The sequence below is a fragment of the Halichoerus grypus genome, chromosome 10 (assembly GCF_964656455.1).
Source record: "Halichoerus grypus chromosome 10, mHalGry1.hap1.1, whole genome shotgun sequence".
NCBI classification, from domain to species: Eukaryota; Metazoa; Chordata; class Mammalia; order Carnivora; family Phocidae; genus Halichoerus; species Halichoerus grypus.
In genome coordinates this window covers 76,510,583-76,754,375 of record NC_135721.1, presented here as the reverse complement: position 1 = coordinate 76,754,375, position 243,793 = coordinate 76,510,583, and the positions used below count along the sequence as shown (strand labels likewise).

At 44.8% G+C, this 243,793-nt stretch overlaps 2 protein-coding genes and 1 pseudogene across 11 annotated transcripts in view; all 3 read left to right on the top strand.

The window, feature by feature from the left end:
* Window positions 1–443: 443 nt before the first annotated feature.
* CRACDL (CRACD like) lies at window positions 444–137,757 on the top strand. 4 transcript variants are annotated; one of them, XM_036110742.2, is made up of 10 exons: window positions 444–703; window positions 82,246–82,325; window positions 93,198–93,366; window positions 100,087–100,222; window positions 100,565–100,729; window positions 106,310–106,537; window positions 111,869–113,489; window positions 134,521–134,693; window positions 135,942–136,086; window positions 136,930–137,757. In XM_036110742.2, exons 2-10 carry the CDS (start codon window positions 82,256–82,258, stop codon window positions 137,070–137,072), a joined length of 2,850 nt encoding a protein of 949 aa, XP_035966635.1. In that variant the 5' UTR covers window positions 444–703; window positions 82,246–82,255; the 3' UTR covers window positions 137,073–137,757. The 4 variants fall into 4 exon arrangements, with proteins under 4 accessions (XP_035966635.1, XP_077912782.1, XP_077912779.1 ...); XM_078056656.1 differs by lacking the exon at window positions 444–703 and adding an exon at window positions 760–1,284 and having other exon boundaries at window positions 136,933–137,757; XM_078056653.1 differs by lacking the exon at window positions 444–703 and adding an exon at window positions 943–1,284.
* Window positions 65,463–66,240, top strand: LOC144379364 (large ribosomal subunit protein eL19 pseudogene; annotated as a pseudogene).
* Window positions 137,758–199,303: 61,546 nt separating the features above from the next.
* The window catches only part of MGAT4A (alpha-1,3-mannosyl-glycoprotein 4-beta-N-acetylglucosaminyltransferase A), a 126,321-nt gene continuing 81,831 nt past the window's right edge, over window positions 199,304–243,793 (top strand). For 4 of the 7 annotated variants that reach the window (XM_036110749.2, XM_036110748.2, XM_078056647.1 and 1 more), the window contains exons 1-2: window positions 199,305–199,449; window positions 203,809–204,138. In XM_036110749.2, coding sequence (XP_035966642.1) covers window positions 204,045–204,138 — 94 coding nt within the window. In that variant the 5' untranslated portion in view covers window positions 199,305–199,449; window positions 203,809–204,044. Of the gene's footprint in view, window positions 199,450–203,808; window positions 204,139–243,793 lie in introns of all 7 variants that reach the window. The other 3 variants (XM_078056646.1, XM_078056644.1, XM_078056645.1) reach the window with 2 other exon arrangements.

The window sequence follows — 243,793 nt, the reverse complement described above, 5'->3', positions numbered from 1 at the left end:
CTGACATTAGCTTTACCTCTTCTAGCTGGAGCGTGAAATTTTCTCGCGTGTAAGCTCTGGTGGCCTCTGTCTCTGCGGGGACACAGTTCACGTTCATCTTCCCTCCCTGCCGGAAAAGCTCCCTGCTCTTGGGGCACATAGTCCTGGGCTGTGCAATCAGCCCACCAAGGCTTCCCTGCGGGCTCTCCAGTTGATGAGCTGAGCGACCACCCGAGGCCAGTAAGTTTCTGAAGACAGTCTTCTTAAATAGACCAGCCTGTCTTTAAAAGGAAAAAAAAAGGGGTGGGGGGAACCAGCGAGCCTGAGAAGTCATCAGCAGCCTTTCTTCCCACACTTGTGGTATCACAACAATGATTCACCTCAACACAGGGCGGCAGCTTCCCTAATTAGCCTGGAGACGCTCGGACCCACACGGTTATAAAAAAAAATACACACACACACAACTTTTACTTTTATTCAAATGCACACTTCCCACCCACTGCGCCTACTTCCTTCGGCCCCCCGCCGGCGGGCCGCCTGCTTTGCTAGGCGGATCCGGAGCGCCCCAGGCCCCGCACCGTCGGGCCGCGAAGCCCCCTGGTGACCTGGAAGGTTGAGGCTCGAGTCGGGCTGAATCTCCTCCAAGGCACGCAGGGGCGCCGGGGCGTGGACGCCTCGTCCTCCAGGCCCGTCGGGGTCGCTGGTGGACCCCGGCCTCGCCAAGGTAGGGGTGGGCTGCCCGGGAGCCCCGACAGCGCGTCTGAGCCGGCCGGCCGAAGCGGGGCGTTGGGAGTAGCTTCGGGGTGGGGAGTGGCCCTGGCCGGGCGCACGGGGACAGCGAAGGCCCGCCGGTGTCTTACCCCACCAGCTGTCGGCCGCGACTCGGCCCGCGGGCCGACAGGGCGGCGGCGGCGGCGGCGGCAGGAGCGGCGCGCCGCGGGGGAGGTGCGCGCGGCGGCCGCGGGCGAGCGGAGCGGAGCGGCGCGGCGTCCGCCCCCGCCGAGCCGAGAGGAGCCGAGCGGAGCCGGCGCGCCCGGAGCTGGGAGCGCGCGCCGAAGCAGGCTGAGGGCCGTCCGCGCGAGGGTCGCGCCCGCGCCCCGCTCTCCGGCCCCGGTCCGGGGCTGTGGCGAGGCCAGCGGCCACCTGCTGCGTCGCGCCGCGGGCCTCAGCGTTCCGGCGCGGGCGGCGGAGAGGTTTCGGGCGGGGGCCGCCGGGCGCGCGCGCCCACGGCGGAAGCCTTCCCCGCACCCTGCGGACGGTGTTCCTCCTGAGCTTCGACGAGCCGGGGCCACGCTCCTGCGCCAGGTACCGGGGTGGTTCGAAGCGGGTTGGCCGCGCGGGGAGACCCGAGCGGGGGTGGCGCGGACCGAGTCGCGCCTCGACGTCGGGCCAGGTGTGGGACGGCCAGGGCAGCGCCCGCCCGGCCAGGTGCCCCTCGGACCAGGGGTTGGGGGCGCGATCCCCGCGGCCGCCTCTTGGGGCAGCGCGGGCATGGGCGGAGGTGAGGCAGACGCGCTCACCCAAGTGCCCAAAGTTTCCCCTAGCTCACTTTGCTGGACTTAACTTTGAATTGTGAGGTGAAGCCTAGCAATTTCAAGCTTTAAGAAAACACGAGCACAGGGAAGACGGTCTTGCCGGGTTTGGATTGTTAGTGTACGAAGTATTTGTGCCTGCTGTCTCTAAAGGCCATTGCAGGAGAAATCAGTGGACAAATTCACTGTCTTTTTTATGCTTTAGTTAATGGTTTATTTGTAAATAGGTTTTAGGCTTCGATTACAAGCCACCAGTAAGCGATTTGGGGTTTGATCTAAGAAATATTCAAATTGGGGGGTGTGATTTTTTAGTTGACATGCCGTGTTGTATTAGTTTCCAATGTACAACGTAGTGATTCGACAGTTCTGTACGTTATGCAACGCTCACCACAGTGTTCTAATTGTTAATCAACAAGGTAGATCTTGAACAGATGCTTTATAATCAGGTAGGGCTTTAATGTGAGGTTAACAAGTGATCAGAGCATAGGTGGTTACTCAAATGAGCTAACATTTGGCTTATGAAATGCCAGGAAAGAGGAATGCCGCCGTTTGAATTGGACTTTGTAGGTACAGGCTGACGTTGGCATCGTGTCACTGCTGAACACTTAATTTTGAGCCAGGAAATTTATCAAGTGGGAGACAAGCAGCTGTGTGATCCTTTCAGAGCCCACCCCATACCTTCTCAAGCTGGTATCTTAAAATATCCTACTCCGTTATTCAAGCCGGCAAGCTTCCTTCATTTACATGACGCTCGCTCGGGACCATGGACTAAATCTGTTTAGACCTCTGGTATTCAACCTGGAACTCAGCCACCCCCCACCCCCCCACCCCTGGAATTATGGTGCATGGTGGTCACTCCTAAGAGCCCTTTGAGGTTATAAAATGGTGAGGGCAAACATCTGGAGAGGGCCCCGCAGTGGTATCTGGGATCCCTGTCTTTGGGGGCTGGTGGAGAAGGGTTGAGGTGGCTGGTTTCCTGGCTCTGCCCCAGTACCTTGCTGGGCCATGTTGGAGCCTGAGGCAAAAGGGAAAATCACGAATATGAATTCTGTCTTTATTTAAAATTGTGATATTTAGTACAACGTGGATTTTGTGTTCATTTTGATGTTTTAAAACATTGCATTAAATGTTCGTCTTACGGGGTTTTTCGGTATCTCCTGGAATATTGTGCCTGAGGTGCATGCCTCACTTGCCTCACTCTAGTTCTAGACTTGCCTGTGAGGCCAGTTTCTTAACTTCTGTAAGCATCAGTTTCCTCATTTACAAAATAAAAAAAGTGGATCCTCCATGGATGTTGCCCAGCTAATGCACAGCATCCGGCTGTTGCGTAGGGCTAGGCATGTGGGGACTGTAAGACGATGGCTGTCCTATTCGTATTGCCCCTCAGTCTGGTCATCTTGAACTAGTCACCGAATCCTGCTGAGCCTCGGTTTGCCATTCTGCAAAATGGGAGTAATAATAGCCGGCTCACAGGGATGCTGGCGGGGTTAAAGGAGAGAATGTGTGTGAAGGCACTGGCCCTCCTGGAGGGTAAGTTTTCTGTGATGGTTTGGGGGGCCTGGATTTGCCTTGCAAGCTTGCAACCACTTGCTTTACCTCTGGAGGTTAGCCTTAGGCTTTGTCATACACAGACACTCTTAAATTCTGCTTGTTTTGCATGAAGACCCTTCAGAAACAGTTGAACCAAAGTAGAGATGTTTCCTGTTGAGGGTTTATTTTGGAGTGGCGAAGTTTACCAGCCACAAGTCATAGTATGCAAAACGTTTTATAAGTGAACTTAATTTTGCTACTCCAAACAAAATGACTTTGGTTCCCTTTTTGTATATTTAGTCCTCATTCATGATTGTGATTTTCCTGAGCCCAAGTCAAGTAGTATTATCTCAGTCACTATCCAACTTAAAGGAGCTTGGTCCCTTGAGAGTCAGTGTCTCAGTCTCTCTGGGTTACCCTTGGGGGCCCCTTCTCCCCACAGGTAGTCTCTGGGCACCAGGAGAAGGTTGTAGTCACATCAAGGTGTGCGGGAGAGTGGCCTCTTGCTGGCCGTCTGGTCCTCTTGCTGTCCTCTGGCGAGTTTCCCCTCATCAGGACTGAGCCTCCTTTCCCTGTTTCCACTGAGTATGGTCCAGCTGGGTTTCAGTGGCGTAAGCCACAGCTGGGACCTGGCTCCTGCATCTGGCCTTGAGCTCTGCACACTCTGGGTCTCTTTTCGGTCTCTCCTGGGCACCTGAGAACCTGCCCAGGTTGGGTGGCACTATGCTAGGCTTCCATTTCCGCTGTACCAAGTGGTCCCCAGTGTTCCCAGGAGGAAGCAGGATGAAAACTTCCCATGCTTTCTGTGTCCCCCTCAACCTACAAGGGATTTTTCTTCCCTTACCACCCCTTCTCCAGGCAAGGTACACAGGGACAAGGGACTCAGTCTCTCCAGGTTCCTCTTTTCTCAGTACCAGCAGAGTTTTTGGTTTTTTTTTAAGATTTTATTTTTAAGTGATCTCTGCATGCAATGTGGGGCTCAAACTACCACCCCGAGATCAAGAATTACATGCTCCACCACTGACGGAGCCAGCCAGGTGCCCCAAGAGCTTTTTTTTTTTTTTTTTTAAACTTGTGGGGCAGGTCTTCCTTAGGTCATACCTTCTGTCCTCTGTACATTATGACTTAGAATAAAGCTTTGGGGTCAACCCTTCTAGGCTCTCCTCTTGATATGCAGAGGGAATTCAAACATCTTTTTCTATGATTTCCCCCCACTCCGCCCCCCGCCTCCCACCCTGGGAAAAATCAGATGCATCCTGGTAGTGTGGGAAGGAATTAGGGAGGAACAAACTGGGAAAATAGGGAAGAAGTTCCCTTCCTCTCCCCACCTCCATCTTTCTGGCAGGCTGACCTGGGTTATGTGCACTGGACTTCTTAATATGTGAAAGCTATAGGACCCGCTGGAGATGCCAATCACAGGCTGGGAGGAAATGGGGAAAGAGCAACTTTGAAGCTTTGGTGGTGGGTGGGAGAAGAGACTAGCTTTCTGCTTGAACATTACTGAGTCCAGCCCAGTAAACCAACTTCATGTGGATTAATGTCTTTCAGACTATTACCCCTATTTATGCTGCTGTTTGTTCATCATCAGAATGGTCACTGTGTACTCGGCATTTACTAAAAGCATAGGAGAAATACAGAAAAATCCCAGTCACAATTAGTTGCTTCTTCAGGGTTCCTAGGAGTTATTTGGAGAATAATATTAGCCTTTAGGAAGGCTAAAGCTGTAAAGCTAAGCTCTGGGTTTTGTTCACATTCAGTGGAAGATGAAGTGGTCAGGGAAGGCTTCTTGGAGGAGGTGACTTTAAGTAACATTAAGACTTAGCCACACATGGGGTGCCTGGGTGGCTCAGTCAGTTAAGCATCTGCTTTCAGCTCAGGTCATGATCTTGGAGTCCCCAGATCGAGCTCCACATCAGGCTCCCTGCTCAGTGGGAAGTCCACTTCTCCCTCTGCCCCTCACCCCACTCGTGCTCTCTCTCAAATAAATAAAATCTTAAAAAAAAAAAAAAAGACTTAGCCAAATGGATGTGAGATGAAAGAGAACTTTCCATGAGAAGGAGTTCTCGAGTGCCTAGAGACAGAAAGCCTTCCCAGGGGTGGCCTTTCAGGACCCACTTGTGGCTTGACCCTTCCTGGTGTCATGCTTATCCCTCTCGTTGTCCAGGTACCTGTAAACACTGGCACAGTTACTGTCATCTGTAGGTAGGACAACAAGAAAGGGCAGCATTCTAAGTTCCTTGTGCTTTCCCTACACAATGGAAATCAGGAGTTTCCATCTAACCCTGTTTTCTTAGATAGATACTTGTATCTGGAAAGTAATTTTAAACTTTTAGATCAGGTCAGTGGTCCTTGAGACCCATTTGTAATTCTGAGGAGTTACCTGAGAATTCTTTGTATTGCTTTAATGTGCTATCACCTGGAATTCTGAGCTCAGCGGTCATGAACCAGAAGATGCCATGGGAATTTAGTGGCTAACTGACAAGACACAGAGACAGGTGCAACCAGGTAGCCAGGGGTCCCTCCTCAGACCCTGACTTCATGTAGACCCTTGCACTGTTCCTGTGCACATTCCTGGGAGGAAGCACTCTCAAATATTTTTCTTATCGTTAAGGTATATGTGAAAAGAAATTACAAAAGATCCTTTTGAAAGGTGAGGAGTGGAAAGTTATTTATTTGCTCAGGCCTCTTCCTGGCCCTCGTGGGTGTGGCTGATTTGTAAATGTATGAAGTTTGAGAACTTCCAGAATGCTTGGCCTCACCTCTGAGGCCCATACACCAGTTTCTCCATGGTTTCTGCCTCCCAGATTCTCATGTCTGTGGGAGGCAATAGAAGCATTAACTGTGGTGTGTGAGTTTCCCAAGAAATTGCTTGCAGAACAGCCGTTGTGAATGAGGGATATGAAAATGTCAGGGGGGTTTTGCTTTCTTAAAGCAGGTGGTCCAGACAAGGGGGGCAGTCAGGGCTCTGGTCTCAGCTGTGCCACATAGAGTCCCTGCAACCTTGGGCACCCCATAGTATGGGGTGGGGGGTGATCCACACACACACAAACACACACACACAAGCATCACTTGAGGTACTGTATCAGCAGAAGAAATGCTTCATAAATTATTTATGACTATTATTCTTCCATTGTCTTTTTTTAAGAAGGTGCAAGGGCACTTATTATAATTCCCAGTTAGGACCCCATAATAAGTACCCTGAAGCAATAAAGGGTCCTTCTGCATCTGAGATCTGATGGCATTTAAGGAAAATGAGCAGATCTGCTGCAGAGCGCTCCTGAGCAGAGCTAGTGGTAGATGGCATGTGGGAAGCACACAGTGAGGAATAAGGGGAAAGAGACAGGGAAAGTGGCACAGGTAGGAGAGGGTGCGAGTAGGTGGAAGACCCTCAGCACCCGAGTCCTGGGGTACACCATGTTCATGTGTTCCGTGTCTCTGTGCAGCCTTAGCTTTCCCTGCTAACGTGTGGTTACAAGGAGCAGAGTTCACGTACTAACAGTGGAGTCACAAATGGGAGGTGCCCTGGGCCAGTCTCTCTCCCTCTCTCTCTCTCTCTCTCTCTCTCTCTCACACACACACACACACACACACACTTGTTCTCATGGTGAGACGTAGGGACAGTTCTGCCCTGCCTCATCTGTGGCTCCCCAGTGAGCCTGATGAACAGCCATGAGTTAGAGGATCAGAATGAGTGTCACCAATGGGTAACCAAATTGCAACCAATATTAGGTTCCTCTTATAAATTTAGTCTCATGCATATGAATATATCATGAATATTTAGTACCTTTACAGCATTTAGTGTATCATGAATATTTACTGCCCAGCTGCCTTGGGTATATTTAGTGTCTCATGAATATTAGGTACCTCTTGTCCTTCCACACCTTTCTATCTATGTTTAACACACACGTGCTCTCCTTACTGAGTTTCATCTATACTAAACATATCTTACAAGTCATCCAACCCTTTGCTGTCTTTTCTTTAGAATTGAATATTCTCAAACAGTATATGTTACACTAACTTAGTCTCTGAAAATCAGGGTCCAGGTTGACGCTATCTTTGTGAAGCCATTGTCCCATCGAGACGGGTGAGTCTGAGGTGCGTGGGGACGTCTGGGACCAGGTGTAGGTCCGTATAGGCTCACACAGCTTGCTCATACCCACTTCAGGTGTGCAGACCGACACTGAACTGCATGCTCAGGGCTGGTTTCTGCTCTTGGCTCCTCAGGAGAGAAGTGCCCACGGGAGGATGCCCATCAGTGATGGCACCGTACATGCTGCTCTGAGCCTTGGGCAGGTTAGCTCTTTTTGGTTGGTTGCAGCTGTGTGACCAGGCACAACATCTGCCCCCAACAGGTGCAGGGACAGGAGCACTGAGCACGGGGCCACTCTTGTCCCAGGGCCTAGGCTCAGAGCTGGGCATCTTGACTTCTCCTTACTGGTCTGCAGCTGATGTGGGCCATGCAGTGAGCTGCTCTGAAGCTCCGTCCCCTCTCTGCCTGCTGTCCCTACCTGGGTTTAATACCACACTCCTCGTCCCGAGGTTCGTTCCGTCATCTCGCTTTAATACCTTATTTACTCATCTTTTTCCTCCCCTCCCCCCAAGAAGTGGTAGCGAGAACTTTTTCGTGGGTCCTTTCTGCGTGGAGGATTTATGACTTGGAAGCCGCAAGTACTAACTCTGCTAATGGAAGCGAGGAGGAGGAGGACGGGGTTTGTTGGTGGGTCAGACCCGCGCACTTGACATCTGAATCACTCAGTCAGGCCACTTCACCTGGTGATTCACTCTGTGAACTGGGATTACTTCCACAGGATTTGAAATGGTCACGTATATTTGGAGGGTTGCTGGGTGTCAGCCGCATGCTCCGTTGGAAGTCAGATCTTTGAATCACCATGTAGTAGCATTTCCAGTATGCTGCCTGGGTCAAACAGGCTCCTACAGTACAAACACAAAACATTTTGCAGATTTGTGTCACTGTTTTCTGAGGCTTGGCCAGTGTCATCTTGTTTCCCTCATGGCCTTCGTGAGCAAAGATGGTTCTTTCAGTTGAGGTGTTCAGGTAAGCGAGGCTTCCTCGGTAGGATGTTTAGAACTGAAATCACTGGGTGTGTTTAGTGGGTCCTGGGGCATCCCAGCAGCATCTCTAGGTGGTGAAGGAACTACTGCAGACAGGACTCGGCCAGGCCGGCAAGCAGGGAAGGCCCAGAAGGCAGTGAACTGGGCGCGGAGCAGGTGGGCCAGCTGTCTGGAGTGCTGACCAGACTTGTGATTTGGCTCCTCACAGTCAGGCTGCTCTTTGGCTGCTCCCTCAGGTGGCACGAGGCCAGGTGCTGCCCAACGCGCTGTCTCCACCACCTAGTGAACCCGGGGGTGGAACGTGAGTGGGCGTCTTGATAGGTTTGGGCGTGTATCCCTCCAAACTTTTGTCTGCGCTATACTGAGTATACGTGTGTGTGTGTGTGTATGCACAAAAGTATATATTTAATACAGAGATGCAATGTCTATATTGTTTTGTGCTGCCTTTTCAGAATTAGTAGTATGTGTTGAGTCTCTTTCTCACATCATTAGATATTCTTCCTTCACATCATTTGTGTGGCTGTGAAGAACTCCCATCGTATGGGTAGGCCCAGCCTACTAGTCCAAGTCCTCTCTGTTGGATGGACGTTTACTTAGGTTATTTTCAACCTTTTGCCTCTTAGTAATAGCAGGACGGTGAACATCCTTGTCCATGCTCTTTTGCACATTTGTGTGGTTGGTTCCTTCCAAGTACTAGCTCATAAGTAGATTTCCTGTGTATGTACTTGTCTCCTCCTTTGATATATCCTGCCTGGAATAATCTTTTTTCACACTAAAGGTTTGTTTGTTTATCTATCTATGTATCTGTTTGTTTATTTATTTATTTATTTATGGATGAGATTTCTTGCCTCTTGGTCGACATTGTCTTCAGCATCTGTATTATTCAGGATTTGCTCTAGTTAGTTTAGGCAGAAGAAGATTTAATGCGGGAAATTCAGGGCTGACAGAATTGTTGGAAGCTTGGCCCTTGGCCGGACTGGCAAGAGTGACCCCCAGAGCCACACTGCAGAGTTGGCCGGCTGGGAGCTGCTCTCTCCCATCCCAGAGCGGTTCCACGGAGGGTCCCTCCTTCTGCTCAGCGGACATCCATGAAGCTGGGGAAGAGGTTCTGGGACTTCCACCCCCCCCTTGGGAAAGCCTGATGCCTCCATGTTAGCAGAGATGCACAGGAAGCTCCTCCACGTGGGGAGCCTGGCAGGGAGCGAGGCTAGGAAGTGTGGCCCTGGGTTTTCCAGCCTCCAGGAGGCGGTACCCAAGCCGGGCCGTGTGAATGGCATCTCAGCCTTTATTTATTTTTCTAATATTGCACTTTTAATGTTGTATTTGATGCAGGCAGAGGTAAGATTCACAGAATGCAGCCACGGGTACGGTGGACCTGGTCCCTGTCTCACAGAATCAGTCATTCTGCCCCCCGAGAAGGCCCAGAACCTTTCACGGACAAGGTTTTCGTTTCAGTCCCCGTGGACATGAGCCCCAGCCCCCTTCCTGCTCTCTCGCAGAAACCAGATTAGAAGCTTCCCCAGCCTGAGCTTTGTTCAAAATAGGTGGCAAAACAGCGTGAAGCCACATACAAATAGTTCCTGCACATTTGCCTCGTCTATAGACCACGTCGTTGAGAATCGGTTCCCCAGAGACCTGCCTCAGTAGAAGGGTGTGGGCTGTCTGGTCGTTTTCTCTCAGCACTGGAGACCCTTTGCTCTCTCTGCTCCTTTCTTGGCGGTGTCACGTTCATGCTGAACAGCCCTAGGTTATTAGGCATGGGGAGGAAGCATGAGTTAACATGCTGCTAAGTTAAGAGCCAGGTTTTTTTTTTTTTTTTTTTTTTTATGAGCCATAATTGATTAGCAGTCAGTTGTTGAACTATATTTCTCCTTGCCTCTTCAAACAGGTTTTTTTGCATAATTACTACAAATTCCTGTGTTTGTATAGTGCCAGGGTCCCCCTCTGAGTGGATTACTGTATTTTCGGTTATTCAAGAAAAGCATTGTTGAGGCACCATTCCAGGAAAGAATGCGTTTTTAGCAACTCCAAGCCCATTGGTGGGCCAGGGTGTTCTGGTGACTGATGATGCACACCTTTCTGGCTCTAAATGGGCCCTCTCCCACTTAGAGTAACTGTTACCCCTTCAGAGGGGGACTATTTAAAGCAACCTGGTGGCCCCTAACTCGAAGCTCCAAGGTGGATGCTGGGGGTGAGGAGAGAAGAGCCCACCCTCTAAGTCAAGGTGGGGTGTGACAGCCTTTGGGACTGGTCTGTGGAGGGCCCAGCAGATCATGTTTTAGAAACCCATCGAAGAAATCCTTATCTTTTAAGAAGGGGAAAGTAATAGTGATTCCATGTATCCCAAGTGATTCACCTCAGATTTCTACAGCACCTTCCTTCTAGGAATTAAAAATAGGACTTAACTTATATAAAATGCTGTTTCTCTTTCTTTAATTTCAGGGGGTGTACCCTGATTGTATATTATGAAGTAAACTGGAATAATAATTCTACCAGCAACAGATGTTTTTCTTTCAGTCCTTCCAGCTGTATAGAATGAGATTCGGAGGTGTGTGTGGGGGGCATATAAACACTGGATGATCCAGGCTGCCTGTCCCTCCACTCCGCCACCGATCTTGTGCTTTAAAGTAATAAAGTGTGAGTATGGGTGCGATTAGAAGAGTCTCTTTCCCTCCCAGAGAGTCGGTGATGTCAGAGCCAGTCACTAGATCTGTTGAAGGCCGGGCGCCATCTTGGGTGCTTTGCCTTCTCTGACAAAGCCTTACAGTTACCCTGTGCCTCTCTTTATAAATAAGGAAACTAGGGCCCCCAGAAGTGAAGTAACTTGGCCAAGGTCCCTCAGCTAGTGATTGAAAGAGCTGTGAACCCAGCTTCACCGCTTACCCCATTTCTCTCAGGAGATGATTTTCCCCTGAAGACAACCCAGGCACTTACCCCTCTGCTTGCACAACGCTGTGTGGTTGTTGGCTCTGTTGCTGTGAGCTAGATTAAACACCAGTTAGCGAACACACCCAGGTGCTGTCATGGTTGCTTCACCCCTCACTTCTCTTAGCCCCATTTTACAGAGGAGCAAACTGAGGCACAGAGAAGTGATAGGACTTACCTAAATCACCAGTACCCAGTGGAGCAGGGATTTGAATCCAGTGTCCTTTGTTGCCTTATTTTTAACCTGTCTTGAACTGTTAACTTGGCAACGGCTGGGAAGTGTCTTTATAACTCCCCCAGGGTTTTACTTATTGAGTGAACACTCTTGTCAAATTATTCCCCTGGGTGTGCACAAGGCCTGGGGCATGGGAGGGGCTCCGTATTCCCTGGTCAGCTTCCCCCTGAGCCCACCTCCCTGACTTCCCACCCACAACTGGAGTCTACCTGGAGACCCTTCTTCCCTCCTGCCTCTCCTGGCCAGCCTGCAGCAGCTTTTGCAGGAGAGGAGGGGAGGGGAAGGTCATGGCTGGGGACTGGGCTGACCACACCCTGGCAGGTCCCTGGCTGTTTGGGTCACCTTGAGGACAGCCTTGGGCTCATTTTCCTCCTGTGCACACTGGGAGATTGAGATACATGCCTCCCAGGGTTGTTGGGAGAAGCGAAGGCGATAGTTCATGTGGAAGTGGCAGATATGCTGTAACCAGTGGATAAGAGTGAGTTAGAAATGACATTTTATTATAATTAAGCCCTTTTTATTAATACATTTCTAGTTACAATAAGGCCTTGTGATGGGGGGCTCTGGGCCCAAAGCCTGACTCTCCTTTTCTCCAGCCATGTGGTCTCTCAGTGCCGCCATTCCCCATCTGGAACATGGGGATGGGACTAGTACCCACCTCAGAGGGTTGTTGTGTAGACTGGCTGGAGTGCTACTGTCGTGCCTGGCCCAGGGTGTGCACGTACTTAGCCCCTTGCTCACCTGAAGGAGTAGAAGCTAAATGGCTGCCATTGATGTGGAGAACAAAGGCCAAAGAAATACAGAAAAAAAATTAAACTTCCTTACAACTTACAGCCCATTGACAAGTCCTTGAAACAAGCAGAGTGACCTCCTCCAGGAACTCAACTGCCTCGATGTTAGTACTTTGCTAGAGGCAAAAGGCAACCTTAGCTTGACGTTAGCCTGACCTTCAGGATCCTGTAAGTCTACTTTAACATATGAAAATCCCTTTGGAAAATTTCTTTTACTCGACCCCCCACCCCCACCCCCACCCCCAAGACAATCATCCTCTAAGCATATGGCCCATGATACACACTGAAGGGTTTCATGACTAAGGGCGTACTGGACAGTAATAAATGACCCTTTCCTAACAACAGCTAGCTCCTCAAGGTCACTTCCAAATTCCTTAGAGACTTAACACTATCCCTAACCCCCTCCCAACTTGAAAGTATACACAACCCCAGTGCGGCTCTTTCTGTCCACAGGTCCTATTCCTGTGCTTTAATAAAACCACCGTTTTTGCACTGAAGATGTGTCAAGAATTCTTTCTCTGAACTCTCACATTTCACACCATTACCATCTGTGAGAATAAAAACTGAAGTGCTACAGTGAGGGGGAATGGATTGGAGCCACCATGGGCTGAGCACGTACTATATTGCAGGCACTGTTAGGCACTTAAGGAATATATTATCCCACTAATTCTGGGAATAACCTTTAAAAGTAGAAATGATTATTCCTGTTTTGAGGTGAGGAAACTAAAGCTCAGGGAGGTGAAAGTGATATGCTTGTCCCCATCTGAGGAGACCTAGGGGGCTGTGTCCTGAGTCTCTCTGGCTCCGTGGGGCCATCCTAAGTGAACTGTTCACCATGTACCAGCATGATTAGCTGCAGGAGCAAATACTTCCCAAATATCATCTGTTCTTGTTTCTCCCCCGTTCCCAAATAAACACTTCTGTTGTGACATCATGTTGATATTCTACCAGTTCTCTGCTCTTCCGGTGAACATAGAGTCTTTTGTACAAAGTTACAGTTTAAGCCTCTACTGCCAACCAAACTGGAATTCCCATCTGAACTCACATCAGTGAGCAAGGTCCAGAATGGCCTGCCATGGTATTTGGTTTCGTAAAGGCTGTAGATTCTCCCCTAAAGCCAGAGTGCCTGGTTTTTCTGAGAGTGAGGGTCCCTTTGTAACACTGAACAATTTGGGAAAACTTTCAAATGACAGTAACTATGTTTTCATGAGCCATCAATGAGGGAAATATATGTAAACAAAAATACACTATGAATTTTGAAGCTCATCTAGATAACTTTTGTATTTTATTAATCACGTCTACACATATTGAAAAAAATGACCTGTATATGTATGGGACATAACATTAATGCCCTTTCCAGGTAATGCTTGTAGATCAGGGATTCACATGTAAAGAACTAAGGATATATGGTGGAAATTGCATATCTGTAGCCTTAAAAAAAAAAAAAGTGGATGTGCCCTTTTGCAGTTTGCTTTTTCCTGGTGGCTACTTTGCTTGCAATTTCAGTATGTTCCACCAGGGGGTGCCTGGGATCAGGATGCTTCGGCAGTGGATGAGGCTTCACCCCAGCCATGAGACCATGTGTAGTTTTCTCTTCCCAAATGCCTTCCTTTTCGGATAAAAATACTTTAATTGAAAAAATAAATATAAATTAAGAGGATATGATCTAAACGAGGTAACCAAACATGAAGACAAATTTAAAAGATGTAGCAGGCTAAATAACACCAAATTTTCAATGATTAATTATTGCTTAGTTTTTTCTAATTCCGGATTTACTTTTTTCTTAGCTCACAGGCATTAAAAACAATCCCAAGTATTGGCCACTGCACTACTTCCAAAGGGTTTGAGGTGTCACAGCCCAGTATAGCTTTAGTATTAGAAATACACAGATTGTCTTAGCCACTAAGGGACCATGAGGCGGCCCAGACCCCTCTCTTTCACCTGGACTCCAGCAGAAGGCTCTGGGACTCTTGTGGCCATGTCTTTCCCTAGTAACCCAATCTTGAAGGGTGCCCTGGCCTCCTCTTCACCTGTGAGAGTTAGCTGGGTGTTGAGCTAGTTTGAATACGAAATACACAGCCACAAGAAACTCAGTCATCTGGTTAAAGTTCACGTGTTTATTCTATTCAGTGTTCCTTCAGTACACATTTATCAAGGCCCCTGTGGCACTCACAGCCCATACAGTAGCTCCAGATAGATCTGTGTAAGTGCAGTGAATGTGGCCGGTGAGGGCAGTGGATTCCACTGGGGCAGAGTATGTGGGGTCTGGGTTGTGGAGACACTGGGCAGGCTTGAGCTGGGTCTTCCACGGGGCATTTCCAGGGAACCCCACTGGGCTCATGGTAGGGTGGGGCTGACTGGCCCAGTAGATGTGGGAGGCATGATGCTGAGGGTCCATACTAGTTTTAGGGGCCCACAAAAAGGGTTTAATTTCCTTTAAAATCAGACAGGAAACATGAACTTTAGGTTCAGCAAGATGTTTTAATACATAATCATCTTTATGCTGATGCAATTATATACTTTTTAATTTTTCTTTAATAGAGGAGAGGATCTATATAGGCAAAGGTACGAAGAGCCCAGAAAAGTCTTAATGAGGCCCTGGGTGGCAGAGTAACTGGCCTGGGCAGCAAGTGTGACAGAGGGACCTCCTGACCTGGGGAATTGCCTAAGGTGGGGATGACCCAGGGTAGGAAGGGACCACTCAGTGGCCTGGCTCAGCAATGCACGGGTGCAGACTGGGGCTGGAGGAAAAGCAGGGACCCTGAAAAGACCATCTCCACCTTGGCCACAACCTGTTCATCAAAAGCAGACAGCCCTTGGTTTTGCATCCAAGTGCTTGGGTACCTCAGGCTTAGGTGTCACCGAGAGATAGATGCTAGGGAATTTTAGGACCTTCAGAGTATTAGCTAAACCCGACACAGTTGGATTTCTCAAATGTGGGCTTTGTTTTGTTTTGTTTTGTTTTGTTTTGTTTTGGTTCTAGTCCCAACCTGGTTACCTGGGGGTGAGACATACGCCTTTGAACGTGTTTCCTCATCTATAAGTTGGGGCAATAACTCATATAGTTTTTGCTGAGGGAATGAGCTAATTCATGTCAAGTGCCTTCCTAGCCCGGTGCCTCGCCTCTGGGCATTGTCAAATGTTGGTTTCCTTCTCCTTGGCTTGTCTACTTTGCCTCGTTCAGGGCAGGCTAAGGAGGTGGAGGTGTGCTCCCCTGGGCCGTGCCTTGGCCTGGGACCAGCACCACTTGTGGCTGCCCCAGCCCCACCTACCAGGCTGACTCAGGAGGTCTGCATGGGACCCTGGTTTGTGTTTAACAGGCTTTACGGGTGAATCTTCTGTGTGGCCGGGGTTGAGGCCTTTGGCCTTCACCGAAGCATGTCTGGGCCATGGTTTGGCAGATTTGATTTCCAAGACGGAGGCTCCCACCTTCCTGAGGGAGGGAGGAGCCCGAGACCTTGTCTGGGGAGAGTCCAAGAGTGTAAGGCTGGGCTGGCTTGCGTCCCATCCACTCTGAAAAGGCACAGGCGCTCCTTTGTCCTCAGCCCCATGGGCCTCCCTGTCTTCCTGGAGTACTCCTTCCTTTTGGCTTAAGGAATGAGCAGGGACCAGCAGCTTCTGCACACCCACGTTTCCAGTTTCCCTCATCTAGTTTGTCAACACGTTTGTTGCAGCCATGTGCATGGCACTGTGATTCGAGGCAGGAGAGCTTAGATGTGGGTCGGGCCTTGGTGGCATCACCTGATAGAACACAGACGTGTGAATAACCCTTATCATAAAGAGACTGAAATAGGGGTTCCTCCAGAAGATGCACACCCCGCAGGGATAATGGGTTCCGATTACGGAGGCAGCACCAATGGATCTGGAGGAGTGAATCCCACTGTACAGTCAGGGAAGCACAGGGGGAGGAGGGGTGTGGCATGTGTGGGACGAGCTGTGTCTGATGGGATCTGATGGGACAGGACGTGGATGGCGTGGAGGGATGAGGCAGGTAGAGGAGTTATGGAAGTAGGCTGCAGCTGAACTGGGAAAGCGGGCTCCCTGCAGGCAATGCTGGCCCCCTTCAGTGGTCACGGGCCCGGGGGTCAGGGGTGACCACTCAGTAAGGGCTTGGGGGAGTCGCAGAGACGGTGCCCCCATGCGGAAGTGTGCACAGTTCAGCCTCTATGCCTATAAGCAGGTCAGGAGACGTGATGCGGAAGCTGTCCCACTCATGACAGAATCAAAGATGGAATACTCAGGAAGGGCACTTAGTAGGAAACGTGTAGAACCTGTATGCAGAACACGATAAGGTGGTGCTGGAGACACAAAAGGGCAATGGTATAAATAAAAATGTTTGGTGTGCTTCTGGAAGGGAGGTGGGGAATAGTTTACATATTTCAGTTGTTCCCAAATGATGGCTTTTACGCAGCTCCCAGCCGGAATCTGGGTGGGTGACCCACCAGATGTTAAAACAGTATAAATTTGTCATAATTTAAACATTTTGATATTGAGATAGTAATAGAAAACATATCCATGGAACAGACTAGAAAGTCTGGAAAATAGAAGTTAACAGATTTAGTTGTTACTTAACCACATGGGAAACTATCAGGTCCCTCACTCATCAAACCTCAAAATATATTAAATTTATAAAAAATTATTAAATTCACTTTAAGTATTTGAGAAATTATCAGCTGAGAAACATCTTTCTATCCATGACGCCAGAGGCAGAAGCCACAATGCCACAATTGTTTTGTTTGTTCATCAGGGGGAATAAAAACTTTAGTATGCCAAGAGAAGAAACCCAAAAACAAAATCAAAAGTCAGTTGATAAACTAAGAAAAAAGTCCTGCAATGTGTATGACACATACTCTCTTATGGAAACAAATCTAATAATTGATAATGAAGAAGTATTATGAATGAACTTGCCAATAGGAAAGTGGGTGAAGGATATGAATTGGTTGGGTTTATTTATTTATTTATTTTTAAAGATTTTATTTATTTATTTGACAGAGAGAGACACAGCGAGAGAGAGAACACAAGCAGGGGGAGCGGGAGAGGGAGAAGCAGGCTTCCCAGGACCCTGGGATCATGACCTGAGCTGAAGGCAGACTTAATGACTGAGCCACCCAGGCACCTATTTGAGAGAGGTGCGCACGTGCACAAAGGATCGAGGGGGAGGGGCAGGCGAAGAGGGAGAGAAGCCGACTCCCCGCTGAGCAGGGCTCCATCTCAGGACCCTGAGAACATGACCTGAGCCTAAATCAAGAGTCGGACGCTCAACCAACTGCGCCACCCATGTGCCGCAGTGGCAGTAAATGTGAGAAAGGTCAGTCTTACAGTAATCAAATAGGTGCATAATTAAAATTAGATACTAATTTTTACTATCAAATTAGCAAGTTTTTGGTGTGAATTGTTTTGGTTTGTGTGAATGGTGGTGCTCAGCACAAGTGGACGTGTGTGGCAAGGACTCCCCTGTGCCTTTAGGAGGGGAAGGTACAAGCTCTCTGCCAAGCAGCTTTGGCAGAATGTCCCGAAACCCTTAAAAGAATTCATCCCTTTATCCTGGTGATTCTGCTTTTAGGAATTTTTCCCAAGGAAACAATGAAATCTGCAGTCAAAAAGTTGCTAAACAAGGATGTTCCTCACAATGTTATTTATAAAGATGAAAATCTGGAAGCAACTTAAACATCCAGTAACGGGGAATGAGTCATTCTCATGCTGGAGCGTGGTCGAGCCCTTGAGAGCGTTTCTCAGGATGCTTAGTGAAGGGAACGTCATGGTCTAAGGCTAAATGAAGAAGGCAGGAAGATGGCAGCCAGAGCTGGAAGGGAGATGAAGGGAGAGCAGGACCGGAGGGAAGGAGCCGGGAGCTAGAGTGAACATGGCAGAGGTGTTGGGTGAATAGGCTGGTCAACACATTTTTTTAGATTCCCTTGGACAGATTTTGATGGAACAGGTACTGGGTACATGGCACTGTCATTTCGGCTCAATCTAGAGCACAAGGGGGTTTGGGTGGACTGACCCCAAGTAAGGGGTGCAGACACTCCCAGAGGCTCAGGGAGGCTGTTGCTGAGGGTCAGCGACCCATGCTGTGCTGCGTGTCCCGTGTCTGCCCGGCCTCTCTGGACAGGCTCGCTGCGGGGGCTCCACCCCTCTCCTCACTGCTCTCCCCTCCCCAGAGCTGCTGGTCCCCACCTCCTCTTCTCAGAGTGCCTGAGAGATTGGCATCTAAAACCAAACAAAAAACATTCGGGAAGTACCATTTTAAAATTAAAAAAAAAAATAATTCAGAACATAAAACTTTCTAAAAAAGAGATTGCCTTCTACATAAAAACAAATTCGTATATTATTTATGTTTGTGTATAGAGAAAATACTGGAAGGAAAACATCACGATGTTGTTTCTGGTCAGCTCTGATAGAATTGTGGGAGATTTGATATTTTTCTGTATTTTTTCTTCTAATCAGTATGGATGACTTTTTTTTTACAACAGCTTTATTGAGATATAACTGACACGTAATCTGCACACGTTTAAGTACACATCTGGTAAGTGTTGACACATGTGCACATCCATGGAACCGACACCCACCTCAAGTTAATGAACATCCCCATCACGCCCTTCGTAATCCCCTCCCTCCATCCCTACAAGGCGACTCCGATCCACTGTCACTGTTATTCAATATGCTTTCCCTAGAATTTTATGTCAGTGGCATCTTGCAATATGTACTCTCTTTGTCTGACTTCTTTGAGCCTCTTATTATTTTGTAGTTCATCCATGTAGTTGTGGGTATTAGTGATTTTGTCCTTTTTATTGCTAAGTAGTGTTCCATTGTGTGGATACTGCAGGTTTTTTACAGCCCTGTGAATTACTTTCATAATTAGGAAACTCCCCATTTTTCTAAGTGTACACTGAGATTGGACAGTGTCATGGGAGTTGGGGTTCCTACTGTCCATCCCTCTCTAGAAGTTTGGGGCAGTTTTCCAAACCTGACACAGTGACTTTAAGGGCAGCAGTCTGGTAAGCCCGGAGGGACCACATGCTATCATTTGCCAAACAAAGGCTTGGCGAAGCCTTTGAACACTTGTGCTGTGTATGGTTGGAGTTTGGTTTTGGTTCTAAGGAGACGAAGTGCTGGTTAGCAGACATTTGGAAGACCTGCCTTTGTGCTTCACCTCAGTCCTTGAGTCAGAGAAAGCTTTGCTGAAGGAGCTTGACCTCTTGGCACAAATTGGCATCGAGTATGTAACTTTCACCTATCACATGGACCCTGGCTGTGCTGCCCAAGGATGACCGGCCTGCCTGCCCGGCCCCCTTCAGCTGACACTGCTCTCCCCCCGCCCCAGAAGCCCCCTCTTCATCTGCCCAGTGCAGCCCCCGCCCCAGCTCCCTGCAGCTCCTGCCCTTCCCTTGGACAAAGCTGAGGCCTTCCTCCCCCTGCTCTCAGGTGATTTTCACGAGGTCTCCCCATCTCCTGGTTTAGCACAGACCTACAGAGCTCCTGCAGGACTCCAGACTCCCGAGGTCTCAGGAGAGTCATATTCTCAGGCATTGCTGATCCCTGTGGGCATAGGGACAGGTGTTGACACGTTCTTGCCCCCATTTTTGTTGCCCTCATCACTGGGGGGTCCCAGAAGGTGCCTCCAGTGTGTGCTCAGAAGCCAGTCCACTGTGACATTCTGCTCTGGCCTTCTCTAGATACTCCTAGGCCGAAAGGAAGGACTTAGCTACCCCTGTTTCCTTGCAGAAAGGGGCAGCCCCTCTCCCACACTCGGTATACCTCCTTGCCCCGGGCCCCAAATCTCCTAAGGTCTGTCACGTGATGTCCTTTTCTTTCTTTATCATTCTGAGTGGGGGTTAGACCCAGTCGCTGGGCCAGGCCAGGAAATGGACACTCCCATCCTTCTACTCTTCCTCCCTCCATTATATCTCTACCATGAGGGCCCCATGCCAACTCCTTCACCAAAACCACCCATGCTGGAAGAGACCCATGACTGACCAGGGAGCTGATGCCCAGGTGCCTGGGTCTCCTGCTCTGGACTGTACCCCTTTGCCCACTGCGCACCTGCTGACTGCCAGACATAGTCTCAAGGGGCTGGGGCCCCGCTCTGGGAACAGTATGGGGGCTGGCTGAGAGTCACGTACCCTTCCCTTCCTTCTCTCTCAGGGGTCTTAGATTCCAGGGATGAGACTGTCAAAAACAGAAGCAGGAGAACAGGTGGCTGGCTCTCCCTGGAGGGGTGCTGGCTAATGGACCCCTGCACCCAAGGCTACCCCTGCCTCCTTGCATGGGGCCCACCTGTTTGGAGACAACAGGGGCCTGTTGGTGGTGAGGGCCCAGGTCCCCTGCCAGTGAACAGTCACCTTTGTAAGCTAGGCCCTGCTTCCCAGAAGGTGGAGGAGGGGGCGGGGGCAGGGCTCCTCTCTCCCCAGCCAGGACTCCTTTTTTTTTTAAGTCTCCTTCAAAGAGGATGAAAACAAACAGTAGGTTTGCCTGGACAGTGTCCAGCTCATGTAATCCTAGAGCCACTGTGGGCGGCGGTGACAGGAGCCGGCCTCTGTAACCCAAGCCTGGAACAGCGTAGAGGCAGTTTTTCAGGGAAGCTCCGGCGGGCTCCCGTGGATATGCACGTCACTGTAGCCTGCACCGAGTGGGGGTGCTGCCTGCCCACCTGCACACGCAGGGCTCTGTGGGGCAGGACCTTCAGGGAGCCTGTGCGTGAGCACGCAAGCCCGGCGGGGTGGGGGCTGCCTGGAGCATCAGGGTGGGCAGGAGCCTGCGAGGTTTCTCAGGGGGCCCTCCCTTCTGTTTGAAGCTGCCCGGGTGTGCCTTTTCTGCATGTTTATAGCAGTGGGGTCACGCCCTGCGTGGAGAGGGGGACCTTCCCCCTGGAAACCCGGCTCCGTGGTGCTTCCCGCCACGGAGGGTGGAGGTTCAGAGGCCACCTTGAATCAATTTCCATGCTGCTTTGAACTGGCTGGGTTGCCGTGTGGTGCCGGAGGAGGCAGGAGGAGGTGACCGACTTCTGAAGTGGAAGGTTTCATAGAGGAATTCCAGGAACACAGTTACCCCGGCTCTTTAGCTCATGCGTGCTCCCTCCGGCCTGGGCTTGACTTTGAGTCCTGGCTCCTGACCACGAGTGGGGCATGTGTGCCAGCCTGCCCGCCCCACACTGGCCGGTGGGTCATGGGGAACAACAGAATGATAATAAAAGCCTGCAATACAGAGATCATTTCTAAGCCTGGTAACAGGGCACATATTATTCCCATTCTTGTTGATGAGGCTGGGGCTCGGAGGTATGACGTAATCTTCCCCAGGTTGTACCAGTTCTTAATGGAGCTGGGGTTTGCCAGCCTATCTGGCTCAAACTGTGTACTCTCCCCATCATGTCTTATTGGGTCCCTGCAGGATCACTGGCCACAGGCCAGAAGCTTTGCCAGGGGCTTCTCCATAGCTTATTTAATCCTCAGAACAGCCCTGCAAGGTAGGTTTTGTTCTGATTGTTTATTCTGATAATTGTGAGGCTCAGAGCATGTGAATTACTTGCCCCGCTGCATGCATTGGGAGGGTCTTTCTGCTCCCAAAGTCTACATTTTCCCTGACACCTTGGATGCCTAGACCTGCCTTTTGCTGGGAGGGACAGTCTTTACAAAGGAGCTTGGCGTCTGGCCGTGTAACCACTTCTGATACCTGCCCCTCCCCTCACTGCCCGAAACTTGCAACCTTTATACTCCCCGTCCTCCAGACATCAGACCTGTGTCCTTGCTGCCCACCAGCTGCCCACTCAGTCCGCCCAGCGGCCTGGCTACAGGTCACTCTTTCTCCTCCCTCACTTCCTGGGCAGAAGTGACTGTCCCCTGTCGCTTCCCCTCTGTCACTCTATACGTACCTCCATTATAAGCAGTCTATAGAAACGACTGTCTGCTTCCCCCACAGACTGAGATTTCTTGAGGGTGGACACTGTGCCTTAGGTTCTGGAAACATACGGGAGAATAACACATAATAAGTGTTCAGTAAATGGTTTTTGAATTAGGTAGAATTAAGCTGCTAGATGTAAATACTCTCTTTTCTGATCTCATGCTTTTTATGTTTGAGCCCTTTAATAGGGTGAGAATTTTCCATATGCCAACACGGGTTCTGGTGGTAAGAGTAGCACAGGTTTAATTTTTAACTCCATGCTATGTGTACTATGAGCCTATGGCTATGAGTATATGAATCTCAAGACATTCATGGAGTTTAAAATTTGGCCTTGTCTCCTACCAGTGTGATGTGGTTGAGGTGGTCAGAGGTCCCAGATCCGCCTCTGGGTTCCACTGCCAGGCCTTGAAGACCCTGGCCCTGGACTGACGGGGTGCCCGGTGGGTACCTTGCAGCCTTTCTCCTGGCCCCTGCTTCTGGGAGCCTCAGAAATGAGTCAGAACATGTGCAGCGTGGGCTTGTGCGGGTGGCAGGGAGCCCAGAATTAGCTCAGCTGTGCTGCAGCAGGGAGGAGGTGGCTGTGCCGGGCGGGGGGCCCAGAGGCAGCACGGGGGTGGGCTCTCAGGAGCCAGCCCCGGCGCCAGGGCGTTGGGGGGAAGCCTGCTCTGTGCCCGGCACGCACGCCAGTATAGACGAGCGGGAGGATCCGAGCCGCGGGCCTGTGCAACCGCAGCTGGTGTGGCCCCAGCACCGCCGAGACAGATGTGGGTGCTGGGAGGGCGCTGGTGTGCTGCCCAGGACACCGTGTTGTCGCGGGCGGCTACCTGCTGCTCGGGCGGGGAGGGGCCTGGCACTTGCGTTGCCCCCAAATGAGTCAGCTAGGTGGGACGGTGAAATGTTTAATTGCGTGTGTGTCAGCGTTGTTCTAGAGAAAACAGTTTCAAAGATTACGGCATGCACTCTGGGTACCTGATGTTACTGCCGTGGTTTCCCCGTTGCCGTGTGAAACGCGTGCAAGCTGAGTGATTGGTGTGCTTGGGGTTGCTGTGGGTTTAGTCGTGTGAGTAGAACAACTTGGGGAAGAAAACAATGCATCGGAAGGTTTTCAGGGTGGCCCAGCTTTGAAGCTCAGCAGGTGATTTCTGCCTTAGAGCCCGGGCCTGCCCTCGATCACCTGCGTGTGTGGTCAGGAGGCCACAGCGGGCTGGCTCGGCGCATAGTGAGCCTGCCACCCGTGCCCTGTCCTGCAGAGGATCCGTGCTCCCATTTCTGCAGGTGCCTTCCCTTCTTGCCCTGGCAAGTGGTGATCCGGCCATCCTTGTCAGCACTGGATATAGGATCTCAGAAGGGGTGTGTTGGGCCACACCTAGACCTAGCACAGGAAGGGAGAAATCCCCCTCTGTGACAGTCTGAGAGCAGGGACCATGCTTCCGTCAGCTTTGTCCCTTCAGTGCCTGATCTAGTGCTCTCCACACACAGGTCCAGGACCCTCATGACATGCCTGTGGGCTCCCTCTGCTGGTACCTGGGGCCAGTCCCTGGGGACATTTGTGCAAAGGGTCCCACAAGTCTGAAGAAACTTTCCTGTTGTTAGAACCATCTGGTTTTTTCAAGGCACACCGTGTACCCAACAGTCTTGTTTGGGCCCCACGTCAACTGTGAGGTGGGCAGGGCCAGAAGTAATGTGCCCCTTTGAAGGACAAGGTACCTGAGGCCCAGACAGTAGAAAGGACGTGCCTGCGCTGGGGGCAGAATGACAGGCATAGGGGCCCTCTGGCCTCTCACTTCATCACCTTGCCCAGGGGCCTGCCGCTGGCCTGCTGCCTGGTGCTCTCCCACCACGCTGTCCCGCCAGGCCGCACCCAGAACCCTGGGTGTCATGACCCCATTGGTGAGCCTCAAACTGGGGAATCTTGGAGCAAGAGTAGATCCATAGATTGGACAACTTCTGTATTTTCCAAGTATGAACACTGAAACCAAGAAGAGTCAAGTAATTTGCAGTAGGCTGAATGTTGGAAAGAATTCTTTGGGGAAGAATTAAAAAAGAAAATCCCAGTCAGGGTTTATATTCTTGGCCAGCAACATCGGTATGATACTTGTGTAACAACTACTCTCAACATTGAAATGCTTCAGGCCTGGAAGCTTCGCTGGATACTCCACTTCTTGACAGCCACCTGGGTTTGAGGACAACTTCTCAACCTTTCTTGAAAAATAGAAGGTTTCTTAGATTGTTCTGATTCTCTGTGCCAAGCTCGTTGGAACCTGAGTCCTGAACTGCCCCTTTCACTAAGAGGTAGTTGTGTACAAACTTGAGCTAACCAGTTGATCTGTATCACCCTATTGAATCCCCCTGTTAACCCCCGTGAGTTAGGTGCAGTTACTAGCCCCACTTTGCAGAAAAGGAAACATGCCCTTGCTGGGCTCACCCATGTAAACAGACCCAGGCCTGGTGGGCTCTGAAGCCCACACCCTAGCACGGGGTGGATGTAGGACACACTCAACTTTGAGGCTCCTTGTTGGAGGGGAACGGTTTTCATCGTGAGCCAGAGCTGATTCCAGTTCTGAGGGGGTCCTCAGAGCAACAGTTTGGGAAATAAGGAACTTCTCAGAGTACATTTTCAGAGAAGATGTGCTGACCGCTTTTCTCGAAAGGCATGTGGGGTTTCCTGCCTGAGCTTGGGTCTGGCCCCCAGCCCCCTTGGTGAGAGGTCTCTGAAATCTGCCACCTGCAGGTAGGAGCAGTCGGAGGAGGGGATGGAGCCGAGGTGGGAGGCCATGCCAGGCAGGGGGGCAGGGAATAGAATTCCCCCAAGTGGGGTGTCGGGGAGAAAGGACACGATGAGGATGACTGTTCGATGTTTTGCGAAGCTGGAGGGTTGAGGTCTGTACAACACGCAGCAGTCTCCCCTTCAGGATGAAATCACCCTGGTATGAAAGCTGCCGGGGCCCTGCTACTCTATTCCTTTTGTTGTGGTCTCCCCTCAGCCCTTTTGCTGGCCCTTTGACAGGCCCGCTGGTGGGCTTCGGACCTGGGGACAGGCTCCTTGAGATCACAGGTGACACAGAAGCAGGATTCCTTCGGCCAAAAGGGAACGAGGGAAAAGGAGCAGCTGGTCAGGTGGCTTGGGGTGTGCGACCAGATGGAGGGTTCCGTGCCAGGGCCCTGCTCCCCTGGGAGGCCGGTGAGCCTCAGCCCGGGCATCAGATTTCACTGGGCCTGAGCAGGTCCGTAGCAGGAATGTGTGGGAGGGAGGAAATGCCATTTGCACGGCCACTGTTTGCTCCTGTCGCGCAGCCTGACAGCTCGTTTCGTTTGCATTTGCAGTTTTCATGAACTTGAGTTTGACGACAGTTGCTTGGGTCCAGATTACATGGAAACATTCTGAACGTCCTCCGGCTTCCTTTATCCAATAATCATGGCTGTTTTTCGCAGACATTTCATAGGGACTTTTCCAGACCTGTCTACCTCTTCTTATAAGTTGCAGCAATTACGTGGCACAGCTGTTACATGTGAATCAGAAGAAAATTGAACCAAATAAAGAAAATAATTTTATGAACAAATAAGTATCCCTTGAGAAGCACAGGGAATCTAATGCAAATATCATCAGGGAAATTTAAGAATTTGCTACTGCTGTCTAGGGCTCTGGAAAATATGAATTTTTTTAAAGATTTTATTTATTTGACAGACACAGCGAGAGAGGGAACACAATCAGGGAGAGTGGGAGAGGGAGAAGCAGGCTTCCCGCTGAGCAGGGAGCCCAATGCGGGGCTCGATCCCAGGACCCTGGGATCATGACCTGAGCTGAAGGCAGACGCTTAACGACTGAGCCACCCAGGTGCCCGAGGAAAATATGAATTTCATGGTATGCTCAGAAGCCTTCCACAGAAACTGCCTGACAGGTCTCTGCCAGTCTCTCCTTAATCTTCACTGGAGAGTCCTCCCAGGCCTCTGTGAGGGACGTTTTGCAAATGCTGATTTGCTGTTTGAGGCTGAAAATCAGGACACATTTATACAGCCTCTACATAAGCCTTTAAAGAAAGGGTCAGGGAAGACAAGTTTCGGGTCGTGGGCTTTTACTATGTTGACCTCTGAACCTTTAAGACTATTCTGGCTAGTTGTACAAAAGAGAATAGGGACTCAGACCCTGCTGAGAGAAAATAGGCAAGGTGTAAATGAATTTCTGTATAAAGGGGCATTTAGTGGAAATGGTGAGGCGTGGTCGACTTCTCAAGACAGACCTTGGCCTTTTGTAGATTGCGAATGCTTCAGAATTCTGTTCCTTCTCTGTTGGACGCAGTGCCTCAGCGGGGGGAGGTCACTGGATCCGTAAGCCACCTTGGAAACCCGAGCCTTGGTCTGTTGTCCAGGGCAAGTGGCAGCTTGTACCAGGGAAGGGAAGGGGCAGCTCTTTCAGCTATTTACCTGCCTGATAGACATCCACAGTGATAGGGCGAGTTTGAGTTTGAGTTTTTATTTGGGCTGATAAAATCTTTCTGTTCATGTTTAAACTGTTTGGTTGACAAGCCATCCACAGGCTTTGGACGGGAGAAGCAATGGAATCCTCTAGCCGGGTGGTCAGGAAGGACTGCTGGCCTCTGCCCTACCCGTGCCCCTATTTGCAGGGCCATGCCAGGCATTTACTAGGAAGATAACTTTTGTTGGAGGATTAACTTGGTCCTGCACCTGTAAGAGAGAGGGAGCATGTGACCCATTCCCGCTCCATAGCTGAGGATTTGGAATTATCTAGAAGATTCCAGATAGTTGAGGGTGACGTCAGAGCTCTCCAGGCCATACGTTTGGGTTCCTCCGCCCTTGTGGCTGGTCTTCCAGATGAGATGGCCAGTCTAGTGGACCTCGGCCAGTCAGCTCTGAACTGGGAAGGAGCTTAGGGGACCGCTAGCTCCTGCGACAGTTGTGGCAGGGCTTGCCCAGAGAAACTGTGAGGGGGGGTCCTGTTACTCCAGCCTTCAAAACTGCAGGTCCGTATCTGGTGTCAGAGGTGAGACCTGGCCTCCTGTTCCCATGGGTCTATCTGCAGGTACGCATTAGACTCCTGAGGCCTTACCGGATTTGCACAGGTGTTTAGTCAGGGTCAAAGCATTTGCATTTTTTGCTTCAAGAAAAACTTCGTCATCAGCCCGTTTTATGTGGTCTCTCATGGCAGGTAATGTGTTTTACAGCCTCTTCCATACAGCAGCCGGAGTTACCTTTTGGAATATAATCAGACTTTGATTCCAGCCATGACGGAGTAATCAATATTGGATTTATGCTCCTTTCCTAAACAGTTATGACACTGGACAAAAGGGAGGGTGGATGTCAGCACAGAGCTCATCAGAGGGAACAGGAACCAGAATTTTGGGGTGCTGAGGCAGCTGGAGTTTGGGGAGTAGGGTGTTGGAGAGGAGAGTTCTGAGCAGCGCAAGGACTTCAGAAATCTTCGGAGTGGTCCCCTAGACTCTTACCTAATACTAATCTGTGTTTACACAGGACAAGACTCTTTGAGGCTCAGCAGAGAACAGCTCCTGGGGGCTGGGTAGTGAGCTGAGCAGAGATTCTGGAGGTCACACGGTGCTGGGAGGAGTAGCGTTATAACCTGTCAGAGTGGGGAGACCTTATGAACACCTTGATCTTTTACCTGAGGCCACAAAAAGGCCACACCTTAGGAGTAGGGCTACTCTAGCCTGGACTTAAGCACCACACTAATTAAACCTGCTATAGCAAAACCTAGAAGGAAGCCCTGTTAGGATCAGATGATATGCTAGTCAACTGTCTGGCAGAATAAAATTCAACACTATTTAAACAAAGTATTATCTGCAATATCCAGTGTAATAAAAAAATCACTAGACATGCAGGGCAGTGTGAATGATAACAAAGAGGAAAAGGTCAATAGATATAAACCCATCCAAGCATAATGAGCAAACAGATAGGAATTTCAGTAGAGAAATGGAAATTCAAGAAACAACCAAATAGAAATTCCAGAACTGAAAAATGCAGTATCTGAAATGAAAAATTGGATTGGATGGATCTAACAGCAGTTTGGGCACTATAGAAGAAAATATCCATGAACTTGAAAACAGATCAATACAAACAATTCAAACTGAAGCACGGAGTGAAAAAAAACATTGAAAAAAATGAACAGAGCCTCAATGACATGTGAGAGATAATATCAAGTAGTCTAACATATGTATAGTTGGAATTCTATAAGAAGAGAGGTTGGGGCAGAGAAATATTTGAGGAAATTTCCTCAAATTTGATAGGAAAAAAAATTTCAATCTACAGGTTCCCAGATTTCAAGGAATCCCAAGCAGGGTAGACTCAGAGAAAACCACACCTAGGCACACCAGAATTAAATTGCTGAAAACAAAACAAAAAAATAAAAGTTTAAAGCAGCCAGAGGAAAGAAGATATATTACATATAAATGAACAAAAGTAAGGATATAGCTGATTTCTTATCAAGACAGTGCAAAGCAGAAGACAATAGGACATTGTCTTTAGCGTTCTGAAAAAAAATATCTTTCAAAAATAAATGTGAAACAAAAACATTTTCAGATTGACAGAAGTTGAGAGAAGCTGTTCTCTAATTCTCTCGCAGAATTAAGGACCATTAAAGGAAAGTCTTCAGCCTGAAGGGAAATGCCACTAGATAGAATATGGATCCATATGTAGGAATAAAAAGTGCTAGAAAAGGGAAATGTGTTGTAAATATAAAAGAACTCATTTTCGGGGCGCCTGGGTGGCTCAGTCGTTAAGCGTCTGCCTTCGGCTCAGGTCATGTTCCAGGGTCCTGGGATCAAGCCCCACATCGGGCTCTCTGCTCAGCGGGAAGCCTGCTTCTCCCTCTCCCACTCCCCCTGCTTATGTTTCCTCTCTCGCTGTGTCTCTCTCTGTCAAATAAATAAATAAAAATCTTAAAAAAAAAAAAAAACAACAACTCATTTTCTCATTTTAAAAGTTCTTTAAAAGACAATTGATGGTTTAAAGCAAAATAGTAGCAATTTATTTAGGAGTTTATAATATATGTAATAGTAAGATGTGTGACAAAGGATGAGAGGAGGGTAAATGCAAAAACACAGACATGTGATAGGGAATAATCAATAAAAACAGAAGTTGGCTCTTAAAAAGGTGAATAAAATTGATAACCCCCCAAGAAGACTAATGAAGGAAAAAGGAGAGGAAACCAAATTGCCAATATTAGTGAGGAAACATTTTCCAAATAATTAGAGAAAAACATTTTCCAAATAATTTCATGAGGCCAGCATAACCATGGATTAAAAAACAAAAAAGAAGTTACAACCAATATTTCTCCCAAATATAACAAAACACTAGCATATTGAATACAGCAATAATGATAACCTCATGACCAAGTGGGGTTCTCCAGGAATGCGAGGTTGGTTTAACATGTGAAAATTCGATGAATGTAATACACCACATTAATAGAATAAAAAAGGAAAATTATATGACCTGTGCAGTAGATGCAGAAAAAAGCACGTGACAAAACTCACAGCCTATTAATGATCAGAAATTCTCGGCAAACTCAGAATAAAAGGGAAATTCCACCATGTGTTAGAGGACAGCTTTCAAAAACCCACAGCTGAAATCATTCTAAACTGTGAAACATTGAACGCTCTTCCCCCGCGATTGGGAGGCTGCGCCGCTCTGTACAGCACAGGACTGGGAGTCCCAGTCCGTGTAATCAGGCAACAGAAAGAAATGAAAGCCATAAGGGTTGGAAAGGAAGGGGAAATTATCTTTGTTTGCAGAAGGCAGAGTTCTAGATAATCTTAACTTAGTAAATTTAGCTTGATTTATTTCACTTAGCATAATACCCTCCAGTTCCATCCATGTTGGCTAATTGAACTTAATAAAAAAAAAATAAGTGAATTTAGCAAAGTCATAGGATATATGGGCAACATGCAAAAATTGATTGTGTTCCTGTACACTAGCAAGAGTGATTGGAAAATGAAATTGCCCCGTGTCACAGTGCTGCCAGCACTCCACCTGCAACCTTCTGATGGCATCTTACTTCACTCAGCATGAAATCCAGCGTCTTGCCCGTGAGCTGCAGGGCCTGCTTGCCGGGTAGACTCCTCTCCCTGGGCACCCACCGTGTCTCTGCTCTGTCCCTGTTGTCCCTCTGGCTCCCTCTGCTGTGTCCAGAGGGACTTGGCTCTCCCCTGTGCCTGCACACCTGGCCCCCACATATGGCCCATGGCTCACTGCCTCACTCCAGTCAAGTCTCTGCTCAACTGTCCCCTTCTCAGAGAAGGCCTTCCTGATCACCTTACTTAAAATAGCACCTCCTGGGGCGCCTGGATGGCTCAGTCGGTTAAGCATCTGCCTTTTGCTCAGGTCATGATCTTAGGGTCCTGGGATCAAGCCCCAAGTTGGGCTCCCTGCGCAGTAGGGAGCCTGCATCTTTCTCCCTCTCCTTTTGCAGCTCCCCCTGCTTGTGCTCTTTCTCTCTCTGAAATAAATAAAATCTTAAAATAAAATAGCACCTCCCAACCTCGCTTTGTTTTTTAAAACACTTAAAGGTGAGTCTTTCCCTCGTCACCACCTGGCATATTGGATATGTTTGTTCCTTGTCTCATCCCCTTGGAACATGAGGATAAAGATTTTGTCTTTTGTGGGTGGTTTGTTGCCCAATCTGTAGTGCCCAGCATGGTGCCTGGACCTTAACAGTAGTCAATAAATATTTGTTTCATGGGTGATTGAGAACAAAATGTTGTGCTGGTAAGGATGGGGCTTGGGGGTAAACCCTGACAGGAAAGTCCTTGGTGTGGTAGGCCCTTGAATCTGCCTTTTTCTTTTTTGAAAAATCTGTGTATTTTAGTGTGAAAGCAAATTTTCAGTTAAAAATTGTGATGTCAAGTCCTGAAGCAGGACAGGGCGCATCTGCAGGGCACCTGTTGTTTGCATGGCACGCCGTCATTTGCAAAGTGTTTTCCTGGACGTTACCACACTGGGTCCACACAGTGCCCAGTGATGCACTGGGTTGGATGGTGAGTCAGAGAGATTCGGTTACCTGCTCAGGGCTGTACAGAGCTGCTAAAGCCAGGAGTTCTGGATTTCCATCCCATGTTCCTTTCCACGGCATCCTGTGCTGGGAAACAGTCCCTGGAACCAAGTTCTTGCATGGTCATCTGTGGGTAGGGCAGCCCCCAGGTCCAATCTTCATGAGGTTAAATGTTCTGGTATCTCTGTTTTGTGCACCTGTGCTGAAGGTGAGGCAGCAGGTGGGAGGAAGATTGCTGATTTTTGAGGTCTGTTTTGAAGATGGGATCTGTGGGAATGGAGGCTGGGGTCAGCTCAGCAGATGTTTTTATTGTGTAAAGAGGCACAGGAAGGGCCCTGCTAGCCCTGGGGTTGAGTGAGGGCCCCCTAGATCCAAGTCCTAAGAGCTCCGGAATGTGGGCTGTCTTCACCTACAAGGAGGAGAGCCCCGGGAGGCTCTGGGAGGGTCTGTTGGTGTGAGCAATTCCGTTAGGGCCTGGCTTTTGTAATATATACTCCCTTGAGCTCTGTGGGAACCCATGGGGAGAAATAAAAGTGGCCTTTTTCTTCTCTGATTGACATTCGTGTCAATAAACACTCATGGGTCCATTGCCAAATGAAAGGGGATTGGGCATTTGTGTGCATGGTATCTCATTGGATCCTCAGTATAGACAAGAAAAATGCCTTCTCTGTCTCAGATGAAGAATAGGCAGGGAGCAATCATATGGATTTCCCAAGAGTATTTCCATATTAGGTAGCACATTTGGGACAAGGACCAGGTCTTAGAACTCCAAGGCAAGTGCTCCCTAGGAGGGCTCCACCCGAGATGCCCCATGCATCGGACAGATCACCAAGAGTGGCGGGGACAAAGAGTATCGTATCATGACTATAAAACCATGATAACCACTGTGCACAGGGAGGCTTCACAAAGATTGTTCTGGAGGAAAGGATGAGAGAGTGTGCACCCAAAGTAAGGAAAGGGATTAAAATGAACTCTTGTGAGGTGTGTGTAAGGAGGTGGGTACCTTGATGCCTACTTATATATTCGGTGTCAGCTTTTCTCAGTAGCCTCTCACTTTTTATAACTCTGTTGGGATCATTTTACCTTGTCCTCACCGGTTTGAGGCTCTGGTCTGCACGGAGCTGACGGGAGCTCGGAGTATCGCTGACAGCCCTGATGAGCATGGCTGGGGCTCTCTTACGTGCGCTGTGCTTTGCAGATGTCACTCTGGGGGCGAGGCTGGGCTGGAGAGTGCCACCCCGACGGAGGGCCACAAAAGCAGCACTTCTAACTGCAGCAGCGTTTCTTTTCTTTTCTTTCTTTTTCTTTTTTTTTTTTTTTTTAAGATTTTATTTATTTGACAGAGACAGAGAGTGTGCGCACAAGCAGGGGGAGTGGGAGAGGGAGAAGCAGGCTTCCTGCTGAGCAGGGAGCCCGATGCGGGGCTCGATCCCAGGACCCTGGGACCATGACCTGAGCCGAAGGCAGATGCTTAACGACTGGGGCACCTGCACACCTGTGTGTGTGTGTGTGTGTGTGTGTGTGTGTGTAATGCTGGAAAGAATAGTTTCTCACTCATAATGTAGTGATACATCAGAAATACAAATTCTAGGATAAACTTGCTGAACAATTGTCAAGTGAGGCATGTTAAGAATGATTAGCTCACAGAGTTTGGGTATAATCAAAGCACAAATGTGCTTTTATCATTGCTATATCATTGCTAAATTGTTGCTTTAGGAAGAAAAAGAAATCTAATCCTTGACTTAAGTGTTTGTAGTAGTTTAAAACTCCTCCTGCCTCCTGGTGCCCACTGAGCCGTGGCTGCTTCCCATAGGTGGGATTATATGACACAGTGAAGCGTGATGTCCTCTCTTATCCTTCACTGAGAAATCCTAAGAGGACTCCGTGATTTTTTTCTTAGGTGAGATTTTTGGTCAGTAGGGGAAAATAAAGTGTGTTTTCAAATCAGGGAATTCTGGAAAGTAATGTGTCCCAGAGGCGGGTGCGTGGCGGGTTGAGGAAAGCCAGTCCCTCCGCCTGGTGGTTGCCAGGCTCTTGCCTGCATGCTTGTCCTTGTGTTGATGTGCACAGTTCAGGGACACGGGTGGGAGTGAGCTGCTCCTGCTTCAGGCTGTTTGGATTCAGGGTGCCGGCTCTGCTGGCTGGCAGGAAGCCTCAGGGAGCTCTTGCTGCCTCTGTGCTGTCCTGGAGAGTAGGTTTGCAAAGGGAGGGAGGCTTAGCCCACCGCGCAGCCGATGGGAGCGAGCGCCTGGTCTGTGAGTATGGTCCCCCTTCCCCAACGTGCATGAGGCAGGTGAGCGTGCCGGTGTGCCCCTGAAGGGAAGGGTTTTGTCATCTCAGGATGCGAGCTCCCCAGAGGAGACAGTGGTAAAGCTGGTTGTGGACACTGGGACAGTTAGTACATTTTCCTTAATAGGTCTGGTAAACTTGGGGCTTCTTGGCTTGTCCTAGAGAGATGACCTGTAGACCAGGATGTGTCCTCTGAATGAAGAGGTGACAGTGGACCCAGGAACACTGAATCCATAGGTCAGGCGGGGACTCAGGGTTGCAGAGTTTAGGGAGGCAGGCCATGCTGAGTCCTTTAGAGTTGGTGCTTCTGCCCAGCGGGGAGACCCCTATCTAGTGCAGGACCGTAGATCCTCCCGAACTTTCCCTCCAACTTGAGGGGTGATCAGGCCCTGTCAGTAACCAGGGATCTCTCCCCCCACCAAGTTCATTCAGAACTGCTTTGAAAGCCGACAGCCTGGTGTGTAGGTTTAGGATGGCGGAGACGTCTGCTCCGAAGACCAACACACCTAGGTGCTCCTGCTGTTCTTATTAGACACCTTCCTGGCCCCCACACACTCGCGGAGCGCACTTGCTACTCAGGAGATAAGCTGTGCACGGAGTTCTCCAGCGAGAGCTGTTCACGGTCTTAGGGAAGGAAGGTTTTTTTTTTTTTTCTGGCTGTGAGACAGGGGGCCTCCTTTGCCTCCTCCCTGGGCCTGACCCTGGGCCTTGCAGGCCAGAGAGTGTGTGAAGGCTTCCAGGGACGCCCTCACCATAGGTCTGGCGACACTCTGAGAGAGGCGAGCCTGCTCCCATGTCTGTGACTACATCTGTCCTGACTCCTTTCAGTGGTTCTGGGGGGGCTGACATCTAAATCTCATTTGCATGTGTTTCCAAGTCACGTTTTAGGATTGGTGAGCCTCCACATAGCCAACTCCATCATTCCGTTTGCAGACCTTCGTAACATTCTCTGTTGCTGTCCAGTCATGAAACGTTTTGCTGGGATTTGTTCCTTGGCCTCTCTACTGTTCGTGTCTTACTACTTCAACTCGTTCTTGGGTTCCTTGCGAGGAGAGGCTGTATTTGATTCTGCCTTGTGCTGCCAGGCACAGCGTGTTCTCAGCCAACTGTCGTTCCCACTTGCTGCGGCTGGATTACACTCGCTGATGATGCACACCCAGACGAGGTTCACCAGTTTTGCCCATCCTGGACTCTAGTGAAGATCTAGCCCCTAAGTCTAGATCAGAATCTCTAGACTCTGTCACTCTTGTGATTCAGGACTTTAGAAAAGACGGAAGGATTCCTTGTGCAGTGTGGGCTCTATGGTCTGATGTGATGGCTTTATGTGTGGTTGCATCATACATAGGGAAGCATCTGGGATCAGATGCTCAGTGGATGTGACATCAGGCTGTGGCCCCCTGACTGAGGCGCCGCTGCTGTGTCAGGACCCCCAGGCCACCTGGGATGTCCGCTCCGTCCTCCAGGGCCCTGAGCTCTGAAGAAAGGGAGCCCTGAGACGATGCTTTTGTAGATGCCCCGGTGTACCAGGGACGGGCAGACCCTTGGTGGGGAGACTGCTTTCTCTGCCACATGGGAACCAAAGCCAGAAAACCACTTGTGCGATGCTGGCAACTTTCCCACTGCTGCAGAGGCTCCAAGGCCTCCTGATGGTCGAAATGGTCACCATTTATTGAGCGCTTTCTATGACCAGGCCCTATGCCAATGCATCGTCATTGAATTCTCAGCAACCCTGCCAGGAGGCATGGTCCCATTTCACAGATGAGAAAGCAAAGAGAGGCCACCTTGCTCTAAGTGGCAGAGCCAAGATTGAAACTCAGGGCCTGCAAAACCCTGTGTTTTTAAAGCCCTAACCCCAGCGCCCCCCACCCTCCAACCCCTTTCTTTGTTGAACCACTTCCTTCCCTAAGTGAGGAGAGGGGCATGGGTCTTCTTCCTGTGGTTCTTCTTCTTCCTTCACCCAGCCACTGCTCCAGTCACAGAAGGTGGAGCTGGATGCCAGGCTCCTTCTGAGACAGGGCTCCATCCTGGCAGCCACCACCAGAGGGGAACTGAAACCATCTCTGATTGTTTTCTGGGGCTGATGAGTGATGCCCAGCAAGGCTTTGGGAGGAGTTGCGGATTCTCCTTGGTTGGGTTGGGGCCCTTGCGTCATTTTTGGGGGGCTCAGGATGGGCCAAGTGTGCGTGGTTCTCCTGGGAGGCCTGCCCTCCTCTGCCTCTCTGCCCCTCCCCACAGGGGCACAGTTGACAGGCCCTGAGTCCCACCTCTGCTCTTTTTTGGCCCTGGCTCCCTGCAACCCTTGGAAGAGTTGTTGCTGCGTGGGTTTTGCGGCCTGGCTCTGGCAGCAGGGGAGAGCAGGGCACGCTGCAGTCCACACACTGAGCCACCAGCCCAGCCCTTGCCTTCCTGCTGGGCCAAGATTTCCCAAACACACAGTGGGGGTCCCAGCCTCAGGCACTCCATCATTGGGCCTTCACCGGCTTTCCAGCCTTTTTTCTTTCATGTCCTCCCGAGCCACACTTTTTTCTCCCATCTGATGGGGCCAGTCTGTCTGGCCACCACATCTTGCCCTTGGATCTCAGGCGCTTCCCCTGGGGCTACACTGCCACCCCACGCTGTTTCTTCACCTGGGCCTACCCTCATCTGTCCTTCGGAGCGTGGCTGCAGTCCACGTCGGAGCGCCCTCCCCAGGGTTCCAGACCTAGAGCTCTCTCAGCCACTGGCCCGTCCATTTGGCACCTGCACACGTGCTGCCTTCAGGACGTTTTTTCTTTCTCCCGGAGACTCATTTCACTTTTTTTTTTTTTTTTTTTTTTTAAAGATTTTATTTATTTATTTGAGAGAGAGAATGAGATAGAGAGAGAGAGCATGAGGGGGGAGGGTCAGAGGGAGAAGCAGACTCCCTGCTGACAGCAGGGTCATTTCACTTTTTATGTCTGTCCTCTCCACAGAACTACAAGGTTGTATGTGGACTCGTGTTTTGTAATTTTTGTCATCCTTGGGCGCGAACTAAATAGTTTTCACTTTGAGAGAAAGGATTAACGTCTTGAGGTTAAGAGACCTTGTCTTACCCCTTGGCGTTGCCGAGCGGCCTGTGCCGTGCCAGGCCCAAGGCCGTTTCTTGTCAGTGGGCAGACGGGCTGTGTGAGGAAGAGCGGCTACGTGGAGTTTTGCTGGGATTGGAGCCTGGGCTGAAGGGCCAGGCTCCCGTGGCAGCAGGTGCGTTTAACATCCTCTGCCATCACTCTGCCCGGAGCGCCGGTGACCCCTTCTGTACTCCCGGCCCCTCTGAGGTTCCGTGAGGCAGAGGGTGTGTTTGTGGTGTCCTGGCTGTGCGGGGACTGGTGGCCACGAGCTGGCCCTGGGTTTGTCCAGTCACCACACAGGCCTGGATTGTGACTCCTCTCTGGATTTCAGCCTCTGTCTTCCTCCTTTTGGGAAAAAGCCCCCTTTCTGGCAGAAATTAGTGCATTCTTCTACTTAAGAAGAAAAAAAAAGGTGTGTGAAATAGACTTCTGCTGTCTTATGTAGGAAAACAGTCTGCCCTCATGCTGTTTGAGCACAGCGGGGGCATTTCTGTAGCCTTTGGCCATTACGGTTCGCCGTGATGGGATATAGGGCCTCCCTTCTGCACATCCGTGGAGGCTCCATGCTGTGCTGCTAGGGTGGAGGAGGCAGCAGGAGGGTGTTTGGGATCTGGAGGACCCTGCTGAGCTCTGGACAGTGTGGTAGCCACGGGCAGGTGCTGTGTCTGTCTGGGCAGACAAGGCCTGGCCCCAGGAAGTCAGGCTTTCAGCTGCCGCAAGCCCCTTTAAGCCGGGTGCATGTGCCCTGGGCCCAGAGCATGCTCAGGGTGGCTAGGTAAGAGGACTCCAGCTGTGCCCCACCTGACCGAGATCCTGGAACAGCTGATTCTGGCCCTCCCTTTTGTAAACTTCAGGCCATTTATCATCTGAGCCTCGCATTGGCACTCATCACGGGATGCCGTGCTTTGATGCTTTTCTTGTGGGCACATCTTCTTTCCCCCATAATCTTAGGGAAGTAAGGACTCAATTCTCAAATCTCTTCAAGACCCCCATATTGCCTACCAAGTTGACTTACACATGGCTCTTTTAATGAGTATTGATTGTTGACTGTTTTTTCTTCTTTTTTGTGTGAAAAAACACAGTAAACCTTCAACAGCTAGCAATAAAACTCTACGTTCCAGACAAGTGACAGTAGAGAATTTTCTTTCAGCTGATCCCATAATCTTTGTATCTTGCTCTTTAGAGTAGTTAAACCCTAATACAATCTATTTTTCATTGTTATGTGTGAATTCACCATTTGGGGATTATATATGACAAACTCTAAATCCCATATTAGCTTCCCCCGTTGCTCAGCAAGCTTTGGGGCTCTGTGACCCACGTCATCGGTAGTGAAAGCATTGATAGTGAAAGCTTGAGGAGCACTGTGATTTATTTATTTTTTTTAAAGATTTTATTTATTTGTCAGAGAGCGAGACAGCGCATGCACACAGGTAGGGAGAGCAGCAGACGGGCAGAGGGAGAAGCAGGATCCCCACTGTGCAAGGAGCTGGATGCAGGACTCAATCCCAGGACCCTGGAATCATGACCTGAGCCGAAGGCAGACGCTTAACCGACTGAGCCACCCAGGCGTCCCAGCACTGTGATTTAAATTGAACTAAGCAAGCTGCAGTGAGGAAAGTCCACTGGCTGCAGGAAACCTCACAGTGAGCTCTAGGGTTTGGGGACTATCTGGAACCCTGTCCCTTGAGGGCAGAAGGATGCACCACGTCTCTGTTCCCAGCACTGTGCTGTGCATACGCAGGCAGTCCATAATGTCTGCGGAAGAAACTGTCAAACGAGTGAGCATGCCATCCAGAGTTGCCTTGTAGCTCAGACTTCTGTCAGTCGCTGAATACATGAGTGCTCTGTGCTCCTTCTCCTATTTTGTAAGAATGGTAAGGAAAACCAGTAACTAAGGCTTAATCGTATCTCCCAAGTTAGGTTTGTAAAGAATTAAAATAAAGGTTAATTTTTCTTTCTTTCATTGGGTTACATGGAGCATCCCTAAATTTAGGAGTTAAAAATGATCAAAAAAGTTATACCAGATAGAGCCTTCAGGGCTTTAGTGTTTTACTAATCTGTTGCAGCTGAAGTTGCTGATTTTCCGTGTACTCGTTAGTAGGGATCTGGTTTGCAGCTATCGGGGCTCCTGTGGCAGAGAGACGATTTCTTTGGCAGCCATGAAGGAGACAATGTAGGTGATAAAAGGAGCAAAACAAATATACATTTGCAGTGCTTTTGCGTTTAATTCCAGAAGGGTAAAAGGAACAGCTATTGATTTCTGCATTGGCTTGGACGAATCTCAAAAGCATCATGCTTAGTGAAAGAAACCAGTCTCAACGTTACACACTGTACGATTCCATTTTTGTGACATTCTCGAAAAGGCAGGACTGCAGTGATGGAGAACAGATCAGTGCTTGCCAGGGATCGGGGGAGGGAGAGTGTGTGAGTGTAAAGGAGCAACCTGGGGGAGTTTTTTGGGGGGTGATGGAACTGTTTTGTGTCCCGGTGTGGTGGTGGCCACGTGAATCTCTCCATGTATCAGTACTCACGGAACTGTGCACCACAAACAGGTTGGGTGGACTCTGTGATCATTTACAAATAATACCCGAAGAGCAAGCAGTGCCTGAATTGTATGGTCACTGACAACAGGCTCGGGCCCCCACGACTCTCCCAGAAGTAACTACCTCTGTGCTGAGAGGTTTAGAAAGGTCTCCAACCCTGGGCTCAGGTCCAGGTCATGAGTGTCATTTGGCAGACGGTTATCGGGATGCACCTATGGTTGTGATCTGGTTTTCTCTGCTGTGTGAAAGATTGTGCATTGGCACCTCTGCTCCAGACTTGCCCCTCCCAGATGGTTGTGGGGTGTGGGTTTGAGTGAATTTTTTGGCCACTCCCAGGGTGTCCTTTTGTAAGTGTTCCTATGAATGTTTACAGGAATGTGTTCATATGAAATTGATAGATTTAGAACAATTACTCCTTTTCGGCCATTAATTTCTCTCTTCCCTGAAAACATGCATGTGTGCAGATCTCCAGGCATCTTCATTTCCCGCTGGCCAGCACTGCTGAGGCCCCTGTCTCAGGGAGGGATCCACCATCCACTCACGTGCCTGATTTTGAAACCCAGAGTTGATCCTTGTTATTCTTGACCAGCCCTACTTTACACACCATGTCTTGTATATTCCGTCTTCCAAATAGCCCTCAGATCGGCCCATTCCTCTCCATCCCATGCTACCACCCTTGTCCCCACATGCTCCTGACTCAACCCTTCAGCCAAGGGGATCTTTCTGACACTCAGATATCATTCTCCTGCTGAAAATTTTGTCAAAATAGAGCCCAAACCCCTTAACAAGGCTTAATATTCTAGAATCATCTAGCTTTCCCCTGCTTATTTCTCTAGCTCAGTGTCTTTACCCTCCCCCAGTCCAGTGCTCACACTTCTTCTAGTGGCTCGAACAGGTTTTGTTCACTTAGTATTTGTCCAACAAATTTTCTATTCATTTACCCATCCTCAGCCTAGGTCCCACTTTCTTCCATGCTGAGCAGCCCTCCTTCCTGGCCTCAGAGTTGCCTGTTCTTCTGTCCGGGCATCTGCCACGCTGTATCATAATTGCTCCCAGGTCTTTGGGTCCTCCCTGTGTTGTTACTTTTGTGTCCCGGGTGCCTAGCCCAGTGCCTAGAGCTAGAAGGTACTGAGGAAAAATTTTACAGTGATGGACAGAGTCCTCTGTAAAATCCCAGAACCAGTGGACCAGCAGGAATCTAATGACCTCGAGGAGCCGGTGCCTGCCTTCTGAATTGCTTATGGTGTGGTCAGGGAAAGAGTAACTGTTAATCCACGTGACATGGACTCCAGGTGTCCCTGCGGGAGAGCCTGGGGGCTGAAGTGGCCTTTGGAGTTGAGGCTGCTGGGAACCTTCCCAGAGCTCCTTTCCCCGCATTTCTCTGCCTGTTGTGTCTGCTCTCACCATGGACTGATCTCCCCTTCTCACACCAGCGCTGAGCCTAGCAGGCCTGTACCTCGCTCCCTGTGGGTGGCTTCAGGGGGCTTCCTGTCACATGGCAGGGGATCAGGTATGTGGCCCCTGTACCCAGCATCTCTCTCTCCTCCGCACTGTGCTGACATGGTGTGCTGGTGTGGTTGCTTCTCTGCTCTCGTCAGCCTGGAAACACTCCCCAGATTGGCCTCTGGTGTGCTCTCCCCCTCCTGCAGAGTGGTCCTCAGCCAAATGTCTGTAGATGTGTGGGGGTGGGGCTTTCTCTCCCTTCTTCCCTCTTCCTGCTTCTCTGGACTCCTCCTACACCTAAAAAGATGGCTTTCCGCTTTCAGTCAAAGTTTGAGCGCATGTATTGCTGCTTGGAACCCATGAGGGGTTCCAAAAGCAGTCTCTATCTTGTGGTCTACCCGGGAGCTGTTCCTGGGAGTGCCTGTGTCCAGCTCTGTTTGTCGGGGATTTCTAGACGCTCTGGGGTTGAGTCTCTGGCTCTTGTGCTTGGGCCCACAACCAAGGTGATTGCAGATGCTAGGCTGGGTGAGCAGCCTGCTCAAACAGTCCCCACTGCTGGACCCCTGGGCAAGGAGGGGGGTGTGCTTTGTGCAGAGGCCTGGCTCAGCCATCTCTGAAGCTGGGTCCAGTGCTAAGGTGAGCCAGCCTGCCTTCCTGGTCTTAGCATTCCTTTGGGAGAGTTTTGCTTCGCATCTCCCAGCCATCAAGATTGCCAGAGAGAGCTAAGAAGAGCTGTGGGCTTCACTGTTCTGCCAGGGCCAGGGGCATATAGCTGTCCTTGTTTGAGGCCTTATCTGATTTCCTGATTAGAAACACACCTGCAGGAACTGGGAGGTCTCATGGTCTTGGCTTCCAAGCACTGCCTGTGTGGCAGGACCCTTGATTTGTCCTGGCTTCCCACTGACCAGCTGATGGGGCACATGGGTAAGTCACTGGCCTTTCTGGGTCTCTGTTTCCTTGCCTCTCCAATGAGGGATTCAGATGAGGTGTGGTCAGTGTGATTCTCTTCAGAAGTTTGATTTAATAAAGCTATTGTTCTGGGAGTTATAAGTTTGGGATAGTAGACTAGGCACATCCACTTTCTTCCCTCCCTGGTCCCCATGAAAGGGTAAATGAGAGGCAAAAAGAAGTGAAGTCCTAATACCCTCAGCAAACTGGGAATGCAGAGGAATCTCTAGAAGGTAAAACCAGATTGGATTGACAAGGAAACCAGAGCAGAAGACACTACAGCCCAACACCCTAGACATGAGTCTTTCATGGGAGCCCTAGAGATGCTCCAAGCACCATGCACATAAACAGAATTAGAAGAGTCCTCCACCGGAGCACCCGGGTGGCTCAGTCAGTTAAGCGTCTGCCTTCGGCTTAGGTCATGATCCCGGGGTGCTGGGATCTAGCCCCGCATCTGGCTCCCTGCTCAGTGGGGAGCCTATTTTTCCCTCTCCCTCTGCCCCCCACTTGTGCTTGCTCTCTGTCTGTAGTGCGTTCTGTCTCTCAAATAAATAAAATCTTTAAAAAAAAAAAAAAAAAGAGTCCAGCTTGCCCCCAGGACAGAACCCTGAGAGCATTCTCTTCAGGATGGTGAAGAGACTAGGCATGTCCTGGTGGTGGTGTGGGGTCTGAGAAAAAATTATTGCGCAGTCTGAGGTGACTTCAGACCTTCAGGAGCATAAAAAAGGGAAAGATGATGCTGCCCAGGAGTAAAAGGCATCACGTACTTTCCACCCAGAATGAAGCTGTCTTCTTTTTGGCAGTTGTGAGAGAGTCCCACCAACCCAGCCAGAGCCCCGGCCAGCCTCCCATTCAAAGGAGAGCCCTGAGGGAAATACATTCCAGCAAAACTTCAAGATTGTAAGGATGAAGAAATACTGTTAAAACTTCTGGAGAGAAAAAGCAGGTTGCCAACAAGAACAGACTCAAACCAGCAGCACACTTCTCGTCAGCACCATTGGAAGCCACGGTGGTGTGACATCTGCCAAGGTCTGGGGGAGATGGTCTCCAGCCTAGCACGCTCGTCCCTACTAACCTGTTAATCAGGTGCAAGGACCGGAAAAGACATTTTTGTGCCTGGAGGAGCTCCAAAATTCACCTTTACATCCCATTTTGTGTGTGTGTGTGTGGGGGGCTGGGGAATCAGTCAAAAAGACCCTCCAGACAAGGAAAAAAGCAAAACAAAACAAAAACACCAAAAAAACAAATACAAAGATTGCATGATGTACATGAAACAGTGGCAGCTGATGACCCAGAGTAAGTAAAGAAAGCTGGAGAAAAATGGAAATGCTTTAACAGATCCTGACTCTTGAAGGTTCTGAGGTCCAGTTGAAAGGGTCTCTTTTCCAGTGGACTGGCCACACCATTTGGTGGAGAGTGAGTGACCCTGGGGCATAATGTCAGCCCTCCCGCGCCTGGCTGTGGGCTCCCATGGCTTGATCTCCTCACCAAATGCTGCTTCTACCTCTGGAGTGTCTCCAGCTCCACTGTGTTAGGAGGAGGTGGTGCTGACCCAGGAAGGGGAGCGGGAGGTGGGTACAGGGATGGCTGGGAGTGGTTTGGGCCCTGTTGAAAGGAGCAAGCCCATTGCTTCTTAACCCTGGCTGCACGTTAGAGACCCCTGGGGAGTTTCTAACCCATCCTAACACCCAAACCCCTTCCCCACCAATTACATCAGAATCTCTGGGGATGGTGCGCAAGTGACTCTCTGAGAGCTCAGGTTGATTTGGGTGGACATGAGGATTCAGAGCCTTGGCCCGGCTCCTGCTGATGGCGTGGGTGTCGTCAGCAAAAGACAGTCTGCCTAGGCTGAGAAGGTCAGAAAATAGACTCAGGAAACATTTTTTTGTTTTTTTTGGTCTTTAATTATCTTAATTACATGAGTAATTAAAAAGAAAAAAACACTACAGAAGCACATAGAGTAAAAAGCTTATAATCCCTTTTCCAGAGATCAGCCACTGTGTATCTTTTCAGATTTTTTCTGTACTTTGACACAACAGAATGTGAAGCAGCATTTCCTTCTGCATTCTTGACTGAGGACAGTCGTGTGGTACTGCACAGCCCTTATTATTTATACAGTGTGATGAAGTTAGGGGGCACATTGGCCCCAACTATCTCCAGCCTGCCAAAGACCTAGAATCTCAGGTGGAGAGAATTTCTTTGGAGGCATTATCAGTGAGCCCATTTCCTTCCCTGAACCTTCCCACTGGAAGGGGGAAGGGGCGATCCTGGCACTTTGTGCCCAGAGGTTGTAGAAAGTACTTGGGAAAGTCTCTGGACTGATGGCAGTCCTGCCAGAGGTGTGACCAGGGTGAGGGCTCCCCAAGAGGGACTTGGCCAAAGGGATTCCTGGAGAGTTTGGGAGCCAGCAGAGGAGAGGTAGGCCCAGGTCAGGGTCAATACTCCTGGAGGAAGGTGGAAGTAGGGGTGGAGAGGGGGGGTTTCAGTCCACCTGGAGGGCCCTGGCCCTGGACTGGGCCTGTCCTTGGGGACCCTTTGTCCAAGTCTAAGCCAGGTGGTGGGCCAGGCAGGGAGGTGCCCACACTTTCCCCCATGAGCCTCTGGGCCTCCATTAGCCAGGGAGTAAAGATACTTTCTTGTGGAAAGGACTCTACCTTCCAGTCGACTGGAACTGGAAGTGCTTGATGCCAAAAATAGATGGTCTATTCATCTATTTCAGAAAGCCTGGAAAAGCTCTGGATGAGATGTGTGGAGGTGGCAGGAAGAGGTCCACAGAGTGAGTTTAGTAAGAGTGTGAGGAAGGATGCCGTAGGTTTCTGCTTTTACTCTGAGGAGTCCAGCTTGGTTTATAACTGGTTATATTTACACAGACACACATACATGTTGGGGTGCACATTTTTTGCAAAAATGAAATACTATGTTTGCATACTTTCCTGCAGATCCTTAAACTTCATAACCTCTTTTATAAATACTTCCATGTCAGTAAATAGATCTACTTCATTTCTTTTAACCACTCCTTAGTATTCTAAATAATTCAGTTAACCATTCCCATACCAAGGAATATTTATGGTATGTCTAAATTTTAATACAAATCTGGCTGTGGGGAACATATTTGCTCATATATCTATGTGTGCTTCTGAATATTTCTATAGAATAAATTTCCAGAAGTGGAATTGTTATGCTACATTTAATATTTTGATAAAAACTGCCAAATGGCTGTCCAAAAAATGTATATCATTTTTTAACTCCTATCAGGAGCATATGGGAGTACCATTTCTCACAGTCTACCAATGGTGAATAGTATCTAAAATTTCTAATAGTCTTGTTACATTTGGTTAGTGGAGTTGGCCATTTTTTATACACTTACTGGCTATTCCCTATCATGTGAATACTTTTACATATTCTTTGCCCACTTTTCAATGGAATTGTTTGCATTTTCCGTATTGCTTTATAAGAGCTCTTTATAAATCAGGAATATATATTCCCTTTCTCATAGATATTGTATATATTTCCTCCTCACCTGACTCATGTCATTCAACTTTATCAAAAGCTTTCACAGTGTAGAAAAGGTTTGGAGGAGATGAAATAGAAAGTCACCTGCTTTTAAGATTAAAAAAAAAGATGGGGTTGTGTGATTCACATACACCCAAACAAATAATGTTCAACTTTATCAAATAAGAAAAAAAAAGATCCAGGAATTATATTGTTACAACTGTACTAGATTGCTTTTGTTTCCCCCCTTTCTAAATAATTGACATCTAATTCACATATCCCACCAGAGTCCAGGACATTTTCATCATCTCCCAGAAGAAAGTACATTAGTAGTCTTCTTTAAACATTTGGTGGAATTCACCAGTAAAGCCTGAGCCTGGGATTTTCCTTGTGGAAGGTTTCAAAATTCCCAGTTGTCTCTTTAGTTGTAATATGTAATAGGTCAAGTCTGAATTTCTTCTTGAGTCAGTTTTGGTAGTTTGTGTCTTTCTCGGATTGTGTCCATCTGGGTTATCTAGTTTGTTGGCATACAGTTGTTCATAGTACTTCCTTATAGTCATTTTTATTTCTGTAAGGTCAGTAGTGATGGTCCCTTTTTCATTCTTGATTTTAGTAAGTTGAGTCTTTTTTCCTTTTTTCTTGGTCAGTCTAGCTAAAGGTTTGTCCATTTTGTTGATCTTTTCAAAAGAACCAACTTTTGCTTTTGTTGATTTTCTGTATTGTTTTTCTCTTCTCAATTTCATTAATTTCTTCTCTCATCTTTATTATATTTTTTCCTCTTGCTTTCAGTTTAGTTTGCTCCTTTTAAATTTCTTAAGGTGGGTTATTAGGCTATTGATTGAGATCTTTCTTCTTTTTACATATAGGCATTTACAGCTGTAAATTTCCTTTTAAGCACTGCTTTAGCTGTATTCCATAAGTTTTTGTTTTTATTAATCTCAAAGTATTTTCTAATGTCTCATGATTTTTTTCTTTAACCTATTGTTGCTTAGGAGTATGTTATTTAATTTATTCTAGACATTGTGAATTTCCCAAATTTCCTTCAGTTATTAATTTTTAATTCTGTTGTGGTTGGAGAACATACTTTGTATGATTTTAATCTTTTAAAATATATTGAGACTTGTTTTATGGCCTAAAAAATCTCCTATCTTGGAGAGTGTTGCATGTGCCCGTGAGAAGAATGTGCTTGCTATTGTTACTGAGTGAGTGTTCTGATCTGTTAGATCTAGTTGGTTTATCATGTATTCAAGTCTTCTGTTTCCTTGTTGATACTATGTCTAGTTGTTCCATAATTATTGAAATGGGACATTGAAGACTCCAACTATCACTGCCTAATCGTCTATTTCTTCCTTCAATTCTGTCAGTTTTGTGTATTTTGGAGCTCTGTTATTAGGTGCATATATGTATATAATTGTTAAATCTTGATTAATTGACCCCATTATCGTAGGGTCAAATTTCCCACATTGTCTCTAGTAATTTTGTCTTGGAGTCTGTTTTGTCTGATACTAGTATAGCTACCCCATCTCTGTTTTAGTTATTGTTTGCATCGTATATCTTTTTCCATCCTTTCACTTTCAGCTTATTTGTGTCTTTGAATTTATTTATTTATTTTTAAATATTTTATTTATTTGACAGAGAGATAGTGTGAGCAGGAACACAAGCAAGGGGAGTGGGAGAGGGAGAAGCAGGCTTCCCACGGAGCAGGGAGCCCGACGCGGGGCTCAGTCCCAGGACCCTGGGATCATGACCTGAGCAGAAGGCAGATGCTTAACAACTGAGCCACCCAGGCGCCCCTGTGTCTTTGAATTTAAAGTGTGTCTCTTATAGACAGCATATATTTAGATCATTTAAAAATCCATCCTGTCAGTCTCTTTTATTTGAAGTATTTAACCCATTTTCATTTAATGTAAACATTTGCCTTTAATTGTTTTTAACAAATACCTCAGTGGAGGGAAAAGGGCTTTTCATACTGAGGGAGCTCTGACTCAGGTCAGATTAGGGTTTTCCAGGGAACCACCAGAGAGATAGAATGATAGTTCTCTGGGAATGGAGCTTTGAAGAAGTTCCAGCTTGGTTCTTCCCCCTCTAGTGGCTGCCAGACTGCTGATTTACAGAGTAATTGTGAAGCTGTTGGCTTTCAAGGCTACCATGGAGTTAAGAGAGCAGGGGGTTGGAAGCAAGTTAGTTTGTAGCAAGTTAAAATGCTACAAAGCTCACTTCCTACCAAGATTCAGCCATGTCTCTTGATTAATGCTCCATGAAGTGCTGCAAGCCTTTGGTTACTTTCCAGAATTGTGACAAAGTTGATTCTAATATTTTCCCCAGTTTTCTCCTTGCTTTTCTGGAGAGATTTTTTTGGAGGTCCTTATTCCACCATTTTTACTGATATCACCTGCTTACGGTTTTATTATTAAAAGTATTTTGAGGGGTGCCTGGATGGTTCAGTTGGTTAAGTGTTTGCCTTCGGTTCAGGTCATAATCCCCAGAGCCTTGGGATCAAGCGAGCCTTGCATCCCTCTGCCATTCCCCCTGCTTGTGCTCTCTCTTTCTCAAATAAATAAATAAATAAAATCTTTAAAAAAAATAAATAGGGGCTCCTGGGTGGCTTAGTCGGTTAAGCATCTGCCTTCAGCTCGGGTCATGATCCCAGGGTCCTGGGATCGAGCCCCACATCGGGCTCCCTGTTCCGCGGGAAGCCTGTGTCTCCCTCTCCCACTTCCCCTGCTTGTGTTCCCTCTCTCGCTGTGTCTCTCTCTGTCAAATAAATAAATAAATAAATAAATAAATAAATAAATCTTTTAAAAAAAGATAAAAAATTAAAAAATAAATAAAAGTATTTTGAATCACATTGAATCATCATATTTGATTAGCTAAGAGGACTGTTTTGTCACTAATTCACTGTGTCCCGGGGCAAGTTACAGTGTAGAACCTCTCAGCTTCAGTTCCATTGCTTGAAAAATGGTTAGTTGTCAAGTGAAGACTGCAGTGTTTACCACCTCTGAAATTCTAAGCTTCTAAAGGCCATATCTTCATCTGCATTTTCAGTTCTTCCTGATGCAGCTTTACTGAGTTAACTTTTTTTTTTACCTCTTATCACACTCTGTCAATCATATTTTTGTAATAATTATTTTATTCTGAACTGTAAATATTCTTCCAGTAGCATCACTATGGCTTTTGGCTTTTATTCTTGCTGAGAAATTAAAAATGCAGCTGCTGTGTGTTTTAGCATAATAAAAAAATGCAGTTTTTCTTCCCACCAACATTGTAGGTTAGCAGCTCCTTCCTGTGAAGGTGAAGGAGAGGCCTTTAACTCAGCCCTGGTGTGCAGGGGGTGATGTCCTAGTCTGGAGGTAAGACGCCATGTTCCCTGAGCCCTTTCTTGCAGTTGCTAGAGAACTCAGTCACTGAATTCATTGTCCAGCCGCGAATTTCAGTCACCGTCTTGACAGAATTGTCTCCATGAAGTGCAGCCCCTGTTCTTGGGCTTCAGCTTCCTTCCCATGGTCCTGCGGTACAGATGCCTAATGGACATGGACCCCCTCCCCACACTCTCTGCCTGTCTGTGCCAGGCGCCCTCTCACTCCCCTTCTTGTGAGGTGAAGCCAACCCTTTGTTCTCTTGTTTCTGGGATTTGAGGCCAGGGCACCACTCTCTGGAAAGCCCAGGTTCACCTTCCCATTTTTCAGGTGCCTACAGGTGAGGGGGCTCAGAGCATCATCCCTGCTTTTCTCTCTCCACTGAGTGGGGCTGGCTGGCAGGGATGAGGCCGAGGGATGTCCTGGTGGTGTGGCCGGGCGAGCTGGCTGTCAGTCATTGTGGGAGAGGGTGGCCTTCCAGTCAACCCTCCCCACCCCATCTTACACCCCTTTTCACCTGCTTCCAGCCCCTGCACATTTCTTTGCTTAGGGCCGGCACATGAGGTTGTGATGGGTCCGTGGCTCCACGTGGCCACCGCCATGTCCTGTCCAGTCTCCACTCCTAGCTCTGTGAGCTCTGCGGGCCCCTGAGTCGTCTGGCCTGTGCAGGGAATTTGCTGCTGATCCCCGCTCGCCCTCCTCAGTGCCGCTCAGTCCCTGGCAGGCAGCGGCAGGCGGGGCTTTGCTGCCGGGCACCAGCTTCTAACCCACGGGGCCCCTCACGCCCTCTGCTGGCCGGGGTCTCCAGGTGATTCCTGCCCCCATGTGGGTCCGCCACCCGTCCCTCCCTCCCCACGCAGGCCGCTCCCCAGCCACAGAGCATCTCCTGTGGGCGGCACGAGTTAGGGACAGGACAGCCAGAGCAGGCCTTGTGTGGAGGTGGTGTGGGTGGGCGCCCATGTGCTGCATTCTGAGAGGTGCCAAAAATAACAGTGAGCAATGATCCCTCCCATTAGCTCCATCCTTCCTTTATGCATTACATCACCTCATTCTGTCCTCCACAGCAGCCTGTGTGACAGGTTTGGTGAGAAGTGGGAAACTGAGGCCAGGCTGGAAAGTGACAGCCAGGACTCCAGTGCAGACCCAGCTTTTCCCCTCTATTTCTTTGTGGGTTTTTAAAGTTTTTATGTAAATTCCAGTTAGTTAGCACGCAGTGTAATATTAGTTTCAGGTGTACAATATAGTGATTTGCCACTTCCATTCATCACCCGGTGCTCATCATGACAAGTGCTCCCCTCTATCTCAACGGAGAATTTTATCACTTCTGGTTCTTTGTGCAAGTTGCACTTTGCGTTAGCCTTGTACAAACGCATTCTCCCCAAGGTCGTATGGGGCCACTGGGAGAAAGGTGTGATCACTTCTGCCCCAGGCGGGGCCCCCAAGGTGCAGGTCTCAGGCCACCAGCGTAGGCACCTGAGAAACAGCTTGGTTTTCCTACAATTCAGTTTTTTTTTTTTAAAGATTTTATTTATTTATTTGAGAAAGAGAGAATGAGAGACAGAGAGCATGAGAGGGGGGAGGGTCAGAGGGAGAAGCAGACTCCTTGCTGAGCAGGGAGCCCGATGTGGGACTCGATCCCGGGACTCCAGGATCATGACCTGAGCTGAAGGCAGTCACTTAACCAACTGAGCCACCCAGGCGCCCTACAACTCAGTTTCTTTTGTGCTTTGAGCTCCCAGAGGTGCGTGGCCACCAATCTTAATCTCAGCCAGTGTGGTGTTTCTTCTAGCCCTCAGCGCCCAGTGAGTAGCACCTGTGTTCTGGGAGGTGGCCTGTGGTGCTTGGTATCTGGATGGGAGAAATGCTGCTGGTGCTTGGTGCCCTGACCATCAAGACCTCTGTCCTCCCTCTTCTGTGCCAGTCACTGCGGGTTGGCATTGAGGCCTCCCTCGTCATAGTCCCTTTGAGTTCGGTGACCTGCCTTACCCTAGGCCACCCCTGAGGCATGGGAGTTCTTCTCCTGCCCTGCTCCTCCAGGGGCTCAAGACGCTCCTGGACACAGGAAGCCTCGCTTTCCTAAACACCCCTCGTGGCTCTTTCCACCCAAGAATCTTGTTGCCACTGCCTGTGTCCACCTGAGTTTGTGTCACTGTAAGGCCTTTGCCCTTCATCCTTTGCCAGGCTGTTTTCCACCAGAGGGAAGAGGTGAGGCCCTCACGACACCATGGGCACAGGTGGGGAATGGCACAGAGCTTAGAGTTCGCTTATTCTGCTGGCCACTGGGCTGTTTGGTGGTGACTCTTGACACAGAGGGATCACGCTTTTGCCCCTTTGCAAATCTACAACGAACCCGGTCTTCATTCACTGATACCTGCTTTATCCTGTGTCCCAGCCTGTCCTGGGTGCTGCTGTCCTGAAAGTATACCAAACCGCCTTGTCCTACAGATCTCAAAGTAGAGCCAAACAACGCATGTCTGTGCCTTCAGAGGGTTCAGATAGTTTGACACCACTCACCCAGCCCCTGTTTGCGCAGAAAACTAGTTGGGACTCTTTCTTTTGTACATAAGGCTTGCAAAAGGCTTGTCTGGCATTTAAAAAACCAGAGAGACAGACTTTGTGGCTCATGTAAGTGGAACATCATGGATAGCTGGCTTTAGGAATAGCTGGATCCAGGACTCTAAAGAGAGTGTCTGGGTGCATTTGCTTTTCTCTCTTCGTGTCTTGGTGCTGCTTTCCTCTCTAGACTCACATCCTCCCAGACCCAACAGAAAAGAAATATTTTCAACAGTTCCATAAACGCCCTGCCTCTCTTAGGCCTGAAATAAGTCGTGTGCCTGTCCCTGCAGCAGCCACTTTTGCCAGGGGCTCAGCTACATTGACCTGGGCCATCGCTGTAGCTCCTGGATGGGGCCACACCGTGGACTGAAAGGCAGACCTTGGCAGGTTCTTACTAAGTCCGTGAGCACACATGGTTTCCACCCCTGCTGCGCCCTCCCTGTTCAGTGGTGCCCAGGAATGAGGAGTTGCTGCCTCTGCCAACCATTTGAAGTAGCATGCAGCCTGAACGGTCTTCACCTTCCCCTGCTGCACGGGTTTCTGTTCCTAAGAGGCTGCAGTCCTCACTTTTCCTTTGTTCGAACTTCAGTGACTTAAAGGAAAACCCTTTGTTAGTGGAGTCTGTAGCATTGGATGCAGAGCCATGTGCTCCCCACTCCACCCTCAGTTTGTGCTTTAGATGCATCACCCCTACTGTTCCCTGGCCCTCCCCTGGGGGCTGGAAAGCATTCTGTCCCTTCCTCTGGAAGTCCAGTTTTCCAGCCCTTCTGAGTGAAGCCTAGCCACAAGTAGGGCATAGATCTTTCTGGGCTACCCTAAGCCTGTATTGTAAGAGGCATCTCAGAAGGGGGCTGGATCAGTGTGAAGAGCCCTCTTCCCCCAACCAGTGATGCTGTGTGCCCAGCTCCCACCGCGAGGTCACAGACCAGGATACACTGGAGGCCACAAACACTTCCTTGTCTGGATGGCCGCAGGCACCAGGCTTGCGACAGCTCCTTGTCCTTGTGGGCGAGCACCGTGTCCTCACACGTGGGTCGTGTGACTCACCTGCAGGTTCACCTAATGATATGAGGGCCACACTCACAGCTCTTGACGCACCTGCGGAATAGTGGTTCTCTACCCTGGCTACATTTGAAGTCACTAAGAAAATACTGACACCTGGGTCCCATGGCCAAAAATTGGGCTGGGGCATGACCTGAGTATCAGGAGTTTTAAAACCTTCCCAGGTGATTCTGACGTGCAACCAGGGTCGGGAACAACTGCTCTAAAGCAGTGGTTCTCAAACTTTGGCATGCAGAGGAATCACCTGGGGGGTCTTGTTGCGGTGGGGATTCTGAGCCCATAGGTCTGGGCAGAGCCCGAGAGTCTGCACCACTCACCAGCTCCCCGGCGATGCTGAGGCTGCTGGTCCCCAGGGGCAGTCGGTAGGGACAGGTGGGTCCTCCCTTGCATGGCAGTGGGGGTGTCAGATTTGGCCACAAGGTTAGCTGATACAGCTCCCAGAGAGAGCTCTGGGGGGGGGCTCCCCAGCACCTCTGTCCTCCCTTGGAGCCCAGTGTGACTATCAGGCATTCAGGGTCGCTTCCTGCTGCAACGCCCTAGTCCATGGGGAGAAACTAGAAATAGCAGTCCAGTGGTCTGTGGGCTCACGGGGGGGGGGGGCGGGGGGTGACCTGAGCCACCCAGGTGCCCCGAAAACACATTTTCTACATCGAGTTCTCAAAGTACTGCTTGTTTGTGATCCAGAAATGGAAGTTCAGTGGTAATGCCGCCCTCCCGTCTGGGAGACCTCAGGACTCTGCCCCGTGCTGTGGTCCTGCTTCTTTTGCCCACTGTCACCTGGTGACTCTTCCCTTGATTAACGACTCAGAGTTGCCTGGCACGGACCAGACACTCGTAGTACTCGATTCAGCCAACATTTAAAGAGTAAACGTATATGAGGTATTTACAGCAATTCTTGGCACATGGTGAGCTGCCATCATCATCAGGCTTTGGCTCACTAGAAGGTGGAATTTGAGAAATCCCCAAGGTTCTCACGTGTTCACGAGGTCTTGCCAGGTCAGCACACCTGCCTTTCTGTGGTCACTTTCCTGTGCATCAGCCAAGTAAAGAATGCACGCCATTCTCCCTTCATGACTCGAGTACTGTGCTTAGTCCTGTGTCTGCAAATGACCCTGGCCAATAGGAGGAGTACATGGTTTATATGTTGCACTGTGTTCATCACTGTGCATTTATTAAGCACCTGCTGCACACTTGGCACCTTGGGATATACAGAAATAACCAGATTTATTGGCATTGTCCTCAAAGAATTCACAGTCTAATTGAGGAAGCCAGCTATGACCCATGAGACTGCAAAAATCATTAGTTGCTAAATGTTGTGGGGCATTTATGTACTATACCCAGGTCCCATGGAAATATTTCAGAAAATGGGGATTTTGCTGCTTTTTAAAGGTCTTCAAAATACAGAGAGGCTGGAATAATTTGGAATATTAGATATCTTCACGTAACCAGCCAAATGTAAGTTCATATTGCTCCATGTCCTTACTCTCCAAGCTTGATGTCTCTAGATTACAGCATAGGAAGATATTTATGTCAAGCCCAGACAGCCCCCACATCTGAATCACACAGGAGTACTTTGTCAGAGAATCTTACAAAATGGCTGAAATAAAATCAACTATTTGAGAATATTTTTTTTTCTTAGACACTCCAAAGAAAGTTAACAAAGTGAAAGACCTTCTTAAAAGTGTTTATGGGTTTGTTACTTAACGCATGCTGCCCTTGGATTTTAGGTGCATCAGTGGTGAGCCTCACGCATTGAGAACACATTTACGAAACACCTACTGTGTGTAGGTATGAAGGCTACAGAGGTGAAAAGAGCTTGTCTCTGCCCTTAAGAAGCACAAGGTCCAGGAGCAAAGATGTGTAAGAAAGAATGTGGTAACCGGCCAGGGGCTCCCAGGAAGGATGCAGGGTGCCCGACAAGCACAAAGATTTCCCAGGGCCTGGGGTGGTGGTGGAAATTGCTGACAAGTGTGGGAGGTGAAGAGCAGGAATTCCTTGCAGGTGTGCCGAGTCTTGGGCATGGCTGCCTGTGGCTTCCTGGGGGAGCAGGGGGGAGGTAAGGGGGATGGGCCAGACGGGAGGGCGGCATTACCACTGAACTTCCATTTCTGGATCACAAACAAGCAGTACTTTGAGAACTCAGTGTAGAAAATGTATTTTCGGGGCACCTGGGTGGCTCAGTCGGTTAAGCGTCTGCCTTCACCTCAGGTCGTGATCTCAGGGTCCTGGGATGGAGTCCTGCATCGGGCTCCCTGCTCAACAGAGAGTCTGCTTCTCCCTCTGCCTCTCCCCCCTGCCACTCGTGCACTCTCTCTTTCTCTGACAAATAAATAAAATCTTTTTTCTAAAAAAAGAAAGAAAAGAAAATGTATTTTCACTATGCATTGTCCTCAGCTCAAACGGGTTTTATATGTTGGCCGACGCACACATCTTCACAGAAAAAGAAATTTGTGCCAATTTTACAGACCTTTATTTTTCAGAAGTAACTAAATGGTCCCTTCGAGATCACATATGAGTCCAAACCACTGCTATCATAATGAAGACTGAGGCCCAGAGCGGGAAATGATTCCCTCCAAGTCATTCAGCCGGTTAGTAGCTAGTTAGTGGTCGAGCCAAGACTAGAAGCGTCCTAGAGATGCATCACCATTTCTGCCGGTGGTGTGGCCGCCCCAAGCAACCGGCAGTAGCTCCCCGGAGTGCTGTGTGGGAGCCCTTCTGAGAGTGATGCTGTGTTTGATTATTGACGTGTGCCAAGAGCAAGCCATGGGAGAGCGGCCACGGGTGTAGCCTGGGTTGCCGTACCACCTTCTCTCTCCTTGTGATGATAAAAATGAAGTAGTTCGAAAAAGCAGAAGCTGTGGTTCGTGGTCACTTTAAGAATGAAGCTTCCAAGACATTCATGTAAGTTGGTAACCACGTACTGGGCTCTGGCGCAGCCCTCGGTGCTGGGGACACAAAGCCGCATCCCACGCAGCCTGGCCCTTACTAAACTCAGTCTCAGGGCCAGCGCCGTGTTCAGTAGGGAACGTCAGCAGCTTGTAACAGAATGGGAAAACTGTGAAAAGTAATTGAACAGGTTTCTGCTCTGCGGTGCATTTGTGCTGGTCGTCTAAATCAACTATTTTCTAAGTTAACTTAAAAACAAAGTGAATACCGTTTCAACAGCTAAGCTAGCAACGTGATTTTAGACCTATAAAGGCATTAAAATAAGATTACCTATATCCTTACACAATTCAAAAGAAATAAAGGCAAACAAGTGCAGACCCAGAATTTGTTTTCAGTAATTTTACACTCTCCTCAAATCTTCGCATCTAACCCCAAACCTCAATGTTCTCCAACTCAGAGAGCTCACTGGAGCATTCTGGCTTTTGCTTTCAAAAACAGGAAGCTAGTTTGGGGCTGAACCTGGGATCAAGCTGGCTGATGGAAGATCTGAGAGAGAACTGACCCAGAGGCAAGTGAACAGGCCAGCAGGCCACATTTGTGTGGTGACAAAAGGTGTCATGCATGCCCATGAGGGCAAATCCTTGACAGCTGCAGCCACTGCGTGACCAGATCTCCAAAGTGCAAGCCTACCACGGGCAAATGTGTCATTTCCTTGGCTGCCTGGTTCCTGTTATCTTTATTTTTTAATTTTTTTTTTTATAAATGGGGATACTTGCACCTCTTTACTTCCATCAGCACAGCCGAAGCCCATTCTCTTAATCTGTTACAGTGTGTCGTTTCCAGCAATTCCTGATGCCCCCCGTTGAATCATCTATGTCTGTGTGTTATTTCTTAGGCCGCAGGGACCTGCACAAATGGGATAACAGCGCACTCTTCTGGGCTCGCTCTTTTCTTTCCTGTGCTGTCCCTCTTGGCTGGGGCCCTCCCCTCTGCCCTCTGTCAGAGATAGCAGGGACCTTCCTCAGCAGAGCGGAGGGACTTTTCTTTGCATCCCTGGGAGTTGGGAGGATGGGCCGGGACATGCCGCGGGTGACCAGCTGCATGTGGCCCAAGGCGGAGTGACTTCTGCCTGCAGCCTGTGCAGGATGCCTCCTGATTCTCAGCTAGGGTCCTGTCCTTGGGTGTCATTTTGCGGTTTCCACAGAGTTGTGTTCAGGTGGAAGGAACGGTGAAAAAACGTTCAGTGTGGCAGCATGATCCACAGCTACTCTTTCTGGGGTGGTGGTGGTGGTTTTTAGTTTTTGGTTTTGGTTTTGGTTAAAATCCGTGTAATTCATGATGGCTGTTGGGTTCTTTATAATGTCACTTTGGGATAGGAAGCAAGTAGCAGACACAGACGTCACACTTACCACTTTGTACTGAACAACACCTAGCAAGGGGAGATTTTAGTTACCTGACTCATTTCTGACCCTTGTAAATAGCTACTCTAAGTAATTTAAATGCTCCATGGAGCTTTGGGGCCGTTAATTGTTTGGTTTGACCGCCTTTGTGGCTGAAAAGAATTTATTGATAGTGAACCCATCTTTTCTCTTCGTGTTTTAAACAGTCCGAATGTTCAAAATAGTACTTGAGGAAAACCACACTGTGATATCTTTAAAATCCCAAGGGGGACTTTGTGCGAGCTGCTCTAGAGGCACGGGGAGGCCGAGTGGCCTCTGTCCCAGGGGGTCTTCCCCAGTCGGCTTCCTGGCAGGCCCTCAGGGCCCCCCGTTCTGCATCGCTGTTCCAGGGCAGTTCAGGGGGGCCAGAGCACAGTGGGAGGGGCCTGCCAGAGGGACGGGAGATGCAGCGGAACCAGAAGGGAAGCTGCATCCTGTGACAGAAGCTCGCTGTGGGCCAGCCCGCGTGGACGTGCCTGGCAGCCTTGGCTGAGAGGCTTGCCTTCCTTGCTGTGCGGGGCTCTGTAGGCTCCACAGTGGTGCTTTTCCCTCCAGCTCGGACACAGAAACGATGTGGAGACACGGGGAACAAGTGTGAAAGTACCTTGGAAATGGCAGGAACAGCCTCTCACAAACGAGCTCCTGGTTCTAGCAGATGAGATCCCGCCGTGTGCCCGGCCCTGGGCAGGAACTTGCACTCTGGAGCTGCCCCAGCTCTAGCCCCTCCTCGGGCTGCCAGGTCAGGAGACCCAGACTCAGGGAGGGAAGGCTCTGAGTCCTGGTCTCCTTACAGCCCCTGCCTTGTCTTCCAAAGAAACTATTAGAGCTTCTCCTAATTATGAACAAAATACAGGTTCAATCAGAAAAATTGCAAAACCTAGAAGAGCACAAAAGGAAAGCTTAAAATATATACGATTACGTGACCCAGAAATAACTGCAGGTCACATCTCTTTGTGGTCCTGCCTATATTTCTCTTATGCATCCAGAGGCTTTAAAAAATAATGGGTTTTACCGCACGCACTATTTTATAACACGGTGCTCGTCCAAGGAGAGTCCGTGGACCGCATCACTGGTATCACCCAGGGACTTGGTAGAAATACAAGACTCTCAGGCCCCACCGCAGACTGACTCAAGCCACATCTGTGCTGGGAGGCCTGCAGAGGGCGGGCCTGCAGAGCCACCGGTGGAAGCACGGCTCTCGGCCACTCTTAGCATAGAGAATGTGCCCATTCTCCTGTGTCAATCAATATTTTCATGTAACGCGATTTTGGAGGACTACCTAGCATTCCCTCATATGGCAGTGTCCCAACACCATAACCAGTCTCCTGCTGATGAGCTTTTGGAACGTTCCTGGGGTGCTGCTGTGCCCTGTTCCAGGGTACTTGATGATCTCCTGAGGGCAGGTTCCCAGAAGTGCAGTTACTGGGTCAGAAAAGATGTTGAGGGCTGTTGATGCATGCTGCCAGATTGTCAGCCCAGAGAGGAGATAGCTTGACCATCACTCCAGCTCTTGGCCTGCACTTCTTAGGAGGCAGCTACTCTCATGGGAAAGAGCTCACACTTGGGTGAGGTACAGGCTTTGATTTGAGGGTCAGATTTTCTACTTCCTGGCTCAGTGATCTTGGATTGGTTGCTTAACTTCTCTGATCCTGTTTTCTCACCTGCAAAAAGGAGATGAGATGTGCTGTTTAATTCAGAGAAGTTTGTGAGCATTCAATGAGAGAAGGCACAAGCCATCTGGGATCTGGGACCTGCTTTATTTTCTTCCCTCTGAATAAAATGAGCGCAGGGCCCTGACACAAAGCCCTTTGATGTCCTTGCATAAAAGATTTTCTGTTGGGGGTTTATAGACTCCATTATAATAGCAAAGCACCAGGGGTGTTATTGGCCTTTTGGTTTGGTTCTCCCATGTCCCAAGGGATGTATGGCTTGGGCACTGCAATGAAGGGCAAAGAAAGCATCAAAGAAAGGAAATTCCTGAACATTTTTCTTGAAATTGAGCAGAGGTTTAAGATGTCCAAACTGTGCCATGGAGCGCACACTGGGAGGTGGTGCAGAGGTGTGCCTGTGTGAGTGGCCTGGCCCGGAGTGCATCTTCCTCTCCTGCTCCTCAGTGTGCCTCTCGGTCCCAGGGACATCCAGCACTGTGACCCCAAGATGGGGCAGGCCGTAGCAGATGGTGCTGGGGTGGGCTCGGAGCTCAGTGTGGCTGGCAGAAGCCGGCCTCGAGCAGGAGTGGGTTGCTGCTGTGGGTCTTACTGGGTTTGACCAGCTCATGCCTCTGGGGGAATGCTGCTAGCTGGGACCTCCAAGACATCAGCCCTGAGGCCATCCCTGGCCCTTCAGTAGTTCACTCTACCACATGGTCCCCTCAGCCACCTACAGGGTACAGGGGACCCTGTCAGCCTGTTGTCCCTCTTCCGCGAGAAGGCTAAACCCTTAGCAGCTGACTCCTGCCAGCATCGAGGCAGAAGGCCTTCATCCTCTAAAGCACACAAAGGTGAGTATATATAAAAACCTTCAAAGCTCTTGGTGATTGTTTCCCAAGTTCTCTAAACTCACTGCTTTCTTTTGTCACCATCACATAAATGGCTCATGCTTTATTGTTTAAATTGTGAACTGTCTGACTAGAACTTTGTATAGATGCATTTTGGAATTCTTAGAACCATCTTCAGAACCATCTCCCCCACCCCCTGCTGCCTGCTTGCTCCTTGGTTTCAGTGATTATACAGAATCAACTTGTCATCTAGAGCTTTCTGCCAACCCTCCAGACGTTGCCTGGAAACTGCTGACTGTCCTGGTTACGCAGCCTTTAGACATTGGACAGACTTGAGGCAGGTGGCGTTGCGAAGCTGGGAGTCTATCACTCCTAAGTGGCTCAGCTGCAGATATCAGAGAGGACATCGCCAGGGAGGGTGGCGTTGTGCTGGGGGGAGGCCAGGGAGCCTCGCCAAGCAGGCTGCAACTGGCGCTTTCTCCAGTGGTGTGGTCTCTGCACCTGCCAGTGTGGTCTCTAGCAGGGCGTGCTGGGAATCCTGTCACTGTCACGGGGAGTGGGGTGAGCAGGTGCCCCACTAACACAAGCATTTGGAAGGTCCCAGGAAAACAGACCACAAAACCTATCATGGACCTGGGAGAACATGATGGGTCTTTAAGAACAAAGAACAAGAAAGCCAAAGCTAAGGAGCACGTGTTCGGTGGCAGAGATGAATGTGTCCCCAGCAGTGGCCCCTCGCTCTGCAGGTACACTTCAAGGAGGGCAGGCCATGCTGAGTGTTCCTGGGGCCAGAACAAGAGGGAGGCATAGGACTTGGCTGTGTTAGGCTCAGAGTCCGCTTGGGATTTTTTTCAGCATTGGATCTTATTTCTTCCTGGGATCAGCCCCTACCCAGATGGAAAAGGCAGCCTTATCCTGTCATTGCCCTCTGCCCGCCTCTGTGCGGAACCCAGTGAAACAAAGTCCAGGTTTGTTATTTTTCATCCTCAGCAATTTGGCAGCGACTCCACTTAGAGGGAGGCAGGTGCCGGCTCCGGACCAACTTCCTGCAGTGTCAGGCCGCCCCCAGCCCTGGCCTTCTGACGGGGAGTGAAGGAAGCAAGTGCGTGGGTTTCACCCCTGCCCGGGGGCTCGCAGGGCCTCAGGGGTGCTGCGGTTGGCAGAGGCCCCACTTCCTCGTGGCCGGGAGGTGCTGGTGGGACCAGGCCCAGTGAGGCTGCTTGGGGAGACAGGGAAGAAGGCTCTGGATCCGCACTCAGTGGTGTCCCAAGGGCCCTCAGCTACCGTGGGACGTGGGGGATGGGACAGGGAAGGCCCCTCTCTTCTGCCTGCTGCTGGTTTCCAGCAGGACAAAAGTGCGGGAGGCTTACTGAGCATCCAGGCCAGAGCCCAGGTGGGCTTCAGAGGACGAGAGATGGGGGTGGGGGGGGTGCCAAAACTGCCACCCCCTGGGGCAAAAGACTAGACCTGCAGCATCTATTGTCATGTTTTCTAGTATGCTTATGACCTTCATTGCAGACATGAATGTATCTCCTTGGATTGGGTGAACTCTGGGGCAAAATAATGATTTTCTTTGTTTGCGTGCATATATTGAGGGGGGGAGCAGGGAGCAGAAGTGGGGGTGGGGGAATGAAAGGAAGGGAGAGGGGGAAGAGGACCGGGAAAACAAAGCGTTTTACTCTTCCTGTGCCACGCCTGAAACTGGGATCCACATGGCCCAGTCTGTACACTTGGGGGGGTGGGAAGATAGCAGAGGCCAGAGTGAAAGACCATTAGAATGATTCCCATCCTCCAGGGCCCAGCACCGGGGGGCTTGTCCGCAGCAGACAGCCTGGGCTGTGGGGGCTGCCGTCCGCAGCCGACCGCATCCTCTGACGCTGTGTGGCTCTCAGGGCATTGCGTCCTGTCACAGAGGTACCGGGGAAGCTTTGCTCAGGATAACCGAGTCGTATGTCTTGTTCACCGGATGGAGATTGCCCAGTATGGCAGCCTTGGTCAGCCCAGGTGATTGTCCTGTCTGCACCTCACTTGGGCTGGTTGGACGGTCCTGGGATGTAGATGGTGCCCCTTCAGCAGCACCCATCTTGGCAATGTGGAGGATGCTCGGGGACTTGGGGGCAGATGGTCCACCCCGCTGAGCCTCACTCTCTTCATTTGTTACAAAGGGTCAGTAACCAGCAATTTAGGATTCCTTGTGAACCCAGGCTTCTGTGCTGTGTAAAGCCCTGTGCGTGGACGTCCCCCTCATTATTGTTCTTGTTTCATAAAAACCTTTTTACTGATAATTATTCAACCTCAGTGTCTGAGTCTCCCTGTTTTTGAGTGGGCCAGAATGAGGGCTGGTGTTATGTCTCCTTATTAATAGCCCTTGGAGCATGACTTCCTACCAAAAACAAAAAAAAATCTCAGCTCTGCATCTGCCATGCTGCAGAAATGCCAATCACATATGTAACATCCTAGATAAATTAAGCTGTAAGAACTTTCTTCGTGTCGTTATTTTTGGTATACGTGCATTTAAAAAGGGAGTTTTATTGGGGCGCCTGGGTGGCTCAGTCGGTTAAGTGTCTGACGTTGGCTCCGGTCATGATCTCAGGGTCCTGGGATCGAGTCCCATGTTGTGCTCCATGCTCAGCAAGGAGTCTGCTTCTCCCTCTCTGCTGCCCCTTCCCCCGCTCATGAGCACATGTGCACACGCACATAACGCTCCCTCTCTCTCTTGTTCTGTCTCTCTCAAATAAATAAAATCTTTTTTAGACATGGGGACTTTATTATCTCAGTAAACTGATGATGTTGAACGTGACCCAGCCCTGAGAAAGCTTCCCTGTGCCCTGGGTTCCAGTGTCCCATTTGTCAGATGTGTGTGCCGCTGTTCTGCACAAGGTGCACCTCTCCCTCCAAGATGGAAAGCTTCTAAGTTACACAGCATCTCAGCATTAGAGTGAATTTATGTTCTGTTTTCCCAAGAACTGTGCAAATACAATATCTACATTAAGGTTGCAAAGCTTGAAGTTCTTATGCTTAACCTATTTTTGAAATAATAGTTTTGTAGATGTCTCTAATAGCATTTTTTTCACTTTAATAACCCAAGAATGTCTAAACTAGTGTTCTTCAAATCTCATATGCAAACGTTCACTTCTGGATGTGTCATGCACCACAGTCTGAGACCTAAGTTTTATTGAGGAATGTTCGTAGAGGCTTAGGCTTCGTGTGTGAACACAGGTTCACGTGTGCACATCTCCATATATACACTGCACCGTATGCATTCCCAGCTAAGTAGCTTATCGGTTTGCCAACTTACGAGGATTCAGAATACCATAAAATCAACTGTTACGTAAATTTCAGAAAAATGGTGTAGGTTATCTAACATAAGATACTTGTTTACGTGCTTAAAAACTGTGCTGTTTGTCTTGTGGATGACCAAGTTTGTTTGAATGAAACTCGTCATTTCTTTGCAAAGAAACAGCTCAGTGAAATGTGGCCAGTGCCTCATTCTTTCAGCAATTCCTCGCTGTTCCTGCCCAGGCCATAGCCAAAGGGAAGCCTGAGGATGGGGACAAGGCATCTGGAGCAGGGACGTCCTCTGCATCCATGTTCCTTCACTCCTGAAGGCCACTGAACTTCAGCTCTGCCTGGTTGTCCCTAAGTAATGTCTAAAGGAAGACCATGGACAAGCAGAGCTCAGGCTGAAGAAGTGTGACGTAGTTTAGCTAAGTGGAGTGCAAGGTGGCCTTGGGAATTGACTGGGTAGTTGATGCTGTCCGTTTTTATCAGAAGGTGATTCTTTTGTCTAGCAAGTGTTGTAAGTGCCTCTGGTTCATTTGTTCATTCATTCATTCATTCATTCTTTCATCCATTCATCCATTCAGTAAGGTTTATTGAGCACCTGTTGTATGGCAGTACCCTGCAGGTGCATGTTCCCTGTCCTCAAGGAGTTAGTCTTCAAGTTTTGATACGGGATGACTTGCTTCTGTAGGCCAAGACTAATTTTAGTGTTTCGTAAGATAAACAATTACAGGATCCTGGAAACTTCGAAACTGACCACCCGGTATGTTCCTTTACTCTCCCCTCTTGCTCCACTCAAAGCACCGTGACTCAGTATCTGCGTTCTCTGGTTTCAACCCTTTGCTCATAAGACTTCTTGGCTTTCTTTTCTCCCAAATGTCAAAGTGGATCTATCCCTTTCTCCCCCCTGTCCTTTCTGACAGGTAGACAGAGAAGGTTTTGTGCACACACATCTAGGTGTCAGAGAAATGGCTGTGGTGAGTCCAGCCTTGACACCCCTGTCACTTTGGGGTGGGTGCAGTGGTCAAGTCCTCTGCTCTGGAGGATAATAATATCTATCATGAATCACTGAACTGCCACAATTTTTGAAGAGAGATTTCTCACAGGAACTTTGCAAGCATTACACATTCCATTTGCCTCAGTAATGTGAAACTTATTTTTCTAAAAAAGGTACAGGCAGATCCTGGTGTGACTCACTAGAGAACAATAGTTAAGTCACAGTTTATTTTCATCTTTTTCCCCAAGAAAAGGAAAAATTGATTAAATGTATAGGGAATGTAAGCAGGCTTAAATCTATAAAGCAGAACTGGATCAAAGAATCATGCAGCAACAGATAATGATTAAAACTGGCAAGTGCTGTGAACAGGAGGTGTGTTGTGGGAGGTCCTAGGTCATCCTGAAGGGGCACATCAGTCTTCTTGAGGAAAGAGAACTGAAGATAAGTAGGAGTGAATAAGAAAAAAGTAGGTGTGAGCGCAGGGAAGAGCATGTTCAAGCAGAGGGAACAGCATCTGCAAAGGCCCTGGGCTGGAAGGAAATGGAACGTTGTGTGAAGAGAGAGCAGGGCCAGGGCACACATGTGTGCTATCTGTGCACAGGGCCTCTGGCTGAAATCCAGACTGCCTACCCCTCTTGTCCACACTCAGGTTTACCCACGTATATATTGCTCTCCATTCCTACCCACATCTCCAAGCTTCCATCTGAGATCATATCCTTCTTCCTTTAGTACTTGTTTTAGTGTGGGATTGCTGGAGACAAATTGTATCTTGTCTTCTGTTCCAAAAAGCTCTTTATCTCACCCTTTTTCTTTTTTCTGGTAACACTTTTTTTTTTTTTTTTTTATCCAGGAGCTTTGTTGACATATAATTTATGTACCATAAACTTCACCTGTTTAAAGTGCACTGTCAACAGGTTTTAGAGTATTTATAGAGTTTTGCAACTATGAACATAATCTAATTTTAGAACGTACTCATCTCACCCCAAAGAAACCTTGTGCCCAGTAGCAGTCACTTCCCACTTCACCTCTCTTCCCCCACACCCCACTCCCCAGCCCTAGGCAAACACCAATCTACTTTCCATCTCTAGGGATTTGCCTATTCTGGATATTTCATAGAGGTTGTGGTTTTTTGTGTCAGCTTCTTTCACCCAGCATAGTGTTCAAGGTTGATCCATATTGTAGTATGAATCAGTACTTATTCCTTTTTATGGCTGAATAATATTCCATTATAGGTATATACCACATTTTTTATTTGTTCAATTGATGAACATTTGGGTTATTTCTACTTTTTGGTTATTATAAATAGCACTGCTGTGAACATTGGTGGACAAGTTTTTGTGTGCACTCTTTTTCATTTCTTTTGTTATAAAATACACACGACAGAAAATTTATCATCTTAACCATTTTTAAGGGTGCAGTTCAGTGGGATTTAGTACATTCGTATTGTCATGCAGCCATCCCCACTGTCCGTCTCCAGAATGCTTTTCCTCTTGCAAAACAGAAAGTCTGTTCCCCTTAAACAGTTACTCCCCATTACAGCACTCTCTAGCCCCTAGAAACCACCATTCCTATTTTCTGTCTGTATGATTTTGACTCTTCTGAGTAGTGGAATCATACAGCATTTGTCTTTTCATGATTGGCTTATTTCACTTAGCAAAATGTCTTCAGGGTTCATCCACGTTGTAGCTTATTTCAGAATTGCCTTCCTTTTAAGGATGACAAGGGAAAGCTTTCTTCTGTCATTTTGCTATTTTTTTCTGTATCTTATAGATTTTTTTATCACTAATTTCATGCATTACTGTCTTCTTTTGTGTTTAGTTGATTTTAAATGTCTCAGTTCCTTTCTCCTTTCCCTTTGTACATATTCCGTAGCTATATTCTCTGTGGTTCCCATGGGAATAACACTTAACATCCTAAAGTTATAACACTTTAATTTGGATTTATACCATCTTAACTTCAGTAGCACACAAAACCCCAGTCCCCTTACATGTCTGTCTTCATTTGTTTCAGTTGTTGATGTCATAGAATAACGTCTTTATGCATTGTGTGTCCAAAAACATAAACTAATACTTTTTAAAAATACATCACTCTGTTATATAATGTAGAAAACAAAATGAAGAATTACAAACCAAAACTACAACACTACGAGCTCTTAGACTACTAATTGCTTTTTTAAAAACATATTAGTGTGGGGCACCTGGGTGGCTCAGTCGTTAAGTGTCTGCCTTCAGCTCAGGTCATGATCCCAGGGTCCTGGGATTGAGCCCAGCATTGGGCTCCCTGCTCCACGGAGAGTTTACTTCTCCCTTTCTCTCTCCCTCTGTCTCTCCCCCTGCTTGTGCACGCTCTCTCTCGCTCTCTCAAATAAAAAAATAAAATCTTAAAAACAAAACAAAACAGTGAGGCACCTGGCTGACTCAGTCAGTAGAGCATGCGACTTTTGATCTTGGGGTCGTGAGTTCGAGCCCCATATTGGGTGTGGAAGCCTACTTAAAAAGAATTAAAAAAAAAAAAACCAAAGAAGTAGATTAATTCTCTTCAAAAAATGAAAAAAATATATATTAGACTGGAGTTCATTCTTTCCGTCACTGTGGCTGCTGCCCTACGTATGCTCAGGCTTTGGAAGAGGCTTCCTCCGGTGTCCTCCATTGTGGCAAAAAGAAGGTCTGGTTGGATCTTAGTGAGACTGATGTAATTGCCAGTCCAACTCCCATCAGCAGATCCAGAAGCTGATCAAAGACGGGCTGATCATCTGGGAGCCTGTAACTATCCATTCCTGGGCTCCATGGCAGAAAAACACTTTGGCCTCGCCAGAAGGGCTGGCATATGGGCATAGGGGAATGAAAGGCTACTGCCAGCACTCAGATGACCAAGAAAGTTCCCTGGATGAGGAGGATGAGAATTCTGTGCTGGCTGCTTAGAAGATCCTGTGAATCTAGGAAGATTGACCGCCACAGGTATCACAGCCTGTACCGGAAAGTGAAGGTAACATGTTGGAAAACAAGCAGATTCTCATGGAACACATCCATAAGTTGAAGTCAGACAAGGCTCACAAGAAGCTTCTGGCTGACCAGGCTGAGGCCCGCGGGTGTAAGACCAAGAAAGCATGTAAGTGCCTTGAAGAGTGGCTCCAGGCCAAGAAGGAGGAAATTATCGTGACTCTGTCCAAGGAGGAAGAGACCAAGAACTCAGACTCCCCCTCTTTTGTCTGTGCATCGTGGCCTCAGCAATTACGTAGATCAGTCATTCAATAAAACAAACCTATATCTGCCAAAAAAAGGTATTAGTCTTCTAAATCATATAGAAAACAAAAAGTGGAGTTACAAACCCATGTGCCCATGTGTTTACCTTTACTAAGATATTTCTTCATATGGCTTCAAATTACTGTCTAGTGCCCTTTTGTTCAACCTGCAGGACACCCTTGAACAAATATTTCTTTCAGGACAGGTCTAGTGGTCATGAACTCAGGTTTTGTTTATCTGGAGATATCTTAATTTATCCTTCCCTTTTGAAGGGCAGTTTTGCCACATACAAGGTTCTTGGTTGACTTTTTTTCCTTTTACCACTTTGACTGTATCAGCCCATTGCCTTCTGCCCTCTCTAGACTTTCTGAGAGAAATGTGCTTTATTGAGGATCTCTTGTATGTGATGACTTGCTTCTCTCTTGCTGCTTCCATGATTCTTTTTGTCTTTGGGCTTCAATAGTTTGATTATAATGTATCTCAGTGGGGTATTTTTGAGTTCATCCTGTTTGGAGTTCATTAACTTCTTGGATGTTTATATTCATGTCTTTCATCAAATTTGGGAACTTTGGAGTTGCTATTTCTTCAGGTATTCTCTCTGCTTCTTTCTCTCTCTTCTCCTCTGGGATTCCCACAATGCATAGGTTTGTCTACTTGGTGGTGTCCTTATGCTCTGTTCATTTTACTTCAGTCTTTTCTCTTTCTCTTCCCCAGACTCAATAATTTCCATTGACCTGTCTTCAAGTTTTCTGATTCTTTCTTCTGCCTACTGAAATCTGCCTTTGAATCCCACTAGTAACTCTTTCATTTCGGTTATTGTACTCTCAGCTCCAGAATTTATTTTTGTTTCTTTTTAGGTTTTCTCCTTTATTGATATTTCCATTTTGTTCGTACATTGCTTTATTGACTTTCTCCACATCTTTCTTTAGTTCTTTGAACATCTTTAAGACACTTGTTTTAAAATCTTTGTCCACAGATCTGCCTTGGGTCTTTTTTTAGGGATAGATTCAAAACTGGACATTTGAATCTAATAATATGGTAACTCTGGAAATCAGATTCTCTCCCTTCCTTAGGATTTGCTGGGACTTTTTTTTTTATTTTTATTTTTTCAATTGCTGTAGGCTGTCTCTGTACCAAGGATCAGCCATTAAATTAATTGATTTTCATATATTAAACCAACCCATATTCCTTGCATAAATCCCACTTTTATATTTGCTGGATTTGATTAGCTAGTATTGTCTCAGGAATTTGTGTGTATATTCATAAGTGATACCAGTCTGTAGTTTTCTTCTATTGTGATGTCTTTGTCTGGTTTGGCTTTCAGGATAATGCTGGCCTCATAGAATGAGTTGGGAGTTGTTACCTTCTTTTGTTTTTTGGAGAACAGTTTAGAAAGGGAAAGTTTGCTATTAATTCTTCTGTAAATGTTTGATAGAATGCAACAGTAAAGATATCTGGGCCTGGGCTTTTCTTTGTGGGAAATTTTAAGTGACTAATTCAGTCCTTTTTCTTATTATAAGTGTAGTCAGATTTTCTGTTTCTTATTGATTCAAATTCAGTGGTTTTGGTCTTTCTAGGAATTTGTCCGTTTCATCTAAGTTACCTATTTTTTGGAATATAATTATTCATAATATCCCTTTATTACCGTTCTTATGTCTCTAAGATCTGTAGTGATGCTCTTTTATTTTTGGTTTTAGTAATTTGAATCTTCTCTCCTTTTATTAAGTTTAGCTGAAGGTCTATCAACCTCATTCATCTTTTTAAAGAATCAACTTTTGTTTCATTGATTTTCAAAATGTTTTCCTATTCTATATTTCATTAATTTTTGCTCCAATATTTATTATGTTCTTGCTTCTGTTTGCTTTCAGTTTAGTTTGCTCTTCTTTTTCTAGTTTCATATAGTGGAAAGTTATGATATTGGTTTAAGATCTTTTTATGTAGGTGTTTATAGGCATACATTCTTTTAGGCAGTGTTTAATTGCATCTCACATGTCTTGGTGTGTTGTGTTTTTGTTTTGATTCATCTCAAAGTATGTTATAGTATCTCTTGTTATTTCTTCTTTGATCTGATTGGTTATTTAGCAGTGCATTATGTAATTTCTGCATGTATGTAAATTTCCCCAAATACTTTATACTTTTGATTTCTAACTTACTTCCATTGTGGTTGAAGAATGTGCTTTATTTGAACTAATTCATTTCAAATTTATTGAGTCTTGTTTTATGGCCTACCATATGGTATCATGGGTAATGTTCTATATGCAGGTAAGGCAACTATGTATTTTGTTGTTGAATGGAGTGATATGTATGTATATATATATGCACACACACTCATACATACATACATACATACATACATACATACATACATATACATACCTGCCAATCCCACAGCACCCTCCAGGCCATGTTCAGATCCCTGTGGTATTCTTTCTATTGTATAAATACAATATATATATATATTGTAATTGATTTATACACTTGCTTAATTCCTATCCATCATTGTTGAGTTTCTGCCTATTTGTTCTATCCATTTTTTTTTAAGATTTTATTTATTTATTTGACAGAGAGAGACACAGCGAGAGAGGGAACACAAGCAGGGGGAGTGGGAGAGGGAGAAGCAGGCTTCCTGCTGAGCAGGGAACCCTATGTGGGTCTTGAACCCAGGACCCTGGGATCATGACCTGAGCTGAAGGCAGACGCTTAACGACTGAGCCACCCAGGCGCCCCTATCCATTTTTGAAAGTGAGGTCTCCAGTTATTGAAGTTGCCACTATTATTATTGAATTGTCTCTCTCCATTTTATCAATTTTTGCTTCATGTACATTGAGGCTTTGGTTTTAGGTACATACCTGTTTATAACTGTTCTATCTTCCTGATGGGTTTACCAATTTATCATTATAGAAAGACTCTATTTATCTCTGGTAACAGTTTTCTCTTAAAGATCTGTTTTATTTCTGACATTAATACAGCCATTTCATTAGTTATTTAGGAGTGTATTATTTAATTTCCACATATTTGTGACTTTCCCAAATCTCCTTCTCTTATTTCTTTCTTTTTTTTTTTTTTTAAAGATTTTATTTATTTATTTGACAGAGAGAGAGAGACAGCGAGAGAGGGAACACAAGCAGGGGGAGTGGGAGAGGGAGAAGCAGGCTTCCCGCTGAGCAGGGAGCCCGATGCGGGGCTCGATCCCAGGACCCTGGGATCGTGACCTGAGCCGAAGGCAGACGCTTAATGACTGAGCCACCCAGGCGCCCCTCTCCTTCTCTTATTTATTTCTAATTTCATTCCATGGCCATGGTTGTCAGAAAACATACTTTCTGGAGCACTGGGTGTTATACGCAAACAATGAATCATGGAACACTACATCAAAAACTAATGATGTAATGTATGGTGATTAACATAACATAATAAAATAAAATTTTTAAAAAATTAAAAAAAAGAAAACATTTTCTGTACTTTCAAGCCTTTTAAATCTGTCTGGGCTTGTTTTAGGGCCTAGTTGTGGTCTATTCTGTAGCATCTCTCATGTGCACTTGAGAAGGCTGTTCATTCTGTTGGGTGGAGTGTTCTATAGATTTCTATTAGATCTAGTTGGTTAAAATTGTTCTTCAAATCTTTTATATCCTTATTGATACTCTGCTTAGTTGTTCTATCAGTTATTGAGAGTAGGGTATTGAAATCTTCAACTATTGTTGAATTTTATATTTGTCAGTTTTTGCATCATGTAGGAAGAAGCACTAGATCTGAGTCTCTGAATTCTCTCTCAGTGTTCTCCCATTTGCAGGACATTGAAAAGCAAAAGACTCCAGTGATTAGATGATACTTTCAAGGCAGATATTTGGGAATGGTACTAGGATTTTTGGATGATTTGGCACAAGAACGTTGGTATTCAGATTCATTTTGATTTGCTTCTAAACAACATAAACTGCATTTGTGGATCTGTGATCATTGGCTTTTAATTTTCTTAAAAGTTTCTTAATTGTAATTGTCATCACTCACCCTGAGGGTGTCAGACAAAGGTAGAGTCAGCCTTCTCCAGGATTGGAGCCACAGGCACTGGAAAAGGCACAGGAGAAGCACACACAGATTTGGCCTTACTGAAATACCATCACTTGGGCCAAATTTACCTCTGTTTTTAATCTTTTCAAAGTCGTGTTGCTTTGTAAAGAAAAGAGAGTTTCCTTCAGTTCTCCTTCAATTTCCATTAAGGAAGGGTCATGACAAGGATTATTTATTTTTTACAAAGTCAGGTATCAGTTTCCTGGAGGATTTTCCCAGGCTTAAATCAGATTGTAAAAGTAAGATCTGTTTCTGGAACTGGATGATTTACTGCATTTCATTCTCTTGGTACCTCTGTCAGTCATCTGCAGAAGCCTCTCTCATTTTGTCAGCTGTCTCGTTCCTGTGTTGTGTTCAGTTCCTTGCCCCAGGCACTGTCCTAGGTACTGGTAGGAGAGCAATGGATGTAACTGGCACAGAGCTCGCCCTACCAAGCTCACGGTCTTGGAAGGGGGGGAATGTTAGGCATACATCTTATAAACAAGTCTTGTTGATGGCATTGGTGGGCATTATGAAAGAAGGTACAAGGGCTGAGAAAGAATACCACGGGGATCTGAACATGGCCTGGAGGGTGTTGTGGGATTGGCAGGTCTGTGGGGATGAACACTAAGGCTTTCATACATAATTATGTGCTCAGGTTATGCAGTCAGGGTATGGATATTTTTCTTTGCCCTGTGTAGGTAAATATAATGGATTAGAACCTTTAAAATACTGTATTAAAATCTATTCTCATTCTTCATGTGAATGAAGTTTTGTAGAATTTTCCAATAAAAGCTGCAACTAATGATGAAATTCTGCCATAAGCTGGGAAGAAGCCTGTGGTTACAGTTAGGGTTCAGAGAGAATGAGTGGGGCAGCCCCTCCCCCCCAGGTAGCCTTCATTAGAGGCAGGACTCCCCCTGCATTCTGTAGATGCCCAGATCACACTGATGAGTGCTGTGAACTACAGAGGGGGCTAGAGGCTCAGTCCCCTTTTAAGTCAGTGAGAACCCTTGAAGAGGCCCCCTCAGGTCTAGATTTGAAGAATAAGTTTTTTACCTTGGACTTGAGCTGTCAGAACAACAGAGGTTGGGTGTGGTGCTAGAGGGCAGAAAGCTGGTAGAGGGGCCATTGAGGTGGCCTGAGGTGAACTTTGAGTTCAAGCAAAAGGGGTGCTGAGTGTTATAGGGTGTTTGCCACATTGCCTTTCTCATTATGGTTTTCTTTCTTCTGGCTTGTCATTGAATTTTACTAGGAGTGGGAGAACATGTGTTTAGAAGGGCAAGTCCTTGGGCCGAGTAGAGAAGACATTCCATGGTAACAGCTGTGGAGTATTACCCTGTGGGGTGTCTGAGTGAAGAGGAAGGTCCTCCATGTGCACACTCCACAGTCTCAGAGGGCAGACATTCCTCTGTGCCTGGAGTGTGTTCTTACCAGTTACCTGGCAGTGGTTTGATTCACTTTGCTGGACAAGGTCCTTCAGGCTGCAGGGCATTGGGAAGCACAGGGATCCTCTGGGAATCCAGATGTCTTGATCTTTGACTGGTAACGTTGGCTCTAAAGTGAGCCTCTTGCACAAGGGACTGTCTTCATGAGATAGAATCAAACTCATCTGCCCCCAGGATGTGCTGGTTGGGTGTACTCTTGTTTATGTTTATGCAGAGACATACAGTAGCATGCAGTGAGGAACAAGCTGCGGAAACTGACAGCTGTTCTCAGCAAGGGCTTTGTGTGCTGTGTTCGCAGTCCATTTAAATAAAGCATTATTGGGGGCGCCTGGGTGGCTCAGTCGTTAAGCGTCTGCCTTCGGCTCAGGTCATGATCCTGGGGTCCTGGGATCGAGCCCCGCATCGGGCTCTCTGCTCAGCAGGAAGCCTGCTTCTCCCTCTCCCACTCCCCCTGCCTTGTGTTCCTTCTCTCACTGTGTCTCTCTATCAAATAAATAAAATCTTAAAAAAAAAAAATAAAAAATAAAGCATTATTGTCCCCATTTTGTATATGAGGAAACTGAGGCCCAGCACTGGTGTGTGGTGGGGTGACGCTTCAACCCCAGGACTGCCTGATGTCCCAGGCTTTGCCCTTTTCCTTTGCACCATATTGCACTCTTATTGGTATGAAGATGTTTGGAACAGAAAATATGAGCAGGTTTTAAAACCTCCCATGTAAGGTGAGCATGATTCCCATGTGATCCCTTCATCTGTCGGGTGACTTTTGCCTGTGTGTGTGAGTCCATTAGCAGCCTTGGTATCTGGTGGTGCTCTCTGCATCTGGCCCCACCAGGATGTGCCTTACAGCAAGGTGAAGACTGGGCCATTCTCTTGGGCCTCCCCCGCACCCACCTGCTCCTGAACCTGCTGCCCTGTATGACTGCATCACGTCCACATCATTCACGCCAGGCAGAAGCAAGTGTGAGCATCTAGATCTGCTCTGCACTCAGTGGTATGCAGTGCCCTTCCACACCCCATCCCATGGGGCTTGTGCACACACACTCTCACAGAGACCGGCACAATCATGACTTCTCAAGAGTGATAATAGATATATAATGACAGCCTCAAGCCCCTTCCCCCTAAACTAAGATACTCTGGCAAACCCAGTGGATGGTCTCCTGGGGCCTCTGGCCTCTGGGCACAGGCATGTTTCTGCACAAGGCTGCTTGACAAACAGTCATTTTAGTGGGAGATGCATGTCCTTTGATTTCCTAGCTTCCTTGAAGCCCCTCTGAGGACAGCTCAGGACTCTCCCCTTCACTGGGTCAGCACCTGCAAGAGGCAGGGAGCATGTCAGTCTCATCCATCACTGTGTCCCAGGCTGCAAAAGTGCCTGCCCTTGCTAGATATACAGTCAACATGAGAACACAGGTTGGTGTCTCTGCTTTGCTACTTTGAGCCAGTTAATACACTTATTTAATGTATGTTCTCAGTCCCAAAATGTGAATACTAAAGATTCCTGGGGTTAAATGAGGTAATTCAGATGATACATTACATCCTTGATAGTTCATTGCAATTGTTGTGGTTCAAGCAGTAGAAAGCTCTTGCACTTGGACTTTCTAGTTCAGTGGCAGCCTTAAGGATGGTACCCAGGGAAATAGTTGGTCATTCTTAACCAATCCTTACTATTTTGACTCTCCTTGCTTCTTGTTTTCCTGCTTTTCCTTCTTTGCTCCCTCTTTATTTCCATATAAATGCCCTGGTACTCCTTCTCCCTGCCCCCACCACAGTTTCAGAGAACGTCAGGACACTATGGGATCAGAGTGTTTGATAGGGATTACATTGAATCTGTACACTGCTTTGGGGATATCATAACAATAAGCCTTCCAGTCCATGAACAGGAGATCTCTTTCCATTTTTTGTATCTTCTTTAATTTTTTTCAGCAACATTTTATAGTTTTCAGTGTACAAGTCTTTCATCTCCTTGGTAAAATGTTACTGAGTATTTTATTCTTTTTGATGCTATTATAAATGGAAGCATTTTTCTTAATTTCCTTTTCAGATTGTTCATTGTCCCTGTATAAAACAACTGATTTTCATGTGTTCATTTTGTGTCCTGCAACTTTGCTGAATTCATTTATTTGTTCTAACAGTTTTTTGTGTTGGGGGGGATCTTTATGATTTTCTACATATAAGATCATGTCATCTGCAAACAGAGATAACTTGACTTCTTCCTTTTCAATTTGGGTGCCTTCTATTTCTTTTTCTTGCTTAATTTCTCTGACTAGGACTTCTAATACTCTGTTGAATAGAAGTGGTGAAATTAGGCACCCTTGTCTTGTTCCTGATCTTAGAGGAAAAGCTTTCAGTTTTTCACTGTTGAGGATGATGTTTGCTCTGGGTTTGTCATATGTGGGTGGCCTTTATTATGTTGAGTTTCCTTCTATTCCTAATCCTATTTTTTTAGTGTTTTTATCATGTAAGGGTATTGAATTTTGTCAGATATATTTTTCTGCATCAGTTGAGATGATCATGCGGGGTTTTTCCCCTTCGTTCTGTTGACCAGACATCTTTATGAAACCAAATTATATGCAAATTGAGAAGCAAAGCCAGTAAAGCTTTGTTCACCTTTTCAGGAATTGGCTAATTGGAAGGTGGACATTTTGACATTAATATTAAAGACCTAAATGTTAGACCCAACTCTGGCAAAGACCAACAAAAATATTTCCTCTGTGAAATATTTTCTTTGTATTTCTCCCATTATTTCCCATTATGTGCTGTGTACAACTGGTAAATGTTAGTTGGCTAATTGGATGTTTGAGCCCCTTGTAAAGTCTGAGGATACATAGTAACTGCCAGTCATAAATAGCTTTCCATATAAATGGTGAGTTAGTATGTATGGAGTAGAAGACACTGTGTTTTTTTTTTAATTAATTTATTTTTTTATTATGTTATGTTAATCACCATACATTACATCATTAGTTTTTGATGTAGTGTTCCATGATTCATTGTTTGCATATAACACCCGGTGCTCCATGCAGTACGTGCCCTCTTTAATACCCATCACCAGGCTAACCCATCCCCCCACCCCCTCCCCTCTAGGACCCTCAGTTTGTTTCTCAGAGTCCATAGTCTCTCATGGTTCATCTCCCCCTTCAATTTCCCCCCCCTTCGTTTTTCCCTTCCTGCTACCTTCTTTTTTTTTTTTTTTTTAACATATAATGTATTATTTGTTTCAGAGGTACAGGTCTGTGATTCAACAGTCTTACACAATTCACAGCACTTACCATAGCACATACCCTCCCCAATGTCTATCACTCAGCCACCCCATGCCTCCCACCCCCCACTACTCCAGCAACCCTCAGTTTGTTTCCTGAGATTAAGAATTCCTCATATCAGTGAGGTCATGTGATACATGTCTTTCTCTGATTGACTTATTTCGCTTAGCATAATACCCTCCAGTTCCATCCATGTTGTTGCAAATGGCAAGATCTTATTCCTTTTGATGGCTGCATAATATTCCATTGTATATATATACCACCTCTTCTTTATCCATTCATCTGTCGATGGACATCTTGGCTCTTTCCACAGTTTGGCTATTGTGGACATTGCTGCTATAAACATCGGGGTGCACGTACCCCTTCGGATCCCTACGTTTGTATCTTTGGGGTAAATAGCCAGTGGTGCAATTGCTGGATCATATGGTAGCTCTATTTTCAACTTTTTGAGGAACCTCCATACTGTTTTCCAGACTGGCTGCACTAGCTTGCATTCCCACCAACAGTGTAGGAGGGTTCTCCTTTCTTTGCATCCCCGCCAACATCTGTCATTCCCTGACTTGTTAATTTTAGCCATTCTGACTGGTGTGAGGTGGTATCTCATTGAGGTTTTGATTTGGATTTCCCTGATGCCGAGCAATGCTGAGCACTTTTTCATGTGTCTGTTGGCCATTTGGATGTCTTCTTTTCAGAAATGTCTGTTCATGTCTTCTGCCCATTTCTTGATTGGATTTTTTGTTCTTTGGGTTCGTTGAGTTTGATAAGTTCTTTATAGATTTTGGATACTAGCCCTTTATCTGATATGTCATTTGCAAATTTCTTCTCCCATTCTGTCGGTTGTCTTTTGGTTTTGTTGACTGTTTCTTTTGCTGTGCAAAAGCTTTTTATCTTGATGAGGTCCCAATAGTTCATTTTTGCCCTTGCTTCCCTTGCCTTTGGCGATGTTTCTAGGAAGAAGTTGCCATGGCTGAGGTCGAAGAGGTTGCTGCCTGTGTTCTCCTCTAGGATTTTGATGGGACTCCTGTCTCACATTTAGGTGTTTCAACCATTTTGAGTCTATTTTTGTGTGTGGTGTAAGGAAATGGTCCAGTTTCATTCTTCTGCACATGGCTGTCCAATTTTCCCAACACCATTTGTTGAAGAGACTGTCTTTTTTCCACTGGACATTCATCCCTGCTTTGTCAAAGATTAGTTGACCATAGAGTTGAAGGTCCATTTCTGGGCTCTCTATTCTGTTCCATTGATCTATGTGTCTGTTTTTGTGCCAGTACCATACTGTCTTGAGGATTACAGCTTTGTAATAGAGCTTGAAGTCCAGAATTGTGATGTCGCCAGCTTTGCTTTTCTTTTTCAACATTCCTCTGGCCATTCGGGGTCTTTTCTGGTTCCATACAAATTTTAGGATTATTTGTTCCATTTCTTTGAAAAAAGTGGATGGTATTTTGATAGGGATTGCATTGAATGTGTAGATTGCTCTAGGTAGCATTGACATCTTCACAATATTTGTTCTTCCAATCCATGAGCATGGAACGTTTTTCCATTTCTTTGTGTCTTCCTCAATTTCTTTCATGAGTATTTTATAGTTTTCTGAGTACAGATTCTTGGCCTCTTTGGTTAGGTTTATTCCTAGGTATCTTACGGTTTTGGGTGCAGTTGTAAATGGGATCGACTCCTTAATTTCTCTTTCTTCTGTCTTGTTGGTGTATAGGAATGCCACTTATTTGTGTGCATTGATTTTACATCCTGCCACTTTACTGAATTCCTGTATGAGTTCTAGCAGTTTTGGGGTGGAGTCTTTTGGGTTTTCCGCATAAAGTATCATATCATCTGCAAAGAGTGAGAGTTGGACTTCTTCTTTGCCGATTTGGATGCCTTTTATTTCTTTTTGTTGTCTGATTGCTGTGGCTAGGACTTCTAATACTATGTTGAATAGCAGTGGTGATAGTGGACATCCCAGCCGCGTTCCTGACCTTAGGGGGAAAGCTCTCAGTTTTTCCCCATTGAGAATGATATTTGCTGTGGGTTTTTCATAGATGGCTTTTATGATATTGAGGTATGTACCCTCTATCCCTATACTCTGAAGAGTTTTGATCAAGAAAGGATGCTGTACTTTGTCAGATGCTTTTTCTGCATCTTTTGAGAGGATCATATGGTTCTTGTTCTTTCTTTTATTAATGTATTGTATCACATTGATTGATTTGCGGATGTTGAACCCCTTGCAGCCCAGGAATAAATCCCACTTGGTCGTGGTGAATAATCCTTTTAATGTACTGTTGAATCCTATTGGCTAGTATTTTGGTGAGAATTTTTGCATCCATGTTCATCAAGGATATTGGTCTGTAATTATCCTTTTTGATGGGGTCTTTGTCTGGTTTTGGGATCAAGGTAATGGTGGCCTCATAAAACGAGTTTGGAAGTTTCCCTTCCATTTCTATTTTTTGGAACAGTTTCAGAAGAATAGGTATTAATTCTTCTTTAAATGTTTGGTAGAATTCCCCTGGGAAGCCATCTGGCCCTGGGCTCTTGTTTGTTGGGAGATTTTTGATGACTGCTTCAATTTCCTTAGTGGTTATAGGTCTGTTCAGGTTTTCTATTTCTTCCTGGCTCAGTTTTGGTAGTTGATACATCTCTAGGAATGCATCCATTTCTTCCAGATTATCTAATTTGCTGGCATATAGTTGCTCATAATATGTTCTTATAATTGTTTGTATTTCTTTGGTGTTGGTTGTGATCTCTCCTCTTTCATTCATGATTTTATTTATTTGGGTCATTTTTCTTTTTGATAAGTCTGGCCAGGGGTTTATCAATCTTGTTAGTTCTTTCAAAGAACCAGCTCCTGGTTTCGTTGATCTGTTCTACTGTTCTTTTGGTTTCTATTTCATTGATTTCTGCTCTGATCTTTATTATTTCTCTTTGCCTGCTGGGTTTAGGCTTTATTTGCTGTTCTTTCTCCAACTCCTTTAGGTGTAGGGTTAGATTGTGTATTTGAGACCATTCTTGTTTCTTGAGAAAGGCTTGTATTGCTATATACTTTCCTCTTAGGACCGCCTTTGCTGCAGCCCAACGATTTTGAACAGTTGTGTTTTCATTTTCATTTGTTTCCATGAATTTTTTAAATTCTCCTTTAATTTCCTGGTTGACCCATTCATTCTTTAGTAGGATGCTCTTTAGCCTCCATGTATTTGAGTTCTTTCTGACTTTCCTCTTGTGATTGACTTCTAGTTTCAAAGCATTGTGGCCTGAAAATATGCAGGGAATGATCCCAGTCTTTTGGTACTGGTTGAGACCCGATCTGTGACCTAGGATGTGACCTATTCTGGAGAATGTTCCATGGGCACTAGAGAAGAATATGTATTCTGTTGCTTTGGGATGGAATGTTCTGAATATATCTGTGAAGTCCATTTGGTCCAGTGTATCATTTAAAGTCTTTATTTCCTTGTTGATCTTTTGCTTAGATGATCTGTCCATTTCAGTGAGGGGGTGTTAAAGTCCCCCACTATTATTGTATTGTTGTCGATGTGTTTCTTTGCTTTTGTTATTAATTGGCTTATATAAGTGGCTGCTCCCATGTTAGGAGCATAGATATTTACAATTGTTAGATCTTCTTGTTGGATTGACCCTTTAAGTATGATATAGTGTCCTTCCTCATCTCTTATTATAGTCTTTGGTTTAAAATCTAATTTGTCTCTTATGCTGAATGAAATAAGCCAGTCACAAAAGGACACATACTATATGATTCCACTTACACGAAGCATTTAAAGCAGTCAAAATCATAGAAACAGTAAAAATGTGGTTTCCGACGGCTGGGGAGAGGAGGAAGGGGAAATTTGTGTTCAGTGTGTTCAGACCTTCTGTTTTACAAGATGAGAAACTTCTAGAGATGCGTTGCACAACAATATGAATATACTTAACACTACAGAACACCCAAAACCGGTTAAGATAGTAAATTTAATGTTATGTGTTTTTTTACCACAATAAAAAGAACTATTTTGTAAAAAATAAAATAAAATAAAATAAAATAAAATCTAATTTGTCTCATATAAGGATTGCCACCCCAGCTTTCTTTTGGTGTCCATTAGCATGGTAAATGGTTTTCCACCCCCTCACTTTCAATCTGGGGATGTCTTTGGGTCTAAAATGAGTCTCTTGCAGACAGCATATCGATGGGCCTTGTTTTTTTATCCAATCTGATACCCTGTGTCTTTTGATTGGGGCATTTATCCCATTTACATTCAGGGTAACTATGGAAAGGTATGAATTTAGTGCCATTGTATTGCCTGTAAGGTGACTGTTACTGTATATTGTCTCTGTTCCTTTCTGGTCTATGTTACTTTTAGGCTCTCTCTTTGCTGAGAGGACTCCTTTCAATATTTCTTGTAGGGCTGATTTCATGATCGCAAATTCCTTTAGTTTTTGTTTGTCCTGGAAGCTTTTTATCTCTCCTTCTATTTTCAATGACAGCCTAGCCGGATATAGTATCCAGCTGCATATTTGCTGCATATTTTTCTCATTCAGTGCTCTGAATATATCATGCCAGTCCTTTCTGGCCTGCCAGGTCTCTGTGGATAGGTCTGTTGCCAGTCTAATGTTTCTACCATTGTAGGTTACAGACCTCTTGTCCCGAGCTGCTTTCAGGATTTTCTCTTTGTCTCTGAGACTCGTAAGTTTTACTATTAGATGTCGGGGTGTTGACCTATTTTTATTGATTTTGAGGGGGGTTCTCTCTGCCTCCTGGATTTTGATGCCTGTTTCCTTACCCAAATTAGGCTATAATTTGCTCCAATATACCTTCTGCCCCTCTCTCTCTTTCTTCTTCTTCTGGGATCCCAATTATTCTAATATTGTTTCATCTTATGGTATCACTTATCTCTCGAATTCTGCCCTCATGATCCTGTAGTTGTTTATCTCTCTTTTTCTCAGCTTCTTTATTTTCCACCATTTGGTCTTCTATATCACTAATTCTCTGTTCTGCCTCATTTATCCTAGCAGTTAGAGCCTCTATTTTTGATTGCACCTCATTAATAGCCTTTTTGATTTCGACTTGGTTAGATTTTAGTCCTTTTATTTCTCCAGAAAGGATTTCTCTAATATCTTCCATGCTTTTTTCAAGCCCAGCTAGTATCTTTAAAATCATCATTCTGAACTCTAGTTCTGACATCTTACTAATGTCCATATTGATTAGGTCCCTGGCAGCCAGTACTGCCTCTTGTTCTTTTTTTTGAGGTGATTTTTTCCGTCTTGTCATTTTGTCCAGAGGAGAATAGATGAATGAGAGAACAAAATGCTATCTAGGTAACAACGACCCCAGAAAAATATACACTAAACAAATCAGAAGAGACCTGAAACCAGGGGAAAAGAAAGGGAAAGAAAGAAAAAAGAAAAGAAAGAAAAAGATAAAAACAAACAAAAAAAAAACAGAATATGATCAAATATGATCAGGCTGGTGTATAGATCAGTGCCACACACTAGATTTTGGGCATATTTGGGTCTGTTAGGAGAAATTGCCTCCCAAAATTTTAAAGAAAGAAAAACTTATATATGTACAAAAATAAGGGTAAATACAATCAAGGGATGGAATATGACTGTAAAGATGGAAATTATAAAAGATTTTATAAAAGGAATCGATAAGATAAGTTGGTTGAAAAAAGAAAGAAGAGGATTTAAAAAAAAGGGGGGGGGGTGAATGTGATCAGGCAGGAGACTAGAACAAAGCCATACTAGAGGTTTAGAGTATATTTTAGTCTGATAGAAGAAACTGTATCCCAAAATTTTAAAGAGAGAACAACTTATATATATATACCAAAAATAAGGTTAACTACTATGGAGGGATAGAATATGACTCTAAAAATGAAAAATAAAAAAAGATTTTTTAAAAAAGGGATTGATAAGATGTTGGTTGAAGAAGGGAAAAAGAAAAATTCAAAAAAAAGAAAAAAGTTAAAAAAAAAATTAACTTTGAAAGACTAAAGAATCATGGGAAAAAAGCCATGGATTCTATGTGCAGTATACCCCTAGCACTGGAGTTCTGCCATTTTCATTGATCGGTAAACTTGGTCTTGGCTGGCGGTTCTTGCTGACCTTCTGGGGGAGGGGCCTGTTGCCGTGGTTCCCAAACATCTTTGCCGGAGGCGGAATTGCCCCGCCCTTGCCGGGTCTGGGCTAAGTAATCTCTGCTCGGGTTTGCTCTCGGGAGCTTTTGTTCCCTGCAAGCTTTCCGTACAGCGTTGGAGGAGGAGAGTGAAAATGGTGGCCTCCCAGTCTCCCTCCCGGAGGAGCCGAGAACTCAGGGCCCCGCTCCTCAGTGAGCCCCCAGAGAAAAGCAGTCAATCACTTCCGTCTCCCTGGTCTCTGGCCTCACTCTGTGCTCACCTGGTCCCGAGCGTTTCTATCTCTGGCACACGACCCCGTGTGGAGTCTCCAAACCCAGCAGATCCCTGCGGTGTGCTCCCGCGCCGCTCCTCGCAGGGGAGGAAGGGGAGTCTCTCTGGATCTGCCGCTTGTTGGGTCCCTGCTGGAGGAGCAGTGGCCTGACTGTGCCGCGGATCACGGTTTATGGCAACCCCGAACTGAGAGCCCGCGCCTCGGCTCCGTCTCTGCAGCCGGCTTCCCCGCTCCGATACCTGGGAGCTCTGCCGCACTCAGGCACCCCCAGTCTCTCTGTGACCCTGAGGGCCCTGAGACCACACTGTCCCAGCGAGGGTTCCACCCCCCACTTAGCCACTGGAGCGATGTCCCTCAGCGAAGCCGACTTCTAAAAGTTCCGATTTAGTGCTCCCCGGCTCTATCACTTGCCAGAAGCGGCTGACGGAGGCCCCTCCCCCGCCGTCTATTCTCCCGAATATGGCCTCGGATTCACTTCTCCACACGTCCTACCTTCCAGAAAGTGGTCGCTTTTCTGTTCAGAGAGTTGCTGCTATTCTTTTCTTCGATCTCCTGTTGAGTTCATAGGTGTTCAGAATGGTTTGATCCCTATCCAGCTGAATTCCTGGGACCAGAAGACATTTAGGTCCCTACTCCTCTGCCATCTTGCTCCTCCCACCCATAAGTGTACTTTTAATCCCCTTTATTTCACCCATGAGAAAAACATAATTTCTGAAAACACTTTTTTGAAAGAAAGGAAACAAATCTGTGTTGTATAAATTAGTGTAGCATTTTTGTTCCAGTTAATTGATTTCCATGAAATTGCTGTGGTCAGTGATTACATAAACGCCTGTGTGGCTACTAATCTTGAGCAGTGGACGTGTGTTAGGTCTGTGCTGCCCTGTACTCTGCCCTGGCGTCTCTCTTTGGTGGGATGTGTGCAGGTGAAGTCGTGGGCAAAAAGCAGCCAGCAAAGCCATTTCACTCAATGTTACCTTCCGTTAACCATGTCCCTTTTAACATGAATTTCCATCTGATTTTAGTGAGCTGGACATGATTTCCACAAGGGTGATGGATATTAAGCTTCGGGAAGCTGCAGAAGGCCTTGGGGAGGACAGCACAGGTAAGGCCCTCACTTCCCCTGCTCTGGGAAGAGCCCGTGTCTGCTTGCGGGACAGGGAGAGGGGCTGATGGAACCAAGCCTTTGGGGTTGTGTGTGTGGAGGGTGGGGTTTCAGTTCACAGTATGTTGAAATACGCCCATGCCCTTCATACTGTGACGAGAGAGCACATCCAGATGATGTAAGGCCACTCAGGGCAGTACCCCTTTGCTTCGCTGTCAAAAACAGGGGGTTTTAAAGTCATTTTACTCATTCCTAGAGGTAAATCTGTCCCCATGTTTGGTTGACTTGAAAGCAATGGAGTCATTTATCACCTAGGAACATCCAGAGGATCAGTAGGAGGTTGGAAAAAGTATGAGATAGCCTGATCATGCAGAAGAAATAATATTATCAAGACAGAGCCTTTGATCTCTTTTATGGCTTTCGTTCTCCTTCAGAGACCTTTATTATACCCCTTACTGAGCTAAACTCCAGGCCCATGACTCATCATCTCATTACACGTTCTAAGAGTTACCCAATTATGTGATTGAGTTCACTGTTATCCATCGATTGCTATTTGTGTCTTGATAGAGTTGTAAAATTGGCATTAAAAAACACCAATCTCCAGACTACGTACCTTTTTCCTAGAGTAGCCATTTATACCCCCTTTATTTCAGTAACAAAGGTCTCCATCACTGTCTTGTTTAAAGTTAAAATGCCAGTAATTATTTTCTTTGATATAGTTCAGGAGGAACAACTTCCAATAGTATTAAATCCTAGATGCTAACCCTTAGCTTCAGATACTAATTTCATTAAAGATTCTATTTCATATATTACAGATTTTCCTTATTATCCCATATTAGAATTACTTTTTCTCTGTCACATTTTGATAGATACCAAATAAGCCCAAATACAAGGTGAGGTTTTAAAAATTAAACCTGAGAGAAAATGGAATTTCAAAATTTCTCATATTACAGGATATTGAATTATTACTGATTTTAAACAACAAAATACTCTTTGAGGAAGTATTTCATTAGTCTGAAACAGCTTCCAAAAACACTATTTTTGGATACTTACAGAGGTTACCATGAAGAATCAGTTTTTAAAATGAAAGAGAGAAACTAAGTATTCTTTTTTTCCAAATAGTGAACTAAGTTATTCACATCAACCACTTTCCTAAAATTTAAAATTCTAGATAAGCTTCAACAAATGGTGTTGGGAAAACTGGACAGCCACATGCAAAAGAATGAAACTGGACCACTTTCTTTTACTATATACAAAAATAAACTGAAAATGAATAAAATGTGAGACCTGAAACCATAAAAGTCCTATCAGAGAGCACAGACAGTAATCTCTCTGACATTGGCCATAGCAACATTTTTGTAGATATGTCTCCCTAGGCAAGGGAAATAAAAGCAAAAATAAACTATTGGGACTACATCAAAATAAAAAGCTTCTGCACAGTGAAGGAAACAATCAACAAAACTAAAAGACAACCTACTGAGTGGGAGAAGATATTTGTGAATGACATATCCAGTAAGGGGTTAGTATCCAAAATATATAAAGAACTCATTACCCCAAAAACAAATAATCCAGTTAAAAATGGGCAGAAGACATGAACAGATTTTCTGATATCTGATTTTGGACTTCTGTTTAAAGAAGACATCTAGATGGCCAACAGACACATGAAAAGATGCAAAACATCACTTATCATCAGCAATATGCAAATCAAAACTATAGTGAGATATCACCTTGTACCTGTCAGAACGGCTAAAATTAAAACCATAAGAAACAACAAGTATTGGTGAAGATGTGGAGAATAAGGAGCCCTTGTGAGCTATTCGTGGGAATGCAAACTGCTGCAGCCACTGTGGAAAACAGTATGGAGGGTCCTCAAAAAATTAAAAATAGAACTACCCTATGATCCAAGAATCACGCTACTGGTATTTATCCTCAAAATATAAAAACATTAACGTTATCCCTTAATTCAAAGGGATACATGCACCCCTATGTTTATTGCAGCATTATTTGCAATAGCCAAGCTGGGAGCAGCCCAAGTGTCCATCAATTGATGAATGGATAAAGAAGATGTGATACACACACACACACACACACACACACACACACACACACACACACGAATATTACTCAGCCATAAAAAAGAATGAAATCTTGCCATTTGCAACAACATGGATAGAGTTAGAAAGTATAATGGTAAGCAAAATAAATCAAACACAAATACCATATGATCTCACTCATTTGTGGAATTTAAGAAACAAAACAAATGAGCAAAGGGGGAAAAAAAGAGAGAGAGACAAACCAAGAAAGATTCTTAACTATAGAGAACAAATTGATGGGTACCAGAGGGGAGTTGGCTGGGGGGAATGGGGGAGATAGGGGATGGGGATGAAAGAGTACACTTACCATGATGAAAAGAATAAAGTGATAAAAAAAAATTCTAGAAAGGAAAAATCTTTTTAAAAGTAAGAAGTAAGAAGACCAGAATTGAAAGAGATATGGCACGGTGCCTGGGTGGCTCAGTCGTTAAGCGTCTGCCTTCAGCTCAGGTCATGGTCCCAGGGTCCTGGGATTAAGCCCTGCACCGGGCTCCCTGCTCAGCGGGGAGCCTGCTTCTCCCTTTCCCACTCCCCCTGCTTGTGTTCCCTCTCTCGCTGTGTCTCTCTGTCAAATAAATAAATAAAATCTTTTAAAAAAGAGAGAAATGGTAATCCAGAGAGATAAATTAGCATAGAAGCCACTTTTGCCCTCAGATTGTTTACCAATCTTGGAACTTTAGAAAATTCATTTTCATGTCTTCATGGAGTGGTAGATGAGGCAATGGGTAAGATATCAAAGTACAGGTCTGTTCAAGGTGGGATGTCTAATAGAAGATCCTCCTGACAGTAAGTTGGGAGCCCAAGGAGCAATAAAATCTGAGTAAGTGTGAACCAGGGGTAAGTCAACCCTTTATAGATTTGTAGCTTGAGTTTGTATCACTTGGGTAATTTAGAGAATCTCAGCCCTTGAACTTGGCTGAGATACTAGGAATAATAGTATTCCTAGACTGGATAGGACCGTAGGTACCTAATAGAATCAAACAATCTTCTCTAAAGAAAGCTGCCTTCTATCTAGACTTCAAATTATTAAAGAAAATATTTTTAGCTCCATGACAAATATATAGTCAGTGATGACCAAGCATATAAAGCAGTAGGGCACTATGAATGAGAACCAACATGTTAGGGGTTTAATTTTGTCTCCCCAAAAGTCATATTTTGAAGTCCTAACCCCCAGTGCCTCAGAATATGACCTTATTTGGAAATTGGGTCATTGCAGATATAATTAGTTAACAGAAGGTCATACTGGAGTTTGGCGAGCCCCTAATCTACTATGACTGATGCCCTTATAAAAAGGAGAAATATGGACATAGACACACACACAGGGAGAACACCTTATGAAGATGAAGTCAGATCAGGGTGATACCATCTACAAGCCAGGGAATGCCAACAATAGCCAGCAAACTACCAGAAGTTAGAGGAGATGAAAGAGATTTTCCTGTCACAGCCCTTTGAAGGAAGTAACCATGCCAACAACACCTTGATCTCAGACTTCTAGCCTCCAGAAATGAGAGACAATACAATTCTGTTGTTGAAGCTGCTCAGTTTTTGGTACTTGGTTACAGTAGCCCTAGCAAACTAATACAGAGCAGAAACAAGAGAAACAGACGCACAGGTATCAAATATCAAAACAATCAGGTATATGCTGTAACACAATTGTGCACAGTATGTTTGAAGATAATTAAAGAAAGTTTGAAAGTATCTGGAAGGAACCAGAAACTTTTATAAAAGGTGTCCTAGCACCCAGCCAGTGCTCGAAGGCAAGAGAGAGAAATAAAAGGGATACAGATGAAAGGAAGAAATAAAACTATATTTGCAGATGTCATGATTAAACAAAATATCAAAAAAGTACTTAGATCTATCTCTTAAGTTTAGCAAGACTGCTAGATGCAAGGTCAAAACACAAATATCGATTGTATTTCTGCATAACTAGCAGTGAACAATTGAAAAATTAAATTTTTAAAAGTACCATTTACAATAGCACAAATAAAATACGTTGGTATGTATCTAGCAAAATATATGCAGGATCTATATACTGAAAAATAAAAAAAAAAGTTGCTTAGATCAACAAAGACCTAAATACATGGAGTGATATATTATGCATTATGGACTGAATATCTGATTTCCCCCCAAAGCTCATATGTTAACGTCCTAACCCCACCATGTGATGATATTAGGAGGTGGGACCTTTGGCAGATGATTAGGTCATGAGCATGGAGCCCTCACGAATGGAATTAGTGCCCTTATCAGAAGAGACCAGAGAGCTGCTTGCTTGCTTTCTGCCATGTGAGGGAACAGCAAGAAGTGTCAGTCAACAACCTTTAAGAGGGCTCCCTGCCCTCAGATTGTTTACCAATCTGGTTCCCTGATCTCAAGCTTCTTGCCTCCAGAGCAGTGAGGAATGAATTCTGTTATTCATAAGCCACCCAGTCCGTGGTACTTTATTAGAGCAGCCTGAACAGACTAAAACCACATTTATAGATTGGCAGACTCAGTGTTGCTACAATGTCAGTTCTCCCCCAAACTGAGCTGCAGAATGGTGTGTTAATATATGTGGGGTAGAGTATACTGCGTATACGTCTGCTGGGGAAGGCTGGATACAGTTCAGTATTCTGTAGCAAGAATAGTGACCAGTGCTCATTTGTTTGATTTCCATGACGAGTCAAAGATTTTTTTTATTTAGGAAGAAGCCAGATCTGTACGGATGAAGTGATAATAGTATCTGGGAGGATTTGCTTTGAAATAATCTGGCAGGGATGGGAAGGAGGAGGGGAATAAAGATGAAACAATCAAAATCCCACCAAGATATTTTTCCAGCATTGACAAGCTGATCCCAAAATTTACATGAAAAAGCAAGAGAACTAGAATAGTGAAAACAATTTTGACAAAGAACAAAATTGGAGGACTCATATTACCTGATTTCAAGACTTACTGTAAAGCTACAATAATGAAGCCAAGTGCGGTACTGATGAAGGGATGGATGTGTACAGGTAGAACAGAGGCTAAAAGTAGACCCATACAGACAAATATGGTCAGTTGGTCTTTGACAAAGATGGAGCAGTGATTCAATGGAGAGAGGGTTGTCTTTTCAACAAATGGTGCTAGAACAAATCAAACATTCCTATGGAAAAAAAAAAGAACTTTGACCTATACATCACAGATGATACAAAAATTAACTTAAAATATATCATAGGCATAAATGTAACACTATGAAACCTTTCAAAGAAAACAGAAAATGTTTATGACCTAGAATTACATAGAGTTCTGAGATGGGACACCTCAGTCCCTAATTTGGACTTCATTAAAATTTAAAAATTTTTCTCTGTGAAAGACCCTGTTAAGAAAATGAAAAGACTGGGAGGCAATATTTGTAAATCACCCATGACAAGGGACTTGTATTTAGAACTTTCAAAATTCAACAGTAGGAAAACAAACAACCGAATAAAAAATAGGCAAAGGTTTTAAAAGATGCTTTACCTCAGAAGATATACAGATGGCAAATCAGCTCATGAAAAAGTGCTCAACATTAGTTAATGCAAGTTAAAACTACAGTGATATATTACTGTACACCTGTTAGAATGGCAGAACAGAAACAACACCGCACCCGACAATAGCAGGTGCTGGGAGGATGCAGGGCAATTGAGTCCTCATATTGCTGTTGGGAATGCATAATGGTACAGCCACTTTCGAAAATATTTCAGCAGTTTCTTGTAAAATTAAATATACCCTTAGTCCATGACCCAGCAGTCCTGCTCCTAGGTATTTACCTAAGAGAAATGAAAACTTATGTTTACACAGAAACCTTTTTTATTTTTTTTAAAGATTTTATTTATTTATTTGACAGAGAGATATAGCGAGAGGGAACACAAGTAGGGGGAGTGGGAGAGGGAGAAGCAGGCTTCCTGCTGAAGCAGGGAGCCCGATGTGGGGCTCGATCCCAGGACCCCGGAATCATGACCTGAGCTAAAGGCAGATGCTTAACAACTGAGCCACCCACCAGGCACCCCTCTACACAGAAACCTTTAACAAGGGGCACCTGGGTGGCTCAGTTGGTTAAGCCTCCTAGTCTTGATTTCGGCTCAGGTCATGATCTCAGGGTGGTGAGAACAAGCCCCAGTGTCTGGCTCGGCACTCAGTGTGGAGTCTGCTTGAGATTCTCTCTTTCCCTCTCCCTCTCCCTTTTCCGGACCTCTCCCCATCCCCCTACTCACTCTCTCTCTCTCTCTCAAAAAAAAAAGGAAACCTGTAACAACTTTATTCATAGTTGCCAAAAACTGAAATGAATCCAAATGTCCTTCGATTTGCTCCATGTTTAAATAAAGTGGTCTATCCCTACAATGGAATTGTACTCGGCAGTAATAAGGAACAAATTACTGATGGACGTAACACTATGGATGAGTCTCTAATGCATTGTGCTGAGTGAAAGAACCCAGAATCAAAAGAACATACTGTATGAATCCATCTATATGACATTCTGGAAAAGGTACAACTATAGGAACAGAGAAGCTATCAGTGATTTCTAGGGATTAAAGACAAGATGGGTTTGGCTACAAAAGGACAGCATGAAGGGTAGTGGTATAGTTCTGTATCTTGAGGTGATTGTGTAGGTCTATCTGTACCAAAAAAAGCAAATTTTACTATGTAATTTTTTTTTCTAGAGAGGGAAGAGGAAAGAGGGAGAGGGAGAGAAAGAATCCCCAGCAGGCTCCTCACCCAGCACATTGCCCAACATGGGACTCAAACTCATGACCCTGACATCATGACCCAAGCCAAAATCAAGAGTGGGACGCTTAACCAACTGAGCCACCCAGGCACTCCAGTTTACTATGTAATTTCTAAAATAACTTTTTAAAAAATGATATACCATATTTGAAAACCATCAAATGGGTTTTTTAGAAATAAGTGTAACTGTTACAATTAGAAATTCAGTGGATGAGTTTAACAGCAGATTCTATCGGCTCAAAATAGATCAGTTATGAGAAAGTATACAGAATGTAGCATCGAATGGTAAAATGATGGTAGGTACAGAAGAGAAGAGGCATAGAGATAAGTGGAAGGGTAGAACATACGCATGAGCACAGTCTCAAGAGAGGAGAGAGTAGCAGGGACTTTTTTGGAACAGATTTAAAGAAAGATGACCCGATCCACAGATATAAGAAATCAAGTGAACCCCAAGAAGGATAAATAAAAGGAAATCCATATACAGTGAAAATGTAGAAAATCAAAGACAAAATGAAAAATCAGTCTGAGAAAAAAAGATGATCTTCAAAGGAGCATAAGCTGATGACTGACTTCTCGACTGCACAGCAGAAACCACAAAACAGTGAAATAGCTTTTTCAGTATTATTGAAAGAATAACTTAGAAAAAATAGCTGCCAACCTAGAAAGTTATACCTAGGAAAAATATATTGTAGGAATGAAGGAGGTGTATAAAGGCATTTTCAGACAAACAGAAACTGAATTTGTCATCGGCAGACCCTCCCAAAGCAGATTCTAAAGGAAAATTGCCCTAGATGGAAGGTCTGGAACACAAGAAGGAATGACAAGCAGGGAAAGTGAGAAACAAGCAGATACATCTAAATGAACACGGAAAAATATCTTTTGGGTCTTTCAAAGAATGACAACAATAGGGCATTTAAAAAGGATTATAGTATTCTAAGTTCCTTGTTTTGTCCTACAATAGAATGCATAGTATAATTTCTGGGGTAATTACTGAAAAAACAGATTAAAGGCATAGTTTACAAACTCGAGGTGGGAAGAATGGAATAACTTTTAAAAGTCAGCTAATCCAGGGCGCCTGGGTGGCTCAGATGGTTAAGCGTCTGCCTTCGGCTCAGGTCATGATCCCAGGGTCCTGGGATCGAGTTCCGCATCGGGCTCCTTGCTCAGCAGGGAGCCTGCTTCTCCCTCTCCCTCTGCCTCTCCCTCTGCTTGTTCTCTCTCCGTCTCTCTCGCAAATGAAAAAAAAAAAAAAAAAAAAAGTCAGCTAATCCAAAAGACAACAAGAAAAAGAGATTAAAGAAAAGTATATAAGATGCAGACTTTTTTATTAACGTTGCAGTAATTACAGTAAGTTTAAGTAGACTAATTACATTAATTTTTCCAGTTAGAAGTTAAAGATCATCAGATTAGATTTCTAAAACTCTTAAGTCCTAGATAGAAGGATTCAGAAAAGTTGGAAGTGAAAGGACAGAAAAACACACATCTTGTAAACACTAGGAAAAAGGAATTTCAGTAGGTATATTAAAAGCAGTCAAAATAAAATTTAAGGCAAAAAGCATCACTAAAAATAAAGAGTGCCCTTTCACAAAAGGTTCAATTCTCCAGCAAGATAATAATTGTACCTTTCTCTGCACCATTGTAATGTTAAAATTTGTAGAGGAAAAATTGACAATTAAATAAAAATAAATAAAATCTGCAGTCAGAGTGGGTTATTTTTATTGTCAAGCACACTGGGGACATTTACAAATTTATGGTAAGCTGTAAAGCAAATCTCAGCACATTTGAATGGTTTCAAATCACCCAGATACTCTCTGACCACAGTGCACTTAAGCTGGAAATCAATAACAGAAAGATACTAAGAAAATCTCCAAGTGCTTGGAAATTAAGATCTACTTATCTAAATAACCTTTAGGTCTAAGAAGGTATTATAATGGAAATTAGAAAATATTTCAACCAAACAACAATAAAAGTATATCAAAACATGTGGATGCAGCTAAAAGAGATTTAGGGGGAAATGTATTGCCTTAAATGTGTGTACTATAAAAACAAACAAAAAGCCTAAAAATTAATTAGCCAAGTACTCATCTCGAGAAGTTTAAAAAGATAGCACAGTAAATCTGAAGTAGGAGGAAGGAAAGGATAACGATTAGAACAGAAATTAATACAATGAAAAGATAAATCACATTCAACAAAGAGAATTAACAAAGCCAACTTTTTTTAAAGGCAAATAAAATTAATTGATCTCTGGTACAGCTGATCAAGGGAAAATGAGGAGGCACAAATAATATCAGAGCTGAGGAAGGGGGCTTTATTACAGGGGGTGCAGATGCTAAAACAATACGAGGATATTCTTAATAACTGTATGCCAGTAAATTTGAAAATTTGGAAAAATAGGCAAATTCCTAGAAAAACATAACTTCATAAAACAGATTTGAGAAGGAAAAGATCCAAATAGTTCCTGTGACCATTAAATAAATTGAATTTAACAGCCTAGAGGGTGAACAGATCTAACAGGGACAGGCCCCAGTGGCTGGCTCGTTGGCTGGCTGGCTGACCAGTTGCAGTTCAGACAGGAGTATTCAGCGGTTACCCTCGGGGTCTTCGTAGCCACTCTTGTTCATTAACCCAGAAACAGCATCTCTGACCGCAGAGGGCAGTGAGGCTGCATGTGTGTTCAGAGCTTCAGGGATGCAAACTTGTGTGTCAGCTAGGCAAAGGCCAGATGGTATCCTGGCAAATGCAGAAAATTCTTAAGAGTCTTTCCAAATAATAAACTCTTATTGAGAACCATCAGTTAGCAACATAAACATTTTATGATTGTTAAGGTAAGGAAACTTCCACTAGAAGCTAAGAAAACTGAGTTATAGGACTGATTTCCCCTTATGCAGGGATCTGCCCCACCTAAGGTAATATAAGGACCCCCAGCTAGAGTAATCTAAAGTAGTTCTCCACATTAAGGCAAGATCATGTAAACTTCCCAAGGGGACATTCATATAAATATAAAGATACTGTGTTTTTTTAAAAAAGGAAGTCAGCTTGGGGCACCTGGGTGGCTCAGTCGGTTAAACGTCTGCCTTCAACTCAGGTCATGATCCCAGGATCCTGGGATCAAGCCCCGCATCAGGCTCCCTGCTCCGCAGAGAGTCTGCTTCTCCCTTTCCCTCTATCCTTCTCCCCTGATCATGCTCACTCGTTCGCTCGCTCTCTCTCGCTCTGCTGTCTCTCTCAGATAACATTTTTAAAAAAAAAAAAAAAGCCCACAAAATTGTTTACTTATAAAACTAATAAATTGTTTTAACAAATGTTCAGGATATGTTAGACAGTATCCTGGTGATCTCTGCTGTTATATCCTTCTGTTGTTAGTTCTCATAAATATTCAGAAGAAAAGGAACGAAGCTCTCTGAGCTGCTCATGTGACGTCACAGGATCCTGAGCGTGATAGAATTTGTGGGTGAGAATAAAGGAAGCATCAGAGAAGAGATCACAAAATGTTTCAAAGTGTCATAAATTCTAACAATCCAGGAAGCATGGCGGGGGGTGGGGGATCAGTGCTGCCACCACCATTTGACGTTTTCTTTTCCACCAAAAGTTGTTAGCTCCTCCTGGCGTCTAGCATGCCAGCGAGCACCACGAGCTTGGGTCTCCTCTGATTGTCCTTGGTGCACACGTTCATGAGAAATGAAGCAGTTGAGGATTATTCAGAAAAATAATTTGAGTTACACATGGCCTTTACCTCACCAGGACTTTTTGCTATCCGCTATGTATATTTTAGATATTAAAACTTGCTCTCGTTCGTACAATGGACTATTACTCAGCAATTAAAAAAAGAAGCATGCAGGGGCGCCTGGGGGGCTCAGTCGGTGAAGCGTCCGAGTCTTGATTTCCACTCAGGTCATGATCACGGGGTCGTGGGATCGATTTTTTCAGATGTGCCAAAACGGTCTTCTGTGTACTTCACATACTTCTGTGTGGAAAAGGGACTTGCAGGAGCAAATAATGGATGCATGGTGCACACCTCACACATGCTCGGCAAGTGCTCACATGCGTTCTTTCTGCATAGGAAAGAAAAAGTCCAAGTTCAAGACATTTAAGAAATTCTTCGGGAAAAAGAAGAGAAAGGAATCGCCGTCTGCCACAGGAAATAGCGCTTGGAAACAGTGTCAGGCGAAGAGTGAAGTGATTGCCGTCGAGTCGGGGCCAGTGGGCTATGACTCAGAGGATGAGCTCGAGTAAGTTGCCCTGCCCGTCCTTCAGGCTCCTGTGCCCCAGTAAGCAGGTGGGGGCGCAGGAGGACCCAAATACTCTGTCTCATTGTCCTGGTAACTGGCTGGATTTCTGAGCCTCTTTCCCTCCTAGGGAATTCCACTGGAGGTTCCTCCAAAGAAGTTGTATTTTCTGTCTTTTCATACATAGGGATGGAGAAAGTTGTGGGAAAACATTATCAGGTACCTGCTTTGTGCCAAGTGCTGTGTTTATTAAAAGTCTACAATCACTGTGGGGGAGGAGGTCAGAGTTACTGTCTTATAAATGAGCAAACCAAGCTTTAGAGAAACTTTGGAGAACTTGCCCATTGCCCTGCAACTGAAAGCTGCAAGGTTAGAATACAAGCCATGATTTTATTTGACTCAGCACTCTTTTGAGGACGTAGATATTATACCAGGAAAATGCATCTCTCTAAGCCTAAACTTTGAGTTATCTAATAAGAAGATTTTCCATTAGAAGGAGAGAGGGGTGGGGGAAGTCTTCTTGCTGTTAAATCTTGGAAAAATCATCCAAAAATCTTGTTGGCTACAACAGAACCAATAGGTATGAAAACTTGGGGAAATCTAGTGTGAAGTAATCCTTATTTCTATAACTTGTACTTCACCAAAATATAGTTACATTATGCATGCTTCAGTGATTCCAGAAGTTACATCTGTGAATAAAAGGGGAAAAAAAAACCCAGATTTGTTGCCATGCAACAAACATAGTTTGTTTTAGTTTGAGAATAAAATTCCACAGAAGATATAATGACCCTTGGGAATGGGGAATAGACCTCGCTGGGATGGGGTCACAAGCTTCAGCATCCCAGTGATGCTGTCCGGTCCCCTCCTTCTTCCCCAGGCTCCTCGCCTGTTTTTAGAGGAGTAGAAATTACATTGACCACTTGGTGGCACCAAATGACTGAAGCGGAAAGATTCAAGTTTTTTCTTTCAGGGTTTTTGTTTTTGTTTTTCTTTCCTGGTGCTGGCAGGGAGCAGGAAGGACCCACATTATACTTCATGAAGAGCTCGGAAGACAGGTGGTGCACGCGTTTTTTGAGGCAGTGTGCTCCAAATTCTGGGGGAACAAGACATTATCGTGATAATATTGCTAATTATTCAATGTCTTCACTGGACCAGCCCCAGGGAAATTATAACACTCACTCCCACCCACACCCTATCTCTGATCAGAACATACAATGGCCCTTCCAACCAGAGAACAGGATCACAGCAGAGGGGGGAGCGGGGTGTGTGTGTATGTGTGTGAGAGATGACCGGTCCACTTGTGTTTCCTCTTTGTCCCTGGAGCCCATCGACAGTGGGGACAGTTTCCTTTTTATCTTTATGTTCCCAGCACCTGGCAGGGGCCAGGTCCTCAATTACTGGTAAAAGTTTGCTGAAGGGGTGCCTGGGTGGCTCAGCCGGTTAAGTGGCTGCCTTCGGCTCAGGTCATGATCTCGAGGTCGGGCTCCCTGCTCAGCGGAGAATCTGCTTCTCTCTCTCCCTCTGCTCCTACCCCTGCTGTGCTCGCTCGCTCTCTCAAATAAATAGTAAATAAAATCTTAAAAAAAAAAAATCTTTGCTGGAGCGATGCTGGGCTAGGAAACTTAAGGGTGGGGTCTGATGAGGCCCAGGAAGTGCACTGCTTTTAGAGAGCAGCACAGAGGATGAGACAAGATCTTTTCCTCCCCCAACTTTATTGGAAGAAAATTGATATATAACATTGTGGAAGTTTAAGACATATAACATGTTGATTTAATACCCATATATATTAAAAATTGATTACTACCCTAGAGCTAACACCTGCATCATGTCACCTAATTACTATTTATTTTTTAAGGTGAGAATATTTAAGATCTAGTCTCTTAATTTCCAAGTATGTAATACAAGAGTATTAGCTATAAGACTGTGCCATACAAACTGTGCTGTCGATCTCCTTAACTTCTTCATCTTATGACTGGACTTTGTACCATTTCCCCCACCCTGCAGCCCCTAGTAACCACCGTCTACTCTGTGTTCTGGGAGTTTGACTTTCTTAGATTCTGCATATAAGTGAGATCATACAGTTTTTATCTTTCTCTTTCTTGTTTGTTTCACTTAGTGTGACACCCTTGGGGCTCATCCATGTTGTCACAAACCACAGGATATCCCCCTTTCTCATGACTTAGTAATATCCCACGTACACACACACACACACACACACACACACACACACACACATTCATACTACATCTTCTGTATCCATTCATCTGTTGATAGACATTTGGATTATTTCCATATTTTGGCTATTGTGAATAATGCTGCAGTGAATATAGGAAGGCAGATACCTCTTCAAGATCCTATTTTCATTTCCTTTGGATAAACACCCAGAAGTAGAATTGCTGGATCCTATGGTAGTTCTGTTTTTAATTTTTCGAGGAGCCTCCATGCTGTTCTCTTCAGTGACTGCACCGACTTACATTCCCACCAACGGTGCAGAAAAGTTTCTCTTCTCCACATTCTCCCCAACACTTATCTCTTATCACTTTGATGATAGCCATTCTAACAGGTGTGAGATTTGCATTTCCCTGATTAGGAGTGATGTTGAGCATCTTTTCATGTGTCTGTTAGCCATTTGTATGTCTTCTTTGGAAAAATGTCTATTTAATTCCTCTGCACATTTTTGAATCGGATTTTTTTTCTTGCTGTTGATTTATATGAGTCCTTTATATATTTTGGATATTAACCCCTTATCAGATATATGATTTGCAAATATTTTCTCCCATTCTTTAGGTTTTCTTTTCATTTTGTTGATGGTTTCCTTTGCTGTGCAGAAGCTTTTAAATTTGATATAGTCTCACTTTTTATTTTTGCTTTTGATGCCTTTGCTTTCAAGAAATTATTGCCAAGACCAGTGTCAAGGTTTCTTACTACATATGTTTTCTTCTAGGAGTTTTATGGTTTTGGGTCTTATGTGCAAGTCTTTAGTCCATTTTCATTTTTTTTTATGGCGTAAGATAGGGTTCAGTGTCATTCTTTTGCTCATGGCTATCCAGTTTTTCCAGCACCATTTATTGAAGAGACTGTCCTTTCCTCATTGTATATTTTTGGCTTCTTCGTTATAAATTAACTGACTATATAAGGGACAAAATCTTAGAGGCACTTTTTAGTGCCTTTGAGAGTCTGTGTGCCTTCTAGATTCTGCAGCAACTTCTCATCCATCACGATGGGCAAAAGAGTTCCATTTGCCAAGGGACATTAATGCTGGCAAACCACATGGGACCCTGGGGGTTTAAAAGGCTGACACCCATTTATTGTGTCTGTGTTGTTATGCTTTTTAAGTCTCTTAATCTATAATGATTTTCCTTCCCCCTCCCCACCCACCCTACTTTGTTTCATGTCATTGATCTGATGGAAAAAACAGGGTTATTGTCTCTGCCAAATATCCCACATTCTGGATTTGCTTTCTCTTGGTATGACTGAACTCATTTTTATAGTCTCTGAACCTCTTGTAAAGTGTTAGATGGATCTGGATATTTAATTAGATTTAGGTTCAGATGGTACTGGGTACTTACTCTCACATCACCTCATGAGGCACATGCCATGTGGTTGTCCCACTTCTCATGACACTAAGACTGAGCAGTGGGTTCAGGGGGTCTCTCTCAGTGTGATACCTCCACAGACCTTCACCTAATGATTTCAACACCTGCTGATGATCATTGCCTAGATCCATTATTTTATTGCAAAATGGTGGTTTTTCTAATTGTATCACTCATTCTGCATGTGTTAGCTGGAATTCTTACATGAAGACCTTTCCTTCCTCAATTCCTTACTTTCTCTAATATGCGAGATGTCCAGGAAAGGCAGAATAATGCCTGGTTCTCCTTTTACCAATCACCCTTCAGAGTAACAATCTGGTACCCTAGCTGGTACCCTAATTTCCAATACTGACCAATGAGTTTTTCTTTTTCTTTTCTGTTTTTTTTTTTTTTTTAGTATATATCATTGTGAATGCATGGATTTTTATATATTTGATTTGCTTTAGCCCATGACAGTCTTTATTCATTTTTATGCTCACAGTGCCTCATCTTACACTATTGGGAGTCACTTCAGATTAGCTCCCGAGTTCTTTAGACATGACCCCATTTGTCTTTGAAATCTTCCTTGCTTTCTTGTACAATGGGATTTCTATCCCAGCTTTATTTTGTACATTTCCTGTCCTAGACCTACGATCAGCCACCTCTTCACATGGGCCCGGTTCCTTTTGGTATGAAATGGTTTTCAGAGACCACAGTCTGGCTGCTAGGGGTGATGATTGCTAGCTGGCTGTCATTGCTTCTAGACTTCTTCAGTAGATTAGGGACTAAAAAATACATTTTATTTTTTAAGAGAAAAATAACTCACTGATATTTCCAGTTCAAACTTAAGACAAAATTTTTACTTTGATTATTTGAATTCACTGTTCTCTTATGCTAGGAATCTTAATTCCTAGTGATATTAACAAAATTACTCATTTTCTTCTTCATATAATATAACCTCATTACCCCAATTTCCCACATAGTGGTTATGTTCTATAAAGATTGTTGTGTACTATTTTTAAAAATCAGTACTGCTACCAATAAGACTACTGAGTATAATTTCATATCTTTGATTGGTTTTTTGTTCTTGGAATTTATCCTATTATGAATGTAGAGCCAGAACTCATTTTGGGGGCGCCTGGGTGGCTCAGTCAGTTAAACATCCAACCCTTTATATCAGCTCAGCTCATGATCTCGGGTTGTGAGATCAAGCCCCTTGTTGGGCTCCATGCTGGGTGTGGAGCCTGCTTAAGATTGTCTCCCTCTCCCCCTCTTCCCCTCTTTCCTCTCTCTCTCTCTCTCTCAAAAAAAAAAAAATCACTTAGATGTTGAGTTAAAATCACTTGAAATCATTCTTTTCTCTGTGCAGTTATGCCAACAACACAATATAAAATTAGGCTCGTTTGTTTCTGTTTGTTTTCTAGTTTTAGAGATTCTCTTATTTCCCTTTTTGTTTGACTTTGTCTTTTAACTATATAAAATATTTACATAGTTTCAAAGACAAAATTGTGAATGTGTAAGTAAATGCCTTGGCGCCCTGTCTCCCAATCTCATTTTGTCCTTCTCCCCAACGGAAACTATTTTTATTCATTTGTTGCTTATCCTTCTATTTTTATGTTTTAAAATGTAAGCAAACAACATACCTCTTCACATATGTTCACCTATATTCATACGCCCCTTCCCCACATAGCGCTAATATGCCATAAGCATTGTTCTGCACTCTGCTTCATTTTCCACTCGGTGCAGTCTTGTGCTCCCTTACCCACATGGTCACCTGCAGAGTCTCCATTAGATGATGTTCCGTGGTTTATGCAGGTACCTACTGAGGGCCATTTGGGTTGTTGGTGGTCTTTTCCTTCTGTAAATGTAGTGAATGTCCCTGAGCATATGACCTTCTGTGTTTTTGCCAGTGTATCTTTGCAGAGGCCTTTTCATGCTGTCTCAACTCCTACTTAACACCTAGAGTGGAGGAGTTGGGGCAGTGGTTATGGTTTTCAAAGGGAGTGGCCATGGGCTGCCCACTGTAGGAGGGAGAGACAGGTGTGCATGTGATCTTTGTAACAGGAGCTGCCGTTAACAGGGAGGGCCTGCTGGGTTCTTTCACTTGGCTTCATGCCCTCCCAGAAGAGTGAGGACACATTCTTTTGGGAGCCTGTGGGTTCCCCACTTGCAGACTCACTACTGTGAGCTAGGAGGAAGTTGCAAACATCATTAACCAACACAACGTGACCTGCAGTGGAGCAGGACCACCCGTAAGAGTTCCTAATGCCTCGCAGAGGACAGGATGCCTGGGGCGGCGTGCGGGTGGGGGAGTATAGAGCACAGATGCACAGTGCCTGTGGGAGCAGGCTTTCCTTCCTTCATCATCGGGTCTCCATCATCTCCTTCCACCTATTGTTCAGGCAGCCACTGCTGCTAGGAAAATCTGACAACTAACTCCCACATCCTCTTAGGACATTTTGTGAATGTCCTGTGGGTTCGGTTCCTAATTGGAGTCTCGAGCTCGGGGCTGGGGCAGTGGCCGGGATGGGGATGACAGAAGGGCCCACCATCTGTACTCCAGGGCCTAGGCACACAGGCTGGATTACACAGCTCGTTCATAGCAGGTGATGAAAACAGGGCACGGCTTCACAGATTGCAGTTCTCATTTCAAACCCACCCTCTGGATGTGTGTTTTGGACCACCTTGCAAGGATGCCTCTGTCAGGCAGGCCCTCAGCCTGCTATGCAGACACGACCTCTAGCCCACCGAGGAACGGCATGTTTGCCCGCAAGGAATGATTTCACCTTCCTCGGGCATCCACCGTAGTCTTCCGCACAACCCCGCCTCGCCCCCCCACCAGCCCTTCCTCTCTGCAGGCCTCCTGTCTTGGACATCACACCTCCCTCAAACCCTGATTTTCCCATTAATAAAAAGAATTCACACAACCTTCAGAGCCATCAGGAAAATGCCTACCTCTATAGTGCTCCTAAGCGTTGACTGTGGTATTTGACAGGGCGGAGATAAACCCGAGTCAAAAGCCATCAAAAAATAAATGCAGCCGAAGGCTTATTGTGGCTGTGCTGTTAGGCCCCAGCCCTCTTGTTCATCCTGAGCCCCCTGCGTGAGACATGGAGGAGCGTGGCGTTTCATGGTGCCTCTTTTATCCTAGGGAGTCGAGGGCCGCGCTGGGCAGCCGGGCCCTGTCACACGACAGTATTTTCATTCCTGAGTCGGGACAGGACCCTCCTCGGCCTGTGCGGGTGTTTTCCCAAGAAAATGTGTGTGACCGGATTAAAGCCCTGCAGGTAAACTTCTCCTTGGCAGTGACACTGGGTATATACGTCAAATACGAGTTGAGAAGTTTTCGAATTATTTCTGCTTGGTTTATTTGACATATCTTGAAGTATAATTGCATGCAGGACACACCAAATTACTTACAACTGGATCTTGACTCATCCTAAGTTGTAACTGCTCATTTTCAGGATGAGAGCAGGAGAGCTGGGGGCAGACAACTCTTTTCAATTCAGTCTACTCACTGCCCCAGGCAGGGGCGTTGAAAATAGCCCCTGAATGAATCGGAGCAGGAAGATTTGTTGATAAAAAGTTGCTGATGAAAACAAGAGCAAATGTTCTTTATTATAATCTAGCTAAAAATACAGTGTAATGTGAAAATGGGGCCGCCACCTCCTCCGGGAGGCCTTCCTGCCAAGCGGGGAGATGACACCGGCATGAGTTCTGAGGACGACGGTCTACCCAGGAGCCCCCCAGAGATGTCCCTGCTGCCTGACATCGGTCCTGGCACAACCATAAAGGCAAGTGAGGCCTGCGCCACCTCTCGGCTTGGTGCGCACCCACTTCAGAGGGTGGGGCGGGGGGGGCGCTCTGGTGGCCCCCGTGTGTTCCTGTAAGAGTCCCACGGTCTGTGTGGCCAGGCGGTATTCCAGACCAGGTCCATGGCGCTCACAGTCAGTCCTTGGGCTGCATTTGTTTTCGTTCTTTGAGCAGAAATGTCCATCTTGTCAGGAGATAGGGTTTTGGTAACCTTTTTGTAATGGTTACAGATCTGATACAATCAACCCTCTCCCTGGTTTTTCCTGTCTGAGCAGATGACCAGACCGGGCATCCCATCTGAAAGAAGGGAAACACCTTTATGTCTGTTTTCTGTTGTCATGACGTTTGGCTGGAGGGAGAAGGGAGTGGTGAACATATGTGACTTAATCTGGACTCTCCGATCTGAGTTTAGGGCCATGAGAACCTGTTGGTCTGGGGTAGAATGTGACATATGCTGCTGGTAAACAGGGCAACAGGGAAAGTTTGACCAGCAAGAGGGCCATCTGTGACCTCAGCAGGGCAGGGGAGCCGATTGTGGATAACACCCTCCCCCATTAGGAAACAGGAGGAAGCACTGAGCCTCGTGGAAGTAGCCCTGCTCCTGGTGCCGCCATTTTAAGCCCATACGCTGTACTTGTACGTAAACAATCGTTTTCCCTTTAGACCAGCCCTGCTGAGGGGTGGATAGAATTGGAGTTATACGTGTAATGCTGACACTTGAAAAACAAAGGCCAGAGTCCATGTTTTATAGCCACTCCCCTGCCCTGTGCGTTCTTGGAGCTATGGCTCATGCCCTAGTGGACGACTGTTCACTGAGAATCTCGGGGATTCATTGTGAACCACCATCTTGCAGATTCTGAGCTGCTCTGTAATACATTCAGCAGTCACTTCAACTTGGACATCCAGAAGCCCCCCGGCAAAGGCAGAGGAAAGAATACTTACCTAACTTGGGTGCGGTTGTGGGTTCCCAGAGCATCACCGGTAAAAGCCAGAGGGAAGGCTGTGGTGGAGCTGAATGTAAATGAGCCCCAGGGTTAGGGTTTGCCCAGAGCTGGCTAGAGAATTATTCTCTCCAGAATTCTGCTCTAAGGTGAACCTGTCCCTGCTTATTCCATGAGCAGGGTCTAAAGACAGTGAGCTACCCACACCTGCTCTCCCAGGTTGAAGAGGAGGAGGAGAAGACAGGAGGATGATTTGGCCCATTTCCTGGATTTCAAGCCAACCCTTAAAATACCAGAGGGGAAGGTTGGCGGGCTATGGCTGACTCCAGTGTCACATGACAGACCCCTCTTGTACTCTGAGACGCGGAGCTTCAGCATCCCCAGCCTCAGGACCAGATGGGACTTTGTAGGTTTCAGGGCCTCATGCTGGGGAGATGACTCTCACGAGCCATAGTTGACTGGCTTGCCCTCACTCTATGCCACAGTTCTCTGGCTCTCTCTGCCTTTAGCTGGGGCAGTACAGGAGAACAGGTGGTTTCTAATTCCATTCATTAAGGCATGAGCCCACCTCTGAACCTGCAAAGCACCACAATGCACAGATTCCATAGTTCGCTGTATGGGAGCCACTCACACCAGCGGGGCTGGCCTCTTCCTTCTCAGCATCCTTGGTTATATTACTGAAAAAACAAGGTTCTGAGATTTTATTAACTAGGTAATTCTATTAATTGGGTAATAGGAAACTAAAATTGGAGCCTTTAAGACTTAAAAAATATGTGTAATCTTTATTACCATCATTTTGAAGACACAGTGATCATATTTTATGCCCTGAAAGTTTCTTGGGCACAGTGGACTGACTGGTTGAGAGGAGGAAACAATGCACCCTTTAAAATGTCTTTATATAACACATGATATTTGATATAATGGTACCTTCAATCCCAAAAGGATGGGATTGTGGGCTCTTTCATTTTTTTCCTGTTGTGACTCCCGGAAGCAGGCCCACATGCTTGATAGAGACACTTAATGAAGATTATTGTGATAAAAGGTTTCCAGTAACAAGTATCTCATGACGCTGCCAAGGTGATATTTCCTAATGGAATGAGTTTTTTAGGAAATGCACGAAATTATTTTTAAAATCTCATTACCACGTGAGGGGACAAAGAAACTTTATTTGGTGGTTTCTAAGGTAAAATGACATCCACCTAGCCATCTGCTAAGTGTCCTGCCATTAAGTAGGAAGCACTGGGTAGAGGGTGGCAAGCTGGGAAGTTGTCCTGGGTGATGAGGAAAGGTAACACACGGAGAGAGACAACATGGGCTCTGGCAGAAACGCACCCACTGCCATGCAGCCAGGCGGTGGGCAGGTTCTGTCATCTGTAGAATCCGTATCCTCGGAGGGTTTTGGAGAGGATTATGTGAGATCAGGTAGGTCAGTGCCTCCCCTTCCCTCAACAGGAAAGGCCAGCTGGGGTACAAAGCCAGGAGGCTCCTCCTTCCCAGAAAGGCCCATGTCTGCGGGCTGTTCCCATGTGCACCGGCCTCAGCCCACTCCTGGGTGGCTGAGCCCCTCTCTTTGAAGACAAACACTGTAAACCAGCTGTCACCCAGGGTCACCCCTGAAAAAGCCCGTGAACCCCAGGCCATTTTCCCATTTGAGTCCCATTCCTCCAATGAAGGGCCAGCCACCTGCTAGACTTTTTAAATCATTCACTTCCGGAGTTATCCAGAAGCACGGATTTCAGGACCAACGGGTGACTGGGAGCAAGCAGGGCAAATGGGAATGCTTCCAGCCCACAGATAAAAACACAGGTCAGCTTTCCTGCCCCGTCCTACCTTACTTCACATAGTTGCTTCACTGATCAAAGACAGGATGCGTCATTCTCCTCAGTCATGAAGGTGTTGGTCTTTTTAGGCCCCAAGAACTCTCGGAACGACCACAAAGACGGAGAAGTGAGAGTCTGGCGCCCTAGCAGGAAGACCAGCCGTCACAGCCAGTGCAGGGGTTTTGCAGGGGGAGGTCATTGTGGTCAGAGTTTCTGAGAAGTTAAGCTCCCTGCCAGCTCTCTCCACCCCCCCGGGGGCCGGGGTGGGCCTGAGCCCAGGACCGGCTGCTCAGGCAGTGCAAACGCAGGGTGGGCTGAGTGGAGGGGAGGCAGGGAAGGTTTGTCCTTTGGGTTTATAGGGAGGTGACCAAAGCCCATGTCCTCACAGAAGACATAATCATTCTCACCTGGGAGTCACTGCATTTGCGAAAGCAGCTCATCTTGCCTGTTCTCTTAAGTCCCACGCAGTCAGAAAAACAAAACCCAAAATTTTACCCAATGTATATATACATTGTTCCTCTAGACAAAGGTGAAAATGAAGGATTCTATATGATCTTTGGAATGTACCCATTCTAGTGGTGACCCTTAGGGAGGACACCTGGGAGAGGTGTCACCTGTCCAATCTTAGGTGATGTACTGAGTCATCAGCTACAACAGTGGAAGCCAAAGCCACAGGCACAGAGGAAGCCAGAAGTCCTGTCCTGTGGTTTATTTTTTAAATAATTTTTCGTGCTTTATTCCCATAAGAACCCAAGTAGCTGAAACAAGAGAACTAAAATAGATTATGTCCACTTATAACCCCTTTCCCCTCATTGTAGTAATCGTCTTCTCCCAGTAGGCAGGAGTAAACTTAATACTTGCAGGAGAAAATATAAGGAACCTTTCTGTTAACAGGGAAAATACATTTCTCTGAGGAAGTTCCCTTGCAGGGGGAGTCCCTGCATCAGCTTGTCTCTCTAACAGTGACATCCTTCTGGTGCCCCCTAGTTAAGCAGAGGCTGCTGGAACCTGCTCTGTGTGGGGCTCCAGGGTTGTGGAAAAGAAACTGAGCAAGATGTACCCAGGCCCCTGGGAGTCTGCCCGCTGCCCACGGCTTGTTTGCTGCCTCCTTCCTGAGGAGACCATTTTCACAGGGGCTCACTAAGTCATTGTGAGGTGCCTAAAATTATGGTCTTAGGTTAAAATGTAAGCTTGACACCACCTCGCACCCCTCAGGACGGCTCCTATCAAAGAAATAGAAAACTACAAGTGTTGGCAAGGATGTGGAGAAATTGGAGCCCCTGTGCCCTGTTGGTGGGAATGCAAAATGGTGTAGCCACTGTGGCAAACAGTATGGAGGTTCCTCAAAAAATTAAAAATAGAACCACTGTATGATCCAGCAATTCCACGTCTGGGTATATATCTGAAAGAACTGAAAGCCAGTTCTTGAAGAGGTATTTGTACACATGTTCACAGCAGCATTATTCACAATAGCTAAAATGTGGAAGCAACCCAAGTGTCCATGAGTGGATAAACAAAATGTGGTATCTACATACGATGGAATATAGTTCAGCCTTATAAAGGGAGGAGAGTCTGACACAGGCTACAGCATGGATGAACATTATGCTAAATGAAATAAGCCAGACAAAAAAAGGCAAATACTGTATGATTCCACTTAATGTGAGGTACCTAGAGTAGTCAGATTCATAGAGATAGAAAGTAGAATGGTGGGTGCCAGGGGCTCGGGGAGAGGCAATGGGGAGTTGTTGTTTAGTGGGTGCAGAGTTTCAGTTTTACAAGAGAAAAAGTTCTGCAGAGGTTTGCTCGACAACGGGAGTGTACTTAATGCCACTGAACCATATGGCTAAAAGCGGTTATGATGGTAAATTTTGTTGTGTGTATACATACAAAATTTGGAAGACAAAAAGCATTGGGAGAAAAATATAAATGTAAACTTGACACTAATACTGAGCACCATACTAGAATAGAAGTAGGGGGCAGGGTTGTAACCAAAGCCCAGCACCTCCCAGATTCTCTCTCTGCACCCTGCTCCCCATGTGGGTACCCCCTCCACCACTTCATGCCGATAAACGTCTTGGCGGTAGAACCCACTGAGACCTTACTCAGTGAAGGGGATGGCCAAGTTCAGTGGGCAGGCAACAGCATGTTACCGTCATCCTTCCAGGTGACTACCAAAATATCCTTCCTCCCTGGCAGCGCTTTTGCCCTTGACTGTCAGTGCCTCGCTGCTGAGGTATAAACTAGTAAAATGTTTGTAACGCCAGATTTCTCCAAGACGACACACGAAGATACAGAAACCTTCTAGAATGAACAAATGCAGCTGTAGAGATGGGCTGCTGGGTGGTGGGCTTGGCCCATCCTCTGCTCGCTCCAGCCTGTAAAATCACACCTCTGGGCCACCCTCTCGGCTTCCAGAGGCAGGAGCAAGCCTGCTCTTGGAGAGACCAGGTGGGTCTGCTTCATCAGAGAAAGAAGCCCTTGTCTGAAGTGGCTGTACCTGCTTGGGAGGGTGAAGGCGGAGCTGTCTCCCCGAGGCTGCCTGGGACGCAGGCTCTCCGCATGGCCTTGGAAATGAGTGACAAGTTTGCAGGGGTTGGCCCAACCTTTAAAACTCCTTTCTAAGGAGGTACCCTAGAGTCCTCCCTGTTAAGAGTCAGATTTTAAATCCATCCCCCCATGTAAAGCCCAGAGATGGCGTGGGAAGACTGAGCACGATAAAAGAAGGGAGCTGGTATGTTGGCTGGACCCATTTCATACTGAGAAGTTAATGCTTGGTATGCTTGCTCCTTGTCCCATGAAGGTCTCTTTAGTTTCCTCATCCCGGCCACAGTCTCCGGACCAGCTCTTCTCCAGGCACACAAGCGACGCCAGCATCCCCCCCCGTACCTCGGACAGCAGTGTGGCACCCGTGGCTGATTTCGATTACCCTCCAGAATTCTCCTCCTGCCTGGACAACTCTGCAGCTAAGCACAAGCTCCTGGTTAAGCCCCGCAACCAGCGGTCCAGCAAAATGAGGCGGCTGTCTTCGGTAATTGGGCTTCTTCCTACATGCACAGGCAGGACAGGCAGGCCTGGTAGCCCACCCCCCCACTCTCTCCCACCCCGGCCTCTCTCCTCTCAGGGTCACGTGCCCCTTCTGAGAAACCCCCACGGTCAGTGGGACCATCTGCAGGAGCTGGAGTTGCTCCTCTTTTTCAATATACGTCAGATACGTCTCTTCCCTGCATAAACATGCCATCTGTTCATTGGTTCTGCAGCACCTCCCCCCGAAGCCGCTATGCGCTGTGCATCCCCTGCCTTCCCACGACACTCAGTGTAAGGTCCGCACTCCAGGCCAGGAACAACCAGGCCCTGCCTACCTCTCAGGCTTCCTCTTATTCTCTCTCTTTCTCTCTGAACACACTTTGGCCTCCAGAACTGTCTCCGGCCTCAGGCCTGATGCCTGCTGGATCCACTTCTCGAGACACCCTTCTCCTGGCTGGCTCCTTCTCAGTCTTTGGGTCTCAGCTCAGAGGTCCTCTCCCCAGAGAGGTTTACCTCACCATCCTATGGAAAACAGCCCCACCTTCCCACCAGCGTGTTCCTTTCCTTCATACAGGAGTGAGCTTTGTAAATGTGTGTGCTCACTTGTTTATTGCCAGTCTTTTTGTTTTTTGTTTTTAAAGATTTTATTTATTTGTCAGAGAGAGAGAGAGAGCACAAGCAGGGGGAGTGGCAGGCAAGGGGAGAAGCAGGCTCCCCATGGAGCAGGGAGCCCGATGCGGGGCTCGATCCCAGGACCCTGGGATCATGACCTGAGCCAAGGGCAGACGCTTAACCGACTGAGCCACCCAGGTGCCCCTATTGCCAGTCTTTTTGAGATCTCGTCCCAGCACTGTGTCCAGCTCCTAGAGCAACGCTAGCCACACGGCTGGCATTCAGTGCACATTTGTTGAATGGATGAATGAATGAGGGAATGAACAATGACAGATAAGCTGACACACTAGCTCAGACTCCTGCCTTGGGCGAGGACCTACTTAGTAGTGTGGGGATTGCGCCCCTCTGAGGACAGAACCCCCCCCCAATCTTTGGGCATGCTGCCTGTGTAGTGGTCAGCTCATAGTTCTAAGAGCCAAGAACTCATTCATGGAGTGCTTTGGCTGCATAGTACCAGTGGGTTAGAGGTCCACATAAGATTGTTGCCTTCTCTGCTGCCCAGTGGTGCCCACAAGGTCTCAGCACTAGAGGAGCTGAGAGAGCAGGGTGCGGGGACAGCCTGGCCACAGAGAATGACAGTGCTGAGAACGAGATGCCCACAGACCAACATTCTCTCCTTCCTTCCCTGGAGACAAGATTGTGGGGTATTGATGAAAGGCCCAGGACAAGCTAAGGTGCTCAGCTAGGGATGGGGTTTTCCTTTGGGCATGTGGAAGGTGCTTTGTAAACTTCTGCCAGCAGGGGTGACTTTGGAGGGGACTAACACTGCAGAAAGAAATGAGCTGTGGTTACCCTGAGGCTAATGTGTCCTTGTGCAAGCTGGGCACTAGGGTACTTGTGTAAATGCTTGCGCGTCCAACACACTTACAGTTAAAAGCTTGGTGTTGTGGGACTTGGCTAGGACTGGTAACTCCAACCTGCCTGTCCTCATGATGAGGGAGCAACAGGGCAGGGACAGAGCCAGCTCCCTCTGGCCTCAAGTCTGGCCTTTATTCCCATGGGGATGTCTTTTGCCGTGGCAAGGGTACATGTAACCAGCCCCCGCCTGGCCAGGCCTTTGTGGCAGAGGGAAGCCCGGCTCATACTGCAGGTGGAAATGTGGCATCCCCTCTCGCTGTCAGCTGGACAACGCTGTACCTCTCATTCTTTCAACTTGACTTAGCTCTTGAACCCCATTTTTTTTAGACTAATAGAAATTCTGATTTAGGCGTTCTGGGTCAACATTTCTTGATTTAAACTCTGTCATTTACACATCCTCCCTCCTTCTTTGCTTTCCCTTCTTGGTAGGGAGCAGGCATGGATTAAAACTCTTAAGTTTTTGACTGGGCAGAGGTGTCTGGCCAGTGGTCACCAGTGTCACTGTTGGGTCCTAAGGTGGAGGCCTCTGTCCTTCAGTGTTCACAGCACTCTTTGCCCTTTGGTCATGAGGTGCCTCCTCCCAACCGTGAAGATTTCCCTGGTACTCTGGCCCCTCTTGGGAAATCAGGGTGCTTTCGTACATTCCCGTTCTGTTCTGAGGGTGACGAGGAGCCACCACACTGGCCCCTCTTGGACCCAGGGGACTTCTACAGAGGTTCAGGGTTTCTTTTGACTTCACTGAACAGTGAGGTCCAAGTTTCCCCCACTTTTCTGATCCCCCGTAACATCTGAGGTTTCTTTCTGCCTCACCCACTTTTACCCCTGCCCCCACTCGGGCATCTCTGAGTCTCCACTTTGGTCTCTTTCCGCCGCTGTCCACATTCTGTCCTCCGTTTGGGCAGAAGAGCTGTCCAGCACCCCCAGGCATCTTCCAGCTCTGTCTTGGGGGGCGAACCCTCTACCCCACACCATCCAGGCTCTGAATCTTTTGGAGCTCTAGAGAAAAGGGGTGGGGGTGGGCTTTTCTTACCTTAAAAACTCCATCTTGGCACAGTTAAAAAAACAAACAAACCTTGCCTATTAAGACTGTGATATTTATTACAAGTTGGAAAAACACTTCCAAGAGTGCATTTGGCCACATCCTTCTGCCCCACCAGAGCAGAGGTCGGGAAAGAGAAACACACAAAAGACAAAAGCTGGCTGTTATCTCAGCATTTTATCCTGCTGCTCAGAACCGGGGCCTGTGTGTGGTTCTGACGCGCTGGAAGCAGATGCCCGTGAACGTTTATGCCAGCGTCTCAGCACCCTGGCTGGTCCTCATCCCAACCCAGGCAGTGCCAGGAGCAGGGAATATTAACTCTCTTTTAGGAGGAGCAGCACGATTCTATGAGTAGCCCCAGGTCGTGGCGGACAGAGCTGCCAACTACAAGTCCTGGGTGTTAGACAGAACCTGACACTACTTATCAGCAGTGTCCTCTGCCCAGAGATGACACAGATGCTGCCCCAAGACTCTTTCTTTCTGGTGAGGGGAGGCCAATGAGCAGGCAGCCAGGACGGAGGCTCCATCTTGGTACAGGCTGAGCAGTGGGTCCTCCACTCCCTCTTCCTCCAGAGGACTGTAGGGGGTGAGGCTGCCGTGAGGGCCCAGAGGAGGAGGGCAGGGGTGGCGGGGGCGGAGAGGGAGCAGGTATATGCAGCCTTCCTGCTGTGCCCAGTGCATGAGCCCAGGCTGAGTCAGAAGCCACTTTGCTTCCTGCAGAGCCTCTGCTCAGTGTCCGAGTCCACACTCCATGCTGCCTTCATCCTGCCCAGCCCTTCACTGTTACCTCCTTGTAGCTGCCAGTGGCTTAAGGTGGGATGTGCCCAGCTGGGCCTGCTTCTCAGCTTTCTGCTCATTTTGCGAGGGTTGTGATAGTTTTAAAACACGACCCACATCCTAAACAGGTTTCAACATCAGTGATTTCCTGTAGTAGCAAAAGGCCAGTAACACCTTTTGAACCTGCGGCTTTTGAAAATTCTTCTGTAGATTTCTTTGAACGTCTTCGTTTTTTTCAAATCCAGGGGACAAGGATTGTGCACCTTGGCAAGAGTTAGCTAAGGTATTGTCGCAAACATCCCAGTTATCTTGTGTTCTGTTAGCAAGCAGATCCCAGCTGGGAGATGTTAAAATAACACCAGCAAACAACAACCACCTAACACAAACACTCCTCTACATTTCTTAACATAAAGGAAAGGAGATCTAATACCCTGAACTTTTTTTCCCCCCCCCCACAAAGATAGAAGTGTTTTCTAATGTCCTGAACTTTTTTTAAAAGATTGACCTCAACACCCTCAAGCTTTTGGTCATTTTCTCATAGTGCTTTTGAATGATTCACATGACTACCTTGGTCTCTTCTCCTTCCTAAGCAAGCAGCAACTAACTTTGGGTACGGCAAGGAGGAAGTTGGACTAAATTTAAATTCCAGAGACTTTTCAGAAGGAAAGTACAAGGCAGTGTTTGCTTGTCAAGCCAGTAGGGCTTCAGGAGAGGAAGAGCACTGTAAGCTGCAGGAAGAGGCAAGACTCCCTGTAGGAGTGGAATCTGAGACTGTCCTTGGGTGGTGCGGGTGGAGCGCCCTGGAGGTGTGGGGAAAGAGGAGCTGGCCAGTCACTCGGCCCAGAGTCTGGGACATTCAGTAGTGGGGGCTCGGCTTAACCTGAGCAGAGAGTGGGAGAAATAATTTAAGACCAGAGAATATAAGACCTTTAATTTGGCTGAAAAGTTTGGACTTTATCCGTCAGCTGTGGTTTGGGACGTTATCTAACAAGCTGTGGTTTGCTCTTGACTGTGTTTGAGGTGATAGGAATCACCCTTTAGGCAAACCAGTCTCCCTTCACCATGGGGCCCATCCCTGGAGAGAGAGCACTGAGATGGGAAACTAGCTCTCAGGCAGCACAGAGAGAGCACCAGCTTTTCAGCTGAGCTAATAAGCTCAACCTTGACCAAGATGTGGCCCTTTCTGAGCTCCCAGTTCTCCAAGTGTAAAAAGGAATAATCCTTTCTTACTGGGATGAATCAAGAGTAAGTGAAATAATAGGCGTGGAGTGCAAAGCACAGCAGACACCTGGCTTATTTGATCCCCTTTGCTTCATTTTTTAGAGCAGTGTCCGCTGGTTTGGTAGCTCGGCCACTGGAGCCTTACACTATTTACTTTAAGAGCATAGCTGCAAGACTGTTGAATCACAGACCTGTACCTCTGAAACAAATAATACATTATATGTAAAAAAAAAAAAAAAAAAAAAAGATAGCAGGAGGGGAAGAATGAAGGGGGGGAAATCGGAGGGGGAGATGAACCATGAGAGACGATGGACCCTGAGAAACAAACTGAGGGTTCTAGAGGGGAGGGGGGTGGGGGGATGGGTTAGCCTGGTGATGGGTATTAAAGAGGGCACGTTCTGCATGGAGCGCTGGGTGTTATACGCAAACAATGAATCATGGGACACTACATCAAAAACTAATGATGTAATTAATGTATGGTGATTAACAACATAATAAAAATAAATAAAAAATATGCATTCAAAAAAAAAAAAAGAGCATAGCCGCCACTGCTCTGCTGAAAGCTGAACTTGTAAGGCAAGTTTCCAAATAGAGCGGTAAGGGAAGGATTAAGAAGAGACACCATGTGTGAATGTCTGCTTAGGTGCCGGCTTTAGAGAGACACTGCTTCCTTTAAACCATATTAAGCCTTGTACAAAATGGAAAGGTCATAGGCTTCCTAATATTCGACATAATGATGCTGTCTTTTATCCTCTTTATTCCTCCAAGCGAGCACAGTCTGAATCCCTTTGTGATCTGACGGGTACCCCAGAGGAAGAGGAATACGATGAGAAGTCATTACCCAGAGTTGGCACAGAAGAGAGCCCCAGTTCTGCACAGCAGGATGTGGTACTGGACAGAAGCCCAGAGCCCGTGGGGCCAGCCACCATGCTGCAAGCGGGGGCGCTGCGTGCGAGGCGGGCGCGCCTGCAGCACTGCCCAGCCCTCAGTGCCAGCGCCGAGGAGGAGGACAGCTTTCTTGGGGATAACCCCTCAAGCCACGCGGCCACCCCCGAGGTCGCTGAGCCCGTGTCGGGCCCGGCCCCCTGCTCAGAGACCCTATCTCTGCCAGAAGGTTCCCCGCACCATAATCCCAACAGCGAAAACCAGAGGGAGGAAGTGTCCCTGGAAAGCACATGTCCCCCAGCCAGGGAAACAGCTGATGAGGTGCTTTGCCCTTCTGGAGACGTGGAGATTTGGTTATCTCCCTCCATCCCTGAGGAGGACACGACACCTCCTGAGACTGACCCTGCCACCACCTTGGAGACTCCCCCTGGTCCAGAGGGGCCAGACCAGAGTGTCCAGAAGGAGGTGGAGCTGACGCTGGAAGTGCCCGTGGCCGTGCCCGAGCCCGAGCCCGAGCCCGAGCCCGAGGGAGCAGGGAAGGGATCTCCCGAGGCCCCCGCCCCAAGCCCCCCGGCCCCCAAGAGCTGCCTGAAGCACAAGGCCCCGGCGGTGAGCGCGAGCCCTGGCGCGCCGCCCGCCTGCGAGTCGCCTGCGGAGGAGCCCACTCCCCAGCCCCTGGACGGAGAGGCCGCCCCCGCCGAGCAGCCCAGGGCCGAACCCGCGGAGCCCCCACAGGGGGGACCCGAGAGGCTGGCGCCGGAGCGGAAGGTGGAGCGGGGAGGCAGCGAGCTGCGGGCCGTGAAGTTCTCGGTGTCGTCGGGCCGTGCGTGGCCGCGATCAGGCAGCGCCCGGGTGCTGGAGAACACCGGCCCCGCGGGCGCCTCGGCCGGCCGCCTGCCGCTTCTGAAGAGCAGCCTGGTCTGGAGGAGCGAGGCGGCGCTCGACGACCTGCGGGCGCCCCCCGAGCCCCACGGCGGGAAACCCGCGACGGCCGGCGGCGGTTCTCGGGACTCGGGGGACTCGGTGGCCGGGCCGGGCCGGACCCCCCGGGATGCCCCTGGAGACCCCTGCCCGGCCGCCCGCGAGCCGCCCTCGGGGGAGGACAGAAGCCCCTTTCCCGTCAAGCTGCGCTCCACCTCTCTGTCCTTCAAGCACAGGGAGGCGTCCTCTGTCGAAGTCAGAGGGATAAAGAGATACAGCGCTGAAATCCGGTTAGAAAAAGGGGGTCTGGCTTTGCTCCCCAAAGACGAGAAATGTCCGGTCACGAAGGCCCCCTCCCCTCGAGGGGCACGGCCCCCGCATGAGCAGGGAAAGGGGAAGGCCCGGCCCTCGGAACCGCTCAGCGCCAAGCCTCCCCTGCCCAGGAAGCCGCTGCTGCAGAGTCGCCCCCTGCCGCCCCCGGACACTGGTCCGGGTCCCGGGGAGCTGGCGAAGGCCGCGCCGTCCCCGGACCCCAGACGGGAGAGCCGGATGGCCGAGACGCGGTTGCCGCACAGGGCAGCTGGTAAGAGCCGGAGTCGCCTGGTGGGGAAGGGGCAGGACCGTGGGCAAATCCCACGTCCACGGAGTATGTCAGCACTTGGGGTGGAAACCTTGCAGGGGAACTGGGATTAAAAATCAGAATTTCTCCTGGAACCGCTAACACGATTGGTCAAGAGTTAGAAACTGAAGAAGGGGAAGCAAATAGCAGGACTTTGTGGCAGTTCAGAGAAGTCAGGAAAATGTAAAAACTTCTTGCTGCATATTCTCTGAGAGGAGATGGGGATCACTCAGCTGCTTCTTTCATTTCTTCCCTCAGGAGCTCAGTGAATTCCAGAATCCTGAGATATGGGTACTCTGGTAGATGGAGGTACTCCTGGGCCTACACCTCTTCTTGGTTAGAAATGAATCTTCTGGCTCCTCTCTAGTGTCTTTCTGACCTAACCCCTCACCCCCAGGAGGAATTTTTTTTTTTTTCCTGTTTAATAATCTGGCTCATGTGGCCCAGCTTCATGCAGGAAGCATCCCATTTATTGGAGTCACAAGCCTTTGGTAAAAGGGGAGCCCCCTCGGGGTGGGCGTTAACTTCCTGTCCCAAAAAAGAGATGGTGTGAAGGTTGGGGTAGAATGTAAGAATCTTCTAAAGCAACTGTCCTTTAAAATGAGCAGAGACAAAATAGATGACCTTTCTATGTCTTTGACATTTGTCACTTTTTATTTTTAGTGTTTCAGATGAAACGAGAAATCTGTTGGAAGTGGGTATTTGTGGCAGAGCTAAAGAATATTTCGTTGCTGGTTCTTTTATTAATGGAAATCAGTGTGCCAGAAACAAAGCTATGCAAACGAGTTATGTGTGCATGTGATGAAGGCCCTAAGAAGTTTTCCATGGCAAATTTTATTTGAAAAAAAAACACAAAACTTTCAGGATGTTTTAAGTGGCTACTCTAGGTCCAGGACTCCGCTTAAACACTGCATTGTGAGACTGAGGAAGTAGGACCCCGTTCTCCTAGGGACCCCACACCCTGAAAAGAAGATGGAAGTGCACACATATGAGGAAAAAATTAGCTCACAGAAAGCAATGTAAAGACAGGTTCAAAGAAATTCGTATCTTTTCTGCCTCCCTCCTGGGAAGTGAGTGAAAATGCAGTGTGTGTGTATATACATATATACACATATAGTGCTTTAAGTTGTGAAGGTGACAGTTCTAGGCAGAAGTGCCAGGAACACGCCCTCAAAGAGCCTGCATGCGTGGCCTTCCTGATCGACAGCCCCTTGGCTCAGCGGTGATTTTTTGCTGTTGCTGCGGCCGCTACGTTAGGATAGTCAGTGAGGGAGCTTTGGGAGAGGTTCAAGCTGGAGCTCATGATCCACTCTGCAAATCGCCAGCGAGGCTACTGAAGCTATGATAGAGTGTTTCAGAAACCCGTTGAGATATCAAGGGAGGAGGGGGTTTGCTCGGTGCAGATAAAACCCTGACATCAGCACCGTCCACCTTCATAGCCCGGAATTGAAAATGTCTCTCAGGGGCTTGCTGACTGAATGGAACTTAAACACAGGATACTTGGCTTCATGGTCCGAGCTGGAAAAGCAGCTTCGGAGGGCAATGCTTGACACATTAATAATTTATAACTTCCTCAGCCTAAGCTGTGCGAGTTAGGATTGTTTATTGTCAAATGCCTGGAATGGTCTATAAAGACCTTATCTTTTTTCTTTAATTTATACAATACAATATACTATGTATTAACAGCTTGGCTTAAAAGTATAGCATAAAAGAACTGTCTTGTCCATTTATTAACATTTTCTAAGCCACAGAAATAACTGATCCAGATGAATTCCAGGGTGAAAGAATCCAGGTTACTTTAGGGCGGGGGTAGTGATTTTCATTTCAGTGCAGAGAGAGGAAGGGAAGAATTACCCTCATTCTGCTTGAAACCCACTCTCCCAAAGTGTGGTTGGTATTTGAGGGGCAAATATCAGGACAGGCTGTGGCTGCTGCCTGGGACCTTGGGATCTGGGGGCTGCCTCATGTAGACCAGAGCAGAATCGCGGGGTCTTTGCTGTCAGATCCCATTAGTGAAAGCAGCCTCTATGTCTCCCCCAGACACTGGATCTGCTTGTGGTTGAATTCATTCTTATTATTTCTGTCATCCTCATTGCTCCCAAAATCTAGCCACTGGAGGCAATGAAATTCATATAAAACATACAGATAATAAAAGTTTTAATAAGAGTATTATTCAGTTTTCCAGAAAGGCCTAATTATTGCTGTTTATTATCTTGTGGTAGCAGGCACTTTACCCAGAACTCCCAGATGGGCTGCTACCCTTGTACCCCTTTCAGGGGCATACACCATAAAGCTAGGTTACTGAGGTGTCCCAGATGGGACTCAAGCACTTTGTCCTCAACACTCCTGCTTATCCTTCCTCCTCTCGTCCACATTCTGTCTTCCTTCTCTGAAGGCGTGGAAGAACTCTTCAGCGGGGGAGGCAGGGAGGATTCCCCAGTTGTTGCAGTAAACAGAGGAGCCCAGCTTTGTCAAGTGGGCTGGACCTCACAGGGCCACCTTGGGGTGGTTACCGCAAGGCCAGTACCATATTTGTGCTCATCAATACAAAGGAGACCATTAATAGGAGGTGAATGGCTCAGGGTTACCAGCCTTGTTCATTTGTGCAGGACATTACCCCTCCTCCTGGTAGGCCAGTCCGTATCGGAGTCTAAATGACAGGTCGGAAAGCACCCTCCTGAGCACAGGATGAGTTAGGCAAAAGACTTAGAGATTCTCGTGTGGAAAAATGGTAAAATACACAAAGTATATAGAAAAAACCAGCCAATTGGGAGTCCGCTTTCTAGATGTTGTCCCTGTTAGCCTTTCCTTCTGGTCATTCTTCTTTCTCTGTGTGTAATTTATATTTCGTGTAGTTGTCACATGTGGGATATTTTGGAGAATAGCTAGACAAATTGCCATTGTCACCTAGGGGACTCATTTGATAATGAGCCTTAGCCTCCAGTCCAAGCTCATTACGTCCGGCTGGGCTGGTGGTAACAGTGGCACAGCCAGGTCTCTGAACCTCTTTCTCTAGTACTCACTCATTATGCATCCATTCTTGCAACAAATATTTCATGTATTTCTGCCATGCACACAGCACTGTGCCAGCTCCAAAAGGCAGTCAGGACAAACATGAGGACCTCCTCTCAAGGAGCTTACCAGTCTGAGGAGGCAGGTGGCAGCTGGCTGCCACAGGAGAGTGTAGGTAGATGCCCATCTTGTCTTTGGGTGTTGGGTGCATTTTCTGGAGGAAAGCAACTGTCACCTACTCTAATGATATAGTTACTTTAGATGTATTCAAGTTCATTTGAATAGGGAGTCTTTTTTGGTATCATGCTAAAAAATATACAGTTGATCATTGAACAGTGCAGGGCCTAAGGGCAGTGGCCCCCTGTGCGGTCAAAAAATCCACATATAATCCCCAAAATTTAACTACGAATAGCCTACTCTTGATCCTTTATTGATAACACGAACAGTCGATTAACATATATTTTGTATATTATATGTATTGTATATTGTATTCTTACTGTTAAGTAAGCTAACAAAAAAGTAGCTAAAAAATTAAGAAAATCATAAGAGAAAGTATGTTTACAGTACTCTATTTATCCAAAAAAATTCAAATATAAATGGATGCTAGCACTTCACATCTTTGTTATTCAAGGGCCAACTGTGTTCATATATCTTGAATTCTTAAAGAAAACCAAGTCTGTTCATGCCTGTCTTTTTGGCCTATCCTCCCCTTCACCATTCCTTCCCAACCAAGTATGGTCAACACTCTGGGCCTCTGTTTCTCCACCTTTCCTGTGCCCCTCAAACGGCATATATTTTCTCATCCTTGGTTGCCTCCCAGTGCACCAGCCTCTCCTTGGTGCCCCCAGACAGAACACATCTCAGGTTTCCACCTGTTTCCTCAAGTTCTGTCTTGCCTTGACCCCCTCAGCCATAGCAACCAGCCCCTGGCCATCTGTGGGCACACATCTCAACATTCATAATTCAGTTTATCCACACCTCCCCCACCCCAGATCATTTTCCTTCTCAGTTCCCCCATCTATGCAGATAAGCTAGAGATCTCCGAGTCATCAAAAAGATTTTAATATGGAAAATACTGAAAGGCCTAAAAATTATAGGGAAAAATCACCTTGTAATCCTGCTTTTCTACAATTACATAAAAAGGGACATGCCTTTCTGACCAAAATGGAGTAAACACACACCACCCTATCCCTCCCACTGCTAAAATTTAAAACCCTGGACAAAATGCAGGAAGTGAATGTCAGGATTCTGAAAGGCAGGTAAGAGTGGATGGGCTGGGTAGTGAGATCAGGACTCTGAAGGCCTCCCTGCCCTACCACCGTGGTGCCAACAACCCTTGCAGGCCCCAGCTCTGTGATTCTCCAGCCCTGCTCCTCTTGCTCCCAGCCCAGCACCGGCTCCACAGGACAGAGTTTGTTGGATGGTCTTGGCCCTACTCCAGGTGAGCGCTAGCAGCTAAGCAGCAAGCCGCTATATATGAAGGCAGTCCCAGCAGGGTGGAGCTCCTTGGATTTTCTCATCCCTGTGCCAGGCCAGTGCCAGCAGCAGACTGGAACCTCTTGTCCTGGTCGCTGTGGCAATGGCGTCTTTTAGGGCAGAGCTTTTTTAATCCTTCCAGTCCTACTCAGGTGAGCACCAGCAAAAAGGCACCCACCTCCACCCATAGCAGCACCTGAGGGTCAAAAGCCCTTTAATTCTCGAGACAGCACCCCGGCAGAGATCTGGTAATGAAACTATAGCCCCTCCACAGCAGTGGCAACAGTGACAGGTGTGCTGGTGGTGGGTCTGCAGGCTTCTTTCTGTCACCACTCTGCCCTGAGGAGCCCCAGTCACGAGAGCACACCGCAGTGCAGAGGCTAAGCCCTGGTTTCCTAGCCAGAGAACCTTGGGGGTGGAAATCATAGAAAGGAAACACCTGAGGAAGGGTCTTTTACCTACGTGTATGAAGTGCAGGATTCTTCTCCGAGTTGCACCTGCATGAGACCAACTAGAATCAGCACAGCAAAACCTTTGAGAATTTTAACAGGACCGAGTCTCAACATAACATTCAAAATGTCTAGGATACAAACCAAAAGTATCCAACATACAAAAGAATCAGGAGAACCTAAAAAATTCTCTAAGAAAAAAGCAATCAACACACCCCAAACTTGAGGTGATCCAAATGTTAGCATTATTAGACACTTTATTTTTATTTATTTTTAACAATATTTATTTTTAAAAAAACACAACAAACTCATGAGTTTATGGTTTTAAAAAAACTGCTTATTTTGTGCCCTCTTATGCTTGAATATAAAGCTCTCTCTGAATATTAGTAAGAGCCACTATGTGAAATTTATTATTAATCATCTTTTTTTAGGCACAAAGCTTTGCTGTATTTTTTTTTTTAGCAGAAACTGGAATTGAAGTTAGACAAAGACTTGAAAGCAACAAGTACACCATTTTCTATGAAGTAAGAGTGAGCACTCTTGAAATGAATGGAAAGATAGAAATTTTCTGCAAAGAAATAGAAGCTATTAAAAAAATACAGGCTTCTTAGAACAGGAAAACATAGTAACAGAAATAAAAGAGTCATTAGAAGAACTCAGTAGAATAGAGATCACAAATGAACCCATGAACTTCAAGACAGATGAATAGGAAATATCTAGCCTGAGTGTGGAGAGAGAAAAAAAAAACCTCAGAGACCATTGGAACAATATTAAAAAGTCTAACATTCATATCCTAGGAATTCAGAAGGAGAAGAGAAAGATTTGAGCAGGAAAAAATATCTGAAGGAATAGTGACTGAAAACTTCCTAAATTTTTGAAAAACATGAATTTACAGATCCAAGGAGCTCAGGTGAATTATTTTTGCCTTTGTTTTAAGAAAGCCATATTTGCATGGGTTTATTTCATCTTCTCAACAAATGGTTCTGGAGCATGTGAACATCCATAAGCAAAAATAGGAACCTTGACCTAAGTCTCACGTCATGTACCATGATTAACTCAAAAGGGGGCCAATGAGTTAAATATAAAGTGAGACTACAAAACTTTCAGGAACTTTTAGGAGAAAATCTTTGGAACATAGGACCAGGCAAAGAGTTCTTAGACTTGACATCAAAGCATGATCCATAAGAGGAAAAATTGATAAATTGGACTTCACCAGAATTAAAAACTTTTGCTCTGCCAAAGACCCCATTAAGAGGATAAAAAAACAAGCTACAGAATGTGAGAAAATATCTGCAAACCACATATCCAATAAAGGATTAGTATCTAAAATATATAAAGCATTTCCAAAAGTCAACAGTACAAAGCCAAAAAATACAGTTAGAAAATGGGCAGAATACATGAGCAGATATTTCACCAGTGGGAATATACCAATGGCAAAGAATCATGTGAAAAGATGTTCAACGTCATTAGCCATTAGAGAAACACCAATTAAGACGATACTGAGATATCATTACATATTAGAATGGCTGAAATAAAAGAGCTAGTCTGACCACATGCTGGAGAGGACGCAGAGCAACTGGAACTCTTATACATTGCTAGGGGAAATGCAAAATGGTGCAGTCACTTTGGAAAACAGGTTGGCGGCTTCTTAACAAAATTAAAAATACATTTACATTATGACATAGCAATTCCACATCTTAAGTATTTATCCTAGATAGATGAAAACTTAGGTTCACACAAAAGCCTGTACGTGAATGTTTATGGCAGCATTATTCACAGTCACCGAAAACTGGAGACACCCCAGATATCCTTCAGTCGGTCATTCAAATAATGGAATATTACTCAGCAATAAAAAAAGAATGAACTGTCAGTACACACAATAATGTCTTAAATGCATATGCTAAGTGAAAGGAACCAGTCTTAAAAGATTACAAACTGTATTATTCCATTTATATGACATCTGGATGAGGCAAAAATATAGAGACAGAACAGATCAGTAGTTGTCAGGGGCTGGGGGTAGAGGTAGGGTCCCCCTACAAAGGGGTAGCATGAGAGAATTCTTTGGGGTGTTGACAATGTGTATTTGTGACTTTTCACAAGAATCTAAGTGTGTTAAAACTCCTAGAACTCTATAACAAAAAAGATGAATTTTACTCTATGTAAATTTTAGAATAATCATTTAAATGGCACAAAAAAGTGACAATCACCTTTTCTCCACCCGTCTCTGAACCTCGGAAATCCCACCCACAGAAAGAGCCACCACCAGCTCCTTCCTGTGCCCGTTGCAGTCCGAGCTACATCAGTATCAACATACAGATAGAGGCACATGAATCTTTTTTTTTTCCCACGAAAGTGCTATACGTGTTGGCTCACAATTTGATACTTTTACTCCACAATAAGACATGGGCCTCTTTTCTGATCAGAATGAGTCACTCGATCTCATTCCTTTTAAGGGCTACAGAGTACACATACCATATTTTATTTAACCATTCCCTACTTGAAGGGCATTCGGAGTGCGTTGAGGTTTTTTGTTTTTGGTTTTTTGTTTTTTTTTTTGCTGCAATAACCATTCTTTTTTATTTCAATGGAATCACACTGTTGCTTCTCTAGGATAGATTCTTAAAAGTGGGCTTTCTGACTCAAGCTTCAGATTGCCCCCCATAAAGGTGGTACCAGTTCACACATCTTGGCACAGAATAGAGATTTTTCTTCCCCCTCTCATCAGCACGAGGTGTTGTCAGTCTTTTTTTTTTTTTCAGTCCGATGGATGAAAATGTCCTCTTTGGTCAGCAGGTCCTGGCCATCCTAATGTGGAGTGTCTTTATCCTGCCCCCACGTCAGCCCTCCTGGTCTTTAACCCGACGCCCACAGCACTTCCCTGTGACTCTCTCTTCCCTGGTCTGGGTCTAACCATGGAGTTTTCCTCTTTAAAACTCTCGATGCCTTCCCACTGTATATGGGAATAAAAGTTAGACGCATTTAAGGCTTTGTAGATTCTGGCCAAGGTCAACATTTCTGCCTTCCTAAGTTCGCTGGGCTACTCCTTCACTTCCTCTGACATCTCCAGCCCCACCCCTGCCACCAGCTCCCCTCCCCACTCTGCACACACCCCTGCTTGCCCCAAGCGCACTCTGCATTCCTGAACTCAATCTTGAGCCCCCTGAGCACGTCCACGGTTTTGTTTTTCTCTGTGGAGTGTCCGTGCCTGGGGGTCTCCTGACCTGCAGTTGGGTGTACCCTGCCGTGGTTTGCAGGATACCAAGGGCAAGGCACGGGGCTGGGTGGTAAGATTGAAGAGTGTGGATATAGAGGTTTTACTCCAAGGTCCAACCTTTGGGGGCTGTGGGGTTCTGAGCAAGTGACTTTCTTAACCTCTGAGTCTTCATTTCCTCCTTTGTAAAACAAGGTTATTAGTAATAGTAATTCGCGGGGCAGCAAAAGCATTGAAACTACAAAATGTGCTGCAGTTTCAGCCATAATTTCCTAAGGACAGTCGTAATTTCCTAAGGATGTACCAAAATATCCTCATCTGAGCTGCCTAGAACAGTATGTGGGAATGGGATTCTCTCTGTCCTGGTTTAAACCAGTGAAGGCACCGACATGGGAAGATGAGACCCCAGAGAGAATGTGTGTGCAGAATATTGCAGAATAGAGACTGTTTCTCACCCCCCCATCAGCACTAGGTGCTGTCAGTCTGTCATTTTTTTTTTTTTCAATCTGATGGATGAAAATGTCCTCTTTGATCAACAGGTCCTGGCCATCCAAATGTGGATACCAGGAAGGTATGAGAATCTTCTGGTTCCCATCTGGGGCAGGGTAATGGACTGTAGGAGATCAGGGTCATGCTCTGCTTTGCTCTAAAACCTGGCAGCCCAGCAGTCAGGTTCCTACAGAGGTGCAGCCCATTCCCTAGGGTGTGGAGGGGCAGTGCCACCCACCGTCCATCTACCGCACTGGTGCCACTTTAGAGTGCATGAGGCACTTTTCTCCAGGGCAGCCATAAACCTCGTGTGGGGACTGAAGCCCCCTGTGCGCTTAGCCCAGGGCTCAGTACAGTGGGAGAGAAGTGGGCTTGAAGAGGGAAGGCAGCATCTTCATGACAGAAGCGGGCGAGTGTCCCGGGCAGAGGGTGCCAAAAGCCTGAGGGGTGAGGCCAGAGTTGAGGACTGCAGGGACACCAGCAGGACAGCCCTGGGAGCGGATGTCCAGACACAAGGCAGGGGGCACTGGCTGATTTCAGGGAGCGTTCGCCAGATCCTGGAACAGGGGCATCAGCCCAGCTCAGGAATTGGACCACCTGGTCAGTCGGGCACGCTGTGTCAGCCAGAAGGCATCATGGGCTCTGCAAGGCTCCCTCGGCCCGGAAACTTGGAGCAGCACTGAGATCATTGGTTCATAGTGCTGGCCGCAAATTGGGGTCATCACCCCCACAGGCTCAGGTTGATGGGTGCAGGGGGAGCCCAGACGATGGGAGTGTTCGCAGGTGATCCTAATGTGAGGCCAATGTGGAGAACGCCTTGTTCTAGGGCAGCGCTTCTCAAACTTACAGATGTCTGTGAATCTGCTTTAAATGAAGATTCGGATTCTGATGAGGACAGTACTGCTGGTCTACAGATCAACATTTGAGTGGCAAGGATCCAAATCTATGTTAACCAACATGGAACTGTTAGCCTCATGTGGCTGTTTGTTTATTTATTTATTTATTTATTTTAAGTAAACTCAACGTGGGGCTGGAACTCAGGACCCCAAGATCAGTTGCACGCTTTACCGACTTGAGCCAGCCAGGCACCCCACGTGTGGCTGTTTAAATGTAAACTTAAATGAATTAAAATTAAATTTGAAAAAATCAGTTTCTCAGTCACACTGGCCACATCTCAAGGACTCAGCAGCCCTGTGTCTTATGACGAGCTGGCAGCACAGAGAGCATTTCCACCACTGCAGAAAGTTCTATTAGATGGCACTGTTATGGGGCAAGTAGTGGCTTCTGTCTGACACCCTATAAGAGCTGTGCACCTCACCTGTTTGTCTGTGTGTCTGTCTCCCGTGCTGTATCGGCTTCCCAAAGTCAGGGTCTGCAGTGGATTTAACCCATCACTTAACACTCAGTATACAGGTAAATAATGACAATAATAGTTAATGTATATTAGGCACTCACTAAGTGCCAAAAATCATATTAAATGCTTTACATTTTAATTTCCAACAATAATCCTATTTTATAAATGGGAAAGCTGGAACGCAGCATAAAGCGAAAGAACTTGCTCAAAGGAACATAGCAGGTGACCTGGGGAGGGGAGTTTGGTGCCACGTAGACGTCCTCTGCAGCCAGACGTTCTTCACTGTTATGCCGTTCTGTGGTGGTTCTCCACTGGGGGCAGTGTTGTCCCCCAGCAGACATTTGGCCCTGTCTGGAGACCTACTTGATTGTCACAGCTGTGGTGGGAGGGAGACGCTACCAGCATCTAGTGCGAGGGGTTAAGCGTATCACAGTACACAGGACAGCCCCCAACACCAAAGAATCATCCAGAATGCGGGGTGGGGGGGTGGTCATACTCCTTAATATGAAATGGTCTGTGATGTAGTGAATGAAGAGTAAAGACAAAGCCTGTGTTCAGATCCCAGCTTTGTTACATATCAGCCATGTGATTCTGGACAAGTCCTTTACTCCATGAGATTCTGTGCTCCTGTCTCTGAAATGGGGGGTTGAAAAGGTTCTTACAGGGAGGTTTGTGAGGGTCATTAGATATGATACTGCTCTGAAAATCAAGACTGAATAAACCTTAGCCATTAACATTTCTTGGATGGAGAGAGATTTCCCTACCTGTCCAGGGGGAGCGAGGCAGGGCCAACAGATAACAGAGGAAGGAAAATCTAAGCCCTGTGGACAAGGGCCATCCCTGAAACTAATCACTTGTTCTCCAGTGGCCACTTGAGACAGATCTTGCAGAATTCCAGCTGTCCCTGGAGAGCCACAAGGAATCCAAGGTGGGGTGTTTGTGTCCATGCTGAATTATAAGAGAGTGCCATGTAATAGAGTTTTGCTACTTTTTCTCCTTCGTCTATGGTAGCTCAAAATTATTTTCAGATCAACAGTGCCTCTCCGTCCCCAGTTATATTACCTGGCAGGTAATGGACAGCTGTCTCCATGCCCAGAGATGGACTTTGGTCACTGCCTTCTGCTGAGAGGCTGTTTTAATTGCACAGTGGCAGGTGAGCAAATGGACTTGAGTCCAGGCTTGCGTATCACAACTCTGTGTCCTCAAGCCGTCTCCACCTTCTGGGGTCTCCACTTTGAGATGAGGGGATCGGGCTGGACGGCTTGGGGATGTCTGCCGCTTGCCCTGCGGAGCACTGGGCAGCTGTACCTGAAGCTAAGCCAAGAGCCTGGCAAAGCCTCTGACGCCTGGGGCGCCCCCAGTAAATGTGCCTGCACGTGCCCAGGTTCCCGACCTCACACATCCAAATGCAGATGTGATTCGTGCATTGATTTTTGTTTATAAATGCTTTTTCACAGATTTCTCACCTAGGAGCAACAGAGCCCTAAAGCAGTTATAGCTTGTGCTATGAAAACAACAAGAAAAAAAGTAAAGCAGACCCCAGGCCCCCACTGGGGAAAACACTCACATAAATTGCCACTGTGGAGGCCTGCATAAACCCCTGCCCTTGGACAAGGACTGACCACTCCCCCGCTGAGGAACATGCTGTGTTATCAGACCCTCATAAACGCTGACATTGGGAAACCTTCTGACTCCATCGGCCCTTTCCCCAGGCCTGCATCACTTATAAAACCATGACGCCCTGAGAGTTAGCGGTATCGTTTGACGGAGTGTGCCGCACGTGGGTGAACAAGGGGGACATGCTCCCTGGAGACTGTCCATGAAACCAGGAAAAAGGGCGCAGTCTTGGCCCTCACAGGCTCTCACCTCTTATGATCCAAACAAGCTACCAGGACTGTTTAAAACAACAGTGGCATTTTTTTTTTTTTTCCTGTTAATGTGGGTTTGAAGATTGTGAGAGAGGAAATCTGTAGGTCTGAGGGTGGGTCTTAGGAGCTGGGGTGAGGAGGAAACCCCAGCAGTGTCTCCTGGCCTTGGAGTAGGGAAAAGCCATAAGGACAGTTTCGCCCTGGTGGCCGGGAAAGAGGCTCCCAGACACAGTTGTTGTCTTCTTGAGAGCGCCATTTTGCCATCAGGCTGTGAAGTGAGTGTTTAGAGAGGTATGTTCTCTGCCCCTGCTGACCCATGAAGTCTTATTTCGGGAAGGAAAGGGAGGAGGAGGGATTCAGGATAAACCTTCAGAGGATGGAGCAGGAGGGTGATGGGCTGGGTGAGGGGGGACAGCAGTAGGAAAGTCGAGTGGTCCAAGGACCTCCTGGTGCTTTTGAGGGCTGAGGGGATGTGAAGAGGATGGGAAGGTTCTGCTGACGAGGGAGGGGACATCCTTGGGAGAACCCCGGCCCCCTCCGGCAGTAGCCTTGCCTAAGTGCAGTGTGGAAACAGCTCCGTGGTGCACACTTGCCTTGTTTCTGTATCTGGACAGGGAGCTGGACTCTTCCTCCTTGCTATCCAAGCACCAAGTGAGTCCTGATTATCCTAGAGTAGTTTTTGAGGGTTGTTTTGTTTGTTTTTTACTAAGAATGATACACGTGCAAAGAAAGGTGCAGATCATATGTGTGCAGCTTCATGAATTTTCACATACCGAACACACCAGACAAGAAACAGAAGGAGACCAGTGCCCCAGAGGCCCCTCATGCCCCCTGCCAGCAGGCTCTGGGACTCATTCCTGGACCATGGACCATGTGTTAGCTGTCGAAGGATCCTTCTATTCCTAATTGCTCTTTCAGAAGAGCCTGTGTGCAGGGCCCTGGAGAGAGGTGTTAGATTAGAAACAGCCTTCCTGTCTGTAGACTCAGCACTTGCCACAGCCTGGTGCCTCGTGGGCACTCATCAGGTACAGTTGATTCTCATTATTTAGAGTAGGTATGCTCCATAAAGTTGCTGTGAATCCTGAATTAGCGAATACCGAACCACTGCTCCTAGAAGAAATAGAGTAGAAATCAGAGTTAGTGAGCCTCTGATTACATTTCATCAACCGATCAGCACATAACCTTGTTTTATGTGTGTTTCTGTTTAAAGACACCGTATTGTATGTATTAGTGATTAATTACCATCCAGCTCACAGCCAACAAAACTGAAACTCAGGCCTGAATGAAGTTCATCTGACAAACGTATTTTCTCCGTGAGGTACCCCACAGTCTTCTTGTGCTCGGGAACACTGGACAGCGCTTTAGCAATAGATGTGGGGGGTATTTTAGACAGTAAAATCCCCCAAAAAACCCCAAAAATGCAAGAAATGTGGCACTAAGTTTACCGCGAAAAGGACATTTGTTTACAGTATGAAAGCAGAAACAGGAAAGAAACCGAGAGTCCCCTTGTTCGACATCAGCTGGGACCGTGCTCGTCCAGATATTCAAATTTTTCACTGCTCTGCACGTGTCTGCAGATGCCCGTGAAGGGTCACAAGAACCGGTCTGGGCATTACAAATACATTTTAACGAGTAGGCGAATTCACAGACACGGAATCCACAAACAGGGAGGACTGACTGTATTGGTTGAATGAGGAGAGGAAGGAATGGCAGTTAGTTTAATTTGGAGGTAGAAGTAGAGCACAGCCCCATCGCACATCATTCAAAACAGGAGCTTGCTCTGTGAAAAGCCCTTACTCCCCAAACGCTCAGCACAGTTTTGAGACAGTTTGCTCACAGTTAAAAGCCCAAGTTCTACTATGAGATCGCCCAGCCTAGCTCATGGACAGCACTGGTGAGGAGCGACTGCAGACTTTGCCAGCATGTATTGATCAGGCACTGTCTGTGTAAGCTGAGACTGACCATCGATCAATAAATGCTTTTTAAAAGACCCCAAACTCTCACCTTTCATGTAGGAAACCTGGCATAAACCCTGAGCATAGGTGAGACCTCACGTGTCCCCAGAGTCCAGGATCCCACCCCCACTCCGCCAGGCCCCTTAGTGTGTGTTGACCCACCTCGTCGCCCCCATGTAACCCAGGGCCGCGGCGGAGGACCTGGAGGGGAGACAGAAACGGAGGATGTTTGCTGTTATTGGAGCACCTAGGCACTATTCTGGCTCCAGCTAGTTGGGACAGATGTTAATGATGCATGCACTTTAGATCAGAAATCTTAGAGTGTAGGGCGCCTGGGTGGCTCAGTCGTTGAGCGTCTGCCTTCGGCTCGGGTCATGATCCTAGGGTCCTGGGATCGAGCCCCACATCGGGCTCCCTGCTCCGCGGGAGGCCTGCTTCTCCCTCTCCCACTCCCCCTGCTTGTGTTCCCTCTCTCGCTGTGTCTCTCTCTGTCAAATAAATAAATAAAATCTTAAAAAAAAAAAATCTTAGAGTGTAAACTCAGGCCTCTCCTTCCACAAAGAGTGTTTTGAAAAGCTGGGAATGAGCCGTTGATACGTATTTTTAAGATGACAGCATAATGGAAAAAGTTCGAAGGAACGTGCCAAAGTGTTAGCACAGCTCTCCTGGGTAATTTATTTACGGGAAACTTTCTTCTCTTTTTTTATACTTTTTTCTGCCTTCTGAATTTGTACAATGTGCATGTGTACTTTTATAAACAAGGAAGACATTTGTGAAAGGAGAAAGAGTCTTAAAAATTGTGGCTTCAAAAATGGCAGCATATGCTAAATTTTCTAGCGGCGTAAGAATCCCGCCGTCCCGCTGTGTGTTAGCTTAGGGCAGAGATTGCTTTATTTTTCTCAGCCAAAGGGCAGGAAACCCTGGTAGTTTACATTGTACAGCTCATTGCCTCTCACTCAGAAGACAGTCTTCATGACAGCTCCCAGCTTCCAGACTCACAGCTGTGTCCTGCCTGTCACATGGGGTGTAGACCACTGTTGGAGTCCCAGCCTCATCCCCTCAGTGGGTCATTACAGAAGTCTTTCTGAATGAAAGAAACAGTACCCAAGGCCAAATTGTAATAGGCTCCAAAAAGAAAAAAAAAAAATCACTGACCAGTAAGTCAAAATGTGATAAGAGTCATCTGCCTCATAGAGGGCCAGTTGAATATCTCTAGAAATGGTGTAACATTAAGGATATGTGAATGGTTAATTTTAAGTCTTCCTGTATAAAAATAGCTTGGTCAAAATGCCAAACATGGGTCCAAAAGCTGTGTGGTTTTCTTCACCATTGTACTTAGAGTTGGGGTGGGGGGGTGGGACGCATGGGTATTTTCAGAGTGATATATATAGTAGGCTCCCAGGAAGATGGATGAAAATTGGGCTGCCATCTTGGGCAGTATGTAGTTGCCTCAGAGCCTGCCTGCCGGCTGGCGGTCCACAACACATAGCATCTACAAGAAGGAACAGAGTGCTTGCTATTCTAGAGAGTGTGGCTTCGGTGGACACTGCGTTGCTTGGGCTAGGCTCCTCCATGACACAGACCACATGGCTTTGTCCACCCTCCGCAGCCCATGAAGGACAAGGCAACTGTCCTTACGGTGTGGTTCATGAGGAGACAAGGACATGCACAGCATCAGGATGTAGTCTGCTTGAACCGTCATGGACCATGTCCTTGGGAACTAAGAGTCAGCCTGGCCGCCTGGCCCAGCAAAAAGCTGGGAGACAACCCAGTGCTTGCTTTGGGTTTGTTTTGTTTTGTCACAGTAGAGGACACTGGCAAATGGCTTACTGGCCTCCATCATGTCCTGGCTAAGATGTGACCAAAGTCTGCATCTCTCCTCAAGTGGGAATAACAACAACAGAATAACATTAGTACCCGTTTCGGGGGCAGCTCGCACTCTTCAGCTCACTCGGTGCCGGACGCTGTGCTAAGTCCTTCCCGTGGGTGATCCCATTACATCTTCACAACCACGTAGGAGGTGTAGATAGTGGATGATCTCGTTCAATCTTCAGTCACATTAGGAGAGGTACACACTGCTCCTTTCCTCATTTTACACTGAAATTGAGTCACAGAGAGGTTCTGGAATTTGCCCAAAAGCACCTTGCTAGCCTGAGGCCTTCTTCCTAGACATGGAGGCCCCAGGGCCACATCAGTAGCTGCTCTGTTTCCTGGCCCCAGGGAGGAAGCAGTCCTCATTACCACAGCCTATTGAACTAACCCTCAAGAACGAGAGCTCTTGGAAATGAATGCTTGAACAATAAATATACTTTTCAAATTAAACCCTTGAGGTGGGAAAGCATGTTAAGAAGGAGGAATCTGGAGAAAAACTAATGTATAAACTCCTCATAGCCTCCCTCTTTGACAGAATCATATCCTCAAAATAACAACAAGAACAAAAGTTATTTTCCCCTACCAAAAGTTGCCCTCCTATGAAATTAAGTTATTTAGGGCAAGCTTTGTGGCTGTCACAGCTTCCTGCATCTAGAGCATTCCGTCTTCCAGCAATTTTACTCTACGTATGCTGTACAACAGGTCAAGTTTGCTGCCTTTCATTCCAGGCAAGATGTGTTTGGGGGAGTCCGTCTCTTTCAGGCTCTCAGTCAAGGAGATCACACAGATACGGACGTGAATTGGTGGTTTCCTGTGCGTGAGAAACGTTCCTGGGCTGTTCATTGCAAACCCGGGCACACTTGACAGTTTGCAAAACCTGTTGTCATTTGGGGAGGAGAAATTGAGATGTCAGAGCCCTTTAGCCAAATCCCCAGAAGATTAAGGTTGTCTGTGTGTTGAGGCAGAAAGAAGAAAACAAAGGAGTGTTTTCAGCTCCTTTTAATCTGCTGCCACATCTATATTATCCTGGGATTAATGACATTTTGAACATGTTTAATCTCAGAAGCTATTTTATGGTTGAACCTTGACCCTGAATATTCATGCTGTAGAGCTACAGCATGCTGTGGGAAGTTTTTTGGCATCTGAAACCTGCCTTATCCCGCACATTACGTGTGTCTTCATTCCCTTCTCCTCCCTTTCCTTGTGGAATATGGCACATGGACCGTCCCCAACCTGTGCCCCTGCTGTGGTGCCAAGTGCAGGGAATGGGGGTGCAGACCAGAGTGGCCACCTAGGTCTTCTGCCCCAGAGCAGAATGCAGTCTCAGCCCACTGCTCTATCTGGGCTGACCTGGGACAGACCCTGACTGTGGGTTACATGAGGCTCCAGGTGGAATCGCAGGCCTCTCTGAACCATGGTAGGATGGTAGGATGCTTAGTGGCTCTTCTCCCTCCTTCCCGGTGTCTGGAATGTGCCCCACCCCTCCTGTGCCCTCCACCCATGAGGCTGGCCCTGGACCATCCTGTGAAAGGGTCTAGAGGCTTCTTTGCATTCCTGACAAGGAAGAAAGTGGGCAAGGAGAGAGCACGGGATACAAGGAAAGGTCACCTACTTCCAAAAGAAGCAGGAACCAAAAAAGAGAAATGGTGAAAGATCTTGGCCATATGCCCGGCCCAGGTTTGGTGACACTGCCGTTGTAGGTCGCTTGATCCCACACTGGGATCTCAAAGTCTACTGAGGGGAGACTAAAGTCCCGTTTCGGGGGCAGCTCGGGGGCCTGGCACAGGTGCGGTGCTTGCTCACCCCCATGTGTCTGCCCCTGAGCCCCGGATGCATGTGCTCACTCTTACGGAGTACAGCCAGAAACGTGGCTGCCCCCGACAGGCAGAGCAGAGGCCAGCACCCCTTCCCTGCTTGGGACGAATCTGCCAGCATGCTCTCAGGGAGAAAAAACCACCTCTTGCCAAGCCGGACCTGGTTGCATTGTTTCCAAGACCACCGTTCCCATGAGCACACTGGACGGGAGAACACGATGTGCCCCTGGTCCAGGGAGATGCCAGCCTTGAGCCCCTCTTCCACAGAACCTTCTCCAGTGACTTTTTAAATACTCTTTTTGGCTCAGATGGGGTCTAGGAATTCGTCAGAGCTGTCTTGTGCCCTTGTGATGAGAGTGACACGTGTGTCCGTGGCCGCACACAGACCTGAGGGGCTGGAGAGCCAGCCAGAGCACTTGGAGGTGCCACTCGGCCTCCAGTTTAAAACTTGGGATGGAAATTTTCTCTGTGCACACTTAGTCTTGACAGAACTATTCAGAATATTTTGTTGACTGAGGTCATGAGTTTGAACCCGTAGTGAAGTCCTCTCTCAGGTCGGCCCGTGCTGTGGCGAGGGCTCCTGACAGGCACAAGCAAGGCACAGCAGGGAGGACGGCACCACCAGACATCTCACTCCGTTCAGGAGAGAGCAAAGGGACGACCGTCACTGAGCGTGAGGAGAAGATCGAAGGAGAAGTGGAAAGAAACCTGTTAAAGGAAACAGTTAAAGTCCAGAAAGACCATGAGAACTCCCTGGAATGAGGGATTGAGGTTAAGGGATGAGAAATGCAGACTTGCTAGAAAACGTGGAACTACCTCTGGGTGCCCAACAGTCACTGGGTTCTCTGGACAAGAGATAAAACCTAAAAGAACATCGTAAATGAGCTAATATTAGAACACTACGTGGTACGTAGTCTCTGGAGTGCGTCTGTTAAGTAAGTTCTAATGACCAAAAGCACAGATCAGTGAGGTAGACAGTGAACTAGCATCAGGCAGTGGGGCAAGTCTCTCAAGAGAGTCACGGAAGGATTAGGAAAGGGAGAGAATGTTCAGCTAGGCTGACCAGAGCAGGCTTCATGGAGGAGGCAGCATCTGGGCAGACCCTTCATGGGCAAACAGGGATGATTCTCGAACAGGGTGTCCCATCCCTCATCACCTCCCGGACTGTGGCCACAGCCTCCCTCCTCGCCTCCCAGCCTTCCATCCCTTCCCAGTCATACTTCCCCTCCACACAGCCTCCAGAGCATGCCCTTGGTTCAAGCCCCGTGACCCCCATTATGGACAGGAAAAAGGCCGAGAAGACCCTTCTCCGTCAGGCTGTGCCTGATCCTTCAGCCCTCATGGCCGGCCTGCCCACAGCTCTGCCTTCTGCCCCCTCCACCTGGAAGGCCTTTCCTTGCCCCTCTGCTCAGCCGGAAAGGTTCCTTCTCCAGGTCCCAACCCAGACAGCACCTCACCTGCCACGTACCAGTGTTAGGCCCTGCATCCACCCAGCACTTTGTAAACTGTAGCATCTTCCAGTTTCCACTGCAGTTGCTTATTTGTATTTAGTCTCCCCTCAGTAGACTTTGAGATATTGGAAGAAAGACAATTGGATGTTTATTTTTCCACCTTAGGGTTTAACACAGTCCTTGTGCATCGCAAACACTGAAGGGAAGGAGGGAGGGGGGGTAAGGATGGAAGGAAGGAGGGAGGCGGGAGAGCAGAAATGCTGAGTTCTGGCTAATAGGATTGTACACTTAGAAGTAGTCTGAGCAAACCTGTTGAAATCAAGCATGGAACCAAGAACATTTGGGGGAAGAAGAGATGAAGGTTAAGGGTCAGGAACAAGGAGGAATTCCCAGGTTTAGGAGCAAGGGTCCTGGACAAGGACCTGGAGAGGGAACACCCACGGAGGACAGGCCTCCCAAGCAAGGTTATGCAGCCCCATCAGTACTGCGAGGGGTAGAGCAGGAGGAGAACGGGGAGACCTCAGGGTTTACCACTCAGTGGTCAGGTGGATGGAGAGAGCAGCGTTCATGGTGTGGCCGGGTCAGGACTTAGCTGAAGAGACACAGGCAGAGGCCACGGAGTGGAGGGTGGAGGAGAACAGAGGACTGGGGCTTCAAGGGGATGGCAAGGCTCAGGGGAGACAGTTTTTCGAGCCGTGGGGGAGCCAGGCACTTTGCAAAGCAGCAAGGAAGGAGTCAGCGGCCAGGGAGAGCCTGGAGAGGCAGGAAGGGTCAAGGGAGGAATGGAAGAGGTGGAGCGGGGTTCCCTGGGGACCAGCAGGGTGGAGGCCTCAGGGAGCAGCCAGGAGAGCGGGAGCCATTCCCAGCTGTCCAGGCCAGGGAGAGGTCAGTGTGCGAAGCCAGAGGCCCTTCCCAGCTCTGACACGAGACTGAAGCTTGCGGAGCCATGGCTTCTGTCCCCTGCCCCTCCTTGGTGACCCGGGGACGGAGAGAAAAAGACTGCAGGCTGAACCAGAGGCAGGAACAAGAACAGAGTCTTATCACAAGAACGTCTTATCACACCGGAGCAAGGGGTGGTGTATGCCAGGCCACCAAGAACAATGACACTAACTCATCCCAGACATCTGCATGCATTGTGGGACACGGACCCTGCCTCCCCTCACTGACTGGGATGTCAAAGGGAAAGTGGGAAGGGGCCAGGGGCCAGGTGTATGGGGAGGCGCTTGCGTCTGTGTTGTGTGTGGTGGCAGGCAGACGTTCAGAGAGGCGGGCTCGTGGAGAACCTTCGCATTCAGCGTACTTTCGATATACCTGTGAGAAGCTGCTAAGCCATAGGTTTCCTTGAAGAAAGTAGGCTTGCTGCTTTCTTCTGTGGCTGAAGGTAATAAATTTTCATCATAGAAAATACGAAAATACAGAAGAGTTGAAAAGAGGGACAGCAACCCACGGTGCTCCCTTCCAAAGATAAGCATTGTGGACACAGAAGAAAATTCAACAAAACCTTGTGGTTTTGAAGGCACTATTTCTCTTCTCTCTAGAACATTAAGGAAAACAACTGTGGCTAGTTTTGGTGTCACTCTCTGCAAAAGGAAGGTTATGCTTACAAGTTTTTTAAAAAAAGAATAACAGTGTGTCTACAAAACTTCCAAGCAAATCAGGAATCACGTAGTATGTACTAGCCCAAAATGACAGGCTTATATTAAAGAAATCTTACCTATTTATGTACTTACTTTTATCTCATTCCAGGAAGTATTCTGTGGGAGGAAGGTGGCTTTAAAATGTGCAGATAGGAACAGCTGCATTTAATATTTTGTGGCTCAGACTAGAGGAGCATCCTCTCTTTGATGCATCTTTAAATGAGAAAACCAAGTCCCCTAAAGAAAAGTAATAGTCTTGCCAGAAAGGCTCCCAGGCCCTCTTTCCTCCTCCCTCACCCACCCCGGCCTCCTGCCCTTCTGTGCGGTGTTCTTTGTGTGGGAGAAGCCCAAGGTGAGACTGGACAGGGGCTGGGAGGTTTTGCATAACCTTGTGTCTTTACCCACAGAGAAGGGTCCCCCTCCTACAGCCGAGGGCCGGCCTGCACCACCCTGGATCACCATCGCTCGGCAGAAGCGAAGAGGGACCTCGGACCAGCCCCCAAACCAGGAAGACAAGCCCGGGGCCCGCACCGTGAAGTCTGAAATAGGAAAGCAAGCCAAGGCGCCCGAGAGAGCCCAGGTGCTTAGAGCAAACGCTTTCTGTCTCTGTGGGTCCGGGAGGGACCAGCCCGCTAGAGCTGGGGCCAGGCACCCCACGCATCCTGCATGGTCATCACAGGGACACTTGCCTGTGGTGTTTGCTGATGTCTGCCCTCTGTGTGTGCCGGGCCGCTGGAAGTGGGTGGATTGCTCAGGCAGTTGAGACAGCTCTCTGATCCCTGCCTCCTAGGCAGCGCGGCTCAGCATCTGGAGAAATGGAACGGGGTTAAACTAACTTCTCAGTTAGCAGCGTGGTGACCATGTCTGCAGCCCCATCTCGGCTCGTTGCACCGTGTGGACGAGCCCTGCGTTTGCTGCGGGGCTGGCTGCCTGCTGGGGCTCCTTCTTCCTCACCGCAGTCCGTGGGGCCGGGACCTGGGGGTTCCACTTTGCACTCTGGTCTGAAACAGTGTTTTCACACCCAAGCAACTGTGCTCGGAAATAGGATGAGACCCACAGCTTTTGTATTCCCCCTAATAGCCACCACGGTAAACCCATACGTGTGTTTCAGCCGTGGGAGGAAATGAGCCTGAGCCTGCAGCAGGACCTGCGCCCCTTCATTTGAACCAAAACCTCCATCACGTCTACCCTTGAAAACCTTCCTGCAGGCTGAGGGAATTTATAAAGCAAATATTAACCAGTCATCTTGGTTTGGGGCATCCACGTTCACACCAGGTGTCCTAAAAAATCCCAAAACTATTTCCAAACACAGTTCGCTTTGACTTTTAAATGGAATCCCTGCCATCCAACATGTGGGGCTAAGGCCAGGTGTGGGGACAGGGCAGAAGCCATGATGCCTGTGTGGGCTGAGTCCAAGGCCCCACGCTAGCCCGAGTCTGCCATCCTGAAGGCCCCTCTCAGCAAGGGCACAAAGCAGAGCTCTGCCAAGAAAGTACCAGTGGCACGACTCATCTTTGCACAGAAATGCCGTAGCCCGTTGCCTTTGGTTCTGTTTGCCCCCTGTGGGAATCTCAGGTCACCAAACAGCGTGTGTGTCTCTCTTGTGTCCTTTTTTTTTTTTTAAGATTTCATTTATTTATTTGACAGAGAGAGACATAGTGAGAGCAGGAACACAAGCAGGGGGAGTGGGAGAGGGAGAAGCAGGCCTCCCGCCGAGCAGGGAGCCCGATGCGGGGCTCGATCCCAGGACCCCGGGATCATGACCTGAGCAGAAGGCAGACGCTTAACGACTGAGCCACTCAGGCGCCCCTCTCTCGTGTCTTAATAGGAACCCATGAAGCAAGCCGACTTCGTCCGCAGCAAGTCTTTCCTGGTGGCTCCCGCCAGGCCCACTGTGGACCGGAGGCAGGGGACAAAGCTCTGCCTCCAGGAGGGGCTGCAAAGAGGAATCTCGTTGTCCCATCAGAACTTGGGTATGAAGCAAGCAGTACCAAACACTTTGAAATACGTTTCCAGGATTGGTCCTGCTTTTTTTGGTTTTCTTTTCTTTTTCCAAATTACTTTGCCACATTGATTTTTTAAACAGCTTTTACTGACACGTCGTTTAGGTGCCATAAAACTCACTGGTTTTAAGTGTACAGCTCAGCGAGTATATATTGACAGTGAGAATATATTTACTGACTTGTACAACCGTCACAATCCAATTTTAGAATACTTCCCTCACCCTAAAAAAAAACCTCATGCCCATTTACAGTCATTCAGTGTTCACGACCCCAGGGCTAGGCAACCACTAATCTACTTTCTGTCTCCATATTACTTGTTTTTTGGGGACATTTCTCATAAATGGAGTCATAAAATATGTGTTCTTCTGTATCTGGCTTCTTTGACCAAGCATATTGTTTTCGAGATTCGTCTCTGTTGTCACATGCATCAGTATTTTTAAATTTATTTTTCACTGTGGTAAAATACATAAAACAAAATTTGCCATCCTAGCCATTCTTCAGTATACAGTTTGGCAATGTTAAGAATATTCACACTGTGGTGCAAATCAATCTCCAGAGTTCCCGCAGTTTTATTCTGGAAGTTTCTCTCACCTCACTGCGTTGCTGGAACTGTTTTTGAGCCTGCTGTTCTGAAGTCTTTTTAGTACATAAATTATTCTATGCCTAAATCTTCTTTACATGTTTACGCATTAATGGATTTTATGTTTGAGACCACAGTTAAGACCTTGACGTATATTTTAAAGAAACACAAGAGGCTTAAGTGGAAATCCAAACTCATTTCTCATGTTTCTGTTTGTTTTGTCTTCTTTCCAGCAGCTCAGTCTGCAGTGATGACGGAGAAAGAATTGCATCAGCTGAAGAGAGCCAGTTACGCGAGTGCAGATCAGCCATCCTGGATGGAACTTGCCAGAAAGAAATCGCAAGCTTGGAGTGACATGCCCCAGATTATAAAATAGGCTGACAGCCTGCTGCTAAAGAATGTCCACTACCTTGACGGGTCACTGAGTCAAAAACTGCCAGTAAATCAAGGCAAACAAACTGTGAAACTGAAGAGTGATTTTATCGTCAAGTTAGGGGAGAACAAGCTTGGGGAAGAGGAGGGAACCAGGCCAACAAAGACAGACACACAGCCACAATCCTGGGCTCGAGGTGCCCTAAAACAAGAACACCATTGAAAAGGGCCAGGAACAAGGTCCTGTGCCCAAAGGTATGAATGTGAGTCTTTGAGAATTGCCTTGATAAAGAGGGCTCGGACAGGAAGAGAGTGGGAGTGAACCATGAATGCCGAAGTCAGGAGCGCCTGCCAGGTCAGAGGAGAAGGTCTTCCAGGAGAACGTGTGTCTCTGCTTCCACCCGAGATCAACCTGTGTCTCCGGTTCTCGTCTTGCCTGTGGATCCCGTCTTCTTTCATGTTTACTATTAGGCATGACATTTTTGGTAAAACAGGGATGCCATTTCCAAGAGCAGCTATAAAACCGTCTTCCTGAAGATAGTCACTCTAAGAAGGAGTGGATGGAACATAGCCGGGTTCATCAATTCACAGACTGTTTCCAAAAATAATTTTTAGACTTTTCCACAAGGCATCTGTGTCCTTAACCATTGCACAATGCATTGCCTGTTCAATAAAAGGTTTCAAACATGCCTCTGTCATGTGTGTAAATGTTCTTTCTACTGACACTTGGAGAATGTCCTCCAGCAATGAGTGAAATGCAGTGTATAGCATTTCAATGTGTGTGTGTGTGTATGTGTGTGTGTGTGTAAAATTCAGAATCTCAGTTGGGTTGATTTGGAGTTTTCTGAGATTCTTTTTTCCAATAAAATTTCAGTGTTTATTTTTGGAAATCAGAAGATAATGTAGGTTTGTTTGTTTGTTTGTTTTTCTGTTTTCTTCTACTTGGTGCAACATCTTAAAAACATAAGATTTCTAAACAGTTGTAATTCTTTAGCATCGAATTAATCTAACCTGCACATTTCTGTTGAAAACTAGGTTATCAGTGTTTTAGCCAGGATGACCCATGAATATAGAATGTGGAGAAGCCAGCAGAGGAAGAGCGTATATTTAGGATCTCAGAATTGTGTCTCAGTTATATAATACCTCTATTTTTAAAAATATTTCCAATTTGTTCCTTTGAATAAGCTAATCTTCATAGGAATATGTACAGCTGGGAGCATGTAGCCACCAAAATCAGTAAACCTTTATAGATATTATAATTTGATTTTATATACCCTGAGTTCTACTTTTATTGTATTTTCTATCCTCATGAATAATTATTTTTCTAGCTGTAGAACTACATTTGATCTTGATGAACTAGAGCTTGACCAAGCCTGCCTTTATTGAAAAAGTCCCTGGATAGCTCTTCTTTTCCTATCCAGATTGATTTATTAATTTCATTCTCTTAGAGAACATTAATACTGAATGCCATGGTAAATGTGCTCTAAACAAGAACTCGATCTGTCTAGAATTGCTCCAACAGCTTAGACATAAATAATTTTAACTAGAAAAAGAATTCTGTTGGCTGTTACTATCCCAAACCACCATTCCCTTATTAGCAGAACATTTCAGATGAACAATTTTGAGGCAGTAGATTTGACCATAAGATCAAAAGTACTTGGTTCAGTTTATTCAAATAGAGGTTGGTATTCTCTGTGTGTTTCAGGACTTGGTTTCATGCTCTCTGGCATCTGGCAAGTTAGAAGAACATAGATTTTTAAGACACCGGAAGAATTCACGGGGTGGGTGGCCCTGTATCTACCACCCCTGTGCATGAAGGTTGTGATCTTCTGCCATCACAAGAGAAGCCAAGACAGTGGCCAAAATTTGGAAGATGCTGAATGAAGTCTAGAGTGGCAGTGGAGATGGTCCGAGTCCGCAGGGAATTGCCATGCCTGGTTTTCCTGAGAAGAAAGAGGGAACGATTATTGAGTGCCTTCTGTTTACCAGGCCCTGCTCTGAGTGCATCATATATATTACCCTAATTCTCTCCACAATCCTTTGGGAGTAAGCTTATCTCCACTTTGCAGATGAGGAAACTGAGGCACATTAAGGTTAAGGTCACCTGTCCAAGATTTCACAACAGGTGAGCACCTACCTGATAATTGACTCCAGCCTTTCAACACTACCCTTCAGTAACGGCCCCATTTTTAAAAAAAGCATTAGCATGGAGGTCAATCTGTGTCCTCGAAAACATAATATAGACAAGGAATCCCTGAACTTGACCTTAAGGGCTCTTATGTGGCTATAGCTGAACATTTGAGTCTCCCCAAAATTCACGTTAAATCCTAACACCCAATGTGATGATACCAGGTGGTGGAGCCTTTTGGGAGGTGATTAAGTCTTAAGGGTGGATCCTTCATGAATGGTATTAGTACCCTGATGAAAGAGTTCCCAGAGATCTCCTTGCTCTTTCCAGTATGTGAGAACACAGCAATAAGACAGCTCTCTATGAACCAAGAAGAGGGCCCTCATCAGACACTGGATCTGCCAGCACCTTGATCTTGGACTTCCTAGCCTCCATCCAGAACAGTGAGAAAGAAATGTTTGTTGTTTATAAACTATCCAGTTTATGACAGCCCTAACAGACTAAGACACGTGTCCTAGAGACAAGCATGATGCTTCCTGGGTGACTACATTCACCCTTATCCTTCAGTTCCCAAGAAGGACTGGAGAAAGTACGAGGGTTCTTTTGTAATTTTTAATCATGAGTACCTACGTGAACTATGAGATGTTTTCATTCATTCTTTCATTCAGTTGACAGTTCTGGGCAGGCGCTTGACCAGGGTACACTGGTGAGCAAATGGATAATAGGCATTCTAGTTGGGGGGAGGGGCACTAAATAAATAAACATGAAACATGAGAAAAACATGGGAAAACAACAATACCTGCAATGGTGAGCCTAAAACAGAGGGACTTTGTTGTGGCAGAAAAGGTTATTTGAGAGTGGGTAGTTAGGAAAGGATTTGTTGAAGAGGTGACCTAGTTATAAAAATGAACCAGCCATGCAGAGATCTGGGGGAGAACACTCTGGGCAGAGGTGACAGCTCTATAAAGTCCCAGGCCCTCAGACCTGGTATGTTCAGGAAGCAGTGTAGCCGGTGCGTACAGGACAAGGGGGAGAAGCAGGTGCAGATACCAGGAAGCAGGCTGGAGCAGTTGTGAGGGGCCTGGCAGGCCATGTGGGGAGGTGGATTTGTTCTAAGTTCTGTGGGAAGTCAATGAAGAGAAGTGATGGGAGGTGATGTGTTTTACATTCCAAGAAGACAGCTGTAGCTTCTAGGTGAAAATGTATGGGGGCACAGGTAGAAACAGGAAGCTAGAAGCCTGTTCCATAGTCCATGTGGGATCATGGTGGTCTGGTCTAGGTGTAATGATGGAGGTGGAGAGAAGTGGATGGATTCAAAATACTTTTTTTTTTTTTTAAGATTTTATTTATTTATTTGACAGAGAGAGACATAGCGAGAGAGGGAACACAAGCAGGGGGAGTGGGAGAAGGAGAAGCAGGCTTCCCGCAGAGCAGGGAGCCCAATGCGGGGCTTGATCCCAGGACCCTGGGCTCATGATCTGAGCCGAAGGCAGACGCTTAATGACTGAGCCACCCAGGCGCCCCCAAAATACTTTTTAAAGGGAGTATAAAATCCATCATGCTGGTGGGCTTGATTTGGTGTGAAAAGGAAAGGATGGACGTAGAGATGACACCTAGAATTTTGGTTGGAGCTCCCAGATGAGTAGTGATATTATCTACAGAAATGGAGTTGGGGGAGGATTTGCTACAAAAAGGAGTTCAATTTTGGACATTTAAAAAAATTCAACTGTAATTAACATACAGTGTTATATTAGTATCAGGTGTACAATACAGTGATTCAACAATGCTATACATTACTAGTGCTCATCAAGGTAAGTGTGCTCTTAATCCCCTTCATCGAGCTCACCCATCCCCACCCACCTCCCCTCTGGTAACCACCAGGTTGTTCTCTATAGTTAAGAGTCTGTTTTTCTGCTTGTCTCTTCCTTTCTGTGTTCATTTGTTTTGTTTCTTAAATTCCACATATGAATGAAATCATATGGTATTTGTCTTTCTGTGACTGACTTATTTCACTTAGCATTATACCATCTAGATCCATCCATGTTGTTGCAAATGGCAAGATTTCATTCTTTCTTATGGCTGAGCAATATTCCATTGTATATATATGCCACCTCTTCTTTACCCATTCATCTATGAATGGACACTTGGGTTGTTTCCATATCTTGGCTATTGTAAATAATGCTGCAATAAACATAGGTGTGCATATATCTTTTGGAATTAGTGTTTTTAAATTCCTAGGGTAAATATCCAGTAGTGTAATTAGTAGATGATATGGTAATTCTATTTTTAATTTTTTGAGGCACATCCGTACTGTTTTCCACAGTGGCTGCACTAGCTTGCATTCCCACCAACAATGCACTGGAGTTCCTTTTTCTCTATATGCTCACCAACATTTGCTATTTCTTATCTTTGATACTAGCCATTCTGACAGGTGTGAAATGATATCTCATTATGGTTTTGATTTGCATTTCCCTGATGATGAGTGATGTTGAACATCTTTTCATGTATCTGTTGGCCATCAGTATGCCTTTTTTGGAAAAATGTCTATAATGTCTTCTACCCATTTTTAAATTGGATTCTTTATTTTCTTGGTATTGAGTTGTAGAAGTTCTTTATATATCTTGGATATTAATACCTCATCAAATATGTCATTTGAAAATATCTTCTCTCATTCAGTGAGTTGTCTTTTTGTTTTGTTGATGGTTTCCTTCAGCGTGCAAAAGCTTTTTATTTTGATGTAGTCTCAATAGTTTAATTTTTCTTTTGTTTCCCTTAGCAAAGAAGACATAGTTAGAAAAATGTTTCTACAGCTGATGTCAGAGATTCTTGCCTATGTTTTCTTCTAGGAATTTTATGGTTTCAGGTGTCACATTTGGGTCTTTAATCCATTTTGAGTTCATTTTTGTGTGTGGTGTAAGAAAGTAGTCCAGTTTCATTCTTCTGCATGTAGCTGTCCAGTTTTTCCAACACCATTTGTTGAAGAGATAGCCTTTTTCCCATTGTATATCTTTGCCTCCTTTGTTGTACGATTTTGGACATCTTAAGTTTGAGATTCCCGTTAAACAGCTAAAAAGTTATACAGCTGGAAATCATCAGCATTTAGATTGGATAAGGATTCAAGGGTCTGGAAAAGGAAGAGAAGTGTCTCAGGATTGACCCTAGGATATACCAACACTTACGGATCTAAAGAAAGCAGAGCCAGCAAAGGAGACAGGAATTGTCTATGAAGGAGGAGAAAAAGCAGGCAAGAGAAGAAAGTGTTGGAAGGAAGAGGGAGGAATCAGCTATGTAGGCTGGGATCTAAGAGATCCAGCCAGATGCGAACAAGAGTGACCACGGGCTCGGGGAACGTGGAAGTTATAGGTGATCTTGACAAGAGCAATTTCAGTGGAATGCTGGGGGCAGAAGCACAAGTAGAGTGAGTCAAGGTCAGCCAGCCTATTGAGACATCAGCTGTATTCAACTTTCAAAATTTTACTTTGAATGGGAGAAGAAATGGCACCCTAAGGGGGAAGGGGTGTGTGGCCAACAGAGGGTTTGTTTGTTCATTTATTAGAAAAGACAAACAAGAGTGTGTTTATGTGTGGATGGGAATTAATGTGTAGGAGGAGAGAAGGGAAAATTGCTGAGGCAGGTCTTTCTGAAGCACACCTTGCCTTCCAGAGCTTCCCACAAGGATGAATGCCTGCATTGTGGGCTGCTCTTGTTCCTAGAAACGGGAGCCCCCGGTTTTGATCCAGCTTCCAAGGGAGGCCCAACCGTGATGACAATGTCCTGGTTATATCCTTCCCCTGCTTGCCCTGGGTCTTCCATTCCCACAGCCGCCTTCCTTCTTGGGACTCATGCATCTTTGTTGTTGTCCTTCTCCAGAACTTGGCTCTTGACGGTCTGCAGAAGAACTCCATGCACACCTGACACTCTTTGGTCAGGTCTACTAACTATTTGAGGGTGGAGTCACACAGCAGCGACCTATCCCAGAGGCCATATCCCTCTCTAACCTCCCAGTCCCTCAGCCCACCCACCCCACCATCAGGACAAATTGCTCTCAGTTGTCTCGAGCACTTTAGGCCTGCCTTTACCTCTCACATTCATATACCACACTAAGAGGCTTAACAGAATTTCTTCAAAACAAATGGAGTCATTTTGCTGAGGGAAATTTTGATGAATAAAATTGTCTCCACTTCATTCAAGCCTATCCCTTGATTAATGTTTAAAACCACCAGCAGCAGGATCTGTGGCTCCTGGGAAGTTCTTGTGACTCCATCCATCCTGAGTTGTCATGCTTCTCTCCTCAAAGCATCCATTTTATAGGACTCTGTATAAAACCCTGGAGATACTCTCCTTCTGGACTTCATGCAAGATTGAATAAGTCTCTCCCTAAGACTATAGTCACTGTCTCTAGCTTGAGCAAGCCTGCCAACTGCAGGATAATCAAGGCTTCCTCATCCACACTGAGGAGAGGCTGTTCATCTGTTTCGCAGGACAGAAGTCATCAAGAAGAAAAAAAATATACTGAGTAAATACAGGTACCTGGGAAATTTTAAGAAAAATGCAATCGGTGAAGTGGGTTCTAGATTTGCAACAGTTTTAAGTGGAAGACGGAGGAATAAAGAAAGTGGAAAACCTGAAATCTTTATATTGGATCCAGAGAGAAAACAATAGAGAAATATTTCTTTGGCAGCTGCAGTGGTTTTAAAATATGTCTACGAATTTTCTGACAATCCTGCCTTCAAAAGTAGAGCCTAATTCCCCTTCCCTTGAGTGTGAGACAGACTTTATTCCCACTTCTAACTCTAGAGTGTAGCAGAAGTGACCATGTGAGGCTTCCAAAGCAAGGTGATGGAAGACATTGCTGCCTTTACCTTCTGAACGGTTCTCTCCAAGAGAAGCCAGTCACCATGTCTGGAGGACACTCAAGCAGCCTGTGGAGAGACCTGTGCAGAAAGAACTGAGACCTGTTATGGGCTGAATTGTGTCTCCCAAAATTCACATGTTAAAGTCCTAACTCCGCCCCCAGTACCCAGAAGGTGACTGTTTTTGGAGACAAGACCTTTAAAGAGGTCATTAAGTTTAACCGAGGTAATCAGGGTGGACCCTAATCCAATATGACTAGTGTCCTTATAAGAAGAGGAAGTTTGGACACAGATACGCACAAAGGGAAGACCATGTGATGACACAGGGAGATGGCCATCTACAAGTCTCGGAAGAAATCAACCCTGTCACCACCTTGATCTCAGACGTCCACCCTCCAGAACTGTGAGAAAACACCTTTCTCTTGTTTAAACCGCCTAGTGTGTGGTGCTTTGTTATGGCAGCGCAGCAAACTAATACACCTGCCAATCACCAGCGCCACCTTGCGAGCCATGTGAATGAGCCACTCTAGAATCGGCCCCTCCGGCCCCAGTCAAGCCTCTAGATGACTGCAGCCCAGCTGACATATTGACTACAATCTCATGAGAGATCCCAGGACTGACTGTCCAGTGAGGCTGCTCCCGATCCTGGCCCGCTGAAATTGTTAGGTAATAAATGTTTAATACTGTTTCAAGCTACTAAGGTTTGGAGTTACATAGCAACTGGTACCTAATACAGTAGTTTCATATACTTTTTCTGGGTCATAAAGTGAAAATTCCCTTGTTTTAAAGTTAATATTTTACTTGAGGTTAAGAATGTAACCATAAGCACAGTGTGAGAGAATTTTACTTAACACCTCCCAAACTGCAATCTGTCTTAGGGTCTGTGGCAGAGATAACTGGGGCGGGGGGGGGGGGGCAGAAATACACCAAGGTCTGTGATCCCCTTGCATAGTATGAAGTTGTTTCTAGAAGCAGATGTCCAGCCAGTGACTACATCTCCAGCTGCAGCCCTCTCCCACCCAGCACATCTACCTATACGTAGGACCCTGTCATTGAGTTCTGGCTAAGAGACTGTGAGTGGCAGTGATGTGCATCCCATATACAAAGCCCTAATTTTCTAGAGAGAGCTCAGGAGAGGACAACCAAGATGGCAAGGAAGTGTCCTGTGCAAGAGACTTCAGAGAAAGGAGATGTTCAGCTCAGAAAGACCAAGGGGAGGTAGAAGAGGCATCTTCAGCTGTTTGAAGAAAGAAGAGGAATTGACTTATTCTGTGCAATTCTCCAGGGAACAAACCAGGACCAGAAATGAAAGTTCAAGAGAAGGACAAAGAATGTTCTGTTATTGTTGTCCATCATGGGACAGGATGCCCAGTCAGGAGTGAGCTCCCTGACACTCAAAGTGAGCAAGCTAAGGGAGGATGGCCGTCCCTCTGGGAGGCTGTCCAGATCTTCACCTTGGCAAGGAGTTTGGACCCGGTGGCCTCCCTGGAACTAGAGCTACTCTGTATCTACAATATGCAGTAGTCTGAGGCAGGGCCTCCTACATTAGTTTTATAATGTAATTACATTACATTGCTCTTAATACTAATTATTACCAAGAAGCAATCAACCAGAAAATGATCCAAATGGGCTTTTATGTAGAATGTAGTTGTCCAGAGTGCTTTGAAAGCTTTTTATTACCAGGAAAAGGAAGCCATGCAGAACCAACCAGTCAGAAGATGGGGCCTTCATGGTTCCCCTCTATGGGTGAATGTGATGGGGGCAGGGATGCAGATCTGCTTCCCCAGCTGCACCCCTGAATTGTCCTGTCAGTCTATTTAACTCCCAAGTGTAGGGAAATATTTATTTATTCGTTGGTAGATACGAATAATCTCTAGTGAATAGGTTTTTTAGGACCAAATAGCAGAAATAATGTAGGCTGAATGCATGCATTTGGGGTAATAGAACAAGTGTTTGGGAGGTGGTTGACATTTGCTTTATATGCATTGTCTAGCATCCTTCCTGCCTTCTCCATAGGGAAATTATCCTTATTAGCATGGAAATAAAGGAGAGATATCTTTGTGATGCCCAGATTATTAAAAACAACAACGGTCAGGCTGGTGGTTGGAGTTTGCTCATTAACCTCTCCTAAGAGCAACCTGAAGTATTTGCAGAGAGGCCAGAAGCCTCCAGATGAGGAGAGCAGCCCTCCCTGCCAAGCACCTGGTTTGACAATTACTATTACATTTGCAGAAAAACAGAAATTCAACATTTAGCCCATGATCTAATAGAGAACAACTTGCATCTGAAAGATTCCCCACACGGATAAGAATTCAAGTATCAAACTTAGGAAAATGCAAAATTGCTACGGAGACAAAGGAAACTGGAGGCAAATCACCAGGGAGTCCTTTAGACAAAATAAACCCGATCTTTCAGAAGCTGAAGCCTTTAAATGTAGATGCCCCATCTTTCTTCCCAAAGGTAGGGGAGGAGGGAACCACGGATCAGATTGTTTTCCTTATCACCCACTCCCACCCCCTCATCTACCATCTTGTCTGTAAGGATCAGGCACTCCCACCAGGTGGGCGGCCCAGGCTCCCAGGAGGCCAGAGCAGGAGGCAGAGGTTAGATGCCTACAGCCATGCTGTAGGCATGAGTGGAGGGCATCCCTCAGAGCCCCTGCCTCGAATTGCCCTGTCCTCTCAGAGCTCCAAGCATAGCCAGAGTTTACAAAGGAGGTGAGATCAAGCACTAACCTCAAAGTGGCCAAATTGGGAGCCAGCTTTCCTGGCAGTGGCTGGAGCCAGACACGTGCTGGGTCACCTGGTGAACTCGGAGGTCCCAGCAGCTCCTGCCCTTAAAGGCTGTGGTTCTGTGCATCCACTGGACACCACTGCACTGGGTATAGCAGGTTTCCAGATATTTTCTTCTATTTATGATCTCTTCCCACAGGGCACTGGACTTGCAAGCTATTATAGGCTTCCTTGTATCCCCCCAAATTCATTGGTCAAAGTCCTAACCACAGGTACCTCAAAATGTGGCTGTACTTGGAGACAAGACCTTTAAAGAGGTAATTAAATTAAATGAGGTCACTAGGGTGAGCCCAAATCCAATACAACTGGTGTCCTAATAAGAGATTAGGGCATGCGTGCATGCATACGCACACACAGAGGGAAGGAAGACCATGTGACAACACAGGGAGAAGGCAGCCATCTACAAGCCAAGGAGAGAGACCTCAGAAGAAACCAATCCTGCTGATACCTTGATCTTGGACTTCTATCCTCCAGAGTTACGTGAAAATAAATTTCTGTGGTGCTTTGTTATGGCAGCCCTAGCAAACTAATACACAAGTCTAGTGTGGTCTGTATTTAGGGTTTAGAGTTCAAGTTTACAGTGGTTTGGAAATAAGTATTGAAAAGTAGGAAGTGTACTTTTCTCCCCACTTTAATTTTCTTTTTTAAGAATCAAGATAATGCATGAGGCGCTTGGGTGGCTCAGTTGGTTCAGCACCCAACTCATGGTCTCAGCTCAGGTCTTGATCTCAGGAGTGTGAGTTCAAGCCTCACCTGGGGCTCCATGCTGGGTGTAGAGCCTACTTAAAAAAAAAAAAAAAAAAAAAAAGGAATCAAGATAATGTGTGCAGGGCACCTGGTGGGCTTAGTCAGTAGAGTATGTGACTCTTGATCTTGGGGTCGTGAGTTCGAGCCCCACATCTAGTGTAGAGATTTTTTTTTTTTTTAAAAAAGGATAATACATGCAATTTTTAAAAATCATAATGTTTGGTAATCCCAGCAAACTTCTTCTGTAAAAGGCCAGATAGTAAATATCTTAGGCTTGCAAGCCATAGAGTATCTGCCATAATTAATCAGTTCTGCTATTGTTAACACAAAATCAGCCATAGGTAATATAAATGAGTGTGACTGTGTTCTAATAAAACTTTATTTACAGAAACAGGCAGCCTCTCTGAGGCCATATTTTGCTGACACCTGAGCTACAGGATAATATGAAATGAAAAATCAAAGCCTTATACTCCCAGAGGCAGGCCCACTCACCAGAATAACCACATTTACCCAGTTTTGTATTCTTTGGGTGATTACACCCATAATTCTAGGTAATATGCTTATAACTTTATTTCCTGATTTATTAATTGTACATGGCATCTACTGAGCCCCCTATGAAATACGATAAAATTGTGTGACTCATATTACTTCTTCCCTCCACTACTCCCCAAGACTCATCTTTTAGAAACATACATATTTATAGTTTTTCTTTTGTTTACCTTTATTACCTTGTTGTTTCTTTTTCTGTTAACAGGACACCATTCCTCTTGATTCTCCATGATGTGAGGATCTGGTTATTCCTTCATCACCTTGTACTCTTCCCTACCCTTGCCCAACTGCTGTCCATTCTTGCTACCTTTCCAGTACCCATGTTATAAGATTTGCATTCCATTTTGTATATTGACTAGGTCTTTGGTGCTCTTCCAGAAGTTGATTCTAAAAATGCAAACTAAGAAACAGCATTCACAACATTTTAATTATATAAATATTAATCACTATAGAACCAAGTAGCATGATTGGAGAAAGAAATGTAATCCTCCAGTTACTAAATCCATCTCTCCACAGAGAATGTTCCAAGCATCAAAGCCATGTGGATTTTTCTTATACTCCAACAAATACTCAAAATTGTATCATGCATTAGTTGGCAGTCTTATCCTAAAAATCCCATCATTAATCCTCAAGAACTCCGGTTCTCTGCTCCTTTTCCAGAGCATTCTTGTTTCATGGAAGCAATGCTCTCACATGGCACTCCAAGACTGCTGTTTTTTGAATTCTCTCTATCCTTTCCCTGAGAACAATCCTTGGGTTTCTTGTCTTAGTTCTTCTCTTTGAAACTGTTGGTTATCCTCAAGGTTATCTTCATTTTCCATTTGTATTTATGGATGAAAGCCAGACTGGTTGATCTGGGGAATTTGTTGTGGTTTCTTCTGCACTTGTGTAGCCTTTTTCTCCCCAGATCTCCTTCTGGAATAGGAAGACCAAGTCCATGGACAGGGAAGGTCAACTGGTAGGCTTAATTGTGCCCAGGCACAAAACCATGAATTCTGAGCATAGAGGTGTTGGAAGCCAAGACAAAGGCTCTGTTGTCAGGCAGTTTTCTCTTTTGTATCTTCTGAGCTGTGGCCCACTCTGCTATGTCATTACATTCACTTTCTACCTTCCAGAATTATATCCAAATCTGATCTCTGTTGGTATCCCCTTCTGTTCTCTGCTGTCTTGTGGAATTACTCCATTTCATACTTGATTTTATAGTCTTTTCAGTGAAACTCTGGGTAGGAGGCAATGTAAATATGTGTGCTCACCTTCAATCTTGTCCTTCTTTTGCTTTTTAAACCATCAGCAGGAACCCAGAAAAAACTGAAGCTGTGGGGTACAATCGCCCACTGGTTGAAATATACAAGATAGATTTACCTTTGGGGGAAAACAATGCCGACTACTAGGTATTTACCCAAAAGATAACAAAAATGCACACTCAAAAGAGTACATGCACCCCAGTGTTTACAGCAGCATTGTCAACAATAGCCAAACTATGGAAAGAGCCCAAATGCCTGTCAACTGATGAAAGGATAAAGAAGAGAAAGAAGAGGTTGTATGTGTGTATATATATACACACACACAATGGAATTCTACTCAACCATCAAAAGGAATGAAATCAAACCATTTGTTAACTACATGGATGGAGCTAGAGTATATTATGCTAAGCGAAATAAGTCAATCAGAGAAAGACAAATACCATATGATTTCACTTGTATGTAGAATTTAAGAAACAAAAGGGATGAACATTCAGGATGGAAAAAAGAGAGAAAGGGGGAAACAAGTCATAAGAGACTCAACAATAGAGAACAAATTGAGGGTTGATGGAGGGACGTGGGTGGGGAATGGGATAGATGGGTGATGGAGATTAAGGAGGGTGCCTGTTATGATGAGCACTGGGTGTTGCATGTAAATGATGAACCACTGAACTCTACTCCTGAACCAATATTGAACTGTTTGTCAACTAACTAGAATTTAAATTAAAAAAAATAAAATAAAACAATTGCTTAGATTTTTCCATTATTTGAATATAAGGAATAAATACTGCTAAAAAAGAGATTTGCCTGTGCCTAAATGTCTTTAAGACAGAATTTAAACCTGGATTTCCCCTTCTCCAAAGAGTAAGTTCTTGGCCACAGTTCTTCATATTTTAGGGGTATTTGAAAGAATATTATTAACTCATTAGGCAGAACTGTTTTCTCCTTCCTCCCTGCGTATTGATATCATTGATCATATTATCAGTCTGAAAAGCTGAAAGCAAAGTCAGCAGCCTAGGCTGCACTAAGTAAGGAGTGAGTTGGTTGTTCCTATAGGAGCTTTGAGCTTACACACTGGCTCATGTGATCCTGGTGCTCAGCGGTCTGAGCAAAGGTTCTGGAAACCCTCAGTCAGCATTTGGTGATTGGACGGGTATTCTCTGAGCCAGGTCTGTTTGTTTGAAGGATTCTCCCTTGGGAGAAAAGTCCTTCTAGCATCTCAATCCAGATGTTGCATCCCCTTTAAGGTGTCAAAAGGGTTAATCCCTTGACCTTCTGAGACAGAGAAGCCTGTGTTCAAGGGGCTGAGCAGGATGCACAGAAATGTAAGATGTGAGTCACTGGTTCCAGGAACTTAACATTCTTGATGAAGAACCATCCAGAACAGCCAGCAGTAATGAAGGCATCTTTAAATTAATTGGACTCCTTCATAAATCCAAAGGATAAATTAAATAAATGAATTGTCTGAGGTCAGTTGATTCGCAGTTTATATTTCTTCTGCAAAGACTCAACTGCAGATTTATTTTTGCATTTCTGAAGCCACATGATTTAGTGCTGATGCCTTTTTGAGGCTTTGATAACTGCCATGATTATTAAGGCCGTGGAAGGTATGCAGATGTGTTTGCCACAATATTCACTTAGGTCCTCTGTACAAAAAGCATAACCATGTTGCTAAGAATGTTACTTAAAATAGGAAAAAAACAAAGGTCTTTTTTTTTTTAATTCTATAATGCACCACTTAAATATTCATCTGCAAATTGTAACCACTCAACTGGCATTTTTATTACACTGTTGGGCCTGCGGAATAAAAAGCAGTTTCTAGTACTGATACAGAGAGACACACCGGACTGGGAACTTTGTTTTGAAAATGCCAAAGTGTGTAGTCATTCCCTAGTTTGCGTTTTGTAACAGTGTAAAAGGGACACTGCCTAACATTTTGAGCCACTTTGAGGGAAAAAAAACCACCATGGCCTCTGATGGTTGATGTTGCGTGTCGGGTTCCCTAGATCACCCAGATGCCGACCTATCTGGTTAAACATTATCTCTGGGTGTGTCTGTCCGGGTGTTTCCAGGAAGAGATTAGCATTTGAATTGGTAGGCTAAGTAAAGCAGATAGATGGCCCTCCCTAAGGTGGGCATCTTCCAATCTGTTGAGGGCCTAAAGAGAACAAAAAGGCAGAGGAGGGGTTGGAGCTGCCCTCTCTCTGCCTGACTGCAGAGTTGGGACCCCAGTCTTCTCCTGCCCGCAGGGCTCCTGGGTCTCAGGCCTTCAGACTTGGACTGGAATCTGCACTCTTGCTCTCTGGCTCTCAGGCCTTGAAACTACACCTCCAGCTTTCCTAGGCCTACAGCTTGCAGACAGATGCAGGAACAAGGCTAGGGTTCGAAGCCCATGGCCAAAAAAGAATTCTTGGGTGCAAAAGGTGGTTTTATTAAAGGACGGGGACAGGACCTGTGGGCAGAAAGAGCAGTGTGCACTAGGATCAAGAGAAGTGGCCCATTATATACTTTCAAATTGGGAGGGGGTTAGGGACAGGGTAAGCCTCCCAGGTATTTTGGAAACAAGTTTCCAGGACCCTGAGAGGGCTAGCTGTTGTTAGGAAAAGGTCATTTATTACTGTTTAGTAAAAACTCAGTCATGAGACTTTTCAGATGTATATCGGTGGGTCATATGCTTGGGGGATGATTACCAACATGTATCTTGGTGGGTCGAGATAAAGGAACTTTCCAAAGGAATTTTTATATGTTAAAGTAGACTTATAGGATCCTGGGGGTTGGGTGAAGATTGCCTTTTGCCCTTAGCAAAGTATTAACCTCGAGGCAGCTGAGTCCCTAGAGGAAGGTCACTCTGTTTCAAGGACTTGTCAATGGGCTGTAAGTAGGAAGGAAATTTAATTTTTCTTTTGCCTTTGTTTCCCACATCAGAAGCAGACTGGGACTTCTCAGCCTCCAGAATCCTGTGAAACAATACCTTAAAATAAATAAAAAGGTAAACAAACAAACAAATACTATTGGTTCCATTTCTCCGGAGAAACGCCTACTAATACACCACCTAACACTTATTTCAAGTGTTGTATTTCAAGGACAATAACTATCTCGTCTGTCCTCACACATTTCATTCTGGAATGACATTGGGAAGTGGTTGTTCAGACTGATAATATACCTGCTGCCATTTCCCCCCACTTTAGAAACAAGTTGGTGAAACCGGGTGGACAAGAAAATGTGAAACCACCACCACCACACCTCACCCCCTCACCCCCTCACCCCCTCACCCCCTCACCCCCTCACCCCCTCACCCCCGGTTCAGACACGAGGGTGGGGCTGTGGGGCAGGAGGGGCCCGGGTAGACGCTGGGATAACTTCCACTTTAAAACCCGTGGCAGGAACAAAGCTCTGTGTTTATTTATTTTTTTTAATGTTTTTTTTTTTATTTATTTATTCATGAGAGTCAGAGAGAGAGAGAGAGAGAGGCAGAGGGAGAAGCAGGCTCCCCGCCTAGCAGGGAGCCCGATGCGGGACTCGATCCCGGGATCCCGGGATCATGACCTGAGCCGAAGGCAGACGCTTAACCATCTGAGCCACCCAGGCGCCCCAAAGCTCTGTGTTTAATTTGACCTGGGTATCGCCTCTGGTTGGCAGCCAGCTTGGAGAAAGGTGAGCATTCACCCATGCCCCTGCAAAGGTTTTCCTCCAACTCGGAAGGAGGGCTTGGGAAGGGGACGAGATCAGGACTGCCCTCCCCGCCCCCTCCCTCCCACTCACAGCTGACTGTTCTCTGAGATTGTACCTCGAGGTCCCTGAAGTGACGCAATCTATAAAGCACAGGTGCTCCTGGGCCTTCTCCGGACAGGCTTTTGGAGTCTTACACCTTTCTTGCGACTAAGCCACAGCCCGGCAGGTTTGCTGTGAGAGCAGCCTCGCGGGAACACGGTGCATGCACACTTCCTCCAATTGTTGCCAGAGAGCCACCTGCAGGTGACTACCCAGCCTGGGCCTCACACCTTCCCTGGTCTCTCAGGGCCATTCTGCAGGCACCTGGGCCCTGAGCTAGGAATGCAGCTCTATAAAGAGCAGGTACAGACATTTCCTACTTGATTTGAATAGCTGATACCGGGTTCCAGGAACCCGACAAATTGTGTTTTGCTTGGCACCTAGCGCAGCCCCAGGTAGTAAACCTGGAATGAAGGGACATTCTGTCACCACTGTTCTAACTACCCTGAGGAATCCCTGAGTTACCCAAGGAGGCCTCATGCTGGTGGCTAAATCTCAAAGTCACTGTCTGGCCTTCCTGCCGGAGTGGTTTACAATCCAACGGCCTTGACACCTCGATGAGGAGGCAGATCAGCACTTTGTAGTGTGTAACCAAGCTGTAAATGAATGTAAATAATGTAATGTAAATAATAAGAAATTAGAGCTTGAGGGGCACCTGGGTGGCTCAGTCGGTTAAGCATCTGCCTTCAGCTCAGGTCATGATCCCGGGGTCCTGGGATCGAGCCCCATGTCGGGCTCCCTGCCGAGCCGGGAGCCTGCTTCTCCCTCTGCCAGCCCCCCAACTCGTGTGCTCTCTCTCTCTCAAATAAATGAAATCTTTAAAAAAAAAAAAATAAAGTAATTAGAGCTTGAGCTCTAAAGAAAATACGCGTGAGAGCAGCGAGAGAGGCAGGCGGTAGCAGCTGGGTTATCTCCCCCAGGTGGGCAGGGAGTTTCACGGAGTGGTCAGGCTTTCCAGACGGGTTCAAAATGTGGCCGGAAAAGGGGAGATTGACTGTGAGGAAGCAAATAATCACATGTTCCTGGCATCTCTGGGAGCCTGGCACCTCCAAAAGTCCTCAGGCCTTCCTGAGTACACAGTCTCCAGCACCCAGGAGAGACTGGCGGGACTCCAGTGACCAGATGCTTCCAACACCAACAACACTGGGATTTGCATTCTTTGAGGCTGGCTCATGGCCTCAGAAGGCTCATTTCTTAACAGCTTCTTTGGACAACATGTACTGACCATCCCTCACGAGCCAGGGACTGGATATGCACTGGGGGAGACACAGAGGAAAGAGTCAAGTCCCACGGCAGAGACAGCGTGGCCCTCCTGTGCAGTGACCCACGTAAGGCCTGCTGTAGAGACAGAGGACCCCATGGGAGCAGGCAGGAGAGGCACCCCTGACCCTGACTCAGGGGAGGGCAGAGGAGGTGGCACCATGTCTGGGGGGATTGCATGAAGACCCAAACCAGGAGTAGGAATTAGCTGAGGGGTGAAGGGTCCCGGTGGGAGAGAATGTTCAGGAGTTTAGAGTTTATTGTAAAATCCATGAAAAATCACGGCAAAGTTTTTGTTTCAATCTACGTGACATGACTGTCCTCCCTATGCTAATGACACCCAGCTCTGTGTCTCCAATCCCAGACTGCTGCTCGGAACTCCATCTGCCTTCCCGGCTCCTCCAGAAGCCCAGCAGATCTAGGCACCTTCCCTACACACAAGTCTGGTCTTCTTGGAGTAGTCCCTGTGTTACTGTGACATAGTAAGAAATACATATGTGGTCTTTGTCCTGGTTCCTGGCACAAGAGCTCCTCAAATCCTATAATTTCCTGCTATGGGTGAGAGGAGAGTCTTTTGCTTTTAGTCCTAAGTCCCTTTCAAATATACCTGAGTTCAGGCCGGAAGGGACTCTTGGAAGGCGGGGGCCAGCTGCCAGAGGAATGAGCCATGCACTAGGAATTGGAACTTTCGGCCTCAGCCCCAGACCTCCAGGGAGGGCTGAGGGGTGGGAAATGGAGTTCAGTCACCAACAGCCAATGATTCAGTCAATCATGTGAATTCCTATAAAAACCCTAAACAACTGGGTTTGGAGAGCGTCTGGGTTAGCAAATACATCAAGGTGCTGGAGGGTGGTGTGCCTGGAAAAGGTGGCAGCAAACAGAGACGGGTTTGTGGATTCAGGGCTGAGAAGTGCAGACTCCTTCCCCACACCTTAGCCTACCTACCTCTCCCTTTTAGTTGTTCGTGAGTTGTATCCTATATAATAAACCCATAAATATAAGTAGCAGAGCCAGACTGTGGTAGCTGGAGAACTGAATGGGAGGTGAAAAATGGGGCAGTGAGGTTGACTGGCAGCAGGAGAGCTGAATGGTAAATTTTCGGGGATTTTGTAAGCCAGGTGTCAAATATGGTCAGTATTAAAAATTATGTAAACTTAAATAAATTACATTTAGAAAAGGTAATAAATACTCAAAACTCGTCTCTTCCTAACTATTAGACTACATTTTACTAATGGCTGGTCTCTTGAGGCTGCTTACCTCGATGGTGTCCATATGGTAAAAATGCTCTCGACAATGACGCACATCCGTGCATGTCTTTGAACTCTGCGCTTAGTGATACCACACTGGTAGCTTGTAACTGGCCTTGATGGGAGTATTTACACCACAGAAATCAGTGGACTATACAAACCAGAGTTTTCTCTATTCCCAGAGAGCCTGGTGTTAGGCATTCAGCAGGGCCCTGAGATGAGAGCACTCAATGGACAGTCGCGGTGGGTGTCATCTTGGCAAACAGGAAGGAGAACAGGTGGCAGCAAATAGAGACGGGTTTGTGGATTCAGGGCTGAGAAGTGCGGACTTCTTCCCGGTGATTTCCATTCTTGCGTGTCACGGGGGCTGAAGTCAAGGGCTGGGTGTGAGGGAGGAGAGGAAGAGAGAAGCATGGAACCAGAGATCCAAACTGGAGAGGCTGTGAGACAAGAGGTGGGAGACAGAGAGCAGGCAAGGGACCCAAGGCTGTCAGGAGGAATGACACGGGAGTGCTAGCAGAAAATGAGGAGGCCAACTGCAGGGGAGAGGTGTCTGGGGCAGGGAGAGTATCTAAATGTAAGACTTTTGAAAGAATCTGAGAGCTGCCCATGCGCAGGCACAGAACTAATGACAGTGGACACACAGTGGTGACTGAGACAGACACAGCCCTCCCTGCATTCTGGGGAGGAAGACAAGCGATAGGTGAAGACACATAATTACAGAATTGTGGCAGGCACTATGAAGGAAATAAAAGAATGCTGTGATACCAAGTAATTGGAGGCTTGCTTTTTATAGGGTGATGGCCATAAACAGAACTGAAGATTGGGAAGGGGAAATCCATTTAAATGTCTTTTTAAAGTTGGAAGGTGAGTAAAAGTATCTTATAAAAAGTAACTCTCCCTCCCATCCCTGATGCCGGACTCCAAGTTTCTCTCTTTAGAAGCAGCTATGGTTTGTTACATCCATTTCCAGAGATACTCCAGGAATGAGCCATTTGACCAGTATGTGCAAAGGCCCTGAGGTAGAAAGAGTTTGTTGTGTTCTAGTCTATAGCAGTGCTTCTCAAACTTTAATTTGCACACAAGTCACCTGGATATCTTGTAGAAATCCTGACTCTGGTTCAGGGTGTCTGGAGTAGACCTTGAGATTTCTAACAAGTTCCAGATAATTCTGAGACTGCTGAGCCAGAAATTTCAGTTATAGTAGGAAAGTCCTAGGGGACCATTGGAGGCCAATCTGGCCAGAATGTCATGAGACATGATGGGGCTGGAGAGGGGAGTGGGGCATGCTCAGTCAAGGCCTAGGGGATAAAATAAAATAAAAATGTACATATTATTCTAAGCACAACAGGAACCCACTGAAGGATTTTATGCAGACTAGAGGGGTAGAAGTGGCATTACATGACCGAAGTTTTGCTTCTAAATCATTCTAGCTGCTGGTTGGGCAGGCAAAGTGACAGTGGGGAGACCCATTGGGAGGCTATTGCACAAATGTCCTCCAGAGACGAAGCTGACCAGACCCGCCATGGTCCTCGAGGAGATGGATAGACGAGGTCATACTCCAAATGGATTTTGAAGGTAGAACTGAAAGAACTCCCTAATGAGTTGGATACGGGGAGTGAGGGAAGGAAAGAAATTAAGGATGCCTCTTGGGGTTCGGTCTTGAGCAGGTGAGTGGCTGTGTTGCCATTTACTGAGACGGAAGGAGGTGTGGTGACGGGAGGGGAGGAGTTTGGAAGCCTTGAGAATTGAGTGAATTGAAGTGGAGATGTCCAGGAGGTACATCTGTGAGTCCGGGGCTCAGAGGAGGCTCTCGGCTTGACATATAAATTGGGAGCTGTCCGTGTCAACATTGGCTAAGGCCATAAGAAGGGAAGAAACCAACTAGGAAAGGGTTGTAGATAGAGACAAGCAGAAGCTCTTTAGGAAAAACCCCTAGGGACACCAACATTTAGAGCCTGGGTAGAAAGAGCCATCAGGGGCAAGATGGGGAGACTGCACACATCCGCCGCCATTGGCCGCCATTGGCCTAAGGACCAAACGCATTTGCAGTTGACCTTTTTTTCATCCGGCATTCATGGAATTGCTCTAGAAGAAAAAAGAAGGGCAGGAAAGTGAGTGAAGACCATGTGTGGTACCCATCTCCCAGCTGTGGGGAGACCAGCCCAGCATCTGTCAAATCATAGCTGCCCAGTGGATGCCTATTGAGGGGAAGGTGAAACCTGCCAATTGCCTATCAACAGATGACAGAGCAAGAGAAAATGCCGGTCCCTTCCCCTTCCTGTCCTCTTCTTATTCTTCGTGTTGACCTGTTACTCTAATAATTTATTCATTGTGTACCAAATGATCACTTTCTTCTAATTTCTTTATTACTGTTTCTTGATTTACAATTTCACATTAGATTTTCACACATTAGAGCCTAGGGGGGACATCTTAGTTTATTAGTTTATAACTCAAAATGAATATTTTATATATACACACATTTAAAACGAAGGCAGGAAAACTGTTAACCCAGTTTTATCTTAATGCTAAAATTTTATTGTCACTAATTCTCAAGCCTCCGTGCACTGTGCAAACAATCCTTGAGGAATGAATGTTATCAATTATTAATAACTATTAAATTAGCATGGAGTTTGATTCTCCCCTAAGTATGCTTCATAACTGTGGAGCAGGGAGAGGGCCCCTGTTCCCCACCGGGTCTCCGGCGCAGACAAAACTGAACCCCTCCCAGCAGCCGGGCCCTCCCGGGGTCGGCCAGCCCCTGAGCCCACACAGCGACTATCCGGGCTCTGCAGGGCACCTCAGGCCTAGGACATCTTCTTGGATGGAAGAATGAACCCATCTCCCAGGAAATTCTTCGCAGGACCATGTGAGCCAGATGTTTGCCACAAGCTGGAGAAGGAGGCTGTGTTTGGAGTTTGTCCTCTTCATCATCTGTTAAGGGCCGAATTGTGTCCCCCTCAAAACTCATATGTTGAAGTTCAAACCCTCAGGACCTCCGAATGTGGCTGACTTTGGAGGAAAGGCCTTTAGAGAGACAAGGTGAAAATGGGATTGTTAGTTACCCGCCCTGTTCCCGGGGCCTATTTACAACCGCCGTCCCCAGCCCCGGGTGGACGCTGTTCTTCCCTGGAAGCCCTTCGAGTCTTGGCCCCAGGAAGAAGGAGTCAGAGACAACGTAAGAGCCTGATGACGTCTTTGTGAGGGAGATTAGGCAACAAACATCCCAACGGAGGGACGACCGTGTATGAGCCAAGGAGAGAGGCCTCAGAAGAAAGCAAACCTGCCGGCACCTTGATCTTGGACTTCTAGCCTCCAGAATTGTGAGAAAATGAATTTCTGTTGTGTAAGCCCCTGTCTGTGGTCTCTGTGAGGGCAGCCCGAGCAGACTAATATACCATCTGTGCCCCAGTCCCTGGACCGTCCTCAGTGTCCTCATAGTGTGTCTCCCACCCAACTCTGCTTCTAAGGGGTCCCCACCCAGGCTTGCCCTCGTGGAGATCTCTCTCTCTCTTAAAACCTGATCTTGGGGCGCCTGGGTAGCTCAGTCGTTAAGTGTCTGCCTTCAGCTCAGGTCATGATCTCAGGGTCCTGGGATCGAGCCCCGCATTGGGCTCCCTGCTCTGCAGGGAACATGCTTCTCCCTCTCCCACTCTCCCTGCTGGTGTTCCCTCTCTCGCTGTGTCTCTCTCTGTCAAATAAATAAATCTTAAAAAAAAAAAAAACCTGATCTTGGCAGCTGTGCTTTGGAGATTATTAAAGTGTAAGGAACTGTGAACAGCTTTATATATTACCCTGATCATGGCAGTGACCCAGCCCAGGAAAGCAGAAGCCAAGTTGAGCAGTACTTTGAACCTCATCAGCCGCCTTTGAACAGAGAGGAGATACGGGGGAGCGGAGGGGCCCATCTCCTGTCCCCACCCATCCAAGGCCATGCCTTGCACCTGCCTTGTTCCCAGGGCCTGTTTGCAACCGCCATCCCCGGCCTTGGGTGGTCACTGTTCTTCTCTGGAAGCCCTTTGAATTGTGGTCCTGTGATGCAGGAATCAAATATTAACTGCTGCCAGGTGTCCCCTCAGGCCACGTCTGCTTGTCTCCTCAGCCTGGGCCACCCCATCCTAATGAAAGGGACTGGAGTCTCTTCTTGCAGTGGGAGACCTGGAGACGCCTCTGGTGGAGGGTGGGAGAGAGGCTTAGGAGGACCACTCCCCCCCCACCTCTGCCCCTACTGGAATCAGCTGGGGTACTCTCTTCACATGAGTAAGGATAGTGATTTTTTTTTTTTAATATTACACATCTTTAGCTGGAAAGAGCACAAGAAAAAGAAGCTCTAAGAGCGATTTGCTTTGTGGGAATTTCTTCCTCTAGCCAGGGTCACTGAACCCCAGCAAAATAATCCTCAGTCTGGAGAAAACACATTTCGGGAGGGGATCTGAATATTATTATAATTGTATTCATCTAGCTACATCAGCCATGAAAAAGCATTTTTAAACACATTCCACCAAACCTGCCCCTTCACCCCAAAGTTAAACCAATTAAATGCAGTTATCATTAGGCTAGGGACAGCCTTGTCAAATGGGCCTGACCTGGAAGCAGGGACTGGCAAGGAGGATGAGTCCAGATGGTTTAAGGACAGGTGGAAGGTACGAACCTATTGCCTGATTGCTGGCTCCGCAGAGACCGGGAGCAGTTGGTCACTATCCATCTTATCACGGGGTGTCTACAAGGAAGAACACCTCCCCGGTCCAGATGCTAGAGGTCACCAACACTGGGTTAACCAAACAGAGTAGAGGCAGCAGATGAAGGACTTTTCCTTGCCCCATTTAGGAGAAGAATAGGAGATCAAAGGACCTAACAGGAGTCCTGACCTCTTTCCTTGTACTCTACACAAAAACCTCTAAGACTAACTTGGGCTGGGGGCACCTGGGTGGCTCAGTCAGTTAAGCCTCTGCCTTCGGCTCAGGTCATGATCTCAGGGTCCTGGGATTGAGCACCGCATTGGACTCTCTGCTCAGCAGGGAACCTACTTCTCCCTCTCCCTCTGCCAGCTCCTTCCCCTGCTTGTGTGCTCACTCTTTCAAATAAATAAATAAAATCTTAAAAAAAAAAAAACTAACCTGGGCTGTCAAGTGCAGGATGGGGAGGTAGGTGAGGCCTCAGAGTTCACCTAGCCTCCCAAATCCCCCAGGAATTTCCTCTCTGCTATCAAAACCATGTGAGAAAAACAACAAACATGCTAGAAAAATGTCAGAAACTCTCTGTATGTATTCTCAGGTAGGAAGGTCTAGAGGAGCCTGATGAAGCTTCCCCAGTGCCCCCAAAAGAGCCAACTCCCTGATTGAAGCTAGGGACTGTCCTCCTTTTAATTTGTGTAGCATCCCATCCACGGTGCCTTTTGAAGCATGTCTTCCTGTTAGATACAGGGACCACTAGGACCTTCTGCCTTGTTCTTAGTGGACAGCACAGACATGGAAGAGACACAGGCTTTGGAATCAGATTTATTTCTGTTTGTGTCCCAGATCCGCAATTTAATGAACGTGACCCTGGACAAGTTCATTCTTTCTGTGCCTCAGTTTCCTCATATGTAGGAATGGGATGATGATGATAACTACTTCTTTTGGTATTCTGAGACCAGTTTCAATGTGTGTGTGTGTGTGTGTGTGGAAGGATGGGTGTGTGCGTGCGTGTGTAGGGCTGCCTCCGCAACTACAAGAAGTAATGCTCTGACATCAGCTGGGTGTCCTACAATTCAACTCGATCGTGACACGGTGTCCCTGGAGAGAGCCTGGGGTCCCCCAGGTTAAGAGTGCTCTCCTGTGAGACTTCCCACACCCCCACTTGAGATGCCAGTTGCAAGTCCAGGTTGTTACCTTTGCTTCTGACCAACTGGCTCTAAATCAAAGGTTCCCATGACCTCCTCCTTGTGTTCGATTATTTTGCTAGAACAGTTCACAGAACTTAGAAACATTTTACTCACTTGATCACCGGTTTCTTATAAAACGAGCAGGCAGGTGGAAGAAATGTGGAGGACGAGGGCTGGGGAAGGTGCAGAGCTTCCCTGCCCTCTGACGCATCACTCTCCTGGAGCCTCCAGCGTTCCCCAAACTGCAAGCTCTCGGAACCCAGTCCTTTTGGGGCTTTACGGAGGCTTCATTACATAAGCACGACCGATTAAATCATTGCCCACCGCCATCTGATTCAACCTCCAGCCCCTCTCTGCTCCCGGGAAAGCGGGAGGGTGGGACTAAAAGCTCCACCCCTCTAATCTGGTTGGGTCTCCTGCCCTTGGGTGTGGCCCAGAGACTCGCCTCATTAACATAACAAAAAACCCGTATCACTCTCTACACGGGAAGTTCTGGGGGTTTGGGTAACTCTGCCAGACGTGGGGACACAGACCATGTCTGTATTTCATGACCTCACAGGGTTAGTGAGGATTAAATGAGTTAGTACTCGACTACAGCACATGGTAAGAGCGTCCAGTAGCATCGTTGTCAGGATGAGTTGTGTGAGCCTCACTTTCCCCATCTACAGCATGAACCTATTACTATAAGGATTAAATGAGATGCTGTCTCAACTAATGTGTATTCCTTTTCTGCTATGGTAGGGAAAGCTGGCAATTCGGTAACACCTCATCTGGCAGGAACATCCATTGACACAGACGTCCTTACCTGGCTAAACAGCCCAATAGCCAGGGTGAGTATCACCAAAGTCCCACTCTGAGGACTGGCTTCTTGGTGGTGACACTTTCACTTCCCAGACGCAAAGTTTTTTTGAACACTCATGATGAGTCAGACACAAAGTGGCCACATTCTGAGCTTTATCTCATTTAATCCTTATAACAACACTATGAGGTAGATATTATCACCGTTTTTACAGATAAGGGAACTGGGGCTTGGGGAAGGTAAAGAATTTGCCCACAATCACACTGATGGTCTCACAACCCAGTCCTTAAACCCGGGTCTTTCTGCCTCCTGAGCCTGGCCTGGAAGCTCTGTGGTTTCCAGAACCACAGCGATGGCAGGCAGCTGATGCCACAGAACGTGTCACGGGCAGACATGAGGACAGGAGGGAGAGGAGAGAGCAGAGTAGTCCGGGGCAGAGACTGAGTAGGAGCTTAGTATCTCAGGTTCCTCGCCAGCTGTGCGGTGCAGGCCACCCTCCCCATCCTTGCTCAGGTGTCTCTTCCTGTTCTCTGAATATTGACAACCTGTTGTTGTTTTCTTAATGGCCTTATTGAGATATACTTCACATACTACAGAATTTTCCCATTTAAAGTGTACAGTGCAATGGCTTTTAATATATCCACAGAGCTGTGAATCATTAGAACATCATCACTGTCCCCAAAAGAAACCTGTGCCCCTGAGCCATCATGCCCCGATGCCCCCAACTCACCCCCTCTAGGCTTTAGGCAGATACCCATCCATCTACTTTCTGTCTTTGCAGATTTGCCTCTTCTGAACATTTCATATGAATGGAGCCACACACTATGTGGTCCTTCGTGGCTGGCTTCTTTCCCAAAAATCTGGTTTTAAAGTAAATTAAAAAATGGTTAAAGTTCAATATACAGTACTTGGCACAAAGTAGAGATGCTCAGGAAATACTTATTGAATTGAAATTGATCATAAATGATCACCCTGCGTCATCAAGAAAAGGCTATATTATACTCATTCTTTATAAAAACTGTGATAGCTTTTTGAAAAATTTCCTTTAAAAATAGATAAAAACCTAAATCTATGCTTAAAGGTGTTTCAGTCACTGGAAACTTGGTTTTCTGGAGGGACTTGTTCTTGGAGACTCCAGGAGGTGGGAGTTTTACTATACTATGTATTCACCCTATTTTTTTTTTTTTTTTGGCTTAATTTGTTCTTTATTGTACCTGATGCTATCAAACCCCATTCCATATATCTATGACTTTTGATTTCCAAGTCTTTGTCTCCCACCTTAGATGGAGAGTTAGTGTGCTAGTAGGTTCTAACCCCACACTGGGTCATCGCTTGTGATTCGTTTATTCATATGCACCATCTTGTACCATCGCTGATGAAAATTTAGGATATACTGGCCCAAGATCAGCCTTTGAAAACAGTGTGTTTTCTAATACCGACACTTTGACCGTATTTTTCTGCTTATTGAGTGGTTTATGTGGGATGAATTTAAAGCCCTTGCTGAAGTTAATATATATCATGTAAAAGATAGCCCTTGATTTACCCAACTTAGAACCAGTAAAGTTTTACCGGTCTGGCAGGATTTGTTATTCCTAAAGCCAGTGAATAGCATTTTGTGTTTATTCCTGGGGTGGGTTAAGTAGTAAGGGATCCATAATTATTTGGAAAACCCTTAGGGCCAGGTCTCCGAAGAGCAGCGTGGAGGGATTTGAGGGAGCCCACACCTGTGCCCAGCAAGAACGTGCCTGCTAAGAGTGTGTCTGGAGGCCAGAGTGAGGGTGTTTCAGAGTGCCCAAACTCCTCCACTGGGGTACCCCAAGGGACCCTTGCTGGGAGTTGACCAGCCCCCTTCCTGCCCAAGCTCCATGTAAACCCCCAGTTGGCCTGCCCTAGCTCCTGAGTCCAAAGCCAGGGGATCCATAATTATTAGGATTAGGTATTTTCCTATGTGACAATTCTGAGAATTATTTTCTTTTTAATTGAAGTACAGTTGGCATACAACATTTTATTAGTTTCAGGTGTACAACATAATGATTCGACAATTATGTAGGAAATGCGCAGTGTAATCTAAGTGTAGTTACCATCAGTCACCGCACCAGGTTATTACAATAGTATCGACTATATTCCCTATGCTGTGCTTTTCATCCCCATGACTTGCTTATTTTATAATTGGAAGTTGGTACCTCTTAATCCCCTTCACCTGTTTCACCCATCCCCCACCCGAGAATGCTTTTCACCAGTTTCTTATTTAGGTACCTTGCTAATTCTCCTAAAGTTATCCAAATCAGTGGCAATTTTTTTACGCACTCTAAATCTCCAGGACTCACATTTTGTGCGTAACTCTAGTTTAAATAAAAATAAATTAATTCTTTACTTCCACATCATCTCCAAACTCCTAATTCTACTGTTGAATCTTCACATAACCTAGAGCCCGCTGTTGGCGCTAGACGCTGCTGGCTCAGGCCAAACTTAGGGTATGATACTGACTCCGGGGTGTTCCCCACAGCGGTCAGTGACATCCTCCAGACAGTTCCAGGCACCTGCAGAATTATCCGCATAGATTGCACTGGAGAACCCTTGCCTTTTCTGGAAAGTTCTGTGATTCCTCTCTAGCAGGCTGCTGCTCGGGCTGCAGTGGGGTGTCCAGCCGGCCCGGGGGCATCACAGACCCAGCCCCTCCTTCTTGCAGCTTTTCCCCTTCCTTGGCCCCTCTCCTCCAGCCCCTTGCCACTGTCTCCCAGCCCCCACTTGGGCTTACTGTTTCTCCTGCAGCCTCTGTTCCTAGCTGCTCCTAATTGGCAGGCAGCCAAAAGCCTCATCCGCCAAGTACGGAAGTCAAGTCTAGAGCAAGTTCCCCTTTAAAACTTGGGGCTGACCCAGCATCTTCCCAATTGTATGGACCTTCCTCAGTCTTAGGACTTGACAGTGTTTGATCTCCAGGACTGACAAATGTTTCCCGTCTTCCATGCCCATGCCAGTCTCTTTTCTGGAAATTATCTGGCTCACTCCCAAATTTCTGCAGCTCTGCATCCTGATTACGAAATGTGGAAAATCACATAGAGAGCTTCATAGAAAGTTAAATAGAACCCCCATACGTAGCTACAGTCCATCAATTCTCAATTTATTACTTTCAAAATGTAGTTGATCATTCAGGTCTGAGACCAGATGGTACAAAAATTATCATTCATCAATTGTTACAATCTTTCAGAAGGGTGATTTAGTAATGTGTCAGGACCACTTAAAAACCCTTAGAATTACTCATTCCACGCCTAGAAATTTATCCTAAAGACATCAACAGATGTGCACCAAAATTTGTGTGCAAGATTATCATGCAGAATTTCTATTTTGAGGAAACTTGGAAACAGTCTAACTGCCCAAAAATAGGACTAAGTAAAATATGGTGCATCAATATAGTGAAATATTATATAACCATTAAGTTATATTTTTGAACAATATTTTTAAAATAAGAGAAATTCCAGAACTTCTGAAGAACCTTTAAAAAATAACAGTACATATAAAGTGAAAAATGGGATATAACACTTTATATAATAATATTATCCCAATTTTGTAAAAAGAAAGAAAAATGTTTCCATGCAGCCATGCTTAGGACAAACACAAAAACATTAATAGTATTTATCTCTGGGTGGTAGAATTACTAGTGATTCAAAAAATATATTTGCTGTATTTTCCAAATCTTCTGCAACGAATGTGCTATTTTCCTAATCAGAGAAACTATTGTTATTTGTTAAAAAGAAATTAGGCCACAAAAAAGGCAAAAACAAAAGGCCTTTGCCTGATGTTTTTCTTGACTGTTTCACCCCATCCTTTCTCACTGATATAGAAAAACGGGGATACTGACATTTATCTGAGAAACTAATTTCATCCTGCAGCTCCGGAAGGGACAGATTTTTCCCATTTTAAATGTAAGGAAACAAAGTCACAAAGAAAAGTGTGGAGAAACCAAGAGGTGAGCACAGGTCCATCAGCTCTGAAGGTGTGTGTCTCCTCTCCCTCCTACCAGAGGGGCCCAACAGAAATTGACAAGAGGCCAAATGTGAGTTTCAGGCAAGGCTTTACCCAGGCTTATGCTCTGCACAAGGGAGTCAGCACAGAGGAGAGTGTCTTCAGGCTGACTCCCCGAGGAGAGGTCAGGGAGAACTTCTAAAGATACCTAGGTGGGGAAAAGGAAGACAGCTAAGCACGTAGAGACAGGGATTTATTAGCACCTGTGCAATTAAAGGTCATGCTTCTTTATGCATCCCATGTCTAATAAACATGTTAAATCTCCACCCCGGGGGTGTTTTTTAGTATTATAATGAGGGGGAAAGTCGGTGAAAGGGCAGCACTGGGGTCCACCTTGGGGCACACTGGTTTGGTCTCATCTTCGCCAATTTTTGTAGTAAGCATCCTCCTGCCACATTCCTGCAAGTTATGCTATTCAGGAGGCACAGAGTTTGAGCTTCCCCCCCCCCCCCCCCCGCCTTATAGAGGCAGCCAAGGAACGCTGGATTTTGTGGGCAGGGTTGAGGGGTCCCTGCTCTGTCTCATTCCCCTCTGAGAGATTTTACTCTCCTTATTCCTAAGGAGAAGCAGCCAAAGATCTCATCTTCTGAAACTGCTTCCTGCTGAGCAGGGGCTGTTGTCCCTATCCTACCCTGGAGGGGTAAAAATCTCTCCCTGACTGTTCCAATGATTTATAGGGACTGGGCTCCTCCCATACTGGTTTAGGTTGGAATCCTTGCATCACCCTTAGCTTGACTTGGAATTGCTAAAGGCTGGAAGACACCAAGATTACCAGGAGATTAAAAATACAGAGCCCCCAAAAGTAATAGCAATAAAATGGCCACAAAGGGCCCAAGGAAAGGCAAGAAACAGGTAGCATTCGGTAGGTACCATTAATGGAGTCCCAGATGGTCTGAGTGGTGACATTGTTAAAATTACGTAGCTGTGTAGCCTGCTGGAGAATGATGTCAGCCCTTTATTCCACCTCTCCAGAACAACCAGATGTATTTGTAATAGCACATATTCCTCTTTGTTTAGCTAGCATATAATCCAAGGCAAATCGATGGGCTAAGACCATTAGAGCCAGAGAATCCTATGATTTTTGTTATGAGTTTAAAATCTTGTCCCGTTTCAGCCACCACCGTAGACACAGCGGCTGTGACATTTTGCATGACAGCACTGTTGTAAATTATTTCCCCGGCTAGTCCCCTCAAGGAAATGGCCAACCAAGCAGACTGTTTTGGCAATCAGCAGACCCGTCGCTGATCTGGACCTTGGTGATAGCAGACTTACACAATTGTCGGGGAGTCTGTCCCGTTGTCCAGCTGTTTAAATAATCATAATCATAGGACCATGGAAGACTTTTATTATCACCACCGAGTCACAGGCACGAAGATTGTGTAAACACAGGCCATTGTGGTCATTTCTCTGAAGTTTACCTCAAGTTGTCCAGCGTCGGTTTGCAGGGCTTGAGGAAAAAGGACAGTTTTAGTTCTAGTTCCGAATGATTCCAAGTCAAGAAAATGAAAGAAAATTGGAGGCCTTAGTTTGGAGAGTCATAGCCAGATATTCGAGGAGACCAGGACAATTTAGGATCCAGCCCAGTTTTATAGGCAAACAACAAATATTTAAAGACAATCAGAACCAGAAGCTAACATTTATAAGGGTGTGTTATTGAAATGTAATCTTTCTCTCTAAAGTTACCCTCACTTTTGTCAAAGATAGTCAAATTAGGACTCATTTGTTGGTAAAAGAAGTACAGTTTTAACAAACTTGGCCTGCTTATTTACATCAGCACAACAAGAACAGTGACTGACCATATAGGTTTTTGTTTGTATGTTTGGTTGTTTTTTAAGGGGGGATGTGGGCAGAGGGAGAGGGAGAGAGAGAGAGGGTCTTAATCCACACCCAGCATGGAGCCCAGTGCAGGGCTCAATCTCAGGACCCAGAGATCATGACCTAAGCCGAAATCAAGAGTCAGATGCTTAACTGACTGAGCCACCCAGGTGCCCCTTGTTGGTTGGTTTGTTTTTAAATCTGATTTGCTGGAACTTTTTATAAGGAATTTTAGATTGAACTTTTTTTTTTTTTTAAAGATTTTATTTATTTATTTGACAGAGAGAGAGACAGCGAGAGAGGGAACACAAGCAGGGGGAGTGGGAGAGGGAGAAGCAGGCTTCCCGCGGAGCAGGGAGCCCGATGCGGGGCTCGATCCCAGGACCCTGGGATCATGACCTGAGCCGAAGGCAGACGCTTAACGACTGAGCCACCCAGGCGCCCCTTAGATTGAACTTCTAACAGCCCCTGAAGGCTAGATGTCAAGGCAAAAACTTGCTGTCAGATTTGCCTGCAATACCCGTAGATTTGGGTGTATTCCTCTTCTCAAGATCCCCAGCATATCCTGAGGTTTCCTGCACCTGTCAGGAAGTGACATTCTTTACTGCTGGGAACTCTGTAAACAAGGTATCAGGCCAACATTTCCAGGGGGCTCTATTGACTCCATAAAGTCAACCTTAATTCCTTAAAGCTGTCTGGTCATATCTACGTCTATGTATGTCTCTCTCAAATATGACATTCCAATCAAAGCCTTGGTAAAATAACCCATATTTCCAATGGTGTCCTGTTACAAGGAGAGCAGATAATTGCCATGAAAAAAAGAATACTCACTGAGAGTTTCTGAATTCTGGAGGGTTCAGATAGAGAGAAGAGATAAATGCTTCAATTTGTTCACAAAAGAATATTTTAACATATTTCTGTAAGTCATAGATACCTTAAGAGAAGAAGTTTCCTTAATTCTGGAAGAGCAAACATTAGAGAACCAGCAATGTTTTATACAAGAGTCATAAGAACTATAGTCATCTTTCTTCATTTAGTTAGCTCCACATTATTAATTCTTACTCTGAATGTAGTTTTCCCCTTAGTTCTGGAAATTCTTACCCAGTTTAGTTTTATGATCTTAAAGATAACAGAAATCTGTATCTCCTTGAAGATGAAAGACATTTTCAAGAGCTTCAGAGCAATAGCTATAAATGACAAAAGACTCAAACATGGACAAGGTTAAAAATCTGATGAGAGCTCATTATAATGCAATTGACAAGGAAATCTAGTTCTTTCTGGGACATACAACATTTTAATAATTAGAATTGTACTTGATGACATTATAACAGAACATATTAAAACTAAGAATTTCATATACTTTCTGGAACAGTTAGCAAGTCTAATTAGTCAAAAAGGACTTTATTTAGAATTTGAGTCTTAGGAAGTTTGTTTAAAAAAAAACCCAGAAGGTTTTAAGGCACACGCCTAAATAGGATCACAGATCATTATAAAACTCAAAACTTACTTATCTATTTAACCAAGGTGGCAATAAAAGATTCTAAAGGCAAATGCATTCCCTTTATATGGCTGAGTAATATTCCATTATATATATATGACACATCTTCTTTATCCATTCATCAGCCAATGGATGCTTGGGCTGTTTCCATAGTTTGGCTATTATAGGTAATGCTGTTATAAACATTGGGGTGCATGTATCTCTTTGAATTAGTATTTTTGTATTCTCTGGGTAAATACCTAGTAGTACAATTGCTAGATGTACATAGTTGTTAGCAAAACTTAGCTCTTGAAATTGAGGAGATTTAACGTTATTAAGTAATCAAAGACCTGATAAAGACAAAATGTAGAAACTTTGTTTTTCCAGACAGATAAAGAAAATCTTTGTTTACAATTTCTTACAAAGAGCAGAACAACAAGCTAAGAAAACTTTGTGGTTTTTTTTTTAACAGAGAAAAGCCAAATTTTAATCTTATACCAGGGTACTTTTTAAATTTATTTTTATTATTTATTTATTTATTTTTAAAGATTTTATTTATTTATTTGACAGAGAGAGACAGCGAGAGCAGGAACACACGCAGGGGGAGTGGGAGAAGCAAGCCTCCCGCCGAACAGGGAGCCCGATGTGGGACTCGATCCCAGGACTCTGGGATCATGACCTGAGCCGAAGGCAGACGCTTAACGACTGAGCCACCCAGGCGCCCTATTTTTATTTTTTTAAAAAGATTTTATTTACTTGAGAGAGAGAGAGAGAGAGAGAGAGCACGAGGAGGGGGAGGGGCAGAGGGAGAAGCAGAGTCCCCACTGAGCGGGGAGCCCAACCCGGGCCTGGGTCCCAGGACCCTGAGATCATGACCTGAGCTGAAATCAAGGGTCAGACGCTTAACCGACTGAGCCATCCAGGTGCCCCACTAAGGTGCTTTTAAAACTCATTTATCTCAGTCTCAGCCCTTACCATGCATAAAATTCTTTTCTAAAGATTCTCTTTTCACAAGTTCTCTAAAATTTTTTTTAATTTAGATTTTGTCCTAAGCCTTCTTTCTCTAAATAACCAGTCTCATTTTAGGACAAAAGTATTTTCTCTCCCTTCAACAGAAATATATTTTCATTTCTCATACCTTTCTTATCAAAAACATATCTTACTTTCCTTGCATATGGAGTTGTTTTCCTTATCATTTCTAGTTGTATCAATCACATTTATCAGAATTTTAATTCTCAGAAACCTCAGTTTCTAGTAAAAACTAAGCAGTAAGCTATTGTTACATCAGAATTCTTTAGATTGGAAATTTATGCATACTGTTCATAATTTTTAGAAATGTGGGGTTTTTTATAGTACAACTTTCAATAAAGCATAAGACATGCTTACTAGCAGACCTAAATTTATCTTTAGTTTCTCTGTAATAAGCCAAAGCCAAAGCAAAAAAAAAGGCCTAAGTAGATAATGTTCAGTAATCAATGCTCTAATAGTCTACCTTATTTGGAAAAGACAGATATCTAATGAACTTAACCCAGTTTATCATTTAATTAGCAAACCTTCAGAGTTTTAGGTTACCAAAGATTGTGAAAAATATACACCTTTTTGCTTCTTCAACCTACTTGTTCTTAACAATTACCATGAAAACTTGGAGAGAGAGACAAAAATGAACCATCATGGAAAGTCATCTTTTTGTTGACAAACTGCAACAGAGATAACACGAGCTTATTTGACCTTTCGTAAACCTTGGTAGATTCCAAGTGTTATGTTTAATGCTGATAACCCTAAAGACATGCCTCTTTCAATTAAGGCAACAAACTTCAATTAGCTTTAATATGAAATGTGTTGTGCCTGTGTCCACTAAAAAGTCATCAGTCTGTTCCCCACTGGGAACTCCTGGGAGGTCTCGTGGGGGGGTGGAATCTGAAGTGGGCGGGGTAAGTGCAGGGGAGCCCCCTGGACCCATTCATGTCGATCTGGGAAGTGTTTTAGTTTGAACCTCCTAAGGAGGTGGCCCAACAGCTTCGGGGGGCGGGGGTGTTTCGCTCCTTGATAGTGAGGGCAGGAGGAACAAGAGCTATGGCGCCGCCGCCGGGGGCATCAGGGATGGTCTAGGAGCTGGCTACTCAAGTCATGCTGGTGGTGGTGCAGAAAGGGGGGGGCGGTGCAGATTTAAAGTCTGGACTAATGTTCCTTATTGTCCGCCTCTCGTCTCTCCCTCCTGCAAAACAGGCTTTTCCTCTGCACCATTTATTTAAAATATGTCCTAATAGATTTTTTTGGGGGGGTGAGGGGGGAACAGGAGTATCCCCCATCTTCCTAGGCAGAAGTTCAGAAAGAACTATAAATGAAGCCCGGAGTACCCCGTGAGCCTGTGTACCTCCCCAAAAGTTGAAGCTTCACCTACTGAACCAAATGGCTTTCTTGATAAGCTAAGAGAATCAAACCCAAACCCCCTATTTGAAGGCAACTGAATGGGAGCAAGGAATGCAAGAGAGCCAGTTAGTAGCCATCTTTTCTCTTGGCTTAACATATACATAGGCCAGGGAGTGTTACAATGAAAATCATTTCCTTTTAGATAGAGGATCATAACTGTAAGTGTGCCTAGCAGACAGAATTCACCCCAGCGGGCTCTGAGATGGGATGGAATTAAGTTCTCCTGTCCTTATACAGATTCCAGAAATAGACAGATTCCCCTCCTTCAAGGAGAGACTGGTACAGAGTCACTTCTGAGTAATTTCTCTTTGGAGCTGAATGACGTAGTCACTCATATTTCTAGCCAGAAAATTTACTCAAGCCTTATATTAATAACACCAATTGGTATAATGCCCAGTGAAAACAATCAACATATCAGGTTTAGCCCCTCTAGGTTCTTCCCACCCCAGAACATTACCGGTAACCCACAACAGCTTGAATAAAAGTCAGGACCATCACCTCAAATTGAGGAGGTCATGGGATCAGGAGAACTCATCCATACATCGGTGGGGTGCTGAGAAGCCAGAGGGGCACAAAGGACTTGTGCTGGCACCGAATGCTGAGTTCCAGAGGACCCCCAGGTGTTCTCAGGCTAGTTGCTCGTTATCCTGCTGACTACACCAAGAAATGTTGATGCAAAATGAACAAACTTTTTTTTTTTTAATTATTTTAAAGGAAAGAGTTCCATCCGAGCCCAAGTTAGGACAGCTGCTTGGGGTACACAATCTTCACAAAGAAGAAAGTGCCCTGGGGAAGGAACATTTGGCGCAGGGTTAACATAAGAAGTTACAAATCATTAGACAAAGGACATTTCAGAAAGTTGCAGACCTTATCTTAACGTTCTAGTCTGTGCAAGGCTGCATGGCTTTAGCCTCATGGGAACTTGGGGAGGTTTTACTCTTTATGTTAATTCCATTTTGGTTATTTTTTAAATGAAGCAGATGTACAACGTGTGCTGGAGCAGAAATAGAGCCCATTCTCTAAGGATTTGTCCAGTAATTTTGACCTTGGTAAATGTTAAAGTATAGCTTCCCCGGGAGCCCAGGTATTATTTAGGTGGTCTTCACAGAGACAACAACGAGATCTACCAGGTGATAAATCTGACTAGAGAGGAGACAGGGCAGTCCACACAGTTCTTCTCCCCACAGATGGGAACAGAGGATGGAGAAGCACCCAGGCATTTCAAAGAGAGAAACAAAACATGGAATCTCCAGGTTGGAAGTGGGCAGTGGGCAAAGTGGAGGGAGCTGGAAGAGGGCAAGGAAAAAGGAGAAGAAAGAAAGAAATGCCTCTCCACCCATCCCACACAAATGTCTGTTCAGGCAAAGGAATTAAATGGTGGCGAATGGAGGGAGGCACTCTGTCCACTGCCCAGGGAGTGATCAGGCCCAGGGAGTCAGCCTCAACCCGCCTTCCTGCAAGTGTCTATTCAGGCAACTCAGAGAGTAGAGAAAAAAAGAGTTTCCTTTGACTATCAGATTTCCAGCCACTACATGATGTGAGGGTTACACATCCACTGGTCTCACGAGTCTGGCGTTGCGGAGAGCTTGTGGAGACCCAGGTCTGTGGGTACGTGGCGGCTGCTCCCACCTCCACTGGTCGGTTACTGCGCTGGGAGCATGTCGGCGCAGGCTGAGCAGAGTAAAGCGGTGGCCGTCTTAGAGTCAGCCCACACTATGAGAAGGAGGGAAAAGAGCATGGAAAAGAAGAGGGAGGTTAGGAGTTTAGGAAGGAAGGAAATTGGAAGGAAGGGAAAAGGGGTAAGTGTTGCCTGAATGGGAGTAGTGGGAACCCCACAACACGGGAGGCAGCCTTACCTCCCGCAGTGACAACAGAAACATGTTCCAAGATGGCTAGTCAGCTGCCAAGGGGTTGCCTCTGGCTGCCCCCATGGGTCCCACGCTCCCTCCTGGATGGGAGAAAAAGAACCTCTGGGGTCCTAGCAGTGTCCCCCCCAAATATGATACCAAACCAGGCCCTTGGGCTCCCTAAACAACAGAAATTGACAAGAGGCCAAATGTGAGTTTCAGGCAAGGCTTTACCCAGGCTTACGCTCTGCACAAGGGAGTTAGCACAGAGGAGAGTGTCTTCAGGCTGACTCCCGGAGGAGAGGTCAGGGAGAACTTTTAAAGACACTTAGGTGGGGAAAAGGATGACATCTAAGCACGTAGAGGCAGGGATTTATTAGCACCTGTGCAGTTAAAGGTCATGCTTCTTCTTGTGTCCCATGTCTAATAAACATGTTAAATCTCTACCCCTGGGGGTGTATTTTAGTATTATAATGAGGGGGAAAGTCGGTGAAAGGTCAGCACTGGGGTCCACCTTGGAGCACACTGGTTTGGTCTCATCTTCGCCAGTCTTTGTAGTAAGCATCCTCCTTTGAGTAAGCATCCTCTCTCTGCATTCCTGCAAGATGGCATACTTAAGAGGTATGGAGTTTGAGCGTTTCTTTTTTTTCCTTACGGAGGCAGCCAGGGAATGCTGGATTTTGCCTTCAAGGATGAGGGGATCCAGTCCCTGCTCTGGCCCATCCCTATTTCTGATATTTTTAAGTTGCATCTTATTCTATACTGGAGCTTTCAATTTTCTATTATCAGAATAAACTTCCCCTTTGATAACAAAGATATTCTCCTTTATATAAAATTCTCATTCTAGCTGACTTTCTTTAGCTAAGATTTTACCTTAAGAGTGTCAATTCTTTGAATAATGATATTAAAAAGGCAACCTGATTCCTAGAAACATATAAACTACCAAAACTGAAACAGGAAGAAATAGAAAACTTGAACAGAGCTGATAACCAGCAAAGAAATTGAGTCAGTAATTAAAAATCTCCCAACAAACAAAAGTCCAGGGCCAGATGGCTTCACTGGGGAATTAACCAAACATTTAAAGAAGAGTTAATACCTATTCTTCTCGAGCTATTCCAAAAAATAGAAAAGGATGGAAAACTTCCAAATTCATTCTATGAGGCCAGCATTACCCTGATACCAAAACCTGATAAAGACTTCACTAAAAAGAGAACAGGCCAATTTCCTTGATGAACGTGGATGCAAAAATTCTCAATAAAATACTAGCAAACCAAATCCAACAATACATTAACAAAAAATCATTCACCACAATCAAGTGGGATTTATTCCTGGGTTGCAAGGGTGGTTCAGTATTTGCAAATCAATTAACATGATACACCACACTAGTAAAAGGATAAGAACTATATGATCATTTCAATAGGTGCAGAAAAAGCATTTGACAAAGTACAGCATCCTTTCATGATAAAAACTCTCAACATAGTAGGTTTAGAAGGAATATACCTCAATATAATAAAGGCCATATATGAAAAACCCACAACTAATATCATCCTCAATGGGGAAAAACTGCAAGCTTTTCCTCTGTGGTCAGGAATCAGAGAGGGATGTCCACTCTCACCACTGTTACTTAACATAGAACTGGAAGTCCTAGCCACAGCAATCAGACAACAAAAAGAAATAAAAGACATCCAAATTGGCAAGGAAGAAGTCAAACTTTCACTCTTTGCAGATGACATGATACTCTGTATAGAAAACCTGAAAGCCTCCACCAAAAAACTGCTAGAACTTATACATGAATTCAGTGAAGTGGCAGGATACAAAATCAATGTATAGAAATCTGTTGCATTTCTATACACCAATAATGAAGCAGCAGAGAGAGAAATGAAGGAATCGATCCCATTTACAATTATACTAAAAACCATAAGATACCTAGGAATAAACCTAACCAAAGAGGTGAAAGCCTGTACTCTGAAAACTATCCAACGCTGATGAAAGAAATTGAAGATGACACAAAGAAATGGAAAGGCATTCCATGCTCATGGATTGGAAGAACAAATATCGTTAAAATGTCTACACTACTCAAAGCAATCTATACATTTAATGCAATCCCTATCAAAATACCACCAGCATTTTTCACAGAGCTAGAACAAGTGATTCTAAAGTTTGTAGAAACCACAAAAGGCCCCAAATAGCCAAAGCAACCTTGAAAAAGAAAAGCAAACCTGGAGGCATTTCAGTTCCAGATTTCAAGTTATACTACAAAGCTGTGGTGATCAAACAGGATGGTACTGGCACAAAATAGACACATGGATGGATAGAATAGAATAGAATAGAATACTCAGAAATGAACCGACAACTATATGGTCAACTGATCCTCGACAAAGCAGGAAAGAATATGCAATGGGAAAAAGACAGTTTTTTCAATAAATGGAGTTGGGAAAACTGGACAACAACATGCAAAATTATGAAACTGGACCACTTCCTTACACCATACACAAAAATAAATTCAAAATGGATGAGACCTGAAACAATACAAATTCTAAACCTGAGACCTGAAACAATACAAATTCTAGAGGAGAACACAGGCAGTAACCTTTCTGACTTCAACCATAGCAACTTCTTTTTAGATATGTCTCCTGAGGCAAGGGAAACAAAAGCAAAAATAAACTATTGGGATTTTATCAAAATAAAAATCTGCACAGCAAAGGAAACAATCAACAAAACTAAAAGGCAACCTACAGAATGGGAGAAGATATTTGCAAATGACATATCTGATAAAGGGTTAGTATTCAAAATATACAAAGAACTTATAAAACTCAACACCCAAAAAACAAATAATCCAATGAAAAAAATAACCTCCCCCAAAATAATCCAATTAATAATCTAATTTAAAAAATACAATAGGCAGAAGACATGAATAGACATTTTTCCAAAGAAGACATACAGGTGGCCATCAGACACATGAAAAGATGCTCAACATCACTGATCAACAGAGAAATACAAATCAAAACCTCAATGAGATACCACCTCACACCAGTCAGAATGGCTAAAATTAACAAGTCAGGAAACGACAGATGTTGGCGAGGATGCTGAGAAGGGGAACCCTCCTACACTGTTGGTGGGAATGCAAGCTGTTGCAGCCACTGTTGAAAACAGTATGGAGGTTCCTCAAAAAGTTGAAAATAGAGCTACCCTATAATCCAGCAGTTGCACGACTAAGTATTTACCCAAATCATATAAAAACACTAATGCAAAGGGAGATATGCACCCTGATGTTTATAGCAGCATTATCTACAATAGCCAAACTATGGAAAGAGCCCAAGTGTCCATCAACAGATGAATGGATAAAGAAGATGTGGTGTAGCTATCTATCTATCTATCTATCTATCTATCTATCTATCTATCTACCTACCTACCTACCTACCTATCCAGATAGATATGGATATCGATACACACACACACACATATATATACAATGGAATATTACTCAGCCATAGAAAATAATGAAATCTTGCCATTCGCAATGATGTGGATAGAACTAGAGAGTTCTAGTGAAATATTTCTAAGTGAAATAAGTCAGTCAGAGAAAGACAGATACCATACAATTTCACTTGTATGTGGAATTTAAGAAGCATAACAAATAAACATGAGGAAAAAAGGGAGAGAGAGAGAGAGAGAGAAACCAAGAAAAGACTCCTGACTATAGAGAACTGATGGTTACCAGAGGGGAGGTTGAGGGGGGGGGATGGGTGAAATAGGTGATGGGGATTAAGGAGGGCACTTGGTGTGATGAGCACCAAGTGTTGTATGGCAGAGCTGAATCACTACATTGTATACCTGAAACTAATATTATGCTCTATATCAACTCACTGGAATTTAAATAAAAAAATAAAATTGAACAAATGAATGTTCAGATAAGCTGGATACAGCATTTTTGCATGCGTTTTGTTATTTTGGGACAGTAATAATTGTAAAAAAATATCCGACATGCAAATCTTAGACAAGCTACAGTTCACTGTGATAGGGTTAAGGAAGGTTATAATTTTTTTATATTGATGACATGTTTCAATGATTACTTGGGACACATCGAGTTAAGTAAAATGTATTATTCAAACTCATTTCATCCTTTTATTTTTACCTTTTTAAAATGTGGTTATTAAACGATCTTACATTACAAACATGATTCACATTGCATTTCATTTGGACCGAGGTGTCACAGAACCTCTGTCTCTCCACCTGGAAAATGAAGTTAACAGTGGGACCATGTGCAAAGTGCCCAAGGAGTGCACGTTCCATAAATGGTTTTGTTCATTCCCCCACCACCTTTTCTCACCAGAACACCCGAGTCTCATGACTTGGACAGAACACGAATTTCCAGAGGCTTTAAAAGAAACATTGTTCTCCTATTTCCATCCAGATTCCTCTTTAGCAAGGACATGTTTTTAGTCATGAGTTATTCGAAATCTTATGGTGTTTGGTTGGTAAACAGCAAGTCATAAATTTGGAAACTCAGGCCAAGATCCTGAAACCGCCTCGCCTAAAGCAGAGGCGTTAGAGAATGCGCCCATTCATAAACTTGCCACAGACCCTGGTGAAAAGATGGACTGACATGTAGTCAGGAAATGCACACAAGGTAATTCATGGCCATTGACACTCACTGAGCATCTATCTGGTGGTGATCTGAATTATTCATGGTATCCCCCTTGGCACTTTTCTGTTGAAGGTTGATGTCAAGGCAGGACGTACACTCCCCTCTCTGACCCCCGTGCTGAGTAGCCATGTGCAGAATGCCCCATCCTACAATTGGTTCTCCAAGTGGGCCCAGAAACTGGGAGATGGGCCACTACCATGAGGCTTCCTTGTCCAACTGCCAGAAGACAGATGAATTCCTCTAGCACCAGCCCCGTACTCCTGAGTGTAGAGCTTAAGATAATTTATGGAATTGATTTATGCTATTCCTCTTTCCACAAGAATTCGTGGTGGTTCTCGAAGTGGCCTTTTGTTGAATTTACACAATCATCCTCTAATCTCATGTTTCTGGAGTCCCAGTCAGGAATGACAGATGCTATGGTGCTCACGTAGTTACAGTGCCCAGGAGTGCGGCGGCGGGGAGGGGTGCGGACTGCTCCCAAGTGGGGAATGCCTGGCCCTCCAGACCCCAGCAGCCTCGTGCCTTGTGAGGATATACATCTGGGCTTGTGATTTTTCACAAGAAGCCAAATTCCTAGATTTGATTGTGGAAATCTCCTGTTTTTTAAATTTGGGGACTGAATGAACCCTTCTGTTGGCCCAAGTCAACCAGGCTATTTCTAATTTCTGATCTGGTTTGTTTGTCTGTATAAATGGGGCCTTTGTGGGGAGGGACTCTACCTTTTATTCTCCTGTGTTCTTTTTTTGCTCTCTCTCCCCCTCACCCCACCAGGCACGTTGCATAGCATTTATGATAATTATGATTTCCAGAACTAGACACTTATTTGCCACCTTAATCATTGTTTTAGGGTCCTCTTCTTCTCTTTTGTTACTCGAGGTTCTCCAGACACCGAGAGAGAAGAATAAGCACAAACAGGAGTTACTAACGGCTCTCTCCTGGCCGCATACCCTCATCTGTAAGACAGTGTGGGCAAAGGTCCCTTTCCGTGGTTTATGTATCACATGCCCAAGGCATGACCAAAGGGGGCAGGGCCTCAGGAGGGAAGGGAGGAATTCCAGGTCAGGATTCAGAGGAAGGCCTCTCCCTTGATTTAAGGCAGCACTAGAGTAATAAAAGGCATGCCCGACCCATCTCTATTCACCCCCCCCCCCCCCGGCTCCCAGCTCCCCATGTGCTCACCATCTCTGGGAACTTGCTCCCTTTTCTGCGGCTTTATTTTGTGATGAAGGCCTCCTGCCCCCTAATGCTCTCCCCCAGTCGACCAGATACTTTGTCTTCGATGGCATGCCCTGAGGTCCCCAAGAAACCTAGGCTGTGTCTGCGTAAGTCACCAAAACCTTAAGTAAAATTCAGTTAGGGAACTGGCTATTGTGAGCCTAACAGGCAGTTTGTTTGGTTTTTGTGTGTTTGTTTGTTTTTGTAGTATCGAGAGAGTCACAAATTTAGTTCTGTCCATAGGAAGCAGATCCAGACCACTTTCTTACTGACGCTATGAAGTCAAAATTCTGAGAACTACACTAGAGCTACAAAAGGTAGTAAAGCACGGGGGCTCCTGGCTGGCTCCGTTGGTAGAGTGTGCGACTCTTGATCTCAGGGTTGTGGGTCTAAGTCCCACACTGGGTGTAGAGATTACTTAAAAATAGAGTCTTTAAAAAAAAAAAAATACTAAAGCACGTTTTAGGGAATTGAAAGAAGACAGCTGTATTTTCAGGAAATGAATTGAGAAACACTCAGTGAAGCAATTATTTGCTTCCACCTATGCAAAAACCCAGAGAGATGTGTAGCCGGAAGTCTGCTGTGTTTGTGCACTCATGGGCCACGCCGTGCATAGATAGATAGAATGCTGATGGTGGCAGGGACCAGACTGAGTTCTGCCACAGTACATCTACTTTATTGGTGACAGTACAGGAAGAACAACTTCCTGTGAAATACTCTAAGTTTGTAGATGAAACATGTGATACAAAGTACAAAGTTTTACTACTGTTCAGGGAAATCCAGCATACACGCAGAATTTGTTTCAGAAGACCCTGGTCCGCCCAGTCTTGGAGTTTACGGGACTTTCTTAGATTTCTGCAGCTAATGACATCAACACAGACCTTCCAAAATTCTCTGTAGGGAACAGGGAAGCAGCCTGATCCCCACTTTTGAGGATATGGGGTATTCAGAGACTATGTTTTGTATGGGAGGGCACACACTTTTGCCTCCATGTTTTGTTTTGAGCAACACACACACTGACTTACCCTTGGTGTTTGGGATCTCCCAAGTAGACTATCTTCAGAGAATAGACTGCATGCTCTGAGTGTGCCCTCCCCATGCTCTAGCAGATAAGGGTCTACGTTTGTTGCCCCACACTTTGTAACTGGGCTTCAGCTAGCAACCCTTGAGTTCTTTTTTCGGGCATACTACAGGGACTACATTTTCTGATGTAGGACATGTCCTGATGCTTGACATTTTGTGTTCTGGGTACATATTGCTTCCCAATCCCATAATGTGAAGTACAGTTTACGGCTTATGGAGTGTGGCAGTCTATTGTTTTAGGCATCCCAGGCTCTCTGTGGATGTATGTCCAAGTGGATAGTGACTAGGGGCTGTGGCTGATTTTCTTCCAATTCCAGTCCCCATAGAGGCTGCATTAGAGAAATGATCATACAGGAAAGCACAATCACATAGCTTGGTGTTCAATAGGAAAATCTAGGTTTCCCTAAAGTGAATGTGCTGCCCCCAGTCATCTGGTGTCCCACATTTCTTGGTATTGCTTCCTGTCATGCTCACCTTATCTTCATGATAACTCAGGGAGTAGGCATTTTGAAAATATACAGTTCAACTGTATTGAAAAATACAGTTCAGACTGGGTGCCAGGCTGGGGCTGGACTTTCACAGTGCCTTTGTCAGTCCCATCCCCAGGACACAGCTTGGGGGCCAGGGGTGGGGTTTCGCCCCATGTGAGCTAATCACCCTCCTTCCCTGGAATTTTAAGACTGGCAATGAGAAAAAATAAGCGTCTTCCCAGTGGATGAAATTGTACATAGGACCATGTAGACAGAGGCGGGTATGAAGTCAGCAAGAAGAAGGAAGCCACACATGGGGGAGATTGCAGAGCTGAGGGGACAAGGGCATTCCAGGGGTGTTTGGGTCCAGCTGTTCCCAAAGCTGTCTTCATCCCTACTCTCCTACAGCTTTTAACCTAGCATTCATCCATAAAAATCCCCTTTTTTGCTAATTTTTGTTCTAACTGGGTTCTAGCATTCAGAACCAAAGTTATTCTAATCATTACAGTGACGTTAGATCATGTGCTATCAATATAGACAAGTACATAGCAATTGCATTTACCTCAGGGTTATGTTCCTCAAGACCTTTTACACTTTGTACTAGATGGTATTTCTGTTCTCCAGCCAAGATGGCCCTGCCATGTATCATTACTATAAACAACATGCAATTTACTTGGTCCTCCAGTTTTGATTTGTGTCAAAGTTTGCTGGGTTGTTTTTCTCTGTTAAAGTATTCAGAATTTGGGTTTGGGGTGGGATTTTTGGTGGTTATAAAAGATGTCCAAAAAATTCTTCTACATTTCTCCCTTCAAAAGACAAAATACTGCTAAACAGTTTCCCAAAGTAGTGGTATTAATTACCCTCCCATCAGCAGTGTGGAAGATGTCGGGTTACTCCATATTTTCAGCCACACTAGGTATTGCCAGTCTTCTTCGTTTGAGCCATTTTACACCATTATACAATGGCTATACAATGGTATCACATTATAGTTTTACTTTGCATTTCCTAATGACTAGAAGATGGAGCACCTTTTCATATATTCATGGCTGTTTGGATATTGTATTTCATGAAGCGTCTGTTCAAGTCTTTAGCCCATTTCCTGTTGGGTTGACTGCTTCTTATTGACTGATTGAGGTTCATTATATATTCTGGACATGAGTCCTTTGTTGGATATATATAGTGCAAAGATCTTCTCCCACTCATGGCTTTCCTCTTCATTCTCTTAGTATCTTTTGGTGAACAGGAGTTTTTCATTTTAATCAAAATGAAAAGAAAGCCTTCTGATTTTTTCTTTCACGGTTAGTGCTTTTTATATTTTATTGAAGAAATCTTTGCCCCAAGGTCATGAAGTTATTCTCCTGTGTTTGCTTCTCAAAATTTTATTATTTTACCAGTCTTGGTTAGGTCATCCTTCCACCTTTAGGTCGGATTTTATGTACTAGCTTGTGTGCTCTTGATTATCATCCTAACTAGAAACGCACTGGGTGGCTGAGAATGAAGATCATATCTGCGAGCTATTGAATTTGGCTGCAAGTAACAAAAATTGGGAAAGCAATGGCTTACATAGAGTAGGACAGCAGTCCTCAACTTTTGGTTCACTGAATCATCTGGAAGTTTTAAAAAACTGCATGTATAGGCCGCACCCCATATCAATCACATATTAATCTTTTGAGGTGAGGCCCAAGCAACAATAATTTTTAAAGCTCCTCTGATGAGTCCTTTGGGCAGCTCAAGCTCAGAACCACTGATTGGGGTTTGTTTTTCTTTTACGTGACAAGAAATCTGAAGTTAAGCTGTTCAAGTTTGGTGTGGCAGCTTCCCAAAGCATTAGGGAACCAGACTCCTCTTAACCTTGAGCTTTACTATCCCTGGGGGGGTGTGGTCACAAAATAACTGTGAAAGCCCCAGCCATTGGGTCCCTGTTCCACACAACAGGAAGGAGGAAGGGCAAGGGTCAAAGCGTCACGTAACGATTTCTGCATTAACTGTCAATGGCAGGAACTTCATCATATTGTCACCCATATCTGCTGGGTGACTGGGAAATGTATTTATTTAGTTGGGTACATTGCCATTCCCAGAAAAGCCAGGGTTCTGTTAGCAAAGAAGAGTCGAGAATTGATAGTAGACAGGCAACTATCTGTCTCTGTCACGAGGCTGCTTGTTAACCAAAACCCACAGACACCCAGTAGAGAGAGTTCTCTTTGTACCCCTGGGACTCCTTCAGTAGCTGGCAGAAGAAACACCGATGCCATATGCTCTAATTATAAGTGAAATAAAAGTGTGCTTTCTAAAAAGATCAAGACATATTAAATCTCATTTTTTACATATGTCTTACTGAAAAAGAGGTCTTCAGCCTAAAGAGACATATTTCTTTTCTCAGACATTTTTATTGCATAAGGCCCCTTGTGATTGAAAATCATGTTTTTCTGAATAGTATCAGGAAAGAGAAGCAAAAATGGTCATGTGTTTTTGAGAATAAAATATGATGAGGGACTGTTGGCCGGGCAGGAAACAGCACATCCGTGGCAAGCTTCGAGGGCCAGGCTCCGGAGTTTGGGGCTCATCCTTTGCAGTAGATGGAGTGCTCCGTTCCTCCTACCACTCCCCAGTCCTTCTACTAACTTATCGCCAGGTGTGCCCCAGTTTTTGGTTCTAGTTCTTGGCTCCATCTCTCATGAAGCCCAGATGAATCCCTTTTTTACGTTTTTAGCTAGCTGGCGGGGGTTTCTGGAACACTTTTCAGGAAGGCTGATGTCATGAGGGCTTGTCCTAATGAGGAGCCCAGAGAAATGGGATCAGATGCCTGTATGGTTTATGAAAGGCAGACAGATGGGCTTTGGCAGCTGACCCCACGGGCAGGAAGAGAAAGGGAAAGGAGCAGAGGCTCAGTCTGAGATTTCTGCCTCAGCAGCCGTAAGCAAGGGGATACTAATCCCTCAGATGGGGGCAGGGGCAGGAGAAAATGTATTTTGGAGAAAGATGATGAGTTTGGTTTGAGAAGGGACGAAGGAGGGGAGCTGGTCGCTAACATCTGAGGAGAGAGTCCCCTCTGGGGTTATGCTCTGTTGGACAGTCTACAGGCGGGAGGCCATCTGACCAAGATGCAGGCGTGGTGATGCAGAATGCTGGCTTCCTGAGAGGGGTGCTGGGGGCAGAGATGGGGGTCGAGGGACGCACTGGTGGAAAGCAGAGGGAGAAAGAGGACGAGGGGCCTCTGCTGAGCACTGGAACTTGGACCCATTTACATGGCAGGGTGGGAGGAAGGCATAAATTCAAACCCAGGAAGGGTGCAGAACAGCCAAGCACTGTGCACAGTAGCACAGAAGGAGTTTAAGAGGTACCCAGCTGCTGGGAGAGGAGAGAAATCCAGATTGAGGACTATCCGGTTGGGAGGTCGAGGGTCCTGGGGAAAAGTGGCCATTGTGCAAGCATAAAGATACAACTGGAACTCTCCTAGCAACCCCGCCCCCAACCCCCGTCCAGCGCCACCACACTTCTGGGTTCTCCACCACGATGGTTTCCATACTTGCGTGTCTATGTATACCTTTCCTTTGTATGACGCTAGAATTGTATTTTACACACTGACTGTAAGTTGCTTTCATAAACAACATAACATGACCACCACAGTGTCTGGGCAGGGCTGGGCTAGGGCAGAACTTAAGGATCCAGGAGCTGCAGGTGCCTCGGGTGCAAGGCATGGTGGGAGAAGCTAGGGGTGTGGCTTCCCCAGCCCCTCCCTGCCAGAGCACTCTTTTTATTCATCCTTCGTCCCAACTCAAAGGGTGAATGCTCCTGGAGAGGACACTGTATTGAACTTCACAGAGGCTCAACCAGTCGGGAAAATATGCGAACCGAAGATGAGAAAATGTGTCCAGTTTTCAGCAATACTCTCTGTGGCTGCTCCTGACTTTTCCCCATGTCCACCAGGCCCCTGATCCCATTCCCCCGTCTGCTTTCTGCTGGCCCTTAACACAATAGCCAATCTAGGAGGCCGTGGGTGTCAGGTAGCTCCCTCAGGACCTCCAATCAGAATGGGAAAGAATGTAGACAATAAATCCTCACGACATCCCTGCAAGGTGGCCAAGGTCATAATTATTTCACAGGTGTGAAAACTGGGCTTCTAAGTGTTAAGTATAAGGAGGCCTAATTACTTGATATGTTAATATAATATGCATGATAAAATATATAACATCTATACTAATATGCAGCACATACATCATTAAAATATATATCATAGGGGCACCTGGGTGGCTCAGTTGGTTGGGCATCTGACTCTTGATTTCGGCTCAGGTCCTGATCTCAGGGGTGCGGGGTCTGTCAGCATCAGGCTCCCCACTCAGCATGGAGTCTGCTTATCCCTCTCCCTCCACCCGTTCACACTCTCTCCCTCTCTCAAATGAATAAATAAAATCTTTAAAAATATATATATATCATATATTCATATATAACACATTTATTGAATGGAAACTCTGGGATTCAAACTAAGTCTGAGGATCAGATCCATTGGTTCACATTAAGATATTATTAACTAAGAAGATTTTGCAGGGGTTGGCAGCCAAGATCCGCAGTTCAGCTATGGCTAGAAAATGTGTCTTCCTTGGTCCACCTGCTACTTTAAAATAGGGAAAATTGGGGCACCTGGGTGGCTCAGTTGGTTAAGCGACTGCCTTCGGCTCAGGTCATGATCCTGGAGTCCTGGGATCGAGTCCCACATCGGGCTCCCTGCTCGGCAGGGAGTCTGCTTCTCCCTCTGACCCTCTCATGCTCTATCTCATTCTCTCTCTCAAATAAATAAATAAAATCTTAAAAAAATAATAGAGAAAATTAACATTAGAATCAGAATTTCAGTTTTCTGAAAAAGCAGATCTGGCTCTTCTGGGCCTCTGTCCCCAGGAGGAGACAACTGGCTGGAGCTGTGTAGCAGCTGGGTGACCGAGCGGGAAACGTTCCCTCCCAGCTCTGGTCACTGGCTGTGAGGACCTGTCTGGACCCACAGGCCTGGGCCAGGCTCTTGGTATAACACAGTGTCCTTTCCAGGGGCATTTACTCTTAAAAAAACAAACCAAACCCCAACTGAAAAGCTTTACTATAGAATAATTTGACAACTATAATTGTATATATTAAAAGTGTACAACATGATTTGATGAACATATGTATTGTAGAATGATTACCAAGATCCAGATAATTATCAAAGAGAAAATCCTTACACTTAGGTGATAAGTCATAACAAAGTACTAATGTTCAGGCAGCGGAGAATCACCAAGAAAAATATTTTTTGTCTGGGGTTGTCCCACTATCCCTAAAATGAAGCCCATATAAATAACTTCCAATTCTGCATACTCTCAAATTCAAGCTGGAAACCTGTTACATTTTTTATGTAAAAAAGTGGGCTGTTTGTGTGTTTGTTTTGAACTCTTATCTCTGTGTTTGTTGGGCTTTTTTTTTTTTTTTTTTTGCTGAGGTGTAACTGACATGTAACACTGTATCAGTTTCAGGGATACCGCAGAAAGATTCCCTGTTTGAACACACTGTGAAATGATCACTACAACAAGTCCAGTTAGCATCCATCACCGTACATCATCAGAAAAAAAAAAATTTTTTCTCGTTATGAGGACGAACAGTGTTTTGTATTTTCCTGAAGTCATTTACTTTAATCGTACACATAGAGCGGCCTCAAAACGTCATGCATCTCCAAGCGGAACACAGAAGACAAACGCTGGATCGTCATGACTTCGCCCTCGCCTCGCCTGCTTACGAGATTTAACACCACCCCAAAAGCTCTAACAGTTTTGGGAGAGGCTGTTATTCTGCAAAATGTGCTTTCTGTTTCTTGGCCTTATGTATAGGGCCATTTAGGGAGCAGCCGTGTTTGCACAGTGAGTTTTTCTGTGGAAAGTTGTTTTTGCGAGAGACACTCATTTAGTGTTTTCACATTACTGTGTCCCTGTTGGCAGCAGAATGAAAGGCCAATAAAAGGTGAAAGTTACCAACTGCCGCTCATACGGTGGGAGCCTCCCTGTTAAGAAGAAATGGGCCGGGGCGCCTGGGTGGCTCAGTCGTTAAGCGTCTGCCTTCGGCTCAGGTCATGATCCCGGGGTCCTGGGATCGAGGCCCGCATCGGGCTCCCTGCTCCGCGGGAAGCCTGCTTCTCCCTCTCCCACTCCCCCTGCTTGTGTTCCCTCTCTCGCTCTCTCTCTCTCTGTCAAATAAATAAATTTAAAAAAAAAAAAAGAAGAAGAAATGGGCCGGTACCAACACCGCGCAGCTCCGGTCACTGGTCCAGACCACATGTGTGCTCTCTGCAGGATCCCAGAAGCTTCTGCTCAAGTTATTTCCTTCTCCCCTAGTTGATCAAGGGGAGATCCATGGAGCTGCTCTTCCTTTGCATGTGTCTCCTGTAATTATTCACTCATGTGTGGGTCAATTAATGAATTTTATTCTTTTTTTCAATTAATGAATTTTAGAACATTCATTAAGCACTTGTGTGCCAGGCCTCATCTGCATCCACCCTTCTTCTGGGCACAGATAGTGGAAAACCCTGGGTGGGGGTGAGGGGGTGGGGGAGATGGGGAGAAATTAGGAAATCAGAGTCATGCCAAATGGCTGACAGGAACATGCAACCTCAGGGAGCTCTCTCAGGAAAAAGCCCGGGACAGGTTGGTATCACTCACCCTCATCCTGAACTGGGTTCTGGTGTAGCCTTGCCCCAGCTGCTTCCTTCCTTCCTCACCACACCCCCCTCCCCTGTCTCCTCCACCTCCAGCTCCTTTGGGTGCAGTAGGAAGACTCAGGATATTGAGTTCTGGACTTAGCTGACCCTAAGCTGGTCATGTGACCTTGGCCAAGCCACCCTGCTGCTCTGGATGGTGGTTTCTTTCTTCCTTCCTTCCTTCTTTCTTTCTTTCTTCTTTCTTTCTTTCTTTCTTTCTTTCTTTCTTTCTTTCTTTCTTTCTTTCTTTCTTTCTTTCTCTCTTTCATCAGAGAGAGAGAGAGAGAGAGAACAAGCAGGGGGAGCGGCAGGCAGAGGGAGAAGCAGGCTCCTCGCTGAGCAGGGAGCCCGATGCGGGACTCGATCCCAGGACCCTGGGATCATGACCTCAGCCAAAGGCAGACGCTTAACCAGCTGAGCCACCCAGGCGTCCCTCTTTCTTTCTTTCTTTCTTTTTTTAAGATTTATTTATTTATTTTAGAGAGAGAGCAAGCAAGTGGGGGGAGGGGCAGAGGGAGAGAGAGAATCCTGAGGAGACTGCCTCCTGAGCTGGGTGCTGGGCTCCAATCCAGGACCCTGAGATCACAACCTGAGCCAAAATCAAGAGTCAGATGCTTAACCGACCTAGCCACCCAGGAACCCCAGATGGTGGTTTCCTTTTATGTGAAGAAAGCACTTGACCAGAGGGACTTTAGGGTTCCTCCTCACTCCTAGGGTCCTCAACTCTAGGCTTAGGATGTTGGCAGATTTTTCAGCTTCCCTACATAACTCTTGGCCCTGAAACAAGGATGATGAACTTAGCCCAAGTCACTCTCTAAAATGAGTCAGTCTCAAAATAGTATTTGAAAGCTTTCTATGATTGTATTTAGTTTCTGTAAAGTTCCTAGGACTCCTTTTATACCTTTGCAGTGGTTGGGGGAGGCCAGCATCCCAACTAAAGGCTCAGGCTCCAGTAGGACACCTGAGCTGAATCCCAGCTCTAGTTGCATGAATTTACACAAGTTGTTTAATGTCTCTTGCCTCAGTTTCCTTGGGTGTGAAACAGGCAAAAATTAGAGTTTCAACCTTTTAGAGCTGTCGTGAAGATTAAATTAATTAATATGTTGAGAGTTCTTAGTGTGATGCCTGGCAGAGGGTAAATGTTCTGGGAATGCTAGCCATATTTATGATTACTTCATTCTTATTTGCAATTATAGAAAAATAGCAGAGACATAAGGAATGATTAGGAATCCTAAGCTGGCAAATCTAAAAGGGAATGCTCTATAGGATGTAGCCAGTTATGAGATTATGATTTATCAATTAGATCGCCTTTTTCTTCATCTTCAAATGTTTCTGATCATAACAAGAAAACCAGAAAGGCTTCTCTCCACCCTGTAAAGCGTAGCTCACACTCACTGCCTTCACTTCCTGACCACCCACTCATCCTGGGCAAATGGCCTTGGAGCCTCTTGCTGACACAGCTCCCTGAAATGGTTCTCGTGAAGGTGGCCAGTGACCTAGCTGGTAAACCCCGTGGCTTCTGCTCACAGCCATCCCTCTCCATCTTGCTGGCATCACCTCTGTCTCCTAAGGTCTGATGTTCATTTCCCACTCCTGCCAAAGAGCTTCGTATCTGTATCTCTTCATAGCTCTGATTCAGCAGAGCCAGAATTGAAGTCATCTCCATCACTGGTTTGGTTGGGGATGCTGCTATCAGCCCCATCACTAGGCTCAAAATCTCCATGCCACTTTTGCCACCTCTTCTCTCTTGCTCTCTTGCTCTTGCCCAGAGGATCCACCCTCCCTCCCCTCCACCCCACAGTGCAGGCTGCCACCAGGAGGATCAGGATCCACGTCCTGACCACAGCTACCACCAGCCATTCTCAAAAACATCTGATGACTTCCCATAGTCCATACTCCTTAGGCTAGCCCCAAAACGCTCCCCCCGTCTCCTCCCCGCCCCAAACCAACCCCAAACAACAATCTTTCAGGACAGCCTCATTTCTTGCTATACTCCTGCCCTTACCCCACACTCCAGACAAAATGAAGAACTGTGTTCAATTGTGTGTGCCACACAGTGCTCGGTGCCCAGAACACAGTAAGCCCTCAGTAAATATTTGTTGAACAGGAAAGAAATATGATATGTGGCCAAATAGCAAGTATGGCAAACGCTAAAATGAGGAACAAGCTTCCTAAATATTTGTTCTTCTCTGCAGAGGCCAAGATGATGACTTTTCCTTTAGCATGGGAAGTTGCAGAAATTGGCACACGTACTTTTCACTGCAAGGTTGAAGCTTTCATTTGAAAGGAGAGATTATTTCACATTGCTGGGCAGAGGAGACTTTCATAATTACAGAAACATTTGACAGACACTCAAGTGTAATGTCCCTTTATAAAAGGGCAATGAAACAATAAATTATAAGAATCATTAGATGATTAGAGGGATCAGAGGATGAATTTTTTTTTACTCTTATCAAATTTTTCTAATAAAAACTGAATTCTCATTTGAGGCAAGTTCCTTTGGGCACATTCCCAATACAATTCCAATTTATTTTTCCATTAGCTGGGAGCAGTTCTTATATTTTTTTCATTATAAGCCCATGGTGCCAAATCCACATCCTGCTAGAAGTTTGAGAGTCCAACTCCCTGGTACTTCCGAATATCATCTCTGTTACCTCTGAATGGCAACATAAATGTGGCCAGTTAGATAGGATTCAGGTTGGAAAATTAGAAGGCTGATTAAAAAAAAAAAAAAAACCACACAGGCAGTTCTAATGAATGCTAAAATGCAAGAGGATTTATCTAAGTGATCTCATGTTTTGGGTTTGGGGAAAATGAATGGAATGTGGAAATTATGATCATCATTATCAGAAATAGATCACTTTTGTCCTCTATATGATGGTTTTAGAATCTGTACATGAATAAGTCACACATTTATCCAACCTGAGCCTTCTTGGATCTCTGGCTGCCTTGATGAGCTTTGGCAGCTTGGCCTCTCTACCTTTTCAATCCATACCCAATTGTCTTAAATTCAAATTTCAAAATGGAAATAAGTATAATTACCTACTTTTTTCAACTAACGGGTGACAGGAGAATGGAATAGTGGAGCGCATAAAATAAACTGTGGATAATCTAAAATATGTCTTTGATTCCAGAATGTTTGAGGTTTTGTATTTGAATCTGTATATGTGATCTTGTAAGAGCTCAAGGTCCTTCACAAAAACAGTCAAGTCGTATTTATGAAGACCGGGCAGGCTTCCTCAAACCCCTGACCCTCTGCTCTGTCCCCCATAAAGAGTCGTGGGAGGCTAAGTTTTGTGAAGAGCAGGAATCAAGCCTTCAGCCTCCCGGACAAGTTCAAGTCTGACCGTCCTTGTTCTGCCCACAGTAGACTCTCCCGTCCTATAGTGGCTTGGCCTGACAGGCTGGTCCAGCACTGCCTCAGTCAAGCCTCCACTGCTCAGTCTGCTTCACCATCAGGCTGCTGCTTCTTACCCTTTAATGGACTCGTTTCTTTCCTTTCTGCTTTCCTCTCTACCTCTGGCTTCCTCTTTGCTCGTGGCTTCTGTCTACTCCATCCTCTGTCTTTCTGCTTCTGCCCTGATGCTGCATGTCTTTGTTTCAAAGCCCTTCAGAGAAGAGATTTGATGAGTTCTGTTGGTCTCCATCCAGTTTAAAAACAGGACAGGGTCCAAGTGTTAGGGCCCTGGATCCTGGGACACCAGCTCGTCAGTTAATGGCTAGCCATCTTTGAGTCAGCCATCACATTGTTGTGAGTCAGAACTTTTGATTAGGTATGTATCTGTCTATCTGTATATCTATGTATCATAGATAACATGGATAGATAACATGGAGTTAGATAACATGGAGTCTTTATGAGGAGAACGGACAGGAACAAATTCTCCGCCATGAAAGGATGTGGCAATTATTCAGGTGGTGAACGAAGTCAACATCTGAGGAAAAGCCAGGCCGGCTGGCTGGACGATGGCACAAGGCGTTGAACCAGCGCTGGGGGCCCAGAGGAAAAGGAACAGGGTCCAGCTTGTACCAGACTTGAGTTCCTCTAGAAGGAGGCCTCTGTGCTCCTAACTCAACTGTGTTCAGGTTTTTGTACCTGTTCGAGCTGTTCTCTTGCCCCCTAGCCTGGGAAGCACTTGTTGACACCCCTCTTACCTCCAGGGTATGAGTGGAACCTTGCTCCCCCATTCCCTTCCCATACAGAACCAGAGGCTGGTCACTCTTACAGTGTGTACCCTCAATAAGCATTTGTTAAGGATGCAAAACAAATGGCTGTCCAAAAACTTTGTAGAGAATTTTTTAAAAATTAGTTTTACAAAGCACTCTGTGGTGATTGCCTTGGAATGTCTTACTGGTACTTCTGTGCACCAAGATTTTGTATTCAGAAGACATTCTCGATTGCTTACAGTGTTTCTACCTCCCCAAAGTCCTTATAATGAGCATGACTTGAACATGTCTATTGAATGGAGTGTTCAGAATTCTGGAAGATTCTTTCCCACTGAAGAGATGCCTTAGTTGTCACGATAGTTCATTTCTGAAGTGATACTGCATTTTCAGTTGCAGCTGACACACCAATATTAGAACATTCATTTACTGAAGAGAAATTTTGTTCTCCATTCTCTTTCAGCATTTCATAAACCTTGTGATTTTGACCCAAGACCAATGTAAAATTTAAAGTAGGAAGCACAACCAAAGCAATGAGCAAATATTTACTAAGTGCCTCCAGCAGAGGTATGCAGATGGGCTATATAGTAGCAGTTCAGTAAATGTCTGTTCGATAGTCCGAAGAACCCATTTTCTGAAATTCAGGTAAAAATGCTACAGTAGTCTCTCGCTGGTGTCAATGACATGAGGATTCCTCTACCCTTGAATATTTTTTTGGTAACATTGCTTTTCAATTCAGAAACTTTCAGTGCTTTCCTCTTACTGGAGCCTGAGGCTGGAACTCTCCCGCACTCTCCTCCATAACCTGCCATATTTTCCCCAATACCTCTGTTCACCCCTTCCTGCCCAGGTGCCATGAACGACCAGTGTGCTCTGCCGTGTGCGTGTGTGTGTGTGTGTGTGTGTGTTCCTTCTCTTGTAATGCTTCTTTTTTCCCTACACCTGCCCAATTCCTACACCTGTTCTTGAAGCCTCAGAGCAAGTGTGTTTTGTTCCACAAAATCCTCCCTCATTCCATCAATGAACATTTGCAGAGTAGCTCCCATGGGCCTGCCATACAATGCTTAGTAAGATGGTCCCAGCCCTCAAGCAGCATAACAGCTGAGTGAATGAGGCACAGAAGTCCCCAGACGATGATATCAGCGCGACTCACCTTTTTTCACTTAACAAAACACGGAGAAAGTGATAAGATTCTTCATGGCCCCCAGGCTGCTTGTAGCTGGAGGGTCCCAGCTGCCCCAGATCTGACCCAATCACTCTAAAGGCAGAGAGGGGCCAAAGCTTGCCCTTCCTCCAACTAACGCCAGCTTGGAAACTCAGGGTAATGCTACAGAGTGATGAATCTGCAGGTAGGAGTTGGGACAGGAGAGCCATGGGTCCCTCTCCCAGGCTCGCAGGTAAGGAAGGGCTTCCCAGGGAAGTGGCAGCAAGCTGACTCTTGAAGGATGCTAGCTGGCCAAAGATGGTGGTGGAAGGGGGACGAGGAGTGGGTCGCCAGAGGCAACGGCCTGCACCCCTTTGTGGAAGGCAGGGAGTGCATCAGGATGGCGTGGTATGGCTTGAGGGGCAGGGGAACGTGGCTCTAGGGGCAAGCGGACATGAAACGAGGAGAGCTGTGGGTGTTCTCCCAGCCAGACTGCGAACTCCTCGAGGGAGGAGACTGCATTGGATAATTCGGCGTCTTCTACACTGCTGATCATGTAAGGGCTTGATTCGGCCTCATTTGACAGAAAAGTCTCGCTTTACTAGTGACAGTGTCTTGAAGGCTGCCATGAGACATGTGAACAGTCTCTCATGAGAGCAGCGTGGAGGTGAACCGTGTTTTCTAGAGTTGGTATAAACCCCACTGGAGCGGAAAGATCTGACAGGCTTATAGTTCTCCAGTCCCTCATGTTTCCAGGACAAGCTCCTCGTTTTGCTTTAAAGAATGCCTGACATGGCTTTTTATTCTGACCCTGGGTTGGTTATCTACCCATTGTCTCTAGCCTTACACGTGCTGCCTTTGTGTCCTCTGTGACGCTGGAGCTGGGAGTGAGCTAGCTGCAGTTCCCCAGGCTTCCTGGAGCTTTCTGTTAGTGTCTGCCTGCAGGAGGCACTGGTTGGAGATCAGAAGGCGGAGAAAAGCAAGAAGCCTCCCGCTTCTGCCACCAACGGTGTGGCGGTTGTTGGCAACAGCTGCATGAGCTGGGGCGGGGTGGTGATTCCTGTCTCCAGCCCCCTAGGTGGAGGCAGCACGTTTTTAGGGTTCCAGAACCAATAGCAGTGGTTTCTTCAATAGTGTAGCAGCACGTGCAAGTTCCAGGTGTCCACCCCGGGGCCATTAGCAACCCCTGAGCTTGGGTATCCATCTGGCTTTCTTTTTGCTCTTCACCCCCTTCTTTCTTCATTCAACCCTTCCAACCCCTTTGCAACCAACCTCCTGTGTATTAATTTCTCTGTCCAAAATACCTAAAATCGTTTCTTTTTTCTTTTTTTTTAAAGATTTTATTTATTCATTTGAGACACAGAGATAGAGAGAGAGCATGAGCAGGGAGAGAGGCAGAGGGAGAGGGAGAAGCAGGCTCCCCGCTGAGCCAGGAGCCCGATGCGGGGCTCGATCCAAGCTGAAGGCAGACGCTTAACCATCTGAGCCACCCAGGTGCCCCTCTTTTTTTCTTTTCTGACTGGTGCCTGGCTGATACGCCTGTTTGTAGGGCGGTGATCCGTCACTCTAAGAGAGGGTAAAGAAATACCGGTTGTTATGAAAAAGGTGACAACGATTATGTCGTCCAGCTATCCGTAGCTCCAAATGGCCCAATGTTGGGCAGTGATGGTCCTGAGTGTATTTTTCCAGTAAAGGTTTTTATCCTGTTTGAAAGGAATTGATAGAGTAGCACAGTTGAACTGCTGAAATTGGTTTTATGCATGGATGGATTTCAGATGCAGGGCTGTTGATCCAGCATCTTTTACAACTACCGAATTCACAGAGGAAGAAAAAGAAAAGAAAAAAAATCCCCAAAGCTCTGCAATTCTCTGGCGCACAATCCTCTTCCATCATGCCTTCAGAGTATACATCAAATATAATAAAACCAGTGAGTCAGCGTTAATGGTGTGGCTAAAAAGGGAGTGATCCCTCCAATCCTCCTAAACACTCTTGGCAGAGATTTTTTCCTGCCATGGGGCGTTGCTGATTGTTCTAACAATGCCTGGAAGGGAGCCCTTTCCCGGTAAGATGGTAGGATTCTCTTTTGGGGTTTTCTTGAGCAATTTTAGCAATGTCTTGTACATATACACAAATGCCACTGACCACAGCACTTAAGTATGGTGAGGTCTCATAATTCCAAAATTACATAGCTGCCCAGGTTGGCTTTTGTCTGAATAGTCGGATAGGCCCCTCTACCCCAACAGCGTGAAGGCGAATGAAATGGGAAAGGCATCTTTCAAGGCTTCTCTCACATCAGGATAAGCAAAGGTGTGAGGAGGAAGTGTAAAAAATAAAAAAATAAAAATCATTTAGCTCTCTGCTGTCCTTCATCTGGATGAACTTTAATGTCCACCTGGAGTCGAATATTAAATAGGTTGGTTCTATTTGAATTGTCTTGTTAATTTCTTGGTCCGTGTGTGCCCTGTCTGATTACACAACAGAAACAGTTGGGACACTGGGTCTGAAAACACATAAGCTTTTACTGCCTATCCTGGTCCTAGTTCCCCTGTAGCTTCTAGACTAAAAGTGATAGAGCACACTGTTTATCAAGTGAAATGAGAGGGTTCCTGCCACATCTACAGGAGCCAGGAAGGACCTCCTGGGGTGATTCCTCTTGAAGCCTTCATAACTGAAAGAAGATCCCATTTAAGTGAGTAGCCAACAAACCAGAATCACAACATTTATTTATTTTTAAAAGATTTTATTTATTTATTTGAGAGAGAGCTAGAGTGCACAAGCAGGGGGAGTTGCAGGCAGAGGGAGAAGTAGGGTCCCTGCTGAGCAGGGAGCCCAACGCTGGGCTCGATCCCGGGACCCTGGGATGGTGACCCGAGCCAAAGGCAGACACTTAACTGACTGAGCCACCCAGAATCACAACATTTATAAACATTCATATATAATGCAATTTGGTTGCTAATGCATAGAGGGGACTGGAGTTGAAGAGAACTACAGATCACTTGCTTGATTTCTTAGAAGTCAATTGCTGTAGGCATGGCCCCACCAACAACTACGCACCATCCAAGCAATAAAGGGAAAAGATTAGCTTCTGGAGTGGACTCTGAGTTTAGCTCAGGTGTCACCTCCAGGAAGCCTTCTCTGCCCTGAGAATTTCATTGATGGCCCCATCCTATCTTCTGTCCTAGTACCTTGAACTTGTGGCACTGTCTTGGGGTTTAATTCCTTACCCACCTCTCCCACTAGTGTGTAAGTGTCCTGAGGTTAGATGCCGGATGACTTTGCCCCTCATAGGCACTCAGAAAATGTGGAAAGAACATAGCAGTTTTGTTGGGGACAGAATACAGATTGATGAAGTTACAGGCAGAACTTCTTGCCTAAGCATTTCCCTTATTTCCACTGGCTCTGAACTGGAGAAGGCAAAAAGAAACTGCATGGTAGAGAAGGAACAAAAGGAATAAAAGAGGGAATCATCATGGAAAAGATAAGAAACAGAGGACTCAGTGGGGCTTGGTATGACTGCTTTCTTAAACAGATACCATAGATGTAATTGGAAAATCCAGGATCGTGTGCTCTGCAAAGTTAGGATGAATGAGCAACCAATTATGACCTATACTTTGGAGGCCCATATTCCATGTCATTCCAGTTCTTAGGACAATGAACTGAAATCCAGATTTTCCTGAGCTAAAATGTGAATGGTTTGTGATGAGTTTAACTACAGGGCCAGATTTCTTCCAAAACCTGCCCTTCTGCTGACAGATGGAGAAGCAACATATTATCAGAAAGGCCCCAAAAGGAAGGCAGTTGTCTTTTCTGCTTGCTCTCTGGCTTCTGCTGTAGGTTTCGCCACTAACCAGTGTCCAGGGGGAGTTCCTGCCGTCTTCCTGAAAAAGCCCATTGAGTCTGCAATTGAAACTTGGCCTTCCAGGCTTTCCTTTCTTCTCTGACATATGCCTCTGCTTACAGAATGTTTGTGAATGCTTTCATTTCCATCTCTTACTGAGAGGGGAAAAGATGGAGAAAGCGGAGAGGAACATATCTTTTTGATATTCATCCATTCAACAAAATTTTGTCCATTGCTGAAGGCTCAAGCAGAGAGGTAGTGTGGTGGAATGATGTAGGGGCTCTGGAATCAAACAGACCTGGATGTGAATTCTGGTTCTGTCATTTACTAGCTGCCTAAATTACTATTTGCATCTGCTAAACTAATCTCTCAGGGCTTCCGTTTCTTCCTCTGTAAAATAGGAATAGTAGCTACCCATGCTACTTGGTCTTTTGGCCAATCTTGTGGGCATGGCTCGGTGGCTTTCTCCATCCTCTGTCAAATGGCAGAGATTTCTCCATTTGCAAGGGGCAGTTTGCTTGTCTGTCACTTAGAACAATGTGTAATAAGGTCTAGGATTTTCCATTCCCAAAAGATATTTTAGGCAAGATGCATCAATCAGTGTCTCAAAGGTTGTATCCCATAATGGTTTGTCTTTATTGCTTACATCCGGTTGTGAAATCTTGTTGCCCGGTTGCTACAAGGAAATGTCTTTGTCATAGAGCACAGGAAGTCTGGTTCTCAGGCCCCAAAGCAGAGAGAAAAGTTGTCATTCAATGTCATGGCTGTCATGCCTAAGTTATGTTCATGGTGCTGGGTAGTGGTTGAATCTTTTTGTCTGTTCCCCCTGAATCAAGGGAGGACCACGGGAGGAAGGAATCATGTATGTCTTCCTGGACCTTTAAAACAGCTCAACAGTCATGGAGAGAAATATCACCATGGAAGAGCTAAGAAACCCATGCATGTCATAGTTGATTATTAATTACTGCTATCGAGACATCACAACTTTGCTGGGGGGAAAAACTATTCTGATTGAGGTTTGCCTCTTAAGAGTTTTGAATTTTTGGGTAACTGGTTTCTAAAAAGAACCTATGTATTACTTTGGGAGCTTGGCAGGAAGAAGGGTGTCTCCTTGATCTTTGGCCCCCCTAGTTCCCTGTAAATATTAACTTGCAGGGTTGTTGTGAGGATTATTGTAATGGTTAAAATAACACATCTTTGGTGTGTATCCAAAAGATGACGTGCCCAGTGGTAGTTACTATTAACAAGTTGTAGTACATAAGAACACTAAGCAAAAGAGAGGCGGATCACTCAGCCTTTCTATAGATGATTACCTATTTGGTTAACTTCAAACCTTTTGACATGGTGAAAGATTAGAACATGGGGCCCAGGAGAAAGTGGCAGGACACGTGATGAAGTGGTAAAATCAAAGGCTTTGGCACCCAAACGATCTGCCCTTAAACCTTGTATTTCTTCTTCCTGTGCCTAAGCTAGTCCTTCCTCCCGAGTCCCGGTAAATTGGGGATAGCGATGCCTATCACTGGGGATGCCACGAAGGTCAGAGACAGTCGGAGAGGTGCCTGGAACTGCTGGGCCTCGGAAGCTGTTGTTGGATTAGAGTGGGACCTGCCCCTGGGACCTGTCGCCAGGAATGCTGCCCAGGCCGGACGACCGGGGAACGGGACCTGCAGCTGGGGCCAGGGGCTCCGGTTGAGGCAGCCCGGGGTGGTCGGGTCGCGCGCCCAGGCGGAGGCCGAGAGCTCCCTCGGGCCTTCCGTTGGCAGTCTGAGCTGCCTCTGCACTCGCCGAGGAGGATTAAAGCCAGATGTGGCGGGGGGGGAGGGGGGCGGCGCGGAGACGCCGAGCTCTCGGAGCCTGGGACCCGAGACCAAGACGCAGCTCCAGACCTCGCCGTGACATTAAATGCAGCGGGGGGAGGAAAGGGATCTCAGGAGAGTTATATAGGCTGCGAGACGACACCCCTAAATGACAGCCGGGCAGGCCACTGACGCGAGCGGCTGGGCCGCGCGGGGGCGCCCAGTGGAGGGCGCGCAGCACCGGCGGCCAATGGCTGGCGGGGTCGCGGGCGGGGCCGACGGGCGGGGCGGCCGCGGCGCTCCAGCGGCGGGGGCGGAGTCGCGCTGGGGAGGCGGGGCACCCGGCAGCAGCAGCGGCTGCAGCGGCGGCCACAGCAGCCTCGGCGGCGGCCGCGGCAGCACTGGCAACGCCAGCGGCGGGTGAGGGGCTCACGGCTCGCGGCGGCGGCGGCGGCGGCACGCGGGCGGCCTCGAGGTGGGGGCGCAGGGCGGCTGCGCGGAGGGGCGCGGGATGGAGGGGCGGTGCCGGCTGCTGGGCTGCGAGCCGCCGGGGTCGCGAAAGATCCACCTGCTGGTAACGGAGGCGCCCGCGCCGCGGCCCGACAGGGAGCTCGCGCCTCCGGCTGCTGCGGGGCCGGATCGGGGCGCTGGCTGGGCCTCGGGGCGGGGCGCGGGCCGGGGCGCCCTGGCCGCGGGGTCAGCTCCGTGCCACCGCCGCCGCCGCTACAGCCCCTTGGTGCCGCGCGCTCTCGCGGTGGCCGGCAGGGCGCCTGGTGCGTTTCCCGGCGCTCCCCGGCGCAGCGGGGCTCGTCGACTTTGGGGCAAAGTGGAGGAAAGTGCGGGCTTAGGGGGTACTGGGGGGAAGGGAGAGTTGCCCGCGGGCCCGGCCGCCAGGGCCCACACCCGCCCCGGGGTTGGAGCCTTTACAGGGCCGGCGGCAGGTGAGGCGGGGGCCAGGAGGTCCGGGGCATGGAGGCAGGGGTGCTCCCGCCGACGCAGAGGCGGCGTGTAGCGGTCGTAGCGAGTCTTTCTACAAACTGAAGGTGTGAGGATCGGGTGTGAAAGAGCACCCCCATCCCCCCCAGGCCCCAGTTGTCCTGGAGGGGGAAGCTGCAGATGGGACCCTTAGGTTGGGTCCGGGTGATTGCACACAAAGTGTACCAGGTGACACCTCCGAGGCGTGTTTTACGAGCTGGCAGTCATACCACTTGCGCGCCCGCTTTTATTTCTCGCAGCGTGTGTTTCTCTTGAGCCCGTTCATTGCTTACAGTCCGAATTGCGAAATGTAAGCAGACATAATGTATGTTTTTAATGCTTTCCATGTATTTTGCTGTTGTGCTTTTGCTGTCGGACGCATTCTCGTGGAAGATAATGATAGCGTCGCTCGGTGGCATACAGAACCTAAATTTAGAATCAAATAATCGTTTTGTGGTTTATCTTTCTTTTTCTGAATGTTAAAAAAATAGTTTTATTAACAGGTTATCGTGGCATGGGTTTCTTTAGCCCGCACTTGTAAATCCGAAAATGTACTGGACGATGAGATTATGTAAACTGTATTAATGAAAGATATTAATCCTTTGATAAATTTAAAATAAATGAAATTTTACATAATTACTGTGTATAAAGTTATATAGCTCACGTCGTGGATTTCATGCTTGTGCCTTTCTTCAGGCACCTCTGTCCTGTCTGTGGGATAATGAGGGAATATGCCAAGTGTTCAGCAAAGTATTCTCAGCCATAAAATGTATTGAATGTTTCAGAGAACACTTTAAATGAAGGTTTTTGTATCTAATAATAAAACAATAGGACTGAAGCCCTTAAAGGGCAGTCAGATGAAACATTTTTCAGTCTGAGGTCTAGAGTTGAAGTTCCATTTGTCTTTGGCAGGATGAAGAAGATGATTAGTAATTTTAGCCACCACCTTTTTTATTGTTAAAGATTCAAATATGTTAAGTGATAATCTCAGAGCATTAAGGTGTTAGATTCAAATTTTTGCAAATGATAAACGATAAAACGATAAAAATGAGTCACTTTGTTTCTTGCCTTAGGTAGTCAGTCAATCCAGAGGGCTCTTGGCTGTCCAGACTGTGACTGCCTCCTGGTTGAAGAGCATGGAGATCATTAGTTTTGCTTTGGTCTGGAGTCTTCACTTGTGCTGTGCAGTTAAACTTCATTAGTTTGGAAACCCTAATTAAAATGTATGACTACATTCTTACTGAGTAAAATGCTCTTACATTTGTCCTGCAGAATTTCAGGTCTTATTTGTTAGTAGAATTGATAAGTATCTTCAGACTGAGCTTAATAGCTTCCTGGATCCAATTTTTAATATTTGGTATATTTTTCACATATTACTAATAGTATATCTATAGTCTACTTTGATTTTAGAAGTCATTCACTTTTATTGTATTTATACTGAATTTTATCATATGGGCTTTCTTTGTCTTTAATAAAACTATTTAAAAATATCCTTTATGATTCCTTCTCCACTTCCCCGTAATAATTAATTGGATGTTTACTCTAATAACCTGTATACTTTTAGGTCTTTCACTAGGAAAAAATCCTTCCTGAAGTAGGGTGCGGCTAAATATGTAGCAACAGAAAGTTATATACATTTTTATATAGTGTCACACCAGGATTATAATTCTACATTATATAATTTACTGAGTTATCACATCTCTTTTTATAATCAGAACTCATTATTGGGTGCTTATTGATATAAGACAATATATTAGGCACTTTTAAGAATTTAGTTCAAATTGTAGGATTTTGCCACAAAGATTTTAAAGTCTAAACCATCAGTGTGAACGTGTTTGATGTTAACTTGTCTTAACTATAGAAAGTGAGTCACTTTGGTTGTAGAAAATAGTGATAACTTTTGAGAATATCTTTGGAGTTCTTTATTTTCAGATAGAAAGAGGAAGCAAGGAAGTAGAGGGGTTCAGTGCTTCTAGAATATTATGCCACAGTGAGAGCTACTGGCCAAGGAGGGTTAAAAGGCATGCGTCGGGGGGTGGGGGGGTGGGGGGTGGTGTGTGTGTGTGTGTGTGTGTGTGTGTGTGTGTGTGTGTGTGTGTGTGTGTGTGTGTGTGTGTGTGTGTGTGTGTGTGTGTGTGTGTGTGTGTGTGTGTGTGTGTGTGTGTGTGTGTGTGTGGTGGGGGAGGGGTGCTTAGCCAGAGGTTACAGGAAGTGAGAAATTTGTTTAAAGTCTTAGGTTTAAACTCGGAAATTTCCTATGAATTTTGCAGTTTATTTCATAATAGATCCATATTCGTTATAGAAGAGAACATTTTTAAAATTCACACACTGTTGGATAACAATACCTCAGGAAGGTTCTCTAGACAGGGAGTGGCCCTAGCACTTCTCTTTGTACTTACAAGGTGCAGGTGGCCCAGTTTGAGAGGCAAAGGGTGGTAGGTAAGATTAGTGTTCCCTCTCTGGGTTAACAGTGCCTGTCTCATTACACCTGAAACTAATGTAACATTGTGTGTCAATTATACTTCAATTTAAAAAAGGCCTGCCTCTTAGGGTTTTGTTGAAGATTTAAAGCATATAATGAAGCATAGGAAACAGTACCTTGTAGCTTCTATCATTGTTACCATTAATACTATGCCTTAGACTAGCAGAGATTTCTAGTTACTATGTTCAGTTTTACAAAGTAGCTGAGATGGTGGTTTCTGAATTGCCTACAAATGGCTACTTTAATCAGCCATACTTTGTAGCTGAGGGAATTGTCCCTTGGGCTTGTTAGGCATTTTTGGAGGTGCATTAACTCACCCCAGTAGAGTGTGTCTTAGTGTATTGCCACATGCATCTTATGGTCCCTTTGAGGCCACTGGGAATCAATGGACATCTTGGAGTGCCTGACATGCCCCCAGGGAATGAGATTGGCTATGCATAGTGCAGACCAAACCCGTGGCTGGCTGCAGTTGTTTGTTTTGTTTTGTTTTTTTTGGTTTGTTTGTTTGCTTTTATTTTTTTAACACAGTTAACATTTATGGAGAACCTATTAAGTGCTAGGTGACTATACTTAAGTACGTATAAGGACTTGATTGAATTCAAATTTCTCAACAGCTCTGCTAGCTGGGTGGTGATCTCCAGATTTTCGGAGTGAATGTTCTGGTTGGGTTGCTGCATTTTCTAAATCCTTCCGTATTCCCAATTGACACCTTGGGAGCAGGTTAATCACTGGAACAACTACGTTTCTTTTATGATAATGATAAATGGCAATAATAACTGTGACCTTTCTATTTAACAGTATTTGTGTCCTAGAAGTGGAGCCAGGACAGGTGGTTTGCTCAATTTTATGGATGAAAAAGCGAGGCCTAGATCAGTGGCACACCTGAGGTCCTATATAGAATGATGTTGCTGGATCTAGAGCCCAGGTTTTTTGATGCTTGTAGGTTGTATTCTGTCAGTTTTTCTTAAAAATTTTCAAAACAGTAACTATTATTTTGCAATAGGGAAACTGAGGAGTGTGACGGTTATATTACTTAGGAACTGTTGTGTGATCCTCAGAGTTATCAGCTTGGAATCTGTGGCTTACTATTTGTTTAACAAGTCCCGCAACTTCTCCCTTTAAATAATGAGCCATAATTTTCTTTTTGCCGACAAAACAGAATCAGTGAGGAGGGAATATAGTTTGAAGCTCTTTTTCTGGAGGAGAAACACCATACGATTCTAGAATATAATAAATGAATTGTTTAGATGTGGGGATAATCTTTGTAGATGGAGGTTAGCCCAGCCAAAAGTCTGTTCATAATGGTGAATGATAAATGAAGAAAATAATATTTTGCATTATTGAACAAGTTTTTCTTTCTCTTTTTTCCCTGAATAGGAAGAAAGAAGCCTGAGACAGCAGCCTATGAAGACTGTGAAGACAATCCTGAATAGCAATTATGAATGATGTTGCTGCTAGGCTTGTTCTGCGGAGCATCTGAAATGAACCTCTCTTATTGATTGTTTTTATTGGCCCAGAGCCAGGAGTACTGGATTCAGTTGACTTCAGGATTAAAAAGAGAACAGTCCTGGTTATCATCATAAACATATGAACCAGTGTGATGGTGAAATGAGATGAGGCTCCGAAATGGAACTGTAGCTACTGTTTTAGCATTTATCACTTCGTTCCTGACTTTATCTTGGTATACTACGTGGCAAAATGGGAAAGGTAAGGCAAATATCTCCAAAAATGTGCATGAAATGTAGTAGTAAAGGGTGCATAAATGCTTTGGTTAAGTACCCCAACAGTCTGCATGTTGCATGCTCTCTGCTGGTGGCCTCCTAGTTTCTTTCTGATACAAAAATGAAACTGTATTCTTGGACAGAGGAGACAGAATTTCTAATTTGAATGGGGTTTGTTTTCAATTTCTTATAATTGCACTTGGAGAAATAGATACTGATCAGTGGTTATATTATACATGGCAGCCAAGTTGAATAATAGACTTTTGTTTTGACATTTTATTTTTATTAAACATCATAAATGCTTAATAAGCTTCTTTGTACTGGGTGTTGTTTAAAGTGCTTAAAAGGACACAATCAGCGCCTTCATGAAATTTACATGCTGATTATAGTAATGATTTGGTGCTGTGTAGTTAATGATTTAAACTACATGTGTTGACAGATTGCTCTTTGGGCAAGAGTATTTATGAAGTGAGTGAGGATAAATTCTTAAAAACTGGAAACAAATTTTTTTTTTTTAAGATTTTATTCATTTGACAGAGAGAGACACAGCGAGAGAGGGAACACAAGCAGGGGGAGTGGGAGAGGGAGAAGCAGGCTTCCCGCGGAGCAGGGAGTCCAATGTGGGGCTCGATCCCAGGACCCTGGGATCATGACCTGAGCCGAAGGCAGATGCTTAACGACTGAGCCACCCAGGCGCCCCTTGGAAACAAATTTTAAGTTTATTGTGTTTTACTGTTGAATTATGTTTTTAAGGAAGGTTATTTGTTAAGTGATATTCAGGGATAATGCCTTTGCTTTTTTTTTTAACCTTATTTATTTATTTATTTGAGAGAGAGAGAGCACGTGTGCATGCACAGGGGGAAGGGCAGAGGGAGAGGGAGAGAGAGAAAATCTTAAGCAGGCTCCATGCCCAGCATAGAGCCCAGCTCCAGGCTCAATCTCTCACAACCCTGAGCTCATGACCTGAACCAAAATCAAGAGTCGGATGCTCAGCCTACTGAGCCAACCAGGTGCCCCCATTCCTTATGTTAATCTAGGGAATGTTGATGGCAAAGAAGGATGGAAGTATATATTTGGTTTTTTAGAATCAAGTTAGAGTAGTCATCATCACCAGGTTATTTGAGGGTTCTATTGCTGGCGTTATTTTATTAACTTACATGAAGATAACTGAAAAGGTGCATTCGTTATTTAATTTTCTTCTGGCATGTATATAGATATGTATATGTAGATGTGTATATCTCTGTGTGAGTACATGTGTATAAAATAAGCTGATTAAAGTGGAAAGCATATGATCTATTCTTTAAGCCAGTATACTATCTCCCTTTTTTTTTTTTTTTTTTCCTGAGTTGGGCTGTAATTTTGAGAGGAACTATACCGGGGAGAAATGAATGAAAAACTTGGTGAAGACCTTTATTCTTTGTGGACAAATATATACATTTTAGATTAGTTTTTTAATTGTACCAAAAGGAGAAGACATACTTAGGAAGACCTTTGACTAGTTAATTTAATCAAACTATTGATTGTCCCAGACATGACCAAAACAGATCACTGGCCTTAAAAGTTTACTTATGAAATAAGAGAATTGACCATAAGGGGAATATATGGATTTTTTTCTTATCAGGAAACTTATCTATTCAGAGTTATAGTCATGGAGAAATGTGATCCTTCTCACTGAGTCTTATGTAAGGGATTAAAATTTTTGGAATCTCCGTTCCACTTACCTTGTTTCTTGTGTAAAGGCATTATAAGCATTATTTTCTCTTTGTATTAAGCTGTCTTTAGGGGTGCCTGGGTGCCTCAGTGGGCTAAGCATCTGCCTTGGGCTCAGGTCATGATCCCAGGGTCCTGGGATCGAGCCCCATGTCACTCTGCTCAGCGAGGAGCCTGCTTCTCCCTGTCCCTCTCCTTCTGCCTCCTACTCCCCCTGCTTGTGCGCTCTCTCTGTCAAATAAATAAATAAATAAAATCTTAAAAAAAAAAGTTGTCTTTAGAATCAAGATTTAAAACATATAAATATTCTTTCATCCTGTGGTATTAGATAACACAAAGTCCATTCTCTTTGATTATCATTCTTTGACCAGCTCTGTAATCCTTTCATGATATTCTTCTGCTCTGTTTTTCTGCTTAGTGTTTTGTCCAGACTTTTTCAGGTATCAACAGAGGACTCCTGTTATGGTTATGTAAGATCCTCTGTTTTTTTAAATTTTTTTATTTGTTTGTTTGTTTAAGATTTTATTTATTTGAGAGAGAGGAGAAGCAGGCTCTGCATTGAGCAGGGAGCCTGGTGTGGGGCTCAATCCCAGGACCCCTGGGATCCTGACCCGAGCCAAAGGCAGATTCTTAAACGGACTGAGCCACCTAGGCACCCCAATCCTCTGTGTTTTAAGGCTATCATTTATGTAACTGATCTAACTGCTGAGCATTTGGATTCTTTCTAGATCATTCTGGCAGTCAGATAGCCTGGATTTTCCAGAGCAGTCCTGATCTCAGATATTCAGTTCTAGTATACTCATCAACCATGTGCTCTGATTTTTATATTGAAAGTATGGTTTCCATAATCATTGACTTTGCTGGGCTAGTAGTTTTTATTTTTCATTCACTCATTGGTCCCTTTTATAGGTACCTATCCTGCCTAGCACTGCATTAAATGCTATGAATATGAAAGAAATAAGAAACTTAACACCTCTTGAGAAGCTCAGGGACTGGGAGGGGAAGATTCAGGTAAACAAAACAAATATGATACCATCAAATAGACTGAGATAGAAGTAATAACATGGTGCTGGGGAAGCATATTGCATGTTATATATGATTTAGTTTAATCCTTATAACAACCCTGGGAAGAATTACTACCCCCTTTCACTAGATGAGAAAACTGAGGTAGAGTGGTTGAGAAATTTGCCAAGGTCATACATTTAAGTGGTAAAGTGAAGTTTGAACTCCGTCATGCTGGTTCCAGAGATTATGTTCTTAGCTATTGGTCTACTTCCCAGAAGAGCAGAGACTGAGGCTACTAATTCTTGAGTCACTTCAGAAAGAATAAATAGGAAGGTGATGCCAGGCAGAGTAGTAGAGAGTGGGCATGTCGGGGAGAAAGCGCTCCTTGTGCAGCCACGAAGTTCTGAAAGGGTGTAGAGTATTTGTGCTTTGGAATTAGGAGACACTCAGATTCATGGGCACATAGGACTCCTAGACTCTCAAGGTTTAGTTGGTAATCACAGTGCAATTCTTAACATATTTTTCATAGGTCTTCATTTAACACTTGGAAGAAAACATGAGCTGGTCCATGGGTTTGGCATAAGTTTGGGAGAATGTTAGAAACCCAGCCAGGGAAGATGGAGTTAGGGCTGGGACACCAATTTTTGCAGGGTATGCAGAATTAAATGAGGCAGAATTCTAATTATGTGGGATGGACAGGTTGGGAAAGTTGTAAGCAGACGTTGTGAGAGTGGGACCAGAGTTATTACAGGTCTCACTTGCAGCTGGGGTTCTCCTAAAGAACTTCCTACTTTGGTCAGGCACAATCCAGAAATTGGGGAAGACCGAGCAAGCAATCTGCCTGTCCATAGGGACATATAACATTCATGTACATGTTTTGTGTGGATTTCTGTGTGGACATAGGTTTTCATTTCTCTTGAGTATTTGCCTAGGAGTGGAGTTGCTGGATCATGTAGTAACTCTATATTTAATCATTTGAAGAGCTGCCAGACTGTTTTTCATAGCAGCTGGACCATTATGCATTCCTTCTAGTAGCGTATGAGGGTTCCAATGTCTTCACATGCTTTGACAACACTTATTACCTGGCTTTCGATTCTCATTCTAGTGGTAGGGAGATAGTGTTTTATTGTGATTTTGATTGGCATTTCTCTGATGACTAATGATGTCTAGCATCTTTTTATATACTTTTAGCAATTTGGACATATTCTTTGGAAATTGTCTATTCAGATCCTTCGCTTATTTTTAAAAAGGGGTTATTTGTCTTTTTATTAAGTTATAAGAGTTCTTTATATATTCTAGATATAGTTTCCTTAGCAGATACATGATTTGCAAATATTTTCTCCCATTTTGTGGATTGTCTTTCACAGTCTTGATGGTGCCCTGTGAAGCACAAGAGTTTTAAATTTTGATGAAGTTCCGTCTATTTCTGTTGTTCCTTGTGCTTTTGGCTTTGTATCTAAGAGTTCATTGTCATATCTGAGATAATGAAAATTCTGCTATGTTTGCCTCTAAGAGTCTTGGCCTTTGATCCATTTTAGGTCAGTTTTTGTGTGTGGTATGAAGTAAAGGTCCAACTCGGTTCTTTTGCATCTGGCTATCCAGTTGTCCTAGCACAATTTGTTTAAAAGACTGTTTTTCCCCCATTGAATGATCTTGGCATTGTTGTTGAAAATCAGTTGATCATAAATGTATGGATTGATTTCTGGACTCTGAATTCCATTCCATTGATATTCCTTCTGCTAGTACCAGGCTATCTTGATTATTGTTGCTTTATAGTAAGTTCTGAAATTGGGAAGTGTAAGTTCTGCTACTTTAACTTTTTCAGGATTGTTTGGCTATTTTGGGTCCCTTCCAATTCCATGTGAATGTTAGCATCTGCTTGTCAATTTGTATAGAGAAGTCAACAGGGATTATGATAATCTATAGATCAGATTTGGTACCATTACCATCTTAACAGTGTTAGGTCTTCCAATCCATAAAACATAGGATTTCATTTATTTAGGTCTTTAATTTTTTTCAACAATTTTTGTGTACATTTACACAGTATAAGTTTTATGCTTCTCTTATTAAATTTATACTTAAGTATTTTATACTTTCTGATAGCATTTTGAATGGAGTTGTTTTCTTTTTTTTTTTTTTTAATTTTATTTATTTGACAGAGAGAGAGAGAGCAAGAGCAGGAACACAAGCAGGGGGAGTGGGAGAGGGAGAAGCAGGCTTCCCGCTGAGCAGGGAGCCCGATGTGGGGCTCGATCCCAGGACCCTGGGATCATGACCTGAGCTGAAGGCAGACACTTAATGACTGAGCCACCCAGGCGCCCCTGGAGTTGTTTTCTTAATTTTGTCAATTTTCATCACAAGTGTATAGAAACACAATTGATTTCTGTATATTGATCTTGTATCCTGCTATAGCCTCGCTGAGCTTATTTATTCTAATAGTGGATTCCTTAGGATTTTCTGTGTACCAGATCATGCCATCTATGAATAGAAGTAATTTTATTTCTTCCTTTCTAGTCTCATTGCCTTTTATTTCTTTGTGTTATTTAATTTTTCTGGCTAGAACCTTCATTTCAGTGTTAAATGGAAGTGATGTAAGAGCTGACCTCCTTGTCTTGATCTTAAGGGGAAAGAAGCCAGTCTTCAAATTTAAGTGGGATGTTAGCTGTGGTTTTTAAGTAGATGCTTTTTTTTTTTTTTTTCAGGTGAAGGAAGTTGCCTTCTATGCCTGATTTGCTGAGTGTTTTTATCGTGAAAATGTGTTGAATTTTGTCAAATGAATTTCCTGTGTCTATTGAGTAATTTTTGTTGTTGTTCTGTATTCTACTGATAAGATATATTACATTAATTGATTTTTAGGTGTTCATCCAACCTTGCATCCCTAGGATAAATAACACTTGGCCATGGTGTATAATTCTTCTTAGTTGTTGCTGGATTTGGTTGGCTAGTATTTGTTGGGGATTTTGCATCCATAGTCATAAAGGTTATTGGTCTGTAGTTTTCTTATATTGTGTTTGTCAGTTTTTGATCTTAGGGTAGTATTCATTTCATAGAAAGATTTGGCAAGTGTTCTTTTCTATTTTTGGAAGAGTTTGTGGAAAATAAGTATTCTTTGAATATTTGGTGGAGTCAGCACTGACATCATCTGGGCCTGGGCTTTTCTTTGTGTGTAGTTTTTTGATGACTGATAGAATCTTATTACTTGTTACAGGTCTTTTCAGATTCTGTATTTCTTCTCCAGTCAATTTCTGTAGGTTGTATTCTACTAATTTGTCCATTTCACTTAAGCTATCTAATTTATTGGTGTACAGTTCATCATATTTCTTTATAGTCCTTTCTATTTTTGTGAGATCAGTAGTAATGCCCCCTCTTTTGGTATTCTAATAGTTTTAGGGTGTTTTTTTTTTCTTGGTCAAACTAGCTAAAATTTTGTCGATTTTGTTGACCTTTCGAAGAACCAGCTTTTGGTTTCTTGATTTTCTCTATCTACTCTCTATTTCATTACTTTCTACTCTAATCTCGATCCTTTTCTTCCTTCTGCTTGTTTTAGGCTTAGTTTGCTCTTCTTTTTTTAGTGCAGGTAAGGTTTTTCTAGAAGGCAAGTTTATTGATTTGAGGTCTTTTTTCTTTCATACTGTGGGCATTTATAACTATAAACTTCCCTCTGGGCACTGCTTTAGTTGCATCCCATGTTTTGGTATGTTCTGTCTTGATTTTCATTAATTTCATAGTATTTTCTGATTTCTTACTTTTGTCTTTTACCAGTTAGTTGTTTAGGAGAGTGTTAATTTTCTTATATTGGTGAGTGTCCCGAATGTTTCTGTTATTCGTTCCTAATTCCATTTCATTGTGGTCAGAAGACATACTTTATATTATTTCTATCCTTTTAAATTTATTTAGATTTTTAAAAATAACCTAGCATATGGTCCATCCTGTAGAATGTTGCATGTGCACTTGAGACTATATATGCTGTTGTTGTAGGATGGAATGTTCTGTAGATGTCTGTCCGGTCCAGCTGGTGTATAGTGCTATTCAAGCTTTCAGTTTCCTTGTTGACCTTCTATCTAGTTGTTCTATCCATTATTGAAAGAGTATTGAGAATCCAACTATTGCTATAGAATTATCTATTTCTCTCTTCATTTTTGTCAGTTTTGCTTCATGTATTTTGGTGTTCTGTTATTGGGTGCATGTATTTTTCATTTTTAAATATTTATATTTTTATTTTATATTATAATTGAATATTCCCTGTTTTCTCTAGTAACATTTTTGTTTTAAAGTCTGTTTTGTCTGAGACTAGTATATCAGTATATAGCTATTCCAGCTTTTCTGTGGCTTCTACTTGTATGCTATGCTTTATTCTGTTCTTTGACTTTAATAATTTATTTGTGTCTTTAAATCTACAGTTTGACTCCTGTCAACAATCTAGAGTTTGATCATGATTTTCTGGAACTAGTCTGACAATGTCTACCTTTTGATTAGATTCTTTATCCATCCATGCTTACTATTATTGATATAGTTTGATTTATATCTGCCATCATTTTGTTTTTCATATGTCTCACATCTTTTTTCTTCCTCTTGTCCTTTTTTTGCATTGATTGAATATTTTCTAATGTAACATTTTAATTTCGTTAATGACTTCTTTCACTATTTTTTGAATATATTTTCGTAGTTGTTCCAGGGTTTATCATTTACATCGCAACTTATCAGAATCAGCTTCAGGTTAATGCTAAGTTAATCCCAGTAATATATAGAAATGTTACTTCTATATAGTTCTATCACTCCCTCTTTTTGTGTTGTTATTGTTGTATACTTTACATCTGTCACTATTATAAACCCAACAATACATTGCTATCATTTTACCATCTGTTATTTCCTTAGCACATTGCAGCTTTATTCTCACCTACCTCCTTTGTTCTGTTATTGGCAAATATATTACATTTCCATGTGTTACAGACTTGGTGATACATTATATGCATATCACATTATACTATTTTTAAATAATTGAAGAGAAAAAAAGTGTGCATTAACAGTGTCTATTATAATTACATAATCACTGGTGCTCTTTGTGTGGATTTAAATTGCTGTCTAGGATTACTTGCTTTCAGCTTAATGATTTCCTCTAGTATTTCTTGTAAGGAAGGTCTGCTAGCAATGAATCCTTTCAATTTTTATTTATCTTGGAATATGTGTATTTTACCTTCATTTTTGAAATACAGCTCTGCTGGACTTAGGATTCTTGATTGATAGGGTTTTTGTTTTGTTTTGAAGGACTTTGTGTCATCCTACCGCCTCTGGCCTCCATTATTTCTCCTGAGAAGTTAGCTGTTGTTCTCCTTGGGGTTCCCTTGTCATTGATGGATCATTTTTCTTTTGTGGTTTTCAAGATTGTTCTGTGTTTGACTTTTATCATTTTTACCGTGATGTGTCTGTTTATGGGTTTTGCTTCCTAGATGTGTAGGTTACTGGTTTTCAGGAACATTGGGAAGTATTAAGTCATTTTCTTTGAATATTTTTTGTTTTGTTTTGTTTTTACCTTTCTCTCCTCTTCTGGTATTCCCAGTACATTCATGCTGTTATTCTTAATGGTATCCCAAATTTCTATGAGATTCTGTTCATTTTTCTTCATCTTTTTTTCTCTTTCTTCAGTTTACGTAATCTCTACTGATCTGTCTTCAGGTTGGCTGATTCTTTTTGCCAGTTCATATCTACTGTTGAGGTCCTCTAGTGAATTTATAATTTCTATTATTGTACTTTTCAACTCCAGAATTGGCATTTGGTTCTTTCTTAAAATTTCTGTCTCTTTATTGATACTCTCTTTGATGCAATATTGTCATGCCTTCCTTTACTTTTTCAGTGACGTTTTCTTTTAGTTCTATGAGTGTATTTATAATGGCTTCTTGGAAATATTTACCTGCTAAGTCCTACATCTAGTCATACTCACAGGGAGTGTCTTATGCTGCCTGCTTTTTTTCTGGTGTGTGGGTCATATTTATTTATTTGCATACCTATAATTTTTTGTTGGAAGCTGGACATCTTAGGTAATATAATTTAGCAATTCTGGATACTCTCCCGTTGCCACCCCCAGGGCTTGTTATCTTTGCTTGTTTATTTGCTTATTTATTTATTTAGTGACTGGCAGGATTATTTTAGCCTGTCTTCCCTCTCCCCTCCACAAGGTTGAGTGTGTGTGTTGGTCCTCAGGGAGACACAGTTTTGGGTATGCCCAGTCTTCCTAGGATGCTTGTTATTACGGGTAGGACTCTCTTCCACTCTTTCAGTGACCACTACACTAATTACTGGCTGATTGTTCTGTTGTTTACAAGAGTGCACTGGAGCATAAATTCTGCTACAAACTAATCAAATTGTGGTGCCTTTGAAGAAATGTTTCTGAGTTCAGTGTTTTTGCTATTTGTTCTGACCACAGGAAGGCTCCTTCTAGTTGTCCCTTTTCCTCGTTTTTTTCTTGCAAACTAGCCACCAACTCCTGCAATCTAGGTTGTATCTTCAGTAGTTCTACAATTCTCCCAGTTCCCTTCACCACAACTTCTGCTGCTAAACCCCTCCTCTTTCTTTTGCAAATCAAGCTAGTTCCTTCTAAGAGCGTAGGAGCCATCTATTTTATGGCCTGCTTTTCCACCAGGCAGAATTTCTGAGCCAGGGCTCTGGAGGTGGGGGTGAGGACAATGACTAGCTTCTCTCTGAGTGTACTCCCACTTCTAGGAGCTGAGTGCTAGGTCAGTGGAGGGGGCCGGTAGCAGGAGGAAGTCTTGGCTCTGCCTCTCCTGGCAGGGAACCGCTGCCTCACTGGGCAGTGGAATGAGTTTTGGAGCCCTAGTATTCTCAGTATGCTGCGTCCAAGATAGAGCCTTGGGGGCATGAAAAGTCTGGGTGTCATATCCTGTTAAGGATAACAATATAGAAGCCAAATAAAGCATTTTGTTTAAAACTGTGGATCTTATTTACAAATAAAAACAGTAAATGAAAAGCTTTTCGATTTTTTAAGTTTTCTTTACAAAATAAGAATGCTCCTTTCAAACAGACTATAAGGGAAATTAATAGTAAATCTAGGGTTTGGAGTATACTGTCATAGTTCTGGCTAACCAAAATTGTATAATTGTGTTTGTCGAGTGACTTCTGTGTGTCGGGCACTATTAGAGGTTTGGGTCACATTACTGAACATGTCAGAAAAATCCCTACTTTAGTGTGGGCGAGGAGGAGAGGAGATAGCTAAAAAATAATAAATAAAGAGTAAGCTGATGAATAATAAATGCGTTTTTTTTTTTTTAAAGATTTTATTTATTTATTTGACAGAGACACAGCGAGAGAGGGAACACAAGCAGGGGGAGTGGGAGAGGTAGAAGCAGGCTTCCGGCTGAGCAGGGAGCCGGATGCGGGGCTTGAGACTGGGACCCTGGGATCATGACCTGAGCCAAAGGCAGACGCTTAATGACTGAGCCACCCAGGTGCCCCAATAAATGTGTTTTTTTAAGCTTTTTATTTTGAAATAATTTTAGATTTACAATAAATCTGAGGAATAGTACACAGAGCTCTCCTATGCCCCCTAAAATGAACAACTTACATTACCACAGAGTGTAATATTCTAAACCCTCAGACTGGCTTTGATACGGTACTGTTCACTCATCTACAAGCCTTATCTGAATCTCACTGGTTGTTCCACTAATGTCCTTCTGTTCTAGGATCCAGTCCAGGATCCCACATTGCATTTAGTTGTTATGTTTTCTCGTCTCCTCCATTATGGGAAATTTCCTTAATATCTTCTCTTATGTTCTTGGCACTTTTGAAGCCTTTGGCCAGTTATTTTGGAGAATGTCCCTTAATTTGAATTTGTCTGATGATTTCTAATGATTAGATTGAGGTAATGCAGTTTTGGCAAGAATACCACAGAAATGACACTGTGTCCTTCTCAGTGCATAATATCACAAGGAACATGATGCTGAAGTGTCTTATCACTGGTTATGTTAACTCGGATCACTTGGTTAAACTGGTATCTGCCTGGCTTCTCCACTGTAAAGCTACTATTTTTTTTCTTTGTAATTAATAAACATTTTGTGGAGACTTCTCTAAAATTAAGGGGATATCATCTGTTTCTCATCACACTTTTGCCCACAAATTTTAACATCCATTGGTTATTTTTGTCTGCAACAATTTATTACTATGGTATTTGCCAAATGTGAGTTTCCACTTCTGCCATTTTTTCTACATTTAGTAATTGGAACTCCGCTGAAAGGAAGAGATATCTCTTCTTCCTCCTTTCTCATATCTTGATATGAGTATGGACTCATGGGTATTTATTTTGTTCTGTGGGTTATAATCCTTTACTATCCTTAACGATTTTGGTGTTTAAATTGTCCCAGAGTTGGCCATTGGGAGTTTCTTCAACTTGGCTTCTGTGCCTTCAACATGCTCCTCTCATATTTTTCAAATTTATTGAGATGAAATTCACATAACATAAAATATAAAGTATATTAAAGTGAGCAATTCAGTGGCATTTAGTACATTCACAGTGTTGCACAACCAGCACCTTGATCTAGTTCTCATTCATTTTTTGAACCATTTTTGATTTTCTGGTGCTGTAATGTGCTCCAGGTTCATCTTGTATCTTCTCTGCCCCAGCCCTGGAAGTAGTCATCTCTTCAAGGACTCTCTAGTTCCTTTAAGGAATGGAGTCTTGGTGTGCTCATTCCTACCATGGCATCACCACTTAGCCTCTCAGTAGACAGTGCAAGAAAGTATATGTGTGTATACACATATATTTAAAAAAAAGTTCATACTGATCCCTCTCATTTTAATGTAGTACAACTGTTCATTCTGGTTTCTACATTTCTTTTTCTTTTTTTTTTTTTTCTTTGTAACTTATCTCGTCTCCCACAGTTAAAAACAAAAAAGGCTGTTAGTATCCCAATATAGTTACTTATTTACTCAATTACAGAATATACAGAAAATAGTTTCAGAATTGCTAACCAATATCCAGGTGAAAAATTTATTAGGGTACAATATCTGTGTACAGGTCTTTTTGTCTTAAAATTATATAGTGAAATGCTGTTTTCCAAAGTTACTTAGTTATTTATTAGTCACTTTCTTTACAGTGTGGTTATCCCATTCAGTTATAATACATGTAAGCCCATACATAAGCCCATTTATTACTGCTTGTATTCTCTTTTGGGCTCCCCTCCATGTCCTGTTTATTGCCATCATTTACATTTTGGATATGTGAAACATTATCTTGGTTCTGAGACTCAACTGTAAAAAAAAAAGCCTAAGAGAAATATCCCTCCTCATTCCTTCTACCCCATTTCCATTTCACCCTTCTTTCTACCCAGTTTCCATCTCTCCCTTGCAGGTATTCAACCTCATTTTCTGTTTTATTCTTTCTGTATTTCTTGTTGCACAAATTGAGCAGAGGCATGAACATTTCCTCATCTCCATTTCTTTCTTATGTGACAGGTAGTGTACTAGAGATACTCTTCTGTGCTTTGCTCTTCCCACTTAGCAATGTGTCCTGGAAATTGCTTCATAGCGGTTCATGGAGAGCTTCCCCATTCTTTTTTTTTTTTTTTTTTAACAACTTCATACTCCATTGTGTTGAATGTACCGTAATTCATCCAACCACTCTCCTCTTTAGGGTCATTTAGGTTTTTAATGTGTTTATTCAGTATTTTAAGTGCATATTTTCTGTCAGGCATTGTGCTGGGTCTTGAATAATGAAAATCTAGTTTATAGGGGTTTTTTTAAGTTTAATTTTAGCCTTAATTTTTTTTCCCAAACCATGGGAAATCAAGAACTTAATGTTTTGGAAGAAAACTGTAGTTGCCACCTATGTTGTAAACATGAAAGTCTGGAGGTAGAGTTGATTTGATTACCATTTAGATTTAAGTAACTTATTCAGGAAAAGTAGATTTTGTCTCTCTCTTGCTGAAGTATATTTCGTTTGCATCCTAAACTTAGTATATAGTTTTCAAATCCTAAAGATAAAAAGTAGGCCAATTTTTAAGAAGCTTTATATTTTATTTATATATATATATATATTTATATATGTATATAAAAGAGGGAGAGGGAGAGAGAGAATCTTAAGCAGCCTCCATGCCCAGTGCGGAGCCCAACACAGGGCTTGATCTCATGACCTTGAGATCATGGCCTGAGCCAAAGTCAAGAGTCAGATGCTTAACTGACTGAGCCACCCAGGTGCCCCTATTTATACCTTTTTGACAGGAAGCTAGAAAGTAACTTAAAGCAGATTGCAGTCAGTATTCTTATTTTTCCAATTTAAAAAGTAATAAATAGTCACATGCCAGGCTTTTTACTCTCTTCACAGCTGAGGTGATAGGATACAGTTTCCTAGCCAGGGGGACGCTGATAGGATACAGTTTCCTAGCCAGGGGGACCCTGATAGGATACAGTTTCCTAGCCAGGGGGACCCTGATAGGATACAGTTTCCTAGCCAGGGGGACCCCGAGCTGGCATGTGTATCTTCATTTCAACAGGTTTCGATACTTACTGTCTTCAGAGCAATTTTATTTCTTCAAGTATTGAAATATAACGTACATATAATTGTAGGAGTATAGCTCTGTGAATTGTCACCAAGTGGGCACCATCTGTGTAACAAACTCTGGAAGGAGAACACTTTTGCACTATGTGTCTTGGTGTGTGTTGGTACCTAAGTTTTTTGGCGTTTTACCTAGAACTTGCCAATAAAATCTTTCTCGTGGTACTTCGCTGAAGGAACTGAACCTTGGATTTCAATTCTATACTGAGGTTTGCATTTAGCCTTTCTGCTTGCCCAGGATTTACTGAATGCTGTGTTTGCCCATCTTGTACTAAGCGATGGGGACACAAGGATGACTGAGATGCAAGGCCTGCCATATGAGGGAAGTTATTTTCAGAGACCATAGCAGTACTCCGAATAAATACTGTTCCTTCTGCTCTCACGGAGAGGTGGGCACAGTGCTGTGATGGCATCAAGGTAAAACCAGCTCATTCTGCTAAGGGGTCCTAGAAAAGCTCCTTAGAAGAAGTGACATTGAGTTGGTCTGAAGGATCAAGAGGTACTCCTGTGATAGTGGAGAGGGTAGATATTGGGTTGAACCACAGTGTGTACAAGTGGCAGAAGACTCAAATGGCGGTAGCATTTGACCTGAGTGACCAGAAGTGTTGACCTCATGCATAAAAGGTGGAAGGAAAGTGGGAAGAGACTGAGGGAATCAGAAGGGTCTAGGGACTGGCTGCTTCTGTTATATCAGGAGCACATGTGATGGCAGGGAAGGAGGTGAGAGATCTGAAGAGCTAGGCACGAGTTCATGATGAAGAGAGTCACTGTCTTAATACTTTGTCCTAAATTTTACTTCCAGTAAGATATTTCTTTAGACTTGGGTACATTTTTTGGGTAGGTGACAACATGGCACTTACGCATGTGCATGCACACATCTTTTTTCTCATAGTTTTGTTTTAAAGTACAGCTGTTTCTTTTTCATTTTCTTTTTTTAAGATTTTATTTATTTGAGAGAGAGAGAGAGAGCATGCATGAGCAGGGTGAGGGGCAGAGGGAGAAGCAGACTCCCCGCTGAGCAGGGAGCCCCATGTGGGGCTTGATCCCAGGACTCCAGGATCGTGACCTGAGCCAAAGGCAGACACTTAACCATCTGAGCCACCCAGGCGCCCCCAGTATAGCTATTTCATTTGAATTTCAAACACCTCAATCAGTAGACAAACAAGTACAAATACTGTAAAACTTACACCCATATTTATATTGAAACTTTTCTAAACTATCAATGTCATGGGCTTCATTCATTTCCTTATTTCTGAACCTTCCTAAGTTTATGGAATTCTTATTTTTATACCTTTCTGAGGTTTTAGAAATCTCACCAGCCTGGGGCGGGGTGGGGGAGGGCGGCGGGAGTGAATGTTTGCTGAGACCACTCATGCTAAACATGATCAGGGTTATTGACCGAGTCTTGAGTGGGGCAGGGAACCTGGTTGCTTCTCCCAAGATGATTTAAATCTGGGCTGCTTATTATCTAGTTGGGTCCTTTTCTGCAATTAAACCTAACTTGTTAGGTTGATAAGGCCATTTAAGCTTCTGTTGCTAATACAGATTTTCGTTTTTTTCCATGCTGGTATTTCCATGCTGGTATTTTCCCTCTGGAATAGGATTCTTAATTGTCCTCTTATCATTACCCTGACCTGGTAGAGAGATTGCAAACTTAAGCATGTCTTATTAGAATCTTGTGATTAGAAGGCCACGTAGAATTTCTTCCTCTGAGATAAGGGATTAGTCTAGGAGTTTGATCATTTTAGGACAGATCATGGAATTTTTTTTTTTAACCAAATTTCTTTGTGTGACCATTACTCTGATCATTTTCCCCCACCCTCTTGTTCTTGTTACATTTCTTATTTTTTCCAAAGTTTTGAGCTTGCACAGAATCCCCCTTCCACCCATTTCTTGGTAGACAGAGATACAAATGTATGTCTATACTTTATAAGCAGACATGCTTATTAGAGGAAACAAATACTCAAGTATATTGACAGTCTTCTACTTGTTTAACAGAAAATTAACCATTTTCTGTTCTTTATCTTTTTCACATTTCAGCCTGTTTTTGAATATTTTATTTTTCTCTTTTTTAGTACTATTTACAGAATAAGTTTATATCCACTAAATGTAATTTTTTTCTTCAAATGCCCATGTAGTCACAACTTGTCTACTGGAGAACATTTTAGGCTGTTTCTTTCTCTCTTTAGAACTCTCCCTGTCATCTTTGAAAGCATCCTTGCTTTGATATCCTATTTCCACACTTGTAGACACATCCTGACCGCTCCCCCGCCCCCGCCATCAGTAGATGTGGAATTTGCTTTCAGTAGAAATTGTATTAGAGACCAACACTTGGGTGCCCATAAGACTTAATGATGGACAGAGTGTTGCTCTTGTTCATAGGAAACGGTCATTGGTTGGTTTTTCTGATTTAACTGATCACATTGCTGTGTCCTATTTCCCTTCTGTGTGAGGTATCATCGATCAATACAACTTTGCTGTATGCTGATGAACTCCAGCTCTCTGAAGAGGAGTTCCAATAGGATTGGAGTTTTGCAGGGAAACTCAGCATTCTGGGACTTGTTACTTAAAGAGAATGTGGAAAGTTGTACGGGATAAGAAAAGAGTTTGCCTTCTAGTTTATCTCTTTCTTCACTGTGGCAAACAGCCAATTGTTACTTGAATTTACCTCTTTGTGAGTCCTCACAAGCATCTGTGTAGAGAAACTTTTGTTGGCACCTGGATTGCTATTTCAGAGTACCAAAAATTAAAAAAAAATTTTTTTGGGCGCCTGGGTGGCTCAGTTGGTTAAGCATCTGCCTTCAGCTCAGGTCATGATCTCAGGGTCCTGGGATCGAGTCCCACGTTGGGCTCCCTGCTCAGTGGGGAGTCTGCTTCTTCCTCTGCCCCCCACCCCACTCGTGCTCCCTCTCTCACGTGCTCTCTCTGTCTCGCAAATAAATAAAATCTTTAAGAAAAAAAATTTCTTCACAAATCCTGTGTATGAGTTATGGAAAAAAGAGGTAACTGGTCCAGGAAATAGCATAATCCTAAACTGTATGTCTGGTGGCTTGCTGTCATGATAGACTTTTCCCTGGTACTTTGTTCTTTCATTATGTCAGTGGAGGTTAAGCTTAAAAAGTTGACCTTCAAGACTTGTGGTGTAATGTTTCCTATTTTTTGTTGCGTGTCATAATTTGCATTTATCTCAAGTTGTCTCTTTTGTAGCTCTGCACCATTCCCCCAAATGTCTTATCCATTCATATTTCCCCTTTTTACTTTCAATCAGTGGTAAAGTCCTATTTGTTTGCAAATGGTTTTGCAGAGAAATAATAAGACTGATTAGAACTCTGTTATTGCTATATACTGCTGCTATTTCAGAAGAAATAAGCCTATAGTTCCATGACTGAACATAAGGATAGGGTTGGTATTTGGGAACAGTGAAGAATATCATTTGTTGGCTATGTTTGCATCCATGGTCTCATTTAGTTCTCCCAACAGCTCGTGGGAAGTAGGTGAGTATTAAATCCCTATTTGACATGGAGACGCTCAGGCAACCAGTAAATTATTTAATCCCACTCTAATGTATGACAGGAAAATGATAGAATACAGGATGTGAGCCCAGGTGTATCTGATGCCATGGCTTGTACCGTTGGAAGCAGATTGTAGAGACAGTGCCCACTACCTCCCGTGCAGTACAGTGTGTTACCTAAATGGGGTCTCCATAGAGGAGCTTCTGCAAGTCTCATTTTGTTGGTCACCTAATGTGACCTTTTCATGTGCTTTTTCTAAAACAGTATTTCCCTTGCTAGTATTTAATCATATTCTAGCCCAATTTGTTTATGTTACATTTTTTTAAAGTATGAGGTTTCAGTTTTCAATAAACTTAGCAGAAATCCATTTTACCTTGATTGTTTTTAGGTTAAAAAGTTAGTTCACCTCGCCATTAGTTAAAGGATACTCAAGTCATGCAAATAATGTGTTGTATACTCTAGCAAAATTACCTTTAAATTGAAATGTCTATATTACTGGTTGCTAGTATTTCTGGAAGAAGTCTGCGTTAACTTGAGTCATGATGGATTTTTGTTACTGAGTACAGATGTTAAAGTATCTTCCTAGAAAAATGTGTGTAATACTTTAGAATGGCACAACCTTTTTTTTTTTTTTTTTGGTTCAGAATGACACAGAATATTAGTGTTTAGTAATTTAGGTTTATTGCTTTGATGCAGAGGAAGGCACTTATAACTGGTGGCTTTGGTTAAAATAAAACACATTATCAATGACCATCGAAATTTAGTATATTATGGATGTGAAAATCAGACTGTTGTCAGTTGTGCTCCCTGAAATAACCTTGACATTGAGTAAATCATAGATGAAGGCGTAGGCTTGACTACTATATATTTTGATCTATAACAGAGTTAATGATTAAGATAAACCTAAGGCAACATTTTTATTGGTAGTTAGAAAGTGTAAGTTTGCAGTGTAGACCTTGTTACTTTCTAGGAGTCCTATTGAGGGTCCGATATAACATCAAATGTGTAGAATTTTTGACTTGTAACAGATGTTTAACTATTTGGAAGTCATAGAGAAGATCCAGAAAGAACTCCAGCGATTGCAAATGACCAGTGTTACTCTGGAATTAATAGGATTTGATCTCTTTCCAGAAGTGAAAGACAGGGTGGTGTAGAGGTTATTAAGCTCTTAAGATGCTGTTCATGGTTTTCTTTATCTGAGGAATAATGGCAGTGTTATCATTTGGGAGAAATAAGAGTCTAGAGACCTTGGTTCCCTTGTAGCTTCCGCCTTGATTTTGGAAAAGTCACTTGAGCTCTGTGGAGGCTTTTTTTGTTTATGGTTTTTAATTTTAGTTTTCATTCTACTGGTAATGATCATGGGGAAATTTTAAAGATTGGGAAAAGTGCTACAAGGCAAAATGCAGGCAAACAGGGTTGTTTTTCTTTTTTTTTTTTTAAAGGACAAGACGGTGGGTATTGCTAATTACAGAGCTTCGCATTTGTGGAGATAGACTTCGTGACCATGAATGCTTATTTATTCATTTATTTATTTTAGATTTAAAAAAGATTTATTTATTTATTTATTTTTTTTTTTTTTTAAAGACTTTATTTATTTATTTGACAGAGAGACACAGCCAGAGAGGGAACACAAGCAGGGGAAGTGGGAGAGGGAGAAGCAGGCTTCCCGAGGAGCAGGGAGCCCGATGCGGGGCTCGATCCCAGGACCCTGGGATCATGACCTGAGCCGAAGGCAGATGCTTAACGACTGAGCCACCCAGGCGCCCCTAAAAAAGATTTATTTATTTTAGAGAGAGAGCGTGAGTGAGTGGGGAGGAGCGGCAGAGAGAGAGGGAGAATCCTGAAGCAGACTCCCTGCTGAGTACAGAGCCCAGTGGGGGTCTTAATCCCAGGACCCCTAAGATCATGACCTGAGCCAAAATCAAGAGTCGGCCTCCCAACTGACTGAGCCAGCCAGGTGCCCCACCATCAATACTTATAAGAAGCAGCAGTGATTGCTAGTAGCCAGCAAAAGTAAACTAGGATTTAGCCTAGGTAATGAATTTATTTTTCTTTTTTTTAAGGTTTATTGATTTATTTAAGAGAGAGAGAACATGGGTGCATGTGTGAGTGGGGGGAAGGGCAGAGGGAGAGGGAGAATCTCAAGCAGACTCCCTGTGGAGCATGAGGTGGGCTCAATATCATGACCCTGAGATCATGACCTGAGCCAAAACCAAGAGTCAGATGCTTGACCGACTGAGCCACCCCAGGTGCCCCCGTTTGTGTAGACTTCTAATCCATTTTTTATACATTGATTTATGTCTGTCAATCCCATAATTGTATGTGTATGCATGTCTGTATATGTGTGTGTTTTAAAATGTTTACACAGATAGCATTATGCTATCTATGTAATAGTATCATGCAAGCATTATACTGTATGCATAAAAACATCTTGGCTTTTTTTACTCACATTATTTTACTATTTCTGCGGGGGCGGGGGCATACCCTGGAAATCCCTACTCCACCATTTTTGCTGATGTCACACAATAGCCATTTTTTATACCATTCTGTCCTCTAGCTCCCAGCAAGAGTCTGGTCCAAGTTCTTCTAAACCAGATATATAACATTTTTATCCTTGTTCCTTCAGAAGGTTGTCTTTTAGAGTATAGATCATGGCATGGCAGATGTGACTTGTCTCTACATACATGGTAGATAATGGTTAGGACATCACAACCTCTGTGTTATTATCAGTCTCTTCAACATCCACATTGTCGTTCTCATTTTCAATGTTTGGGTACAGTTGGTTCTTGATATTCCTACAGTAATAGGAAAGTTATTGTTAGTTGATTTTCATTAAATTCAGACTAATCCATGATCACATAATCAGTTGTGTGACCATAGATAATAGTTCATTAGACATTATTTATTTCCTCTGCAGTTAGGGTGATATAATGTCCAACCTGGGGCACTTGAGAGTAAAGGAAGTGCTATTAACAGTTATGCTGGGGTAATAGTTGTAAATGGGAACCGTCCTGAGCAAAGATAAATATGTAGTCACCCTATCAGTGAAGTGAAAGACCGTGATAGCACTTGGCCCTGTTTGGGCAAAACACGAAACTGATTGACTTGTCTGGGAAGTGAAGTTCAGTGATCTAGAACCATCATTCAGGGGCACCTGGGTGGCTCAGTCATTAAGCGTCTGCCTTCGGCTCAGGTCATGATCCCAGGGTCCTGGGATCGAGTCCCACATTGGGCTCCCTGCTCGGCAGGAAGCCTGCTTCTCCCTCTCCCACTCCCCCTGCTTGTGTTCCTGCTCTCGCTGTCTCTCTCTCTGTCAAATAAATAAATAAAATCTTTAGAACCATCATTCAGAATCATGGTGAGCCTGTGTACCTGAGAGACCATGCACAATCCAGTGCATTAATCACACACGTGGAACCAGGCACAGGATTGCAATCAAAGCCTTAAGAAGGGAGTATAAACAGTGAGGAGAGGGGAAACATTTCCTGAGGTGGTAGCAAGCATTTGCTGAAGCAGTAATGCAAGGAAGTTATCTTTTAGTGTGCTGATTAATATCTAGAAGGTTAATAAACCCTCTTCTCAAGGGAAATGAGGTTTGGCCTTCCCGAACCACGTGGATACAAGAGGAAAGATAACCTGGGTTTCCTTATCAGAAAACTAAGATTAGAGACAAAGTAGAAATAAGACACTCTAAGATGTCCTCCTGTCACCTTCCTTAAAAAAGTTTCTTCTTGCATGTGCATTGTGCTTCCCCTGTTCTTTTTGGTGGACTGTCTAGAAGTTAATATGCTAAACTGTCTTAGTGCTTAAACTGCTACAGTAGTGAATTAGATCTTGAGGGAAATACACTAATCTTATTAGTTATAGGATATTAGGGGTTTATGGGCGTAATGCTAGTAGATTTGTAAGTAGCTTTCTTCATATTGCTCCTTTCCCTCTCTTTAGCTTCGTTAAGTCATTCATGTACCTAGTGTTTATTGAGCATATAGAAGGTCCTGTTCCACTAGGCACCAACAATATAGTGGTGAACAAGATAGGCTCTGTGACAGCAAGGATATCACCTATTTATAGAGATGCTAAGGGTGTGGGGAGTTACCCAATAATATTTGAGCAACTGAACAGGCTAGATTATTTTGGATAGCAATGATACTGACAGTAAGAAAGGCTAATGTGAGAATGCCAGAGGTGGGAATGAGGGTTAATACAGGTAGTCAGAGAAGGCCTCTCTGAGAAGGCTTAATTGAGGCCAGAGAAGTAGAGTGAAGAGGAGTCTTAGCAGTAGGAACAGCAGGTATGAAAGTCCTCAAGTAAGAATGAGCTTGGCATTGGGGCACCTGGGTGGCTCAGTTGGTTAAATGTCTGCCTTTGGCTCAGGTCCTGATCCCAGGGTTCTGGGATCGAGTCCCGCATTGGGCTCTCTGCTCAGCAGGGAGCCTGCTTCTCCCTCTCCCACTCCCACTCCTCCTGCTTGTGTTCCCTCTCTTTCTGTCAAATAAATAAATAAAATCTTTTAAAAAATAAAAAAAGAATGAGCTTGGCATGTTGCAAGAACACAAAGTATGGGTAAAGGTTAGTAAGAGGGAGTGTGGGGCAGAGATGGGCATCAAGAGTTCTGTGATTAATTTGAAAAGGGGAACCCTCCTACACTGTTGGTGGGAATGCAAGCTGGTGCAGCCACTCTGGAAAACAGTATGGAGGTTCCTCAAAAAGTTGGAAATAGAGCTACCCTATGACCCAGCAATTGCAGTACTGGGTATTTACTTCAAAGTTACAAATGTAGTGATCCGAAGGCGCACATGCACCCCAATGTTTATAGCAGCAATGTCCACAATAGCCAAACTATGGAAAGAACCTAGATGTCCATCAACAGATGAATGGATAAAGAAGATGTGGTGTGTGTGTATATATATATATACAATGGAATATTCAGCCATCAAAAAATGAAATCTTGGGCGCCTGGGTGGCTCAGTTGGTTAAGCGACTGCCTTCGGCTCAGGTCATGATCCTGGAGTCCCGGGATCGAGTCCCGCATCGGGCTCCCTGCTCCGCAGGGAGTCTGCTTCTCTCTCTGACCCTCCCCCCTCTCATGTACTCGCTCTCTCTCATTCTCTCTCTCTCAAATAAATAAATAAAATCTTTAAAAAAAAAAAAAAATGAAATCTTGCCATTTGCAACGACATGGATGGAACTAAAGAGTATTATGCTAAGCGAAATAACTCAGAGAATGACAAGTATAGTATGATCTCACTGATAAGAGGAATTTGAGAAACAAGGCAGAGGGTCGTAGGGGAAGGGAGGGAAAAATGAAACAAGACGAAACCAGAGAGGGAGACAAACCGTAAGAGACTCTCAGGAAACAAACTGAGGTTGCTGGAGTGGTGGGGGATGGGAGGGATGGGGTGGCTGGGTGATGGGCATTGGGGAGGGTATGTGCTATGGTGAGTGCTGTGAATTGTCTAAGACTGATGAATCACAGACCTGTACCCCTGAAACAAATAATACATTCTATGTTAAAAAAAAAAAAGTCCTGTGATTAATTTGAGATGCTTAAGCTGGAGATACACATTTTGGTGTTCTTGGCATACAGGTGAAATTTAAAGTCACAGGAATGGATGAGAAAACTTATAGGATTGAGCCCTGTCACACTCCATCTTTGAGGTCAAGTAGAGGAGGAGAAACATTTGGGGAAGTAGGAAGAATGTTAGGAAATTGTGATACCAAAGAAATCAATTGAGGGAAGTGTTTTAAGAAGGAAAAAAGCGGTCAGTCATGTGGAATGCTGCTGAGAGGTTGTGTGAGGACAGACCAATTTTATGTACAGCTCTCATTGCTCACCCTGGCATCTCCGTGCTCTCCAGGATTTAGCTCGTCTTCATCTCCTACGTTATCACCATCCTGAGCACCTGATGTTAACCCAAAAGTGTTGCCTTTTTTTTACTTTTGCAAAAGTTCCTCCCCTCACTCTCTTTGCCACAGCCTTGCCTGTCCCATAGATTCTAGCTTAAATGCCTTAGCACTCCGATGACCTCTAGCTGTCCATTTGACCCTTCCTGGCACCTCCTCGCCAGCATTTCACCTGTGCTCCATTATGGCCAAGAACTGGTCTTGGAAGTCAGGACAGAAACACCCTCAGCCTCCTGTCAGTATTGCCTCTTTACTCTCTCTTTCCAACTCTATTCCCTGAGTTCTATGATCATGACTTTTCCATGGTTCTTTCTCCTCTTATTCTTATTAAACAGAGCGGATCTTCTGGTTCTGTTTTCTAGGTCCTTCAATTAAAGCCATGTTATTACTATCTGTTTGTGTGTTTTGTGCTTTTAAATTAAGGAACATTTTTATGAAAGTGTAATATGCCCATAGTTAAAAAAAAAATCAGATAACACTGAAAGGTTGTATTAAAGAATGGTGTCCAGCTTAATTTCTCTATATTTTTCCAGTCTCAGTTCCTAGAAGGAGCTATTTTTATTTTTTTATTATTATGTTATGTTAATCACCATACATTACATCATTAGTTTTTGATGTTAGTGTTCCATGATTCATTGTTTGCGTATAACACCCAGTGTAGAAGGAGCTATTTTTAGTTCTTAAGCTGTTCTTTCTGATACTTCCAGATTTATAAATTACATATATCTATTTCTTGATTTTTTTTTAATTTTAGATATCATCTGTGAACTTCCTATTATAGATGAACATTTAGCTCTTATTCCCTTTTTTGTTCTCATTCTTCCAGTATGGTTACATTGCAATTTTTAGCTAAATCATTACTCCGTATTTACATTATTGTGACCGAGTAAATATATCTTACTTTTGAGCCAAGTATTGGACCTTTCCTTCATTGTACAACTTTCTGTTTTTCCTGGTGTTAAAAGTTGTCTCATTCTTCTTTTGTATAATTTTCTGCATGTCTATTTTTTCCAGTTGATTGTCTATGCCACATGTCCACTGTAGTCTCTCCAGATGCTTTACTATGCCAGATAACCTATCTGTTTTATTTTCTTTCCAGTTAGTTTCTTCCTGAAACTCTGCCCTTTATTATCCTGGGAGTTCCCTTTGCCTCCCTTTTGAGCTTCCATGTTCAGATCCTGAGTTTTTCTCTTTCTTGACTTTTTCCTTTGCTTTGCTGGGGCACCTTCTCTAGTAGCTTCCTGAATAGTTACATGCTTGAATATTTTTAAATTCTAGTTTCACACTAAACTGATGGCTGGATAAAGGATTTTAATTTGAAAAATATGTTTCCTTTGAATTTTTAAGACCTGCCTTTATTGTCTTGTAGCAGCCAGTGTGATTATTGAGATGAGTCCTGTGTTTTTGGTATATTACCTATTTGCCCTTACCCTTTAGAAACTTGAAAAATTTATATTCTCTTTCTGTCTCCCTCTTTCCCCCCTTTCCTCCACCCTCTCCCCTTTTCTTTATTGTACCGGCTAGAAACTCCGGTGCAACATTGAATAAAAGTGACATTAATGGGGGCGCCTGGGTGGCTCAGTCGGTTAGGCATCCGCCTCTTGATTTCAGCTCAGGTCTTGATCATGGAGGTTGTGAGTTCAAGCCCTGCATTGGACTCCACACTGGGCATGGAGCCTACTTAAAAAAAAAAAAAAGTGACATGAATGGACATCCTTTCCCTGTTCCCATTAAGTATGGTGTGAATTACAGGTTTTTTTCTAATCATAAATGAGTGTTAGATTTTGTCAAATGCTTTTAATGCATCTGTTAAAATTCATGGTTTTTGTGTGTGTTTTATTCTGTTAACATGGTGTATTAATTTTTTTTTAAGATTTTTTTTTTTTTTAAGTAATCTCTGTGCCCAAGATGGGGCTCAAACTCACAACCCCGAGATCAAGAGTTGCGTGTTTTACTGACTGAGCCAGCCAGGAGCCCCTGGAATAATATTAATTTCTGATGTGAATCAGCAGATGGATACTACCATCTGAACCTGAGTTTTTTGTTTGTTTGTTTGTTTGTTGGGGGAAGATTTTTACAGAGAACTAACTTTTGGCTTTATTGATTTTTCTCTACAGATTAAATTGGGAAGAAAAGACATCATGAAATATCTGTTTAGATCTTCTTTAATTTCTTTGAGGGGAGTTTTATAGTTTTCTGCATGTAAATCCTGTACATATTTTGTTAGATTTATAGCCTAGTATTTAATTTTGGGGGATGCTAATGTAAATGGTATTGTTTTTAATTTCAAATCCAATTGTTTATTACCATTATATAAGAAAGCACTTGATTTTTGTGTATTAACCTTGTATCTTGAAACCTTGCTATAATTGCTTATTAGTTCCAGGAGTTTTTTTGTTGATCTTTGGAATCTTCCATGTAGATAACATCATGTGCAAACAGAGTTTTGTTTTTCTTCCCAATCTATACACTTTTTATTTCCTTTCCCTGTTTTATTGCATCATTCAGGACTTCCCGTATGACGCTGAATAGGAGTGGTATGAGCAGACATCCTTACCTTGCTCCTGATCTTTGTAGGAGAGCATCTAGTTTTCTCATTAAGTGTGGTATTAGCTGGAGATTTTTTTGTTGATATTCTTTCTCAAGTTAAGGAAGTTCCCTCTCTTCCTAGTTCGTGGAAAGCCATTACTTTTTCCATATGTTTTTCTACCACTTTTTCTCTCTCCTTTCCCGAGTATGCTTGATGATAGCTCAGTTTTCTTCAGTCTTTTTTCTGTCTTCTTCAGACTGGATAATTTCTATTGATCTAGCTTCAAGGTCATGGATTCTTTTGTCATCAGAAATGTGGGGTTGAGCTTCAACTGCAGAATTTCCATTTTTGTTTTATAATTTCTACCCCTTTGTTTTCTCTATTCATTACATCAGTTTTTATCACACTTTCCTTTAATTCTGTAAATGTGGTTTTATTTAGTTCTTTTATAGTAGCTGTTTTGAAGTCTTTGTCTGCGAAATCCAACATCTGGGAACACTCAGAGACCATTTCTGTGGACTGCTTTTTATTTTTTCCCCCGACTACAGGTCACACCTTCTTTTTACTTTGTATGTCTCGTAAAGATTTGTTGACTACTGTATATTTTAGATAATATATTGATGCAACTGTGGATTCTTACTTTTTAAATTTTATCCCTGAAGCTGTTGGTGGTTTTACTTGCTTATTTGTTCAGTAACTTGACTGGGCTAACTCTCCGAAGTCTGTCTTTTCCACAGTATGTGGCTACTGATAATCTTTCTACACTTTTGTTTTGATTTGTTTTTATTTTTAAGCACTTAGAATAGTGTTCAGCCAAAGATTGGTCAAGGGTTATAGTCAAACAATTTGAGCCGGTAAGACCTCCGTTCTCTGCTAACAGGTTTTTGTGGTGCAGTCACACTTGAGGCTGTTCTCAAGTCTGCCTTGACTTTCCTCTCCTCTTGCCTCTAAGTCAGTTGCTCTGTGTGTGTGCCAGGCATGTGTGGGTGGCTTGGGCACGCTCTGGTCTCTGCCATGCATGCTCCTAGCCTCTGGTCAATCTGAACTGTGAAGAGCTTTTTAAGCTCCCTAGAGCTGTCTCACTCTCTGGAACTTCTCATTAAGTCCCCTGGCTCGTCTGCCAGTCCATTGCTTGCTCCATATAGTACAGTAGCCTCAGGCTGTCGGAGACGCTGACCTTCCCTTTCATTTGCCCCAGAGATTGCCACTTGGACCCACACTCCAAATCAAGTGAGTCCCCTCTGGCAGTGACAGTGAATCTGCTGGTTTCAAGGCCTCCCCCTGCCTTGTTGAACTTCTGAAGTGATATAGCTGAGGAGGGATGAGGGCAACACCTGGCAAAGAAGAACTTACTCTGTTCTTACTCAAAGTGCAGTGTTTTCATGAATAAACAATTTGTTGTATGCCTCTGGTTGGTTTTTTGACTCGTTTGGCAAGCTTTACAGTTGCTATTAGGAAGAGGATCTGCGGGCCTCCTCAATCTGTTATGGTAGAAGTTAGAAGTCCCCTGGGCACTTTTTAAATGTTCTGTCAGGTGATTCTGATTTGTAGGCAGGCTTGAGACCCATTACACCTAAGATTCTTCAAGCTCTAAATATATACACATAAAATCATGGCGTAAAGTTTTTGCCATATTGAATCTCTAAAAAAAAAAAAAGAAAACTCTTTAATATCTGAGGTATTATAAATAAGGAGCTAATTTTAAAACAGAACCTGAAGAGGGGCTAGAATATAGACCTAAATTCTGCCAGGTAGGCCAGTCGCCTTTCTTATTTATATATTAAAGTTGGCAGATTTAGCCCTTGGGCTTGGTATGGTATTATTTTATGTTCAGCTTCATTGGCTACCATCCATTTCCTAAAACATTTTCCTAATCTAATTTTTCCAGGTTGGGAAGCTGCTTAAGCATGTGCTGTGCTCAGAGGTTGTGTGGAAATCTATGCTTGACGTATTCTTAACTCTGAAAGGATATTATTCATGGTTGACATATTAGAGGACTAAATTGAGAACACTGGATTATTACAGAACATTAGCTAACTGAATTTTTTGTGATGCTTTCGAAAGACTGCCAGCCAGGCTTTGGGGATATGAGTAATTGTCCAGTTCTAGGCTCCATTGTTTAATGAAGTACATGGATAAAGTATGTTGCACCCTTAAACTGGTAGTAGACAAGAATAGCATTTAAAAAAAAAAGCTATCAGATAAGTCTTATTTAATAGAATATAAATGCACAGAAATCGGAAATAGAATGTTAGTGGAATCTAGCAGGTAGAACTATGTTGTTAACTTTTTGGTATATTTTCTTTCATTTTTCTGGACTGGTGGTTCTCACAGTGTGGTTCAAGGACATGAGGATTCCTGGGACCTTTTCAGGAGGTTCATGAAGTCAAGACTATTTTTATAGAAATACTGATAAATTATTTGGTTATTGCCTTTTTCATTCTCAAAAGAAATACCAGAAGCAGCTATGAGAATTCAGCTGTATTTTGTTAAGCCAGACATTAGATTTGAGCAAATGCCACTCTACTAAATTTTTTTAGAAAATATTTTTTTGTAAAATATATTATGTTAACATGTAAAGGGTTTATTGTTTTTAAAATTTTAAATATTTTATATGTTAATTGGTTTTAATTTCAAATATGGTAAATATTGATGGATATAATTCACATAAACAAAAGGTCTTTGGGGTCCTCTAATTTTGAAGACTGTAAAGGAGTTCTGAGACCAAAAAGCTTGAGAGCTACTATACTAAATATAAATGTAATTGGTATCATATTGGGCACGTTGCATAACCTATCTTTTTGCTTAATATATCACAGATGTTTCCCATGTCATGGTTTTTAGTGGGTCCAAAACATTCTGTTATATAATTACCATCATTAGCTTAACCGTATAAATAATGCTATGACAAGTTTTATACATATCAGTTTCTGATAATTTTTTTTTTTTTTAATTTAAGAGGATTTGCAGTTCACTGGCATAGCTACTAATTACCTAGCATTCTACAAGGCATTGACATTTAGGGGAAAAAATTCTAAAATGTGATCCCTTCTGTAAAGAGAGTTAACAGATCTGAGACTGCTTATCATTAGAAAGGCCTGCTTGCAAGGCTGGACCTCTTGGCTCACATCTGGGAACTTGGCCGGTAAACACTGATATAAAACTTACCCTACATGGTAAGAGTGGCTTATTGTGCCTCAATTATTTGTATAAGCAATTTGGTTTATGCTGAACATCTGCTTTCCTTCTTAGAGTCTGGAATTTTGGTATGTGCTAGGCAGAGCTTGCCTACATGATTAGCCTCTAATAACAATCTTGGGCATTGAGTCTCTAGTGAGCTTTACTGGTAGATAACACTTTGCATGTGTTGTCAGAATTCATTGCTGGAGGAATTAAGTGTGTCCTGTATTACTCCACTGGGAGAAGACCTGGATGCTTGTACCTGGTTTCCTCCAGACTGCTACACATGTGCCTTTTCCCTGTGCTTATATGACTGTATGCTGAGTACTGTGAGTCCTTCTATTGAATCAGTGAACCTGGGAATTCCTGACATATTTGCCATCATGGAACTCATAGTTTAGTAGGGGAACGGAGATATATATGTAATTATAGCACAGTGTAGTAGATATAAAATAGGAGTGTAATTAAGATAAAGAGGAGCTACAATCGGTTAAGCATCCGACTCTTGATTTCAGCTCAGGTCATGATCTCAGGGTTGTGAGATCGAGCACCGCATCAGGTTCCACGCTCAGTGGGGAGTCTGCTTCTCTCCCTCTGCCCCTCCCCCCGCTCAAATCATTAAAAAAAAGATAAAGAGGAGCTAAACAGAGGACAGAGGTCAGAGAAAGCTTCATAGGGAAGACGACCAAGGAATTTTTGAAGGATGAATGGAATTTCATCAAATGAAGAAAGAGAAGGGTAGGTGTGATAAGCAGACAGCATGCACTGAGGGGGTAAAACTTATACTGGGTTTGGAGAGACCCAAGCAGTTTGATAATATTGAAGCAAGAAATAATCCTAAGTGATATTACAGATAATGTTGGAGAGTTAAGTAGGGAGTCACTTAAGGGTTTCCAGTTTGGAAGGTAAGCTATGTGATCATCCAGAGAATAGCTGGAAATGAATACCAGAAGGCATGGAAAACAGTTATATTCTAATCCAGGTGAAGGATAAAATGAGGGCTTACAATGGTATCTGTGTGAAGAAGTGAGGATAGATGAGCACCAAGGTAGGCAAATGTGGTGAAATTGCAGAGTGTATGAAAAACTTCAGAAAGGGCCTACGGAATTTTTGAGAAGTATGCTCAGCCTATAAATGAGAACTTGAGGGTGTGTATTTTTTGTAGCAACAGACAGCAGAGGTTGGGGTCTGTATGAGTAGGGCCATCCTCTCTGTATGCCCGTAGGTCCTTAGATGAAAGAGATGTGGAGTTGGATTAACAGTGTAGATGAGCTATTACTCTAATAGGTCACTTTGTTAGAGTGGATGAAATCATGAGATGCTTGTTGACCTCCTTAATCCTTTCTACCCTTCTGCAGCATGGTTCTAGAGCAGAAACCCCAAACACTGAGATTTGCCTTAAGTAGTGTGGAAAGGGATGAACTGTGGATGGAAGTGGCAGTTTCCCTAAGCTCAGTCTAAAAGCCCTCATTTTACCAGGAAAAATAATGTTTTATCATTTTATTATGATATGATTATCATGTGATATATTATGATTTTTATCATTATTTTATCATTGTTTATCATCTGGGTCCAGTGGACAACCTTCATCTATTTTTATTGTAAGTAATTTTACAAATAATACAGAAATAAGAATAAAGGGGTAGTGAAAAAAAAACTTTATTGTAAATTTTAATAATTTAAATTTAGCAAAGCCAAATTTTTATTGCACATTTTTCTGGTTTGGTAGGTATACAAATTGAGATGGGCAATGTCCTCAAACACAACTAACTGCTCATCAGCTATCATGCTTGAACCTGGAACACACCCTGCTTGTAAATTCTAATTCTTGATTTTAAATACATCTTTAATGGGTTCTAACTCATCATTACTTCTAGTTCTTTTGCACTTGAATCATCGAAACACAAAACTTCTGGAAATTTTGCAGCTGATAATTTTGTTGAAGAAGAAGATGGCTGTCTTATTTGCTTCTTAATTGCAAAACATTTTCATTATTAAATTGATAAACAACAGAATGATGAAGCCAGTGAAGTCTTTTCATTTTTGCATCATCTCTTTTTAATCACTTTTGTATGCGAATTAGCCTTGACCATTTGTCTACTTAGGAACTAATCCAGTAAATATTGTTGCACACATACATGCTAGACAAGAGAATACCATTATCCATCCTTTTAGCAAAACAGGATGTTCTCGCTTTTTATGGTAGATATTGTGAGGATGTCCGTCCAATTATATGACCAACTGGATGAAAATGCTGTGTTTCCTTTTTGTCCTTAGAAATTATTGTTCATCATTTGGTTCTTTTTTGTTTTGCTTTTTAAAAAACTATTTAAAATAATTAGAGAATTACAGGAAGTTGCAGATGGTACAGAGGGATACAGTGTAACCTTACCCATTCCTCTCTAATGGTTACTTGTTATGATAAGTTATATATGTGTAATGTACAATGCCAAAATTGGGAAATTGACATTGGTACTATGGGTGTGTATAGTTCTCTGCCGTATTATCACTTGTACAGATTCTCGTAACCACCAGCACCACCAAGGTAAAGAACAATTTTATCACCATAAAGATCTCCTTTGTGCTACCCCTTTACAGTCACTCCTGCTCCTCCCCACCTCCCTGACTCCTGGCAACCACTACTCTGTGATTCCTTACTATAACTTTGTCATGTTGAAAATGTTATACAAATGGAATCATACTGTATGTGACCTACTACAGTTGATGTTTTTCACTCAGCATAATTGAAATCCATCCAGGTTGTTGGGTGTTTCAGTAGTTTGTTCTTTTTTATTTTTATTTTTTTTTAAGATTTTATTTATATATTTGGGGGGGGAAGCGAGCACACATGATGAGGATGAGGGGTAGAAGGAGAAGCAACTCCTTGATCAGTGGGGAGCCCGATGCAGGGCTCGATCCCAGGTCCCTGGGATCACAACCTGAGCTGAAGGCAGATGCTTAACTGACTGAGCCACCCAGGCGCCCCGTGTTCCTTTTAATTTCTGAGTGAGATTCCATGGCCTGGAATAGAGATCATATAATTGGATTATGTATTTTTTTTTTTAAAGATTTTATTTTACTTTTTGAGAGGGAGAGAGTGGGAATGGAGAGGCAGAGGCAGAAGGAGAGAGAGTCACAGCAGACTCCCCACTGAGCGTGGCGTCCTATGTGGGGCTCGATCCCACAAACCTGAGATCAGACTCTGAGCTGAAACCAAGAGTCAGGTGCTCCGCCGACTGCACCACCCAGGCACCCGTGGATTATGTATTTTTAGTCCACTCTACCAATCTCACTTTTAACTGGTATTTTTAGACTACTAACATTTAATGTGATTCGTGATGTTAGGCTTTATAAAGTCTTGTCATTTTATTTTTATTCACTATTCCCTCTTTTTTTTGTTGTTTCTCTGTTCATTTTCCTAACTGCTTAAGGATTGCTTGAATGTTTAAAAAATTGCATTATTATTTATCTGTAGTATTTTGAGTGTATCCCTTGGTATAGATATTTTACTGATTGCTCTGTCATGTATATATGACACCTAGAGCAACCAGTAAAATATCTATATATCTATAAATCTATAAAATCTATAAAATACCTATATATCTATGTATATATATAAATCTTATTGCAGTTTACTGCTATTGGCATTTTATCAGTTTGAGTGAAAGCCCCTTTACCCTCCACAGTTTATAATTGTTTTAAAATATTTTCTCTACATTGAGAATGTACATAGACAATGTTATACTTTTTGCTTTAGCCACCAAGCATAATTTGGCAATCTTGTGTTTACCCTATTTTTGTTCTTTCAGTTCTTTCTTCCTTCCTGATGTTCCAAGATTCCTTGTTTTATCCTTTCCATTTCCAGAACTTCCTTTTAGCCATTTTTTTTTTAGGGTAGGTTTGCTGATGAAAATTTCCATTGGTTTTCCTTTGAGAATGTCTTGATTTGATAGTTTTGCCAGATGCGGAACTTGTGGTTGATAGTTCTTTTTTTTTTTTTCAGTACTTGAAAAATGTCATGCCATTTCTTTCTGGCTGCCATGATTTCTGAGGAGAAATCTGCAGTTATTCAAGTTATTATTATTTTTTTCCAGTAGATAATGTGTCATTTCTCTCTGGCTGCTGTCAGAATTTTTTCTTTGTCTCTAGTTTTCTGAAGTTCATTTATGTTGTTTCTTGGCATAGGTTTCTTTGGGTTTATCTTTTTTGTTATTTTCTCAGCTTCTTACATCCTTATGTGTGTTTACATCTTCTGCCAAATTTGGGAAATTCTGGCCATTATTTTTCTAATACTTTTCCCAGCCCACTCTCTTTGTTTTTTCTTTCTGGGATCCTGTTGACAGGAATGTTAGATCTTAGATCTTTTGTTATAGTTTCAAGGGTCCTGAGACTGTTAAAAAATTTTTTTCTCGTCTGTTTTCTCTTTGTTGTTCAGATTGGGCAATTTTGGTTGTCTTTCTCAAGATTCACTGACACTTTCTTCTTTCTTCTTCATTCTGCTATTCAGTCCATACATTAATTTTTTTAAGTTTCAGTTATGGTATTTTCTGTTGTAAAATTTTCATTTGTTTCTATAACTTCTGTCCTCTATTTCTTTGCATAGGGTTTCTTTTTTTTTTCTTTTCAGTTTTTTAATTTGCCTGTTGAAACATTTTTATGATGGCTGCTTTAAAAACTTTATCAGATAATTCCAACATCTGTGTCATCTTGGTGTTGGCATTTACTGATTGTCTTTTCTCTTTCAGGTTGAGATTTTCCTGATTCTTAGTATGATGGGTGATTTTCAGCTATCTAGGGCATTTTGGGTATTATGTTATGAGACTCTGGGTCTTGTTTAAGTTGTCTGTCTTAGCTGGCCTTTTCCCTCCCTCCCTCCCTCCCTTTCTTCCTTCCTTCCAAAGATTTTATTCATTTGAGAGAGAACATGGGAGAGGGGCAGAGGAAGAGACACAAGCAGACTCCCCACTGAGCAGGGAGCCTCATGTGGGGCTCGATCCCAGGACCCCGAGATCATGACCTGAGCCGAAGTCAGATGCTTAACGACTGAGCCACCCAGGCACCCCTTAGCTGATCTTTTCTGACACCATTTTTGGATTTGGAGGGGAAGGTGGAGTGCCACCTTATTACTGCCTGGTGAGGTAGAAGTCCATCCTCCTTATTTGGCCTCTGTTGTTACCCATTGGGAAGGGGCTCCTCCTTCCTGTTGTGCAGAGGTGGGAGATTGGTTCCCTCTTAGGCCTCTGATGACACTAACTTTGGCTGGCAGAGGGGAAGTACCCTGTTACTGTTTTCTGTGTGGCCTCTACTGATAATGCATTTGGGGAGCACATTACTGCTGAAGGATAATGTAAGTAATCCTCACTCTTCACACAGTCTTCCTTTTTTTTTTTTTTAAACTTATTTATTTATTCTAGAGAGAAAGAGATCATGAGGGGCAGAGGGAGAGAGAATCTGAAGCAGACTCCATGCTGAGTGTGGAGGCTGTTGTGGGGCTCGATCTCATGAGCTCGAGATCATGACCTGAGCTGAAACCAAGAGTTGGATGCTCAACTGGCTGCACGACCCAGACGCCCCACACAGTCTTTTCTGATATCACCCGTGTGTGTGTGTGTGTGTGTGTGTGTGTGTGTGTGTGTGTGTGTGTGTGTCCTTGTTACAGTTGGACATGGGTGGAGGTCTAGACTCCGTGGTTGGCTTTCACCAGTGGGGTGGAGATGGATCATGGTTGTTTTCATGGTGTTTGGTCAGAAATATAGTGTATATTGTTTAAAAGTTTTCCCTCTTGCTAGGTTGCTCCATCCTTAGTCCTTTGTCTGGAGAGAGCAAGTTTTTCTTGGGGTGTTTTTATATGCTCCTGGGGTGCTTGGGGTGTTTCCAAGACACTGGCTTCTCCAGTACTCAATCTGGAATATATGAAGCAAAAAGAAGAGACTCGGAGAACTCACTGTTGTGTTGTTCCTTGGGTCCCACTGTCCCTTCTATCTGCCTTCTTCTCTCTACCTTTGAGTCTTCTTTGTATTCGTAATATGTAATGTCTAGGGTTTTTATTATAGTTAGTGGGAAGGCTAGGGGGATCTCTGTTTTGATCTGTAATTGGAGTTTAGAGTGGTATTACCTGTCTCTCCACATTCATTTTCTGATTTATTGAGTAATTGTGAAATGTTTTCCTGTCAATTTCCTTTTTTTTTTTTTTTTTTGGCCATTGTGGTTCCAAGAAGGAAAAATCCTAAATTCTCGATTGTTTTCAGTGAGACAAAAGACAACAAAATTAGTGTCTCCAGGCAAGTGGACTGCTTATGCCAATTGGAGAAAAAAGTCCTCAGTAATATAAAACAAACACAGCAGAGAAGGTGGGGATATTGCAGGGTGGATGGGGGGAGTGTGAATAATATGAAAGAAGAAAGAGGTGAGAGATGGGAAGTTTGTGGATGAAAATGAGAAGTCCAGAAAGAAACACAGAAGAATTTGAAAAGGGTTTTGCAGAAGAGTATTAGGAGAGAAAGGTGGCAAATAAGAAACAGGAGGAAAGTAAAGAGAGAGGGAAGAAGAAAGCATGAAATAGATCATAAAAGGAATAACCAGATCTAGTGAGGGAGATACAGAAAGAGGACATGATGTTTGTTGGTAGGGCTATCCGTAGTGTAGGACTGGCTAATGGTCAGTATTCTGCTTTTTAAATAAAGATGATTCTAATGTAGAAAGTAATGCTCTGTCTTGAGAGATTCTTCATGAGGAAAATACATACCATTATATCTTTTAGGATACAATTTTTCCTTTGGGGACAAAGCACTTCTTTGGAAAACGTCTGCTAATAATTTTAAATACTCAAGGAAAAGAGTTCATAACTGATAATTTTTACTCCAAGCTCCTTATAGCTTGATGAATTTTTAAAAGTCAGGTTTAATAAAATCATTGTTGGTATATTTTGAAAGTAAAGAATGGTTATAAACATATGGCTAAGTATAGTCTAGTAAGCATTATCCTAAGTTATGCAACTTACTGTTTTTTTCATCTCATTTCACTATTGATAATGGATTTTGGGACTTTAGGATAATTGCTAAAAAGAGATTTCCCTGTCCTCAGAGAAATCAAGGAAAATTATTTGCAGCTATTTAGATTAAGAAAATATTTCTAGAGTCTGTTGTAACAGGTATATGCAGCATCATTTGATTATCTTAAGGGATTGTGCTTTATAAATAAAGGTCAGTGGATAGATTTTAACTTATTAAACCTCTACATGAAAGTCAGTTTTGAATGACATTGTTAATGATTATATTACTTAGGGGACAACTTGAAAATAGTGATTTTATTCCAGAAAACTTCTCAACCATAACTTGTCTGGTATTCATTCACTGGTTAGGATTCTGTTTTGTAAGCATAGTGAAAACATTCTGTGAGGGAACAAAGAAATTTTACTCATTGTTTTAATTTAAATAAAGTATATGATTCTGTGTATCTATGAGCCCCATTTTCCCTTTTGAGTTTAGAAGGGTGCAGGTCTTTTTCTAATCCTTGCTTGTATGGTGAATCCTGAGTGGAATACTCCAGAAACAGGGAATGATTTTGGTAATTCTACATAATTTTTAAGAGGACCTTGGAAATAGGTGTCCACTGGATATCTTGAAATCCCTCTGTGCCCCAGGTGTAATCTTGAGGATTATGTCCTGAACATTCTGTCCCTGGATCCCTTAACATGTAAGCCAGAGAGAGGAGAAGCAGCTAGTTGATAGCAGAGCAGAACTACATAAATTTCTAGGCTGCTTGAGTCTAGACCTACTTTGAGGACAGTATTGGTTTATATCAGTTGCTGCTAAGCAGATGTCTTAGCATCACCTTGGAGCTTGTTTGAAATTTTTTTTAAGAGGGGTGGGGCGGGGCAGAGGGAGAAAGAGAATCTTACGCAGGCTCCACACCCAGCACGGAGCCCGGCATGGGGCTCGATATCACAATCCTGAGATCATGACCTGAGCCAAAATTAAGAGTCAGACACTTAACCAACCAAGCCACCCAGGTGCCCCGCTTGTTTAAAATTCTTAAGTACCACGTCATACCCACTGAATCAAAATCTCTGGAGGTGGGGTCCAGAATTTTGTTTTCACAATCTCTTCCAGGTGGTTCTTACGCACGGGAATGTTAGAGAATGAGATACCTCATCTTGTTTGTAACTTTTAGCTATATCCATTCTAATTAGAATTGTCTGTTCAAATTCCATTCAACCTAAGTCATTTGGAGTCCTGCTCACTTGCCTTTTGGCTTTTCTAGACTAGTTCTTCTAAATCCTTTCTGAATCCAGTTCTTTTGTTTTTTAAGAGATTTTTATTTTTTATTTTTTTATTTTTTAAAGATTTTATTTATTTGACAGAGAGAGACACAGCAAGAGAGGGGAACACAGCAAGGGGAGTGGGGGAGGGGGAAGCAGGCTTCCCGCAGAGCAGGGAGCCCAATGCGGGGCTCGATCCCAGGACCCTGGGATCATGACCTGAGCCGAAGGCAGACACTTAACGACTGAGCCACCCAGGTGCCCCTATATTTTAAAATGTTTTAATAAATAGAATAACCATTAGTTTCTATTATACTTTATTCAGATTCAGAGCTCTAGAGTTTTTGCTTAACATCATTAATCTTACAGCTGTATTTGTTTCTCCCATACTTAAAAACCCAGTTTTCAATGACCCCCAACAAAATTACTCATTTGATTTATTTATTTTTTTAAAGATTTTATTTATTTATTTGACAGAGAGAGACAGCGAGAGAGGGAACACAAGCAGGGGGAGTGGGAGAGGGAGAAGCAGGCTTCCCGCTGAGCAGGGCACCTGATGCAGGGCTCGATCCCAGGACCCTGGGATCATGACCTGAGCCGAAGGCAGACGCTTAACAGCTGAGCCACCTAGGCACCCCTACTTTTTAAGAGATTTTTAAATGAGAACCTGCCCATAATTTCATCTGGGCCTTCTATTTTAAAAAACGGTTGTCTAAGAATGATGAATGTGGAGTGAAATGTTTTTCAAAGGCAATGATTTCCTGAAAAGTAAAGCTTGTTAAATTGTGGAATCTATTTCTAAGGGAGCTCCTCACTCGTGTATATACACATATATATATGTTTTTTTAAACATTTGTGTGAAATAGTTCATTGTAGTACTAAAGGACAGAGGGATGAACCAGATTATTTATCAACATTCTTCCTGGTGCCAGAATTTTATTGTTTAATATATTTTAAAATTAAATTTAAAAGTGGGTTTAATTTTTGGTAATTTTAATTTTAACATAAAAAGCCAGTTTTTAATGTTAGCTCATAGGATTCCATAGTATCCCCACATCTTGCTAATAAAGAGGTACTATTTGAAAAGTGAAGGTTTTTGCTCTGTTTTTATGTATTACATATTGGGTATTAGTTTTTAGTACCTTTTTGTTTGTGTTAATTTTTCATCTATATTGTTCACACATTTTTAAATTGTTGAGTCCAAAGCTGTTATTTTTAAATTGTTGAACCACATGAAATTGACATTTTTGTTGATCAAATATCAGCAATTTCATCTGGTTCAACCTAATAAGTCTTTGAGGACCTATTGGTACACTTTTCCGTGGAAAACTGGCTTGATTATTTGCTTTGAGGGAAATAAAGTGGTTTCTTTGGAAATTTTGTATGTTTTAGAGTCTTAGGTTCATGCAGCATGATTTGTACTTTCATTGTCTCATCTGGATATATAATTTTCTGCAATTAAAAAAAGTTAGATTCGGTCTACAATAAAAAAAACAAACAAAACTAGGCATTTCCCAGTAAGATGATAGTATAAGAGTTCCCACACGGTTTCCTGCCAATCCCCCAACAGAAACTGATTGAAATGATTAAAGAAAAGCAAAAATAAGAATTGTGTTACTAGTGTTGAGAACAGAGAATTGTCAAACATGTGATCACTAATTTGAAGGAATTTTTTTTGTCTATTATGCTAAAGTTTGAACTTCTGGGATGACATATCACTCTCCTCAAGGGAGCAGTGTAATACTATGGGAAATATAGGTAGAGAAAATTCTAGAAGTCACTAGTGAGCCTGTGTTTGGGTAGATGACAGAGGATGGACTGCACTCTTAGGAGGGCTGTGGGGAGATTATATGTAACTCTTTTCTGTTAGCAGAGCCAACAGCGTTCTGTGGTATTCCTAGCAGGTCTAGCTGAGGGCTTTACCACACATACTCTTTTTCATTGACGTGGCTTTCTAGATGGAGTATGGACTTGCTCTGATGTCATGGAGAGAACCCTTTTAATATGGAAAGATGGAGTTAGAAACCAAGGATGGCTGTGAGAGATGGGAAATGACCCATTTGGGGCCCTTTCATAGCTGTGGGCTTTGGGCTAACAGCAACACTAGCATCTGGGCTGAAAGAAAATACTTAGGACTTTATCCAGCACTCTGTGGGCCCAAGAGATCTTTTCAGAAGCCTGGCCAGGTCACCTCAAAGCAGAGCAGTGTTCTGGAATTAGGGGTGGGGACATTTCTCTGCTGGTACTGGTTACTCTCCCTACTTGGTGAAACTGGACTCTGAGAAGTGGTTTCAAAAAGTACCAAGAGGAGGGGGGAAAGATGGCGGAGGAGTAGGGGACCCTATTTCAACTGGTCCCCGGAATTGAGCTGGATATCTACCAGACCACTCTGAGCACCCATGAAACCAGCCTGAGATGTAAGAAGATCTGGATCTCTACAAACAGAATATCGCAGGTGGTTGGTTTTGAGGTACGAAGAGGAGAGCCGTGATTCTGCGGGCAGACATCAGAGGATAAACGGAGGCGGGAGGGTGCCTGGCCGTGGGAATCCTACACCGCCGGTGAGTGACAGCCTTGCGCGCTGCAGGCGGGGCACAGACTCGCAGACCGGTAGCGTCCGGAAAGGACTTTAGGGCAGCCACCGGGGTGGAAAACCAGACCGGAGGGGTCGCGCGCACGCGAACTGCAGCCCCCTGGACAGAAACCCGGAGCGACGGGCGCGCGCACGCGAACTGCAGCCTCCGAGACGGAAACCTGGTGCGCCGGGGTCCCCGCCGGTGAACTGCAACCTCCGGGGTGGAAACCCCCAGCGGCAGAGTCGCGCGCACGCGAACTGGGAGCGGCTGGTGGTTTTAGAAGCACAAAGGGCAGAGACGTGCCCCCACCTGGAGGCAGGACCGGGAGTGCTACGGAGGGGCGCACAACCCAGGCCGCTGCAGTTTATAGCAGCAGGGACAGAAACTGAGACGGTGTAGCCTG

Bases quoted from the DNA above. Each gene is read 5' to 3' on its own strand.
- CRACDL (XM_036110742.2), top strand. From the start codon at position 82,256: ATGATTTCCACAAGGGTGATGGATATTAAGCTTCGGGAAGCTGCAGAA. The intron at 82,326-93,197 runs GTAAGGCCCTCA...CTTTCTGCATAG, and splicing joins CCTTGGGGAGGACAGCACAG to GAAAGAAAAAGTCCAAGTTC. The intron at 100,730-106,309 runs GCAAGTGAGGCC...TGTCCCATGAAG, and splicing joins GTCCTGGCACAACCATAAAG to GTCTCTTTAGTTTCCTCATC.